The sequence below is a fragment of the Lissotriton helveticus genome, chromosome 6 (assembly GCF_964261635.1).
Source record: "Lissotriton helveticus chromosome 6, aLisHel1.1, whole genome shotgun sequence".
Taxonomy (NCBI): Eukaryota; Metazoa; Chordata; class Amphibia; order Caudata; family Salamandridae; genus Lissotriton; species Lissotriton helveticus.
The window spans coordinates 321,559,094-321,847,451 of NC_136067.1; positions in this window are offsets into that span (position 1 = coordinate 321,559,094).

Here is a 288,358-nt window from a genome sequence, read left to right on the forward strand (position 1 = left end):
AGTTGTTGCAAAGGAAACGTGTCGTCACTGTGAGTTTGATTTAGGAGGGCTGGGAAGGTACACAGAGAGTGTTTGCTGCTAGAAGGGGGGAGTATGGCAAGGAGTGAGGCCATAGAGGATTAATCAGAACATGTAGGATGCCATGGTCAGAGGGAGAGCGGTCAGTGGAAGGAAGCGAGTGGGTGTCAAGACCTTTTCCTTGTTCTTCATGCCTTACCAAGATCCAAAAATATATCCGACAATATATATATTACCTACTGGCGGTAGCCAGTAGGTATATATAGTTAGGATTGTTTTCCATAGGGAAATCGCAACATTCTATTGGGAATAACTTTGGCGCCGGTTGAGGAATCTTCCTGAAATTTTCCTTAACTTTGCCTCGCGGCGCTCCGCTCCTTCCTTGAAAGTTTGGGGGGGATTCATCAAGCGGGGGCCGAGATAAAAGGGGGGTCCCAAAACGTGTTTTCCCCATGTTAATTTCCATAGGGCGGTTGGACTCACTTTTAGCCCGAACGGCTGAATAGTTTTCCACCAAACTTGGCAAAATTGTAGGGACTGGTAGCCCGATGTGCCTTTGCTATGTCTCAAGATATGTGCTCCAGTGGTTTTTACGAAAATTAACTTTGAAAAAAATATATATTGGGCTACATTGGGCTATATATATGTTAGAGCCCAAATGTAGCCCAATGTAGCCCAATGTAGCCCAATGTAGCCCAAAGATGGCCACCAGAGACAAAAAAAAACAAATGTAGCCCAAATATCAGCCAGATGTAGCCCAACTATAGCCCAATGACAGAATGTCCCAGAGTGTTCTAAAGAACAACTAGAGCGCTAACAGTCTTACTTATGACAAAAGTATGGCACACTAGAAGTCATCTTGATTGGAATAAAGTGTTAACACTTAAAACATTTAATTTGCAAAGGAACAAAATGAGGGGGTTCATTTTGCCATAGAAATTATGATTAGTGCTGAAGAAAGAAAAATTAGGGCACATTTTGAGTGACTTCTCAAATCCTCTTATATTTCATTAAAAAAATTCTGATATGCAGTCTCCCAAGATGGCCACCAGAGACAAAAGAGCCCAAATGTAGCCCAAATATCAGCCAGATGTAGCCCAACTATAGCCCAATGACAGAATGTCCCAGAGTGTTCTAAAGAACAACTAGAACGCTAACAGTCTTACTTATGACAAAAGTATGGCACACCTGAAGTCATCTTGATTGGAATAAAGTGGTAACACTTAATACATTTAATTTGAAAAGGAACAAAAGGAGGGGTTTCATTTTGCCATAGAAATTTTATATATATATATATTCACTGAAAAAACCATAGGTTACACACCAGTTATAGTTAGGAATTAGCATTTAAAAAACCTTTGAAATTCACTGAAAAAACCATAGGTTTCAGGCCTTATATAGTTAGGAATCAGCATTTAAAAAACCTTTGAAATTCACTGAAAAAACCATAGGTTTCAGGCCTTATATAGTTAGGAATTAGCATTTAAAAAAACCTTTGAAATTCACTGAAAAACCATAGGTTTCAGGAGTTATATAGTTAGGGCCCGATTCACAGAATGAACTTAAGACAAAATCCTAAACTTACTACTATTTGGTATTCACAGAATGCACTTACTACTTTCGGGATTCACAGAGTGAACTTACTACTTTCGGGATTCACAGAATAAACTTACTACTTTCGGTATTCACAGAATAGATTTAAGACTACTAACTCTAAGTCCGAAATCGGGGAGTAAATTACGGCCCGGAGGCGGAGCTTCCGGCTTGGGGGCGGAGCTTGCGGCCCGGAGGCGGAGCTTCCGGCCCGGAGGCGGAGCTTCCGGCTCGGAGGTGGGGATTTTTGCCATGCTGAAATCTCCAACTCTGGGCCGCAAGCTCCGACTCCGGGCCGGAAGCTCCGCCTCTGGGCCGCAAGCTCCGCCTCCGGGCCGCAAGCTCCGCCCCCAAGCCTGAAACTCCGCCTCCGGGCCGTAATTTACTCCCCGATTTCGGACTTAGAGTTAGTAGTCTTAAATCTATTCTGTGAATACCGAAAGTAGTAAGTTTATTCTGTGAATCCCGAAAGTAGTAAGTTCACTCTGTGAATCCCGAAAGTAGTAAGTGCATTCTGTGAATACCAAATAGTAGTAAGTTTAGGATTTTGTCTTAAGTTCATTCTGTGAATCGGGCCCTTAGTAATTAGTTTTTAAAAAACCTTTGAAATTCACTCAAAAAACTATAAGTTTTAGTGGTGTTATAGTTAGCTGGACATTTTACTCATACAAAACCAATTAAATTGCTCCTATATAGTTAGTTGTACTAACTATATTTCGCGCACCCGCAATCCACTGCTGATGATGTCACATATTAGATCATTCATGACATGGTCAGTGACATCACTGATGACATCTCAAATGACATCACTGATGACATCACTGATGACATCATCCACGTGACAATCACATACACCTTTTCATACACTATTACAATTTTTCATCACTGTTTGTAAAATACAGACTATCATATTTAAATCCATTGTCACAGCAATACAAGTATCTAAAAATCCACTCAGTGATTCATAGATGTATACACACATCTAATCACTTACCTATGGATTCACTCATACATGCTGTCAGTGAACAATAGAACACTATCAAAAATACTTATACATCTATATCGACATTAAACAACAGCACGCATCCTATTCACATATGAAGTCATCCTACTCACTTATGCAAACAATGGATCATACTTACATATTTACTTAGCAAAACACTTATACAAACACCACTTCTTCTATTCATTTAGATAGTAAGTCATACTTAGTGAATTATAAAATCATTATTACAAGTATACAGTTATCCATACAGTCACTCACACAATCATTGTGTCTTATGTATACTTATTTAAATACAACAACTGACACATACACTGCCTTTTATTATTCTAGTTTGTTGGACCTGTACCGTTGAGAAATATATTTGCTCATCACCACACCCATAAAGAGATTCCCTCACCCAAACTGTTAGAACATGTAGTTTTAACTTCATATATCTACTGAATCAACTATTCACACATCTTTGGACAGTCACACACCCCCCACCGAACCACACACACTTTCACACTCCCATACAAATACTCAGTTAACTAATCAATAACTGATATAGACTTTCACATAGCTAGTAACCAACTGTAGAATCAGTTTACACAACAACTGACAAAGTGATACAGATATTCACACAGTTTAGTCACTATCCACTATATTTAGTGAGACATTATAAATTGGTCAAGTAAACAGTCAATTACACTGCTACTAAATCCTCCATCCAAATATTTATTTATATATATCCACTCATTCTTCAATGTAAATTGCTATATATATAATGCATATTTAAATAACGAAGCAAACCACATTCACTGGATGATGTCATCAGTGATGTCATCAGTGATGTCATTTGAGATGTCATCAGTGATGTCACTGACCATGTCATGAATGATCTAATATGTGACATCATCAGCAGTGGATTGCGGGTGCGCGAAATATAGTTAGTACAACTAACTATATAGGAGCAATTTCATTGGTTTTGTATGAGTAAAATGTCCAGCTAACTATAACACCACTAAAACTTATAGGGGCATATTACCAACGTTAAGCGATATTTATCGCTAACGATGCTTAGCAACGAATTTTTTAACGCTAAGCATCGTCAGAAAATATCGCAGATAAACCTTGCTATTATCAAGGTTTATCGCAAATGCGATAAAAAACGGCCGCAATGCATGAATATCGCTGAAAAGTCAGCGATATTCATGCATTACCGAGCTAATGCTCTTAGCCATGTTATCCACCTCCCATTGGATAACATGGCTAAGAACTGCTCAGGGCAGGTGTTAGTTTTTGGAGATATTCGCGCTTAGCGCGAATATCTCCAAAAGTTGGTAATAGGAGATAGCGATGTTAGCGACTGTTTCCAGTCGCTAACATCTTGGCACGCCCACTTTGCATGTCATTAGTGATAAATATCACTGACATGCAAAGTGGGGCCCAAGATGGTCGCTATCTCCTACTAGCTGTCGCTAACTGGTGTTAGAGACAGCTAGGTAATAGGGAGATAATTTTATCTCCGCTTTCTTGGCTTTTAAAGCCAAAAAAGCAGAGATAAACCTCCTTGATAATATGCCCCATAGTTTTTTGAGTGAATTTCAAAGGTTTTTTAAAAACGAATTCCTAACTATATAACTCCTGAAACCTATGGTTTTTTCAGTGAATATAGACTAACCATAAGACTAGGAAATACAACACGCTGGAGACAAATGAAAACATTCAAGAGTTAAAATTAGCCCAGGCCGTGGTGTCAGAAGCAAGGTCTATGGAAACAGAATTGGAGTGCCTACCCTATTCTGGGAAGGTCGATCCATTAAAAGCATGATGAAGCCATTTGTGACAGACATATTACTCCTAATTGGTCCAAATATTGATCTTGATATGATACAGTAATATACAGAAAGATCCTTTCAGAGAGAGAGGTCACAGTTTGAAAATAAAGAGAAAATGTTTTTAACAGTTAGAACATTTAATGATCCCTGCTTATACTGATGGATGTCATCCTCTCGTTCAGAGCAGCTACATGCTATGGCAGCTCACAGTGCAATGGGCACCTGAGCTTTGAACTAACCCTTGAGTTTGTTCTGGGTCAATCCAGTTGAACACTGCAGCTCAGGTACTGTAGAAGAATAGAATATACATATAACATATTTTTACTTGACTTAAAGTGTGGGGTGTTCCGAGCACAGTGGAGAGAAGTTCTAGATTGTATTAAATGTGAGGTGAAGGATGTTGTCTCCCTCCTGGCAAGCACCTGTCACTGGCTTTTCATTTGGCAGCCTTCCTCCTTCTGCTTCTCTGGGACCCAGTGTATTTATCACCCCAACTACAAGAGTGTGGGCACTCCTGAACCTCTCACTGATTATAACTATGGCAAAAGTTTCTATGTGTGCGTGCATTATTCAATGGGCACCACCTGATACTGGCATTGCTGGGTGGGGAAGAGGCGGGGGTACCAGAGCCACCCCTGATGACGGTGAGCCAAGCTGGGTCTGGTTTCTTAGTGGACTAATGCATCCACTGAAGGGGCCTGTGTTCGACCTCTTGGTCACAGGTTCAAATCCTGGCGGTTCCACTCAGCCTTTCATCCTTCTGAGGTTGATACAATGAGTACCGTTGAGTAACAATAAAGCATCTGTTATTCAGCACCAAGATACTCTTGGGTGAACATGCGCTTTACAAATACTTAAGTTATGTTCTTGGTATGGTCCTGGTTCTGCATCTGAATTCAGTAGCTGTGAAGCCTTTGGGAGGCACGTTATTCATTCCACTGACATCTGTAGTTATATATGCAATTAGGCTTTTCACATGTGTGTTTCTTTGACACATACTTTAGGCTCGTGTTACCCTCAACAGGTCACCAGGACATTCTGATTGTAGCAGGTAATAATAATAATAAATACTTTATTCGGTTTTCGTCATTGCAAAACCATAAAAGCCACAGTATAAAATTTACAACATAGCATTTTGAGAAAAAAACAGATATCTGGGAGAAAAATACATTCACTCAGTTTTTAAAGGTTCTTCCGATGCCTAATAATACATTTTAAAAAGTTCAATATATGATAACAGGTGCGCTCCGAGTCTAACATCTGCAAAGTAATCATGGCCGGACGACATTGTCTGAAACCCCAGAGTTTTAGTAATGGGAATAACCAAATCTTTCTATGAGGATGGAAGTATTTACAAAACACTATCGTGTGCATGCAGGTTTGTGGAGACGTCTCATCACATGGGCATAATGTCAATTTTGGTTCCCAAGTGTTCGTTTGTGGGAAAGCCACTAATCTGTGAAAGAGATTAAGTCTGAATCTGGTCAGAAGCATTTTATCATATGTACTGATTTCTAAAACAAGATAAGGCTGGATTTGTGGCGTTAACTGTACCATATTTGCGTGTTGAACAGATTGCTTGTTTGAGAGCAAGGTGATTCTAAGGGTCTCAAGATGACTCATTGCTTTCTGTTTCAGCTCTTTCTTGCTTATCTCAATCAAAGTTGCTGGAGTGAGGTAGTGTCTTTCCAGACCCAGGTCTGCAAAAAATCGTTTAACGTAAGTAAGCCAGGGTATTCTGTGCGCGTGGTCTAGTGCCATTGAGTCCTCTAGAATGGCCTTGGTCAGCATGTTCTTATCAGATAACCATGTGCGCCTCCAGAGTAACAGTGGCTGAATTTTTATTAGGTCCTCTATATAGGGAATTCCCAGTTCCAAATGACACGCATATGTGGATGAGCACTTGGGGGTAGATAGAAGGAATCTCAAGAACGAGTTCTCGGCTGTCTGGAGAGATCTAACGTCCGCGTGTCCCCAGACGCCGGCCCCATATTGAGCGATGGATTGACATTTAGCAGAATAAATTTTTAACATCTCTACTGGAGGTCTACTTCCAAGTCTTTGTGAGAAGTTCGTCAGAGCAATAATGGCTCTCTTAAAAAGATGTCTCCTGGACTCAATAGCTGCTTTCCAGTTTAACCTATCATCAATCGTTATGCCCAGGTAGGGGTACTGTGAAGTCCTCTCAATTTTTTGATTATTTAGGATGATGTTCTTTGTTCGTTTTCTCCCTCCACCTGCCACCATTACAAAAGTTTTCTTAACGTTTATGGGCAGATCTAGTGCGCCCATGAATTCGGCGTATTTATTCAGGGATTTCTGGAGTTCTATTGGTGTACGCGCCAGAATGACTACGTCATCCACGTAGAGCAGTGCAGGAATCAGGCGTTGTTTTAGTCTGGGCAGGTCCTGCCCCCCCCTCAACATCTTCTCTTCCAATCCGTTTGTATACAGGGAGAAGAGGAAGGGGACGCAGCCCTGCCTGACTCCTCGCTCTACTTTGAATGACGCGGTAAGCTCTCCTTTAGTCCCAAAGCGCACACTCGCAGAAGCGTCCGTGTATAATTCCCTTAGGAAATCCAGGAGTGGAAGGTCTACCCCCATATTTCGCAAGAGGGTCCATAGTTTCGCGTGGGAGACACAATCGAAAGCAGAGGACAAGTCTACGTATACCATATACATTGTCCCCTGCTTCGCATGGATGTACTTTGACGTGATCAGAGTTAGATTGAGGGCCTGTTCAACGGTTCCGAACCCTTCTCTGAACCCGAACTGCAGGTCCGATAAGATCTTTCTCTCGTCTGCCCATTGTTGGAGTTGTTCCAGAATTACTCGGCCAACTACTTTTCCCACGGAATCTAGCAGGGAAATCGGACGATAACATTTAACATCTTGGCAATCCCCTTTTTTAAAAATAGGTACCATGATAGAGTTGGACCAGGACTTTATCAGACCCAATTTCGCAGTTGCGGTGCATACTCTGGTCAGCATGGGGGCCCAGAGATCCGGAAGTTGTTTAAAAAGATCAACAGGGACCCCATCTGGTCCTGGCGCTTTGCCCCCTTTGCTTAAGTTCAGAGCCTGCAAGACATCAGGAATATCGAACTGTATGCTGATTGGAAAGTTGACGGGAGGGGAGGAGTAGATTGTTTTTTCCATTGGTGAAGGTAATTTAAAGATGTGAGAGAAATGATTCACCCAAGTTTCCTCCTCAATTGCTACGTCAATCTGGGGTCTGTTGGAGTCAGAGAGAAAGGGGGTCTTTACTATTCGCCAAAAAGTCGCGCTATTCCTTGTCAGTGTGCTTTTATGTAGATCATTCCATAGAGTCTGTTTCAGCTCCTGTTTCCTTAATCTCCTGACTTTTTTATACTGGAGTCTTAGATGTTGGATCAGTTGTTGATCTCTTTCTGGTTGTCTGAGGGCTTCTTTTAGCTTGGTTAATAAGATGGTACAATCATGGTTAAACCAACCTGGGGTTTTGGTGTTATTTAGGTTATTTTTCCTAGTCAGCATGACTTTTATTTTGTCTAGAATGGTCTTGAAATTCTCAAGGATGGTATTGTCATCTGTCTCCAAGTCTAGGCATTTTATTATGTTAGGATATAAAGTTTTAGCAGGTAATGGCAATGAGAAGGAATGGCAATCAGATGGGTGGCCACTGGAGCTCCAGCTGCTATCACTGGTCATGCCCCCTGAGATGGAGATTTCGGCCGGCTTTGGAATACTGGCTCCCTTACCTACCAGGGTCTGTTCTCACTTTCACTTTCTATTGCAGGCTCTTGATGTAGCACAGAGTGACGAGTTCATGAAAGACCACATTGAATTGTGAGGAAGCTCTCAGTCCGTGTGAGAACACAATGGATTTTAGGTGTCTCATGAGACCTGGTAGCCATTTGGTGATAAGCCCTATATCTTCCTTGTACCTTTGTTAGTCAATGTGTTCCTTGCGGGAGACAAACTGACTTTGGACTGGTGGCAGGATTGTTCCTGCAAGCAAACATTACGTTCCTCTACACTGGTATTGGGAACATTTTACATTCGAATGTATGTGCTGTGGGAACTTTGATTTTATGTCAAAGTACGGAGGCCAATATTATGCATAACTCCTTTATTGCTCCCATGCACAGTAGCAACAAACACTTGTAATAGAATAGAACATTAAAACATTTCAGAACCCTTTAGAACATGCATATATCCAAGGAACCTGCAGCCATCTTTTTTCTATCGTTGCGTCTCATGCACAGATAAGTGTCATTAATAAAATCATGATTTTCTTCCCATTAAAACTGTGGAAAATCTGCATTATTCTGTACATTGTTACATTTGTATATTGGAATATAGGGGACGTGCTCCACTGCAACATAAGGATAAAGAGAAGGAGCTAATGCCAGAAGCTGGTAAGAAGGGTACATTCTTGTGATAGGAGAACTCTGAGAGCCTCATTTAGAATTTTCTTCAGAAACGCAGGGATTTTCAATTCCCACCGGACACACCGGACAGTAAATGAGAATATGAATCTTGTGTGGACTATCATATTTCTCATAGGGAATAACTTTTACTGAGGTTCCATTCTGGTACTCACTTTGTTTAATCCTTACAGCAAACCACTATCAATCTGTTCTGATGGAGGATTCTGGATGATACCCAACTATACAGGAAAATTCAAAACTCACCAAGAACACTCACATTGATTGCTCTCCTGAGTTGGCATGTGCAGCGCTCTTTACTCTAAAACAACCTACACTGCTTCTGAAGCTCCCAGATTCCACTTCTGTTATTCAAGTAATAACCCTCTCTAAAGGCGACTATGGAAACACACTACTGATCCATGCTACTAAAACTCACTGGAACCTTAGAAAGATATCCTACATTCTGCATTGGCCAAATAACCGGCACAAACAAATAGTACCACATAACACCTGCTCTGAGAGGCCCCAATGGCTGCCTTTAGAAGCATAGATCAAATTCAAACTCTTCGCTATGTTGTTTAAACTAAAAAAATACAAGCAATGTAGCATAGCACCCAAAGACGCTATGCTGTGTTGTGTGACAGGGAGGAAGCAGGAGACCGCCATATTCTTCAGAAAAATGGTTCTCTCCTCCCCTCGCCCTAGCGCCAATGCTGATTTCAACTGCTGAGTGCCACTCACACACCATAGCGCCATATCACTAGGGTGTGTGCGTGAGTCTAGCATAGGTATAGGAAGGGTAACCTTCCTGTACAAAATACCACGCCTAGACAAGTTTAAAAGCTTTTCCCACTTTGAAAGTGCAGTGCAGCACACATGCAAATTCGGAAAAGAAAAAAGAAATAAAAACATTTCTCCTGTTATGGCTTCCTTTGAAGTGGTGTTAACTTTTGGTTCTAAACCCTGTCCACAATTCTTTGTAGATAGGGTTTTGCATCAAAAGACATGGGTGGTTACCTGGTAACGCCCATGTACCACCCATGTAACGGTCCCTTGGTGCTAAGTAATGCAAACATTGTTTTGCGCTGCTTTTCACTACTTTTAGGGGGCCTCATTTATGAAAAGTGATGCATCGCTGCGTGAAAACAGCGATGCGTCACTTTTCACTGCGCTCTCCCTGCGACATGATTGATGCGTCATATTTATAATATACTGGTGTTAGCGACAGCTTGGTAATAGGGAGATAATTTTAAAGCCAAAAAAGCAGAGACAAACCCCCTTGATAATATGCCCCCATGTTCTATGTAACCCCACCATGCTTTATCATGACACCAGGGGCCTCATTTATGAAAAGTGACGCATCGCTGCGTGAAAACAGCGATGCGTCACTTTTCACTGCGCCCTCCTTGCACCACCAATGATGCCTCATATTTACAGTATGACGCAGCATTGCGCAAGGAGTTACAGATACGTCAGTATTTCTGACGTATCTGTATGGCGCAAAAGTGGCGCATTTCTGGAGTGTGTCACAAAAGTGACGCAACTCCAGCAATGTATCCTTTCACATGGGGCAAGCCCCATGTGCAAAGGGCCTGCATCAGTCTTATGCCTGCTGTGAGGCAGGCATAAGAAATTGACGCATTGGTGTCCTAGACGTGGCGCAGTGAAATCACATTGATTTCACTGCGTCACTTCTATGACCTTTTCTTGCGTCAATACGCCCCCATGCATACATTATACCTGGCGCAGGTATAATGTGGCACAGGGGTTTACAAAGTGACGCATCTACCTAGATGCGTCACTTTGTAAATATGGCGCAATAAGGCACATTTTTTACACCACTGGTGCGTCACAAAATGTGACGCACCAGCGGCGTAAAAGTGATGCATAGCCTCATAAATGAGGCCCCAGGAGCGGCACATGTAGGTAAGAGTGGTGGGGCGGGATGGGGGAATTCGACATACGAGGTTTAATATAAGTTTCCCTCGTCGTCATAGGGTATGCAGGGAATTCTAAGAGGGGCAGATGGAAACAGCGCTATGGATGGATCTGCCACGAGTTGTGTTGCTGCTGTGCCCGGATTGAATAAAAGGTAAACTGTGAAGTACATTTAGAACTGCAATTCTGTGTGTCATGCTGGTATGTATGAGTACACATTACAAACAACATCTTTCATTTTAACCATCACATCTGGATCTTCACTCGAAGCTTGTCTAGCTGAGTTTCTACATCTGGGGATTGACGCCTTTAGCCCAATACATGCTTCGCTGTACAATAGTTCTATATTTACTGCTCCGCTTAGCACTGGTATATAAGAATGCAATTGTGATACCATTATTTAAACAAGCATTGGAGAAGCTAATAGGTCTCACCTATGTGAGATCTTTTTGGGTTGTCAATGTGTTTTTAGACATGTTGAGCAGCAGCACGAGGTGCTGTGCAACATGGCTTGAAGTAAAGAAAAAAGTGCTTTGACGCAGCTAGCGTTGACGATGTCATAGCACTTTGTTTTCAGCTCTGTTGAAGGCAACACGGCTGTGCAATATGTTAAAAAAAGTGGGTTGGAAGCTACACGAGGGAGCTGAAAGAGAAGATGAAGGGAGCAGGGGCAGAGCTTGCCTGGCTGGAAAATGGCTGCTTAGATCTAAAGCTCCACCGCATGAATCCGTCAGAAATCTGCGTACTCCTCACCTCAATCTGTTGCGGCGACAACGGCTATGCCCTCCTGAGCCCTCGACCCATCCTGGGATGTGCTTGCCTGCCATGAATCACCGCTGGGAGATGCTGAATTGCTGACAGACAATCGCGGCGTGGTGTGGCCTATAGCCCGCACGCTTGTGGGAGGGGCCTCCCGGGTTTCCTGCTGCCCGGCCCGAGACCGCGACGCTGAGGCCGGCAGCTGCTCTGGTTTGACCCGCTGCTACTAGTGATCCTTTCCAGGCCCGCTGTTGTGCTGTGCTGCGCTGGATCCCCTGGTGTTACGGGGGCCGCGACACTCCTGAGATTCGGGGGGCGGCCCGGAGTGGCCTGGGGGACAGCCTGATCAGCGCCTGGGGGACGGCACTGTTGCCATCTGCGTGCCCGGCCTGAGGGAGGCCCTGTGAAATTTGCCTCAACCGCGCTCCTCTGAGACTGCAGCGCCTGGAAATCGTTGCTGGCGGTGACATCCACGGAGGTGAGGCAGCCTTGATCTGGGCTGCAAAGAGCTAGCTGGGTGTCTGTTCCCCTGGGTGCTGTGTATCCTCTCCTGCAGACTGGCCTTCTGTCATTTCTGGGCCTGAAGCGAGGGGCTCTCTGAGGCAAAGACTCTGTCTCCTATGTTTGTGACCAGCTTTGCACCTGAAGTTCTCTGGCTTCTGTGGGATACTCCATTTTACCTCATTGAAGTCTCCATGTTTGGCCGTTGGACTAGCAGTGGCTCCTGCTGATTCTGTATGGGAGATTTCCGCTCTGTGGTGCTGCTAAAGATATAGTAGAACTTACCTTCGCCTTTGCTTCGTCCCATGCTCTGCTCTTTCCGTCCATCCTGGCTTGACTGTGGGATAGTTCGTCGCTGGCCGTCCCCTCCTGGTTGCTGTGTCTGCGTCATCTCTACGGGCCTGACTCTGCGGGCTCAGCCGCCATCCGCTCCTGGTCTCCACCTAGCAGCTGACACTGGTGTGAGTTCTCCTAGGTTGCGCATTGTGTGGAAAACTGGCAATGGGGAAGCCTGACAAGTCCCAACCCAAGCTCAATTTTGAGAAGCGCAAGTCTCAGCACTACGAGGAGGTGGCAGACAGTGCACTTTCCGAGTCGGAGGCCCCTGCTGACGACCCAGTAGGCGACATCAAGCAGAACATTGCGTCAATGCAAAAGGGGCTCACTGCCATCGACTCCAAGATAGACACATTGGCCTATAGAATGGACAGGAAGTCTGAGAGGGTCAATAAACATTCAGTGCGCATAGATATGGCTGAGCGCCACATAACTGAGAAAGAAGAGTCCCAGGCTGACACCGGTGGCACGCAGAGGTGGGTCGAGCACATATTGTCTGCCCTACAGGATCGAGCTGAGGATTTAGAGGCCAGGTCACGCTGCAGTAACATCCGCATTACGCACCTGGCGGAGTACACGGCAACTGGCAATATCGAGACATTTGTGTAAAAACTTTTGACCTCCCTGCTGGGTGCAGATACCTTTTCCCACCTATTTGTTGTGGAGAGGGCGCATCGATCGCTTGGCCCTCGCCCGCAGCCTGGTGCCCCGCCTCGGCCTATAATAGCGAAACTCCTCAACTGCCGGAACAGAGATGCTGCGTTGCGCAAGGCACGAGAACTGAGAATTCTGCAATACGAAGGCTCTTCCATCTCTCTGTTCCCGGATTTCACTCTTAAGGTACAGGAGGCCAGGCGACAGTTCCTTCCCCTGAAACAGAAACTGCGTGGCCACCATATTGAGTATGCCATGTTATATCCAGCACACCTCAAAGTTTTGTTTGACTCTAAGCCCAGGATATATTCGGACCCGCAACATGGCACATCCTTATTTGTTATTCACCATTGGTTTCTTGCTTTGTGTCATGCAATTACGTAGTTTTTGTAATTTGCAAGCTGTGTTGTGGCGGTGGATTGGTTCAGTTTGTGTTGCTGGGTGACATCTACCCCACTGCATTAACTGCTGTATCACTTCTTATTTTTAGGTTTGTTTGTGTTATTCAGGATGTGATTGCATCATGGTTGCTGTTTTCTGAGGTATGTGGGTGGGTGAATGCTTGCCTTTGCAAAGTTGGGGTATGCAAGGCGTGTGCGGGGGTGGTATGTTTAGTCCGGTTGACTTTCCTCTTTTTTCCTTTTCTTTTATCTTTTCTTTTAGGGATCACATGTTCATTCTCTGTATGCGTGGTGGAGGGGGTGGGTGGAGGGGCTACAGTTGGAGATTACACTCTGAGCAATTGTTGATAACATGACAGAATCTCAGGCCGGGGCCGGCTTGCCCAAACGTATGACCTTCATGACATGGAACGTCCGTGGTTTAAATGACCATCGTAAGATGCAGAAAATTATTGCCTATCTGAAACGTAAAGAGATTGATGTGGCATTGCTTCAGGAGATGCATATGCCCCCGGGCTCTGCGCTCCTTTCTGGTGGTAGATTGGCAGGGATTTCTCATGCGGCTTGCTTCACTTCCCATTCTAGGGGTGTACAGACATGGCTTAACCCTAAGGCTGGCTTAAAATTAGATTCACTGATGACTGACCCGACAGGTAGATATGTAGTGTCCCAATGCTATAGTCTGGAGTGGGAGTTCCTGGTTATCAACTCTTATGGTCCGAACTATGATGATCCAGGGTTCTATCGCTCCCTGTTTGCATTACTCAAAGATCTCTGTTCACTTCAGATATTCTGGGGGGGGGAGATTTCAATTGCATATTAGACACTACTCTTGATATATCGAAGGACCCAATTCCCTTTGACAGTTCTATTGAGTGCTCAGTCCCCGTGTAAGCTTATTTCCAAGCTATATGCCTCGGCCCTGGTAACGAAGACTCCCTCCCTTAGCAAGGTTAGTCAAGCCGGGCAGCTACATGTTGGCGTTCCCATTACAGATGACATATGGTTCTGCTGTTGTGAGGTTACCCGTAAGATTTCTATTAATGGCCATCATTGATTTGCCCATTTTACATTTTTAAATAGAGTTTATCACTCCCCTTTACGTCTGTTTGGGTATGGATTGAGAGACACTGATAATTGCGAGCGGTGTCAGATGCTGCATGCTGGGTTTTTTCATCAGGCATGGCTGTGCCCACAGGTACAATATTGTTGGGGAACAATATTCCAGAAGCTGAATGACATACTTGGGCTATCCCTGGCTCCAGATCCCCTGCTGGCACTACTGGGTTATTCTAAACTCCTCAAGAAGAATCTATGTAAGCTGGTAGCAATTGGTTTTCTCCTTGCCAAGCATTGGCTGGCGATGCATTGGATGAGAGGCCCTGTCCCCACTGTGGCAGAGTGGGAGCACAATATGGTCTACTGTAATACCCAACTTGATGTTCATAATGAAATGCTCCCTCCTGGTAACCGCCCGAAGAGTTTTTGGGTTATGTTTGCCCAATGTCAAGCCACACAACACAAAGAAAGGATGGGTGGGAAAGAAGAAATAGTACCTCAATCACAGCACAAGCAGCGGACGGGCACGAGTTAAGTTCAATCAATTTGTGCTTGGTCCATGCTCCGGAGAAAGGAACGGAAATGGTGCTGGGCCTGGGCTGGCCAATTTGGAGGCAGCAAATGAGAGTGACACTGAAGCCAACAAATGCTAAGCAATGGGTAGGCTCCAACCCCCAGATGCATCAAGAAGCCATTTTGCTATTTCTTAATAGCGAAAAATAACGATTCGCTATTAAGGAATAGCAAAATGCAATGCATGAAGAAATCACAAAAAAAATAGCGATTTCGTAAAATTCCGTAATTGCAATTAAGGAATACCTCCCAATTTGCGAATCGCAATTAGCGAATCGCAAATTGAGAATGCGATTTCAAGGGTGCAGGGGTGTCCAAAGGACACCCTGTTGCACCCCTGAAATTGATCTGTGTTTCCAGTCGCTAACATCTTGGCACGCCCACTTTGCATGTCATTAGTGATAAATATCTCTGACATGCAAAGCGGGGCCCAAGATGGTAGCTATCTCCTACTAGCTGTCGCTAACTGGTGTTAGCGACAGCTAGGTAATAGGGAGATAATTTTATCTCCGCTTTCTTGGCTTTTAAAGCCAAAAAAGCGTAGTAAATCCCTTGATAATATGCCCCTCAGTTCTTAGAAAATATCTTTGAAAAACAGGTAAAGCTACTGACATCAACCTCTCTAGAGTGGAGATTAGTCCTGGATTAAGCTTAATTGGAATTCAGGCCTTTACACAGTAAAGAATCAGCACTGATTTGTTTTGTTGATGAATTACAATTGATGCTTGGTGAAGGCAGCAGGCCAGCACTAATTTTACTTTACGTTTTGACCGTCTTCGTTATCATTGCTCACGATACCGTACTAGTCTGCTTCCACAAAATTGGCACTTGTGGTAAAGTTTCGGTTTGGTTTGTTTATTATGTACAAGATAGAAGTCAAACAGGGAAAATCTCTTCCTACAATTAAGCATTGAAGCCAGTGGAGTAGGATATGCTGCAGGGCTATTGTCTGCAGCATGCCTGAGCTCCCAGGATGCCTGGTCCAACAGCTGATGACTTTCAAAGTTAGCCTTAGGGGCATATTATCAAGGGGGTTTATCTCCGCTTTTTTGGCTTTAAAAGCCAAGAAAGCGGAGATAAAATTATCTCCCTATTACCTAGCTGTTGCTAACACCAGTTAGCGACAGCTAGTAGGAGATAGCGACCATCTTGGGCCCCACTTTGCATGTCAGTGATATTTATCACTAATGACATGCAAAGTGGGCGTGCCAAGATGTTAGCGACTGGAAACAGTCGCTAACATCGCTATCTCCTATTACCAACTTTTGGAGATATTCGCGCCAATGGGAGGTGGATAACATGGCTAAGAGCATTAGCTCGGTAATGCATGAATATTGCTGACTTTTCAGCGATATTCATGCATTGCGGCCGTTTTTTATCGCATTTGCGATAAACCTTGATAATAGCAAGGTTTATCTGCAATAATTTCTGACGATGCTTAGCGTTAAAAAATTCGTTGCTAAGCATTGTTAGCAATAAATATCGCTTTACGTTGGTAATATGCCCCTAAGTTCTCACCCCTGCCTGGGGTGCTTGCAGTATAACATTCAGGCATTTATTCGGGCAATACTTTATTTCTAAGACCACAGGTTAATAACATCATATCTTCCGTTTTTATCCTACATAAAGATTTTAAAGAGAAATGTGCCTATTTCTTCCGTGTAAATGTTGCAAAACAATGTTGCATGTCTTTTCAAAATGGAATACTAAATTGAAGTTTGTTTGGGCTCTCCAAAAGTTCTGTTATTTAAATGACAGCTGGTTCAAAACCTGGTTGCATGAGTACTGTTGGGCCTACGCAGACGCAGGCACATCTCAACTATCCTGATGATCTTCACTGGCTTAAGAATTCTAGTTAAGAGCCCTTACATCACCCATCTACATTTTAACAGCTTGAACCAGCCTATCTCCAAGTAAAGTTTCAACCATGTACGCCATGTGGACCTCTTCGGTAATTTACAGCACCAAGGCTCATTGCCTCTCATTGTAAGACGTAAAGATCTGGTGGCCCCTATTTCTCTGTGCATACTGAAAGCAATAAAGCACACTTCTTCTTCAATTAAGGCTGCAGGCAAACCAGCTAGACTTCAGGAAATCTCCAAGGAACTTGCTCCTCAGTAAAAAATGGGTTATATTTAGGACCCAGTTTGCGTTGCTCTTGCTCCATGCAACGTGGTGTTAGAGCGACATAAACCTTAATACAGATATTTGAAGCCATACAAAGCCACTTTGCGTGGCTCTGAGTGTCCCCAAAAATCTGTGTTGCGTTACTGTGCCCTGGGAAGGTATTCCATGGGCGTTGCTTGGGTGTTCCCACTCAACTCCCATGGTTTTTTATTCATCCCAGTTTTGCAAGAACTTGTAAACCTGGGAAAGCGCTAAAATCGTACACCTTCCCAGGGGAGGCGTAAAGAGGAGAAATATCTCTATATTTCCTTGTTTCTTCTGCAGCGAACACTGAAAGAGTAATATGCCTCCCAGGATTGTTTTTGTGCAGGAAATTGTCCCTTCCTGCACAAAAAATCATGTATTCAATGCAGACACCCTTGTACCATGATACTGGAGTGCTTGAGTTGGCGCTAGGGAGCCAAAAGAGCATCAGCTCAGGGGGAAGGGCAGAAATGAGCTGTATTGCCTTTAATACAGCGCATTCCTGCACTTTCCCTGTCACACAGTGTAGCACAGCAAGTTGACTTGCTGCGCTACTTGGCTTGACAATAATAAATATGGCCCAATATGTAATTGTTTTCAGATTGGCTTTGTTCTCTCCTGTGCTGTAACGGACAGTGATGGGGCCCCCTGCATAATATGAGGAGGGAGCCCTGCGTCTACCATTGCTCATTGGACATGGGCTGAATGGGAATGCCCTGCACCACAGGCACCTGGTTCTCTCTGTTTACAGATTCTGTTACTAGGACACACGCGTCATATAACTTTTAAAATAATCTAACATAACATTAGTAAAAATAACTACTTCAGCTAAGCAAATGGGGGGGGGCATATAATATAAAGGGCCATTTTGCCGCTTTTTTGGCTTTAAAAACCAAAAAAGCAGCGAAAATGACATCGCCCTATCTACAAGGGGATGCTAACATGCATTAGCCCATGTTAGTACCCGTTTTCGCAATGCCTCACATCTCTAATGAGATGCAAAGTTGGTGTCACTGGGCAGTACTCCTTGTAAATGATCACTGATGTGCACATCGCCATATTTACAAGGAGGCCCACACATTTTTGAAGACGTTAGTTTTTGTCAAAAACCGCAGTTTTCGCCAAAAACCAACATCTGCAAAAATGCTGACTTAGGTATACTTACCATTGGGGGTGGATTATGCTGATACAACTACAGGATCGTATCAGCAAGGTTATCGCAGTTTTCCATGGAACATTGCTGAAAAACCAGCGAAGTTCCATGGAAAACACCGCTATCGCTGGAATAATTATCGCTATTGCGCTATGCGTTGTTAATACAGCGCTAGCATTGCGATAATTACCAGCGATAGCCGGCAATATCATTTTTCACACTGAGTGCGGCTAGCGATAATTATCGCTGCCGCTTGATGATATGCCCCCCGGGAAGTACAGCGAGGGACGCCATATCAAAGGCAGCAGCGAGGTCAAGTGGGGGTTCTCTGGTGTACGGACTTCCTGATTTAATCAGATACAGCAAGCAGATTCAGTGTCATATACAGTCAAAATCCTAACTGAGCTGGGGTCAAGACGATTATTACCTTAGTGCAAACATTAATCTGACAATTAATTTTTGGAGCAATTAGGCGGACAATGAAACCAAAGAAAAAAGGCAGAAGGTGGCTGAGAATATATGGGCTGGCAGACAGTTTCTGTAAAACAGGCCTCATAAGGGCTTGATTTAATTCCAAGAGCACCTTGGAAAATGTGATGGAAAACTCACAAACAGTGCTCATAATGTGGTGGACATCATTATAAGTTCAAGCCAAAGTCTCGAGGTGAGTGTCTGATTTAATAGGGGAGACAAGATAAGCTGGCATCATCTGAGGACATTAGAGTGAAATCAGAGCGGGAATGAGAAATAAAATTACCAGGGTGGGGAGGCTCTCCAGAAGAGGTAGGAAAGCCAAAAGTGGCTCAGATTTATGTAACTGTGGGGCATATTATCAAGGCAGGCGTAATGAAATTATCGCCTGTTTCTGCCGCAAAGCGGCGATAATTTCTTCGCCCTATTAGCAAGCTGTCGCTAACATCAGTTAGCCACAGCTTTTAGGTGCTAGCGAGCGGTTTGGGGCCCGCTTTGCATGTCAGCGATATTTATCGCTAATGACATGCAAAGTGGGCGTACCCAACCAGTTAGCGACTGAAAGCAGTCGCTAACGTCGCAATCGCCTATTAGCAAGGCAGGCGTAGCGATAAAAAAAATTGCACTAAGCACGAATATCGCTAAAAAGTAACGCCTGCTCAGACCAGTTTTTAGCCATTATATCCAATGGGAAGTGAATATTCTGGCTAAGACCCTATTGGCGATGATGCCTGAATATCGCTTGTTTTCCAGCGATATTCACGCATTTCGCCGCTATCGCCGGTTATTTTAACGCATTGGAGATAAACCTTGCTAATAGCACGTTATCTCTGCGATAAAATCCGGCGATGCTTGGCGATAAAAAAATTGTCGCTAAGCTTCTTTTGCGATAAATATCGCTAGTTGTTGATAATATGCCCCTGTATTTTGCCATAATATATGGAAACAATCTGAGGGAACTGCAAAGATTGAGCGAGAGATACAGCATGGAGGGGCAAGAAGGAGATCTGTAACAATTTAAAAATCTCACTCGAAGAACTGCCAACATTATGGGCCCTCGTTTTATTTTTATTTGAGTGTGAGTGTGGGGGCTGGTGCCATGTTACACTGCAGTTTTGGGAAATAAAAAAAAGGCATAGACGTAGGGGGGCACATAAAAAAGTCAGTTACACAGAAACAATGCAAAAATACTCTGCGCATATTTGTGAATGCCTGTGTTTGTGTGCATTACCACAATACAACCAAACCTATTCGCTTTGCCGGTCCTAGGGGCCTATTATCAAGAACTGCGATAAAATTATCGGCGCTTTAGCGGCAGGAAACTGGCGCTAAAACGGCAATAATGGGCTTGATAATATGCCCTTGTGAATTCCCACAGCAGCCCAGGTTAACACCAGAACCTGGGCTGCTATGGGAATTCACAAGGACATATTATCAAGCCCATTATCGCAGTTTTAGCGGCAGTTTCCTGCCGCTAAAGCCACGATAATTTTATCACTGTGCTTGATAATATGCCCCCTAGTTCTGTATTCGCGTGTTGTACTTTTAATCGCTATGCAGTCCAGTAAATCTTAGAACTTGTTATTGTTTTGCCTCTGCAGTCATTATCCTAAGATTGTGTTGGGACCCTACACATCTACACATCTTTAAGCCTTTGCTGCCATCCACTGCCTAATGTGCGTAAGTGCAGACAGAAACATGGTTTAACATTGTAGCACAAGAAGCATAGTGATTTTTATTTTGGTATTATGTTCATGTCAAATAGAAGTCCTACAAATATTTTGTTATATTTCACGCTACACGTTTAGATCATGCAGCCACTTACCAAGGTGTAAATTTTTTTAATCTTCGCGTTGATGCGTATTCTGATCTGAAGGGAGGTTACCTCATTCATTTCCGTTGGAAACTTTCAAAGTACTACGGGCCTCATTTATGAAAAGTGACGCATCGCTACGTGAAAACAGCGATGCGTCAATTTTCATTGCGCCCTCCTTGCGACACGAATGATGCGTCATATTTACAGTATGACACATATTTGCGCAAGGAGTTACAGATACGTCAGTATTTCTGACGTATCTGTATGGCGCAAAAGTGATGCATTGCTGGAGTGTGTCACAAAAGTGACGCAAGTCCTGCAATGCGTCCTTTCACATGGGGCAAGCGCCATGTGAAAGGGCCTGTGTCAGTCTTACGCCTGCTGTCACTTCTACGACCCTTTTTTGCATCAATACGCCCCCCGTGCATACATTATACCTGGCGCAGGTATAATGTGGCACAGGGGTTTACAAAGTGACACATCTACCTAGATGCATCACTTTGTAAATATGGCGCAACAAGGCGCATTTTGTACGCCACTGGTGCGTCACAAAAAGTGACGCACTGGCGGTGTAAAAGTGACGCACAGCCTCATAAATGAGGCCCCACATGTTTATTTTCTTCTGTACAGGATCTCGTCGAGTTGTCAGCTGACTAATTTAGTCGTAATAGCCATTTAAAGGTCAGCATTAAATTAAATGTTACAGTATTCTTTTAGTACCTGTGAGGTTTTACAGCTACTTGTCGATGTGATATTTATTTCTTCATTATCCACAATAAATATTAATGGAGCGAGCTGCAAAAGGATCTCTCCTTCATGTTTCTTCCACTTAAGCGTTGACCTGCCCCTTCTCCATCTCTCGTGATGTAAGCCCCGGTCTGACTTGTGATGCCCACTGCTGCTGACCCTTGAGGCACGGTCAATGGTATATGCTTACTTTAATATATAAAACAAATCACAAACTAACCTGTAGATAGGACTTGTGCATTCACGAGGCAAAGTACTGTGGGGCAGATTTACAAGCCCCTTGCGCCACCTTTGCGTCAAATCTGCCCCTATGTGCCATCGAACATGACGACGGAAAGCAGGTAAGATGAAATGCTTGAAGTTTATTCTAAGTAAAGAAGTCGCTTGAAGGTCATCGCATCCTCTGCCTGCCCGTTGTCATCCGCCTTCTACTACTTCAAACATTCCACCACTCAACACTCCACTTCCACATTCCACGATCACGAGGCAACACACATCGGAGCGAGGTAGGGGTGCTTAACTAACCAGCAACATAACCATAACAACATTAGAAACATATATAAGTATACCATAGAATACAACAACTCCTATACTCTTGAAAAAAACAACTAGAAAAAAAAGTTCTTACATTACAAAATCTTTAAATTTCCTTGGTAATAACACTTTTCCTACCAGACTTGACATAAATGTCACCAGGTAGATCATCACTTTGAAATTTTCGTTGTTCACAAACCGTCTTTACCAGCTAAGGTCCTCGAACTGAATTAGATTATTTGTTCATTTTTTCATTTTCATTAAACTTTATTCGGTTCTCAAAATAAAAACCATAAAAGGTTACATTTTATCGTTATAAAAACAGGGCGGAAGAAATATACACAATCAGAAGAGTACATAGGCCCGTAAATCAATCAGAAGTTTAAAGGAACAGTGTACATCACATTATTATAATAAAATCCATTCTTAAAAATACGTAGCATCCAGACATTTCCTATACCTTAAGGAGCATTTTAAACAACCAACAGTAAGCGGAAAATGTTCAGGCTTTAGAAGTTGCAAATAGAAAAGAGCTGGGCGAACCTGCGAAAAGTTTAGCTTTTTTAAAAGAGATTTTAAAAACAACCTCCGGGGGGGCTTCATATAAATGACTAAAAAAGACAAAGTGTAGCAGGTCCTGTGGAGACACATTGTCGCAGCCACAGGGTGCTAACACCTGGCCTTTGTGGCTCCCCTTAGGTATTGCTTATAAAAGATGGAAGTAATCCAATCTAAACCTGACCAGCAGGAATCTTTCATGTGGGAATTACTTTAGTTCCACCAACCTATATTTCTCAAAAGTACAGCATTTTTACCACCTTTTCCACCAGAAGAGGTTTCTGGAATTTAGATAGTACTCTAGGTACAAAGTTCGTTTTTTGTATTAGTACCCAATCACCTACGTTTTTCTCCTTCACCTTGAAATTGTTATCATAATACATTTTCCTTATTGCGTGTGCTTTGTTAATAGTTTTCCTAATGCCAGAAACACCCTTCACCGTAGCACATTTTGCTGAATCCATCCATGGAGAAAATGTCTTAGAAAATCCAACTCTTTTCCACAACTGTAGTGTAGTTCCTATTATCCCAATAGGCTCTGCGCATTGGAATAATACCTTCAATAGTATAGACCTAGGACAGAGGTTAACTAGGTCTTCTACTGACGATATTAGACTTAAAGTTTTTGGTTTTGCCAGCTAGCTCAGAGTTCACTAGAAACTTTCTCGAATAGGCAAGGAGGAGTTTAACCTCCCTGGATAGACAAGAAGGGATTTAGTTTCTGACAACCACAGAACATGACAACTTTGCTCTCCCCTAATCAAGAGTGTATCTCTAGAGTTGTGTGAAAACAAAAGACAACTTATTTTACTCAGTCAGTTCAGTGCATTCTTAGTTTCACCAGATTGTAGAGAAAAGGAAGAGACGGGCGTGTTCAATAAAAGATGTTATTTATTGATCAGTCTCTTTTCTCGTACAAGAGAAATGAATCGATATTATTGCGATACTTATGGTTAAGTAAAGTGCATACAATAAAAGCAGAGGTATAAAATAATACTGCAGAAGCATTTATATGGTTTCTAAGCCATATGATATTTAAAACTGATAAAATAGATACATACATATATACATTTGACTAATCGTACTCAACTGGTGCTTCTAACCACGCCTACCCCAGTGTACCTGACCTAAGCCTAATACGTGGGCGGGAGTAGATAAGTAGCAGTTTAAGTTAAGTTTGTTTTGCCAAGTGACTGACTCAAGAATTCTCTGCAAGGGGTTATTCAGTTCTGTACCTGAGATCTAGAATGGTTGAGGGCTGGTATCTCTCGTCTCTGGTCTTGATATTCCAGCTGCCTGCGAGGGCTGCTTGGAAGCGCCGGAGCTGGATTTCTCGGCAGGAGAAAAGCAGCGTCTCGTTCTCAGCGCGTCAGGAAGGCGGGGCAGCGCCAGTGGGGTCCGCTCTGTGCTGGCCTCTTCGGCAAGTCTCGCTGCTCCGATCTCGTCACCACCGCGTGTGTTTGCTTAAGGCAATGTCGGTAATATTTATACCTGTAAGGTGCCGAGATAAGGATGGACATGGATACGTCAATAAGGATGTCATATGAACGGGCTCGTTCGCACATTCTTTTGCTGAAGTTCTCGGTGAAATCAAAACAATGGCCGCAGGGATTTTCCCAGGTTGTCATAGGTTTGATTTGTTTTGAGAACTCCGTATGCCTTATCAGGAGCTGGAGGAATAGTGCTTGCCTATTTAGATGGCAAGCGTTATGACCTAATCAGATAACGCGTTCCTGTGCCGTGGTGTGGCTTAATCAGATAACGTTTTTTTGTACCGTGGGATGGCTGCTAGGTAATTATTAACCAGAACAGGGTCAGGAATAGGGGGATCGATACAGAACCTATAGGAATACATCACACCCACTCCACGCAGACTATGTCCATATTTACAAGATCTAGGCATAGTAAATATACTAGTAGAGCACGTGTATACCGTACCACCCCAAAATACATCCATATGCATTTTGAAAACATGAAATATACGAAAAGATATATATGCATTATATGCACTCAAGCAGTATAACAATGCTAAATAAATCACGCATATTCATACATCATTATTAATAAAATATGAAAATTACACATGAAATGGCTCTTAAGACAGAAGAAAAAAAATGCGAGACCATTTCATCACAAAATAAAATATATTTGAACATGCCAGAGGGCAGATAATGTCTCTAAAGTTCCTAAAATAGAATTTTAGTTCTCTAAGAATAGTTTCTACTTTAAGCAGAAGATAAGTGTCCCGAAAAATTGCAACATATTTTGGGGCCGCTGAAAAAAATATGTTCCGCTGTCCGTAAACTGGAGAAAAATTGTTCACAATACTTTATTATCAAAGTTGAAGGCCAAATTCAGGGTGTTGGGAACGCCTTGTGCTAGCTTGCTCAAAAGCCATTATTTCTGCTCTGGTGAGAACATCATATCATTTAGACTCTCGAAAAAGCTGTCAACAGCTTCCTGTGAAAGTTCCAGTAACTCGGAAAAAGATGTTACCATGCATTCATGAGCATGATTGCCTTCATTGATGTTTCGATCAGCATAGCTGACAGAAGGTCGTACCTGATCGATGCTGCTATCATCTTGAACCTCACTACCCCTCAATCGTAGTGGTGAAGTCTCCACGAATGCCGTCATCAGGATTGGTAGCCGCTGGGGACAGCACAATGCATGAGCCGTGACCGGACCCAACAAAGTTTCTGCATCCATTGGCGCATCCGATTGTAGCGTCAGACAGGTGTTCAACACGCATTCTTCTCCGCATAGCAAGCACCTTAATACAGGTAAAACACAGCTTTGCCACATTGGTCTAAATGAAAGAAACCAAGTCATGTTCAGGTCTCTAAGCCGGGACAGTCCAAGGATTTTAGATATCCGGTCCCGGTATCCAATGGCTAGGATTGTTTCTTCCCTTGTCGCAGGTGTTTTGTCTGTGACACGGTTTGCCTTAGCGAAATAACTGGATCAAAAATAGGATTCCTGCCACTAGTCCCAAAAGGAGAGGAAGTCCACCAAAGATGGAATGGACAAAGTCCGGAAAAATACCCAGAATGGCTTTAAATGGTGTTAAAGCCCCCGAAAACACTGTCTTAAATACATTTGAGACTCCACTGGTATCAGAAATATTTAAGATTTCGTTCAGGATTTCTGCGAAATGTATGGGGGAATTAGTTGATAACAATGAATGAATCTCTGCCGTTGTCCTTGCAACTTGGAGATCATACGTTTCTTTTGATGACGTGAGCCTGGTCGGCGTCTGAAGGAGCACTGTTTTCATTCTGCTTAAAGTATCAACTCGAATGGAAGCAATTTTCAAATTCGGCCATAACCTTGCCTCCCTGTCTGGCATTGCGCTGGGGAACAATACTCGTTCACAGCACATGACCTTCGCAGTCGTACTTATGAGATAAGGTATTCCGGGCACCAAGCTACAACATCTGCGGTCTACAATTATAATGTAACTCCCGTTCGATAGTCTCCTAAAGAATGGTTCTATTTGTGTCGCAGGTGTCCCTAGCTGGTGACATGAAAGGTTATTTGAGGACCCTTCACAGGCTCCGTGTAAACTAATACCATTACACAGAAGTGTACCGCTTAGTGACATGGCACAATTATTGCCACTAAGAAACACTTTCCGGCCTTTATTACTGACACAAGCATGTGAATAGGGCAAGTTCCATGTTGACTTAATGTACCCTTTACCCAATTTTTCGTACATGCCAGCCTGTATATATTTTTGGCAGTATTGAAACCTGAAAGTAGATATTGGAATATTAATTATTCCATGTATTATCCATTCACTGACAGGTCGTTCTGACATTGTCAATGGTAATCTCTCGAGTTTCTCAATGCTCAGGATTGTATAATCAGCACCCTTCTGTGCCATACTGATTTGTTTATCAGTAAGGTTAAAGATATTGAATAGTGACGTTGTGTTGATTAAACGCCAAGGCACATAGCCTGAACGCAGATTTTGTAACGTCCAGCCAAGTTGTACAATAGAACGCAATTGGGACTGACCGTGTTGTAACAACAGTAAGTCTTGCGATATTATGTTGATTGCTGAAGACACAATGCTGTGCAAAGAGTATATTCTGGAGGACAGAGTCATTAACCCATTGTCCACTACAGAAAGTGATTTTTCCAAATTAATACGGTCAATTTCCCGTATTCTCTCTGACGTTTCAATTTGAGTTATTTTCCAGGCTTCGTTATAAGCTGCATATACAGAGGCTGCTATGAAGCGTTTTTGACGCTGTTTGCGCGGTCCCATAATGAAATCACGCAAGTCAGCACCATCAGTAAGTAAAGTCAGGTGTTGCTTAATTTCTGCCAGTGTGGATGTTTGTAGCCATTGAAGGCAGAGCTTGCCCACACTGTACGTGGTAATTATCCCTGGGTGTTGTCTTTGGGAATATCTAGGGTCTGGCCTTGTCAATTTGAACCCCTGGATTTTGTTCAGGAATCTGTCTTGACAGTTATTAGTATCTGTGGGCCAGATCAACCACTGTTTCCAATCAGGATGTGTTCTGTTTTGGCTTAATATATGGTTTACGTCTATCTCCTCATCTAGAGATATATTACCGTTCATTGATGGCTTTGGAATAGACGGTTTGTTTAAGTCTTTGATTTTGGCTAGGCCAAGACAGGTAGTTTGTTGAACAGTGTCATTCAAAAATATTATTTGTTCTGGGATCATGCAGGCTCTAAACAATGATTCTATACCTTGTACTTGCCATTCCTTTGTACCCCAAACACTTTTTACTTCAACATTTTTGTCCCAGTAATCAAAACCAAATGTACTCATTTGCTCAAAAAATGAGTCTGAATATATCAATTTAGTGTTTGTAAGCATGGTCTTTGGACCTGTCTTATTTGATAATTTGAAATAAAATGTTTCTGCATTACTTCTGTTGAACCCTGAAAAATATGAATATTTGTCATAAAAAGTTCTTGAGCTACCTTTTGGAGGGGTTGCACAGTGTTCCCATTGATTATAATTTAAAACATTTCTAGGTTGTGCAGATTTATGCAGATAATGATTACTATAGTGATTATAGCAGAACATTTTATCATAATTAGACGAACCCTGCAAATAATCATGTTTTGTAAATTTAGCAGACATCACTAGGTCAGACATCATATTATTAATGCTTTCAACGTCCCAATCATCAGCAACTGAGCTTGGTTTTACAAAGTCACTCAATGAGATCTTGATTTGATGTGGATACTTCAGGATTTCAACCGGACCATAGATTTCATAATCAGTATTGTCCCATGCTACCCCACCGGGTATAGGATTGGCTGTGAAGTTGACTGAAGAAAGTTCTCTTTTCTCGACGTGTGAAGACGTGTGTGGTTTGAGGACCAAGTTGATTTTCTGGCTTGCTGTGTCCATTTTAGCATATTTTCCCTCAATGAATGGACTAACTAGCAGGGTGGTGGCAGCTCTCTGTCTGGTCTGTTGTGCTACTACAGATTGCGAGGGGATCCTCCTCTGTATGTGATCGGCCATTGTAAAAACGCTTGAATGCATTAGCTTTTTAAAAAACGTTCTGTCACCCATGCAAGTGATTTCATAATTGTATTAGCTTTTTTAAAAAACGTTCTGTCACCCATGCAATTGATTTAATAATTGTATTCTTTTAAAACCACTCGCTCAAACTCACCTTGTGTTGTATTATTGTGCCCACCCTTAGCCCCGTTCCATCGCGGCTCTGTGCCGTTTGCGTGGAGGGCAGGGTCAGCTCCATCGCGCCTCAGCGCTGGCTCTCCAATCACAAGGGAGCTAGTGTCTCAGCTGGGGGCGGGGCTCAGGATTTAAGTCGAAGCAACATCGAGCCGCTCGACTAACTAGCAGGGTGGTGGCAGCTCTCTGTCTGGTCTGTTGTGCTACTACAGATTGCGAGGGGATCCTCCTCTGTATGTGATCGGCCATTGTAAAAACGCTTGAATGCATTAGCTTTTTAAAAAACGTTCTGTCACCCATGCAAGTGTTTTCATAATTGTATTAGCTTTTTTTTAAAAACGTTCTGTCACCCATGCAATTGATTTAATAATTGTATTCTTTTAAAACCACTCGCTCAAACTCACCTTGTGTTGTATTATTGTGCCCACCCTTAGCCCCGTTCCATCGCGGCTCTGTGCCGTTTGCGTGGAGGGCAGGGTCAGCTCCATCGCGCCTCAGCGCTGGCTCTCCAATCACAAGGGAGCTAGTGTCTCAGCTGGGGGCGGGGCTCAGGATTTAAAATGGCCGGCCGGAAGCGCAGCGGTAGAGCGCAGCGGGAGCGCCGTCTCCGCGCCGAAGCCGCGCCAAAGGGGTGCCAGTCTGCGCCAGTCCGCGCTGGGTCCGCGCTGTGTGCCCCCCCTCTGCCCACCATACATCTAAGGTATTCAATTATTCCAGGTCTCAACTCCTGACCATAGGAAACAGAACGCAGAACAGGGATTGTTCCCACTTTGATTTTTGTTCATTGTACAACTCTTCACATTCCGTCTGCCCAAATTGCGATTTCACAATTACATCATCCATTTCCCAGCACCCCTCGGTTGCACCCTTAGGAGATGATAGCGCTACCTATATAAACTGCATTCAGATAAATGCACTATCTCTTATAAAACATAGGAACGACGTCGCAGATTTGATTACCAGCCAAAATACTGACATCATGTTTATTACTGAGACCTGGGCAGACTCTGCATCTGGCCCAGACTTTAACATCGCCACTCCAGCTGGCTATCAAGTAATAAGACTAGACAGATCGTCAGGGAAAAGAGGGGGGGGCTAGCTATCATACATCGAACTAAGCTCTCCATAAAAACCGAACCACTAGCTTACAACTGTGCAGAAGCCCTCGCCTTTACTATTTTTCTCTCTCCCATACAAACTTTCAAAGGAGTTCTCCTTTACCGACCACCCACTTCACGCACGCTCTTCCTAAAATCACTTAACCCGCTACTAGAACCAGTAGCTGCCAATCAAGATTACACTATTTTGGGAGATTTTAACTTCCACTTGGAGAATGAGAAAGACAAGGACTCGCACACGCTGATTTCTGACTTTTTGGCCGCTGGCTTAGAACAGCAGGTCAGCTCAGCCACCCACCAAGCAGGGCACACTTTAGATGCCTTATTTACTAACAATACCCACATTACTATTCCCACAGTGCTTCCTCTTACCTGGACAGATCACTTAGCTGTCAAATTCACGATCTTAGTTAAACCTCACAAAAACATCTCCACTAGCACCTGCCCGCCGATCTTATGTCGCGACTGGAAAAATATTGATGTTACTACCCTACATAACATCTTGGAATCCTCGATACCCGAAGATAGGTCCGACCCTCACGAAGCTTCTCTGAACTATCAATGCTGGCTACTTAAGGCACTAGATCGCCTAGCCCCCCAAAAAAAAATGAAGCCTAACCGCATCAAACCTTCGGCGGCTTGGTTCTCGGAGTCATTACGGCTCGAGAGGCAACGCTGCAGAAACTTGGAGCGGCGCTGGCGTAGGAACTATGCAGACCTCGACAAAGAGATATATAAGAACGCGTTGACTAGTTATAGAAAGATGATCACTGCGGAGAAATGCGCCTTCTACAGCACACAAATAGCAAACGCTCTTAATTCAAACAAACAGCTGTATCAGGTGGTAAAAGACCTAGCCAATCCTCCTGCCCCACCCTCTGTCGAACCATCTCAATCATTCTGCAACAAGGTGGCAGATTTCTTTCAAGCCAAGGTCATTGACACTTTCAATAAATTTACCACAACATCGACTACAAATATAGTCCCTCTGGAGACTCCCCTTTGCTCATCAAAACTAATCCTAGAGGCTTTCATACCACCGGTATCCATGATGGAGCTCATAAATACTGTTAAGTCAGGATCCCCTCTGGACCCCTGCCCCCCACGCATCATTAAAACAGTCCCTGACCTAATAGCCCCAGTACTCACCAACATCTGTAAAGCCATATTTCAGACAGGTGTATTTCCCGTAATTTGGAAAAAGTCAACTGTAACACCCCTCTTGAAAAAACCCGCACTAAATCCCTTAGAGCCCAAAAATTACCGTCCAATTGCCTCTCTCCCCTACCCTTCAAAAATTATTGAAAAGGTGATGAACCAACAGCTGTCAACCTTTATTGACCAGAATGACCTGCTGGACAACACGCAGTTCGGGTTCCGGAAGGGCCATGGGACGGAGACGGCCCTGATTAAAGCGGCTGAGGAGGTTAGGATTATCATGGACAGGGGTGGCACTGCTATCTTAATACTACTGGATTTATCCGCCGCCTTCGACACGGTCGATCATTCTATTCTGATCGACCGTGTCGCTGCCCTTGGCATCCAGGGCAGGGCCAGAGCAACGCTTGCATCCTTCCTGTAAGGATTGCAGGCTGGTTCCACAGGAGCGTCAGGAATCCGAAGAGTAGTCCGCAGCCTTCCCCTACGGCCTTCCGACTCTATCAAGCACTAGAGTACGAGAGACACGCCAGGGGAAAACAGGGAAACAAAACAAGGAAAGATGGGGGGAGACAAAGATGGTGGATGGTGACCTCCAGTAGTGGATGCGGGGTGATTCAACGAAGGGAACCAGATAACAGGTAGGCTGTAACGAAAAGAGGGAGTAAACACTCTATCTATAACCCAGTAACTGGAATACTCTAACATATATGTACACAACACCTGTCACATACCCCAGGTTCTTAACGTGTCGCTGATGTAACATAAGAAGGTGCAAATAAGGTACAGCGTCTGGAGCTGGGTTAGAAATGACACAATGGTAAAATGAGCACATGCAGATTAGATACTGTACATAACAATATAATCTAGTTAATTCCCTTCTTACTTCAATTGTTGTGTAACAAGCCTTGAAGAAACGTTCACTACTGTATGGCAAGAAAAGAACCTTCAGCCCACTTCTTCTGCTGATGTTTATAACCATCTATGTAAACCAGAGAGGAATATTCAGAATTTACATAAGATCCAATAGTAACAAAAGAAGTGGTAGCGCATAAGCGCTCTTACCGTGATTCCCTGTAGTGTAGAATATATGCACCCACCCTGATCCACGCAAGTATACCACCAAATGCCAGGGAAGTGAACATCCAGTATAAAAATCAGGAATCTTGAAGATATACTGGTATCAGGGGGAACGTAGGAGAAAGAAAGGAAAGGGGACAGAAAATAAACACTACCTAACTAACTAAGCGGGAAATCCCAGAGGGATAGGGGATATGCCTGCACCGGACAGCGGAGAACAAGCCCGGCCGTCGATGCAGCAAGTATGATCAAGGAGGAAAGAAAAGATGAGTCTCACCGGATGGCGGAGTCAAACCCGGCCGCCAGGCAAGACTCAAGGACCAGCGGGGAAAAAAGGAAGGATTCACGCTAGGGGCCGTGAACCAACTACCTATGTGGGGAGCAAGGCTGAGCCCAGCCGGATGGCGGAGCGAAGCCCGGCCGCCGGGCGGGGCTCAAGATAAGGGGAACTAGGCGTCTACTAAGTACGCCCAAAAGGCAGCGGAAGAGCTACGGCTTGAAAGCGTAGGAAAGGAGCCCGCTATAGAGCGCGGGGGCCGAATACGCTAAGCACTAGAAACAACAGGCAGAATCAAAACAGGAACTGCGGAGTCCGGAAACAGGATACGGAAACAACAGGAGCTTGACGCAAGAACGTGAAGCGTCGCTCCTTGTTTCCCAGTCCATTAAATAACATGGGTCTTAAAGGGACAGCGTAGGGGAGTCCCGAAGCATGACACTTCCTGGCCAACAGGATACAGTCCATGAAGATGGGAAACTTCAGTTCCGCCGACTTCTCTCTTCCTTGCGGTGTCCCCCAAGGCTCCTCGCTAAGTCCGACACTTTTCAACATCTATGTGTCGGACTTGGCGAGGGTAATAAAGTCATTCGGCATAGGGCTTACATCGTACGCCGATGACACACAGCTGATCCTGGAGATACATAAAAACGGAGAAGCTGTGGCAGCCAATTTTCAGGCAGGCATGAAGGCTATCAGTACATGGATGAACCGGAATTGCTTAAAGCTAAATTCCGACAAGACGGAGGTATTGGTTTTTGGCGAACTAACTCCGTCTTGGTCTCCGGTCTGGTGGCCTTCGGAACTGGGTATGCCTCCACTGCCAGTTGCCAAGGTGAAAAACTTGGGCGTGCTTTTCGACAGTAAGCTTACGTTCCTTGGTCACGCTAACGCCGTGGTCTCGGCCTCCTTTTTCACCTTGAGAATGGTGAAGAAACTGCTCCCGTTTCTTCCTCCCACTGCTGGTAAAACTTTAATGTCCTCCTTGGTATTATCCAAGGTGGACTACTGCAATGGCTTCTGCTTAATGCACAGGAACAAGTGGTGAATAAGCTACAGCTTGTTCAAAATGCTGCTGCAAGGGTCCTCTTGGGGATACCAAAATACGCCTCTATCTCTCCTATAATTAGAGAGCTTCACTGGCTACCCATAAGAAGCAGGATAAAGTTCAAGGCCATGTGTATTACTTACAAAGCCTTGAATAATAATGGTCCCGACTTCTTTAAAAGTGCCTTTAAAATTTACAAACCCAGTCGAACCCTGCGTTCATCCATGGCCCAACAGCTCCAAATTCCCCCAACAAAAAAGGCAACTTGGGGAGACAGACGGTTTGTAGTGGCTGCATCCAAACTGTGGAATCAGATTCCTTCCCAGATCAAGGAACATACCTCGCTGTTTTCCTTTCGAAAACATCTTAAGACATGGCTTTTTAACCAGTAACATCTTCTCACAACCCCTGCAATCTGTACACATCAGCGCCGAGACACCGGAAGGTATTTGCGCGCTCTAGAAATTTTAAAAATAAATAAATAAATAAAATGAAGTGTCCCAAACATAGTACCATGACGAGCCAAAGTATGAGGATAAGTGCACCTAAGGCCACCCAGAATTCAATCCATGGAGAAATCAGATAGGTTTCTTTCAGATGTTGAAAAAGTTCCTTAGCTTTGTCTTTAAAGGTTTTTGTTGATGTTTGTTCCTTTGATTCACTCAGGTTTTCAGATGAATCATTGAAGTTGATGAAGTAACCCGATGCCGTTCTGTCTATCGTTCCTATTGTTTCAGGATTGCTGTTTGCTTTATTATTGTGTTTTGTTGCGGCAGCATAGTCATTTGTTACTTCATTGTAGATTGGTGTGTCTCTGCTAAATGTTTTTATTTGGGTTTTTAGAGGTTTAAGTTCCATAGCATTGTTGCATAGTCCTTGTTGTTGTTCTGTTGGCATTTCAAATGTGAGTAGCCTCTTAGATTGAACCTCTGTGTTTGTAGCAAACCTTGGTGTTCTACTACTTATCGGGAGTCCACTCGGCCTACTGTTCGTTATCGGCCACATGATTGTGGTTTTATCAGGTCGATTGATACAACTCTGTTCTCCTTTTTACCAGCAAGGGGCGGTAGTACTACTGATCTTGTCCCGTTGATAGACAAGACAGGAACTGCTTTTCTGTAAGAAGGCCCAAATTCCTTCTTTACCGCGATCTTTTCTCTGACAAGATCCCCGACTTTTGGAATCCAGACAGTTCTTGCTGGGACAGGTGGTTTTTCTTCAGTGGTCGTTGGCTGTTGTTTCAACTTTATGTTGCTCAGGTCTTTCCTTGTTTCGTTTAAGTCCTGCAAAATAGCCAAGCGATCTTTGATATCAAAGCTTTTTTCTTTAACCACTGAAGTCTGACTGTCAAGATCTAAGACCATCATTCTAGTTCCAAACAATAATTCGTACGGACTGAATCCCCTCAGAGAATTTCTTGGCAGGTTATTTAGACTACGTTGGACACTTATTAGATGTTTGACCCACCCAGCTCCCGAACCTAATACCTTTGCTGTTATAGATTGCTTTATGTCACGGTTTTTTCTTTCTACGATTCCGTTTCCCTCGGGATGAAATGGACAAGAGTACCGCAATGCAATGCCCATGCTGGTCATAGCCTCTTTATAAGCTCTAGAGCTAAAAGCAGGACCCTGGTCAGAATGCAGCATGCCAATTGCGTATGTGCCGATAAAGACTCGCAAATCTTTTATAACAGTTCTGGCGTCAGCCGATCGCTGGGGCCACATCCATATGAATCTCGTGCATGAATCCACTGCAACCAAGATATATTTATAGTTACCATCCCTTTGTAAGGGACCACAGTGGTCCAGGTAAACACAGGCTAATGGTTTATCCGAGATTAGAAGGGGCGTCTGCGCTGGTCGTCTCACTGTTGATACTTTCATTTTTTGACATATTTCACATTCTAGAACATAGTTCCGTGTTTGTCTTCTCATTTGTGGCCACCAGTATCTCTGTTTTAATAACGATACTGTGGCTGAGACGCCAGCATGTACAGAAGCAAGTCCTTCGTGTGCCGCTATGATTAGTCCTAACCTATGTTCCATGTTTGGAATTGCCCTATCCCCCACTCCAGGGATTCGAGCAAACGGAACATTGTTTGTATCAGTTATATATGAATACTTCACTGGAAAGCCTTTCGGGAGTGTTTCTATCGAATCTTTTTCTGTAGCGCTGACAGCTTGCAATATGTCGCTGTCTATTTTTGTTTTTGACCGGGTGATGGCAGCTACGGAAGCCGTTTGCACAGCTGCCTTCGCGGCCTCATCAGCCAATGAATTCCCTGCAACGTGAACGCCATCACGTTGATGACTCAGTGTATGTATCACGTGAGTCTTTGGTAGTTCTTTTTGCAAATGAACTACTTGTTCCCAAAGCATTTTATGCTTGATTGTGCCTCCTTTTGCATCCTTAAAACCATTCTGAAGCCAGATCTGCAAGTATTCATTGTAAGACTGAACGCAATAATACGAATCGCACACTATGAGTGTGGGGAATTCTCGATCTGTATTTTCAAGCGCCATCTTGAATGCCAGTAGTTCAGCTCGCTGAGCTGTACAATCTCCTAGAGATTGTGTTTTAGTGACCGCTGGTTTAAATTTCCCTTCGTGCCAGCGACCTTTAACAATCGCGCACGCAGCACTGTAAGCTTGTTTACCCCCCACTGCGGGTTGTGCTGATCCGTCTGTATATATTATACAGCCGTATTGTTCTAGAGGCAGAATTTCGATTGGCGGAGGACATTCAAATTCGTATTGGAGAAATTCTTGCGTTTTTAAGTTGGGATCAAATTCGTATACCACGTCTGTTGCAGCAAGAGAATTAGCCCACTGTATCCACCTTGGATGGAGTGCTTTAGCATTCGGAATGCTTGCCTTTGTTACTGCCTCCAGGGCTGGTATCGGTGTCACGATGATTATTCGTTTACCTTGTGCTAGGGCCCGCTCCTTTGCTACAGCAGTCTGTACTGCGGTCAGAATTTTTCCGTTGGACTAAATTTCATTTCAGCCTTTGTGTACAAGTGTGATTTGTATGCAATTGGTACCTTTTCTCCCTCATTAGAGGTCAGGTATGTGAATCCGCATCTTCCTGGGATGACTCGAATCACAAGATTGCGTGTGTTGTCACGTGTTTCTAATTTTGTTTTAATTAACATGTCTGTTTGTAAAGATCTCAAAATTTCTGTGTGTTTTTGAGTCCAATTGATTCTTTTAAAATCTGGTTTTATTAGATCATAAAGGGGTTTGATCCTTTCTGCGTAATTTGCAATGTGTTCTAGGAGCTTGGAGTACCGCACATTTCTCTAGGAAATTGTCAGCCAGGCTTTTGCCTTCACTTGATAATTCATATCCTAAAAACAGGACTGTTAGATGGGCAATTCTTGATTTTTTAAAGTTGAATTTGTAACCCTCTGCTGCGAACCCAAGTATTATGGTGTTCACTCTCTTCAAGTGAGTATCCAAGTCATCATCTGTTAGGTAAATGTCGTCGACATATGATAATGCCTCGTCATCGTATGTTTGTAGTAATTCTGTTACTCTCTTTGAGAATAATCCTGGGCTGTTCTTGTGCCCCTGGGGTAAACGGCAGAAACTTTTTTGCGAGCCATTTACCGAGAACGCAGTCAAATATCTGCTCTCTGGTGCTATATTTTGACAAAAGAACCCATTAGAGATGTCTAATGTTGTTTTGTATTTTTTGCGCACTATGTTATTCATTAGTGCAGCACTATGCGAGTTTTGCACTGCAAAGGTTTTGCAACATGAGTTAAGGTGTCTGTAATCCAAAACTAGACGATATGAGTTGTCTGGTTTGGAGACAGGAAACAAAGGATTGTTCATTTGTGAGGTGCAAGTTTCAATCACCCCCTGGTATTCAAGTTGATCTAGGATCTCTTTTACCTGTTTTTTAGCTTCTTGCTTAATTGGGTACTGCCTCTGTGCAGTAGGTTGTGATTTTAACTGGATTTTGTGGGGAGGAGAGTCCTCATCCCATCCTACATGATTTTTATATAAAGCAGGAGCTTGAGCTACTGCCCACTTTCTAGCAAGTGTATATTTTTTATGAATTGGAATGTGATTTGAGAAGGCAGGCATAATTATTTCTTCACCATGAGGACACTCCCTGACAAACTCTGGAGGCCAGTCTCGTTCAGCTAGAAGGATGTCATAGCCCTTGGACAGATTATCCCAAAATAGTCCCCTTATTTTTCTAGTCTTATCCCCCTCTATACGCAATGTAATTTCATATATTTTATGAGGTTTGCTAACTCTGGTGTCTGCAGTTTCCACCTGAATGTATTCATTCGTGTCCACTGTCTCCAGATGATTCATAAGGACTTTGCGAGCTATGCTCACTTCTGCTGCGCTGTCTAGCATTGTCTGAGCCCATTCTCCATTTTTCAGCTGTGTTCTCAGTATTCTCGGCATCTTTGATTACTTTAATACTGGCTACCTTCTTTTTTGGAAATTGTAACTTTTTATTTGGATGAGCAGGTTCCTTGTCTTTGGACTTGACGTGCTCTTCCCTGTGTTCTGATCGTCCTCTTCTTTCCGATTTCTGCGAGGAAGTCTGAAAAGATTGAGAGGGACGTGTATCAATATCTTGATATCTATCAGGTTTCTTTATATTATCTCTATTTCTAAGGTTGTATTTTTTCCCAGAGGGCTCACTTTGGGGAGACCTGCGTCCTTGGTTCGGAGATCTTTCTCTCCGCCGAGGAGACCTTCCTCTGGACTGGAATCTTTTTTCTTTAGGATTGGATTGTTTGTTTCCATCCCAGCTCTTTTTTTGAGTGTTTAAATTATTTTTAATAAATATCTTTTCAGGACTTTCAATCAGTTGAGGTTTTACCGGTATTCCACCCAGACTATCTCTTCCTAGTTCTTCATAGGATTTCTCTATGATTCTGGCAATTTCAGTTGGTTGGTCTGCTATATCTGTCTCTTTTAACCTTTGGCGGATCGCCACGTTTGCTGCTTCTCCCTTTATGTTGGCTAATAATATAGCCGAGACCTGCTTGAAGTCCTTCAGTAATTTCATACCGAGAGTTAAAGCGGGTTCTGGACCGTATTCATCTTGAATTTGTTTTAGCACATCTGGTATTACTGACATGGATGGTACACCATGTGTTTTTGTGTATATGGAAGCAAAGACTGTACCCCAAGTGTCACAGTCTTCCACGTGTGGTGCGATTCCCATTGGAAGACAGATAGTCAGAATCCTGTGTTTTTCTACCGGGGTGGTGTCTGGAAACACCGCCTCTATTTGAGTGATTTTTTGTGCTATCCAGAAGGGTATTTGTTCCCGTTTTGCGGGTACTTTACCCAGACAGGACTGTATGTTCTGTGGTGTAATTTTATTTGTGTTACCCTGATGAGGGTTCAGTTGTGGAATTTTAACTGCTGGTTGGACTGTTGAAGTCCGCATTACATATTGGACTAATTGTCTATGTATTTTGATTAGTTGTTTTAGCTGTATTAAAAGCTCTGCTGCAGGCATTTCTTCAATGTCTGGATGTGGTGTATATCCGGCTAGGACCGGCCACGTTGCTCCTGGTCTACCTAGTGGACCGAGCCTGGTGATGTGATTATTATGTTTTAGGGCGCCATGAAACAAGAGCAGGTGCTCTTGGAATTTGAGTGGTATTTCCACCTCCTCGAAAGGAGTGTAGATATCCGGTGGTTCCTCTATTTTATAATAGTGGAACTCTTTTGTTACAGCGTTTGCTGCTGGAAAGTTTATCCATGAATAGAATACCTCTGTCTGCCGATATTCGTGTGCCTCAATTACGAATATGACTGTACCACCTCTTGGTGTCAGTCCATTTTCTATAAGTTTTAGGGTTATAGATTTCCTTATGTTGACCGGGATGAGTATTGCATTTGGGTCATTTTCCAGCAGAGTATTGTCTGCTACTAGGAGTTCAGCTGCTATTCTAGCTGTCTCCCTTTCTTCTTCAGTTTCTGACATACTATAGTCAAGAAGATTTTATTTATTTGCAGATCAGGTTTCTATGGAAACAAAGATTAGATGCACAATATTTTGGAACAGTGTATCCTTCAACGTTGACTAAACCAAGAACCATACATAGGAGTCTCCTCCTGCGAGGTTTGGCGGATATGACCTTTCACCCACTCCAGACGTCTTTGGAGTATTATGGGAAAAAAGGGGTTCTGTGTGAAAAAGCACGACTGACTTACTCTAATGTCTTGCGTTAGTTTTATCGCCTATCCAAACGTTTGGGCACCATGTAGTGTAGTTCCTATTATCCCAATAGGCTCTGCGCATTGGAATAATACCTTCAATAGTATAGACCTAGGACAGAGGTTAACTAGGTCTTCTACTGACGATATTAGACTTAAAGTTTTTGGTTTTGCCAGCTAGCTCAGAGTTCACTAGAAACTTTCTCGAATAGGCAAGGAGGAGTTTAACCTCCCTGGATAGACAAGAAGGGATTTAGTTTCTGACAACCATAGAACATGACAACTTTGCTCTCCCCTAATCAAGAGTGTATCTCTAGAGTCGTGTGAAAACAAAAGACAACTTATTTTACTCAGTCAGTTCAGTGCATTCTTAGTTTCACCAGATTGTAGAGAAAAGGAAGAGAAGGGCGTGTTCAATAAAAGATGTTATTTATTGATCAGTCTCTTTTCTCGTACAAGAGAAATGAATCGATATTATTGCGATACTTATGGTTAAGTAAAGTGCATACAATAAAAGCAGAGGTATAAAATAATACTGCAGAAGCATTGATATGGTTTCTAAGCCATATGATATTTAAAACTGATAAAATAGATACATACATATATACATTTGACTAATCGTACTCAACTGGTGCTTCTAACCACGCCTACCCCAGTGTACCTGACCTAAGCCTAATACGTGGGCGGGAGTAGATAAGTAGCAGTTTAAGTTAAGTTTGTTTTGCCAAGTGACTGACTCAAGAATTCTCTGCAAGGGGTTATTCAGTTCTGTACCTGAGATCTAGAATGGTTGAGGGCTGGTATCTCTCGTCTCTGGTCTTGATATTCCAGCTGCCTGCGAGGGCTGCTTGGAAGCGCCGGAGCTGGATTTCTCGGCAGGAGAAAAGCAGCGCGTCAGGAAGGCGGGGCAGCGCCAGTGGGGTCCGCTCTGTGCTGGCCTCTTCGGCAAGTCTCGCTGCTCCGATCTCGTCACCACCGCGTGTGTTTGCTTAAGGCAATGTCGGTAATATTTATACCTGTAAGGTGCCGAGATTGACGTAAGGATGGACATGGATACGTCAATAAGGATGTCATATGAACGGGCTCGTTCGCACATTCTTTTGCTGAAGTTCTCGGTGAAATGAAAACAATGGCCGCAGGGATTTTCCCAGGTTGTCATAGGTTTGATTTGTTTTGAGAACTCCGTATGCCTTATCAGGGGCTGGAGGAATAGTGCTTGCCTAATTAGATGGCAAGTGTTATGACCTAATCAGATAACGCGTTCCTGTGCCGTGGTGTGGCTTAATCAGATAACGTTTTTTTGTACCGTGGGATGGCTGCTAGTTAATTATTAACCAGAACAGGGTCAGGAATAGGGGGATCGATACAGAACCTATAGGAATACATCACACAACAATTCAAAACATGATGCACCAGTGGCAAAATGAGGCGAGTTGAGATAACTACAGATTTTAAACAGTAAATACTCACTTGCATTCAGACTTGAAGAGATTACAGTTTGAACCCTTTCTTTAATTATTCGATTGGCCCATTCTATTAGCTCATTAGAATGTGGTGAGTACAGAGCAACTCTGTACTGATTAATGCCATTCTCCTTTAGAAAAGTATTCCTTTTTATTGACACCAACTGTGTTCCATTATCTGAGACCAACTCTTTGCAACACCCTCCAACAAGTACACTTTTTTAAAGAAATTCAGTTGTAATCTCACTTAATGCCTTAAAAGATATCCACTTGGAAAAATAATCAATAAGAACAATAAAGTACTTCTGATCAATAGAAAGACAATTAAACTGTAATAAGAAGTCAATTGCTCTTTTGTCCCACAGTTACTCATTTATTTCCAAATTAATAAATGGACTTTAGCTCATATGCCAACTCTTATCATACAGCCATCTTACCTGAAGGGTTCTTCCTGTACCCACACTCATCCCTAAAGTAGACACTGGAAAGAATCAACATGTAAGAGTTCGCTACCCTGAACCCCTGCCTAGGAATATAACAGATCCGGATCGGAGGTCGCTCCTTCAAACGCCTGGCACCACAACTATGGAATGCCTTGCCTTTGTCCTTAAGGAAGAATGTCAATCTCTTAGCCTTCAGGAAAGACCTCAAATCGTGGCTTTTTGTACAGTAAATTTGTCAATCTCTCCTGCTCTGCACCTCCTTGGGTGTTTAGCGCCGGGACACTCTTCAGAGTAGCTGAGCGCTATACAAAACTTATATTAACATGACATAACATAACTGTTGAGACATTTAAACAATCAACAGGGCTCTACTTTAATGCCCGCTCAATTCCCAAACATACACTCAAAATATGGAGTCTGCTGGGTATAGAAAAGCCAGATATTTGTTTCATCACTGAAACCTGGCTCCATGAGTTTGCCCTCCATGACGTGGCAGCTGGGTTCCCTCCGAATACCATCTAACCAGACTAGACAGAAGCTTCAGGAGAGGAGGCGGTACAGCAATAGCTGCCAGGGTTGGACGGGAAAACACAATACAGGAGACCACAACTGTAGAATGGTCTGAATTGTGCATTCCTAGAATTGGAAAACAATCCAAGGGAACTTGGAGAGGGGTTATAGTGTACAGACCTCCCAGCCCGAAAACCAACGTTATAAACCATCTGACCGAGAAAATTGGAGGACAAGGGGGTGGTAAAAAATCTAGGTGACTGGGTCAACAATGATTTGACCTTCGAAGCCCAGGTGAAATCGGTGGTAGGCGCTTGCTTTGAACTTCTACGTGGGTTCAAACCTATTCTTGGATTTTTTGACCCCCCACATTTGACTGGGTATTATTTAGTCCACCATCCTGTCGATGTTAGACTAGTGCAATATGCTCTATTTAAGATCTAACAAGACGGTGATCAGAAGACTCTAGTTGTCTCAAAATGCTGCGGAAAGGTTGCTATTCTCTCTTCCAAGGTTTTGCTCGGTCTCTAGCTTTATCCACAGGCTGCATTGTTTCCCTGTGGACAAGCGTGTCCACTTTAAGGTCCGTTGCATGGCCCATAAAATCCTAGCCTCTCAGGAGCCTCCCATGCTGTCCAATTTGCTCCTTTCATACCTGCCCCGCAGATCCTGCTCTCAGCTAACCTCAATTTGGTCTGAACCCCACAGGTAAGAAGAGTGTTAGCAGGAGGCTGCACTTTTTGCACCAAAATACCTGTTCTCTGGAACGCACATCCTCTATTAGGATCATTCAGAACCATTGGGCATTCAGGAAAGCCCTGAAGACCTGATTGTTTAATCGCTCCTGTGGTCTTCTCTGATTGACTTTTACGGTGGCCTTTCTTGAGACTAGCGCTGAGCCCCGTTGCTAGGGCTGCGATGTGCTTTAAAAAAAACAATAACAGAGTTACATTTTTAACCACATCCAAGGCTGCAACTACACATTCATCCTGTAAAATTGCTTCCTCAATTACACTGTCACCATTCTGTATAGGCAGTCTAAACAGTCAGCCCTAACATTCATACTTCCTGGCACATAGTTGATCTCAAAATCTAATTCCTGTAAGGATGCAATCAACCTGACCAATCTAAAAGACGATTTCCAACACCACTGTCTCTCATGAGGTACACTAATGGTTTCTGATCTGTAAAAATCCAAACTTTCTGACCCCACATGTACGTTTTGAAACCATGCAGTCTGCTCAGAGTAAGAAAGGAGAAAGCTTTAGGAGCTGTAAGGATTTTGAAAATATCTTGAAACCTGTGTGCGCCTTTTGCTACATGCATGTCTGCTTGTCTGTGTGTGTTTGTGGAAGAGACAAATATGGAGGGAAAAAGATAGAGAAGTAGGGCCCGATTCACAGAATGAACTTAAGACTAAATCCTAAACTTACTACTATTTGGTATTCACAGAATGCACTTACTACTTTCGGGATTCACAGAGTGAACTTACTACTTTTGGGATTCACAGAATAAACGTACTACTTTCGGTGGGATCGTGGGATCTAGCGATGGGTGCAAGTGGGGTCCTGTATATGTTGAACAGAGTGGGGCTGAAGAAGGATCCTTTGGGGACTCCGCAGGTGATCCGTGGTGTGGGATCCGAGAGGAAGGGTGGGAATCTGACCCACTGCTTTCTGCCGGAGAGGAATGAGCAGATCCAGTTGAGGGCCTTGTTCTAGATTCCTGCATCGTGGAGTATGCCTGCTAGGGTGCGTGGTAGACTGTATCGAAGGCTGTGGAGAGGTCCAGGAGGACAAGGGCTACAGTTTCTCCTCTGTCGAGGAGGGAGCGGATGTCGTGTGTTGCGGCGAGTAGGGCGGTTTCCGTGCTGTGGTTCTTCCTGAAACCTGATTGGGAGGAGTCAAGGATGTTGCTTTCTTCTATGAAGGAGGCGAGCTGGCTGTTAACAGCTTTTTAAATGTTTTTTGCCGGGTATGGGAGTAAGGAGATCGGTCTGAAATTTTTGAGGTCGGTGGGGTCTGCTGAGGGTTTTTTCAGTAGAGTGTTAATATTGGTGTGTTTCCAGTAGGAAGGAGGTGGTCTCAAAGGAGTGGGCGATGATGTCTTTGGTAGATGAGGTGGGGGCAGGGATCCGTGGGGGCCCCGGAGTGGGTTGACTTCATAGTCTTCAGAGTGTTTTCAATGGTGAGGGTGGTCCAACTGTCGAGTGTTGGCTGCGAGGTGTGGGGTACAGTGGGAGTTGGTTTCGTGTTTGGGCTGTCATTAAAGTTGTCGTAGATGTTCTTGATTTTGTGGTGAAAGAAGGTGCTGAGTCTATTGCAGAGGTCTTGGGATGGTGGGATGTCTGTTGACTCACTGTTGGGTTGTGCGAACTCTTTGATGATGCCAAGGAGTTCCTTGCTGTTTTGTGCATGGGCGGCGATTCTGTCCTGGATCGATTTCTTCCTTGCGTGTCTGAATGAGCTTGTGCTGGGCTGTGGTGACTGCTTTGAAGTTGTCGAGGTCAGCTATGGTTTTAGAGTTGTCCGATAACTTTTTGAGTTGTCTGCATGTTCGTTTAGATTCTCGAAGTTCGGTGAAGAACCAGGTGGCTCTCTTGGCATGTGATTTGGAGGTTTGCTTGAGGGGGCGATGATGTTGGTGCAGTCTGTGATCCAGTGGGCGGCAGTGTTCGTGTTGTCATCCGTGGCGGTGGGAGCAGAGCTGCTGAGGGAGGCGGTGAGATGGTCGTCAGTGGTCTTGTTCTAGTTTCTGCATGGGAACTGGTAAGGGCGTTAGCGGGCGATGTTAGATTTGAAGGTGAAATAGACATGGTGGTGGTCCGTCCAAAGGGGTTCAGAGGTGTGGCTAAAGGTGATGGAGTTTCCTACTGTGAAGATGAGGTCGAGGGTGTGTCCTGCTGAGTGCATGGGTTCAGGTACTATCTGTTTGAGTCCGATGTTGAGGAGGTTGTCTAGGAGGCAGGTGGAGTTGGAGTTGTGGAGGACGTCGAGGGTGAAGTTGAGGTCTCCAAGCAAGGTGTAGTCAAGGGAGGTGATGGCTTGCGGGGTGATGATATCTGTGATGGAGTTGGAAAAAGGTGTTCAGGGAATGGGGTCTGTAGATGAGGGTGCCTTGGAGGGTGGTGGTCGGGTTGGTCTGTACCTTGCAGTGGAGGTGTTCCATCAGGTCTGTGGGCCCGTCGGTGTAGGTGCTCAGTCGGAGGTTGGACTTATGGGTGATGGTGATGCCTCTTCTGGGGTGGTTGGGATGATCCTTCCGGGAGACCTTGTATCCTTCCTGGATGGCGATTGCGATGTCGGATCCTGAGGCGGCGTTCGTCCAGGTTTCTGTAAGGAGCGCGATGTTGGGGAGGTGCTGTTGAGGAGGTCCCAGATTTCGGCGGCATGTCTGTGGATGGAGCGGACATTGAGGAGGATGCATTACAGGGTTTGGGGTAGGGTGGAATTGGGGCGGGTGGGTTGAGGTGGATCTTGGGTCACGGTGAAGGTGAAGGAGCGGCTGCAATGGTGGCAGGAGAAAGGTCCGTGGGTGCCGGCCGGTGTAAAGAGTTTGCAGTTGTAGTTCTGGCCGGAGTTGAGTGCGTGGCGGGCCGAGGAGCTGTAGCGTTGGTGTGTAGGAGGACCAGGGTTCCTGGCGCTGGTCGCGGTTGGGTCACGGATAGGTGCAGACTGGCTTGCCTTTGGTCGCCTTCGGCACAACGTTGGTGCGCCCTTCTGCGCGCAGCTGTCATTAAGTAGGGGTCGGGGAGGGCGGGTCAGCTGGGAGCTGGGAGCAGGAACATGCAGGAGGGGCCACGGGAGGCAGCAGCAGCAGGGGAAAAGGAAGCGCAAGAGAGGAAAAGGAAAATAAGAAAAGTATAAAAATAAAGAAGAAAGGCAACTAATAAGGAAAAGCAAAAAGCAAGAGGAAAAATAGAGGGCTGAAATCCAAGGGGACCAGCACCCGCAGAGACAGCAGCAAGAGGGACAAGCTGAACAACGAGGATCTGAGCAAGGCAGAGGGACCTCGAACAGCTGACAGTGGTGGGCGCCGGGGGTGGAGGCACTCAGGTGAAGCTGCACGCCGGGAGAGCAATATGCTGACCAGGAGGTCAGGGGTCTTGCTCACTTTGGCATGCAACAGCCACCATTAAGCAGGGGTCGGGGAGGGTTGGTCAGCTGGGCTGTGGGAGCAGGAACACGTGGAAGGGGGCTGGGTCGCAGGGGCAGTAGCGGTTGGGGAAAAGGAAGCGCAAAAGAGAAAAAGGCAAATAAAAGGAAAAGTATAAAAGTAAAGAAGAAAGGCTACTAATAAGGAAAAGCAAATGGCAAGCGAAAAATAGAGGGCCGAAATCAGGGGGGAACAGCACAATCAGAGACAGCAGCAAGAGGGACAGGCTGAACTACGAGGATCTGACCGAGGCACAGGGGCCTCGAACAGCAGATAGTGGTGGGCACTCAAGGTGGAGCTGAGCTCCGGGAGAGCAATGTCCTGACCAGGTGGCCCTTGTCCCTTGGAACCATTTGCATCTGTAACCCTTAGTCCACCCTCTATTGAGCCATTGGAATCCCCTCTCCCAGGATTTCGAGGCCTTAGTTCCAGTCTCTCCTCAGATCAGGGAAGAATTGCAATGGTGCATGGTCCCAGGGAACTTACAGAAAGGCTTCCGGTTGAGACTGCCCATCCCTCTGGTTGTAACAAGAAATGCCAGCAAGAAGAGTTGGGGCACAGTTTTTGGGGAAGTCAAAGCTTAGGGACAGTGGTCTCGATAGGAGGTGCAGAATTCATCCAACTGGAGGGAATCAGCTGCAGTGAGCCCCCCCCCCTCTCCGATTCCTTCCATTGTAAAGGGGAAGCTGGTTTGTGTTCAGCCAGAGAACCAGATTGTGAGAGCATATATCAACAGGTAGGGAGGGATGGTTTAATCTCTTTATCTGCTTGCCAGGGAGATATATTCTTAGACGGAACTCAATCTTCTCTCTCTCTGAGCAGTTTATCTTCCGGGGAGGGAGAATGTGCCTGCATATTGGTTAAGCAGGACCGTCCCAACATTAGTCTTCCTATGTCTTTCTTCCCTGGTGTTTCAAGAAATAACTCAGAGGTTCGGCCACCCTTGGTTGGATCTTTTTGCCACATGGGAAAACTTGCTTCAACCACAGTTTTGCTATCTAATTTCAGCAAGAGGGACGTGGGTGGTAGATGCATTTTCAGTGAGGTGGCCCCGAGGCCTTCCCATCTTTCCCATTGATACCCAGTGTACTACAAAAAATTTGGGATGATCAAGCTTGGGTCATCTTAGTAGCCCTGGGCTGGGCGAAATGACTTTGGTTTCCCCTTTTACAGGAGATGGTAGTAGCTCCTCCATGGACCTTGCCCCTTCAGCAATCCCCCTGGAATCAGCTGTCTATTGCATGGATCGCTCAGCACTTTGAATCAGGGGGTTGGCTACTGAAAGGATGAGGTTATTGGTCGAACGCTGTTTCTCAGAGGTGGCAAAATCCATTCAACAGTCCCATCGTCCTTCCACTAGAAAGCCATATAATAGGCATTGAGGGAACTTTGAAAAGTTGTGAGACGGTCAAGGAATTGGATTTCTTAAGGGATGGATTTGTGCTAGGTTTGTCTACACCATTTGGGCTTAGTGGGCGGTTATCCATGGTTTCAGGGGTAAAGGGATGTTGACACTAGCTCTTTAGGAGGGTTTTTCTACAACGCCCTGGTGTGCGGTCCCCGATTCCTCCCTGGAACTTGCCATTGGTCCTTCAAGTGTTAACAGAGTTCCATTTTGAACATTAGGACTCTCTAGTCTTTGACCGAGAAAGTAGTCTTTTAGTGGCAATTTGTTCAGGGAGGAGAACTGATGAAGCTGGTGCTTTGTTTTCCATCTCCTCTTTCATTTCTTTTAGTCTGGACAACATGGCGTTACGTCCAAGTTTGGATTTTTGCCCAAAGTCCCTTCATCTTTTCACTGTTCTCAGGATATTGTGCATCCAGTTGTTTACCCAGTTCCATCTTCGACTGAGGAAAGTCATTTACACATGTTAGATGTACACAGGGCGTTGTCAATGTATTTACAGAGGACGTCATCTTTTCATAAATCAAACTCCCTGTTGGTTACTTTTGGGATTGGAAATAGAGGGCAACGTCCTTCTATATCTACTCTTTCCCGTTGGATCAAATCTACTGTTTTGTTGGCCTACGATCTATCTAAAAGATGCCCCCCTCTGCAGCCACATGGTCCTCCCCTTATGCTTTTCTTTCATATTATCGAGTTCAGTTAGGGGAGGGTTTTTCTACTTCATTTTGGGACAATTTGTTACCTGCTGTATCTTGATGATTCGCTTGTTTACTGGCTGTTGAATTTATCGCAATTACTTTTATATTAAATATATCGGCATGTGTGTAAACGGATTACTGCTTTTTTGTATTTACACAGTTAATCAATCAGTGTTGCTTGGGTGTTTCCCACTTGTAAGGAATGGATCGGGGAAGACGGACGTCCCGGGAGTCGCACAATTATTTGCTATGTAGAACTCAAAAAATCTTCATGAATCCAATAACCTGCAACATTGCCACAGCACCAGTAGGTGGCGATACAACTTTACTCTTCCTGTGCTAGGGATTCCCTTCCCCCATGAAACCCTGGCATAGAGTCAGTGGATAGATAACAGCGTCCTTGAACGAATGCAAATGGGTACATATTGCTTTCAAATGTGCAGTAAACAATTGCCAGGCTATAATTAGTTTACACATAAAAATGCACGGATACTCTGAACGGTAAAAGGAGTTATACCACAATATTGTACCAAGGTCTCAACATACATTTACTTTGATTTAGCAAAACATAATAAAGATACTAATGTGCACAACCCTCATTGCTATTCTGATACGTGTATTTTGCAGGGGTTTCTCCATGCACATAGAGGTCAGCCGGTCGACTTTCCATTCTCCCCATGGGCCAATTATACATTTGATCCATCTGTGTATTCTCACCAGTATCAACAATATTTTTGTTAAATACTCGAGTAATGCATATAGTAGCTATAAAAAAAATCCACTTCGATGGCATGGAACACTGATTCGTTCACAAGAGTTTGTCAAGATCAGTTCCATTTGCAAAGCTTTGCACCAAATTGCACTTAGTCGTTTCAGAAAAACACCACACAACAGAGACTGTATATTGCATGCTAAAGATTTGTTTTGGATAAAATCTGGACAGTTGGTCCATCTGACCTGCGTTTTAATCCCACGCTCACTGCAAGTAGAAGATTTTATTAATTTGTTCTATACTTCCTGAGATCGGGATCACTGTAAATGTGTAGGATTGGCAACTTCCGATTATCCCCAATCACGTCCCATTTTTAGGGCAAACCTACTAGACACAGCATGCGCTGTCTGATGTGAGGCATACTGTGGGCTTACCAAGAACATATGAGGGTGTGAAGCCCACCCATTGCTAACCTTTGGTTGGCTTTCCTGTCACTCTAATTTGTCTGTTTCCTATTCGTATCCCAACTTGTCAATCTTGTGTTTGTTGTCCTTCCTATAGAGCAAAGCCTCTCTACCATCTATTTTCAAGCACTACTTTTTAGGTCTCGGCCTGGCGAAAGCAGCACATGCGCTGCTCTGCCATGCAGAGGCTTTTTGGAATCAATACAATTCCGGTGTGCACCCGGTGAGACAAACGAGACAGAAGATGTGCACGGATTGGATGCTTTACTGGCGGCGTGATACACTGGGGACTTTTTTTCCGCTACCAGTAAAGGCAGTCCCCGTGTGCACATCGCCTATTTTCTGTCCCTCGCAGCTTCTGCCCCTTGCACCTGAAATATTTTGTGAAATGTCACCCTTTTAAACTGTCTCTATCCCAACTATTTAAAGAATCGCAAATTAACTCACTGGCCGACACAAGGAGGCCTGTGAGCCGCATGTTCTTGAGCCTGATGCCAGTGCGTTTTTGAAGACTCAACACTTTCTTTAATTGTCTGTTGGCAAGCACCGCACCCCATTAGCTCCCAGTCACCACAGTCCTTCCAAATAGAGCTTGACAGAGCTGTCACACGTGGGCTGCGCTACTGATGTAACATGCAGAATTTTTTTTCTCATCACTCTGACAGCGCCCATTAGAAAACCACTGTCACCCTGGGGAAATGACGTCACAGTTAAACAAGGATTTCACTAAAGGATGCACTCCGGTGCATGAAGCTTGCCTAAAATGGCCTACCCACCTACCTTAGAGAGAAGCTCCCAGGTAGGATTGACCAGACCGCATCAGTTGGACCGTGAAACCTATTGAATGCAGTATGGGACACACGGATGGACATACACATTTGTTTGAAGAAACCAGATAAATGCATTCAGGGAATCCATGACTCGTCCAGTTTGTCCTTCGACAAAGTAAACACCCTAATCCGATTAGTGTCATTGAGGTGGACTCGGGACTGTGGTATCCAGACTGTACTGAGCTCTTCAATAAAAGCCCAGGACTGAAACAAGGTGTCCCTAAAGACATCCCAGATAATACCCTGACAATGCAGGCCACGCTGGATATTCTTGACAAAATATTTATTAAATTGTCATCATATTCTTTTTGTGCATCCAAAAGTCAATATAACATACTCACTACCCTACTGCCCTATCCACATTCTCATCAACTTTCTCTGTTATTCTATAGCCTCTTGTCCACCTCCTTCTGGTATCAGTTCCTTTCTCCTCCTCTTCCTTGGTGCTTCATTCTTTTTTTTTCTTAACCTAGACCTTGATCTTTCTTCTCTGCAACATATTGTCTTTTCTTTGCTTCATTTTCTGTGTCTCTTCATAGCATAGTTTGCTTTCTACATCGCTTCCTGTTTCATCCTTCGCAAGTCTGTTCCTCTTTTACCTGACCATCTTCCTGCATCACTTCATGTTTCTCTTCCTCCTTGCATCACTTCCTGTCTCCACCTTCCCCTTGCTTCACATTTTCTCTTCTACTTAGAGCATCACTCCCTATGTCTTCTATTTATTGCATTACTTTATGTTTCTCTTTTTCTTCTTTGCTTCACTTGTGTCTCTCATCTGTACATTACACCTCTCCTTGTTTCGACATTACTACCTACATTTTCTCCTTCTTGTCTTCTTACCTTGTCCCATTTTTTAGGTCTCGGTTGGCGATAGCAGCGTGCATGCGTTGCTCTCGGCATCCGGGAGCTTCTTGGAATCAGTACGGTTGAGGAACGGGACTTGAAGTCCCGCCCCTCTTCCTATTGGCTCGCGTCATAGCTTAGGCTAAACACAGGCTTCTCATGGTAAAGGAGGCTTTTTAGTCCCTCCTTGTTGCCACCTTGTCTTCTTTTGTACCCCACCACCGGGATTGGATCGTTTACTGGTGACAGTACACAGACTGTTTTTATTGCTTTTAAAAAGTGCGCTCTTGCCGTCCGTCCGTGTCAGAACTACACCCCTATCACATGCAGCTGGCAGAGATCAAGCTGCGTACCCATGACAGCGGCACCCGCAGCTACCTACATCACTGACACAAATAAATCCAAATTGTGTTTTTTTTTTTCTTTTTTTTCAAGGCGTGTGGGTATGTTTGCTAAAGTAAGGCTACGCTTGCTGTATTAATGATGTCCATCGAGTCTCTTTACTATCCTGCAAGCATGTCAACTACGTCAATGCAAAGAACTCCAAACAGGGCAGAACACGTCTGTGATGATTGAGCATTTTTGAGAGATGCCACTCTTATGCTGTCACAATCTCATATGTAAAGTGACACTGCTTAAGTAGCTTATGGCACGACTCTGAGATTTTTGAAATAACTGTTGAAGATTATAGGGTTCGACCCTGCCTGCTCCTCGCTCCTAGACTGAAATCTCTTGATGAATAGCTGTAGGGTATCGGGGCTCTGTGCTGTACGGCTGACGGTCATAGAGAATGCTTCCTTTTAGTGCAAATTATAGTGGACCGTTTTTTTTACTGTGTTTACTCGGTTTGTCCTTAAGATTGTCTCGTAATGTGATCATAAATTACAAAGCAAAACACCCCCTTCCCCCACCAGCCCGCATTGTGCGAAGCAGGAATTTGTGGATTTAGAGATGTTTCTGTCTAATCTTCATATTCATCACTGAAAACGTCATCACTGGAAACAGTAAGTACTATGTTTGTTTCTGTGTTTGTGTGTGAGAGAGAGAGTGGCATGTCACTTTAAAATGCAAAAATATTGACGTGAGTGAAGAGACTTTTACCGTAAACTCAGCTATTCCTGGGTATTTGCAGATAAAAGTAATTATGCCTTTTTTAGTGTATACATAGCACCTAACATTATTCAACCCGTTTCTAAGCACCTTCAAAATTGACAGATAAGGAAACTGAGGCATAATTTTGGTTCGCGACAGAAAAGTCAACATTGGAATTTTAATTTTCAGGTTACAGGGTCAGCTTTTTAGCCAAAAACACATCTTTAATGTTATAATCTATATTTATTGTACCTGCAAATTACCCAAAATAGGCAGTAACATGGCTTAGTGCGGTGAGAATTCACTGCTTCATATTTCTATGTGAGTCGTAAATCATGAGTTATGATTAGGCATGGCTAGCTCAGATATTCATCCTTTTGAGGTCAAAAAGCGGAAAAATCCTAAATTGGTTACCAGTAAGGGCCCTTCTCACTGTGTTAGTCGCCTGATATATTGTTGTAAGTTGTACTACATGTAAGAGGGAGGTGTTCAAGGATATTTTTAATTTATCTTTACCGCTAAAGAAAACAAGCATTGAAAATGCAAAAGGTCTCGCCTTTGATTAAGTTAAAGCCATTTGCTTTGCTAATGGTATTTTATAGATATACAATACCATTCTATACCGAAATCAGATCCTCTGATCCTTTTTTTAATCCCCAGGACACAGTGTCTCCTAATTCTTGTGCAGTCCTTCTTTTCTGTCTGTGGCTTGTGTTTATTTGCCTCAGAAAGTCTTCACATTGTCTTCAAGTGAGCTTTGGCTAATGTGCTTTATGGGAGAGCTAGAGACTGTACATTCGGGTAGCATTAGATGTTGTGCGCGAGGTGAGCACTGAGTGTTTAGAGTCAGGGGAGCACTATTATGTACATGCCAAAGGCAAATGAGCGTGTGCATTATGAGAGACAGATGATGATGCACAGCAAATTACACAGAGGGTTGTACAAAGGGTCACACATCGTTCTATAGTAACTGGGCACAGGGATAGTTCTGAGAGGTTGAAGTTGTGCCATCCCGGCGTGAGGATCTTATCACGTTCTGCTTTTAATTGCATTCCTGGACTTGTGATATTCCTTCATTATAAATGAAGGACTATTAGTACAAGATGTTAAGCCTGTATTTATGACGAATCCCCCCCCGCCTTCATCTTTAAAAATGCAATAGGTCTCGCCTTTCATTAAGTTAAAGCCATTTGCCTTGCTATACAATACCATTAGCAAAGCAAATGGCTTTAACTTAATCACAGGCGAGACCTACTGCATTTCCAATGCTTGTTTCTTTTGGGTTAAGCACTCCATGGAAGTAGATGTGATTTCCTGCTTTCTCTCTGGTTTCAGTGTTGCTATCCATCGCCCATTTGCTTCACTCCGCTCCATGTTGTGCTCACTCCTGTGTGCTTCTTTACCTGTTGATTTCTCATACATGTGCTTCTTTCCCAACTCTTCCACGTTGCTGTCTCGCCCTTTGCTTCACCTCCCTATCTCCATCCTTTGTGTCCCTGTGCCATCCCTGTTGCATGCCTTTTCCTTCTCTTCCCCACCCTCTGTGTTGCTAACACAAACCAGCACTCCCCTTCTCTCTCACCCCTTACTACTCCTTCACACTCACATCCTCTGTGTTGCTTCTGCCTCCCATTGCTTCCGCCACCTGCGCCATCCGTGTTGTTTCCCTCCACCCCAACCTTCCTTGATGTTGCCCAACCCAAGCTTCATAAAAAAAGCTGTTGAGATTATGCATGATGCAGGCACCTACCTAATGATGCCAGTGTTGCATGATAGTTGTGTATTTTGAAACTTTGTTTATTTTAGACTTGCTGCACAAGATCAGGAAGGTGTACAGCAAGACTGAAAACCATTGGCAAAGCTTGTCCCAAAAGTGAGACCTATTGGATTTGCCAGTGTTTGTTCAACACGTTCCCAGTTGTAGCTGTAGGAAAGTGTAGAGTGCAAATGAAGACAGCTTTTCATTTTCTGGCGAGTGGGCCTATAGCTGTCTACTTCATTTTGCTCCATCTCTTTCCTCTAATGCCCCTCTGGATGGGCTTGACCTGTTCCACTGGAGTCCATCATTTGCCTCCTTCTCTGGATTTCCGAATGCATGGCGGCTTGCTGAGAAGCACAGACCAGTAAAAGCTGCCATAGGCTCCAATTAACCACCCACTGAAGTATAGAGTAAACACCCACAGGAATACTTTGGCTTCTACCTTTCACTTTCCAGCCCCATTCCGCTTCTTTCACACTGCCTGGGAGAGCATCATGGCGTCAGATGGGCCCCCGGCGGTCAGACCCTCCCTTCAAGACAGCTTAATGAGGGAGAGATTGGGCAACCTTCTGCAGGCTTGTGCTTGACATCAGCTTGATTTCTACCTCCTGTGAAAGTATGATTCAAGGATAGCACTAGCAAACACCCCCCCCCCCCCACACACACACTTTCCATCTTTCAATGGTTTCTTCGCCTCCACGTTGCCCCAGGTAGCCTGTGCCTACAATCCCCCACACATCCTAAACTGTTTGCCTGTAGGCCAGTGAATCTATTATCGAGCTGAAGATGGGGGTATGCCGGAGGCAACCCCCAGGGAAGTTAAAATAAACGTTGCAATGCAATGTTTGCGTGCATGCCTGCATGTGCTTTTGTGTGCACGGGAGTGTTTACATACTTGTGAATGTGACTTTTGAGACAGCTGGTCCTAGCGTATTGGTGTTAATTGTTGGCATCTATTGGACCTGCCTGGCACAATGAGGCCTATTCCTGCCAAACGCCAGGGTCTGGCATATTGGTGGTATTTTCTAGCTTATTGTGGGCCTCTAGGGCACGCTGGTGAGCTCCCCTGGCATATAACACTGGGACTTCTTAAATTGTTTGGGGTAATTCTTGGCATATTGGGTGCATCGATGGCACTAGCAAAAAGAGTGCTTGGCATATAGCTAGTATTTGTGGCTGAATTGAGGTCGTGAATTGAATGGTCACCCACCCTTTACATAAAGTTCTGTCTAGCATAATTGTGATAATTCCCAGCCTATGTCGTGCATTCAAAGGCATGATAATACCAACTCTTCATATGCTAGGCAGAATCTATGTGTGGCAGAAGTACCTCTGAGTACTTGATGAAAATGGTAAGTTGATTTTGGGCACCAAACATATATCTACTCAATAGTAAAATTTGGCATTTCAGGACAAACTTGTTTTATTTGTCATGAAAATTATAAGCTTTTGTTTGTGGAACTGAGTTTATTCCTTCCAAACAAAAGTGTGTGTTTGATATATAAATATATGTGTTTTTTTTTATAAAGTGGCAAGTTGATGTATGAGGATAAAATGATTGTTTTTCCGAATATTTAAAACTGGAACTCTATTCTGTAAGGTTAGTGTAGCCCATGTTTCACTCAGACCTATTAGTACTATAAAAGCCGAGCAAAAGCACTGCTGCATATATAAGCCTGTAATATCGGTTTCACTCGTCTGTACTGCCTGAGATTAACGAATGTATGTATTCCTTCCAAAGAGATCTTCAGTCATAACATATGATAGAAAATCTACTGGGAAGAGGCAGGATTGAAAATTGAAAGGAGCTAATAATTACATGCTAGGTTGTGTGAAACCCCATTTTCCAAACTTCCAATATGACTTTGCTTTTTTGACATTTTTAAAGGGAATGTGATAAAGAAACACTATATTGCCATTATTTCAACCAAAATTATCATAGGACCAGCAAACATTCCATACTCATTGGTAGGGAAAGGCTTGCTTCACACCCCATGAAGCATAAGAATATATCATGAGGGCCATTAGAAAATTTACGGAAAATATTCTGTAAAATAGAAGTGGATCCTGAATATCGTGGTACCTTAAAATCCCTCACAGAATATCAAGGACAAAAGTATTGCAAGGGAAATATGGATAGATTTTCTAAACCTAACTCCACATATATGTACTGTTAGATTTGGAGGTCTCTAGTTGGCAATGGTATACACCTTTGTCCAAACATGGATCCTTGCTTCTAAGTCAGGATAAGAGGATTACACTCCTAGATAACCCCTGCTCACCGCTTTGGTAGCTTGGCACGAGCAGACAGGCTTATCTCAGAGACAGTGTTTTAAGCATTTGTGAATATACACAGTAATACAGTGAAAACACTACAGATGGACACTACACAGGTTTAAAAAAAATAAGAATTCTTTATATAGACTTAAGACAAGACCACAAACGACAAAAATCCACAATACTATACTTAAAGTTGACTTAAAGATGATAAAAGTTGCTTAGTTCAAGTTCATGATAAATGCGACGCAGTTCTCAACAAAGTACCTGAATGTGTAACGCAAAGTGAACAAAAGGCTCGCAAAAGGGAAGATGCGTTGGTTCCGTGATCCGGGGGAAATGATGCATCGTGCTTCAATGCTTGCGCAGAGTAGGGGATGCATCATGATCTTTACCGGTGCGGGGTTGATGCATAGATTCTCGGCTTGCGGTCTGGTTGCAATGAGCAAAATGGCGCCTCGATGCGATGCGTTGATCCTCGTGCGATGTGAAAAGATGGCGCCCTTGATGCGGCAATACGATGACGATGTGTAGACGCCCTGGCAGCCTCGCGACGACTCTGTACTTTGGAGCCGCGACAGGCCCTGCGACACACTCCTCCGGTGATGCGATGGCTACTCTTTCGATGGCGTCATGCTACTCCGGTGATGCGACAGCAAGCAGCTTTGACGAAGACACACTTCCTGGGAGATGCGGCGAAGGCACACTTCTCCGGCAATGCGATGATTTCAGCTGCGGTGGCGTCACGCTTCTACTTGATGCGTCGTGCTTCCAGCTCCCAGCGAAACTCAGGTTTTGGCAAACAGAATTCCCAGCAAGGAAACTCTGGGGGGACCTGGAGGTGAAGTATTTTGTCCCTGAGACTTCAGCAGGAGGCAAGCACAAGTTCAAGCCCTTGGAGAATATTCTGTAGATAATGAAAGTCCTTAAAAAGTTCCTTCTCCTTTCCTTGGCAATTAAACAACCACTGCAGGCCAACCCAGCAAACAGCACACTGGCAGAGGGGCAGTCAAACTCCTGCAGCTTCCTTGGTTCTTCTCCTTTGCAAAAGGTTTCTTGTTCCCAGAAGTGATCTAAAGTTCTTGGGGCCCAGTCCCAATATTTATACCCCAAAATCCTTTGTTCTCTGAAGGCAGAGAGGTCTCTGCCTAGTCCAAACCAGTTCCTGAGCACTTTGTTAACATGGCTCCTTCCTTCCTTTCACAGTGCAGGGCAGAGACATCAGCCGCCCCACAGGAGGTGGCGCCAGCACAGGGGAGGGAAGGCACAGCTCTGGAGCACTTTGTTGACAAGATTCCTTCTCTCCTTTCACAGTGCATGGCAGAGACATCAGACACACCACAGGAGGTGGAGCCAGCATTGCAGAGGGATGGCCCATCCCTATTCAGGTCCCAGGTGCAACTCCTCTCTCCCATATAGATGCAGATTTCTCTAGTCACCACGGGGCTGCCTCAGCCTGTCTCCTGGAATCCCCCAGCCCTGTCACTCAAAACTCCAGATAAGGAATACACAACCTAGCAGAGGCAGGCCTGGAAAAGTTAGGCAAGAAAATACCTACTAAAAGTGGTATTTTCAAACACAGCATGTTAAAACCAACTTTACTAAAATATGTATTTTATCATTCTGAGTTCAGGGAAACTAAATTCGCATTTCTACCATGTTCCCTGAGTCAGTTAGGATTATAAGAATGTAATAATCTAACTGCCCATTCTGGCCTATGGAAAACAGATAGCCTTGTAATAGTGAAAAACGAAAATGGCTGTAATTCACTATTAGGACATGCTACACAATCCAGGGCATGTCCTACCTCATACTTACAATGCACCCTGCCCTTGGGTCTACCATATGGGTGTCTGATATGAAGCAAAGGGAAGGTTAAGGGACTGCCAAGTGGGTGCACTTGCCAAAGTGACATGGCAGTCACAGACTGCACACAGGCCTTGCAATGGCAGGCCTGAGACACACTTTTACAATGTGGATGGCACAACCAGTGCTGCAAGCCCACCAGCAGCATTTGATTTACAAGCCCTGGGCACACATGGTGCACTGTACTAGGGTCAGACAAGTAAATCAAATAACCCAATCATGGAATCACTAATTAGGACATCAATTTAACATAGGGAGCCATTGCACTGTGGCGCTGAATAGCAGTGGCACTGTGCCCAAAGCATATAACCAGCAAAAATATATCAAAACAGAGGAGGCAATCAGTAAAAATGGAAGGGAGACTCACGTCAATGATGCCAGGTCTAACATGTACCTATCACTTATATATAAAAGAACCTAGTTTCCATAGGAAGAGCGTTTTTATTGTTTTGCCAATAACTTTAGTGTCCTTTGACGAATCCTCACGAAATTTTCAAACCTATTACAATGCTCATTTCAGCTGTTGTCTTGCAAAAGTTTTGTGGTGATTTGTCTAGCGGCGCGAAGAAAAAGAGGGGTCCCAAAACACGTTTTCCCCCATTATAATTCCCATATACATTTAGACACCACTACAGCTTGAACTGCTGAACAGAATTACACCACATTTGGGAGAAAGGGAGCTGGTTGTCCAGAAAGTGACCTTTTGGTAAATTTGTGTGAATCTGTTCAACAGTTTTGGAAATATTAAGGAAAATCAAAATATGTATATATAGGGATGCAGATCCTTTGAGGATATGACAGTCCCCGCACTCAAATCTGATTGGTTGCCAGCACTTCAACTAGGAAGTATTGGCAGCTCTCCTGGGACTCAGCTGCAGTGAGTCCCAAAACAAATTTTAAAGGAAAGAGAATAGGATAGGGTAGGAATATTCTGACTCTCTGGGATACTTTGGGGGGTTTCTGCAGGGACAAAAATAATATTTCTTTTGGCGGGAGTCGTGCTGGGTCCTCTGCTCCTCCTAAAAAATAAAAAACAATGAAACACAGGCTCCCGCGCTTCTGCAATATTTAGCTCCCGGGTGGGTCAGGACCCGGGGGAATGAGGAGTTACAAAAAGGAGGGGGGTGCATGGGGCCTCCATCTCAGGCTTATTAAAGAGTCAGGGACCTTCAACTCCCTGGGGCATGGCTTTCAATTTATGCTGGGGGTGCCTATGTGGCAACCCCAGCATGCTGGGGACGGCCTCCTCCCTAGGGCAAATCTCAAATAAATGTGGGGGGGGCACGCGCCCAGCCCCTGCAGCCTCAGGGACGTCACTTCCCCAGGGCATTTAAAAATATGTATGTGAGTGGGCCCAGCGGTCTGCAACCTCCCCAGGGTAAAAAATATAAAATTATTGAGGTGCTGGATGACCTCCCAGCCCCAGGGACCACCCTCCCCCTGGGCCAAATACCACAAAGGAGGGGGGGCACATGACCCACTGAAATGAAGTTGGAGGAAGAAGTAGGTTGGAAGCCAGGATACTTTATTAAGTTGGATCAAAAACACTTCAGCCTCAGAGGCGCAGCCACCATCAGGTCAGGTCAGGCTCTCAATAACTGAACAGCTTCAAGCATCAACATTCCATCACTAGGGACAATCAAGATGCAGTCCCAACATTCTAGTTAGCCTAACACTGATTTACAATGCACACCAGTGTTAGCTGTGAAGCATATAGGATACTACACCCACCTTGTGGAGCCGTGGAGGGCCTTGGGGACCGCCATCCCCCAGGTCCGGCTCCTGCTACCTCCCGAGGTGCCCACCCTCGGTTGGTAGCCATTTCTTTTGCTTGGTGAGAGTTGACAGCTCCCACCAAGGAAAAAAAAACATAACTCTCCTTTCTGCAAGTCGGAGCGTCAAACAGCTCCTACTTGCAGAAAGTAAGCCTGGGCGGAGTTCGTGCAGTATCACTCCACGGAACTCCACGAAGTGCCATAAAAATATTGCCATGCTTCACGGAGTTCGGCCAGCAACAAAGTTTGTTAAGTTGCGCTGCTTGCGTTGAATTTTTGCGCCTGGAGGTGCTTGTCCTGCGCTTTAAAATCATCACAAATGGCACTACGCATTGTGCCAGAGGGTGCTGCTGCTTTCTGCTGCACGAGTAGACATTCTACTCGAATGGCAGCTTCCTCAACGCGAATGGCAGATTTCTCAACACGAGCAGTCGTGACCTGCCACAACCGCCCGCAATGATAATTCTCATTGAGAGGAGGTTTAGCGCGGGATTTTTTACTTGTGCGGGCATGCCAACTTCCCGATGGCGATCCGCCCGAGAGAAAAAGTTAAATTATTTACCCATCTTTAGCAGAAAGCAGAATGTTATCTGTTTTCCTGCATGCAAATATGCATGCAAGGAAACAGATGAAAACATTTCTCTGACAGACAGGGAGATGCCTTTCAGCAGCCCCCTGTCTGTCGCAGGAACCGGGGAGCCAGCTGGGACAATTGGGCCATGAGGCTCCTCTCGCAGTCCCATTGCACACTGAGTGCCCTGGGGGCAGTCAAGTGACATGACCCGGCTCCAGGGGATGGGGTTCCCGAGGCCAAATTCGGCCCATGGAGAGGGCAACGCATCCCCCTCCCCATAGTAAAACAAAGAAGCATTTACTTCTATAAAGTACAAATCATACAAGTATGTTTTCTCTGCATTTCCTCTGTGAAAAGTTATCTGTAAACCGTGATGGAGGTGTTTCCATCCTTTGTTTCTCGAGCACAATATTTCACATAGTGTCTCTGAATAAGGGGTTCTATCTTGTCATCTGAAAAATTTAAATTATGAAAACTTGCCTAGAAGCCCCGCCCATTTGGTCCCACCCGATATACATTAGCAGTATGCAACACCCTTTTTCCAGGATGAAGGACAGCTTACTAAAAGGCCCCCAAGAGCATTTCCCATAGATTTTTGAGATGGGATCTTTGTGCCTAGCAATATGATTGCATCTCCACCAAACAAAGAAGCACTTACAAATCATCCAAGTGTGTTTTCTCCGCAGTTCCACCTTGTAAAGTTATCTGTTGAAGTTGGGTGCCGAGAGTGTTTTTGGGCAGGAGTTCACAGGATGTCTTGCAGAGGGTGATGCTGCCGACAGTCTTTATTATTTTTCTGAGATGCTGCCTCAGATGGTGTATTGGCACTGATAAGCTGCAAGGTGGCTAAAATAATGTTTCCTGAGGTCTGCTTCTTTACAAGGAATTCCACTGTTGTCTCCATAGCCCCTTCTAGCACTTGAATGATGAGTGTAAGATCTTCATAACCATATGATTGAATCAAGCAATCCATGTTGCTTATCGCTGCAGCTTCACCTTCGCCGCCTTGGGGCAGGTTGTTCGGTGGAGATAGTTTGCCCTTGGAGGCATTCTTGTGGCCCTGGGAGTTGTTATTAGGACCAGTTTGTGATCTCAGTTGAACGGTGCAGAGGATTCCTTTCTCTGTATTTCCAGGGTCCCTTTGCAGAAGTCCGGGTTTCAGCACCCAAGGGGGAATGCAGTTCATCTATGTTAGGTTTCTCATTGTTGGAAACTATTCTGAGTAACCTCTAACCTTGTGGAGTCTAAACCATGTTGGGCAATTTGCTGTTGGTTCAAGTGGAGAAGGCAATCCTGGAATGTCACTATTTGTTTTGTTGAATGCAATGGCCTGGTCCTTGAGTTAAAGAAATTTGGTAAATATTTTGGGATGCTGTTTACTGGTAATGGAGGAGAGGAGATAGCCTTCAGATAGCTTCTTATATTGTGATTGGAGTGAGGCTTTTTTACTGATTGGCGCTGGTGCCACTAGTGAAAATGCCTCTAATGCTAGTCCAGAGAATGTTTTTTACTTTTTTCAACCTCCAACAGGAGATTGTCCTCTAGTACTCTCAGACCACATCGCTTTTCTTGATGGCATTGAGTTGAGAATAAGATCTAAGAATTGCCTTTTATAGGGAGTTGACTGCTTCCGTTCGATGATCTAAGGCCTATGCGCTGAGGAATCGATACTCCCTTTTCACTTCATGCTTGTAAAAGTCCACAGCCAGAAGATTGGTTGGAGGAGGGGTGAAACATTGCAACTTGCAAGACAAGTCAGGTCTTGTGAGAGCAGAGCAGTGTTTGATGTCAGTGGGCTTTCAGTGACCACGCTGGACGCTGGTTGCAGGGTGGACATGTAGGCTTCTTGCCTTCCGCAGGCAGCGGTAGCGGAGTAAGGAGTGTATCTCTAGTAAAGCTGTAGCAAGGGCAGGGGAGCTCTCCACAGCACAAGCCTCACCAAACCCTATTTCGTGTGCTTCTGTGTCTAAAGGGACTTGGCCCTAAGTCATGGAGACTAGTTCCTATTGGTGCACTCTGGCCCACAGTTATGCCACCTCCTGCTTGCCGCTGGTCAAAAATAGTTCAGGGTCGTCAAGGGTGGTGCGCCATACACCCTCTCTGACTGAGTGATGACTGAGTGGCTGAAGACAACTTGGTATGTGGACCTTCAGTTTAAAGTAGTCGCATTAAGTGGTTTGTGTGCTAACATGATGCTTGATCCATGCCTTGGACCAGAACCCTGAGTACTAGCTGAAACATCAGGTGCATGTGTCACGCCAACTGAATCAGATGCTGAGGTACCGAGGGGCAGGAATGTGACGATGTGGAATCAGGGCTACAGCGGTAAAGGGAAGTAAAAGGCCTCTAACCAGTTTTCTCTAGCGCAAACCACCTCCCCCATTGGTCCTGGTGTCCTCCTGTCAACTGTTGACTGTCCGCTACCAGAAGGCTGTAGCCGGCAATGAGGGCATATCAGAGCCTCTTCAATGCAAATTCAATGCCGCTGCTGATGCCGCTGCTGATACTGGTGCTGGCATTTAGGTAGTGCGGCGCTCTGGCTCCTGATGCAGCACTGGGGCAAGAGCAGTCGGGTGATGACCTTGGCAGGGACAACGTTGGCACTGACCCCCACCCAGCTACCTCTGGTCACGCTGCAGGTAGGCATTGCAGGTATGCAGTTGCGGGTTTCGGAGGCCAGAGGGCAGGGTTCAGAGCTCGGAGTATGACTTTTGACACCTGACCAGCTGCCGAGCAGTGCTGCTTCTGATTCTAGATCACAGCTCTAAGGCAGGATTCACATGATGTATGAAATTGTTGAAATTGATTTAAACCAGGCTTCTCCAATGAGTAGCTTGTGAGGTAATGGTAGCTCTCCATCACCCTTTAAGTAGCTCTCCTGTGTGCAGCATAGCTTCCTAAATTAGAAGTTTTTGCTTAGTTGAATGAATGTATGTATGGCAAAATTGAAAAGCATGATTTTGACCAGGAAATTTGTGTATTTTCAGAACTCATGAGCTGATGTTTGGAGAAAAATGGTTGAATTTTTAAAAAATAGTTAAAGTTGATATTTGAGTGATATATCATGCAGCCAAGGAGATACTTAATAACAATATTACTTTGATGCTATGGGCACTGCAGCGGTGGCTGTAATTTATAACCCACATAGAGGCATTCCACATGAACAAAGCCTTTTATAAATTACTGTTGGTAACCGTACACGATGAACTGAGCTGATCACTACTAATAATCTTGCATATGGTGGCCACTAATGTATTCTTGTCTGACGTGATCTCTATTACAGCATTAGTAGCGCTGGGTAATTTTCATTGAACATAAGTAGCTCCCATTACAGAAAAGGTTAGAGACCCCTGATTTAAACCCATGGTTGCCCTACATCTGCTTATGCAGACAATACTCTCCTTATTTTCCATGTTGACAATCAGGCTCCTGGATTAATTAGAAGACTTTACAATTGGATATTCGGGGTTCAATCTTGGATGGCAAACAGTTTTCTCAAATTAAATCTACATAATACAGAACTGCAGCTATGGGGAAGAAATAGGAAGAAATAAGATAAACCACTGTGGCCCGATAGCATGTACACTCCTCGCCCTTTTCCAGCCATCAAAGTAAAATCACGAGGAGTACTATTGGACAAAAACCTACCAATGTGCTCATAAATAAAGGTTCAATTAGAAGTGAAACAACTGTGGCTGACCAAAAGGTTCGCACTTAAGCTTCAATGTAGGAAAGTCAATAGAAGACTGTGCACGTCACATCCAGAGCTAGCCACATAGAAACTCCACTGTCAGGGCAGATACCAAAACGTATATCAAATGGATGGTGCACCAAAATAAGACGTCCGCAGCAGGTATAGTAGTTAGAACAAGTTCCTTTATTATTGTAAATCTTTAAAAGGCCTCAGCCAACGCGTTTCGTTCCCATACGAACTTCGTCATGGCTATATTATTTTTTATTTTGTAGCAGTCTCCCATGAAGTAACCAAGGAAACGCAGATCACAAAAAGACCATCCCCGTTGTGGGCAAATACACCTCTAAATCTTCTAACTATTGAAAGTGACGTGGTCAGTCAGGTAGCAGAAAATCCCAAATGCATCAAATATGCATAAAAGTGGTAACAGTCCAAGTGAGCGAAGAGAAATAATATTCCAAAGCAGTTAGTCATAAGATCAAGACTGCAGGTAGGTTGGTCATTGGGCCATATAATGGAGGCACAACTGTATGGTAACGTGGATACTCAGCATGGACTGCGACCATATCAAACATGAAAGATTTAGAACAATAGAAGCGGGGGTAGGCACTGCAAATGAGCAAAGATCGAAGTGGGATGAAGCATGTATAACTCTTAATCACCACATCAGTAAAGTACTCCCCGTCTTGTGGGTATTTACTAGATTCTGTGTGGCCGCGTCCGGACAAGCAGATATTCAAAGAAACGTGGATGCTCTTTTTGTGATTTGCGTTTCCTTGGTTACTTCATGGGAGACTGCTAAAAAATAAAAAATAATATAGCCCTGACGAAGTTCCTACGGGAACGAAACGCGTTGGCTGAGGCCTTTTAAAGATTTACAATAATAAAGGAACTTGTTCTAACTACTATACCTGCTGTGGACTTCTTATTTTCATAAATAAAGGTTGTTTGCAGCTCTAGCTTTTACATTCTAAATGTTGAGATGAATACTAAGGAACCGATTCACAAAAGTAATCTGAGACAGAATCCTAACTTTACGACTTTCAGTATTAATAAAAGGCAATTAGGAGTACTAAAGTTAGGATTCCTGACTTCACTACTCCTAAACTGAGACAAAATCCTAACTTTACAACTTTCGGTATTCATAAAAAGGCATTTAGGAGTAGTAAAGTTAGGAATCCTAACTTAACTACTCCTAAATGCCTTTTGTGAATACCGAAAGTCGTAAATGTAGGATTTTGTCTCAGCTTACTTTTGTGAATCTGGCCCTAACTTTTTACCTCCTAAACTGCACTCTGTTACTCTTTGACTATGCATTTCTTCTACGTCAGACTACAAGAATGTCCTTTATCTTGGACTTCCATCTGCAACCCTTCTTAATCTTCAAAGAGTACAAAACAAGAAGGTCAGACCTGTTTGTAGCCTGAAAAAAATGAATTACATTTCAGAACTCCTTAGAGGGCTGGTGACAGATCAGGGAATTCAAATTCAATCTGCACTGTCCTGCCTTTATCAGCTAATACAGTGCTACCTTCTGCCCACTCTTTACGATCTGAGATGCACCTTCTCATATAAGTTCCTCCTTGCAAAAGGTCTTAGCTGATGGGTTGCTCCTACAGTCGTTTGTGCGCTAAGCTTTGTAATCAATTAACAGTCATACAAGAGATGATTGCAAACAAGCCTATCTTTGCAGATCTGTCTCTTGCCTTCCTCTCTACTCGTCACAGCCTTAAAATCTCTAAAGTATAGTCAGCATATAAAGACAGACCTGGAATATAAAGAAACCAATGGGAGCTGCCGAGCGAATCACACTGTGAATCATAAACTGCACATCTATCGCTCACGTCTCTCTTCGATCACATTGCTAAGCATGGCGTCCCAAGGTAAGGTAAGAGATCCTCTTTGGTCACTCGCACATGGCATGAAAACGCCTTCCATGTAGGGTTAATACAAACTCAACGCACTTCCAAGCACACAGGTTGTAGCATACTGCTTGTGTGGGAAAATGCTTCAGAACCCAACACTGCGATTGTGTGCCCTATATACATGCTACAACACTAAACAAAAATACAGTAAAATGCAAACAGGTAAATCAGAAGTCTGAGACTGACACGGTATGGAAGGAAACACATACCTTTAAAAACTGTACAGTTGAGTTCATCATTAAGTTGGATTTAAGAAGGGAATTAGGAAATAATGGAGGAGAGGTACCCGGCTCAGAGGATATGTTTCATCCACAATCTTACCTGAGTATGTAGCGCGCGCGAGGAGGAAAAGCCTCACAGTTGATTACGGGTCGGAGGTGGACGGGAGGCTGAAGCTCAGGAGCGGCCCGAGCTTCCCCACCTATGGCAAATGTGGGCCAGGGGGAGCTTGGTGGCAGGAGCAAGGGGAAGAGCTTGGTTGCTGAAAGGCCAAAGAGGAGCTGCACAGGTGGACCTGAGTTCAACTAATGAATTCACGATCCGTTTCCTTGACATTGCCGGCATTGGGTAAAAACTCTTCAGAGAAATGTCTGGGAGCTAAACAAGGCTGGCCCCCAACACCTGCTTAGCACTTGCTGGTTACTGGTTGCTGCCTGCCGCTTGCTCTGACAACACTTCACTGGATTGAGCGTGGGGGCAGAGAGGTGTGTACAACCCTAGGTATTGTTACTGTAGAAGGTCGAAACTGGCAGTCATGAAAGCAGCCTGACTAGGTGCAGGTGACGCTTCTGACCCTGGTGAGTTCCCCACCCTGCAACTAGCCTATAGGTGGCGTTTTGTAGTATAATAATTCCTGTTCATGCCCAAGTCCAAGCAGCTCTACACCCCTAAGTCTAGAAGCAACGAAGCAAGGAGGGCTGGTAGGACGAGGCGAGTATTACCAATTGCCCTCAAGCACAAGCAGACCAAGACTGCATGGCCAGTAAACTCAGATTCGACAGGGGAGCCCCTTTCTCTCGACCTTGAGCTCCTCCCTCTGGTTCTGGCTCCAAATTCTGCATTTGACCCAGGCACGCTGGCACAGTCAGCCTCGAGAAAAGGGCTGGTCAAACAGGCTCACGCATGACTACCCTCCTTGGCTTCTTTGTTAAGAAACCTTTGAACGCTAAATTCACTCATTGCAAGAGGGGAAGTCCCCTGCTTATGAACGTGTGGTGCCACTGAGGTAGGGTGAACATTGGTCATTGCTCCCGCATTTTGTTCACACAGTTCCGCTGCCTTCGAGTGAGAGTGGCAGCGTCGGCAACATTGACTTATGCTTGAAGGACTGCCCTAGAGGTCACTCACCTGACTCACCTTACTCACTTGACTCAATCACCACCCAACATCCGTCGTCTGCCCCACCAACAGTTCATCCCATCGACGGCCCTGCTACAAGTATGCTATCACAGGTTTCTCCAGAGGTTAACAGTCCTTGCCCTGTTTTAGTCACTCTAGGCCATTTGACCTTTAGGTCAGTTCCAGTCCCCTTCAACGTGGCATGTGAGTTCAACACAATCACCTCACGTGCTAGGCCAACTTTGGTAGTCCCTCAAGCGGGCGCCCCTGTACACACTGGCTAGAACCTAATTTGGAACAAAGCGCAAAATGCCCTTTCAGTCCTCAAGCAGCCCAGTGGGACTGAGCAACAGTGGGAAGCATAGCCCTGCTATCTTCAACAAAATCTTCCCAACCTGACACCACAGGTTACGCCTTAGCTGTCTGCACGGAACTATTCAAGCAACCTTTCTAAAGGAGAACTGTAATCATGGCCCAACCAGTAATACCAGCCCAGGTCCACTCTCGGCTATGTTGTGTTCCATCTGGCCAAATAGTTTGCAGATCCTTCAGTCCATGGTAACTGCCCTCAACTACCATTGGGATTAAGACTACAGACGTGTCCTCAAGGTTGCTCCGCTTGGCATCTCGGTGGATATGTATATGTAATGCTGTAGTTGTAATAAGTCTAGGGTGGGTGGGGTGATGGGTACTTCTAGCTAATAGACCCTGGGAGAGGGAGGGAATGGTATTTTGTTTAGTATGATTATTCTGTACACGGAAACACCAATGCCAAACCTTGAACAATATATTATCTGCATTGCAATGTTGATAGTTTGGTCATAATACACACTCTGGTCACATTCTATGACCCTGATATGCCATGGCTATATTATCACATGTTTGAAAGTAATAAGGTATATATTTTTTTAAAACTACCACTCTGATAAGTTGGATCTTCAAGTAGACCTTTTGAGCTCCCTTGCTGTTTTCACTGCTGGGATTGACAACAAGCTCGACAACTTAAACAAACTTATAATCAGAGCTCAATCTACTTCCAGCTTGGCACAGGCAGTTTGCTGCTGCTCCCCAATTATCGACAAATTGTCATCGCTCACAACCTTCCTTAACACCGTCTTATCCGAGATAAAAGGCATCAGTGATAGTTTCGGTCAAAGTCCGATCCCAGTTGCTGTAATGTGTCCGCAAGCTTCCAAAGTTCAACCAGTGGAAGGTTCTTATTCGACAAATGGTGTCAGCACTGAGTGTCCTGTACCCTGCTAAGCAGAGCAGACCAGCCAAGTCTTACCAAGTCCGTTGTCCACAGGCTCCCACTCAGGAAGTCCCCTTCAGGATAACCCAGCCATTGCAGAGTAGGTGATTGTAATGGCTCCTCAAGTCAATCCTAAAATAGCTGGTTCTGCTACAAACCTAGCTATATCTCCCCAAAGTAAAAGAGAGAGAAAGCACCGCTGGAAGCCACGGAACAAAACCAGCAGAAACTCCTTAGTACATCACTAATTGATGTAAACACTGCTCTCAAAAGGGAGCCTAGCTCCCCCAAAGAAAGGAAGCGGCACTCATCAGCCCATGAAGGCCTTATCACTGGTTCACAACGATGTCACTAAGATTGTCAACTCAAATATTCATCTAGATCCCGGCAGCACGGAAATAAGACAACCGGAAAGGACCTTGAGCCAAACCGATCCGACTGCTGAACAAGTCAATGCAAGGGTAGACGGTGGGACCAGCTTCCCTCTGAGACTGGGGTGGCGCAGAACTCGGGCTGCTCATGCAGCCCCTTAGGGCCTTACATCCATGTTAACATAGGAAGCATTCAAGCTACAACTCCGTAAGCAACCTCCGTCAGTTTATGAAACCTGCAAGAAAACAGGCGGGCCTGCCCTCTCAGACTCTAGGTCCAAAAAAGACCTAAAAGTGGATAATCTGTTGAGCGGCCCACTGGTTACAGAGGCCCAGAGTGGCTACAATGTTTTAAAATCCACCCAGTCCACCCCTAGACCTATTGTAGTCCAAGGAACTGCCAGGAGAACTGCTCCTTAACAACCCAACGTCAAATTGCTACTTATTTTGGAATGCCACACACAAGGTTCCCACAACATCCTGAATAGGGGAAACATTTTACGTCTAATCAAGGCCATCCTGGTGCCCAGCTACCTGAAATCAAAGGATATTGTTACAATTGAGTTCCTAGCACAAATCTCCGAGCCCACACTGATGATGATTGCCTCAGAGGTCCACACGCAAAATATCTTGTTCAAAGCGCAGGCTTTCAACTCCTGGAACATCAGGCTCCCTGTGGGTTTCACAAAACAGCAGATTGGGCCAGTCGTGCCTAAACAAGAGACATTTCCATCTTAAAAAATGCATTAGGCCACGCGTCTTTATTTTCCAGTGACCAAGAGATGGTGCCATGCGATCCTTCAAGGGCTGAGTGGAGCTGGCTGCCCTCAGCTCTAGCCTGTAGGTGCCCCAACTGAATTAAGGAAAGAGCACCATCATGCCCGATAAGCCTTTGCTCCTTTCCCCATGTTCTTAGAACATTTGTGTCCTTGCCCAGAAACAGCAGGTTATACATTTTGTTGACTTCTGGGGTGAATCTGAAATCATCGCCCTACAAGAAACCTGGTCCATGATTGATCACGTCAATACTGGTTTAGTTGAGTTCAGCATATCAGCCTTCAAAGGGCACAAAAATGAAAGACCTAAAAGAGGCCTCTCGCTGTATATCTCCAAGAAGTTTCAGGGGATGACTGAACCCATAATCTTGCAAGATAGAACTGGCTACAAGCAGTCAAACTGCTTGCTTGGAGACCTCATTGTTTGCTCCTGCTAACCAACGCTTAGATCAAACCTTGTTCGAGGGAAAAAAGGTCCAAATTCAACCATCATTTATTGGCCATATGTGGTCTGGGCAGGGACCATCCCTCATTAGACTGTATTATAATGGGGACTTTAGAGTGAACCTTTTTTGAGGTAATTACAAGGGATCCCCTGAAAGTGTGTGGAACATCACAGAACAAATTAGATCCAAGGGAAGCCAACATAGCCCGATGGGGAACTTGTGGTCATGCAGCCTAACAACTTGTGGTTCAAAGTTCTAAATGGAATTTTTCCGCAGGATGTCCCACCCAACTGGACAAGATCAGGTGAAAAAACACAGTCTTACCTCGATTACACCATACGCAACATTGAAATGTTCATTTTAGTTTGAAGCTACTGCATAGCAACCCGCTCCGAGAGTGACCATCGCCCCCACGTTATAAGAATAAATACCATCTTGGAACAACACGCTCTGGCCTGTGTTACTAGCAAAGGAGTTTTCACTGACAAACTCAGGCGACTCAAATGGAGCAATAGTTCTCAAAGCAAAATCGTGACTGAATGCATAAGACCTATTAGAGGGGCCGTCAGCGGAAGTACTTCACCAATCGCTGAGTGGTCTAATTTGTTTAGTCTGCTGCTCGTGAAATTTCCACTCACAAGGGTAGCTACTGCACAACCTCTGAGCTATACCAAACTGTTCCTCTCTATCCCGAAGATTGTAAGCTCAAAGAAAGCTCAGAACACCGCTCTGAGAGCGGTTCGTAAAACTCCTGGCAATAAAGACTTAGGGGCCGATTAGGATCGCTGTGAATCCGCATCCTCTGGGCCGGCGGAAGCCACCGCCGGCCCGGAGGATGCGGATTCACCTCTGCGGAGGCTCCAAAGACCCACCGACCGATTAGGATGGCTGGTGGGTCAGGAAGACCGTCCGCCACTTTTCCGCCGTGGTCGCATTCCGACCGCGGCGGAAAAGCTATGATATGGTGGCGGTGTCTATCAGACACCGCCAGCCATATTAGGATGGGGCAGAAGACATGCTTTTCCGCCGCAACTTTTCCGCCGTGGAAAAGCATGTGGTCTTTTGTTTTTGGGGGCTCGTTGCGAGCCCCCAGGGTGTTGGGGGGTGGGGGGTGCACATGGGGGGTACCTATGGTACCCCCCTGCATATGCATGCACAAAGCGGCAGGCACCGCTCCGGAACTTTTGTATCCAGTAAAATTGAAACCTTGCAGGATGTCAAGAAGGGGTGTGTGCTGGCCCCTCTGCTCTGTGGAGCGCTCTAGATAACGTTAATAGTCATCCCCCAAGATAGGAGGCAAACATATCAGCAATCTGCTTCATGTAGACCATCTAAGACACTTTAGTTACCTGAGAGTTGGGTTGCAGAGCTCGCTAAGCGTGCTACACTCTTACTCTAATGCTAACTGCCTAGAAATCAACCTAAGGAAAACTAAAATGTAACACTGGGCAGAAATGAACAAGGCGGGTAGCTGGTACCTCAACGATGTTATGTTATGTTATGTTATGTGACTTTTATATAGCGCACGGCTACTCGAGATGAGTGTCCCGGCGCTTTCCACCTGCAACTCAGAGTAAAAATAACACAACACAGCGAAAATGAGAAAAGAAACAAAAAAAGAAAACAGTAAGAACAGTAAACTATAAAGGCAGACTAAAGATTAAAAAGCCAGGTCTTCAGGCTCTTCCTGAACTGGAACAAATTGGCAGTGCTGCGAAGCGAAAGAGGAAGCGAATTCCACAACTGGGGAGCTCTGCAGCTGAAAGAACGCCCTCCCACGCGGGCCTTCCTCACCCGCGGGACCACCGCTTTATAGAGGGATTCCGAACACAAAGAGCGGACTGGTCGATAGAAAGCCATTCTCCGCCGCAAATATCCAAGATCTTGAGGGAACAGACATACAAATACCTTGGTATCACCATCAATGCAAGATGCTCCTATGTCAGGCACATGGAGGCTGTAAAAACCAAGGCCCTGGCCCTCCTGCCATCTTTCTCAAAACTGTCAAGCTCACTGTGTAAGGTGAGTCTTGTCCCGCTTCTGAAGGTAATGAAGGCAACAATTATTCCATCTGTGGCTTAAGACAGCAACATCCTGCTGTGGAGGGATGGCAAGCTTCTAAACAAGCTAGGCACTAAGAATTTATAAGACTGCTCTTCGATTGCCGAGATCCTCATCAACGACCCAGATCCGGTTGGAATTTGTCCTCCTCAACCAGCGGGTGGCAAGGGCAGTTGTGTCCCTAACTCTTTGCCATAAACGTCTGCTCGCTAGGAGAGGAAGTTCGGAGGCCCTAAAGTGGGACGAAATTCAATCTGGCGGTGCCAGATGTACCTCGAGGACTGCTGTACCCTCTTGAATGCTGCAGAGATTTGGCACACGAGTCAAAAAAGGCCTTTAAGCTTTGCATTAAAAAGCGAGGCTGGCATGGATGTCCTATCAACCAAGGCAATTCCAACCTTACCTGCAAATACTCAAAATAAAAACAATCTTAGTTTATGGCCCTTAGGATCGGGAAGTGGCCATTCCTGAAACACCTAGCCAGGTGGCGTTGCTCCTCGGAGTCAACAACGTGCGGGGGCTGTGAAATGTATAACGAATCTCTTCAACACATCCCATGCAGCTGCCCAGCCCGGCTTGAGGAAGGAAAAACAAGTAAGAATGGGACACGTTCGTGCCGGCAGACAATTATTAATGCCCTCATTCCTGATAATACCACTATGAACATCTTGTGGTGAATTGTGTGGCTCTAGCAGCTAAGAAGTTATGCCTGGGGCACTAGCACGTGGTTCGGCCCAGCTGCTAACCCGAACATTTCACAGGACTGTCCGCCAGCGCCATATCCCATAAAGGCAAATATCATCGTCCAGTGTATGCCCCTGGTTTCAGTAATGTGTCCACAGTCAAGCTTTTCTATGAAATTTCCACTCTTATTTTATCAATTGCACTTTGCACCTTGTTATTATTCGTTACTGGAGAAGTTGCTTGTGCTAGCTCCACCGTTAACGCAAATGATAAACTAAGCACTTTCCCAAGCGTGAGAATTAGGTTCCCTGGGCTACATTTCACTTATAAAAGTCTGTTGCCACCTTACACATTGTACTTTGCATCTTGTGATCCCAGCCACTGGTTCAAGCACTTTACAGAATTACCCGCTAGCGCCACAGCCCAACAAGGCAAATTGTTTTTTATTCAAGCCCAACTTCCTGGTTTTAGTGCCGCTTTCTTGCTGTTAGTTTAAAGTTGAGCTTGTTTATGAAACCCCTGCTGCTGTTCCATAGATTGCATATTGCACTCTGTTAACGCAGACGACTGCATTACACCATCTTCAATGGCAAAATGTAAACTAAGCACTTGTTTTAGGTGTGAAAGTTAGGCTGATTTCAGTGCTGTTGTTTTGTTTTTCATGTTTACATTTGAGTTTGTTCATGAAACCTTGCCTCTATCTTATATATTGCACCTTGCACCTTGCACTTTGCTTTAATTAGGCACCAGAGCAGTTGTCTGCCCCAATATAATCGTCAAAGTCAACATTTTAACGAGGCGCTTGCCCTAGGCGTGAAAAGTTGGCCTTTGCACCTATCTCCTGTTGATAAAAGTGTGTTGTTTCGCTTTCTATTGCACCTTGCACTTTGCTCTCATTAGGCACTGGAGCAGTTGACTACACCAGCAGTTTCGACAATTACAATAAGCTTGAAAGACCTTTTGACTTGTATTTTAAGATAATGTACGGCACTACTGTTTGCAGTGGCACATTGTTACATGTAAAAATGCTTTGAAATCCTTATGAATTGGAATTTTAACAGTGTACATGTAATAGAAATGGGATTTCCGGTTGGCTAGGGCATGCGCCTAAGCCAGGCACATCCCACCACCACTCTAGTCAGGGCAAGGGAGTTATACCCTGAAGATAACCCCTGCTCACCCCATTGGTAGCGTGGCACGAGCAGTCAGGCTTATCCCAGAGCTAATGTGTAAAGTGTTTGCACAACTAACACACACACAGCAGCAACACACTAGCGATCCTATAAAAGAGCCTCCACACAAGGTTATATAAAAAATAGCCTCTGTATTATTATAACCACATTAGAATCATAATCATAAAATATACACTTTGCCAACTGGCACCAGGTACATATTCAGAGGGTATTATATACATGAAAGGGCCAATCGGGCCACTGTCAGAACCATCACAAAACACAAGTAGTAAAAATAGCACAACCAGTAACTACTGGTAAAATGCTGTACTCTGGGAACACATTATGCATAAACATCATAGCATGACATTAGGCATCAACACATTGTGCATAAATCACATTTAGAAGGGCAACTTAGTGACACTTCCGAGGTGCATACATCACCTTCAGGCATAAATGTACCTCGTACTAGGCCTCCATGTCCCCGGGAGCCCACTAGCCCGCCCAAATGGCAGTCCTGGCACCTTTGTGCTCTCTCCCCGGCCTGCAGGGTGGTCTGGACAAGGTTTCCTTCTCCACCTTGGCTCGGGGGCCTCCTTCGAGGTTCACCCGAGCTTCCCAAATCACCATGGGGCCTCCATCCCCAGATTGCCAAAAGAAATGCCCATACGGTGCAGCTGCGCACACTCCTGCAGTGCAGCTGTGCACCCTCGTACGGTGCAGCTGAAGACATTGGCTCTGACAACACTGTCCCTCTGGAGCCACACTCTTGGGTCTCCTACAACGAAATTGCCCCCGCGTTACAGCTGCCCGCTCTCTTGCGGTACAGCTGTGATGACCAACAAGCACTGGCACGAACAGTGCCAAGGGAGACCCGGTTTACCGGGCTCCATCGTGTGCCCTCGATCAGCACCACAATGCCCAATTACGGCCCCACTCACCGGGGCTGACACGCAGGACCCAAGCACCAACAGTGTGCCTCAGCAGGTCCTGCTCATGCAGAGAAGTTTTAAGGTATGGGCAAAGTGGGCCCTGGCCCAGGGCCCCAGCCTTCCTGGGTACCCCCAGAGAGAGTCTTGACCTAATGAACTTGAATAATTCTTAAACAGATTGTTGTAAATAGCATTTTCCTTTAATTTATTTTTAATGAGGGGAATGTGTGAGAGTCTATTGCAGATATTTTTCAGACAAATGTTGTGTTTATGTTTCATGCAACATCCATAAAAAAGTTTATTTTAGATCAAAACAGGACCTCAAATGGAAGGAGGGGATGAACAGAGATTATTTGCAGTAATATTAGCGAGCTGGCGCTGTGCCACAATATTGAAAACCACATTACTATCCCTTAATATTAGATGTAAATACATTTTGGTTTTGGATCAGTGACTTGGCCAAAGAGGGTATGAAAGAGGTGTAAGTGGATCATAAATTCGAATCTGTTCCTGACAGGGGCCCCTGAAAAACATTGGCCCAGGGCCCCCAAAGTCCTTAAGACATCCCTGCGCTCACAGGACCTTTCTTCACCTTTCTGGCGGCCGCACCTCCTTCCGCGCCTTGCTGGCCGTCCCGGTCTTCCTGCAGTCACTGGGGAACTCAGGACTCTTCTAGATCCTCCAGACTTCTGCCGGGAGTCCGCGAGGCTCCGGTTTGACAGACACCGGCCTCTCTTCCCATTGGCCGCACAAGGGGCGCTCGGCTTCCTGGGCCTTAAGCTCCACCCAGCGTCAGGCAGCCTTGCCTGACTTACTGATTTCCGGAGGCAGCTGTTCTGTCCGATCTCGGTGGCTCTCCTCTGCTACCCAGAAGTGCAGGGTGGGCTCCCGACTCACTTCTCCACTGGGAACATCGCCCGTCATGCGCTGCCACGACACAAGCCCACCTCAGGGGCTCAAGGGCAGAGGAAGGCGGGGTAGGCTCCAGCTTCTCTCATGGAGCACCAAAGGCACGCGGGGTAGGCTTCTGCTTTACTTCCCGGCAAGGTGGGAGTCCCCCACTGGAGAACCGCAGCCTTAAGGCCCGGTGGCGCAGGGTACGCCTAAGATCCCCGGGATTCACCTGCCTTGTCAAATACAGAGACACGGACTCTTCGTCCGGCGTAGAAGATGATATTTATTAGCTGCAGCTAGTACAGTGGTCTTATAAGTCGTCAGTATAACGAGGTTCAAAAGAGACTGCCACTTAACTCCGTGGCGTATATATGGTACAATACAATGCGAAATGTAATCATACGAGAGCAGGAGACATAAACAAATGTTATAAACAATGCCTTAAGCCCAAAGTAACTCAAGTTTCCTGGTTGTGTTTGTTACTCGACCCCTTAAGTAAATTATCGAGTGAATCCACACAATTCGGTTTACAAGCAGAGGAAACACAGTTGTATGTGTTAGAAGAATAGTCGTGAAACAGGAGAATACATGAGACATGTAGCGAAGGACAGCAGATAAGATAACCTGGAGGAAAGAATGGTATGAGCCAAAAAATAGTCCGGACGGGGATTTAATCAGCTCAGACAGGAATTAGTGTACCTGGCCAGACCCTGACACTCATAAGTAAACATAACCAAAGAAGCCACCTGACATGTGAAGGCAGAAACGGCAAAAACATCGCATTTGCCGCGCTGCCTGAGTGAGGGCAACATAAAATGGTGGCGATTACAAAATGGAGGCTGAGAACGAACAAATTTGTAATTTACAGAACCTCAGCCCCTCCTTTTGCCATTACTCAGGCAAAAACAAACCAACTCATGCTAATCTGAGTCGGAATCAGCATCGATGTTCATAAAGTCTTCAAGCTGTTGCTGCATCATCATCCTAATATTCTCTGTCCTCTGTGTTGCAGGATGTGGAACGTATAAAGTAGCCAGTAGGCCACACACTGCGGGACCACATTGAACGCACAGACAACAAGAAAATATGATGGCCAAAATTGCTCCCAGGAATGTCAAAATCTTCCATCCCCATGTTGACAATATTCTCCAAAACCATCCCATAAAAGACCAATCTCCTTCGTCCTGATGAATCGACTCGGAGATGGTATGCAATTTGGAAATGGCTTGATATACTGCCGGAGCATCGTCTGGAAGATACATGCAGCAGCTAGATCCGATCAATTTACAGACACCTCCTCGGTCTGCTAGGATCGCATCTAACGCAATTCGATTTTGCAACGTCATGAGACGATCAGCCTGAAGCTCTGCTGTAATGTTACCTATTGCGCCTGCAGTAACATTAATGGTGGTCTCGACCACACAAACCAATTGTCTGATGTGTCTGCTGTTAACCATCGGGCCCCAAAAGGGGAGAAATCCCTTAAGGAAATCCCCTCCTTCTTGGGCTGCCGTGTCCTTGGCATCAAATATACCACGGCTGTATCTAATTCTATGGTGGTCTGACGGACCAGAATATGTAGGGGGAAGAAGGAAGGCTACATAACAAGTTCCAGAAAAGTTGGAAGGGAGCCAGGTGTAAGCTCTATCCTTACAAACAAAATATGTTCCTTGAGACGGAACCAATGGGGTAAAATCAGGGGACGAGAAAATGTAGGTGTGTAAACAACTCTGCTTATTGTCAGTTTTCTTACTGTTGACTTGGAGACAAAGATTACCTTGATGGGGTGCAGTCCATACAGGAGAAAACTCACCCTTTTTAGTTTTGTCACCAGGACCAGAAACATAGTGGGTAACATTCCATCCTTCATAAGCTCTCTTCTCATCTAACTGAATTTTGCCCTTTTCTACAATCTTAGCCATCACCACTATACCTTTGATCAAAGAGCTGTGGCTAAAATCCAATCCAGTCCCAGAAGTCTTTACAGGATTTCTAAGTCTGTTGTGGTATGCAGCCGAAAACATAGTCAGGTAAGCCCAAGCTGAACCTTCATATGAGAAAGGGAGAACCAAATAAGGCATTCCTTTTGTGTATTGTGTGGCATAAGACCGCATACCCAACAGTCAGTCATATTAATGGCCAACTGGTGTTGGTGCAATAACTGGATAAACGTATTATTCATATATTCAGCTCTACTTATCTGTTCATGAGGGGGTAATGCATGCATTTTATGTGAAAAGACAGAAAGACGAGAGGGCAAAGAAGTAGTAGAATTAGCAGCATTTCTCGGGTGTAGAATATGGACAATCCAACCTATGCAGGCTAATAAAATACACAAAAACATAAAAATACACAAAGTTACGCCAAATCGACTACGCAATGATTTGCAATATTTCAATCTCATTTCTTGTTTTCTATTTTCCCTACCTACAGTTGTTGTACCATCCATCTTTATCTAAAAAAAATTGTCGCTCACGGCAATCTTCTTCAATCACTCAGCTATGTACTTCTGTATATCCTGAGGCGCTAGCCACTTACTAAAAGAACGAAAACCAGGTTACAGTCTGAGTCTCCTACCGTGACCCTGCGACGGAGACAGATGGCACATCTAATACTAAATATCACAAAAAAGGACAAAGAGATCAGTACATGTATATAGAAAAAAAATGTCTTTGAGTAATAAAGAAACAGGTGTTCAAAATATTCAGTTCTTCTGGTCAGCTCTCGACCTTAGGTTGTAGCGAGTTTTGCTCGGCACTGTCTGGTCCTTAAATAAAGTTTTTGGATCCGTAGTGTCTATTCGAAGGTGCGCAGGCACAGCGGCTTGAAGAATGTCGTCATCTGCTTTCTCGGACTGAGTTCCATAGATCTGAGCATCACTGAAGGGCACAAAACAAGGGACGGCTGCAGTGTCCGATTCTCTTATACCACTGCGAATCCACTGGTCAAAGGGTAATGGCAACGGCACTTTTTTTACAGTGCACGCCATGTACTCAGTTCCGCTTGCCGACCACTTTCACAGCCGTGCGGGTGACGAGCAAAACTTGCGTAGGTGTAGACCAACGAGGCTCCAGATTCTTAGTCCATTGGAAATTCTTAATGCAGACCCAGTCACCGGGCAGAATGGTGTGACCTGGGTCCGTGGAGGCCTCTGGCAAAGTACTTTGTACCTGTTGACGAATAACACTTAATTTAGTAGTCAAATCATGCAAATAATCAATTAACAAAGGATATGGTATATCAGAATATCTCTTGGGGCGAGGGACACCCCAAACATTAGCTGGACGTCCAAATACCACTTCATAAGGGCTAAGTCCCATACGAGAGTGTACAGTAGTTCTGGTTGACAAAAGGGCTAGGGGCAAAGCATCTGGCCAGGCAAGACCCGTACTGGCTTGAATCTTTGCTAGTTTAAGTGTACCATTATAACACTCAACTAAACCTGCTGACTGTGGATTGTTTGCCGCATGGAATTTTTGTCTGATTCCAAGACCAGCACATACTTGCTGCATAATTTGACCCACGAATTCACTTACATTGTCACTCCAGACAATTCGCGGCAAACCAAATCTGGGGAATAATTCTTTAAGTAACACTTTAGCAGTTGACAAAGCCGTGTTATCTTTTAAGGGGTAGGCCTCTATCCATCGGGAAAAGGCACAAACCACCACCAGAACATATTTAAGATTGTTGCATCGATCCATATGAATGTAATCGATCTGCAACACTTCAAAAGGATATGACGGGGGAGAAAAATGACCTGCCGGAGTTGGGGTACCCTTTCTTGGGTTATGCATTAGACAAACAATACAATGCTTAACCACGTTCTCTGCACATTTTGGAATTCCTTCATTCTGCCACACAGGAGCCAAGAGCTTACAAATGCCTTTCGCACTAATGTGGGCTGGACCATGAGCCATAGTTACAACCGGCAATACATAAGCGTCCGGTAATAACCATCGCTGATGTTCCGACAGTTCTGTCCAACAACCCGCCGAGTCCAACATTCCCGTACTTTCTTTCAGCGTTCTTAATTCTTTCTCAGTTGCTACTCCCTGAATCGTTTTCACACTCTCAATCGTGTCTTCACACATTCCAACTTCCCTAACCCAGTTTGCAGGACCTGCCACATACATTCGACTAGCTATATCGCTAGCTGTAGTTCTTGCTACTTCATCTGCAAACGCATTTCCACGACCCACATCATCTGTAATTGTCTTATGTGCGCTGCACTTTATGATTGCTATCTGTGCAGGTAAGGTAAGTGACTCAAGAAGTTCAGTCACTAATTGACCATGCTGGATCTTTGTCCCATGAGAGGTAAAGAATCCTCTCTCCCTCCATAACCTGCCAAAAGCATACTGGCTGTCTATGTACACATTCACTCTCTTTCCCTTTGCCAACACACATGCTCTAGTCAAGGCTATCAATTCAGCTGCTTTGGCTGAATTATGTCCACTGCGTGCCGTCTCAACAATAGTGCATAAGGTAGTAACAGCATAAGCAGAAGTAGTCTCCCCATTTGGAAGCTTGAAACAAGAACCGTCCACCCATAGGGTCCCATCCGGGTCCTTGAGCGGAGTGTCCTTCAAATCAATCCTGCCCTTCGTTTCTTCTTCCGTTCGAAGAAAACAATCATGTTTTTCCTGAACATCTTTCTCATCTGGCAGTGACAACAGTGTAGCTGGATTTAACGTGTTACATCTTTTGATGTACACATGACTTGCTAGAAGTGTCAGCTCGTATCCAGACAAACGAGCGTAAGATGCTGTGTTCTGGTTCTGTTCAACAAGGTATCCACTGCATGTGGAATCATAACAATGAGTGTGTTATCCAACACTAATCCGGCAGATTGTCTGATAGAAATCGCTGCAGCTGCTGTAGCTCTAGGACAACTGGGCAAAGCTTTAGCTACTGGGTCTAATGTAGCGGAGAAATAGGCACATGGCCTCTGCTTATCTCCAAATAACTGTGTCAAAAATGACAATGCGCAACCCTCTCTCTCGTGAACGTACAGTGTAAAGGACTTGCTATAATCTGGGGTACCCAACACTGGAGCAGAACATAGAGCAGCACGTAGGTCAACAAAGCTTTTCTGACATTCATTCGTCCAAGGGAGCGGATGTGGCGTATCTTTCAACGTTAATGCCAACAATGGTTTAGCCAAAAGTGAAAAATTAGGAATCCATTGTCTACAGTAGGAAGTGATACCCAAAAAGGCACGCACTTCTCTCTGTGTGGTGGGTACAGACATCTGTGAAATAGCGTGAATACGTTCTGGGGTCAATCGCCTTCCCTCCTTCGACAAGAGATGACCTAAATAGGCAACCTCTTGGCGGGCATATTGCAACTTAGAGGGAGACACCTTATGTTGTAGAGCAGACAAATGATGCAACAACGCAACAGTCACTTCCTTACACACCTCTTCCGTATCAGCAGCCACCAACTAATCATCCACATACTAAATAAGTGTAGCGCCAGGAGGCAAGGAAAAAGCATCAAGTTGTGACTTAAGAGCCTTGCTATAGATAGAGGGACTTTCACAATAGCCTTGGGGAGCTCTCTTAAATTTAAAACTTCGGCCTCCGAGAGAGAAACCAAAGCTATCCCTACTTTCTTCAGCAATAGGAATACTAAAGAAAGCATTCTTGAGATCAATAACCGAAAACCAGGCTGCCGAAGCAGGAATCATTGTCAACAAAGCTGTAATGTCCGGAACAACAGGAAACTGTGGCATAACAATTTTATTGACCTCTCTAAGGTCAATAACAAATCGATAGACAGGAGGCTTTGAAGGATCAGTTCTTTTAAGGATCGGAAGAACTGGACTATTTCAAATATTTCCTCTCGTCTCTTCGACCACACCTTGTTGAATGAAATCATCGACAATAGCCAAAAGTGCTCTCTCTCCATCACTGGAGATACGGTATTGGGGAATGCGTGGCATCCTCACATTCTCTTTAATTGTAACAACATACGGTGGGATCGTAAGACAACCCACGTCATTTAGGCCTGTAGCACAAAGACTTTCAGGAAGAGAAAGCAACTCAGGTGGAAACTCGTCCCGGGACAGATACACGGAAGATGTAATTTTCTTTCCCAATGTAAGATGCACACCCGAAGGGGAACAGTACAATGTTGCATGTAATCTTTTTAACAAATCCAAACCCAGCAAATTCTCACCGCAACCAGTTGTCAGAATAAGTGGAGCATTCAAATCATAGGGACCAATCGAAACAGGCAAGGGACAAGAAACCGTATTATGAACTGGGGCGCCAGAGAATCCTACAGAAGTATTTATTAAGCCAGACAAAGGTGCCCCAGGGAGTTTAGTATGCATAATAGAACTTCTCATCGCACCAGTATCCAAAAGAAACGGTTCTGAAACACCCATAGTATTGATCGTGACATATGGCCCATTTTGATCTACTGGAATCGACACAACTCCCTCACTTCGTCCATGGCTGTCCTATTCTATCTGAAAATCGTCAGCCCTGTCTTCACAATATTCGTCATTATAATACTGCGTAGACTGAACTCTCTGTTGATCAAAATAATTCGTAGTAGATGGAACAGTAGAACGCTGTTCCTGAGAGGACACACCTCGTCCTCTACCTCTAGATCCTGACTGAGAATTTCCACGTCCTCGGGAAGCAGACATCCCATTATTACGCTGTAATAAAACTGGACAATTATTCTTGAAATGTCCCTCTTCTCTACAATACGCACATTGATTAGGACCCAACGGAAGACGTGGCGTGAAGTACTCAGGCTTCTGAAACACTTTCTGAAACTGCGGGGGTTGAGAAACTGAGGTTGTGCAGAACGCGGAGGATAAGCTTGCTGTAAAAGAACCTTTGTTTTCAAATCTTTATTTTTCTTCTCTTGTTCTCTTTCTCCTCCCTATCTCTATTCTCATAATACTGTGCAGTAGTCAGTATTTTAGCAGGGGAAGAGACAGCCCATGCACTTTCAGAGCTCTTTAGTTTATTGGACAATTCAGGAAGCAAGTTGTATACAAACTTATCCACAAACAACCGCTGGCCACCCTCTGTACTCAAATCCTGACCACTATGATCAATAAACATTTCTTCAAAACGGGTGAAGAAATCCGAAACGCTTTCATCTTTCTTTTGCTTGCATGCGGCCAGCTTATCCCAATTAACTCGCACCGCGGGCAGCATAGTTTTCATCAATTCAATTATTCTGCCTGGTAGGGCGGTAATTAGATCATCGGGTTTCGCACCACCCACTTGACCTGCATCAGCGGCTCTAATAGCAGCCCAATCACCACCTAATTCAGCATTATGATTTTCCTTACGAATCCGTGCCCACAATGCTTGTGGAACAACATTCCCAAACAATATATCAATATCGGTCAAATTTATAATACAAGCGTCAACTGTTTGAGACAATTCCTTATAATATCCAGCCGGATTTTTACGCGGATCCGGAAGAGTTTGTTTAAGTGCCAATACTTCAGACCTTTTCCAGGGTTCGTGGACCCATATACGTTGGAAATGAGCAGGGATAGCAGGCGGACCAACTATTGCGTCCCTCCATACGGGAGGAACTTCACGCATCGGATAATTCTTAATGCCTTTGGTTTTGGCAGGACCAGTCTCGGAAAGAGATAAAGACAAAAACATTGTTCGAAACGCAATGAGTTTATTCACCGCGTCTTCGACTCGTGGCCCTACAATAAAACTTTTATCAAAGTCGGCCTGTAACTTCAATAGCTCCGAAGGGACTATATCTAACTCCATATCTTCCCAACCTTTAATAAGAGTCTGACACATGACATTAAAAACATATCTCTGTGTGGGCTCTACCCATTGGTGAAAAGAACTCATAATGTCTTCTGTACTATAGTCTAGTCCTCTCTCAATCCATTTATGAGCGAGAGAACCCAAAAGTACTTTCTTGTCCGTAAGAGGAAGTTGACAACGAGATTGTCGTCTAGAGAAAGCCGGAGACAAATTTAAAGACCCAAGAAGAGGAGAAAAGTAATTGGAGACAGCATCAGCTAATCTCCTGTGCGATGTAGGGGAATCCCTCGAGAGAATGGGAGGCAATACAGATGCAGAAGGTAACGGAGACTGAAATGTAGCTGGCTGAGGGACAGGAGTGAGGATTTGTAGAGGTGGGGGCTGAATTGTAGGCTGGAAAGACGGAGCAGAAACAGGCAGGAAAGCATTAATGGGCTGAACCGGTTGCTGAATAATCGGCAATTGAGCAACCACTGGTTGTGCAATAGGAGGGGGCAAGAAAGGTGCAGTAGGATTTTGGGCATAGGGCGGAGGTGAATTCAATAAACAAGACATCAGAGAATCTTCTTCTAATTCCTTACTTTTATCTGAGGAGGAAGTAGGCAACACCGGATAGCATTTATCTATCGCCATGCGATGTTGTCTTTCTGATATTTCATTCGCACCATCCGTTTCATTATTTTTAAACTGCTGAGCAGCCTCTATAATTGACATATTCTGGGCCTTCTTATCCTTTTTCGCTTGCTTAATTTCCTTTTGTTTGACTTCCTTACGCCAAAGGCGAAAAGAGTCAAACATTGCCGGCCGGGCTTTTCGTCTAAACAGAATCGTTTCCAAATTATCTAGTATGGCGGAGTCAAAACTACCATTTTGGGGCCATCTCAAAACTCCACTATTTTTCGTGTATCGGACCCATGTCTCGTTAAAGGTAATGGGACCAATACCATGTTTAGAATAGAGCTCATAAGTGGGAGTTCCAACTGGAGGAATCGGACATGAATCTTCCAACTGGGCATCGTTACTTCTCTAGGCTATTCACAAACAACAAGGGGTATAAATCAATGAAACAGTACAAACGTACTTACCCCTTGGCTTCAGTTATTGCATTGACTGAATCAAAACCCAAAAACAAAATAAAACAAAGGATTGTGGGAGCGACCCACCAAATACTTAACTAAGGATCGTCCTACACCAGCGAAGGTCCGTCTATCGTCTCGCTTTACCAAACATCATCAGAAGGGTCCAAGGCAGGGCGACAGTCAGAGCAGCAGTCTTCAGTAGCCGTCGGAAAGGAATAGCGCTGTCAAAGACCTTCGGTCCACTTACGACATACAGGGGTCGATCACGTGGTGCGCGTCCTCCAGAATTTTCTTGCGGGGCGCCTCACGACCCTCGGGCTTAACCGCTACCTCTGAAGTCGCCCCACATTGGGCGCCAGTTGGAGAACCGCAGCCTTAAGGCCCGGTGGCGCAGGGTACGCCTAAGATCCCCGGGATTCACCTGCCTCAAATACAGAGACACGGACTCTTCGTCTGGCGTAGAAGATGATATTTATTAGCTGCAGCTAGTACAGTGGTCTTAGAAGTCGTCAGTATAACGAGGTTCAAAAGAGACTGCCACTTAACTCCGTGGCGCACAGGTTTATATATGGTACAATACAATGCAAAATATAATCATACGAGAGCAGGAGACATAAACAAATGTTATAAACAATGCCTTAAGCCCAAAGTAACTCAAGTTTCCTGGTTGTGTTTGTTACTCGACCCCTTGAGTAAATTATCGAGTGAATCCACACAATTCGGTTTACAAGCAGAGAAAACACAGCTGTATGTGTTAGAAGAATAGTCGTGAAACAGGAAAATACATGAGACATGTAGCGAAGGACAGCAGATAAGATAACCTGGAGGAAAGAATGGTGTGAGCCAACAAATAGTCCGGACGGGGATTTAATCAGCTCAGACAGGAATTAGTGTACTTGGCCAGACCCTGACACTCATAAGTAAACATAAGCAAAGAAGCCACCTGACATGTGAAGGCAGAAACGGCAAAAACATCACGTTCGCCGCGCTGCCTGAGTGAGGGCAACATAAAATGGCGGCGATTACAAAATGGAGGCTGAGCATGAACGAATTCGTAATTTACAGAACCTCACCACCCTGGGGACTCCAGCAATAAAGATATAGGCCTCACGAGGCGCTGGGATCCCCAAATTCCAGGGCAAAAGGCTGGGCCCAGGCAGGCCAGCTCACAGGGCCCTCCAGCAGGGAGGCAGTCCCTCGTGGCGGTTCCTCCTGGGGCCCAGCAGCAGCAAGTAGCACAAGGAAGCACACTTTCATGGGGTCATAGCCCTAGTATACAGGGTACATTTCTCTTTGTCTGCCCTGGCACATGGCTTGGGGGAACCAGTATCAACTGGTTCTGGGGGGGTGTTGAAGCACTCTGTTTACCAGGCTTCCACCCTCCTTTGTCAGATTGGGCTCAGTCATCAGGCAAATCACAGGGGGGGAGCCAGCATTCACCTAGGCAGGCACATAACTATTCAGGGTCAGGGGACTACTCCTCCCACTACTCCAAAAGCAGATCTTCCATTCAGCCTAGCGCTGACTCACCCTACCCTCCCTGGAGCCACACACCTTACCAGCCCCTGTCACTCCAGAGCCAAACATCAGGCAGGCAGACACATAGCATACAGAAATGACAACTTATAAAAGTGGCATTTCTAAAATAGTGATAATAAATCTGCACACACCATTGTGCAGCATTTATTATTACTATTCCAAACATACCAAACTTGACCACGCTGCTCCCCTCATATCAGGAATTGCCACTGAAACACTTATCAGGGAATCCCCAATGCATTCCTATAGGAGGGCAGTCTCACAGCAGTGAGAAACCAAAATGGCTGTTTGTCACTACCAGGACATGTCACGCACTTAAGGTACATGTCCTACCCTTTACCTACAATGCACCGTGCCCACAGGGCTAGCTAGGGCCTACCTTAGGGATGACTGACATGCAGTAAAAGGCGGGTCACAGACGTGGCGCACAATTTAGGTGCCACATCACAGCGGCAGTAACACTGCGCGCACAGGCCCTGCAATGGCAGAGGTTTGAGCCAGGTTTGAAAGGCTACTTTGGTGGGTGGCGCAATCAGCGCAGCAAGCCCACCAGTAGCACCTAATTTACTGGCCCTGGGTATCTGAGATACCACTTTACAAGGATCTGACAGGTAACCAATCTTACCACGTTTACCACAGAAAGCACACACACTTTACACTAGACAGCAGTGCTAAAGTGCCCAGAGTCCTAAAACCACCAGCACCATGTCAGAAAAAAGGCTAGGAGGAAGGCAAAAAGTTCAGGGATGACCCTGCAAAAAGGGCCAATTCCAACAACATGTTATTGCTAATTTAATGGCTTTAAGTAACCATGCAATAAACATATTATTATTATCTGAGTTGTTTAAACCTGAATTGGAAAAGTTATTGGGGAATCTGGTTGAAATACAAGATGTATCTTGATAGCCTAGAGGCTTGCTCAGAGAAGTGCTAAAAGTAAAATATTGTACAATGATGGTGGTACCAAAGTGTGGCGAGAGGAGGTGCTGCATACAGTGATTGGGAAGACGAGGATGATGGTTGATGAAAGTTATCGCCTACTGCATGGTGACATTAACCCAATAACTATAAAAAAGGCAATAAAAAGTTGCTGAAAGCACCTAGGGCTCTGCTTTTCTAGGGAAGAGAATTACTGCATCATTATGTTTCGCTGATCGAAATGGAGGAGGAATGAACATGGTAACAGGACGTGTTTTCAGCATTCTGAGCCGCAAATCTTGCAATACTGCAGTTTCTGGCCACACACATTTTGCGACGTTTTACTGGTTAAAATGTGTGTAAGGAAATAGCACTGAAAGCAAACACAGTCATGGGCTCCAGTGGAACTTATGAAGGCTGGAAACTAGAAAGAGCAAGAAGAAGAAGAAACAAGATGACAGCTCTCTGTTAACTACACCCTAAAGACCCAGGAAATCATTCACCATCCATACTCAACAAGCCTCTCAGTCTTTCAATTCCAGCTAAAACTGAAGCCCTGACCTCATCATTGTGTATAACATACTCAAAATGAACAAGAAGTGGCAAAGCCAGAAGAACTTGGCTTAATGTGCTTACATATGCAAACATGTAGGCGGGAGCAACATGTAGCAGAGGCAGAGGTGAATGAAGGCAGGATGGGACTGAGTGTTGAGAAGCTGGCACATATCGGAATGAGCAAGAAATGAGAGGGTGCAACAAGGAGTGGAATCAATGGGGGAAAGAGGAAGAAGCGGGCAAGTGCTACTGAAAGTTCTCTAGGTTTGCAGAAAGAGCTTTTCTATAATAACTCTGACCAAAAATAAAAAGAGCCACTGCATCCACACCTGCCAAAAGGGACAATGAATTAATGCCTGCTATGACTAATGCTTCTAGGTCCTTCTGCCTGCTTTAAACAGTCAAACACAAAGGAGCTGAGCAGTGCTATCCGGGGCTGGACAGGCCTTTTACTCCTCCGGCATTTCCACGGTAGAATGGAGTGCTTGGAGGTTGGCTTTTCAGGCATTGTGCCCCTCCTGGTGCCCTGTCGTTTCCCCAGCTCTCCTGGTTAATTTCAACATGGACCAATAATCTTCAAGAGAGGATGTGGGAGAGGAAAGGTAGAGAGAAAGCAATCAGTCAGAAACAAGAGAGAGAAAGGATAGAGAGAGAATGGATGGATGGAAAGAGAAAAAAGTATGCAATGAGCCGAAGGGGAGGAGTAAGGAGAAAAAATATCTTCCTTTCTCCTCATTACTTCCTCTTTCTATATGTGCTGCTCTCTGCAGCACACATAGAAAGAGGAAAATACCCTAGGGGATTGTTTTTGTGCAGAAGGTACCCCTTCCTGCACAAAAACAATCCTCCTTACAAAACAGGCACCCTTGCAACATGGTGCAAGTGTGTCTGCATTGGCGCTAGGCAGCACATCGTGCTCAGGCTCTGGAAAAAAGGCAGGAATGTGCTTTATTGTGATAAATACAGTGCATTCCTGACCTTTCCCTGTAATGCAGCGAAGCACAGCAAGGTGACTTGCTGCACTCTGTGTTAGTATTTGATAAATATGGGCCTACATGTTTTTTACTGTTGAACTACTGCACTGTGGCCAGAATACAACAAACGTCCAATGAGTTTCTTTACATAAGGAAGAACTCTAATGGTAAAGGGATCTTCTCCTGAAGAGACTGGTGACTCGCGCTGCTTCGGAAGCAATAGCTCTGCCATAGGAGAGCTGGTGGGTGCTGATGTCCATGTAACATTGTGTGTTGGCATGTGGGCTGAGTGAATAGGAGCATCTCTGTGAGACCAGTGCTTTGATGGCTGAAACTAATACTAACAATTATAGGGAAAAACACAGAGACCCACAGAACAATAGGGCGTCCATCCTAGTTTGGGATTAAGCATATGTGTACGCACATCTTTCGTGTAAACCAAAAAAAGATAAATCTAACAAAGTGTTATCATGAAAGCAAAGTAAAACAAATGAACAGACACAAGATATTAATAAGTAGCTAATATTAATAGTAATGGCAACTAGATGGCACTATTTGGAATCACGCACGTCAGACAAAACTAAAAAAGCCATACATCATCAAATAAAATGCTGCGTTTCAAGCAAAGTAAAAAAATTAAAAGAGCATAACTGCATTCAAACTAAAGGAGACTGCTTGACACAACATCACCAAATCCAAACAGAAACACATGTTGGCCAACAAAACCATCCACACATTACCCTTCATGGATAGCCCTTCCAAGCAACAACAAACCATGAAAAAAGCCTGACACACAGTGGCTGAAATAAGCTGACTGAAAGTCCTCTTTCGCTTTCCCTTATTGTACATCTTCAAAGAATTGATGACACAAGATTTTCCAAACACATAAAGCTATGCGGAAGATCTAAAAAGACAAGTACAGTTGAAGGAGACAATCCCTTGTGTTCAGACATCCAGGCTGCAGACGCTGCAAACTTGTACTTTGGCCATGACCAACTTTCTCTGCAATGAGGGTGTGGCCTTCCTCTGTGCCCTGAGGACAGTTTGATTTGCCCATATCCTCCTGCTCATGCCATTCATAAATGTCCAAGGAAGGTTACGGCCTTCGGCCATGTACTGCGCTCCTTTCCCCACACGCCAAACCTTCAGCCTTTTTCTCTATTTATACTACCAGCAAACAGAATGTGCAATAAATCAGTAGTGACTTCAGGGTCATTGTCAGCGCACAGTGTCACTGCACTCTTCCTTCTCATCCCTTTCTCTTTAGAATCTCTGAAACAGTTTGACAACATCAGACAGTACCTCAGAAATGATTGATAAATAAAATAACCTCCTGGTGGCAATGGCGGTGTGATATATAACCTCAGCATTGATGTGAACATAGATGTCTTTTCTGTTGTAATCAATTTCTATAAATCTAGTCCATATACACCCTATTTACACTGGTGGTGAATGAAAGGCTGCAGCGCCCCCTTCTGAATCTAGATGTCCATATAAAGGATGAGTACAGAAACAAAGCTGAATTTCCACTGTCAGGAAAACCGGTGTGGAAAAAAGCAACACTTTGTGTTTTCAGTCATGTTATAGGTGAAGTCAATGAGGACATAATATGTGATGTAATAATAATAATAAAAATACAAGGAGCTGTTGTGTCCTTATGCCTGACCGTGGTATCCAGACAGGGCAGGCAGGACAGGAAAAGGCGGGGTCAGGGAGGAGGAAGAGGCAAGTGTTAGCGAGACATGGTAAAATAAAGACGCATAAAAAGAGCTCCCACGTCCCTCTTCTATCTTGGGGGTCTAATTCATGAAACTGGCAATGAGGGTGGGATAACATTGACCCCCTGCACCAGCCCCCCCCCCACGACTGCCGCAGCGCGAGAAGAGCGCGCGGCTGAAGACGTGCTGAGAAAGGAAAAGCACTCGGGCAGCTGAATGTCAGGCTGACTCGTTGAAGCAGCCTACAACCTGGAATACGCGACTCCAGATGCCTGCCACGACAACTAAAGGGTGTAACTTACCCTGCAAAGGAATCAACAGCCGAATCAGTTAATGGGAGTGAAACATTCACGTCCATCCGGCGGCCACTTTGGAACCCGGCACCGTGCATAGGATAACATTGGACCCTATCACGGCGGCCATCTTGGGGTCAGGCCATCCCCAAAAAACCCTTAAAAACCTGAAGATTTTGCGGACTGGAAGCTCCTGCGGCCTGCCGGAGTCACATTCTCGCTCACTATGTCAGTGGAGGCCAATTCCACACAGCCAGCAGCCACTGGGTCCACCCAAGATGCCCTGCAACTTGGACCGGTGCTTATGGGAGTACCTTTCCTGCTTCCTCCTGAGCCCCTGACGTTGACGTCTGGGAACAGCATGGGCCCAAATGGAAAACTGGGATGAAGATTTTGAAGATTTCATGGCGGGGTCGCAAGTTTGTGATCCCAATCAGAAACTCATAGCCCTGCGGAATCTAGTGGGAAAAGACATTGCGCAAATCATCAAAGAACTCCCGACCGCTAATACTGCATCCTACGAAGATGTGAAGGAAGCCCTAGACAGGAAGTTCCTCCACAAACAGAACCTAGACTATGAACGCTACACATTCAATCTCGCCTCGCAAGAAAAGGAGGAGTCAATGAGTGATTTCATCGCCCGCATCAGGCGTCTCGCCCGGTACTGCGAATTCGACAAATTCAACACCAAAGATGCACTCCGTCTGCGCATCATTGAGGGATGCCAATCAGAATCACTACGTCGTCGACTACTAAAAAAGCACTACACACTCGAGGAGATAGAAGAACTCACCTGCATCAATGATCAAGCGGAAGAACACGCAAAAAAGATGGAGGCTAGCAAAACTGAGAAATTGGATCTTAACAAAGGATATCACCAATTAGAATTACATGAGAAGTCAAGATACATTACTACCTTCACCACTCACCAAGGCCTCTTCAGATACAAACGTCTCAACTTCGGAATCTCCTCGGCTGCCGAGATTTTCCAGGAGGCTATCCGGCGAGTGATTCAAGACATCCCAAAAGCATTTAACTACAGCAACGACATTTTGGTTTTCGGGGAGAACAGGAAAGAACATGACAAAGCACTTGATCGAGTATGTCATGCCCTCCTAAATGCCAACCTCACACTCAACCAAGACAAGTGCGAGTTTCACAAGTCAACACTCAAATTGTACGGCCACATCTTCTCAAAGGACGGTATGAGACCTGACCCGGAGAAAGTCTCTGCCCTTTCGGACACTCCACAACCATGTGATGTCAGTGACCTCTGTTCATTCCTAGGGATGGCCAGCTCCTGCGCCCGCTATATCAAGGACTATGCCAACATCAGCTACCCACTCAGAGAACTAACACGCCAAGGACAGCAATTCCTGTGGTCAGCCACGTGCGAACACGCCATCAACAAGAGCAAAGAGGGGTTGAGCACTGCAATCAATCTATCCTACTTTAACACCAAACGGAAGACTAAAATCACTGTGGACGCCAGCCCAGTGGGGTTAGGTGCACAGTGGCACAATATGATCATGAAGCTGACCAACGCCACATTGTAGCATACGCCAGTCGCAGCCTCACTGACACAGAAAAGGCCTACTCGCAACCGGAGAAAGAAAGCCTTGCAGTTGTGTGGGCGTGTGAACATTTCCATCTCTTCATCTACAGGAAACGCTACACGCTCATCACAGATCATCAGACGCTAACAACCATCTTTGGTAACCCGCGGGTTGAGATGCCCCGACGGATTGAATGGTGGGGAATTCGCCTACAAGACTACACCTACACCATCATTCACAAACCGGGGAAGGCAGAAAACCCGGCGTACTACATGTCGCGACATCCACAAAACCGAACACAAGTGCGATGCTCTGTGGCGGAGGAATACCTCCATTTCGTCCTCGACCACGCCTGTCAACCGGCGGTCCCGCTAGAAGCCATCCGAGAAGCATCCGCCCAGGGCATCACGATTCAAAACATTATGCACCTTATCCGCACCAACTCGTGGAGACACTTAGAAGACGCCCTCACCCCCCCGAAATGAAGCTGTCAACACTCAAGAACTTGCAGCGTTCAAACACGTCCAAGAAGAACTATCTATCAGCACATATGGACTACTACTGAGAGACAGAAGAATCGTGATTGTTAGAACTGGGGGTCTCTATTTGGCAGAGGTAGGTACCACTGTCCAAATAGGGACCCTTGCTTATAGTCAGGGTAAGGAGGAAACACTATTTAGATTACCTCTGCTCACCCCCTTGGTAGCTTGGCACAAGCAGTCAGGCTTATCTAAAAGCAATGTGTAAAGTATTGTACTAACACTCAAACTAACACAGTGAAAACTCCACAAACCGACTCCATAACAGTTCAGAAAAATAAAGGTATTAAATCTAAACTACACAAGACCAAAATGACAAAAATCCAACATACACAGTTCAAGAATATGGTTGCAAAAGAGTTCTTAAGGTTATGATAAAATAATCCACAGTTGCGTGAAAAGTTTACAGTTGCGTCATGTTTAGCCAACAGTACCTTTTAAATGCGACAAAGTTCCAAAGCAGAAGCTGGTGTGGTGGAAAACAAGCGATGCGTTGCTCCTGGGACCCTGGGGAGGCGATGTGAAAATCCCTCTGCAGCAGCGGGCATGTTGCGACAAATCCGGTCTGTATGGGGAGGAAGGTGGACTTGTGTGGATTCCGGTGCGTAGGTTCCGTAGGAAGTTTTCTCTTACAAAGGCATGATGCGATGATCTTTGGAGTTACGACGATCTCCGGGGCGACGATGCGCGGACCAGCGGTGATATCTCTCTCGCAGCTCCTCGATGCGATGGCTTCTGCGACGATTCTCGCAGCGACGTGATGCGATGATTTCACTAAGCGAAGACAGGCTCTGCGACGATGTTCGCAGCGGCGGAAATCTTCCCACTAACGAAGGGTGCGACATCTTCAGGCAGCGGCGACAGGCGCTGCGACTATCTCGGTCTTCATAGCGGCGGGAATTTTCTCGCTCGGCTGGGATTGCGATAGATTTTCTGTAGCAAAGTCTTTAAAAGCTTGATCTCCAGCTCCCCAACACAGGTGCAACTTCCAGAGGCACCACACATGGGCCACACACTCGAGGAAGGACAGAACTCTCTCAGTCGAGATCAGGGAAGCTGGGGGTGAAGTCCTTTTGTTACTGGGACTTCATAACAGGGAGGCAGCTCTCTCTCAGGCCCTTGGAGATTCCTTCAAGCAAGGGGACACAGCACAAAGCAAAGTCCTTTCCCTCTCATTGGCAGCAAAGCAACAGCAGGTCAGTCCAGCAGAGCAACAGCAGGGCAGTCTTCCTTCGTCAGTTTCAGCTTTCTCCTTGGCAGAGGTTCCTTCTTGATCTAATTTTCTGTAGTCAGGGGTCCTGTACTTATACCCCTAAAAGTCTTTGTTCCCTTTGTGCAGGAGGGCTCTGAGCCCGGTCGGAACCAGTTCTGGGTGTTCCTTGAGCACTTTGTTTTCCTGGCTTCTCCTTTCCCTTCAGAGTGAGGGGCAGGGTTGTCAGCCGCCCAGCAGGAGGTGGAGGCAGCATTGTGGAGGGAAAGCACAGCCCTGGAGCACTTTGTTGACATGAGTCCTTCTCTCCTTTCACAGTGCAGGGCAGAGACATCAGACGCACCACAGGGGGTAGAGCCAGCACTGTGGGGGATGGGCACAGTCCTATTCAGGTCCCAGGTGCAACTCCTCCCTCCCATCTAGATGCAAATGTAGTCATTTAGCCCAGGGCTGACCCAGCCAGCCAGCCTCCTGGGGGCTCTCCAGTCCCTGTCACTCTCAAACCAGACAGTCAATTCACAAACAGGCCAAGGCATACAGAAGGGTCAGACAAGACAACAGCTACTTTCTAAAAGTGCTATTCTCAAACACAGGAGTTAAAAACCACCTTTCCTAAAAGATGTGTTATTAAATTCTGAGTTCAGGGATACCAGACTTTTATGTCCTATTTGCTCTTATGGGAAGATATGCTGGTAGCCACTGTAGCCAGCATCCCCCATGATAGCCTATGGAGCAAGATAGCCTTGCAGCAGTAAAAAACGAAAATGGCTGTCATTCACTGCCAGAGCATGTCACCTGCACAAGTATATGCTCTACCTTTCACCTACACTGCACCCTGCCCAGGGGGTACCTTGGGCCCTCCATAGGGGTGACCAATGTGCACAGAAAGGGAAGAGTTAGGCCTGGTCAGTGGGGACACTGACCAGGAGGACATGGCAGTTTACAGACTGCTCACAGGCACTGCGGTGGCAGGCCTGAGACACCATTTTAGGGCTACTTTACACAGAGAGCATATGCACTTTAGCACTGATCAGCAGTGGTAAAGTGCCCAGAGTCCTATTGCCAACAGCCACAGGTCAGGAAAAAGTAAGGGAGGAAGAAGCAAAAAGTTTGGGGATAACCCTGCAAGAAGGGCCAGTTCCAACACAACCCCATTCAGACTAAAGCCAGGGTATACCAAATGATACCTCAATGGGATTCCCTGTTTAAGGTGATAGAACACAGAAACTGGCCCAAACAGCAGGGCACAATTCCTGTTCTACGCCGTCCTGGACCTAGTTGGATCACTCTATCCATACTCTCAAGGTCCACAATGCCAATCCATGTGGAACCCTCCTCCTTACCTGTGGACACCACCTGTGCAGCACCTAAACTTAACTTGCTCACAGGTGTTTCCCAACCATCAGACAGCAAGCCACAGTGGCCACAGACAGTGGTCAGGGATGAGACCCAGGCCTCTCAAGGCTCTCAAACCCCTGTGGCGACAGAGGGCAGGGGGCAGTAGCCCCAGGTGCTGGGCACCCTTTGTCTATTCCCTCTTTTGTCAGGTCAGGTCTGACACTCTGGCCCTGACCCACCCGTCCCGGACCTATATCCAGCGGCTGGACAGGAGGCTGGGGTGAGCTTCCCCATACCCGGTCCTCCTCTTCCTTGGTGCTCTGTACCCTCCCACCGGGAGCAGTACCCCCTTCTAGAATAGTCAGGGCACCTGTGGCAGGTGTACTGCACCATTCACCCACCAGTTCAGGGGTTATAACCTGCAACTGGTATCCCAGGTCAGGGGGGACCCCGGACCTGGCCCTCAAACCTAGGCTCCAAAGCCTCCAGGTCAGACAACACCTGAACCTGGCCTCCCCACCTAGGGACCAACCCCTGCGGTGGAACACTTGCCTGGCTCACCAGGACTTCACTCACGAATGTGCCCACACTGGTAGACAGTACCCACCTGGCCAATACAACGGTGTGGCCCAGTCCACCCCCAGGGTGAGACTCCTGCCCCCCTTCCAGGGGCAACCCTGTCCACCAGGACAACCAAGAACACAACTCTCCTATCAGTTCAGAACCTCCCTCCAGCAACTGGTCTCTCAACCGAGGGTTTAAACCCTAAGGCTGCACCGGGGTCAGAGGCGAGGACTCCCTCCCTCTGCACCCCCTTCCAGAGCGCTGCACCCTCCCTACTGGAGGGGAACCCCTAGAAGCCAAACTGGTCAGGACACTGGTTACATATGTCCTTCCTTCCAGGTCAGGCAGATCCTGAACCTGGTCTCCCAACCCAGGAACCAAAACCTGTGGTTGTGCACTTCCTTGGCACGCCAGGATTTCTGGGGACTCACACAGTACCCCCTTGAGGGTGACACACAACTCATGTGTCATGTGACAGTCTGCCTGGCGCAGATCTCCCTACCCCTGTCCACCTGACAGTGTGTGAAGATCCCCCAGGACAGAAGTGGTGTCACCATGGTCACTCCTGGGAGACTCAGCCCTTCTGCTGGCCCTGACCCACTGGTTCTCCCACTGGGGACTCCTTCTCCCTCTCACCCCACAGTCTGGACTTCTGTACCCTCCCAACTGGGGTGGCATTGCCAGACACCAGAACTGATGGATGCGTGGTTACAGGCACTCCCCGTTCACCAGACACTAGGAGATCCTCCTCAAATGGCCGACAAGTACAGTCTAGGTCCCCAACCTGGTGTTCCCTTAAGGAACCCTCCAGGCCCTGAGACTGGGTTTCGGGCACCGTGAGACACACCATCCCACACTCACTCCTTCTCCACTGAGACCGCACATGAGCCCCTACACCCCTCCCAGTACACTGGGACCTAACTGGGCTACACTGAACCTCTTCCACCTCACAGGTCTGGAAGATATCTGTGCTATTCCTTTTGGGATCACTCCCCAATGCCTCTTCAGACTCTCTGGAATCCACCAGGAGGTCTATCTCCAATGCAACCTCCTTGGGATCAGAGAACTCACACTCCACCGGGTGTTGGCATAGCTCTGGAAAACAGGGACTTAAAATATGCTCTCCAACAAATGAATCACACAGTACCCCACAGTTGTTAACCAAGCTACCCTTTGCCTCACCCTCCAGTGCCTCACACAAGTACCCCACACCACTCTCCTGAGACTGGCAAGACAGTATCTGACTGTCTCTGTCACACAACCCACACTCTTCTGGCTGGTCTACACACACACACACCAAGGTTTCTACCATGGGGGAATCCATCTCCCTGTACCTCTTATTTAGAGTCCGTAGAGTGTCCCTCCCACCACTGGGAATATGATCCCCTGTGCCAGTCCCCCAATCTAATTCAGGGACACTGCACTCCACTGGAACTACATCATGAACCTGAACCCCCTGGTGTATGTTGACCCCCTCCCTCAAGTCATGCGCCATATCTCAGGGTGTTTGTACCTTTTTCTCAGCACTGGAAACTATAATCTTGCTGCCACCATATGATCTATGGTTGTTTATCGGGAAAATGTTATGGATTTTAAAACAATGTCGCCTTATTTAATTGCCTACATTTTATTGTATTTATTGTAGAATATACATTTTATCAGCATAAACTGGAATAGATCATATAATTGCCATTTTATCTAAATGTCCCTATCGTGTTCAACTGTAACCAATATATTTACATCAATTCTATTTTAAATGATTACGCGAGTGACGCGAGGTGGACTCGGCCTATCTGCTTCCTTGTCTGCCAATCTGCCGTTAATCATTCACATGAATAACACCAGCCATGCTCCCCCTTTGGCAAATCTTTATCATGCAACCTGAGCTGCCTGAGCCAGGGTGCCATAACCGTGAGAGACATATCATTCAAATGTGTTTCTTTAAAAGAAATGTTTTCATCTGTGCTTATTTGACAGATGCACTGACACCTGTCAGTAGTGCAACTTCAAGAAAATGCCGACAATGTATTAGAACAATAACATTTTGCCAGTTATACTTGTCATGATAAACCATCCTGACTAGATACTGTGTTAAAACACACTCGTAGCATACTTAATAAAAATTCCGTCATCTTTGCATACCCTCCAAGACATACTTGCAGTGCACATGCTCAAAAACAGGGCAGCTACTCATCTACGTAAAACCTGCTGGGTGAGACCGTACGCTGAAAAATCACCTGCTATGAAACATGACTGCATAATCACACACTCAAAAATATGCCGGAAGTGCATTTGCTCGTAAAGATGGCAGCAGTGCCCCAATCACCCAAGTTGTGAGGCCCTAGTATGTCACAGTAAAGTGGGTGTATGGCTCAATGCATGGTGCACATTTGTAATAAATTAGTGCATGAATGGCTGTAACAGAAATCTGTATAAGAGCACACCTTGTACGTGGCAGTGCGCAATTTTGTTTGTGGAAGTTGTGTACTATGGTTGTGTTTTTAAAATCTCTGCAGCTTTCTGCCAGGTTAAAATGAAACATGTGCAGGTGAGTACATGCCGCAGTCGCTATCAACCAATCAATCAATCAATCAATCAGGTATTTGTGAAGCGCACTACTCACCCGTGAGGGTCTCAAGGCACTGGGGGGAAGGTGAGGGTACGTGCAGTTCTGTTACCTCCGAAGAGCCAGGTCTTGAGGCTCTTCCTGAATACTTTCACAGTGGGGATTCGTCTGATGCTGAGGGGGAGTTCCTTCCAGATCTTGGCCTTGATGTAGGAGAAGGCTCTTCCTCCCGCTGTGGCTCTGCGGATGTGTGGGATTTCAGCGAGGGCAAGGTCAGCGGAGCAGAGGTTTCTCTTAGGTGCGTAGAAGCAGATTCTTTCATTGAGGTATTGGGGTCCAGTGTTGTGGAGGGATTTGTAGGCGTGGGTGAGCAGCTTGAAGGTCACTCTCTTTTTGAACGGTGAGTCAGTGGAGATCTCTCAGGTGCTGGGTGATGTGCTCTTTTCGTGGGATGCCAAGGACGAGTCTGGCTGCAGTGCTCTGGATGGTCTGGAGTTTGAGGAGTAGAGATTTGTTGATCCCGGCATAGAGGAAATTCCCGTAGTCCAGTCTGCTGGATATGAGTGCGTGGGTAACGGCCTTTCTGGATTTGGGGGGATCCATTTGAAGGTCCTGCTGAGGATGCGGAGGGTATTGAAACTCGTGGAAGAAAGGGCATTTATATGTCGGTTCAAAGTGAGGGAGGAGTCGAGTACAATGCTGAAGTTGAGGGCATGGTCCATGGGTGTAGAAGGGTTGCCGAGGGCAGTGGGCCACCAGGTATTGTCCCATGGGGAAGGGGTGGATCCGAGAATGAGGACTTCCATTTTCTCAGAGTTGAGCTTCAGGCAGCTGCTGCTCATCCAGGATGGAACGTCTTTCATTCCTTCCTGGAAACTGTGGCTGGTGAGGTAGAGGATGAGCTGGCTGTTATTGGCGTAGGATACTATGCTGAATCCATGCTTTCTAACAATGCTAGTGATGGGGGCCATGTAGATGGTGAAGAGCATGCAGCTGAGCGAGGATCCTTGGGGTACTCCACAGCTGATCTCTGGGGGCTCAGAGAGGAAGGGCGGGAGTCTGATTCTTTGGGTTCGGTTGGTGAGGAAAAAGCGGATCCAGTCTACTGCAGTTCCCTGTATGCCGGCATCGTGGAGTCTGGCGGTTAGTGTGCAGTGGAAGATGGTGTCAAAGGCTGCTGAGAGGTCTAGTAGGATGAGGGCCACTATGTGGCCCTGGTCGAGGAGAGTGCGGATGTCATCTGTGGCAGCTAGGAGGGTGGTCTCGGTGCTGTGGTCGCTGTGGAATTGAGATTGGGAGGTGTCGTGGATCGAGTTGTGTTCTGTGTAGTTCGTGAGCTGGATGTTGACGATCTTCTCATTGACTTTGGCTGCGAAGGGGAGGAGGGAGATTGGTCTGTAGTTATTGAGGTTCGTCGGGTCTGCGGAGGGCTTCTTGAGGAGGAGCTTGACTTCTGCGCGTTTCCAGTCATCAGGGAATCTGCCGGATTAGAAGGTGAAGTTGATAGTATGTTGTAGTTTGGGTGCTATGGTGGCGGGGGCTCTGTGGATGCTGTATGGTGGGCAGGGGTAGGTGGGGGCTCCTGAGTGTATGCTCCTCATGGTCTTAGCGTTGTCTTCTGTGGTGACAGGGGTCCAAACTGTGATGGTAGGCTGGGTGGCATTGCCGGTGGTAGGTGTGTAGTGTCCTTAGGCAGGTCTTACTGTTACATGTTTGAGCAGGTTAGGTTTCACAGTATTTTGTGTGTATCTGAGCACAGACAATTTGTGGGTGGCTATATATGATGCAGAGTATGCCAGAAGACTGCAACTGTATACTTGAGAACAGGAAGTTTGTATTGCTATTTGCCCGACTGAGTAGTTTGTATGCTGTAAATATATACAGTCTCAAGTATTATACATCTCTTCCATGCCTGTGCAGTGGTGTGGCAAGTATGCAACAAGCCATAATGCAAGCAAAGACCATTACTGAATAGAGAGCATCATTATTGATGTGTGGGGACCCACCAAATCCCAGCCTCCAATGAAACTGCGCCTGCTGTACTAATAGCAACCTCAGTGTTCCTGCACACCTGCATCATGTTTAAGGGTGACTCTATGCAAATACCGAGTATTTTGTCAAACCCTGTCAGCGCTATCTCTTCATGTGAAGGTGCCCTAGCTATGTCGCCAGTGCCGCCTGCCATGGCATCAATTGGGCTAACCGATATACCAGGATTGGAAAACAATAGTCCTGCTTTATCTATTCTCTCTACTCAATCCTTAAGTCAGACAGGGAAAAATGCAGGCCTTGACTCAAGATGCCTAGAACCAGAGCTGAACTCTCTCTCAGAGGCGCAGGATGGAGGGGGCATAATACCCGGTACCCCGGATGGAGATAACTTTTTCTCCATGGCAGAGGATTCAGATTCTGCTGTGGGAAGTGATCTGGATATAGAGTCATCTGAGGGGGAAGGGTCAGCAGATGCCAGCAGTGATAGGGACAGTGCACCCAACACCGCGGAAACACTCCGATAGGCTGGCACCCATGCTAGGTGGGGGGGGCACCTAAAAACCACCCGGTCCCAATCTGATTCTGAGCAACATCTACAGTGGGACTATTCTAATATTAATCTCGGCCATGATGGGGAAGAAGAAGGGCGTGGGTTTCAAGAGAAGCCCCAGGCATCTGGGACTAAAGATGGGCAGGGTCCTTCAATGGCTCTTATATATGCAACTCTTAAAGCGATGCAACTGGAGGCCCATCAAGAGCATAAAAGGGCCAAATGGCAACAAAATAAATTCAGGGGGCAATCAGAAAAGACTACAAGAGCCTGTACTGAAGTCATGGCTCGTACAACGGCGCTGGAGGAGCGGGTGGTGGGCCTTGCAGCTGGCTTTGAGAGCTCCGAGCAGAAGACCTCTGCTAATGATGCTAGAATGAAGGACTTTTTGTAGAAGCTGGAGGAGTCGGAGAATATACAGCGGCGAAACAATCTGCGCCTGTTGGGTATTGAAGAGAATGCCGAGGGAGGAGATATACGCGGCTTTGTAATCAAGCTTTTCAAGTCTTCTTTCCCAGAGTTACCATCCTGGAACTGGGAAGCTGAGATCCAGCTTGTTCATCGGTTCCCCCTAATGGTCAAGAAAAATGCTGGGCAAGACCAGAGGCCAAGAGCCATTCTTATTTTTTGGGGGAATTTTCTTTTGCGACAGGCAGTCTTTGAAAAAGCTAGACCAGACGCCAAGAAATCCGCTGAAGGGCAGACTTTCTTTGTGAGGCCGGACTTCTGCCATAACACGGTGTAGAGACGGTGGCGTCTGAGGCAGATGATTCCATCATTCCAGAAACTCTGCTGTGAAAGGGTGTTTACATCTGAGATCCAAGCAGGGGATTATTTAAAAGAGCTATCGGGTGAATAGGACTGGGTGTTTGAGGAATGACGGCAAGGGGAGCAAGGGGAGCACTGTGGATGATACAGGGATTTGTTACGGTAGGGAAAGAGGGCCATGGGGCCAATGTGTTCTTGTTTCCCCCATCTCTACTTCTACGGAGTATTTTGTATCTGACTTATGGTGACTATTTGATCTTGTTTGAAGCTATTTATTTGTTTCTTGTCTTTTCATCTTCCTTACTTGGACCTTTTGTACTCCACAAGTACTTTTGATGTATTATTTTGGATGGAGACTTCAAGTGTTAATGGACTGGGAATCTGGGGGCTGTATTTTTTCTTCACATAGGCCTAGCCAAGGCATTTGCCTTATCTTTTTTTTCTATTTACTTTTTTTTCGGATCAGGGAGCAACAGGGGCGCACTACGTGGGAGGCATCACAAGGGTCTGGTGACCCTTTTTGCTGATGTGATGGGGGGTGGGCGGATCCTTATTAAGGGGGGGAAGGTAATGGGCAGGTGGAAAGTAGCTATAAGAACTTATGTGCTTTTTATAGATCTTCGCTGTGTTTATTGTTGGTACAGTATATATAAGCAATGGGGGGTGTCCAAAGAGCCACGATTAATATATGTGGTTTGAATGACCCAGTCAAGCGGGGCAGGATTAAAGAGGACTTTCAAATTCTTAAGGCCGATATTATCTGTCTCCAGGAGACCCATATCCAAGCTAGTAAAACCCAAATTTTGAAATTTGATGGGTTTCAGTTAGTGATATGTTCAAAACAGGAGACCTAGACTAGGGGGGTTGCTATATTTGCTCGCAGGGGTTTGGCGAATTTCCCATGCTTGATCTCAGACAAACATGGTAGATGGGCCATAACTCAATGTGTTATAGATAATAATGTTTTCACCCTTTGCTCTGTTTATGGCCTGGTATTGGATGCTACCGAGGTATATGACTGGCTGAACACAGAATTAATGGGCTGGCCGCTCCCACTGATTATTTGTGGCGATTTTAATATAAATCTGGGCTGGGCTGCACAGAATCTATCCGAAGCCGGGTACCAGGGGCGGAAACCGAAGGTCTTTATGTCTTTGTGCCAAATGAGAGAGCTTCATGGGCTAGTAGATGTGTGGGCTGCAATAAGAAGCGGGGAAGATGGGTTTACATATTACTCCACCCCGCATCAATCACACTCCAGGCTAGACTATTTTTTTATTTCTCATAATCTGGTGGCGGGTTGCAACATTCAGAAATATCCTAAGGTTATGTCCGATCATAATCCGTTGATTCTGGAACTCTCACTCAAGTGTTTGAAGAATAAGTCCAGTAGGACTTTTAATCGGACTCTACTGAGCGACAACGAATATGTGGAACATATAGGCATTTGGATCACTAGGTTTTTTGCGGAAAATCGGGGGAGCACTAGTCCTCAATTTGTTTGGGACACGCTAAAAGACGAGGTTAGAGGGGAGACGACACAGTTTGGATAGAAGGCTCAAAAACAAGAGAAGGAGAAGATCAATAATCTATATGCAGAATTGAGCAGAGTCGAATTAAACCTGGGCCAGGTGATTTTGGATAAAGGGGATATTGAGGCGGCACAAACACAATTTGCAACTTTTAGAGCTGCTATAACCGAGATCTCAGCTAGTAAGGCAGCTGCCAGGTGTCTTGCCTGACGCACACAAATGTACGAAAGCAATGAGAGAACAGGACATACCCTTGCTCTACGTATTAGGGAAAAGGATGCTCAAGCCGAAATCATGGGAATCAATGATCCAGATATTGGTTTTGTAAAAGATTCTGATGCTATTCTTTTAGCTTTTAAAAAATTCTACCAGAGATCATACTTAGAGGAAATGATTTATACTGTAAATTTGCAGGATGAGATAGCGGGATTCCTTGATCGAGTTCCAATTGAACCTTTGTCCCCCATTGATCTGGATATGCTGGAAGCACCAATCACCTTAGCTGAGGTTGGTAAGAATCAATTCCATCTGGTAAAGCTGTTGGACTTGATTTTTTGCCAGGAGAATTTAAAAAAAAATTCTCTATGCAGCTCCCCCCAATCTTGTTGGAACTTTTTAGTCTGATTTAGGCTGGGGAATCTCCACCTGATTCATGGAGATTTGCTAAAATTGTTGTATTTTTTAAAGAAAGGCAAGCCAGCTACTGACCTGGGAGCTTACGGGCCAATTACTTTGATTAACAACTATGTTAAAATTTATTCTAAGATTTTTGCGAATAGACTGGCCTCTGTCATTAAAAAAGTAGTATCATATAATCAATATGGTTTTGTTCCAGGTCGAGAAACTATAGACCACATCCGTAGAGTCATAACTTTATTTGATTACACCAAGGTGACAGGAGACCCTATGGCGCTGATTCTACTCGATGCTGAAAAAGCTTCCGATAGGGTCTCCTGGCCCTTTTTATGGGCAGTTATGAAACACTATGGAATTGGGGAAGGTTATATTCGGGCTATAAAAGCCATGTATCTAGATCCTGTAGCCAAGATAGCACTAAAGGGAGTCTACTCGTGATAGATCAGCATAGAGCGGGGTACCAAGCAAGGCTGCCCCTGCTCTCCTTTGCTATTTGCAATCTAAATTGACCTCCTAATTAGATTAATACTAGAGAACCAGGCAATTGAACCCGTATGCGCTTCAGGAGGGGAGGTAAACATTTTAGGATATGCTGACGACCTAGCAATAGTTACACCAGCTCCACAGGAGACTCTAGCTGAGCTTGGGGCCATTACATCTCGATTTGGGGAAATTTCTGGCTACCATATGAACAAAACTAAAACTCAAATAGTGATCAATGAGAAGGTAGATATGGCCGATCCACGGATTGTACCTAGCGCCAGATATCTTGGGGTCGAGATTAGTTCTGCCCCAGCCACAATTGTGGATCTAAATCTTGTGCCACTCTTAGGAAAAATGAAAACTGATACTAAGAGAATGAGTAATCTATACTTGACACTTATGGGGCAAAGTAACGTCATTAAAATTATTTTTTTGCCAAAAATTCTTTATTATTTTAGGGCTATCCCTCTGAAATTTAGTAAAGTTTGGTTCCGGAAATTTGATCAGGTCATTTCTTGGTTTCTATGGGCGGGGCAGCGCCCAAGACGGGCCTTACGATATATGACTTTGCTGAGAGATCGGGGGGGATGGTCCGTTCCTAATTTTCAGATTTATTATTGGGCCACCACTTTGAAGTACTCTGGCGAACTGATAAATAGTGCTAATTCAGTTGACTTTGGATGCTCTATTTTTCAACTTCTTTGTGGGGTAGAGGCCAGGGGTCTGTTATTGCGCCAGATTGATTTTGCTTATTTTAAGAGGGTCAAGTTCAAGGTGCTGGTCAGCATATATAAAGTCTGGACTGCAGTTAGGAAAAAAACTGGAATCCCCCGGGTGCATAGGTATTCCCCTTTTGGCAGCAATGCCACTCTTTGCTCGGATATTTTAAATGATGGCTACTTTCGCAGGTGGAGGGAGAAATGGATTTATTGTATTGGGGATCTTTTGTCCGGGGACTGTATACTTTCTTTTGATGTTCTTAAGGAACGGCTTGGGATCGGGAACATGGATTTCTTTACATTTTTGCAAGTTAGGGACTTTTTAGATAAGAAATGCCACTATCGGGGACAAATCCCCTTGTTAGAAATGCTCAGAAATATGATACCACAAACAGCTGCTATTCATAAAGTCATTACGGAAAGAATGGGGGATGACTTAGCTAAACATTTTGAACGATGGCAAGTACGGGTACAGGCTGGGCAGGGGGACTGTGAGGACTCTCTATATTATAGTCAAACGTCATGTATATCTGCCAATTTGCAAGTACAGTGCTTCAAAACTTGATGTAATTTGTATATCACTCCTGCCCGAATACATAGGTGGGGGTACCACTTGGTATTAGTTGTCCGCGTTGTGGAGAGGTGGCTGCGGATAGCACTCATATGTTCGCGACCTGCTCGAAACTCTCTCAATTACTATCTAAATTCGAAATTAGGCTGAGGGCAATTTTGGGTCTTTCTTTGATACTTACCACGTTGGCTGTCATGCTGGGTATCTCCGATCAAGCGATGGATGAAAATTATACGAAATTTGTATTTATTGCCATGGCTGTCTATTGTTTATGTATAGCAACAGTATGGCTAGATGTAACCCCTCCGACTGAATATGTTTGGCTTAATAAATTAATGTCTATATATAATTGGGAAATGGCGGTGGTGAAGAGGAGAGGAAGGCGGGCTAGAGAAAAAGGGGAGAAGCTCTGGCTGCCTATGTCTAATTGGCTCAATTGTTAGGCAAAGACATATTTATATTTTTTTCTCTTCTAAGTGCCCATCTATAGTATTATGTTATTATCTTATCCTTATTTGGTTTTTCTTTTTCTTTCTTTGTTTTCTCCTTGTTTTTGTTGATTTGGTTGCTGGGGGAAGGATGGATCCGCCGGGGCAGGGGGGGGAGAAAAATTATGAAAAATGCTTGGAGAATTAACCACAGTTCTTGATTTTGTTGTTGATTGTTATTGAATAAGTTTGTTTTCTGTGCTTGGTACCCCAATAAAAAAAAATAAAAAAAGGAAAACAAGTGATGCGTTGCTCCTGAGACCCTGGGGAGGCGATGCGACAACCCTGCTGCAGCAGCGGGCGTGTTGCGACGAATCCGGTCTGTATGGGGAGGAAGGCGGTCTTGTATGGATTCCGGTGCGTAGGTTCCGCAGAAAGTTTTCTCTCGCAAAGGCACGATGCGATGGTCTTTGGAGTTACGACGATCTCCGGGGCGACGGTGTGCGGACCAGCGGTGATCTCTCTCTCGCAGCTCCTCGATGCGATGGCATCTGCGATGATTCTCGCAGCGACGTGATGCAATGATTTCACCCAGCGATGACAGGCTCTGCGACGAAGTTCACAGCGGCGGAAATCTACCCGCTAACGAAGGTTGCGACGTCTTCAGGCAGTGGCGACAGGCGCTGCGACGATCTCGGTCTTCGTAGTGGCGGAATGTTCTCGCTCGGCCGGGATTGCAATAGATTTTCTGTAGCAAAGTCTTTAAAAGCTTGATCTCCAGCTCCCCAACACAGGTACAACTTCCAGAGGCACCACGCATGGGCCACACACTCCAGGAAGGTCAGGACTCTCTCAGTAGAGTTCAGGGAAGCAGGGGGTGAAGTCCTTTTGTTCCTGGGACTTCATAACAAGGAGCCAGCTCTCTCTCAGGCCCTTGGAGATTCCTTCAAGCAAGGAGACACAGCACAAAACAAAGTCCTTCCCCTCTCTTTGGCAGCAAAGCAACAGCAGGTCAGTCCAGCGAAGTAACAGAAGGACAGTCTTCCTTCTTCAGTTTCAGCTTTCTCCTTGGCAGAGGTTCCTTCTTGATTCCAGGATGATCTAATTTTCTGTAGTCAGGGGTCCTGTACTTATACCCCTAAAAGTCTTTGTTCCCTTTGTGCAGGAGGGCTCTGAGCCCGGTCTGAACCAGTTCTGGGTGTTCCTTGAGCACTTTGTTTTCCTGGCTTCTCCTTTCCTTTCGGAGTGAGGAGCAGGGTCGTCAGCCGCCCAGCAGGAGGTGGAGCCAGCATTGCGGAGGGAAAGCACAGCTCTGGAGCACTTTGTTGACATGATTCCTTCTCTCCTTTCACAGTGCAGGGCAGAGACATCAGATGCACCACAGGGAGTGGAGCCAGAACAGTGGGGGCGGGCACAGTCCTATTTAGGTCCCAGGTGCAACTCCACCCTCCCATCTAGATGCAAATCCAGTCATGCAGCCCATGGCTGACCCAGCCAGCCTCCTGGGGGCTCCCCAGTCCCTGTCACTCTCAAATGAGACAGTCAATTCACAAACAGGCCAAGGCACACAGAAGGGTCAGAAAAGAGAACAGCTACTTTCTAAAAGAGCTATTCTCAAACACAGGAGTTAAAAACCACCTTTCCTAAAAGATGTGTTATTAAATTCTGAGTTCAGGGATACCAGACTTTTATGTCCTATCTTGCTCTTATGGGAAGATGTGCTGGTAGCCATTGTAGCCAGCATCCCCCATGAGAGCCTATGGAGCTAGATAGCCTTGCAGCAGTGAAAAACGAAAATGGCTGTAATTCTCTACCAGAGCATGTCACCTGCACAAGTACATGCTCTACCTTTCACCTACACTGCACCCTGCCCAGGGGGGTACCTTGGGCCTTCCATAGGGGTGACCAATGCGCACAGAAAGGGAAGGGTTAGGCCTGGTCAGTGGGGACACTGACCAGGAGGACATGGCAGTTCACAGACTGCTCACAGGCACTGCGGTGGCAGGCCTGAGACACCATTTTAGGGCTACTCATGTGGGTGGCACAATCAGTGCTGCAGGCCCTCTAGTAGCATTTGTATCACTAGCCCTGGCACACTCAGTGCAATTTACTAGGGACTTCTTGGTGAGACAAATATGCCAATCAGGGATAACCAATTACAATAACAATTTACACAGAGAGCATATGCACTTTAGCACTGATCAGCAGTGGTGAAGTGCCCAGAGTCCTATTGCCAACAGCCACAGGTCAGGAAAAATAAGGGACGAAGAAGCCAAGTTTGGGGATAACCCTGCGAGAAGGGCCAGTTCCAACAGTGATCCCTTAACGGTTAAGACAAGGCATCGTCAACCTGGCACACGAAGGACACAGAGGAGTAGTGGCCACGAAGAAGGCATTACGAGAACGCGTCTGGTTCCCGTCCCTCGACCAGATGGTGGAAGCCACACTCCAAGACTGCACATCCTGCCAACTAGTGGGACGAGATGAGCCACCAGTGCCACTGCAGATGTCAGACCTCCCGGACAGTGTAAGGCAACAAGTAGCCATTGAATTCTTCGGCCCGCTGAAAACAGGGAAATACATCGTCTTCATCATGGATGAGTACTCTCGCTTTCCCATTGCTCATCAAATCTCCTCTACTAAAGTGACAGTCATCATACCTGTCATCGACAAAGCATTCGCAGCATGGGGAATACCCACGGTGGTAAAGACAGACAACGGGCCACCGTTCAATGGACAAGAATTTGCAGAGTTTGCAAAACACCTGAACTTCAAACATCGGAAGATCACTCCCTTGTGGCCCCAGGCCAACAGGATGGTAGAACGCTTCATGAGAACAATCAAAAAGACCATACAACAAGCTGAACTGGCTCGCCGCGACATTCAACCGGCACTAAATGAAGTACTGCGAGCCTATCGGACCATGCCACACAGCACCATAAACCAATGCCCTGCCACACTAATGCTTGGGTGAATTCCACGCACCCGGTTCCCAACTACAGATGCCGTCACACAATCTCGAGTCATAACCACAGACCATGACACTCTAGCAGAACGTGATCACGCCAAGAAATCCAGAATGAAGGAATATGCTGATCACCAAAGACATGCAAAGATGTTGGATATCAGTGAAGGAGACTGGGTGCTGGTGAAACAGGACAAGAGAACCAAAGCCGACAGTCGCTACCATGCACATCCCTTGCAGGTCACAAGAAGGAAAGGGACCATGATCACTGCCGAGTCTGAGGGCAAGCAAACAACCAGAAACATATCACACTTCAAAAGGTGCAGCCCCTCTTCCTGCACTCGAGCTTGAGAACCGAACCGTGACACGGACTCATCAAGTCAAGAAAGGAACAGTGACCATGAGTATCTTCACACACTGGAGTCCGACGACACAAGAGACAGGAGCCCACCTGACCAGATACAAGCCAGCCGACCACGAAGAACAATCTGGAGACCTGTTCAGCTCATTGAAGAACTCTGAAGTACTGTGAACACTTAAAATACAAAGGGTGGAGGTGTTGTGTCCTTAAGCCTGACCCTGGTATCCAGACAGGGCAGGCAGGACAGAAAAAGGCGGGGTCAGGGAGGAGGAAGAGTCAAGTGTTAGCGAGACGCTGTAAAATAAAGACGCATAAAAAGAGGTCCCGCGTCCCGCGTCTTCCTTGGGGATCTAATTCATGAAAGGAGCCAGCACACAGAGGGAAGAAGGAGGTGTGAGAAGAAGCAACTAGGAGTGACGTACAGAGGGAAAAGGGAGGTATGAGACGGAGCATAAAGGAGCGGATGTCTGAAGGAAAAAAGGAAGGAATGGCAACCAGCTAAAGGACCAACAGAGAGACGGCCAGGAAAACGTAAAATAGTCCCTAAACCTTTACAATGCTAACACTCCATTGGGGGTGGAAGGATACCACCCAAAGAACAATAGGATAAGATGAGAGAGCTATACTCCTTAGGGCTGAGCCAAGATGTGATTGGCAAAGTCTCAAGAAAACGGATGAAAACTGGTCGCAAAATCCAATAGTTGAAAGTAGCAAACCCAGAGCCCACTCAATGTACATTAAACACAATATCTGTTTAGACAGCCAGCCAGCCTTATCAAACACATACCAGAAATGGCTTTTGTAGGCTCCTCCTAACTGGAAATCTCTATCCTTTCCCTTTACATATGTATCTCCCCTAATCCCTTGCGTCCCTTATTTATTGGTAAAATCATTCCTGATCACTCACTACTGTGCAATACTCCATTATTATTTACAAGTACCTTAACATACATAATTTCAATGTAGCCTCTGACACGCTCTGTGATTTCAGGTTCCCTTTTAGTTAGACAGTTGGGACTAGGCATAGACCAATTTTTAACACTGATTCCAGAATGTCTTTAGAGAATTGACAATAGCATTTGGACCAAGCAACAGGGATTCTTTCCACAAGAAATTATGAATCACTTAAACTCTATATGTACATGGAGTAGAAAAGGGCAGTATCTCTTTGATACATTGATAAAAAGCTCAGACAAGTTCTATTGCTTAGGTAAAGCAAGATGGTGAGACAGGCTGATGAACCAGAGTTAACCTTTGGCCCAGCCACTCTTGGTAGGTTAGAGAGTGTGGGAGATATGGAAAGGTTTTTCCTTATTAGAAAGATGATATTTAGAAGACGTATGTTGGTGTTTACAACCCGCAAAACATCCCGGAATCTGCATTCCCTCGGAATGTGTGCCTCCCTCCTGCTGCATTAATTCTGTGATGAGCCTGTGTGAGGGCGTGAGCTTGTGACCCATGCAGAATCAGAGAGGGTTCAGGTTGGACTTGACTAGGGGGAGAATCGCGAGAAAGCCAGCAAACAGGCAGGGCTGAGAACAGATCTTTAGCAGAGCTCTCTACTCTTCACTGATGAGAAGCAGGTGGGGAGGAGGTGGGGGACTGGCGGAGACAGAGGGGTAGAGTGGAGGTTGCATGGCAAATCTGGGAAGAGGCGCAAGTGGAAATCCTATGGCTTTCTTACCTCATCACGCTCATACAATCCTTCCCTTTCCTTGCCTGCATGTATACCACACTGTGGAAACTGAATGACTGCCTTCCCTGCCCAGCTTCCCTGTCTTTAGGAATAGTGGAATGCAAGGAAATGGATCAGATGGTCACAAACTGGTCATTGTGTAAGGGCCATTTTCGGTGAGTGCACCAGTCTTTGGTTCTCTGCATCACTGAGTACCCCTTCTCTTGGGAGCTGAGGTCAGGAAGAACGTGCGGCAGGGGGTGTAAACCTAGGACTGGTGTTGCCTGCCCTTTTGCTTCTTCTTTGCCTAGGGACTACCAGCTTATCTGCTGCCTGAAGTTCAGTAATTGGCTTACTCACCTGCATATATGCATATCTGCCTGCGATATTTTTTAGTTTACTTGTCTAAACCAAGATGATCAACTTAGCGCTAAAACATTTCAGACACTCACCCCCAGCCACAGATCTGGGTAAAATCCATTGTTCTTTTGCTCACCATGCCACTCCAGTTTAGACCCAGCCATATGCAAATCAGTCTTGAACCTGTGCCTCATGGGGACATTCCAGTCCGAACTGCCAAGCCAGGTCTTCCCTGGGACCGGTTTAGGGGGTAACACCCCTCATCAGCCAGGCTAGCTTGAATCCAGTGGCAAAGTGAGCAAGGGACCCACGTTTGGGCATACCCTTCCTACTTGTCTAAACCATCACGTTATCAGATCAGATCATTTGATCTATCAATACATCTATCTTGAGAAGTCTGGATTGGATTGAACTGGATTGGTCCCCAGTCTTTTTGGTATATCAGGGAGACAAGTGCACTTACCTATAATAAGACTGCGTAGCCCCAGTACATTTAAATACATCACATTCAACGTGGGGTAGTCATGGCTGAAGTATCAGTATTGGAGGTAGAGGTAAGTGGTCTTTCTTGATTCATCGTGTGATACTTCTGGGTGCAAAAGCTGGGTGCAATAGCTTCTTAGCACTGGATGAACTGGGCAGGAGCCTTGAAGCCTTATCCTACGCATCTCTCTATGCTACTTGACAGTGTTCGGACCAGGATCTTGATATTGTGTTTGAGACTTTTTTTTTCTTTTTTTTTCAGCACTCGGTCACCCAAGAGGCAGGCAAAGCTAGCATGGGGAAGCGGAAAATGGGATGCTCTAAATCCCAATCAATTACAGATTCTTGGGGCTCCACTTTGGATACATTCCTGGCTAGAGCAGTAGGAGTAACACCAAAGAAATAGACCTGGTAGAGAGACACTTGTGCATGGATAACAGCGCCCCGCTGTCAATCATTGGTCGGGTGGAACTGCTCTTCTTGTTGTAGCCATCCATGCAGGAATATGCAGTAATTCAAAATACTTTGGGCCTGGCTCCTATCTGAACCTTGTAATTAATCCTTGGGAAAGATCGCTGCTCATAAGATTTTGCTGAGACACCATTCAAAGCCTTTTATGCTTCCCCCTAGGCCAACATAACCCAGCAGTGATAGTCCTTTCCCATGTGATGAATCCTTGCCCCAAACACTCTTGCACTTTGTCTTCTTTTAGACATTTTATAACCATTTTAGCAGATTATACCTGATCCCGGTACTGAAATCCAAGTTTTTTTTTTAAATGCCGCCCTGTTTTATTTAAAGACACCAGGCTCACTGAGTGTATGTAAAGTGGTAGGGAGATTCTTAATCTACAATACATCACAAATCCTTGTCCTTTCAATCTGGGTTCTCATCTTTTCACAAGTATGCGTTTTGCTGATTAATTGCTTTTTATCTTTTTATTGCTTGATGCAGTGTTTGTGCTTGTATGATTATTTTCAATAATCTAATAAAGATGTGTCGGTCTGACTGGTGCACCAACTGAGAGACACTATCCACCAATTTTTTCTTGAGCAACATTTTTCAGCTTGGTGATGTCTTCTGATATTTCACAGGGTGTTGTGCCTTGGTGGAATTGATGCTAGGTTAGGGGAATCTCTTAATGTGTTCTTTAATTGGTTAAAAACTGATGAAGCAACTGGGCTTCAGGAGATGTTATAAATGGACATCCCCATGTCTTCTACCTAGGTGTAATGTTGCATTTTCTAGGTATAATGTTGCAAATTGTTGCTCGTCAAAGGTTCTTGTCACAAAGTAGGTAGGAGACTGCAAAACTCTCAGGCAAGTAGAGCTGCTTATTCTCACATCAGGTTCCAGAGATCGGTGTCGGGAAACTGCCTCAACGGCCAGCAAGAGAATGTTCCGAGCTCAACGTTCTGAGATGAACCAAAGTACATGGAATTAAGGAGAGGCAAAAAATAAGAGGGGACCTACCATGAAAAATATAACAGCTCTCCCATGGCTATACTTCACTTCTAAAGAGCTGATCCTGAGTAAATTGAGGGCAAGCTTCGTCAGACATGCACAGTCTGACCCAACAGCAGGCTACATGAGTGTTTTAATGGTGTTATAGTGAGAAAGAAGTTGGGGGTCAGGTACGTCCGAGAGAAGTGTCAGCCACCAACGCCGCATTTCCACCCTTGCCATGTCTGGGGTCCACGAAGAGAAGAATGGCAATCTGAAGCTGTCTAAGTTTAGCCCATGAATGGAGGAGGCAGACATCTTTAAATGTCCTCATTTTGCAGATATGTTTGGTGGGGGTGGTGTTTATTGTTATACGGCCATAGTAGTTGCCTCTGATATAAGCAGTACTATAGACCACTAATTAAAAAGGCAGCCGCTTTTTTATTCAAACTCTGATATGAATTCTTTTTTTCTGTTTCTTCGGCTGCTGCTCAGTTGTTCGGCATGAAAAGAAAGGTTGCGGTGCCCTGTGTAACCCTACCTTTCGTTCATCCTTCCCGATACTTTGAGAAATGTCAGAAAAAAGGTAATCTATAAAAAAAAAACATCAAGGGATGCGTGCTCTGATCTCTGCCATGACAGAAACGCATGCACTTAAAGGGTTTCTTTGAAGTTGGTTTACAAAACAATTTTCTAAAGGTTAAGCTCTGCTCCATGCACTGTATAGTTCTTCTCCATTTATACATAGCAGGGCATACACGTCCGGTTGCTGTTCTGCATGCAGAAAAAGCTCAAATAAATTGTATGAATTTATAGTTAGTAAAATGGACTATATTAAACAGCAACTACATTGCTGATATACAAATCATATCTGTAGTGTAGGCTGTAAATATATGGCAGCATTTTAAAAACAATAGGATAATAAAAACACTTTTTATCAGTAGGTATGTGATAGAGGAAAACATAAGGCTTGACAGAAAAAACATTTAGATGTGGGTCAAATCATGTTTCGTTGACCGAAACATATGGTGCTTTGTTAAATTAATAAAACATATGTAATTGTGCTCTCAACTCAAAAGGGGATCTAATTCCTTGTAATCCATCTAATCATGGTTTTTAGCTCAATGGAAGTCTTTTTTAAAACCCATGTTTAATAAATATGATATTAAGGATAGGGGACAAGGAAGTAAATTATTGGCTGATGTGAAATCTCTTGATGGTGTGTAATACACACACTCCAAAACATCAGAGAAAAGGGCAGAAAATGGCATAAGGTCACATGCAAGGCTTTGGAACAAACATATAGGAGTAGATTAGACCCATTGTCTGGGGACCTTAATGCGGAGATATCCAAATTTAACAATGATCTTTCTGCCGCCATTGAGCAAATTGCGCCAATGCAGCACCTTACCTCCCTAAGATCTAAACCTTCGGCTACCTGGTTCACAGTGGAACTCCGGGAGAACAGAAGCAGATGCAAAAAACTGGAGCGTGATTGGTGCCGGACGTACGACCCGGTGGCTAAAACCCTCTACAGATCGGCTCTCAAAGAGTTCCATAAACTCAAACGTAGCACTATGAAAGATCACTTTGCAGAAAAAATTAAAATGGCAAAAAATTCAACTAAGACCCTCTTTAACATTGTTAAAGAGTTTGCTAATCCCCATGCCTTGGCCTGCTCCGCCGCTCCAAGTCAATTGCTTAGTGATGGTTTGTCAGATTTTTTCTACGAGAAAATCGCTAACATCACGGCAACAATCCATCAGAACCGTACAGCGGTAACTGCAGATTATGGTACTATTTATGCAGAAGTGTTTACTTCATTTAAACCCTTGACGAAAGAATATGCTCTGTCTCTGCTCGTAAAATGTAAATCAGGCTCCCCGCTCGACCCGGCCCCAGCTCAGACTCTGAGTGATATAGCTCCGCTACTGATTAATCCTTTGTTAGAAATATGGAATCCCTCTCTGCAATCTGGCCTTTTCCCCTCTCTGTGGAAACATGCAATGTTGCTACCGATTTAAAAAAAAGCTGATGCTGATCCACCATGCTTCAGTAACTACCGGCCTATATCACTCCTCCGAAGCCAGCAAAAGTTTTGGAGAAGGCGGTACAGGAGCAACTGTCCAAATACCTAGAATCCAACCAGTTGCTACCTGACACCCAGTCAGGATTCAGGCCAGACTTCAGTACAGAGTCAGCCTTACTGGAAGTGTCTGAGTCAATTCACGAGTGTGTGGATAGGGGAGAGGAGGTCATTCTGGTCCTCCTCGACCTATCCGCAGCATTCAACACTATCTCGCACGATATCCTGCTGGATCGCCTACGTGAGGTGGCCATAGGAGGGATCCCGCTGGCCTGGGTGAAATCCTTCTTGACGGACAGAACTCAACAGGTCTTCCTTAGGCCGTTTGTCTCCACGGAGAAACCATTGACATGGGAGCTTCCGCAGGGCTCTGCACTCGGCCCTCTTCTATTTAATGTGTATCTGATGCCGTTAGCAAAAGTGGTCGAATCCTGGGGCGTCAGAGTGGTCTTCTACGCTGATGATACTCAGCTTGTGTTCTCTTTTAAAGACCACTCTGATAGCTCCATGGCTAATTTCCGCTACTGCCTGGTGAACATCGCCTCCTGGATGTCCTCTAACAATCTAAAACTGAACACTGATAAGACGGAGGTCTTATTCTTTAATCAGAAATCTCCAGTTCCCGCTAATGTTTGGTGGCCGTCTGAACTCAACCCCCCCCCCGGTACCAGTCCAAGCTGCCCGTAATTTGGGTTTCCAATTTGATACAGCTTTATCCTGCAAAAATCAAATCAATAAAGTTTCGGCATCTTGCTTCGGAAAGCTTTGAATGATTAAAAAAATCATCCCTTTCCTCCCACTTGACTCACGGAGGACGGTAGTCCATGCCCTAATTACGTCCCACTTGGACTATGCAAATAGTCTGTTGTAGGAGCCCCGGCGTATCTCATTAACCGTCTTCAGACAGTGCAGAATTCAGCGGCCAGGCTGATTTGTAATATTCCCTACCGCCACTCTATTTCACCTTATTTGGCTAAACTGCACTGGCTGCCAGTGAGGTACCGTATACAGTTCAAGTCCCTGGTCCTTGCCTTTAGAGCTCTTAATGGATGGGGCCCTGCATACCTGAGGCATAGACTTAAAATGACACAATCGACACGTGACCTCAGATCTAATCATCTCCGCCTAATGTATGTCCCACGTTTCCGTCTTGCACGCACTGGAGGCCGGGCCTTTGCTGTGGCCACATCCAAACTCTGGAACCAACTACCGATGGAACTCAGATTTCTTACATCAGAGCCCTTGTTTCGGAGGAAACTCAAGACCTGGCTCTTTTCTCTGATCTAGTCCTCACTGAACTTCTCTGGCTGCCGCACGTCTACAGCGCCGGGACACCCCCGTTGGGGGTAGCCGTGCGCTTTACAAGCTTCTAAATAAATAAATAATACGACAATTTTTATTGTCTGTAGATACCTTCTTACAGTTAAACGGAGGCATTTTATTCAATCGTATGGAGTTTTAGGTTACTTCTTAAGATGCTTTTGATGATGTAGAATTTTATTGATGGGATGGACTGTGTTTTAAATACATTTTACCCTAAGTTTTATCGAGTGTCATGTCAGTTTTTATCTGTTTATTGTATATTTTAAGAATTTTTGTTTAAAAGACCAGGGTCTAAATAAACATATGTTTTGACTGACTAACTGACAGAAGAACAGAAACAATAGCATATGACTGATGATTTCAAAGACACAAACAATATTTCTTCTATAGCATGGCTATTAAAGTATTATAACATAAGAAAGGTGATATGACATCTGTGGTGGTACAAGAATGCCCATGGTTTCATGTATTCAAATTTAATACCAAAAGCAGGTTTATAGCATTGCAAGACCCTTCGAAGGCCAGTTTTACTGATGAAAAGAGGGGGCAGCTAGAGATAAGGACACTGCAGTGCAGAGCTGGATAGAGGAGCTGATGCTGTCATGACAAGAGGGACCAGCAGCTGAAGTTTATATTCTGCATTGCTGCACATGAATGAGGAATTACAGAAAGAGGAAGGTGTTCAGTTCCTTCTACAAGAACAGGAGTGAGAAGGTTTGCTGGATATGGATGGTACCCGAACTCCAATTCCCAAGAGTGCGTCAAGATTAGACCTGGCATCTTGTACACTAACTCCTGCCAGATTTGATTCAAGCCAGATAGGGTTGCATTTACTAGTGTTACATAGCCCACCGGACATCTTGATCTTGGCTGCCAGATATGGAAGCATGCGCACATTGACTATTTTATAGGTTACGTAGAAGACACTGGTATTGACACAGGTTGGTAGAGGGAGCCCGTTCAGCTGGGGGAAAGGGGATTCTATCAAACTTCCTAAAGCCCAAAGTAGTGAGGAAGTAGTGTGAAGGACACTACTTATGGAGGATCAGATGGGAGTCAGGGTTGCGGGTGAACACAGCAATAATGCCTTTGTTCAGGTCAGATAGGACCATTGCTCTACCTTTGTTCTGTAGGTGGAAAAAGCTTCACATTGTGGAGAATGGTAAGTTGATGCTACACGGTTTGTGATCTGAGGCTGTAGTGTTGCTGTATAATCCTGGGGAAACTGACCCGTTGACTGGTTATTTACTCAAACTAAGTGAAGACATTCTGTTTGAAATTTGATAGGCACTATCCCTCTTAAATGTGAGAAAGGAGCTCAAGCTATTACTTCTGAAAGACCTTGTCACTATAAACACTCCTTATATCAGATACAGCTGAACTGCCCTATTCCCACTGCCCACTATACCTTCTCCCGACTTTCACCCTGAAATGTATTTTTTTTTATGTGTAACCTACATATGTAATGTCACTGGTAGGGCTAAAGAGTCAACTGCATTGCACTGATAGCAAATAAGAAGTGCAGAACCTATTTTTGTATAGCTTCACTCAAGGGTGTCCATGGAGATTCCCATGAAGTGACTGACTCTTTGAAAAACAAATATTGTATCTCCTTTTGCAATTCTGTTCACAAAGCTGTAAAGCCGAGGTCTCATGTTTGGGTATAATTGTGAGAGTGTGGTGCTCCTGCAAGCTGTAAGTAGTTACAGTGTTAAAAGAGGGAGGGCGTTCTTTGCCTCGTTATGTCATATGTAGGATCTGCGGAGCCTGGTATGACTGATATAGCAGCAGACTTCTGAATCTTCTTATGTCTAAGGAGGAATCCATAAAGTGAGCTTGATATGTTCACATTATGGCAAAATCAAGTGAATTATTGGTGTAGGGAGTGTCATGATGAGTATCAAAGCCACAGCTCAGGGGAAGCCTCTCCTGTGCAGCCTTCTCAGTATACAGATTTGAATCGGGAAAGACTTGTCTAATGGATGGGCATTAAAAAGGATGGTGGCGGGGAGGAGCTTCGCGCGCTCCGAGATGGCTGCGTGAGCACAGGGTTCCCGGAACCCTCGCCACCTCCCGCATCTATCCTGAATTTTATCCTGATTATGACGACGGGCTATTGAAGACGTAACCCAGCTGATATAATAGCTGCTTTCAGAAATCGAATTGGACACCGGGAACCGCAACTACGATGCTTTGAACTTTTGTGGCCTGCTCCATGGGGCTGCCCGGGGCTTGAGTCATTATGGTGCCCAGGTGGTAGTTGAACAACATCGGCCTGCGAGGCTCTTTCTACAACCTTGGAGTTAACTTTCGGTTTTGTTTTTGGTTCCCTAGCCTCCTCCTATCTCAGGACCGCTTTGGCAACCCGGGGCTCAGCCGGACCATGCAACCCCACAGTGGGCCAACTGCTGAGTGATCGTGGTTGTGGTGATACCCTGTTGAAATTCGCTTTTGGAGATCCCGGTGGGTGAATCGTGTGGAGCCATTTTTACCAGATCTCAAAGGCCCCTCCGGGGCGCAATACCTGCAATGACGGGAAAACCCGATAGCGAGAAACGAAAGACCAAGACCGTTCCCCAGGGAGGCACTATCCAATCGAATGTTATGGATCGCTATACCCATCCTAAGGGGTCCCCTGGTGGTGCGAGTAGGTCTCTGGAAGTAACAGGTGACTCTACAGGATGTCATGGGCGCCATTGCTAGTATGAAGACCTCAATTGGCCAGCACTATGAGGCTCTGGCCCTCAAGCTAGACACAGTGGCAATCGACGTCAATCTGATCAGGGTGGATTTATCAAGGACCAATGAAAAGGTCAAATCCTTAGACTTGAAGACCTCCAGCCTTACGACGGACGTGTCCGATTTACAGACTGAGGTTCGTAACCTACGCTCCTCCAATGATCTCTTTGCTCGTCGGCTGGAGTATTTTGAAAGTTGGGCCACACGCAATAATGTACGTATTATTGGGGTCCCCGAAAAGTCGGAAGAGCCAGCTGCGGATCTCCTTGTCGAGGACCTCATCCTAAATCACCTCGCCCCCAGAGGCCTGAGCAACTTCTTTGCGGTGGAACGAGCACACAGAGTGCCGGGTGGGAAGCCAAAGCTGGGTGCCCCTCTGCGGCCTATTATCGCCAGAATTTTCAACTTCAGAGATAGAGACGCTATCCTGCAGGCTTCTCGGGTGGGCGGCCCCACGAAGTTTGAAAACACTACGGTGAGCTTCTACCCGGACTTCACCCAGTTCGTTCAGAGGCAGAGGACGGGGTTTCAGGAGGTGAAGCGACGACTGCAGGACATAGGTATGAAATACGCAATGCTTTTCCCAACTCGGCTACGTATTGAATACGAGGATCGGACGGTTTTCCTTGATCGCCCTGAGAATGTGAGTGACTGGCTTGATGCATTGCCTACACAGTGTGATCGTACGGAACAATCCATAGGAGCTGAGGGTGGCCTGAAGGAGCAGGAATGAGAAGTGATTTCTGGTTTCCGGACTTTGAGTATAACCAACAGCTGTGGTTTGATGACTTTTACACTTGCGTTAAATATGGTGGGATAACCAGGGTTGGCAGGGGGAGTGGGACTCTTTCCTCCTCCGGGTTTCTTTTTGTAGACTAGTCTAATATTAGGGCGACAGGCACACTGCAAGTTGGGGTGGCTTCTGAGTCTAACGCAGGGGTGCAGGGTGGGGGAGTTGTAACGGGTACTTGTTGGGGGGTGGGGGAGGGGGTTTGGATGTGTTTCATGTTTTTCCAAGGCAACGTATTGTTCTATTTCTGGATCTGGGTTTTGTGTTCGCTATGGGATGGGTTCTGCATTCACTTTTGGGATGGGGTAGAGGGTTGAAGTTGCTGTGTTGGAATGTTAACGAGTTGAGGGATAGGATGAAACGTGGGGTAGTGTTGCAACTACTGAGACGCCTCTCCCCTGATATAGTGTTATTGCAAGAGACACATTTGATTGGAAACACATGCCATGCTATGAATCGGCGTGGATATCGTCTTATTGAACACTCCGGATTCACTACTGGTTCTAGGGGAGTGGGTATTCTAATTAGGAGCTCCCTCCCACTGGAGGTAGATGACATCATACTCGACGACAGGGGGCGCTATGCTGCTCTCACTGGTAGGTGGGAGGGGACTGTCTCATTACTTTCTGTATATGTCTCGCCTGGCCTGCAAACCACGACTTTTGCTGATTTGGGGAGAGTAGTTCTGGGACTCCCTGATGGCATTTTGGTGAGGGGTGGTGATTTCAATTCTGTCGTCTCTGGCAGGGAGGACCGCTACCCCCCCAGGGATCTCACGAGCTCGCAATCCTGGCTTAGTGGCTTTCTTGAGATGCTGGGAATGGTAGATTGTTGGAGGCTGCTGCATCCGGGACAGGCGCAATACACCTTCCACTCTGGTGCTTATGATAGTCTCTCTAGACTTGACTATGTCTTGATGCCTGCAGCACAGGCCTTGTCTGCCAGGGAGGTTAGACACCTGGCTTGGGGTATTTCAGATCACTACCCATTGTGGCTTTTGATAGACATGAGGTTGGGGGCTGAGGGTCGAGTGGCCCCGATTAATCCTTGGTATCTTCGTAACCCCAAAACCCGGGCAGAGTTGGTTAAGTCTCTGGATCAGTACTTTACCGAGAATGTGGGATCTGTGTCCTCTTCTGTATCATTGTGGGAGGCCTTCAAGACGGTTATCCGTGGACAGGCGCTATCATTAATCGCTGATGCCAAAAAAAGCAAAAATGAAGCGGTGGTCTGCCTCGAGACCGAAATAGCCGAGCTGGAAGGGGATTTGGAGTTGGGTATCACTCACGATAAGGTTCATGTCCTCAGTCTCAAACAGCTTGATTATAGGGCGTTGGTAACAGATGCTGCTAAAGTTATGAGTAGAGAGCAGCAGGGACGGCTATATGATGTGGGAGACAAAGCTGGAAAACTGATTGCTTGGTTAGACAGAAAGGAGAGGTCGATTCGTGTGGTTCCTGTGATTGAGGGAACGGATGGAGTGCGAGTCACTGACCCTGTTGAGATAGTTGAGTGTTTTGCTGAACATTTTCGAAAAGTGTATTCCCCAGTTTCCGACAGACCAGAGGAAGATTCACATCAGCTGTTACGAGACATTGCGCTGCCTTGCTTGTCTGATTCAGACAGGGAACTGATGGACGCATCGTTTTACGGTTGACGAGGTGGCTCTCGCTATTCAATCCGTCCGTTCGGGAAAAGATATGGGCCCTAATGGTCTCCCCATTGAGCTTTATAAACTACGTCCTGACAAAATGGCACCGTATCTTCGTGACATGTTTCTGGAATCGCAAGACATTGGCTCCCTCCCCCGTGATCAGCGACTTGCGACCATTGTGGTGATTCATAAGGAAGGGAAGCCGCAGGATCGCTGTGCTTCTTATAGACCAATTTCGCTTCTAAATGCAGAGCCCAAGATCCTCGCAAAGTTGCTTGCTAACCGCTTGATAAAGGTAGTTGGTGACCTGATCCATCCAGATCAATCTGGTTTCATTCCACATCGTAATACAGCTTTGAACTTGCGGCGCTTGCATGGCGTTATCGCGAGAGCGGCGTCGCTGCGTGAGCCGGCCATCTTGGCTTCCTTGGATGCTACGATGGCCTTTGATACAGTGGAATGGCCGTATCTCTGGGCTGCCCTTGCAAAGTTCACTTTTGGTCGTGGTTTTATTGGCTGGGTGAAACTTCTATATACGGAACCATTGGCTCAGATTGTGGTGAATGGTCGAGTCTCCGACTCCTTTGTTCTTGGGAGGGGCACGCAGCAGGGATGCCCGTTGTCCCCGCTTCTTTTTGCCCTCGCCTTGGAACCTCTCGCGGCCTGGCTGCGGTGGGAGCCATCGATGAGGGGTATTCAGTGGACCCCGGACTTTGAGGATCGAATTTCACTCTATGCAGACGACATCTTGCTGTATCCCACATCGCCTCGAAAGTCGCTGATTGTATTGTTTGATGTTTTGAACTCGTTCGGGAGGAACTCCGGCCTTGTGATTAATTGGACCAAATCCTGTGTTTATGTACTCTTTGGTGACGCTCCCTCATTGCCGCGCGGCTGACCCATGCAGGTGACGCAGATGGGATTCAAGTATTTGGGGGTCTTTATTACATTAGACCCCGGGGTCCGTTATGAGCGTAATCTGCTTCCTCCGCTCCAATGGTTAAAATCTGACATTGTGGCCTGGCGCAAACTGCCTCTGTCCCCCCTCGGGCGTGCAGCTCTTTTTAAAATGATGTCTCTGCCGCGGTTTTTATACGCGCTTCAGAACACGTTTGATGTCATCCCGGTGAGCTATTTCCGGGAGGTAGAGAATATGCAGAGGCGGCCGTTATGGGATGGCCGTTCGCGTATCGCCCTCGCCAAACTGACGCTTCCCTGGTATGACGGCGGTATTGCACTTCCGGATATCAGGCGATACTATTGGGCCTCTCAGCTGGGGGCGATCAATCATGCCATGTACGGTCCTGCTTTAAACCCTGCGTTTGCGATGGATAAGTGGCTACCTACCGGGTGGTGATTATAACAGGGCGCTTTATTCCAAATCTGCTGGACAGATACTTTCGGGACCCACTAAGATAGCGGTGCGAGTGTGGCAATGTGCGAATGCGGCAATGGGATGGAGGGATCGACTGACCCGGGCAACTCCGCTCTATGCATCTGAAAGACTGGGCAGCTTGTGGCAGACAAAAGGCTTTGAGAAGTGGGATATGATTGGTATTTGCAGGGTGAGTGATCTCTGGGCCAAGGTTAGGATTAAGACCTTTGAGGAGCTGAAGGTATAATACGAGCTGAGTGACACGGAGGTCTTCCGTTATTTACAGATCCGCCACGCGTTAAGTTCGGTCTTTCCTGAAGGTACTGTTATCCCGGAATCATCTCCACTCGAAGATCGTGTGCGCGATGGATATGTCCCCGACAGCACTATTTCTTTGATTTATAAGAAATTGATTACCGATCGTGTCGACCTATTGGCGGACCTCAGGGAGGTCTGGACCAGTGATGGTCTAGAGTTGGATGACGAGGACTGGCAATCGGCGATATCCTCACCTAAGGAGGTCGCGATTCCGGCCCGTCTCCGGCTCGTACAGCTTAAGATCCTGCATCGGATTCATGTGACCGGCCCTCGCCTGATTCGTATGGGTTATTCTGTGGATGGGTTGTGTAGGCGCGGATGCGGTCTGGCTGGTACTTTCCTCCACATAATTTGGGAGTGTCCAGAAATGGTAGTCTTTTGGAATCTAGTGCATGCTGTGATGGAGGAGGTCACGGGTGTTGCGCTGTTGCCAGAAGCCAGCCGTTGTTTGTTGAATGTTTGGGGACCGACTGACTATGATGTGGCCCAGACTCAGTGGGCGACCCTTGGGAATATGGTTGCTAAGAGAGATATTGCACAATTGTGGGGTTCCCAGAGGCCGCCTACGATCTTGGCATGGAAAGAGAACATGGACTGGTGTATGTTTAGAGAGAGGACGGTGTATGTGGCGCGTGGCAGACCTAAGAAGTGAGGTAAAATTTGGGGCCAATGGAACTCTTACCGGGGTGATGTATGTACACCTCCCCTCGCTGATATTCCGAATGTTCCTTTTTCCCCCTGACCCAACATTCCTAGTGTTGTTTAAGCCCCGATTTGTTATGACTCTGATTTCCCCTCTGCCCCCCCCCAGTCGCATTGATGATCTGTATTAAATTGTGATGCATTTTCCTTCCTCCCTGAGCACATATCCGGCTGTATTGTTTTTATTGCCTTGTTTGTTTATGTTTTATACAAAGTGTAGGTAACAGGTAAATGGGCGCTCAGCTAATAATTTCGGCTATGTAAAATTCTTGATTTAGTTTAATGCTACTAGGCAGAATAGGGAGGTTACCTAACTTCCTTACAAGTCCCCTGATTTCAGGAGATCACTTAGAACAAAAGTTTCCTGCCGAGCAAAATTTATCTATAAAGTAATTCCATATATTGCACTTCCATACAATAGGATTTCAAAAAATCAGATATTGTCCACTAGTCAGTAAGACACTCGGACCCGTCAAATTCAGGCTGATCCATTCATATGATTGTTGCTGATAAAGAACCTACATTGTGTGAAATTATATTGGATGCTCTTTTCACAAGACTGATCTGAATATAAAGACTATTGTGAATTTGACGGGTCCGAGTGTCTTACTGACTAATGGACAATATCTGATTTTTTGAAATCCTATTGTATGGAAGTGCAATATATGGAATTACTTTATAGATAAATTTTGCTCGGCAGGAAACTTTTGTTTATGTTTTATAACTAATAAAAAGAGTTTAAAAAAAAAAAGGATGGTGGCACTTTTGGAAGGGGAGGCAGTGTGGACCATTTTGCCAGGCTTTTGGAAGACAAGAAATATCCCCATCTGAATCACTGAAGCCCAAGAGGGGAATCTCATTTATATGGCGATGGGAACACAGACACAGTAATTTAAACAGGAGTAAACTACAAAGAGAAGACTTAAAAAAACAGAATTGATTTCATAGTAGTATTGAGAGATATTACAATGTTCTCAGTTCTCAGCGCCAGGAAGTCGCTTGGCCGCAGTGCGCTTTAGCAAGTTTCTTTTTCATTTCATTTTTCATTCATTTCATTTCATTTAATTTCAATGCCATTCTTGTCCTCACGTTCAAGCTTTCAGCGCCGAGGCAGATGTTTGGAACCAAAAAATCCCCTAGAAAACAGCAGGCACCCAGCAGTAATCCTCTTGAGGAAGAAATGTATTGCCAATTCAAATAAACAACAAGGACTGTCGCAGCAACAATGGCCCTCCTAGGTTTGCTGAAGCAGACGTTTTACACACTGGTTATACAGGGATCCTTCACCGTATTTTCTCTGGCACATAGTCTCTCTCTCTCTCTCTCTCTCTCTCTCTCTCTCTCTCTCTCTCCCTCTCTCTCTCTCTCTGTCTGTCTCTGTCTCTCTCTCTCTCTTTCTCTTTCTGTTTCCCTGTCTCTCTCCCCTCCCACACCCCCTCTTTCTCTCTCTGCGCTACAGGAGTGGCATGTCCTTTCAGGGCTTTATCCAGGACCATATACTCTTTTGGTTCGCAGCTTCTCATTTGTCCCCACTCAGACCTATACTCCAGATGTCCCCAGACATGGCTTAAGGTTTGAGGAAACAGGTGTACTCCAAAGTGTTATTCCCTCCACCCATGCTGCCAATAAGCAAACGGTCCGGTCCTAGGGATGGCATTATCCTTGCAGAGGTTTATGGAGGTGGGAGCAAGGGGCTGCATACCAGTTTGTGAAAGGCTGTCAGGATCCAATAAGCACTACAGCAGTGTAAGGGGTGAAGATATATAATTTTACAAATCCTCAGCTCAGTGAAACTGGGATAAGGCTAGCATCTTGATCCGCTCTGTTATGCTCAAGCACGTAAATGCCTTTCATAAGAGATGGGACCAGACTACTGTGTACACAAAGGCTCCGTCCATCATCTGCTTGTATTTGCTTTGTTCGCCATAAGCTGGCAGGGTATGCCCGGACGTGGGTTTCTTGCTCACTTTGCCACTGGATTCAATCTAGCCTGGCTGTGAGGGGTGTACCCTGAAATCGGTCCCAGGATGCTTGTTTCCGGTCCAGGGAAGACCTGGCTTGGCAGTTAGGGATGAACTGTCCCCATGAGGCACAGGGTCAAGACTGATTTGCATATGGCTGGGTCTGAACTGAGGTGGCAAAGTGAGCTAAAGAACGATGATGGATTGAACCCATATAAGTGACTGGGGGTGATTGTCTGAAAAGTGTCAGCGCTCCGTCCATCATCTCCTTGTGTTTGCTTGGTGTCACCATTAGGTTGACTTTTGCCACTAGGGAACTGATTCCCCTATAGTTGCATGTTGACATAATTTCTATGACTCAGGAAAAGGTTGGAAATGAGAAGGATGCAGATAAAACCTGGGTTTAAGGTAAAGAGAGAGTGAGACATGGCTGATCATCTCCCCGAGGCCATCATCTCAGGTTGGTGAGGCAGAATATAGGGAGAATTTTGCTTTATAGTGAATAGATAAGGTCAGTACAGCATGCATGCATGTAGGCATAGAGCCATGGACCCCTCCATAGTGATATTAGACTTGCTCAAATGTATGCCCTGATTCTGAACTATATTCATGGGTGTTGATCCCACAAATATGCTTCAGTACAACCCGCACTGTAGAAAAGGAAGAGAAGAGGTGAGAGAACCCATTGGGTGCATTTATGTTAGACCTATATCATTGGTGTGAAATTTCCCCAGACCTTTTGCCTTCACTCACCTGTTGTTTGCTGAACTAGTTTTTGTTGGTAATAGTATGCTGTGTGCTTTACACCTGCTAACCAGTAGTAAAGTGCTTGCGTTCTCCCCATAACATGGTAACATTGGCTTACACCCAATTGATACATTTGATTTACTTATGAATATCTAGTAACTGGTACTGCATGTATCGAAGGCATCCAAATTAAACTCATTAAACACATAGGACCATACCCATGCTGGGTCCGAGGGAGTGGGAGAGGGTTTGCCTTAAAGGCGAAGACCATAGTTCGTGCTTTCCCTTGAAATATAACCATCACAAAAAAATGAGCCCCTATATCATTAGCCCAATATTTGACCTTTTTTCACCTTGCAATATAGGTGTTCCTTCACCGAGAAATGTGTAATAACTCTAGTCTCTCTGCTCATCCAGTACTATGGACCACAGCAGTTGTGTGGAAAAATAAACGGGATCGCCTCACACACTCCCCGGGTGTCAGGCTTCATCATCGGCCATCCTACGTTCGCTAAAGAATCCTCTACTGGCAGCAAGCCCATATTAGGGCTGTAGTTCAAGCATTAGCAGGAAACTAAGGGAAAAAGAAGAAAAGGGAAAAGGGCCCCAATAAAAATACCTATCACCTGCCAGTTTAAAACTTCCTAGAGTTTATTCCTTGGTGGAGGAGGGATGGTCGACCTAAATGGTTAATACTGGTCAATCAGCACCATAACAGGGCAGTTACTGTCCTAGTCTTCTGCTTTTAACCATCCCTCCTCCACCAAGGAATAAAGTCCAGGAAGTTTTGAACTGGCAGACGGTAGGGATTTTATTGGACCCCTTTTCCATTTTCTTCTTTTTCCCTTAGTTTGCTGCTAATGCTTGCACTACAGCCCTAATATGGGCTCATTTGCATTAGATGATTCTTTGGTGAACGAAGGATGGTGATGATGGAGCCTGACCCCGGCGGTTGTCCATAGTACTGGATGAACCGAGGGACGAGAGTAATTACACATTCCTCGGTGAAGGAACACCTACATTGTAAGGTGCAAAAGCCCAAAAATGGGGCTAATTACATAGGGGCTTGTTTGTTTTTTTGTGATGGTTATGTAAATTAAACTCTACTAGTTGGCTGCAGCACTCATTCTGCTATCCTCTATAGTAACACTGTAAACATGCCTTAGGCCTGTCAAAGCAGCCTGTAGTGCAAATCAAGTTTCCATTTTGATCAGGCAAAATAAACATTTTGTCAGGCCTAACCTTTCATTTGTAACACTTATACATCAACACTAAGGTATTCTTTGGAGGCTCATAGTAATAAAAAAAAAGTGGCCCCATGAGAGGGAAGTGTGAACCTCTAATTCCGTGGAGGAAATTCATTTAACCATCAACAGAATAGTTCCATTTCTGAACAAAACAGTTTTATTCAGTGTATTCAATAACAGAAAAAATCATTGCAATTTCACAACCAAGGCAATTTGAAAGTCAAAAAGACGACCCCAAATGGTGCAGCAGTGCAGTGCAAGTGAAATAACTGAGTGTAAAATACGCTGGTCTTTCACAGTCTATGTACATAAATAGTGACTGATTCAGGATGCAAAGGTGGGTGAAACACACTTTGGCACAGAGTGAAATGCTCCAGAATCAAATAAAAACAGTACGCTATTATTGTGTCAATCTTTAGAACCTATGCATACAATTTAGACAGGGTCATCATCAGGATGCAGGTTGGGAAACACCCAATAAGTGAGATGGATGTGGAGAAAGCAGGATATACACTCAAGGGGTACTGTCACATTGGACGATTTGGAGGAGGCTGAAAATTTATCCAAATCTGTGGTGTGTGGTCCCCAGTCAAACCATGTTTGTATCAGCATGTGATCCCAAGCTGGAGCCGTACTGTGTGGAGTATATGGCCCTCTGGGATACAGTTCTATGATAGTTAGTGAAGGGCAACCTGGACATCAGAGTTGCCTCAAAGCGCTGCACTGGGTCAGCCACTCGATAAAGAGACCTCACATACCTAAAAACAACACTGTAGTAAATCAGTATGGTACAACTACATGAGGGCATTGATTAATCAAACCTTCAAGAAGGCAAGGCCAATTATAACACTCAGGGAATGGATCCTCAAACTACTACAATAAATAAATGATCGCTTCTTTGCAAAGTCAATTGTGGAATCTAGGGGCATATTATCAAGGGGCTTTATCTCTGCTTTTTTGGCTTTAAAAGCCAAGAAAGCGGAGATAAAATTATCTCCCTATTACCAAGCTGTCGCTAACACCAGTTAGCGACAGCTAATAGGAGATAGTGACCATCTTGGGCCCCGCTTTGCATGTCAGTGATATTTATCACTAATGACATGCAAAGTGGGCGTGCCAAGATGTTAGCGACTGAAAACAGTCGCTAACATCGCTATCTCCTATTACCAACTTTTGGAGATATTCGCGCTAAGCGCGAATATCTCCAAAAGCTAACACTTGCCCAGGAGCAGTTCTTAGCCATGTTATCCAATGGGAGGTGGATAACATGGCTAAGAGCATTTGCTCGATAATGCATGAATATCGCTGACTTTTCAGTGATATTCATGCATTGCGGCCGTTTTTTATCGCATTTGCGATAAACCTTGCTAATAGCAAGGTTTATCTGCGTTAAAAATCGCCGATTTGCGGCGATAATTTTTGTCTCTAAACAAGTTAGAGACAAAAATTATCTCTATTGGTTGGTAATATGCCCCTAGTCTGCAGAGCATTGGCACACAAGTCTCCCTGCTGTAATGCGAACTGAAGGGTCATAGGGCAGGGTCATAGTATTTAAAGAGTAGGACATGTGTGCTTAAGTTTTACATATTCAAACAGTGAAAAACTCTCAAAGTTTTTTTTCACTTTTGTAAGGATATCCTTCCTACAGGCTAACACGGATAACTTCAGTTTGGGAAAAGATAGATAAATGCCTCTTCCACTCAAATCAATTGTAATTTAAAATCCTCTTGTATGGTAAAGCCATATTTTAAGTAACTATTCTGAAAAAATTTTACTTTTAGAAAGTTGCCATTTTTCTGCCTAAACTAAATATGCCTTACTGCCAGTGCCCAGGGTCACATGAATGTGAACAGCCCTGCTGTGATGTTTTGGGTGTTCCTTTCAGATATGGGGACAAAACACCTTGGGTGTGGGGCTGGGATTTGTTCTCCTGAGGAGGATGTCCTGAGTGATTGTACTTAGGGGTGGGCAGTGAACTCATCTCTACCAGCGGAGTTTGCAGACTTTTCCCACTCCACACTCTACTTGGAGTGTGGAGTTCGGCAAAAACACTCCTGCAATTGCTGGCTGAGCAAAGTGTACTAAGCACGCCACTCACCCTAAATTTTAATGAACATCACAGTCACATTGAGATTATTTCTTTTTTTAATAATTCATCCTTGGCTGGACAGGGTCACCAGCTGCCATCCTTTGGCTAGGGCAGTGTGTCTCATTACTTGCCTAAGGGCCGTGAGTGATGTTGAAACATTAATGAAAGAAGACAGCGGCAGCAGCACTTGGTCAATTATTTACACCAAAGCAAGACACCAAGCCCCTAGCAACCAATGGCAGGATGTCTCCATGGTCTGTTTGATTTTCTGTGTTTAAAAGGCTTGGTGGGCAAAATAATGATTTGATAACATTTATTGTGCAGATGAAAGTGGCAACTTCAGAACTGCTCATCAGAAAATTCTGGAACTGGAGAAAGATTTAGAAAAACTCCTCGATGTCTGAAGAAGGAATATTGCACCGATTGCCTTGAACCCAAGGCCTCCCAGACATGACTCCAAGGGTCAGATGGCTGACCTCCTGTGTGTGCTACAGGGACACAACAAGCTTTCAGAGGCCTCCCCGCAACTGCCTAGCTATCCAGCACCACTAGAACTGCATGGACCCACCTGAGCCCTACTGCTGGGCTGAAGTAGATTGCATCCTGGTCCCCAAGAGGTGCCGTTCCAAGTGGTAGACCGTTGACTGGCATCAGGCTCTACTCTTACTGCCTCAAACCCACAAGCCCTGAGTTCCAGGTAACAAGCCAGAAGTTATTTGGCTCTTTGTGACCACAAACTAACTCCTCACATTGCCTGACAACCATCTGCGACACCCAAAAATGTAAATCTCCAGCGATGGCCTGCTCTTCGCATCCACACTAAGAACCAGCAGCATGGTAGCAGTCCACGTCGACAGCCAACGTAAAGCTCCAGTGACAACAAACTCTTCGTGCCTACAATGGTCTTCTCAACTCCAACAGCAACACTGTAACTCCAGTGTGGACTAGGAGTTAGAGATGGTAAAATCTTCAGTGGACGAACCTGGTCCCACTATCCAACTTGTGACTTTACAACAGTGCAATACGACCAGATAACCACAACTGGCATTTTGTGCTTTTTGGCACTATTTTCACTAGAAACTTTAAACATTATTTACTCCAATTCAGCTGATTGGATTTTTGTTGTTTTGGTGTAATTTGATTGCTTAAAATGAATTCTATATTTCTTGTGTTGTGTTTTCAGTTCATAATTGTTTGAGTGCTGCATATTTATTTTACAAATTGCCTCTAGGGTAAGCTTGACTGCTTTTGTGCCAGGCTACCAGAGGGTTAAGCACATGTTTATTTCGTGACTTTTGAGGTTCACCTTGAAAAGGATTGTGTTTATTACTTGAGCGTGGTTTCCCATCCACCCCTCTCAACTAACAATCCAATTTCTTAAAGTTAAGAAGAGTAGAGGTATCCTAGGCCAATTAGCTCTGAAAAAAGCTATAACGTCATTATGTCAAAATATGATGGAGAATTACATGCTGTGCAGCATGACAATTTGGGTAGCTATATTGATTTTCACGATAGTCAGTGAGATGGATTATGCTGTTCAATTGAACAGGGATACTGGTGTATTGAAAAAGACATGTGGATGGCACAGGCAACTGTAGGAGAGTCTTTATTAGTCAAACTAAACGGATTTCCTAGACTTGATGAACAAGGTTGCTACACAAAGTTAAAAACTGCATCGAACACGGCCAGTTTCAGCATCCTCCACCTCTTTTTGACAGGACTACATTACTAAGAGGTCCCCTAAGAGACTTAAGAGATGTTCCCCACTCCACATTGCAAATGCCTGTTGAATCGTTGCAGCTTGGTAATCTATTGTTTATTATTGAAGGAACAAGACACTGCATCTAACATATAAAACCAAAAAGCATTAGGGAAACACGTACCATGCTTCCACGAGCAACATTACAGAAAGTGCTCTAGGGGTGCAATGGGTGGTTGTACCCATTTTTTGCACCCTGAGGTACTTTGGTGCTACAGAAGGGGGCACAGAGTTTAGCAGGGCCACTTCTGTAGTACTGTGCAGGAGCCTGCCTCATCCTCTGGTATTGCTCTCTCACTTGCTTGTGGGTGTGGCCCCCTGCAAATTAGGAAACACTTTTACATCTGAGGCTGCTCCGTATTAGAGATGCAAACGCAGGGACAAAGGTGTTGTGGAACAACATCCCTCAACAGCTATGAGTAATTCTAAACCAGAGAGCCACAACTGGGTGGTGTCAATAGAAGATTTTTAAAACTGGCAGAGAGTTAAACAAGACCAGAAAAAACTAACTGATCAAATCAGCGTACAAGTAAGGAACTGTCTAGTGCTCTTTTTGGATTCTTGGCTAAAGAATGGGCTGGAATTTCAGCAATTCTGCATTGGTGCTCTGCACCAACATTTGTTCTGGGTGATTGGTGCAAAATGTTATTTTAATTTCTGCACTGATTGGTCAGTGTCATTTCTACACTATTTCTTTTAGTTCAATATTGCTCAGTCACCAGCCACACAGCAATTCATGAAAACCAGTCCTAGGTGAGCTCGCAAACTTGAATATGGCGCATATTTCAGTGCACCTGTTCCGACGTCTAATTTATCAAATTTACTTTATGCCAGTTTTTACATCTTACTTTTTTCAGAAGTTCATTTGGGTTTTGACTTGTTTGAGAGACACCATAACATCACCAGCGTTTCGTAATATTCACTCTTTAGGTCTCGCAAGAGATATCCTTATCTGTATTGAAAAGTACTTAGCAGAAGTACTGTAGAGAGAGTTGGCTTTGGTCATGGGCTTTCATGGTTTTTTCTTGGTTTGCCATTTTGTGTGTATGAGCTGTTCATCGAGGCAGTGTTTCATTTGAGCTGGTGTTTGCCCTTGGGGCCCACTGGCACTCACTTTTTGGGACCAGCACTTATTGTTCCACAGCAGATATCGACTGGGAGCAAAAGAGAGAAAAATACACCAATGGGAAAGGAGGAAGAAGAGAAAGATGGAAAAAAGGATGCAAAGGGAGAAAGCAGGGACCGGTAGGAGTGAGATATAGAGACAGCAGTGCTTGGTAGTGGATGAAAGATGCCTCACGTGAATTTAACACTACACAGCCTTGGTGTTCGGTGTGCCGATTTATTTTATAGCACCACCGAGCATAGCTTTGAGCACCGCACTCACCCTTTTACAAATTAGGCAATAGTTTTTCATTGACCCATTTGTTTTTCCATAGTGTCTTGGTGATTGCATCAAGCAATGCTTTTGATTGACAGCAGAGGCAACATGTAATTCACAGTCAGTATATGTTTTTGATATTTTTAGTGGCATGATGATATTTTAATTTAGTTTAATTTCGTGGCTTTTTTTTTTTTAGGAAAAGCTGTCCTGTTTGTCTTTACAAAAGGTCGAGGTTATTTATTACTCACCATTGCATGTTCATTTGTTTCACTTGTTGTTCCCTTAAGATTTTGTTGGTTTTACACATTTGCTGTTCACTAAGTAAAGACTTGTGCGCATTTAGCATTGTTACAGATGCAAAGAAAATATTGAGCATTGTCAAAAGCATCTACTATAAAATATTAAGGGCCTTATTATGATGTTGGTCGGAAAGCCTCCGACCTTTCCAACCGCCATCTCCGGTCTCACCTTTGACTGCTGTATTACAAAGACAGCGGTCAGAAGAGAAACCGGCCGGTCATTCCGGCCGGCTCCCAGAAGACACAAGGAGACCATTGGCCAGTCAGAACCAGCTCGTAATTCATTAGGCACGGCGTTTCTGTCGTCATGATTATGATGTTGGTTTCCAACAGGCATTCTATATTGGGCTTTCTGACATGGAAAGCCTGTCTGAAAGTGACTTTTGGGGTCGCTAGCAAGGCCCCCTTCTCCCTGCGGCCTCCGGTTGGGGGCCATAGGGGCACGTGCCCCCTGTTAATCCCTGCACCACATGGAAGGCACCGTGAGGGGCTGCCACCCGGTGCAGGGAGTTACAAAAACTCCCACTTCTCTGTGGGTGCTTGTGCTGCGGCTTGTTTGGAGAAATGGGAGTGTGCGACCACACTATGTGCAGTCGCATTGTAATAGCAGTGTCGGGACCACAGACCAGAAGTTGGTCCATCCCAAGAACGCAACGGTGTCGGGCGGACAGGAGTCTGCCCGACATCGTAATGAGGCTCTTCGTTGTTTGCGCCTTTTTAATTTCAACAGTTTCAATGCAAACTTCATCTTCTGACTTCTTTTTATAACACTATTATTTGAGGGCACAGCTTAAATCTACAGTCTGTTCAACAAAGAGGCCCATATCCAGTTTCGGTATTGTTGTAGCCCTAGTGGTATTTACTTTCTAGGACACCTAGGGGCAATACACTCAAAGTCACACATTCATTACCAAACACTTCCCATAACAGAAAGCCGCCTCTAGTGGCTTGGTCATTGCATGTTTAAAAAAAGCAGACACCTATTGGCTGTGCCAATACTTGTTTTATTTTAATACATACTTGTCTACTTTTGTCCTCTCTGCATGTTCACTTTACTGTCCACGTTTCTAAACTCTGCAGTATGTGTATACTGGGCCGCCATACTTCAGCAGCTTTGCATCTCATTGATTTGCTGTCAAGATGCTGACCATTACTTGTATACCTCCACAATATTGAAGGAACTGCATCGATGGGTGACTGTATCATTGCATCAACTGCAGGGCTGACCGATACAGAGGTGGGCACTTCACTGATTTAGGTAAGTACAGTAACATTTAGCTAAGCGAAAGTAAGGGTTTGTTTCCTCTAGGATTAAAAAAAAGTTTTAAAGTTAGATTACGTAAAACTATTTGATTTTGGTTTAGTCAATTTCAAATCAATCAATCAGGAGTTTATATAGCGCTGCTACTCACCCGTGAGGGTCTTAAGGTGTTGATAATAACTATTAAAGTTAGGGTTAGTGAAATGCACGTAATCAACTAACTGTAGTTAGAGTTAATATAAAAGCCAGTGAAAGGATTAATATTTAACTTAATATTAATTTAATTTAAATTACTTAAGAGATAGCGTTAGCATGAGGGATAGGTTAAAGGTAAATATTTAATTAATTCATTTTCATGCTAATTAAGCAAAATATATAGATAAAGGATAAACATTTGGTTTAATATTACATTATAGAAGTTAATTAACGGTGAGGGTTAGGGAAATGTTCAAGAAATATAGTGATATTAACTTAATTTTTCTAAATTAATTTTTAGTTATTGTTAATTTTGGGGCTATGCTAACAATGAATAATGAATGTATTTAATATATTTTGAATTAATGAAAGCTAAGTTTTAGGGTTAGGATCGCAGTTACTATAAGTGGAACTAATTCATTAAAATACATGGAGTTAAAATGAATGAACTGTTAGGGTTAGTATTACACCTAAATTCAAATAAAATTTAGTCTAAATTATTTAAAATCATTACAATATCGATACAAATTGAAATGAAGTAAATCAATCATTAATTAAATTAAATGTTATATAAAAGGATCAGATTAAAATCACAGTAAAAAAAATTCAAGCGATAACTAAATGGCCTATAATATAAATCTATTTAGAGAGACGTGGCGGCCACTGCAGGCTTTGGGCTTCCATACTCAAGATGGCTGTCACTGCAGGCTCTGGGGCTTCCATAATCAAGATGGTGGGAGCAGGTGAGCCCCAACCAGTATGATGCGGCTTTCTGCCTGGCTCCATGGCTGACTCTATCTCCAAACAGCATTTATTCTACATTTCTATGTTCTCTGCCACACTGTAGGCTGCAGATCGTGAGATTTGCTCTCGTCTTCGGTCTTGTACTGGAGTGAAGCTCAGATGCATCCCTTAAAACCTCCCTGGGGGTGAAACTAGAGTGTCAAACAATCCCGTTCAGGCAACATATCTGTGAGTGACGACTATTGTAGACTTTCATTCTCCTGTTCTGCCTTAAGGAATTCATATGCTTATTTGTTTTTATCAGCTTCCATATGCATTCTGGAGAGAGAAAGTCAGAAAGAAATAGCAGGGCACACTGTGTTTTGACCCTCAATCTCCTTTCATTGGCTGCTTCTTTTACCATGGTAAAACATGTGTTTGAAGCCCATGTAAGGCTCAACTTCTTTGCTTTGGTTCCCAACACCCATCTCAATGTTTACTGGAACCAGAGTAGTCTCTCTTACTGTGGGATGAAACAGCTTAAGGAACAAACCAGAGAGCAAGTTTGTTTCCAGCAGGGCTTCCAAAATTGGGCTAATAACTTCCTTGCATGGAGAACGACTACTAATGATTGCATGTGGCTTGAACACAGTCTCAGGTCATTAAACTTCAAAAGAAGACTGTATCCAAAAGCGTCAATAACACACATTAATAACTTGGAAATTCAAACAGAAGGCATTGATGCAAATAACCTGGGGATCAAAAAGGTGAACCGACTCCTCAAGCGCGAAAGCATGGATGATCTTGTCAAATGCAATTAAAACAACCTTTCAGCATTTTGGGGAAAGGTCCAATGCTTCTAAGGGCTAGATGTAGGTAATTCTATTTTACCACTTCTAAAATACAGAATTTTACCGAATCGGTATTTAAGAAGTGGTAAAATAGAGGGGGGGGGTGTAGGTAACACAGACTCGGTAAATACCGAATCGTTAAGATTCGGTATTTACCGATTCTGTAAATACCGATTCGGTAATGCCCATTGATTCCTATGGGCATTGAAGCCCATAGGAATCAATGGGCATTACCGAATCGGTATTTACCGATGCGGTAAATACTGATTCCAGCAAGGGTGCAGGGGGTGTCACTTTGACACCCTCTAGCACCCCAATGACGGGCATGTGTGCCATGTGGCACACAGACATGCCCTAAGGGCATGTCTGTCTGTCACATGGCTAGGTGTGCATGCACACATGTGCATGCACACCTGGATTCGGTATTTTACCACCCAATTGGATTGGGTGGTAAAATACCGAATCTGTAAGGCCTTTGGGACTCAGAAGAGTCCCACCTACATCTGGGAATTACCGAATCGGTAAAAATACCGATTCGGTATTTTACAGATTCGGTAAATTTACCGATTCGGTAAATTTACCGAATCTGTAAAATGATGCCCCTACATCCCAAATACCCATTTACCGGTCGGTAACGGCCGAAATCGGCCGTTACCGGTCGGTAAATGGCCTCCTACATCTGGCTCGAGTGTGGCATTCAAGTAGATATAATGGTTACCAATAGATGACATAGGGCCAGATGTAGGAGAATCGTATTTACCGATTCATAAATACCGAATTTTACCGATTCGGTATTTATGAATCGGTAAATATGAAGGAGGGAGATTTAGGAAGAATCTGCAATTGAATTACCGATTCTATAAAATTCGGTATTTACCGATTCGGTAAATACCGAATCGGTATTTCCTATTGATTCCTATGGGCTGTGAAGCCCATAGGAATCAATGGGAAATACCGATTCGGTAATTACCGAATCGGTAAATACTGATTCCTGCAAGGGTGCAGGGGGTGTCACTTTGACACCCTCTAGCACCCCAAATACAGGCATGTGTGCCATGTGGCACACAGACATGCCTTAAGGGCATGTCTGTCTGTCACATGGCATAGGTGTGCATGCACAAATGTGCATGCACACCTGGATTCGGTATTTTACCACCCAATTAGATTGGGTGGTAAAATACCGATTCTGTAAGGCCTTTGGGACTCAGAAGAGTCCCACCTACATCGGGAAGTTACCGATTCAGTAAAAATACCGAATCGGTATTTTACCGATTCGGTAAATTTACCGATTCTGTAATTTTACCGAATCGGTAAAATAGGGCCCCTACATGCCAATTCTTAAATACCGGTCGGTAACGGCCGAAATCGGCCGTTACCGACCGGTATTTAGGCTCCTACATCTGGCCCATAGACACTTAATCGGCCAAACCAGGAACCTTTTTGCGTCCTCCTTGAGGGGTAGGAAAGTGATACATAGAGGATATAATACAATAAAATACAGGATGCTACCTTTATGCCCATGAATGCTCCTACTTTGGGGGTGGGATACCAAGTTGATCCATGGTTGAGTTGCCTAATACAGATTTGTGGCTGAAAATTCTCCATCCAGGATGTAAAGAGCTCATGGAGTCAAAGTCACTCACTGTTGTGTCACGTGGAGTCCACAAGGCCCACCCTGGGTTGGTCACGTGAATGCCAGGAGACTGCAGTGTTTCATGCGGCCATTCAGGCTTGAGGGAAGATTTGAATTCGATGCTTGGAAACAGAACAACAATGTTGTGGCTACCATTCCTGATTATTCCTATCCGTGTGGTCTTATTTCTGTTTTTAACTTCACTCTAACATTTCAGCATTGGCAGCTTGATGCGATCAAATTATAGCACACCTCTCAGTACAACTACAACTAAAAGGAGCAAGGCTTTCAGAGTCTATGGCCCACATGCATCAAGCATTTTTGTAGTCGCAAACGGTGCGATTCCTTAAAATCGGCCGTTTGCGAATGCAAAAGTGCTGTTTGGGATGCATCATGCCATTTTAGAAGTCGCATCTTTTTTACGATTTCTAAAATTGCGTTAGCATATAAGAAATCGCAATTGTGCGATTTCTTAAATGCTATGCATCATTACAGAAAAATGTGCGATTTTTAAAATTGGAAGTGCAAATTACCACGAAGTTCAACTTCGTGGTAATTTGCGAAATTGTTTAAAAATACACAAAAATGCATTTTTTAAACTGTTAAGCTACAGACACACATGTCCTTAGGACATGTGTGTATGTAACTTATGCTGAAAAGTACATTTCATGGGTGCAGGGGGGGGTCATTTTGACCCCCCTCTCCACCCTTGAAATGCATTGATGAATTGCAATTGCACATTGTGAATTCGCAATTCCCATTCATTCCTATGGGCATTTTGGCCCATAGGAATGAATGGGAATTGTGAATTCGCAATTGAAAATTTGCTTTTTTTTAGCAAATCGGTAAAAATAGCGATTTTTACCGAATTGCAAAAAAAAAGCAAAAATATTCATGCATAGGCTTTTGCGAGTTCTAAATTGCGAATCGTTATTTTTCGCAATTTAGAACTCGCAAAAGCCGATATTGATGCATGTGGGCCTATGAATGCTCATGCAAAGCGAAAGAAACCCTCAGAGAAAATAGCACCAAGTTTGGGATTTAGGGGCCAGATTCATCAAGCTTAAATCCGGTCGCAAAGGACCAGATTCTGAGAATCTGGCCCTTTGCGAGTGGTATTTTTGCATTTGGGATGCATCATCCCAAATGCAAAAATCGCTAATTAAGAATTCGCTAAATTGCGATTCTTTGCATTTATGGAATCTCAAATTAACCCCTTCGACGCTCATGACGAGCTGGGCTCGTCATGAGGTAGCCTCCTCGCACGCTCATGACGAGCCCAGCTCGTCATGTAAAGTGCGATATGAAAAATCTCAGCACAGGAGCGGAAATCATGCCGCACGCATGCGGTTAAGATTCCTGAAATGCAATGCATGAAAGTGAAAATAATAGCGAATTCGCTATTAGGGCATGCAAATTACCATGAAGTACATCTTCGTGGTAATTTGCAAAAACTTTGAAAAATGCACTAAAGTGCATTTTTCAAAGGTTCATGTTGTGCACACACATGCCCTAAGGGCATGTGTGTGTGCAACATATGTGCACACATCAATTTCAGGGGTGCAACAGGGTGTCCTTTGGACACCCCTGCACCCTTGAAATCGCAATCTCAATTTGCGAATCGCTAATTGCGATTAGCAAATTGAGATTGTCTTCCGATTCATTCCTATGGGCCTCTAGACCCATAGGAATGAATGGGGAGATAGTCCTTAATTGCGACTCGCAATTTGCGACTCGCAATTAAGGACGAGTCGCAATTAAGGAATTATTAGAAATCGCTATTTTTGTAGTGATTTCTTGATGCATAGCATTTTGCTATTCCTTAATAGCGAATTGGTATTTTTCGCTATTAAGGAATAGCAAAATGTGTTCTTGATGAATCTGGGGGTAGATCTCCAAACTGCAGGTTTGTACACCTTCTCCACTAAGCAGGAAATGTTTAATTCACTTTGACAAAAATAACATTTTCTATGAAAGGAAATGTTGCAGCTAACATTTCAAGTAGGCAATTAAAAGAAATAAATACCCTAACTATAAATGTATTTATTTTTTGCCATTGTTTAGTACAACCGGCAACACTATAATGTGTCCTATTGAAAATGTCCAATTTCCTTCAATACACAACAAAAAGATGAAGTCACTGTTTCCATTTCCCTTCTGACATGGTGAATATATTCAGAGGTTGACAAGCATTCTTATCATTTTTTACTACTGAAAAACCACTGTACTTTCATTGAACAGCCACATATAGCAGGCACTGTACTCCACTGTGTATGCCAAATAGGACTTTGGAATGACCTCGTCTGAGAATGCCTCTGCAGTGGCTTTCGGATAACAACTAGTTGTTTGTAGTTTGAAACCATGACAGCTATCATCTTGAGAACAACGTCTTCACAGCAAATGCAAGATATCAGCTTTATGAAAACTCACAAGAGAAGTTGTCATTCAGCAATAACCTTGCCTGAAGTGGAGGATTTATGAATCTGTTGAGGCATGAACCTTTTCATAAAATCTTTTTCAAGCTGTCCTTAAACTATTACCTAATCTGATATTTTAGACAAGAGACCAAATTTTACGAGGCATCACAGCCCTTGCTTCTTATGGCACTGAAGGAAATCTAGCCTTCAGAGATTCTCTATATCTCTATACTTTTCCTGTCTCACAAGAGTCCTTTCTGCAGGCACAGCTCGAGCTAACAGGTGGAGAAACCACGCCCCTCATCTTTTGCCCCTCAAGATCAGCCGGACAGGCACGCTTTACTTTTAGGTTAGCCGGCCAGGAGCTAGACAAGAGATAAATGTGTAAGCGCCTGACTGCTTGTGTAGAAATTTGCTGGGCTGAATATGTGACAGCACCCATTATGGGTGTGACCTCTCCAGCTTGGCATAGCACCTTGAGGCTCTACCAGTTGTGACCAAGGGGAGTGTCACTGATTGCCCTGGACGTTGATGTTTCAGTTTTAAGCCCTGAAGTGCCCATGGCCGTGGGTCAGTCACTGACGCCTCGTCACAGAGTGGGGTGGGGTAGGGTTAGCAACTCTCTTTGACCTCATCCCACTCTGTTACAAGCAGGGACTGCTGCCTCCTTTTATTTCATGTTAGTAATGTTTAGAGCATGCATGCATGTATGTATGAATATTTGGGAGTGAGTGTTGTGAATGAATGTTTGTCCAAACAACTGTGTTAATATATGGACGTGAGTAAGTGTATATGTGTTCGTTTGTCCCGTACGCCCCCACCTCCCTGCTAAAATTATCGGCTGTCATTTCTTTTCATTTGTCCTGTCTACAAGGAGGGAGCATTTGCAGGAGGGGTCAATAGTGGTAATTGCCATGGGAGGGGTGTGTGTGTGTGTGTGTGTGTGTGCGCACGTGTGTGTGTTACTTGTTGGCGTTCATGTGTGGGTAGTTATATGTGTGCGTTCAATAGGAAAGCATTTTTTTGTTTTCTAATAACTTTGGCGCTGTTTGAAGAATCAAAATGAAACCTTGCATAAAGTGCTCTCTTTTGCAGAGCTCCCTCATGCAAAGTTTCGGGGTGATCTGTCAAGCGGGGGAAGACAAAAAGGGGGGTCCCAAATTCAACGGCATTCAAAGTGGCTTTGCGAATCTTAGACAATGCAATTTCATGTGCCTACAATGGCAACACCTGAGTACTTTGGCTTTGTTTCATTGGGAGAAGTATTTTTTTTAGATTTACCAAAATAAACATATTTGGGGTATATGAGATGGCACATGTGATGTTACCAGATAGATTAAGCGTAATATTAATTTACATAGTTCAAGGGTGTCTGATACATATTTCCTTCTGCTCCAACAGAAAACATGACACCTGAGCAGCTGAAGGCCCACCTCAGTCATTTGCACAGATACCACCACATCAGGCACATTGCAAAAGGCCTACCGGTGCATGTCTCACAGATACATAGAGGAGAAGTCCAATGGTACATGGAATGTGACAACCCAGGCACCATGAACACGTTAAGGCAGGTACCAGCCAGGATATTGCCCAAGGAACTGGATTGGTTGCTGTTACGGGCCTTTTACATGTTAAGGTAGCTGGACACCCACATCCCATACCCCAAACCACTGGCAAGCCTACTGTATTTCCGCAACTGCCCACGAAGGACTTATAAGACCTCAAGCTTGTGTTACCGGTATGGAGCACAAGGTAGACACTCTGATCCATATAGTCCAGATATTGCTGCAGTCCGTGGACAGAATTGTGAACCAGATTTGGGCCTTAGTCGGACTTGTTGTCCCTCCCTAGTTATTTTACCTGTTGCTATTTCATAGTGTATTTATAGCATAGTTTAGGATAGGTTAGTATGATTTTAGTCATATTAATATTTTAGGTGTGATGTGTTCTTAGTTGGGTATGAGGGTGGGTAGGTTATTTGGTCTGTGAAAATACCCAAAAATATATATTTGTTAAGGATTCTATTTTTCAGACAGTTTGTGCATAGGTGTGGTTTATGTTGTTTATGTTGTTATTGTGTGGAAATGTGTATTAAGGGTGGTGGTGAGTTGATGCTTAACATGAATCACTGACATAATATTAACAGACACAATATCGACCTACATTTTTATCGACTTTACGAATGTCGATACCCTATACTTAATTAGAAAAATACACTATTATCGGGATCAAAATATCGGAAAACATTAATATTGATAACAGTATTATCGAACACATAAATATTATTATTTAAAATATCCAACACTGTTTTAAAATATACCACATGTCAAAAATATCGAAAACAATAATATAGACAGCAATATTATTTGTTTTTTAAAATATCGACAACTTAAAAACAGAAAACACAAACAAAACTTAACACCATAAATATATTTAAATCAATAAAAATACACTGCATACAAAAGAAATAAAATACAATCAATTTAGAAAATAGTAAAACAGATTATAAAACATTAAATCATAAATACACTATTAATAACTATTTAAATTTTATATTTAAATAATATACACACATTATTTTACATCACATATAATATAATACACATTTAAATAATTCAACCTGTTTAAAAAAAAGCAGTAGCTAACTTTTAATTAGCATTTTCCATATATGGAAAACAACTACCAAAACAATTAAAAAATAAAGATCAACCAATTAAATACACACAATATTAAAATAAACCAATCACGTTAACCAACCAATTAATTAAACACTATATAAAGAAAACAAATGATTCTTATTTTACACCCTAACCGAAAAAGAATCAAAAAGACGAAACTCTGCCATATTTCTGCCAGAAGCAGGGACTTCATTAAAGAAAATATATTTCATGCTTCAAAAAGTAAGTAAAATACCATATATAATATAACAGTAATGCTAATCTTCAAAAACTACTATTTATCATGCAAAAACAATTAATATATATCTTTTTTCAATCTATGGGGTCAATTAGGATGGCGGGCCTATCGGTAAACGGGACCGCCTGCCTTAAGGGCGGGGGTCCCGAAGCCAGCATTAGGATGTGCCCGCCACAGTGGGGGGCACATCCTGCATTTCTAGCATTGTGGTGGGCGGTGCTCTCAGCACCGCCCGCCACAATGCTAGAAATGCATTTCTGCATTTGCATTAACAAAGCGGCAGGCACCGCGCGGTGCCTGCCGCTTTGTTAATGCAAATGAAGGGGGGTACCACATGTACCCCCCCATGTGCAATACCCTCCTCCTTCACTCTGGGGGCCCAGAGTGAAGACCGCATGCGGAAAGGCATCACCCTCAGCCCATCATAATATGGCTGGCGGTGTCTGCTTGACACCGCCAACATATTAATCATTTTCTGCCCCGGCCGCACTGCGACCGGGGCGGAAAAGTAGCGGGCGGTGTTTTTCTCCGCCGTGGTCCCCCCCGCCATTCTAATATGGTGGGGGGAATACAGGGAAGGATGGCGGGCGGATGGCCCCCGCCAGGCTGGCGCTGGCTACCGCCAGCCTGGTGGGGGCCATCCGCCCGCCATCCTAATGGACCCCTATGTCTCCTCTAGAGATAATTCTCAAATCATCCGAACAATTACAGAGCAGCTTCTAAAATAATCTAACAAATAAAATAAGTATTCAGGAAAACACCAAACCAAACCCAAATTATGTTTTACTCTACCAACAGAAACATCAGCAACAAAAGAGAATTCAACCAACAAAGAAAGGACATCTCCATTTAAAAACAGCTCAAAATCAACATTGTAAGTATATTAATAACAATATGTATGTATTAGGTAAAAAAACATGTAAAACATTCGTTTATTAATTTTTATATATATTTTTCATAGCAGTTAAAACATCACAATGACAGAAGCCAACCAATTTATCACTTACCAGGAAGGAAAATGTTTGCTATGTTACATGGTGCATGTCTATACTCAGGAAAAGCAAAGTGGACTTAAAGTAAATTGGAAATGTATGAAGTGCTATTCAAATAAGTGTTATGGGAGGGCAACCACTAGAGAAACAACCGTTTTGTATGTAAGGGAACATAATCACCCCCCAAATGTCACTAAAATAGAGGTTAGGAATGCCCTAGACAATATTAGAGAAGCTAGTACCGGCACATAGAAATCTACCACTCAAATCCTTAAAGAAATGCGGCCCAGAGGACCCCAACATGCTACAAGGCAAATGCCCTCTATTTCTTCATTAAAAAGAACTATAGCTTGAACAAAAAAAGCCACAACAACCACCACACCTACCTCAAAAACATTTAAAGATGTAGTAATTTTCCCAGAACTTTCAATAACTCATAACGAAGAACCCTTTGTTCTTTATGACAACAAGTCCAAAGAGAAAAGAATAATTATGGGGATCATTACGACGGCGGGTGGACAAAGTCCGCACGCCACCGTAACGGTATGCAGGACTCCCCGTGTAAATTAGGATGCAACCGCCAACCTGGCGGTCGCATCCTGCATAAAATGCATTGTGGCGGGCAGTGCTGTCAGCAGCACGTGCCGCAATGCAAAATATGCATGTTGTGCATTTGCATGCACAACGTGGCAGGCACCGCTAGGTGTCTGCCACCTTGTGCATGCAAATAGAGGGAGGTACCACACCACCCACCCCTGGGGTCCCGCAATGGACCCCCAAAAGTAAACTCCGCCTGACTTTCCATGGTGGAGTCTCCGCCATGGAAAGCCATGCACCACTGGGAATCCTAATATGGATGGCGCCACAATATTGTAGCCCTTTTCCACCGGTCGCATATTCAACCGCCTGAACACCAGCGGACGGTCTTTCCATCCGCCAGGGTTACCATAATAAGGTGGGGGGAAATGGTAGACGGGTGGTGGAAAATGGCGGGCGGATAGCCACCGCAATACTGGATGTGGCGATCCGCCCGCCATACTAATAACAATTTAATTAAACTACAACAATCAGAAACATGGATGATGGAAAGGACTTTAAAAAAATTTCCCAAACCATTCTATCAATTATACACTGTCCATGCCCTATATCAAAACACCAATATCCCTTTTATCGACGCCTTGCTACCCAATTAACAAAACTCCACATATATGGAAGTACTAACTAAAATTAAATTAGAAACAAATAATTATTTTCCACAGAAAATAATTATGGATTTTAAGCAGGCAATGATAAATGCAATTCTAAATTCCTATCCACACACATCAATTCTGGGTTGCTACTATCATTTCAATCAGTACATATGGAGACACCTTGAGAAATCAACACTAAGGGCCCAATTTCGATCCCGCTCGGAAGCACTCCTGACAGCATCCGTTAGGAGTGAGTCTGAGTCGTATGTGTGATTCCCGTGTGAATCGTACAGCTGTAGGAGCGAGCAAGTACGGTGTGAAATCGCCTTGTGCTCCAAGCGACTCATACCCGTCAGCGAGCCCATCTGGACGACTCCGCCTGGCCGACATGCACCGCGCAATGGGGCAGATTACCGGACGGCCAAGTACAATGTGCGAGTCGAGCAGCCGGATCGAGTCGGAGCCTCCGACTTGAAAAAGCTCTGGGTAGCATACTTCGGGGGTCCGTAGCGGGCCCCTTTCACCCGGGGCCCTATGCCCCAATCACTGGGGGAGTCCCAAGGGTCCCCTCCTACACATGCATGCACAGTACGGGCGGGACCGAGTTGTCCCTGTGACACGGGGCACCCTTGTCCGAGATGTGCTTTTTTTGTCTAGGGCAGCCTATGTACGCAACATACACCAGGCTCCCATAGACTTCAATGGGGCTCCAAGCGACCCGAGTCTGCCAGCGCTGCATCGCATCGTACTCTGTCGCTCTGAGCCCAGGAGCCCAAAACCCTCGGAAAGCTCTACAGGCATGAGCCAGCCGTATGGCTTTCCCAGTGAGATTGGAATCGGGCCCTAAGTGTTGAATATGCACAAACAATTTATTCGCATACCAAATAAAAAACATATTGCACTTGCCTACGTCCCAGTTACTGATGTGAGACAAGTATAATACCAAATTCCCTGGTGGAATCTATACCTGAGCACACTAAACCAAGAGGCAAAACAAACAATGCTTTTGAAGGTTGGCATAATGCCTTCCAAGCAACAACAGGAAGAGGTCCACCTAATCTCCCCTCAAAAAGAACAGGGCTATCAATAGCTAAAAATGGAGCAATCTGTAACACACGTCAGCCTAAACTAGCCAAACAAACTTAACAAATGTTTCAAAACCTACAACATCAGGTCAGACTATACCCAACAACAAAAGGATACTTAACTATTATCAAAAGCCTAGTCTAAATTAGTGATCCAGTTTAAAATATAAAATACTTTTCTGTAAAAATAATAAAAATTCACACAAATAATTTTTATATTTTCACAAAATTAATTAATTTGTCTAATATATTTTTATTAAAATATATATATATATATATATAGACATATTAATTGAATATATCAAGTCAAGTCAAAAAATTACTTTATTTGGTATTTCATTACCATAAAGCATACATGTACAAAAACAATTTAAAATAACAAACACTTAAAAGTTCCTTTAGTTAAAAATGTATTTTCTAATTTTTCATTTACAATTTAACCCAGACATTATCGGTGGTCTGTTTCTGCTTTTTGAAGCTGGGTCTCTACAGAGTTCATAAACTTTACCCCGCGGCATATTAGAATGTTTGAACCTGCTCCCATCCAGCTGGTCACAGCTTGCCTGCAGGTACGGATCTGTAGTATATTAAAAATTGGTTTCAGTAAAATTTTCCTCTTTTCTTTAGAAGCCTTACACGTGCACAGGAGGTGGCACAAGGTCTCACTGTGATAATCACATAATCTGCATCTTTGTTCCTGGTGTGTGACCTTCCATGACGGGATCAAATCTTTTGAGAAATGGTCGCCCATTCTGAAGGCCATAAATTTTATTTTTAGTGCTAACCGGAAATGTGCAGTAAGATAGGGTTGAGGTTTTAATCGTTTGTACAAGTTTAGAATGGTCCATGCGTGTCGACGTTTGGCCAAAGTCTTTTTATCTTCTACCAAAGATAAGGCTTTTGCATTTAACGTGCACATTTTTTTAAAGGTTGTTGTTTCCTGTGGATTGTTCCAAATCTCCACTATTTTAAGGGTATCTAATGATGCTCGCAGGTCGTTGCCCCATGAGTTGGGTTCCTGTTGGTCATATTGTTTTTTAATTTCTTGCCAACATAAGTTGTTTAGGGATCCTATTTCCGATAATCTCATTTTCCAGCACCATTTCGCTAGGGCTGCTTTCCTTTGGTATATTTGATTTTGTAGCCCAAATTCTAGCCTTATTTGGGCAGGGGCTGCTCCTTTGTGTATTTGAAAGACAGCTTTATATATTCTTGTCTGGAGTGTGTTTAGAATGGCTGCTTCTTTCCCATGCCATATTTCCAGTCCATATGAGAGGGATGGTAAGACTTGGGCTGCCATTACTTTTAACAGGTGGTCATATGATGGGCATTGCAATTTCTTTTGCAGAACTTTATAAGCAAAACTCAGTGATTGCGCTTTTGCGGTGATAATTCTTTTATGTTCTGAGAGGGACATATTTTTACTTATTGTAACCCCCAGGTATTTGTACGCAGTTGTTTCCTCAATGAGCTTGCCTTTTGTTTGCCACTTAAAAGATTTTCCGCTAGAGCCCGTCAATCTCACCACCTTTGTTTTTTTGATGTTTAATTCCAGGCCTTCTCTCTCGAAATAGTCTGTTAGCTCCGATATTGCTCTTTGTAGGCCTATTGGTGTTTGGCTTAAAACTACAATGTCGTCTGCATATTGGAGACACTGGATGTTTTCGTTGGCCAATTTAGGCGGATGTCCGTTGACATTCTTGAGTTGATCTTTCAAATCGGCCAGATATATATTGAAAAGGCTTGGTGAGAGCACGCAGCCCTGTTTGAGGCCATTGGTTATTTTTTGTTCCGTGGATATTCTTCTTCCATCACCCAGTTTTATTTTAGCCCATGTTCCTCTGTATAATGCCATAATTGTTTCCGTTAGTGCTGGCGGGAGACCCCAGAGGTTCAGTTTTTCCCATAGGCATTTTCTTGGAACTCGGTCGAAGGCGGATTTCAGGTCTATGTCTATGCTCCTTCGATTAGTAATGACAGGGCTGACAGGTTGCTTAAACAGCCCATTCCTTCCCTAAAACCGGTTTGGAAATTGGGTATTATTTTATGATCCTTTATCCATTGTCGTAGAAGAGACAGTATACAAGATGAAAAGAGCTTTGCCTCCACGTCGATTAGAGCTATTAGTCTATAATTGCCAGGTTCCATTCTGCATCCGCTTTTATGAAGAGGGTGGAAGATATTTCCTTGCCAAGACAGTGGAATCTTTTTTTCCTTATGGATATAATTAAACAATGGTGTCAAGTAATTTGCCCAGAAGTCGATATCATATCTGAATAAGGCATTTGGCATTCCATTTGGGCCAGCCGCTCCCTCCGATTTTAATTTCCTTATTAGGCCGGTTAGTTGTTTGGTGGTTGTCAACGGCGTTTGTTCCTCTTGGGCCGTGCCTTCAGGCCGGTTGTTTTTCCACTGTCCATGAACTTTTTCTTTTTGTTCTTGATCTTTATTTTGGTTGTTAGGTGTTACTGTATTAGTTTGGTAGGTCTGAATGTTATACAAATTGTTGATATATTCGGCCCATGTTTTTTCGCTTATTCCTATGTTAGGCTGATCACCCGCTCCTTTCGATAATTTGTTTATTATTTTCCAAAATTCTCCACTGTTTGGTAGTTTGCTTGTTCTCAACAATTCTTCCCAGACTTCCTCTGTGTAAGATTTTTTTGCTTTTCTGCAATCTTCTTTGTATTTTTTCCTCATTTTTTGTAAGGCGATATTATCTACTTCTTTTCCTATCCTTTTTTCTGCGGCCATTATTCTTAATTTTTTCGCAATTTCTCTTTTCTTATCTCTTAGGTTGAAGTTATACCACGGGTCTTTATTTACTTTGTGTCCATGAGTTACCGGAGTTTTTACAGCAAATTTTCCTAGTACGAATTTATGTAAATTCTCCCAGTTTGTTATGGGTGATTGGATTTTTGTGGCATTCATAAGATTTACGTATTCCAGTACTGAGTCCATTATTTCCTTTTTTATTAGGCCCTTGCTTTTGATTTTCTTCAATTTATATATCTCTGGAATCGCGGTAAGAAATTGTAATTGTGTTTTTTCTTCGATGTTTTTCCTCATTATTATCTCTTGTGGGGAATGATCGCTCTCTGGTCGAATTTGTATTCCATAATAATCTATGCTCTTTTTTAGTTCATTACTTATTAAGGTGAAATCAATTATGGAGTTCCTTTTGCCGCTGGTAAAGGTGGTTTTGGCAGGTATATCTCCCTCTGTATTTCCATTCAGGATTGTTAGACCTAGAGATTCCAGTTAGCCCCAGATATTATCAGTTTTTTCCTTAGTCCTATTAGTATTTATTAGGTTGCTGTTAAAATCGCCGGAGATTAATATCTCGTGTGATTGATGAGTTGTGCGTAAAGATTTTATCAAATTTATTAAAGTTTGGGCTTTATTCTTTTTTGGGGTCTTATCTGGGTGGATATATATGTTCATAATTATTAAATTCCATCCTGGACTTTTTTTACTTACTTTTGACTCTATTTTGATCAGTTGTAACCAGTTTTCCCCTGAGTCGAGCAGTTCGGTTTTCCAGTCTAGGTTGTTCGTAAAGAAGAAGGACAGGCCTCCCCTTGGGTGTCCATACTTTGCCAATTTTTCTGCCAGTATGTGATGTTCCTCGTATCCCATAATTTGTCTCAGGGTCAAATTCCATGTTTCCTGAAGTAATATAATTTCAAATTTACTCAGGTAGTCTATTGTCTCTTGATCTTGGGACATTTCTTTAAAACCGTGTACATTCCATGAGCAAATCCTTAATTTATTTCTGGTTTTGAGGGTAAATTAGTGTTTTGTCTTCGGGTTTTTTGTACTAATTTACCTACATCAGGATCGATGAGAGTTTAATGCCTGGCCACCCAAGACCAGTCTTTGTATTCCTTCTGACGTTGGTATTCCTGCTTTGTATTCGTACTGCTCAGATCTTGTTCGGAGATTGATTTGTTTCTTGCTCCCTTTAGGATTGATTGCATTTTTTCCTTTGTGTTGTTAGGTTGGGGAAATGTATTACTTAATAGTGGGAATGGATATTTTATTGGCGTGAGACGCTCTAAGGTTATTCCCCATTCTGAAAACTGAGTCCTGGCTGAAAAAATAAGATCTGCTATTTCTTTGGATACCCAGGTAGTGTTACTCATTTCCATGTTCGTGTCTTTGTTTCCTTGGATAAATTCTAGGGCTTTTAGGTCGCTTGTTGTTATTCCCCTTAATTTTGGTATCACTTCAAATAGTCGCAGGATGTTTCCCCTGTTCAGTGTGTCTGTATTTCCTTTTGTTTGATATTCTGGTTTGAACAGTAATGTACATTCTGTTTCCATGCTAACTGATTCAAGGTTTCGGGTTTGATAGACTCTCCTTTTTCCCTCACTTGGGTCAAATCGAATGTGAGATATGTTATCGTTCTGGCGGATCGTGGTAGTTGAATCCGGTCGAATGTAATCTGCCATGGATGCATCTTTTATAAGGTGCCTTTCTTCTCGACTTATTTGTATGTTGTTTACATTTTGCCCTATTTTATCATTTGACTCATTTTCGGAAATGTCTCTGCAAATTCTTCCTTTATTTCCTGCCGTCATTATCAGATGAATAATCGGTTCCCTCACTTGATCTGCCTGTATTTTTTGTCCTTGCTCATGTCCCATTTTTTTCTGGTTGAATGGTGGGTTTCCCCCAGTGTTCCAACTTGGTCCTTGTTGGACCAGAGTTTCACCATCCCTTTCTTGCGTATTTTCCTGTGATTTTTGTTGTTCTAGATCCTCTCTATGATTTGGTTTTAATGTTTCGTATTTGTCATTGATTTTGTTTGGAATTGACTTTTCCTCATCTATTGGTTTCCCTACTGAGCTTGATGGTATTTTAATCTGATCTGGGGATCTTGTTTGTTCTTCTGCTTCATCTGTGTTTTTTTCTCTTTTTCTATCCTCTCTGGTAGAGGTGTCAATGATCTGATTTGTTGGGGCAATTTTTGTTTTTTGTTCAAAAATGGCAAAGAGTTGTTTTGCCTGCTTACTTTTAGTAGCTTTTTTTCTCGCCTTTCTTGCCCGTTTCCGTTGTCTTTTGGTTAAGGGTTCTGACGTGCCCGATGAACTCATTGTTTTGTTCTCTTCCAGGCCTCTCTGTAGTAAATCGTTTTTGTCTGTATCATTTAAAGTTTTTTCTTCTATGATGTTAATAGTTCTCTTTTGATTTACCATTTTTTTGTCCTCTATGGTCTCTATGTTGAGGTTATCGCCTTTGTTGGTTTTCCCACATGTTACTACTAGTATCTCTTTCAAAATATCTGGGAGGGTTGCTAATTTGTCTATTATTTCCTTGCAGACGCAATTTTGATCTGTTAGTTTCTTTTTCCATTGTTTTTCTTCCTCCTTTTCTTTTATGAGGTATAACGAAATTTTTTCCAGTTTCAGATTTATTCCCGATATGTGGGTTGCAATTAGGTTCATTAAGTCTACCTGCACGTCCAGTTTATTAGATTGAAAGTTCAGTGCGCTAGTAGCTTGTTGTAGACTTTTTAGGAGCACATCCCCCCAGAGTGTAGATTTTCCTTCAGTTTGTTCTGACCGTGCCCCTGTTGTCCTATTTAAACTCTCTGATGAAGAAATAGTTATAGGGTCTGCGTCTTTTGTCAGATTTTTTACAAAGTCCGAGACCTGACTTTTATTTCCTGGTTGTCTGATTGGGCTTGATGTAAGAATTATTGAGGAGGATATTGGATTCATTTTCTGTCCAATTACTTTCCTTATACCCATGTTTTCGTGATGTTCTGGTTTACTCAAGTTTTCGAGACTCAGGTGAGTTAAATCGACTTCCTTGTTGATATTTTCTTCGAGCATTCTCCGTAATTCTGTTTCTTCGAAGATCGAGAATGATTTTGACCACTCTGTCTTTTGTGCGCATTTCTCCAGATTTATTTGAGATCCCAATTTGCTCTGCATAATGTGTGCTGGATTCTTTTCGTTAATCTCATCTGATGTATTGTTTGGTGTTAACTTTGTTTCATTGCAGGTTGCGTGAACTTGTGCTGATGTTTTTATCAGCCAGTTTTTTATTGTCGATTTCTCTTTGAGATTAGGACTCGTACATGTTTCCGAGTCATTGCTCATCTTGCGTTTTTTGCGTGATGTAGTCAAACTAGTCGTTTTTTTTTTTACTTTTTTGAGGTTTTGCGTCATTGCAATTAATTGGTGTTATTCCCCCTCGCTCTTTTAGAAACTGAAAATTGTACATCACTTTATTGCCTCCAAATTTGAAAGGTTCCCCTATGGGAGTGTGAGCCTGATCTGAATATTCATTCCCGGTTGGCTCTTCTGGTTTGTTTTTATTCCCTTGATCTTTTTTCTCTTTTACCGCCAACCTTCTTTTTGCTTTCTGTATTCGAGGTTGTCGGATTTTTCCTGACCGCATCTTAAAAAAAAACAAAAAAACTTCAATTTCCTGAAAAGAGTCTACTTCCTACTCCTATCCTGCGTAGTCTTTCCAAGAGCTTCCCTGGCCCGTCTACCACTAAAGCAGCAGCTGCCGTCAAGGGAGAGCACTTTAGAAGTATGATCCAGGATTGGTTGGGTGGTTGTGTAGATTGCTTTTTTTGGCGAGGCCGATGGGAGTGTATCTCTGAATTACTGGAAATTGGACTCAGTTTTGAAAGGATAATTCAGCTCACTCAGCACCCCTTTGTGTCGTTAAGTGTCTTTACTGTCCGTGGAAAGTACGTTTCTTTTAGGGACTATCCTCCAGCTCATTTGCTCTTGCACTGCTCTGAAGTGGGTCGATTTGGCTAGTACTTAACAAAAACCAGACGAATGCCGATAATTTCTACTGCCCCCTAAAGTTCCCTGCTGACTCCCTGGACCCTTAGGCCCTGTTCCTTTTACTGCTCTATACCGGTTCGTCGCTCCTTATGGGCTCCTTATGGGCTCATCTGCATCTTATCCCAGCTCTCAGACCTCTCCCTGTTTGAATCTTTACTGTACCGCAATCCCGCGTAGCTCCTCCAACTCCAACTCCGACCCCAACTCCTTCCAACTCCTTCCAACTCCTTCAGCCCCTTCCTGCTTCCAGTTCGTGACCAAAACCTTGTGAGAAGCCTGGGGGGTACTTTTGCCTTATCTTTTACCTGTGCAGGGCCACTTCACTGATATGGCTAATGTGGCTCTGGCCCTCTGTTCATGGTCTATCAAAAGTCCCCTTTTCTAGCTCGTGAGCTCGTGGGCTCTGCGGGTTGGCGCTACCAATTCAAGGGCTCAGAGGATGCAGAGGGCTTCCCGGTGTCCAAACTCCTCTGCCACCCCTCTGCCCAAAACTCCTCTGCCACCCCTCTGTCTTAGACTACTTTAACTGCTTTAAAAGTGTCTAAATTATCATGGAGTTTGTTTAAGTTTGTTAAGTTTTTTTGTTTTTTTTTAAATTGCTACCACTGCTGCAGCTGGCTCTTATTCCCCCTCCACGACAGCTCAACTGCTCAGCAGCAGCTCCACAATGCCAACGCTATCGCAGGCTACTTGCCTCCTGTCTTGCCTCAGTTCTCTCAGGGTCTCCTCAGGGTCTCCTCCGCTGACTGCCGGAGGCCTTGCTGTTTGGCAGCCCCCCTGTCTGATGACTGTCTGATGACTGATGACTCTGCAGGTGCTTCCGCGGAGCACCGGAGCCTGCAAGCGGCAAGCGGCAAAACGGCCTGTAAACGGATCAGGCTTGGCTTGGCTCGCACTCAGCCACGGAATCCATGGTATCCAACGATGATTCTCGGGGGAAAACGCCGCCGCCGCCGCCGTTCCTCCGCTCTCCGCTCTCACTGCTCTCTGCGGACTCTCTGATCCTGCTCTCTAGCGCCACCAACTCACTCCAATTGAATATATGAAAATTTAAACAACAATAACACTAAGGGGGTCATTAGGTACCGCCCGCCATCCTATCGGTTATTGGGACCGCCCACCATAAGGGCGGGGGTCCGGTGCGGGGTATTAGGATGCGCCTGCCACTGTGGAGGGTGCATCCTGCATTTTTAGCATTGTGGCGGGCAGTGCTTTCAGCACCGCCCGCCACAATGCTAAAAATGCACGTATGCATTTGCATAAACAAAGAGGCAGGCACCGCGCGGTGCCTGCTGCTTTGTTTATGCAAATGCAGGGGGGTACCACAGGTACCCCTCGTGTGCACCCCCCACCTCTCCTTCACTCTGGGGGCCCGCAGGGGGCCCTCAAAGTGATGACCGCATGCCTTTCCGTGGCGGCATCGCGGCCATGGAAAGGCATCTAAAAAAGCCCAAGCTAATATGGCTGGTGGTGTCTATTAGACACCGCCACCATATTAGACCTTTTCTGCCCCGGTCGCAAGGCTACCGGGGCGGAAAAGCGGTGGACGGTCTTTCCGTCCACCGCAGTCCCCCTGCCATACTAATATGGTGGGGGGTCATTTAGGTGAGGATGGCGGGCGGATTGCCCCTGCCAGGTTGGTGATGGCTACCGCCAGCCTGGCGGGGACAATCCGCCTGCCATCCTAATGGGCCCCTAACTCTCTTAGCATTTCCATCCCAAAATAAATAATAAAATTAACTTACTGTTTCCGTAGCTGTAGACAGAAACTCCCAAATCTTGTAAAACAATCCAGGTATTTCATAATCCAAATAGGACGAAAAAGTACCCCCAAAAAAATTTAAAAATCCAACTGTTCCAAAAGTAATCCTCCATCCGTCAATCCACAAACGATAAACCATAAAAACGTCTAAAAAGTGTTTTAAAAAAAGAAACGCTCCATGAAAACCTGAAAAATTAAGGAAGTGTATAATAATTATTAGTTACTTAAACTAATATACGCTTCCTTAATAAAAAAAGCAATCTTCTCGTAACCGCCACTTCTATCGACCAAAACCTGTAAAAAAACACAAACATTCCCACCCACACAAATATACACATACTACATAGTATAACACTATTACAAACATTACACACACCATATTCAGACATATTCTAGCATATTTTAAGTTTTCTAAACTAGGCCTCAAAACATAACAATATATAAATCGCTAAAACCTAACTTACACATAAAAAAACGCTACAGCTTCAAAAACCTAACACTACACACAGCAATTACAACTAACTTAAAATGCAATTAAAAATATAGTTAAAATAAAGAAAAGTAATCTAACCTTCCTCGATGTGACGCAGCTCCCAACCAGGAGCTTGTCCCCTTCGAAATAACCCAAAACAAACGCAAGCGGTTACAAAATACAAGCACCAAACAAATATGGCAGCTTTAGACATATAAAATAAATGTATTTTGTTTAAAAATGTTATTACATTATATATAAATTACTAAAATGTTTAATTAAAATACTAAAATGTATAACTTATATGTTTACATTTATTTAACATTTTTCCAGCATTGTTAAATTATAATAATAAATATTAAAAAACATATAGGGCCCTATTAGAATGGCGGGCGGATCGCCCCCGCCGGGCCGGCGGTAGCCACCGCCGGCCCGGCGGGGGCGATCCGCCCGCCATCCGTGCAGATATGACCCCCTGCCATATTACAATGGCTGGGGGCTCCGCGGCGGATGGAAAGACCGTCCGCCACTTTTCTGCCCGGTCGACATGTTGACCGGGTGGAAAAGGGTTCAATATGGTGGTGGTGTCTGAAAGACACCGCAAGCCATATTAGAATGTGGGTTCTGATGCCTTTCCGTGGCCGTATTGCTGCCATGGAAAGGCATGGGGAGTCTGCTTGGGGGGCCCGTTGCAGGTCCCCAGGGACTCCCGGTGGGGGGTGCACATGGGGGGTTAGGTACCTCCCTGCAGTTCCATGCACAACATGCCTTCCTGGCATTGTGGCGGGTGCTGCTGTGTGCACCGCCTGCCACAATGTTAGGAATGCAGGATGCGCCCGCCACTGTGGCGGGCGCATCCTAATGGCAGCCACGGGACCCCCGACCTTATGGCAGGCGGTCCCATTTCACGATACATCCGCCCTTCATCCTAATGGACCCCATAACATTTATTATTATAATTCCATATATTTACAAGTTATATACGTTTATTAAAAACATGTAATAGTTGTATTCAAAGTTTAAAACATTTCAACCTTATAAAAAATTTAAACAAATCAAACCATGAAATAATTAATAATCATAATATTTTATATATTAATATTAATGAAAATGTATTTTTAATTACGAAAAAATATTTACAATGTGCACAATTGAAAAAGTATTAAAAACATTTAAAGCTTATATTATCAAAACGTTAACAGTGTATGTAACTAAATAACAAATGTTCAGAATACAAAACTGAAATTAACAACTGTTATTAATAAATATATTTGTTTCTCAAATGTTTCTAAGCAAACGTAAAACTACATTATTTGATATTACAAAGTTAACATAACTATTAAAACATTAACTGTGTTAAAAAATGTTGTTTACATAATTATGAAATGTAAAAATGTACATATGTACGAAATATTTTCTGTCTGTAAAATAAATATGATTTGCTATCTATATGTCTTCTTTTTTTTATTTTTTTTATTTTATTGTTTTATGCAAGGATATACAGAAATAGTCAATCACATTTTAGCACAAAAATATAAAGATAAATGAAAAGCAAAGAATCAACAAAAAGAAAAAAAAACACAACAGCATATCACTTCTATTATAAGCAGCATCAAACAGTGTCTAAATCCATACAGTTATAAACTCCCAAATTTTTTCGCCCAGAGCTCTTTGTTTGACCCCCTTGAGTTTATACATAGCAGATTCGATATTATACATATATAATAATCTTTCCCTCCAGCTAAAAAAAGAAGGGGGGTCTAAATTAATCCATTCCCTGGTAATACATGCTCGAGCTATCGCCATACAAATAAAAAGAAAGCAGGTTAGCGGTTTAGGTCTTGAGACACCTGCCTCTAAACCAATTAATACCATCTCAGCCGTTACTTTAATATTAGACTTTACCACGACACCCACAAAATTCTCGATTTGTTTAAAGAACTCTGCCAATTTAGGGCAGCCAAAAAACATATGTTCAGCATCTGCAGCGTACAAACCACAGCGATTACACTTTGTCACAGTTGTAGTGCTCCATTTTGTGACTTTACTAGGGGTATAATAAAGATCATGTAAACACATAAAATGTTGAGATTTCATCATCCCATTTAATAAACATTCGGAGGCAAGTTTAACTGAATCTAACACCTTAGTATCAGGTATCCCCAATTTGCCAGCCCACCTCCCCTGACATTCAATTAAGTCATCCCCAAATTCCTGCATCAAGCAAGAATAAAGAGTGCCTATTGGTGTTTTTTTTTTGCAGAAAATCCAAAAGGGGAATTTTATTCATTTTAGTAACTGAGACAAGTGATGAATTTTGAAAAAACTACGGATTTGAAGAAACTTAAAGAAATCGTTTTTACTTAGAGAGTACTTGCTCTGTAATTCTTGAAAAGAAGCCAACTGGCTTCCACAGAACAAATCGCCCAAATAGTGGACACCTTTCGAGTTCCATCTAATCGCCGCTAAATCAAAAAAGATTGCAGATGGTAATAAGCCAGATGCCTCAAAAGGTGTGTATGCGTTCAATTTGGTTAACCCCAAATGTTTCCAAATTCTTTGCCAAACCGCAAAAGCTGCTTTCAGTGTCTTAAATTTCGTCTTCTTATAATAACTGGGCTCTGTCATCTTAAGAAAATGGGATTTTGCTCCTTCTCCTAAAGTCAGCTCATATATAGAGGGAGAGCTACAGGCAGGTATTCGAGCTCGCTCCCCCATTATCAACGGACTAATAAATTGTAAAGTTGCTGCAAAGTAATAAAACAAAAAACACGGGACATTCCATCCTCCACAGTCTTTGCTAAGAATCATTTTTTTGAGGGCCTTTCGATGTCGTCTATACCCCCATAAAAATCTGGATGTTGCACTTTCTAAATTTCTAATACGAATAGGGGAAAATTCCAAAGGTATAGAGCGAAAAAGGTATAAGACCTTAGGTAAAACCAGCATTTTTAGAACATTGGCCCTACCATGCAAAGATAAATGTAAATGATCTAGCCGTTGCAATGTAGAGTTAATCTTAGCAAGCACTGGATTCATATTTAGATCCGGAATGCCAGATACAGGTAGCGAGATTTTGATCCAGAGGTACGTAACCTCAGAAACAGTCGGAAAATTAGTCGGCATGTTATGCCCTGCACATAAGATCTGGGTTTTTGACAAATTTAATCTATACCCGGAAAAGATGCCGAACTCTGACGCCAGATCATTAATGGCTGGAACCGCAATCTAGACATCCGTTGTAACGACAACAATATCATCAGCATAAGCTAATGCTCGATAGTTTACATTGGCCACACAAACTGGTTTAATCCTCTCTTCCAAATTAAAATAATTTAGTAGAGGGTCAATATAAATTGCAAAAAGTAAAGGAGAACAGGGGCACCCCTGTCGGGTACCCCTGGTAATAGAAAAAATAGAGGATACCTGTGAGTTAATTCGAATACGTGCTTTGGGGGTAACATACATAGTCTTAAGTGCAGTTATAAAGCCCTCACCAAATCCCTTTCTACCCAAAATATCCCACAAGTAAGCCCAGGCAACCGTATCTATATGTCTTCATTTATATTATATAACTTTAATAAAAAAATATTTTTTGTTGATTGCAAAATCATTTACAATAAATAAACATCAATTAAAAAATTATCTGTCTATTTTTTGTGTATCATTTTATTAATGTTTTATTTATTATTAAAAATGATGGGGCCCATTAGGATGGCGGGTGGACTTTGCCCGCCCTCCATCCTGTCGGTGAAAGGGACCACTCGCCATAAGGGCGGGGGTACCTTGGGCAGCATTAGGATGCACCCGCCACAGTGGCGGGCGCATCCTGCATTCCTACCATTGTCGCAGGTGGTGCACTCAGCACTGCCCGCCACAATGGCAGGAAGGCATGCTGTGCATGGAACTGCTGGGGGGTACCATAGGCACCCCTCAGATGCACCCCCCCATGCCCCCTGGAGTCCCTGGGGGCCCGCAATGGGCCCCTGCAGGGAGTCTCCACATGGCATTGTTCAAAGCCCATGCTAATATGGATGGCGGTGTCTGATAGACACCGCCACCATATAAATCATTTTCCGCCCCGGTCGCAAGGCGACTGGGGCGGAAAAGCGGCAGACGGCAGATGGCCTGGCGGGGGCAATCCACCTGCCATCCTAATGGGCCCCTATGTTTTTATTAAATATACTGGATTAAATATTATGTTATAATTAACTATATATATATAATGTGCTTTATTTTCATTCATAACTATGTTATAATGAATTCAGGGTGGGTGCTGGACACTAAACTTAATTAATTTACTATTTTGACTCCAGTTACTATTAAGTGAGGGTAGGTGCTGGACAATAAACATATAATATACAATTCCCACTCCAGTTAGCATTAATCCAAGGTAGGTGCTGGACACTAAACTTAATTAATTTACTATTCCAACTCCAGTTAGCAATAATTCTGGGTAGGTGCTGGACACTAAACTTAATTAATTTACTATTCTCATTTCAATTAGCATTAAGTCAGGGTAGGTGCTGGACACTAAACTTAATTATTTTACTATTCCCACTCCGGTTAACATGAATTCTAGGTGGGTGCTGGATACTAAACTTAATTAATTTACTATTCCCACTACAGTTAGCATCAATTCTGAGTAGGTGCTGGACACTAAACTTAATTATTTACTATTCCCACTCGATGTAGCATTTAATCAGGGTAGGTGCTGGACACTAAACTTAATTAATTTACTATTGCCACTCCAGTTAGCATTAATTCAGGGTAGGTGCTCAGCACTAAACTTAATTAATTTACTATTCCCTCTCCTGTTACCATTAAGTCAGGGTGGATGTTGAACAATAAACTTCATTAATTTACTATTCCCACTCTAGTTTCCATTCATTCTTGGTAGGTGCTGGACACTAAACTTAATTAATTTACTATCCTCACTCCAGTTAGCGTTTAATCAGGGTAGGTGCTGGACACGAAACTTAATTAATGTGCTATTCCCTCTCCAGTTTCCATTAATTCCTGGTAGGCGCTGCACAATAAACATAATTAATTTACTATTCCCACTCCAGTTAGCATTAATTCAGGGTAGGTGCTGGACACTAAACTTAATTAATTTACTATTCCCTTTCCAGTTACCATTAAGTCAGGGTGGGTGTTGAACACTAAACTTAATTAATTTACTATTCCCACTCCAGTTTCCATTTATTCTTGGTAGGTGCTGGTCACTAAACTTAATTAGTTTACTATCCCCACTCATTTAGCATTTAATCAGGGTAGGTGCTGGACACTAAACGTAATTCATGTGCTATTCCCACTCCAGTTTGCATTAATTCTTGGTAGGCGCTGGACAATAAGCATAATTAATTTACTATTCCCACTCCAGTTAGCATTTAATCAGGGAAGGGGCTGCACACTAAACTTAATTAATTTACTATGCCCACTCAAGTTAGCAATAATTCAGGGTAGGTGCTGGACACTAAACTTAATTAATTTACTATTCTCACTCCAGTTACCATTAGGTCAGGGTAGGTGCTGGACACTAAACCTAATTAATTTACTCTTTCAACTCCAGTCTCCATTAATTCTTCGTAGGTGCTGGACACTAAACTTAATTAATTAACGATTCCCACTCCAGTTAGCATTTATTCAGGGTAGGCGCTGGACACTAAACTTAATTAATTTGCTATTCCCACTCCAGTTACCATTAAGTAAGGGTAGGTGCTGGACACTAAACTTAATTCATTTACCATTTCCACTCCAATTTCTTTTTATTCTTGGTAGGTGCTGGCCACTAAACTTAATTAATTTACTATTCCCACTCCAGTTAGCATTAAATCAGGGTAGATGCTGGCCACCAAACTTATTTAATTTACTATTCCCACTCCAGTTAGCATTAACTCAGGGTAGGTGCTGGACACTGAACTTAATTAATTTTCTATTCCAACTCCAGTTACCATTAAGTCAGGGTAGGTGCTGGACACTAAACTTAATAATTTACTATTCCCACTCCAGTCTCTATTAAATCTTGGTAGGTGCTAGACACTAAACTTAATTAATTTATTATTCCCACTCCAGTTACCATTAAATCAGGGTAGGTGTTGTACACTAAACTTAATTAATTTAAAATTCCCTCTCCAGTTAGCATTAAATCAAAGTAGGTGCCGGACACTAAACTTAATTAATTTACTATTTCCACTCCAGTTAGCATTTAAACAAGGTAGGTGCTGGACACTAAACTTAATTAATTTACTATACCCACTCTAATTTCTATAAAGTCAAAAGAGTTGCAAAACACTAAACATATCTAGTTAACGTTTCTCAATACAAATAATATAATATCACTAACTATACTCTGCAATTAAATTTAATGATGTAATAATTCCTATATTAACTTAGTACACTATATATTATAATGATAAAAAATATTTTTAAAACGTGTAAAGTTAATGTTTTTATTCTTATAATATTTTTTAAATATTCAGTTTTTTTAAATATTACAAATCACATATAAATAATATTTTATCTATATACTATACATAATACTTAGGGGTCGATTCCGATTCGGGAAAAAAATCGTCCGTATGATTCTTTTCCGGAGCCCTCTCCGTACAAATCGTGAACATGCCGTATGAACCGACGAGTACGAGCCGGACCGGGGGATGAGGACGCAATTCGTACGGTCCATGTCAGGTGAGGGCGATTCGTACGGAAAAGCACACATTCACATACACCCCATACCGTGCGTACACCCCACGATCGCACCCCTGCAATCATGGGGTGTACTCACCGTACCCCGCAATCGCCGGGAGTACGCACCGTACACCCAGCGAACATGGGGTATGGTGCATACACCCGGCGATCATGGGGTGTACGCACCATACCCGGGAGGGAGCATTCCGTACCTGTTTCGAGGCGAACTCTGCTTCTCCGGATGTTTTCGGCTCCTTTAAAAAAAACATTGTACGGTGCGTACCAGACACGATTCGTACTTGCTGGGTCGGAAAAACCATCCACGAACCGTACGGATGTGGCATACAGTGGGTTCCGAGGAAGATTCGTACGGGGATTTGATTCGTACGGACTCTGTACGATTCGTACGGAGTCCTGCTCCTGGTACGAATCGTACTTCGTCGTACGTACGGGGGACGTTGCAGGGCAAATACACAAATTCCAAATCCTAAACCAATAATTTCTAAATTCCCAAAAATATTTCTAAATTATAATTGTAAATTGTGAATTCATTAAATATTTAATTAAATTATTTTAAAACACTACCCACCTTTATCCCCTTGAAACCCAACATCCCGCTCCTATAACAATATTTTCTATATTCGGAAATACATTTTCTGAATAATCATTTTTCATTTTGACTTTATAAAAAATGTAACTCAATTAGTTTAAAACACTCCCCGCCCTTATCCCCTATAAACGCAACATCCCTCTCCTAAAATAATATTTTCTAAATTCGAAAATATATTTTCTAAATTATATTTTTAAATGTTGAATTTATTAATAAATTAATTTAATTATTTTAAAACACTCCCCACCCTTATCACCTATAAACCCAACATCCCGCTCCTAAAAAATGTTATACACATTTTTTTTATAACATTGACTAACTATTATTATACTCAAAACAAAATTAAAATAGATTAAAATATAGTGCAATAACGATATTTTAACATAACAATATTTTTACAGTCGACATTACAAACTTCGATACTTTTAACAACACTTAAAATCGATATTTTTAATATCGATATACATAATATCGATATTTAGTATTATCGATATACTATACTCGATATTTATGTAAATAGATATTAAAACTTTGATATTATGTCTACTTACCGTTTAACATGTCTGTTGTGTTATTTGTGTAGAGTGAAATAAGTTAAGCTAAGATTGTTTTTAGATTGATTGTAGGATAAGATAGTGTGGTTTAAGTATGTTTCAGTGTAGTTTAAGTTAGAAAGTAAGTTAGTGTAGTCTATGTAGTTTTAAGTATGATAAGTTTTATATCTAAATTAAATAGCAATCTTTACTACATACAAGTCTATTTCATGATTTACTGTGTAGGAGCTTTCAGAGCTGCTTAGGTTGCCTTAAGTACATGCAGTTGTATTAGCGGGAAGTGTTAGGAGATATGTGTGACTAGGAGAAACACCTATGGAGAGGAACCTATCAAGTTTGGCATGGAAGCCCTTACGGGATATTCAAACAGATATGAGCACTGTAACAGGCACTGTTGCTGGGAATGGATGCACAGCCCAAAACAGGAATTCACCCACTGGTGCATTGTGTGAATGTTAGCCATGTGACATGCATTGAAGTGATGGTTTATATCACACCATTGTAACTTATCATGGATATTTTGGGTCACACATTTATGCCAGCCACTTACACAATCACCCTTTCACCATTTTATTTGCATACCAGTGTTGTTTGCTGCCTGCTAGCCATGGAGCTGGGCCCAACCATTTACTGAATGCTCATTGTTGCACTTCATTCATGTGACCTTGAAAAACTACTTCCTAGTTCAGGTGTACATAAGATTAACTTATACTATTGCCTTTGGCCTGTGCAGATTTTGTCATGAATCTACGGAACACAATTCCATTTTGATAATAGGTTATTACTTTAGGGGTAGCACATCCACCATGATATACTTAGTCCAACCATAAACAGATGTACAACATGCTAGTTCCGGTGAGTGATATTATTGACTCGTGAACCAAGGAGCTAGTGGTAGTCCTTGGGGCAATAACCCAAACATAGTCTGTGAGCCATTAGTAGTCCAGACAGAGTCCATGGAGGATACATATCGTGGCATGTAAAGTAGAAGAGTGTTCAAGTGAGGAATTGCCATTAGGGAAGACAGGCCACATAGACAGTCGCAACTGGGCGAGATCAACATGCAGGAAAGCAAATGGAGGACAATGGCATGGCCATAAGTACAGGTCAATGGTGAAACTGGCCATATGGCACAGAGAAATGCTACAGGCCAGTTTGTTGATGGAAGGCCAGATCTTCATCCTCTGATGTGTGTGGTGCTTGCCGTCAGGGGGACGTTGTTAGTGCCAGTGGCAACAGAGGCACACTCACATCATGGGCTGAAGTTGTGTCCTCCTGTCCCCAGCAGCATTCCTCTGTGCCAACAACTAAGGCAGCACAGCAGTAAGAAGGGTCTGCTGGTTTGCCAGCACAGCGACGACGTTGCGGTGTAAGGCACCCATGATTGCTATGTAGGAGTCCTGCTTGTACTTCATGGACTCCAGGATGTTGTGGATCTCCCCCAGCTGGTTGGCAACCTGACTGGTGCCACTTCATCAGGGTTGGTGCTCATGCTCATGCCTCTGCCTCATGACACTAGTGATTGCCAGGGACTGTTCAAAGCCATGGAGCTGAGGATAGGTGCCTCTTATTGTTTCTGAGGTGTCCTTACTGGGACAGAAGGCATCTACAGACTTCCTCGAGGGGCCCACCACGGTCTCTATCCCCACCCGCACAGCATCTACCAGCTCCCGCTGGACTCCTACTGCACAATGTTGGAATTCTACTTGGGGGTCCTCGGAGTCCAGGTCCTCGGGTAGGCTGGCTGGTGGTGTCTGTTGGGTGATAAGTGGATCTTCTGGAGACAGTGTAACACTGTTGGCCCATCTTGCGATTGGAGATGGTGTCCAAATGGAGTACAGGAGTTGCTGGAGGGTGTCTTGGTTGAGGGTTGGCTGGTTGTCATCGTCAGCAGGATCCTCATGCAGGAAACACAGCTGGTCAGGACTTGTTGGCACATCCTCTGCAATTAAATAGATATACTTTGTTGTTAATCTATACAGTGACATGAGTAATGTGGTTGACATTCAGACTTTCTACTAATTCACGGTCAGGTCTAAATTGATGCTTAGGACATCTGCTCCTCATAGTTTTAGAGGCCAAGTTGCAGTATATTTGCCTTCCAGGTGGCAGTATCTCTGCATTCTGCACACAACTACTGTGTGACAAGGCTGATTTGTCGTCTCAAGATACATGTTGCAAGTTGCAACACAGTTACACAGCTCGCTGGCCCTGCCATTCTTGCACTTGTAATGCGAGGTTACAGTCCACCTCTGCTTTGATGAATAGCTTTGTTTCTCATGATGGCTATACTGATTGTGTTTTGACGTCTTGACACCACTGATGTGCAAACTGCACCTAGTCCCAGGGTGCCTTCATTTCCTGTGAATAGTACTCAGCCCACAGCTCATGTAAAGGTAAAGTGGGTTTGCTCATGAATTAGTTATGATCCTGCAGTCTGCCTTACACACTGTAAACCTCAGCACTCTGCCTTGTTGTGCTGTCTTGCATGCACATTGCGCATTCATGTGGCCATTGGTTCCGTTTTGCACACATATCCTGCACACCACTACACAGGTTCTAACCTTGTTGCACTGCAGGAATGTGTGAGGGCATGTACTTGCCATGGGTTTCTGTTTGTGTATACTCATTTGATTTCATAACACGCACAGGTGACTCAACATTTGTGGACAGTGGGCACTGTGTAGCAACTCGGCGGGGATGGACCCAGTCAAACTTGGTAGATTGCTAAAACTGACATTCAGGCCATTTCATCATTGACAGAGTAGGTCATCTGCAGTGTAGTGCGCGTAGTCGCGCTACATGAAGCTACGCGAAGACGTTCTTGCACTACGCGAGCTTCGCAAGCGTGCGTAGTTGCTTGTGGGACCTGTTCGCGATGCATTTTTTTTGTTCGGCAGCACGTTGTACGTGTTCGGGGCACTGTCTGCATGCTCGGGGGATCGTAGCTCGTGCACTTACCCATGCGGTCGGCTATGGGCGCGGTCATCTTGTTTTTTCAATTGTCCCGCCGGCTCATGTTGCCTTATTTCCTGTTCCGGGTCTCGTATAACATGTTCGCGTTGTGCATGTCATGTTCGGGAACGCTATCTACTTGTTCGCGACGACAAGTGCGTGTTTGCGAGAAATATCGCGTGAACTGACCCACGTTAGAACAAGATCGATTTACTGCTGCTATAGCCCTCGAAATCAAGAAATATTACAGTTTTTAGGCTGTTTGGAGACTAGCTCCTTTTAAATTGTTGCATTAGGAATTTTGTGTAATGTTTTGTTGACGATCGAAATTGGCCTCAGAGACTGATTTTCCAGCCTGAATATTAGGCAATGCCCCCATGCTCCCTAATTTTCGCATTGCTTGCACGTTAAAAAAGAATTAGAAACACATCTCACCATTTTGGTGAATCCCTCGCCGCCCCACGCCCGTCCGCCATCTTGGGTGTGTGTTACAAAGTGGACACCACGTTGCGGTGGTTAGCGGGCTAGTCTTCTGAGAGTGCCTTCCAGGCAAGGTTACTTTAGGAGCCCATTCGGCCATTGTGCCGATTAGAACAAGATCGATTTACTGCTGCTATAGCCCTCGAAATCAAGAAATATTACCGTTTTTAGGCTGTTTGGAGACTAGCTCCTTTTAAATTGTTGCATTAGGAATTTTGTGTAATGTTTTGTTGACGATCGAATTTGGCCTCAGAGACTGATTTTCCAGCCTGAATATTAGGCAATGCCCACATGCTCCCTAATTTTCGCATTGCTTGCACGTTAAAAAGGAATTAGAAACACATCTCACCATTTTGGTGAATCCCTCGCCGCCCCACGCCCGTCCGCCATCTTGGGTGTGTGTTACAAAGTAGACACCACGTTGCGGTGGTTAGCGGGCTAGTCTTCTGAGAGTGCCTTCCAGCCATTGACAATAAATAACTGCTAGTATGCAGGCGCGCAACGATTGCGCGCAGCATCGCGCCGGAGGAGCGCCAGAGGAAAGCCCGTCTGTGCCAGGACGGGCCCAGGGGCCACACACGCTGGTCATTTCCGGACATACTCGCCTGACGCCTTATGGGCATTAAAATCTGACTCTACCTGCCTAGATGAAGTCACCTTGGCTAATTTGCAGGCTGAGGACCTGGTACAGTCCGCAGGTATATGCCCTAGGCGTGACCCTACATCTACTGGCCGATGGTCACATGGCCTAAGATTGGCGACACTTAATACGCGGTCTCTACAGAAGCACCATCTAGAAGTTTTCTCTCTATTGCTTGACAGAGATATTGATATTCTTGCCCTTTCAGAGACCTGGCTTGGTTCTGCTTCTATGCCTGATATCTTGGCCGCCTTACCTCCAGATTATGATGCAATTTGCTACAATCGTCCAAATGATGGTAAAGGGGGAGGTGTAGCCTTTCTGTTTAAAAAATGTCTGGTAGTAAAAGAGATTTTGGCTCAAAACTGTGCCTGTGCAGAGTTGTTAGGGATCAAAGTTTCGTCTAAATCTTCATGTATTGCTATTTTGGTAGTTTATCGCCCGCCGCAAAGTTCACCGGACTTTAATGAGATCTTTTTTGAAGTTCTGACGGACCTGGCTTCTAGGTACAAGTCCCTTCTGGTGGTAGGTGATTTTAATTATCACTGGGACAAAGTACCCAGAGACCCCACGGAGACTGAGTTCGAAGCCAAGCTCTCGGTGCTCAATCTGCAACAGTTAGTGGTGGGTCCAACTCATGTGAAAGGCCATACACTGGACCTTGTCTGGTCCTCTCTGCCCAATACAGTCATTACGGAAGTCGAGCCTTGTATTTGGTCAGACCATTTTATGATTAAGTACTGGGTCCCAGGAGACCCGGTGCGAGCTGCACCTAATAAAGCTCGGAGAAAAATTCGACCATGGAACAAGGTGGAAGCTGACCTTCTAATTACGACCTTGTGCTCCGCCCCCCCCCCCCCATTATGAGTGGTACAGATCTGGATCTTGATTCTAGACTGTTAAAGACCTGGATGCTCGCTGCCCTGGATAATCTTATTCCAGAGCAGCTGGAGAGTATTAGAACTAGAGGGAAAGGAGCCCCATGGTTCGACGCCTCCTTGAAACAGAGGAAGCAAGCTCTTCGTAAGGCAGAGAGGAGGTGGAGACTCCACTACTGCCAAACAGAGGCTGAAATTTTTAAAACCCTGCTTTCTAAATATAAGGCGGACATCCTGGAAAGGAAGGCCGCATTCTATGAGGGAAGAATCAGGGAGGCGAACAACATACAGCGGGAGACCTTTATGATACTCAGGGAACTCACGCAACGAGAAGGGAAAATTTCTGAGTGTGATCAACCTGACTGCGACTCCTTCCAAACCTTCTTTCTTCAGAAGGTACAGGACATCATTGCAGATATCAAGGCACGGCCAGCTATAAGCATGCCGGCGAGCCACACTTTTCAAGCACCATTTGTGACTTTAAACAACTTCCCCTCCATTGACGACAGGCACCTAGCGGAACTGGTCGGACAAACTAAATCAGGCTCAAAGGTAGATCCTTGTCCCCCAAAAATTTTTAAAATGGCCATGCCAGGTATTCAACCCCAGGTATTGAGCCTACTTAACAACTCATTGGAAACAGGTTATCTGCCAGCTCAGATGAAAGAAGCTAGGGTCTCCCCACTCTTAAAGAAAGCAGGAATGGACACAAACACTCTAAAAAACTATAGGCCCATTTCACAGCTACCTTTCCTAAGTAAGATCCTTGAAAAGCATGTCCTCAGCACTCTAGCCGGTCATCTGGAAGAACACCATCTCCTCCATGTCAGGCAGGCTGGCTTTCGCCCCCAGCACAGTACGGAACTGGTTATGTCCTCGGTCACCGATGAGCTGAGAGTCAGGGCAGATAATAAACAGCCATGCGCCCTGATCCTCTTAGACTTATCGGCGGCTTTTGATACGGTCAGCCACACCATCTTGCTGGACCGTGTCGCGAATTTGGGGATCAAAGGCCAGGTGCTGAAGTGGCTAGAGTCCTTCCTGTCAGGTCGAACTCAGAGAGTGCAACTAGGAGACCAACTGTCTGGGATTAGTGAGGTGACCTGGGGGGTGCCCCAGGGCTCGGCTTTGTCCCCCCTGCATTTCAATATCTATCTACAACCACTAGTGGAGGAGCTTTCGCGGATGAACTGCGAAATATTTAACTACGCAGACGATACCCAGCTAACAGTTCGGCTGGATGACACTAAAGAGGCCCAGGAATCTGTGAGAAATTTGCTCAGCTTCACAGTCAATTGGATGACCAACAATCTATTGAAAGTGAATGCTGATAAAACAGAGGTGCTAGTGATCAGCAAAAAAGAGGATCCCTGGAGTGATTTGTATTGGCCCCCTGAGCTGGGAATCACCCCGTCACCTGGTGCTGTAGTAAAAAGCCTAGGGCTAAAGATTGACGCGGATCTCTCGATGGGCCCGCAAGTCTCTGCTGTGGTTGGATCATGCATTGGTGTGTTGAGGCAGCTTCGAAAGCTAGTCCCAATCTTATCTGCCTCCACCATGCAATCGATCGTATCCGCCACAGTCATCTCGAGACTCGATTATGGCAATGCCCTATATCTTGGCCTACCACAAAAGTTGTTGAGGAAGCTACAGGTTATTCAGAACGATGCAGCCAGGCTGATTCACTCTCTGCCCAGAAACTCGCACGCAACCCCCCTGCTTCAGAAGCTACACTGGCTCCCATTGAAATTCAGAGTCCAGTTTAAGTGTCTCTGCATGGCCCACAAGGCACTCTTTGGGAATGCCCCAGAGTATATCAAACAACGTTTGATGAGGTATGTTCCCGGAAGATCCTTGCGTTCAGGAACAACCTCGAATCTGATTCAACCTAGGTTCAAACTAAAGACTAAAGGAGGCAGGGCCTTGTCTGTGCTTCTTCCACAATTATGGAACGAACTGCCGCCCACCTTGAAGGATGAAGTACAGCTTTTGTCCTTCAGAAAGAAATTAAAAACTCATCTTTTTAAGAAGGCTTTTGGGACGGTTTAGGCGGTAATTGTAGTTGCGAACTTTCTTTTGGCTTCAGTGTGTTATGTTTCTTGTTTAAGCGCTTAGAGACCGGCGGTGATAGGTGCTATAAAAATATTCTATAACATAACATAACATAACATAACGTGGTCGCGATGGGCGCTGCCATCTTGTTTTGCACTCTGTGCTATGGTTCTGGGCCTAGTTTTCTATCCACCTTTAATCTTTGCAATCCTTACTTATTTTTACTGGTTTTCTCACTTTTTTTATTTAACATCTCTGTCTTTCTGTCCCTAAGTTTATATTTTGTGATTTATTTCTACTTTCACTGTGTTTTTGTTTTCCTTCTTTTCTTTTCTGCCTCCACTCCAGAACCATGGCCAAGGGCAGCAGTACCGGCTCCAAGGGCAAGGCGCCTGCGCCCAAGAGCCGGCTGCCGACAACTTCTTGGAGAGGTGGAGGTGGCCGCCCTGGTTTTTTTCATCCAGCGCCACGTCCCCTTGACCTTGGCAGCAGGCGGCAGCCCAGCCTCCGTGTACCTTACCCAGGAGCGTCACCGCCGGTGGGCGAAGGTGCGCCGGGCAGTGTTTCACTGCTCGGGGATCCGGCGCACCCTCAACCAGCTTGCCCACCGGTGGTCCGACATCCTGGACCGCGAGCAGGACCTGTTGGGCCTGCTAGGTGTCGAGGTCGTGGCGCTTGGTGAGTAGCTAGTAATATATAGTAGTATAAGTACTGTGTACAATTCTTGAACGAATAACACGATTACTGGTGCGCTTAGTTTTATTGCAGGTCAATTCCATTTCAAAATCTTCTGTGATTGTATGACACAGGTGCTGCTCAGCACTTCTCTTACTTGTTTGTAACTTTGCGCTAGCTTGTGCTGATTAATGATGTTAGAGTTTACATTAGAGAACTGAAGTTAGTTAATGCTATTGCTAGAGTCTAGTCTTTCCATTGTCCTTCTGTGAAATAGTGGTGGATAGATAATAGGTTTACTTCCACACTGGGAATCTTCATACAGGCCTGCTCGGAGTTGTTGACCAGAGGCTAGCAGGAGCTTTGAGATCTCCACCCCCATCGGTGGAAATTGGTGCCAGCTTTTGATTTTGCAGGTGTTGAACCTGGTCCCCAGTGTTGGGGAGGGGCACATGATTGTTTCTTCTGAAGAAGGAGGAACACCCCCCGGGAAGTGGTGGAGTGGCATCACTATGGAGGTGCCTGGGAACCCCCTACACTCTTTATTCTAAGCCAAAATATTCCTTACAGAGCCCTCTCAGGACAGTGCCTGACCTCAAGATGGCATCTGGTTTTTGTTCGGACTGCGGTATCTCATCTCTCCCGCTTTATTATGACATTCTCTGATTGCATCTGATCATTATCCTGACAGCGGAGTCCGAGCACTATGTCTGATGCCCGGTGGAGCTTCTCGGTTCAGCTATAGAGGAGTCTAGCCCGGGTTCATCCCCTCGGCTGTCACCTACCCCGCCGGACATTGGGCACAGTTTCTCCCCGTCTCCCTGTTTTTCTCACATCCCTCCCCTGACGAATTTCCGTAACTTGGCTATATTTTTTCCCCTATGTTTATTTTGCTCTTGGAACAAATTTAACGTGTAACCTGTAACTCTGATCCTCATGTAAATACTGCCTGTACCTGCCTAAAATGACAGCCACAACAAACCCTGCTACTGACCTTTGCCCTCACCTGTCCTGGCCCTTAGTCCCCATCCTGTTTACCTGTGAATTTTCCCTCTTCAATTGAGATCTAGCTATTTTGTCTGATGCCCGATGGAGCTACCTGGTTTAGCTATAGGGGAGACAGGCCGGGGATTCCCTCCTTGGACGTCACCTACCCAGTAGGTCTTTAGACAGACTTCCTTTTGTATCTCTTGTCGTCTCCTCCCGCATCCTCCCTCTATTTATGTCTCTCCTTTTCTCCTCTCTCAATGTATTGAGACTGAACTATTATGTCTGAGGCCCGATGGAGCTACCTGGCTTAGCTATACCTGTCCTGGCCCTTAGTCCCCACCCTGTTTATCTGTGAATTTTCCCCATCATTTGAGATCTAGCTATTTTGTCTGATGCCCGATGGAGCTACCTGGTTTAGCTATAGGGGAGCTGGGCCGTGGATTCCGTCCCTGGTCGTCACCTACCCAGTCGGTCTTTAGACAGACTTCCTTTCGTCTCTCCTTTTTGTCTCTTCCCTTATCCCCACTTTCTCACCTCCCCTGCCCCCTCCACTACTTTTCTAACTCCTTTCTCTCCTCTCCTAATTGTATTGCCTATTTTTTGATGTATTGTGTAATTGTTGATCTTTTTCTGTTACATTGTTGATTCTCATGTAAAGCGCTCTGATACCTTTGGGTCTAGCCAGCGCTATATAAAACTCTATAAATAAATAAATAAATTAGTTCATATTTTTTTTACGGTCTGCGTGACACCTCCTTTGTCACTGAATACTTCTTACCCCAGTCCTCCATAGAACCTTTTTGTATTTTGTTTAGTGAGTGGTAGGCTTAGCAATAGCATTGTCAGTCAGTAGCAGAACAACATATGACGCAACCAACCAACAATTTGGTGTATGTACAAATTTATGCATGTGTCCTCCATCTCATCTATGCATTTTTGATGGCAAAAATAAAATGGAAATGCAGACTTACTGAACAATTGGCCCGTCTGGAATAGGTGGTGTAGGTCAGGTGGTACTTAGGCTTCGTTAGTATTCTGGAATCAGAATGATTATGGAACATTTGATTAGTGTTCATATAAGTAGACGGTCCGTGAATCCTGCAAGCCAGTAGTCGTTTTGATTAGATAGGTCAATTTTATTGCAATTGTTGTTCCCTAAAATGTTTGAGCGTTTTTTTTAATGATTTATTTGTTTCACAGCACTCAATGTTTCTCTCTTTCTTTATTATTTCTTACATGATCAGCACCCAGGGGCAAGAAGACGGGACAACCACCAAAGAAGCGCTCCTCTACCGAGGATCCTGCTGCTGGCCCCTGTAAGTCCTACAGTGCTTATATTAACAATTATATTTCCCCAACTTTTAACGCACCTTCTTTTTTCTAAACTATTAATTATGCTTCCTAATTCAATTTTTAACAAAAGCTTCTTTGATCTTCATTATCTGTTTTCCAAATTTTGGTTATCCCTGCCTTTCACTTCCTTCAAACTGCCTCTTCTATGACTCTCTGTACTACTACTAGTAGACTGTCTGTAGCTAAGCGTGCCCTGTTGGCCACTCTTTAGTTAAGGTTTTCTTTTGAATAAAGCTGTGATAGAACAATAGCTGTAGCCACTGCGTCCACTCCTGTCCTTTGCGTTGTCCTCTTTAATCTCTGGGCTTTGACAATTCCCACCAACAAAATGCGCAACCAAATGTTTGTCTAGTATTTTTTGTTAGGATAGTAGTACATACTACTACTGTTGTGGGTATTCTGCACAGCCACATACAGAACTATGCACAAGAAAATAGGATGTTGGTGATGGGAGGTTGGACCTTACTCACACCTCAGTCAGAACTCAGAACCCACAATTCCCTGACCGACTAGCTATAGTGTCTCATTAGTCATTAGGTCCCGAGCCCCCACACGAAGATACCCATTGATTTTATTACACAGCCCAGAACATAACACCCTTTCGCTCACTCACTCGTGTAAGTCCACAACACCACACCAAATACCTCAGAGGCTATGTGTAAGTTCAAAAGGTTTATTTATTTCAAATAATAACAAGCTCTGTTAGTTGTTCCATAAATTGATATCCAGCTCCAACATGCAAAATAAAGAAGATTAAAACACTAAACATTTGTACAACTAGTGCATGATAGAGATCTGTGTGAATTCGGGGAGACCCCTCACCGTTGAACGTATACTGGTTACATGCATCTTTCATAAGCTCTGCAAATCTCTAGTTCGTAGAAGGGCGTCTTCTGCCTATTATGAGAAAAATGGGGCACGTTAGACAGTATAGTACAATTATGCAAGCTTTTTGCAGTCGTGCCAAAAAGTGTGACATTATGGCTAAGCAATAAGGACTAACCAAACTCCATAAAAAAAAGTGGCTTGTTTTTCAACCTCTTCACTTGTATGCAACACTCATGTGGCCTCAAAGGCGTCTTACTGAGCAACAAGCTGAAAGGTAACATGCGCAAAACAGTAGACATGAATCTAAAATGGTTACATGGCTCAGGCTAACTTTCCAAAGTGTAGAGTAGGAGTACAGACGAGATGACCCTGGGGACCATATAATAATACTACTAATGTCTGTCTACTGACTCTACTGTAGTACACAACTTGGACTAGTGATGATTTATGTTATACTTTAACTGTTTTTTCAATCTTCCTTCCTGGTGAAAACGAGTAAAATAGGGGGAAGTGTACAGACATCTGAAAAGGTGTAATTTTTTTATAGGTGCACTATCAGTACCAACTACCAGTGCCGGCGGGGCCAGCGGCAATGGCAATGCTGCCATTCAGGAGGGGGCAGGAGATGCGGCACCTGCAGGAGCACCAGGGGGGAAGAAAGCCGCAGCGGTGGGTGGTGGTAAGTTATATTCATTACTAGCTGGAAGGGGAACACTTCACTCACTGTACTGTGAGACCTATTAAGTAAGTATGAACTTGAAGTTTTACTGAACAATATACAACGGTTGAAGAAGACACCCTTTACTTAGCATTACCAATGCATTAGCAATAGCATTAAAAGCGTGAGTTGAGTAACCAATGGCCTCTTCTATCAGACTCCAACTGTGAAAGTTATGGAGAAAACTAAAAGTCAGATCAGATGACCTTGATGGATGAGTTGAACAAAAAGGGAAAGATTTAGGGTGGAAGGAGGAAGGACGGGCAAGATGTAATACGACTAGCAGAGAAGGATACTTTGGAAGCAGCATGCAGGCGGCTGATCAGATGCATGGGTTGTTGAAGGATGGGTGTAAGGTGAAAGAAGATGCCTGCCTGGGTGGGCGACAGAATATGGGTGGATAGTGGATAGCAAGAATCATCAGCGGTGTTTGTGTCAAACCCAAAGCCAAACCAAGGAAGGAAGGAGTGGACGCATGGGTGGTTGCCGGTTACAGCCTACAACAAGGTTATGTATTTTTATCTAAACTAGAGATAAGAAAAAGACTGGTGTTCTTCTGTGTACTGGGTCCATCCATAGTACTAGGGCAAGTATAATGCCGGAAAAAAACTCCAACAAATGTTAGAGGCCGGGGAAGCAGGAGGATAGATACTTACCACAAATGTTATGTACTGCGCTTGCTAGTGCTACTGTGCCACTATGTTTTGAAATAATTTTGTGTTACTGTTTTGCTAAGAGATTTGGTTACAATTCTATTTCTTTCTAATTCTGGCACTGGAATTTGCAAACAAAAAAAAGCGGCAGTCAATTGCCTGAGAGAGACTGTGGGAGTAGTAGAAAAGTACAGTACATAAGAAGACTGCCAAACAAACAATATTGCAACTGCTAAACTAAAAGAAAACATAATGGTGGCGGGGACAGCCTAGTACTAGAAGCTAAGAAGTTAAACTGTAGTTGTTTCGAAGGAGTAACTTAACACAATCGTAATTCGTAAACTTTAATGCTGTAAATCCAATCAATGCCGGCAATTAATTATGATGTATATGGTGGGTCCCTTTGGAAAATTAACTGGCTTGTACATAGACTGAGAATGAGTGGGCAAGCAGAAGAAGATCCTCGCCCTGCCTCGTTGACATTTAATTAGTGTTGCTTTCACCACATCCGTCCCAGCAAGCCTGTGATCAATTGTTGGTGACCTGCCTCGTGTGGTGGCTAACTACAAAATAAAGTATAAGTGTAGCCGGAAAAGAAAGAAAAATGTCTTTCTTTAGTCCCCTCACTCACCGGAGTTTCCTCACGGTGACATGCTTCATCATCGGGGTCCTCCCAGTTCTCTACGAAAAGGGGCGTGCTGCGACTTGCGAATTACGTAGGAGCACTGTAATTGTGAAGGACTATGAGTGGTGCAGAAAAAAGTGGAGTGGGTGAATGTGTGAGTTAAAAATACCGTGCTAGTGGGCCTCAATGTTTTATTTTGCTCCTAGGTTGGTATGTTAATAATGGGGTTATACTGTACACCGACCAATAATGTAGGTAGGTTCAGTATGTGGTCAACATGTTTCACGCTACCCCCAGCGTTTCGTCAGGACCATACATTTGGTGTTTCTAGACCTGAACATCTGGGCGAAAGACGGAGTCTTATCAACAACTACTCACCACAAACCAACCTCGAGAAATTGCCTCTTAACTTACAACAGCTTCCACCCAAGACATTTGAAGCAAAACCTCCCGTTTGGACAATTCCTACAGTTGAGACGGAACTGTTCCAACAAATTGGATTACCATGTGCAAGCGGAAGAATTAAGCAAAAAACTGCAACAACGGAACTACCCAAAGAAGATAATAAAAGAGGCCAGCAAAAGGGCAGGTAATAATAACAGGGATGCCCTTTTTGAACAAAAAGTAGAGAAAACGTCAACAAATGAAAGACCAATCTGCATCACAACTTTTGATAAAGTATCCAATCAAGTCACCAAGATCGTTAAAAAACACTGGACCATACTGAACAGTGGCGATCTCAACATCCCGAAACCAATGTTCAGCCACCGGAGAGGAATGAACTTAAAGGACTACCTGGTCCATACCCGACCAAAACCAACGGAGAACATCAACAGACTCCGTCCTCTACCAAACAGTCACTTCCCATGTAACAATTGTAGTGTTTGCCACCTAACCTCAGTGACTAAGTCTGTCACTTTTAACAATAACACCACATGGCAACTCAAACACTATTCCAACTGCAATACCAGTGGGGTGGTGTATCTGATTACGTGCACTTGTAACTTACATTACGTAGGAATGACCTCAAGGAAAGTCAGCACTCGAATTGTAGAACACAGGAGCAATATCCGCTGTAAAAAATCCACCACACGCATGACCAATCATTTTATTGAAAAAACCACACACCAAACGATCTGAGATGGGTGGTCTTGGAATGCGTGAAAAGCAAAGATAACCTTGAGAAAACCCTTCACGAACATGAACAACGCTGGGTTTTCAAATTGCAAACAGATGTATATGGGCTGAATGATGATATACCTTGGGGTGCCTTTAATCGCTGACACCCTAGTCTGTACATCTTAGAACATCATTAGCCCTGAGTCAAGACGGAGAGAACCTGCCAAGCCCTTTGGAACATTCAGAATCAGTAAAAAACAGAGATATCCCCCGATTTTTTCTGATATAAAATCTTTAGAAAAAATTTAGGATTCTATTCCGGCAATTTGGTGCCTCAAGAGCGTTCCATTTTTAATTTTAATTTCATATTTGTTATTTTATATTATTTCTTCTTTTGTTCCTAAAAATCACTTTAGTTGTATATATAAGGAGTCTGTTTCAAAAAACGAGCTTTACAACATCCCATTTGCCACAAAGTTTGTCAATATCGAGGTCTTCGCTCATTGACAATATTGAACCCACCGACACTGAAAAAAGACTAACTTGCCGTTTAACCCTCCCTAAGATGGCCGCTCCAGAAAAACGTTCTAGTTCTATCCCAGAAATGGGAGTTAACATTAATAAAAACAAAGCCCGCGGAACGCACTCTAAGATGCGGTGCGAGGGGCAGCAGCTAGGTAACACTGTGCGGCGTTGCTGATTTGGAAGTAAGTCACCAATCCCATGCCCTATGACAGAGAATAGAAAAGCGAATCTCTGTTACAACGATGACTAAAAAACCTCTCGGTTTGTTTTCAGAATTTAACTGCGTTTTTACAATCCCGTCATTTTTCATAGCATTGCTTCCACCACGGCGATACCGCCCCCCTCAGAGACCATGACGTGCTATTAGGCACCAACAAATGTAAATATTTCTCAGGTTGTGTGTTAATTGTGTGTTCACCGTTTTGTTTTGTGTTAAGTCACGTCTCTATGACATGTAATATATGGTACACGTTTTGATCATCTCACGTGTTCTTTATCTAGTAGACACCGGACCTGAAAGCGTGCACACGCCAATATGGTGGAAACAACACCATATACAGTGTGCATGTATACGTACGTGTATTTTGAAACGTGCATCATGAAGGACTTCAACTACCCCGATCTCTGTTGAGAAAGGGGAGAGGTGTTTTTAATCGATGTTTCTCCATTTCTTTTGCAGGTTCTCGAGTGAGCAATACATTCGCCCTAAAGGTTGCGCGTATGTATTCTGAACCACGCGTGTATCTTAGTAGATCAGCGCTATTCACTGTAAATACTTTTTTTCACTAAAACTACCTCTTCCTCTTCTAGAAGCACATTTGAATCGCCATTTATCTTCTTTTCTTGAGGCCTCTGAGTATCTAGACACCACCCAACATGGATTTCGAAAACATCATAACACAGAATCCGCTCTCACCTTTGTAGTCGATAACATCCGACGTAAAGTTGATGCTGGACAAACTACCGTTCTAGTGTTATTGGACCTCACGGCCGCATTCGACACCTTGTCTCCTGCCATTTTAACATCTCGGCTTAGGAAGGCAGGTGTCACTGGCTCGGCCCTGAGTCTCCTCAACTCCTTTCTCCTGGATAGGGAACAGAGAGTGATGCTCGGCAACCACCTCTCCCCAGCGAAGGCTTTGCAATGTGGGGTGCCACAGGGGTCGGCATTAAGTCCGACCCTGTTTAACATCTACGTGGCCCCCTTGCTAGGCTTGTAAGATCGCAGGGGATGGAGGTGGTATCATACGCCCATGACACCCAGATTATGGTGTCACTCACTCAGTCCTCTGTCATAACATCTGCCTCTAGCTTCAGGTCCTGTATGCAACATGTTGCAGACTGGATGGTTATCAACTCCCTGAAGCTAAATGGCGACAAGACTGAGGTCTTGGTCTTTGGGAAGGACCAAGATGTCTGGTCGAGTGAGTGGTGGCCTTCCTCTCTCGGCACCTGCCCCACTCCCTCTCAATCTGCCAGAAATCTGGGTGTGGTGTTTGATACTTCACTCTCGATGTCTCTTCAGGTGAATCGGACTGTTGCAACCTGTTGGGGTGTGATCAAGACGCTCAATAGAATTCGCAGCTATCTGTCTCTTCAAGCACGTAAGCAGATTGCAGTCGCCCTTGTTGGTTCCAGGTTAGATTATTGCAACTCTCTCTACTTGGAGTCCAACAAGGGCCTTATACATCGGCTGCAAATCGTGCAGAATGCTGCTGCACGTTTTGTCCTAGATCTCTCTAGGGCCTCTTCTGCTACTACTGCGAGGAGAGACCTCCACTGGCTGCCTATTCAGCACAGAATTTACTTTAAAATTCTGTGTCTGACCTACAGAGCTCTCGAGGATGGACCTAAAGGCGCTATCAGCTCCCTGCTTACCCGTTACCATCCTACAAGGTGTCTTCGCTCTTCGGGACTACTCCAGCTTGTTGTCCCTCGTTTCAAGCTTACCAGATGGGGAGCCAGGGCCTTCTCTGTCGCTGCCCCCCAGCTCTGGAACATCTTGCCTATGGAAATCAAGACCCTACCCTCTTTAATGTTGTTTAAAAAGGCCTTGAAAACGTGGTGTTTTTCAAGAGCCTACACAGGCTGAACTGCAGGGTTTCTGCTATGAGCTGGCTCTGGAATTAGGCGCCTTGACGCCCATTGGGCTAAGTTTGCGCACGATAAGACCCCTTTATTATTATTATTATTATTATCTTCCCTAATTTAGGTTTCAAGGAGTTGCATAATACAGGGCTGGTCCCTGTATGGTCCTGACGAAACGCTGGGGGTAGCGTGAAACATGTTGACCACATACTGAACCTACCTACATTATTGGTCGGTGTACAGTATAACCCCATTTTTAACATACCAACCTAGGAGAAAAATAAAACATTGAGGCCCACTAGCACGGTATTTTTAACTCACACATTCACCCACTCCACATTTTTCTGCACCACACATAGTCCTTCACAATTACAGTGCTCCTACTTAATTCGCAAGTCGCAGCACGCCCCTTTTCGTAGAGAACTGGGAGGACCCCGATGATGAAGCATGTCACCGTGAGGAAACTCCGGTGAGTGAGGGGACTAAAGAAAGACATTTTTCTTTCTTTTCCGGCTACACTTATACTTTATTTTGTAGTTAGCCACCACACGAGGCAGGTCCCTGAACCCAGATCATGCGCTCATTTTTTCCATATGTTTCCATAGGAGGACGACTTGTTTTTTAGTACCTCCTTTCTCCCTCTGGTTATACATCAATTGTTGGTGTACATTTAATGTAGTCACATCACACCTCAATATAAAATCACACAACCCGGGGGAAGAGGGTTAGGGTTTGATGAATGGATGGGAAGGGGGGTTTGGGGAAAGGTTTGACAAAGAAAAACAGTATGCATGGAGACAATAAAAGGAAAACAATATTTGGAGACGACGATGATCCACTATCCAATAAATCTATAAAGGGAGAAAAAGGAAATGCATGCATGATGAAGATAACTTGATGGTTAATGAGTAGTACTTAACTACTACTACACAATTAGACAGTACAGGGAAGTAGTATTATATGGAATTTGCCTTGCCTGTATGCCCTCAGAGAAACCCTAATTACCTGCTGTACCGGGCTGAAAGCTAGCAAAGAAAATTAAAAAATAGATGTAGGGAGCAATTAGCAAACAAAGTCACACAGTCATAAAATGAATGAAGAGAAAAAAGGAAACAAATTGTTTAAAAGACAAATATGATACTAAAGTTACTGCATTATCCAGGTCCAAATGTGTAGTTGTATCTCGTCATTCATCTTGGTCCTCCCTTCCATGGACACTCTGCACATCATTCTTGGGTGCCACTGGCTGGCTGATGAGGATTGGTAAGGTAGGTGTGAGTTGTTGCTCCACGTATAATAGCACTGGGTTAAAGGCAGGCCTGTAAGTGTTGATGGAAAAACAAAAGGGGTATTGAAAAATAAATACATTTAAAAAAAGCATCTAATACGGTGTAAAGCAAAAAGACAAGACTCTTGAGCGAGAAGGCTTTCAGACTGAGGCGGCTTGGATACATTGTGTCTACTCTACTATTTACACAGCATTTATCTACAAGAACAACAGGACAGGAGCCAGCACAGAACAGGCCCATGGCACCGGGCAGTGGCCCAAACTCCATTTACCTTAATTTTTGACAGAGCCAGACAACAGGCATATACAGCAACCTAGGATTTTCCAAATCAAGTGACTAAATCAATGCGCCACCGTCAGTCATCATACCACTATTCGACTCCACCACTGCATGGACATGTAGCCTAGGTCTGCTGTGGTTCTTGTTGAATGGTTGTGTTTACCTTTATGCCAGTTCATGAAACGCTGTTATTCCATCAATCATCTCAGATCCAACTGACTGACTACGTGCAAAGATAGTATGGTCATCATCATCATGGTGTGGTACGTGTACGTGTTGTTGTCCAACAGACCAACACCAATTCAATTTAGTGAGTGACTCCGATTAAGTAAGTCCAGACTGCACCTGCAGTAGTAGGAGTACAATTGGTTATTATTAAACAACTTGGAAACATTGACTATCACTTGAGTCACTTTTACTTTGTTATTATTTTAACTACTAATATAGTTCGACTTCATGCACATTTGCTCAGTCAGCAAGCATCCAATGCAATGCATGGCATCATTCATTAATCATATGCCTGTCTTGCTCTTCTCTTTGGCTGTCAGATCAGAGATGCCGAGCCTTCTGAAAGTGATGAGGAGTTTACTTTAGTTTTGGATGCCTGCTCAAGTTCTGTCAGTGAAGGGTTGTGTATGCCTGCAGACAGAGGTGGTAGCCTTAAGATAGTGATGAGTTTCGGAAACAAAACAGAAGATGGCTATAGCCATGTACGTTTAACTTGTTATGGAGGGACTGTTAGAGGCTATATAATTGTACTATTCTCCATCTCCATCCAATGTCTGGCAAGATGGAAATGTATTTAGGGCAAGTCAGGAAGATGGAGCAGGACTTTGAGGAGTGGAGTGGACAGTTAAATGCACAGACGTGCAACTCCAATAGGTAAATAAAAATAAGAGACGGTGTTAGCCTGGCATATGATGTCCATATGATGTCCACTAGTTCTAGTGGGCACCTTGCACCAGTCTAATCAACCCTTATTGATGGTGGTTGTAAAGTCAACCTTATAGAAAGCTATCCTAGTGGTAGCATGAACCAGCAGTCTTCAGGCTAAGACTTCAGTAGGCGAGTTAAGCAAGTTGTTTTACCATATATAATCCCTTGAATACCAAATGAAAGGACACCACACAAGGTATATAACAAATATATATGTATTTAATCTAAACACAACCCCTCTGCACATGTCACACAGTTAATATACGATAAGTTGCACAGTATACGTTATGCCCTAGGGGTCTCACAAACCATATACTAAGAAAGTGGAATAAGTACCACGTGAGAGTCAGAAAGCAGTCCTGGGGCCTGTGGAATCGCTGGGGCTACACTAAACAACCAAAGGTTAGGAAGTAGGAGGCCCACGGGAGACGCGTGCAGTGTCTAAACACAGACGCAGGTTACCATTGACTTTCTATGGGAAACGAAGAAGTTACAAATATATAATTTAAGGACACTTCCGGATGGACTAGGATGGAACCCTTTTAAACTAGGACACTTCGAGAGTCAAGACCCACTGGAGCCCTGGAGTACTCGTGTTACCTCACCCAGGGAAGCCGGGTGCATCGGTGTCTTTTCGTGGCGGTTTTGGTGTCGTTTTCTATGAAGAGCTGCAAAGAAGTGCTGCAGGCGACCAGAGGAAAAGTGGCCGGGTGGTTCCAAGGGTGGATCGGAGATGTGAAGAACCTGAAAGCAGAGGGGACAGAGTCTGGGTCACTAGCCAGTGACCAGGAAGATACCAGGAAGGAACCAGTCGATGTTGGGTGCTTGAAGGTGAAGAAGGCGAAGAAGGTGAGATTGTCTATTCAGCCACAAGGTCCAGGAGGCATCGACGATAACCAGGTGCTGGATTCAAGCTGCGCCACAATATATCTAGATGACTGCGGTGTTGGTATCCAGATTGGACCCAGCAGGCCTTGGCAACCGCAACCCACACAGGATGTCAAGATTGGCTCTGCTGCAGACCAGCAAGCTCTGTGGCGCTTCTCCTTTTCAGGGAAGCTGGGGCAAGCCTGGATCAATCAGGCAAGCAAGTTAAACTCAAAGAAAGTTCTTCAGGGGGCTCACAAGCCAACAGGCAAGGAACTGGGAAGACACATTGAGCTAAAATGCAAAGGCGAGTCCCACGGGACACTCGCAGAGTGTAGGGGCCTGGGCTGTGGTGCAAATGGTGCTCGGGGCTGGGGCTTCTCGTACCCCAATGCACAACTTACTGAGGCTTCAGGAAAGGAGTGCAGGTAGCAAAATGCAGGATGTCTAAGATGTCTGGTCCCACGTGTCTCGTGTCCGCCACAGGTCTCAGCTTTGCTGTGGATGTGGGTCGGGGTCAGAGAAGTCAGGAAGTCCAGTTCTTTTGTCACAGAGTCTTCGGGTTCCAATGAGAGCCTTGAAACTGTAGACTGGCAAAGTGGCAGTTGGTGCCTGTTTGCACAGGGTGGCCACTCCTTGACCACAAGGGAGATGTCTTCCATCTTCCAGTCAGAATGGAATGTCGAAGGTCCAAAATATGTCCTTCAAAGTTTTGTCCAGGATAATCTAAAGTCCCAGGGACACTGCTCCAATACTTATACTAAGAAAGGGGGCTGGATTGCCTGACTAGGTCCCTCCTATGGGTGGACCTGAGAAGGGGGTGGTTATACCCCTTTCCTTTTGTCCAGTTTTGCGCCAGAGCTGGTGCTGGAGTGCCCCAGCAACTGGTTTGTACAGGGCTATGCGTGGAGCACCTTGTGTGCCCCAGGCAGTGTGTAGGTGCATTCACTGAATGCAGCCCTCCCTGCCCCAATACACAAAGGCCCTGTCTGGGGAGGTGCCAGCACCTACCTGGACAGGAAACCTATTGTCCAGGCCTCCCCTGCCGGAGTTTTTTCGAGCAACAGGAGATCAGACTCGTGTCTGTGGCAGCAGCATCCATTTTGTGATGCTGAGGCTCTGTTTAACTTTAACCAGGTAAAGCAGTAACTTACATGTCTTTTCTCTCTAGAAGGGTGGAATGCTACCCCCGCCGCCAGAATTGGTGGGGGGGCCAGTATTCCAAAGTGTTTGACACCTTACACGACATGTTTTGATAAAGCCAAACCAATGTTAGCTTTAACCACGAGGATTATAATGCAGTTACGAGTATATGGTATGGCTATATCATAGAACAGCTATAAGGAGATGGTTCCGAAAGCTGCAGAAGGGCCCAGCTCATGCTAGGGCACCCTCTCACATAAAATCAAGCACTCTGCCTCCAGGATTGTCGAGGCCTACCATAGGAGTGGCTTGTAGGTGTATATGTGTCTATATGTAAAGTTTTATATAGGTATACTATTTCTAAGTAAGGGGTGATTACACCACCTTACCCAGGCTGTGTGAAGAAACCTGTGGTGTCAGTTTGGAAGGCAAACCAGGGGTGGAACAATACATGCTGCAGCCCCTGGTAGGCCTAGGGTACACCTATGCCTTGGGTATCTATGGTACACTATACAGGGGCTCACAAGGGTGACCCAGTAACCAATCTGGTATGCACCTAAAGTGCATGGTATCAATTTAGAGAGAGAACAGCTGGGCTGTGGGTCTGACTAGCAGGCCCACAGCCACATTAAAGTCGAAAAACCAGAGAATCACAGCAAAAAGTCGGGGTGACCATAGGAAGCAGACCCTACTCTTCTACAGTGATGGATTTGTTGTGGTTTGATTTGAACCAGAAAGACAGATATATACACAAATAACGGAAGGGAGAAAGTAACAATGTGAAAGCCTAGTTTTCAGGGAAGAGGAGCTTGGTGGTTCGGACACAAGTAGGTCATGTAACCCACTACTTATGTGTTCGGAGTCGCTCTTCTCTTCCTGCTGTGATTCACATATTTTGTAGTCCGGTGGTATGAAGTGCTGATTCATTTTGATCATGGTTAACCTCTCTACGCTTTTGGGCGAGAGACAGGTCCTTTTCACAGTTACAATGGCACCAGCAGCACTGAAAACATGCTCAGAAGAGACACTTGCCACAGGGCAAGTCAGATACTTTATCGCCAGCTTGCTGAATACTGGCCATTGGCTTCTTTTCCCATTCGAATACGCCAATGGGCTTTGCTCCATGAAGACCTCTGTTGTGTTATCCAGATAGGCCTGCACCATCCGCTCAATGTTCAGGGGTGCTCCGATTTGCTTGGCCTCTTTTGACTTTGCACCAGCAACGGACTTACCCATCCCTTTCTGTAGAAACCAAACAGCTATTTCTTTTTTTGCTGTGTCTGATGAATCAGATCCTGTTGGTGCTGTTGTTGATGTTATTGGTAGTGTTGATGACAGCTGGGAAGCAAACGCACTGCTCTCATGCTCTGAAGAAGAACTTGACTCTAGATGCCCTGTAGAACTTACACTGTCCTGGACTGGTACTGGCAGGCCTCTAATTGAGAGCCGTTCGTTTTCTAAATCAGTGGCTTCCTCAGCTATTAAAGTTTTGTACTTGGCAACATCCCCTTCTGAAAAAGGAATTACTGCATTACTGTTCAGAAATAATTTGTACCGTGGATCCAAAATTGTGGCAGTGATGTAATGTCGATGTGACACAATCTTATTTTGAATCCTTGTATTGTCAGATAAGCGGAAAGCTAAGGCGTTCACCAAATAACATGTGTCTACTTTGTCTTTCACACCTTTGTATGTTTCAGACACCTCCTTCAGCTGTTGCTCTAGCATGCACAACAATGGGATAGCTTGGCCCATAGTACAGTCCTCCCTGCTGACTGCACGTGTGAAGACCTCAAAAGGAAGTAGCCTCTCTGTCAAGCATTTAATGAGGTCCCATTGCCACATCTCAACGGTCATGGCTTTCACAGTAGGATCCCCTAATCTTCTTGTCATGACATAAGCATTAAGTGGTATGTACTGCTCAAACAGACGATCAAGCATGTAATAAGTTGAGTTCCAATGTGTTGGCACCTTCTGGATGAGTGCTTTGACTGGCATTTTATGCTCATTATGCTCATTATGCTCATGTTGAATGACCCTTAGCTGCTTCCGGGCTTTAAAAGAATGGTTGAAATGTGTGCATATTCTTCTGCAGGTGGTCAGTAAGTTGCTGACTTTGCTTTCATTTTTCAGAAAGTCTTGAACAACAATGTTAATGCAGTGTGCCAAACACGGGTCCCTGAAATTGCCACCATCTTTCATGGCCTTAACTACATTACTGCCATTGTCTGTGGCAAAAAAACCAATGTTAAGCCCTCCTGGTCGCAGCCATTCAAAGACCTTGCTGTTAAACTCAGCCGAAATGTTTGCAGCAGTATGAGATTTCTCCATAGCAAACATGGCTACAGTTACATGTCTGTGAGTGTCTTTAAAAATCTCAGCAGTGTCAACGCCTGCAGATAGCTTTTCTCTAACACCTGAAAAAGAGATCCAGTGTGCAGTGATGCACATGTAATCAGTGGCTTGGCAACTGGTTCACATGTCTGTTGTCAGGGGGATACTATGAACAGCACTATGATGTAAGGCTTTTCCAAGCAATTCCAGCACGTCGTGATGTAGTGCTGGAACAGCAACTCTGGCAAAATAGTAGCGGCTGGGAACCTTCCATTTTGGGCAGATGGTTGTCACAAATTCCAGAAAACCCACCCCTTCAACAAAAAGAAAAAGGGAGAAGGTCCATAGCTAACATTTTAGCCAGCTTCACATTGTACAAATGTGCTATTGGGTGGTTTCATTTGTACTTTCCCTCCTGCCTAGTAAACATGCTAAGAATGGAACACTGCGTGGTATTTCTTTCTGTTTGGCTCGACGCAGCACTTTGCATCGCAGTACTCCTTGGTGTCGCCGGCAGACTCTTACTCTTGTGCCACTGAGATGTTGCTGATGCGGAGGATGTGGGCTGTACCACTGCAGTGCTGGCGACAGGGCTACTTTGTGTACCACTACCAGATAGAATGTCTCCCTCTTCTTCTTTTTCCTGTTTGACCGTGAGTGGACCTTGTACTTGTTTATCCCCACCAACATCAAAGGCTCCAGTTTTTATGCTACGAAGGTGGTCCTCCCACTTGATTGCGTGGTATTTTTTCAAATGGGTCATTTGGCCTCCGGTACCATAGTTTGTACCAAGCTTACCACGACTAACAGAGAAATGACAAATGAAGCATATGGCAATGTTCTCCTCCTTTAGGCTAACCGTAAAGAAGTCCCGCACTGGGAAGCTTAACTTTTTTCGCCAGCTAGATGTGCCACTTCCAATGCCGGATGAACTGGAGGGTGTGTGTTGAATTTGACTATGTGGCTGCACAGTAGTACCACTACCTACTTCTGCTGAGGTGGTGCTTGTGCTGGATGTAGGATGCTTCCGGCATTTTGCTAATGTAAATATGGAAGCTGGAGGTCGTGTTGGTGTTGCCTGTGTTGGAGGTATGCGTGCTACATCCCAACTAGTCGCAGCCATTCTGGATAGGGTAAAAATGTTGGTCTGCATGTCCTCGGGCCCGGGAGTGATGCTCGTGATGACTGGGTCAGACTCATCATCATCATTATCCTGCTGTTCTACACCGACCTCCATAAGTGTACAGCTTTCTGGACCCTTTCTTTTCCCTAGCCTGGTCTTGGGATGTGTCTCCCTCTCATGCTCAGGTTGTTGTGGCTTCCAAGTGAGATCTAGATCATCAGAAGGGATGCTTGGCGAAGAACTCAATGGACTAACCCCAAACTCTCCTGCATGAGTGGCTTCCTCTTCTTCTTGCTCTGCATGAGGTACAATTTTCTGAACTGCCCCTACTTCGGGAGGAACAACAACTACTATTGCAGGCGGTGGTTGCGGTTGTTGTTGTTCACCACTTATCTGCTGTGTTCCCTCATGCGTTGATGTGTACTACTTTGAGATAGGTCAGGCTCAGCATCACTGCTTTCCACCATTAGGTTGGCTACCTCTTCCACGCTCATCTGCTTGGGCCTGGGTTGGTGGGTTGGGCCCACTGATGCAGAGGTGCTGCCCCCAGCTTGCCCCCCAGACACTGCTGCTGCAGGCATACTTTTTGGTTTCCCAGAAAAGGTTTTGGGGTCAACACCAGACTTAAGTGTCACTTCCTTCTTCTGTTCTTCCTTCTTCTTCTCAGCAACTTTCTTGGTCTTTGAGGACCTGGTACCTGCTTTCTTTGGGTCCATCTTCTTCAGATGTCAGCAGCACGCAGTTGCACAAGTTGCAGAGATGTCTGGTCAGGTCACACCACACGTCACGTACAACAGAAGGACGTTTGTCTGGCAGTACAACGGGCGATGAATTATGACAGACACCTCCTCAGCAGTCTTTTGTGCACCTACAAGCAAAGAAGGCAGAAGAACATCAGTCAAATGTGGAATTTGTTATGCTTTAATTTTAATTACTAGTAGTGTTAGTACACTCAGTAAGAGTAAGAATAGCAAGGAACTAAAATACAAATGTAGTGGAAGTGGAGCTTGTTTGTACTTAATTTTTGCATCATGTCGGATGGATGCAGCATCAGTGACCTGCAGCAGAATGGGGATACAACAAAGGCATTTATTAACACACATCCAAAAAGTTAACAACACCCCAAAAATCACATTTGGGAATTCAATCCAATGCCATCCACGCCCTAAATGATGTTTAAATTCAACAAGCAACATAGAAACAGCTACATCAAGCACCCCCAATGACTACCTCTGGGACTCTAGGCCTACTGGCAGAAAAGGCCACAAAGATGGAGGCCTATGGCAAAAGCACAGTGGAAGGTCACACAAAATGGCCGCCACCACATGGCCTGGCCATCCACAACAACATGAAAAGAAAGAGAAGATAGACAATGCATGCCTATGGCAAAAGCACAATGCTTGGCTTCACAAAATGGTCGCCACCCACATGGTCAGCCCACCCTCAAACAACAAAGTACATACAAAGGACAGGAACAGGAAGTTGAGGTTTCTGGGGAACCGCCTTCCTCTTTTTAAAAAAAAAATGAAAACAGAAAAATGCCTCCATGCTCCAAAAACGACAACCAAATGACAACCTGAGGAGTTTTTTTTAGCAAAATGAACAAAATCATCATTTTCTAGAAGGTTTTATGCAACTCGAGACATATTGCTCGCAAGATTTCAAATTCGGCGTGTTCGGCAGCGTGAACTGTGCAAAAAGTCATTATCGTGTGCGCGAGAACGCAGATTGAGCGCGTGAAGAAGACAAAAACTGTAAGGTCGCGTTGTCGCATTGTGCAAAGTTACCAAAACTAGCTGAAGACCTAGGGTTACCTACTGGCAGAAAAAGCCATATTATTTAACACACACCCAAAACCTGAAATTCCACCCCAAAAACGACATTTTGCAAATCAATCCAAAGCCATACATGCCAGACATGATGTTAAAAATTAAACAAACACCACAAAAACAGTTGTTTAACTTTCATGCACCCATGATGACTTAAGCAGTACCTCTGGGCCTACTGGCAGAGTAGGCCACAAGCTTGGAGGCCTTTGGCAAAAGCACAGTGGCTGGTCCCAAAAAATGGCCACCACCACATGGCCAGGCCACTCACAGAAAGTACATACAATGAACTCAAGAAGGCCTACACTAACTATATGAACTCCTAGGGTTACCTATTGGCTGAAAAGCCAATATTTAATAAACACACACCCAAAAACTGAAATTCCACTCCAAAAAACACAGTTTGCAATTGAATCCAATGCCATCCATGATGTTTAAAAACTTGAAATTCAACAGACACCACAGAAACATGGTTGGACCCATGAGTACCTCTGGGACAACTGGATGAAATTTCAAAGAAATCCAACTTGGCCCCTCATGAAAGTACAGGCCTCCCACAACAATAATTTTTATCAAGGATTGAAAAGCCCAGAAAACTGTAGGTAAAAAAAAAAGCCCAAATCAAACAAACATGTACACCAATTCTCCAACTTACTTGTAAAATAAAATTTAAAATCCAAAAGTTCTCAATAAATCCAATCCAATGATATGATGCAGCAGACATACACAAAACGTGATCATTCCAGCTCCAAATCCAAATGAAAGTGAACAGCACATGGACAAAGCACTGGGATCAGCCTGCTGGACAGGAACAGGAAGTTGGAGACTCAGGGGCACTTTCTTCCTCTTGAAAAAAAGAGTAGAAAAAAAAGAGGACTCCTTGCACAAAAGACTACAGCCAAATCACAATCTGAGTGGTTTTTCTGAGAAAAATGATCATTTTCGAGAAGGTTTTTGATGCTTGAGAGATATTCTGTAGCAAACAAACTATTCATTGACTGCCAGTTTCTACCCGATTGCGGCTGGCGGCGGTTGCAGTTTCTCGTATCCCGGTTATCACGACATGCAATGATATTACTCAGAACATGACTCTGAAGATAATAGCATCTACGTACCAGATCGGTCTCCAATAAACATGTAGAAGACCTTTGAAACTACTGCATCAAAGTTCCCCATACATAAGAAGATAAATAATGAGATAATCGTCAAGACACCGCCAGCTAGTAGGATATAGACGCAGACTTGCCTACACTTTGAACGCCGCAAAAAAGATACACTGGTTGTATGATTCCAAGAACAAGTGAATCTGTGATGATTATTGCAGACACCTTCTGTGCCCCACGTATGTTACACCTCATCGTGAATATTTAAAGAATAACTTTTCACTACCAAAATGTTGTTAAAAGTGTTTTATTGCAAATGACGGTCTACCTGATGAAGGCAGTGGCCGAAACGCGCGTAGTGTTCCAACCCACCGCATTGCCAACCTCACTAGTCCCTTATACCAACTAGACATTTGATGTGTTTTTCTTGTCTGTTTTTTTTATGAATGTTATCGAATATATTTATTGAAAATGATATGAATAATCTGAATTAACTATATATCAAATGAGTAAAAATATGATAAAAATAAAATGAAAATGAAAAAAATTCTATACAAAAAATGTTGACATTATTTTGTAATTTATCATCGCTTTTTTGCCATATGATTAAGTTGCAATTTATTAAGATTGATTGTTGCCCCATAGGAAATGGCAGTCGATGAATAGTTTGTTTGTACAGCTCTCTTTTTCCAAATTGTTACTAGTCCCTACATGTAGTGAACGCATTATAAGTAGGGGTCCCCTGTTTTCTCAAAAAATGAGAGATATTCTGTGCCAGATTGTAGTTTCTGCGTGTTTCTGGAACGCGATCCTACCAACACTGCGCCGAAAGGAAGATCACGCGTCCAAATGACGTGTTTGCGCGTCCGAATGATGTGAACGCGTTTGCACAGTCTCTCTGGATTGTGCGGCCGGATTCCAAACCTCGTGTCGCACGTGACCGGGAGAGAAAATCGAGTCAGTGAACGCAGAACCACGGTAAGTCATTACCGTGCAAGCGAGAATGCATATTGAGCATGTGAGGAAGAAAACAACTACGCTACGCTGTAGATTGCGAAGTATTCGACAACTTCGCGTTCACCGCAAAACATGAAGTTGCCCAAACTCCGCGAGCGGAACGTAGTTCACCGCCCAGGGTTAATATTTTCACTCTGGACCCCTCACTTGCTCGTGTATATGCCTTCTCTGGCAATCCTGATTTTGACCCAAGACCTCAACTTACCGCCTCACACGGATGGTACCCAGAAGATACATTGACTCTCATGTGCCTACAACACTAACAATATGCGTAACCATATCCAATGGACTAACATAGTTGGCTGTTTTTGATGGCTATCGAATGAGCTGTAGCCCACATGGTAGTAGTGCAGGAATTGGTGACATTTAACTACCCCGCTTATAGTCGTGCCAGTGCTCTTGCAGTCAGTGACTGTTCTCTTGGTTTGTCCCACGCAGTTGTTCTTGGACACTATGGACTGCCAGATGGCCTCTTTCTTCTCTAATGGCAATTTTGAGGTGATGAAGAGCTGATGTTAGTGCTCTGTCACCTCAGTGACCAAGATGTAATTCTCCTCCTCACTGAAGTTTCACTTCCTCTACCCCTCGGAGTCTGTCTGACATCCTGGCCAGTGCTGGGGTTGTTGGGGTTATTGTCATGGCTGCTGCTCTCATCTCCGATCTCCATGACTGCCTTCTCTGAAGTGTGGAATTTTTTTTAAAAAATGTCATTTTTTATGTTTTTTTTACTCCTGACACACTGAAAAGGGACACTAGGGTGGTTAGTGTCACTTTGGGTGCCATTAACCAGCCTTACATCAGATTTGCTTCTGATACATCACTTTCCACTACGACATCACGCCATCAGCAGCATCATTTTTTTTAAGCTGCTGATCCTTACACCATAGTTCGCCTTACCGTAAATAGGGCATATCAATGGCATTGAAAAATGATGTCACGAATCGTAAATCATTTCCACCAATTCTTGTAAATGAGGCCCCAGGTCTTCAATTTCAAATGCCCCTTCTATCAACATGCTGATAAATGCAGAACTCCTGGAGTGTAAGAACAATCAATCAGATGTGCGCTCATCTCTAATCAGGTGGGATAAATGAGTACAGACTTATTACCAAAATAACCACAGCATGAATATATTGATACTGTGGCAGATGTAACGACTGTGCTACCGACAAAAGTCAATTAAAAAAATGACAGAAAACTCCTCTACACCTCCTCTCCAACCACACTTTACTGCAGTGATTATCGCTGTCCCTCACTGCGGAGAATGCTGAGACGAATATAGAATTGGCTGCTATAGTAAAGTCCTCTACCACTATGTCTCAATAGGCCACTTCACAAGAATGCACATTGAGCACAAATGTGCACATTTAGGCATCTCAAAATCATATCTCTGAAGCAAATATAATGTAGAATGTGGTACAACAGCTCTACCTGATGTGTCCAAAGACTTGCTGCCTACCGGTGGCAATACAATCACAAGGAAATCTTCACCGTTTGGCAGAACTAAGACAGTGACCATACTCTCCATGAAAGATTGGTCTCTAAAACCAGGAAAATATAAAACAAATTCAGGATTCATTAATTACTTTTAAAGTACATCATTATCATTGGACACAAAGCCATATGTTTTTCTTCATGGTCTACACAGTTGAGAAGGAATATCTGTCAAGCCATTTAGCCCAGAAAATGTTCCCTATCCCATTGCCAACGTGAGGTGTTCTTTGGCTCTCTTGGAAAAAGTACATTTTTAGTTCTCGCCTAGGCAGCGCATGCGCTGTCTCTTCCAGACGTGCTGTATCTACTGCATGGGCTTTCAGCACGCTCTTCGGTTTGATTCATTCCTTCATGTGCCTTTCAAAATTTCTTTGTTTTTGTTGGTGAATAATGTACATTTGTCCCTCCTTTTGCTGTTTTCGTGATGGCTGGAGACTGGCCATGTTACATGGATCATTTCATTATCGGAAATACGTTAGTTTCGGTGCCCTACTTTTTTTTGTGCCTGATTCTTTTTGCTTCCTGTATGTACTCAGCCTAGGGCTGCAAATCATGTCTTTATTTTCTGCTTTTTCCACTGTCTTTAATTTCACCGGGGGCTATGTTGTTTTTCATCATATAACTTTTTAGGTTTCATTAGCTCAGATGTCCAAACCTTAAAAAATATACGTAATGGAAGTGTAGTTTAAGAAGGCAGCCAACAGTAGGATCAACCTACTTACATTGGGGGTTTGAAAGCGTGATTATTTTGATACAATTAAGAGTTAACCATGCTGCTGTTGCTCTGTTTTACGAAAATGGAAGCAGCTTTAAGTTGCACGCTTTTAATGTTTGATGCTTTCTTTCAGGTTTCAATTGTTAGTGAAATAAAACCAATATCAAGGGATGTATCCTCGTGCTTTCCAAATGCTGCATGTGATGTGAGCTTTCTTAACAATAAATCCTGCAGATAGACAATGCAACACCATCTCAGCACTGCTGCAGCACCACCTCAGCATCACCTCCGCATCAGTGACACACCACTTCAGCACCAGACTGTGTCACTCAGCACCACCACCAGAGCACCACCAGAACACCACCTGAACATCAGCTCATCCCCGGCACAGCACCGCTTCAGCACCAGTGCAGCACCAGCACATTACCACCTCTGCGCCAGCACAGTACCACCTCTGACCCAGTACAGCACCATCTCACTACCAGCGCAGCACTACCTCAGCATAAGTGCAGAATAACCACCTCGGCATCAGTGCAGCACCAGCACAGCATCACTCAGAACCACCATAGCATCTCTTATCACCACCTCACAGCTTCTCCTCAGCATCACTCAACACTACCACAGCACCACCTCAGCATTAGCAGAGCACCATCTCTGCATCAGTGCGTCACAACCAGAGCAGCATCAACTCAGCACCAGTGCAGCCCAACCACAGGACCAGCGCAGCAGCACCTCAGCAGGAACACAACACCAACGGAGCAACACTTCAGCATTAGCGCAGCACCACCTCAGCACCAGTGCAGTATCACTTCAGCACCCATGCAGCACCAACTCAGCATCACCTGAGCACCAGCACAGTATCACCTGAACACCATCAAAGCATTACTCAGCACCACCTCAGCACAACTTCAGTATCACTCACCACCTCCACACAAGCAAACTACCACTTCAGCACCACCAAAGTATCACTCAGCACCACCTCTGCACCAGTGCAGCACCACTTCAGAACCAGCACAGCACCACCTCAGCATCAGTGCAGCACATCCTCAGCATCAGCACAGCACCGCCTCAGCATCAGCACAGCACCACCTGAGAACAATCAAGAACCTCAGCAGCAACTCATCATCAACACAGCACCACTTCATCATCAGTTCAGCACCATCTCAGCATCACCTCATCATAGCACCAACTCAGCATTACTCAGCACCACCTGAGCACCAGTGCAGGACCACGACCATGGTATAACTCAGAATTACTACAGCATGACTCAGCACCACCTCAGCATTACTCAGCACCACCTCAGCATCAGCACAGCACCTCCTGAGCACCACCCCGGCACAAGCTCAACATCACCACAACACCATCTATGTATCAGCACAGCATCACCGCCACATCAGTGCATGACCACCAGTGCAGTCCCAACACAGCACCAGTGCAGGCCAACCTTAGCAGCAACTCAGCACCAACGCAGAACTACTTCAGCATCAGTGCAGCACCTTCCTCAGCATCAGTGCAGCATCACCTCAGTACTGCACCAACTCACTATCACTCAGCACCACCTCAGTACCAGCTCAGCACCAACTGAGCACCAGCGCAGCACCACCACCATAGCATGATGCATCACTACCGCAAATCACTCCGCAACAGCACAGCATCACTCAGTGTCACCACAGCATCGCTCATCACCACCTCAGCACCAGTGTAGTATCTCTTCAGCATCACTCAACACAACCACGATTCAAAAAGGGGGGTGGGGATGGACAGAGTATCTGAATTAAGCAGAACACTCCTACCCAGTCAAAAGATCAGGGCTTGATCCATCACCGTTTTTTAGCTCACTGCACCATCCCAGTTCAGAACCTGGCTACATGCAAATTAGTCTGACCCTGGCCCAGTGCATCATGGGAACAGGGCAGACCAAACTACCAATCTAATACTCTGTCCATCACCACCCCCTTTTCTGAATCGTTTTGGCCACTATAGGAGTGGAAGGGTATGCTCAGACATGAGTCCCTTGCTCACTGCACCATCAGGATTCAAGCAAGCCAGTCCGAAGACGGCTGCAATGCCAGAAACCGGTCCCCGGAAGCTTGTTTCCTTTCCAATAAAGAATTGGCTTGGTAGTTTGGTCTGCCCTGTTCCCATGATGCACTGGGCCAGGGACAGACTAATTTGCATGTAGTCAGGTTCTGAACTGGGATGGTGCAGTGAGCTAAAAAACGGTGATGGATCAAGCCCTGATCTTTTGACTGGGTAGGAGTGTTCTGCTTAATTCAGATACTCTGTCCATCACTACCCCCTTTTCTGAATCGTTTTGGCCACTATAGGAGTGGAAGGGTATGCTCAGACATGAGTCCCTTGCTCACTGCACCATCAGGATTCAAGCAAGCTGGGCCGAAGACGGCTGCAATGCCAGAAACCGGTCCCCGGAAGCTTTTTTCCTTTCCAGTAAAGAATTGGCTTGGTAGTTTGGTCTGCCCTGTTCCCATGATGCACTGGGCCAGGGACAGACTAATTTGCATGTAGTCAGGTTCTGAACTGGGATGGTGCAGTGAGCTAAAAAACGGTGATGGATCAAGCCCTGATCTTTTGACTGGTTAGGAGTGTTCTGCTTAATTCCGATACTCTGTCCATCACCACCCCCTTTTCTGAATCGTTTTGGCCACTATAGGAGTGGAAGGGTATGCTCAGACATGAGTCCCTTGCTCACTGCACCATCAGGATTCAAGCAAGCCAGGCCGAAGACGGCTGCAATGCCAGAAACCGGTCCCCGGAAGCTTGTTTCCTTTCCAGTAAAGAATTGGCTTGGTAGTTTGGTCTGCCCTGTTCCCATGATGCACTGGGCCAGGGACAGACTAATTTGCATGTAGTCAGGTTCTGAACTGGGATGGTGCAGTGAGCTAAAAAACGGTGATGGATCAAGCCCTGATCTTTTGACTGGGTAGGAGTGTTCTGCTTAATTCAGATACTCTGTCCATCACCACCCCCTTTTCTGAATCGTTTTGGCCACCATAGGAGTGGAAGGGTATGCTCAGACATGAGTCCCTTGCTCACTGCACCATCAGGATTCAAGCAAGCCGGGCCGAAGACGGCTGCAATGCCAGAAACCGGTCCCCGGAAGCTTGTTTCCTTTCCAGTAAAGAATTGGCTTGGTAGTTTGGTCTGCCCTGTTCCCATGATGCACTGGGCCAGGGACAGACTAATTTGCATGTAGTCAGGTTCTGAACTGGGATGGTGCAGTGAGCTAAAAAACGGTGATGGATCAGCCCTGATCTTTTGACTGGGTAGGAGTGTTCTGCTTAATTCAGATACTCTGTCCATCACCACCCCCTTTTCTGAATCAACACAACCACAGCACCACCTGAGCATCAACACAGCACCACCTCTACATCAGTGCACCACCATGAGCGCAGCCCCAACTTAGCACCAACTCAGCATCAGTGCAGCCCCACTCCAGCAACAGTGCAGCACCACCTCAACACCTCCCCAGCAGCAGCTCAGAATCAATGCAGTATCACTTCAGCGTTAGCGCAGCACCACCTAAGCTCTAGTGCAGCATCACCTGAGCACCAGAGCAGCCCCAACTCAGTATCACTCAGCAACCCTGAGCACTAGCACCGCACCATCTGAGCACCACCATAGCATCACTCAGAACCACTTTAGTATCACTCAGCATAACCTGAGTACCACCTCCGCACAAGCATGCCATCACTTCAGTATCACTCAACACCACCTCAGAACTATTGCAGCACCACCTCAAAATAAGTGTAGCACCACCTTAGCATCAGCGCGCCACTACCTGAGCACCACCATAGCATCACCCTGGTATCCGCACAGCACCATCTCAGCATTAGCACAGCACCATCTCCTCAGCAGCTTAACACCAACAGTGCAGTATCACCTCAACACCAGCACAGCATCACCTCAACATAGACTGTCTCAGCATCAACACAACACTACCACCTCTGCATGACTCAGCACAAGCACAGCATCACTCAGTGCCACCACAGCATTGCTCAGCACCACCTCAGCACCAGTGCAGTATCTCCTCAGCATCACTCAACACCAAAACAGCACATCCTGAGCATCAGCACAGCACCACCTCTACATTAGGGCACCAGTGCAGCATCACTGCAGCCCCCCACAGCAACAGCACAGCACCACCTCAACCCCACCTCAGCTTCAGTTCAGCATCACCTCAACACCAGCGCAGTACCAACTCAGCATCACTCAGCACCACCTGAGCACCAGCGCACTACTTGAGCACCACCAAAGCATCACTCAGCATCACTCAGCACCACTTTAGTATCACTCAGCACCACCTGAGATCCACCTCTGCACAAGCACTCCACCACCTCAGTATCACTCAGCACCACCACACCATCAGTACAGCACCACCTCAACATCAGTGCACCACCACCCAAGCATCAGCACAGCACCACCACAGCACCACCTCAGCATCAGCACAGCAGCATCTCAGCATCAGCGCAGCACTACCACAGCACCACCTCAGCATCAGCACAGCACCATCTCAGCATCAGCACAGCACCACCTCTATATCAGTGCAGCACCACCAGCACAGACCCACCATAGCACCAGTGTAGCATCATCTCAGCAAAGCACCTGAGCACCAACATAGCACCACCACCTCAGCCTGACTTTGCACAACCTCAGCATGATTCAGCACCACCTCGGCATCACTAAGCCCCACCTCAGCTTTACTCAGCACCACTTCAGTATAATTCAGCATTAACTGGGCACCACCACAGCATCACACCAACATAAGCACAGCACCATCTCAGCATCAGCATAGGACCACCTCCTCATCAGTGCACCACCACCAGAGCAGCACCAACTCAGCATCAGTTCAGCACCCCCTCTGCATCAGTTCACCACCACCAGCGCAGCCCCACCTCAGCAGCAAATCAGCAACAATGCAGTACCACTTTAGAATCAGTGCAGCAACACTTCAGCATAAGGGCAGCATTACCTCAGCACAGCACCAACTCAGCATCATTCAGTACCACTTGAGCACCAGTGCAACATCACCACCTCAGCATGACTCAGCACCACCTCAGCATGACTCAGCACCACCTGAGCACTGAGTATCATTCAGCATCACCTGAGCATCACCTCCGCACCAGCACACCATCACCTCAGCACCACCTCATCATCACTCAGCACTACCTCAGTCTGCCCTCAGAATATGGTATCTGTTGATTCTCCCCTAGTGTCTATCCGCTGCTCGTGTTGTAATTCAGGTACTATTTCCCAACCTCCACCCTCCCATTGTTTATGTCCCCCATAACAAAAAAAGCATTAACAAACAAACATTAGAACAGGCAGGAAGTTGCCAGCATTTTGCAAGGACAAAAAAAAAATAGATTACATTTTTTATCCGATTACCATTTGTACGCTTACTTGCACCCCTAATGTCACTGCACCCCAATACCTCTCGGTCATATAATCACTAGATCCTATCCCTCATCCTTCGTCAAGCCATCTTTTTGGGGTGAGTGCACTGCAGTTTGGATCTGGTTATCTCAGACTCATTCCTTCTCTCTGTTCTGGTACGAGATTTCCTATCACTCTAAATCAATGCATATCCCATATTTAAAGCTGTATGTTTCCTGCGAACATGGCCTCGGTACTATTCTCACGGCTGCATGGCTAGTACAAGAAAGTCAATAACATGTATGCCGAGTGCTGGAAAGAATAGCAGCAAATCACTGTGCAATCATACATTGGATACATTGAAATAATTATATGAAATGTAATGCATGTTGTTTGTTTTCCGCTCAAACAAACCAGTCATTGCATAGAGTTTTTTGTACACCAAACATGCATTTGCAGCATAAAAAGAACTCGCTGTTTACTCGATAATAGGTACTGTGTGTAACTTTTATGAAAATACTTTGCACGCAGTTGTTTCCTGCATGAGAGGTGAACTGGACACTAACAGGATATGGAAAGTCAGCATGACAGATGTAATTGTTTTGTTATGTAGGAGGAAGTTCACAAGACCTCAAGTTATTCTAGTTCAGTGGCGTGCTGTGTTCGAATATTTGGTGGCGTAAATGCTTCGTAGCAAAATGTCCCTCTGAATACAGCCATGCAGACCATACCCCGCTTTAAATACTGCATCCTGTTATTTGTGCATTCATTATTACAGTCTTTGACTGCACCCAGGGCCTTTAGCACGAGCAAGCTGGACCCAGCCAAGGGCGCCAATATTCTGAGGGGCGCACGGAGCTGTGTGCATTAAACTGCTGCCAAGAGCAGCACCCATGTCATCTTGCTCCAGCTTTGTCCCTGTCCCCGTGAGCTCCTTTCTGTCTGTTTTGCCAGTTTACTGTGGTTGTAATCCTTCATTATAATACCTTGGCCAATGTTTTGAACACCCCATTAGCCCCCATCATTACCTTCTCTTCACCCTCTCACCCCTGCTGACACACACCAACAAAATCATCATCAGCTTGAGGTGAGGCAGCTAAGCTATCGGTGATTTAGTGGGGGCGTAGCTTGTACAGTTAGACTGGGGGGGGGTGAACTTCTGATTTTCCCAACAATCTAGCTGGCATATAATGTTAGAATGCATTATAGGACTAGCAGGGTGAATGGAAGGGGCTTAAGGGACAGTGGAAAGGGAGAGGAATGTGGATTGGTAGGGGTACTAAGTGAGAGAAAGAACATTATTTTGTGAAATAACCAACATTTTTGAAGTCTTTCCAAACAGATAGTGTGTGTATTCGTGTTTGTGTGTAAAGATTCCTGGTGAAATCACTCAGACACCGCACCATACCCAACTGAAAGCACCTGCACCCAAATATTTATCACACAATACATTTATTAGGGGGTATATTACCCCAAACACCCTCCTGAAGATACGCCCCTGTGATTTAGGTGAGCTGGGAAAGGTCCGGAGATGTTTGTGTTCAGGGGCCATTCACTGCTCATCCCCTGCTGCCTCATTTAATTTGCTAGCATCAGCAAGGGAGCCAAACTTCTCTCCGCCCAGGGCGCTACCCTAACAAAGGCCGTCTCTGATTGCACCTGGGTCTGCACTTCGAACTTACTCACCTGCATGAAAGAAGAAGCCTTGCTACTGGGATATCTAATCCTGTAGCCAGATTTTACTGCAGTGATGATGGAAAAGCATGAAAGGGCACTCTGCTGCTGTGGCTTCTGCCTTAACGAGATATTTCTTTGGCTTATTGGCTCTTCTGTTCTGTTCATTTGTGATGTGGAGGAAGCTGAGTGCTATTGATCCATCTGAGCAAGAAGAGGAAAAACAAATCAAAAACACTGAGTTGAGCCATGCCCATCTTGCTCTAAGATCAGGGTGTGACCTCAATCCAGTCCCACTCCCCTTTGGCCATGCACTAGTTTTTGTCGTAACTAATCAGACTTTAGGCACAGGGCGTGGAATCAGTGCATAATTTGAGCCAACGGTTGCTGGTGGGAGTCACACCTATTTTTGGGACCTGCACTTATGTTTCCACAACATATATTTACCAAGCCCAACAGAGGGAAAACACACAGATCAGAAGGACAGAGGAAGAGAGAGACAGCAAGAGGGTTACAAAGGGAGAAAGCAGGAACCTGCAAGAGTGGGATAAAGGACCAGGGAGTGCCTGGTGGTGAATTAAGGAGGCTTGATGTGGATTGTAGACTACCAGCCTTTGTATTTAGGTGCATCTATGTTTAATTGCACAGGTCACGGGCTTCTGAGAAGAGATTCAGGCACTTACTCTTTCTTTTACTAATCCAGCGCAGGGCCACACCGGCATAGCAGGCACCAGGCGTCTCCCCAATGGGCCGGAGGGGTGGGGCCGGTTTGGTGGCCGTGGGGGCTAGTTTTGTCACTGAGGGCCGGTTTTGCAGCAGTGCTGAAATATCGCCCACCTGTAACAGAAGCGGGAAGCGGTGCCTTTTATTAGCAACACCCCCGCCCCACCCCACCCCTCCCAGGGCCGGTCGAGCAGAAATCTGCCAGGGGTGATTGCTGTTCCTTGTCTGGCCCTGATTAAGCACCACATGGAAATATTCTGTATTTACACCATCAGCAAACAGATGATCTAATTAGCCAATGGTAAAGGTGAATGCATTTGTAAAGCACAACAAATACCAAGTGTGGGTGTCCTGATGCTGAGAGCATTAGAGAGGTCGAGAAGGAGGGCGGACGGTATAACCATTGTTTTCAAGGTCCATAAGAGAGCAGTAGTTGGATTGGTAGCGCTTCCAGAATGTGGCAGCGAGGTGTCAGCCTTGCCTCTCAAACAAGAACGAAACATACCACAAACAATGCCAAGAAGGATGCAGTAGACCTTAGATTAGGCAGGGGAAATACTGTGCAATTTTAGAGTGAATGGTAGCTTCAGTTTTTTTTAGGTCTGCTGAAAACCAAGACCTTTTGGTTTTACTAAAATTAAATAAATAATATACTTTCTTTTAGGGAACAGTCCAGTTTATCCATTGGTTGAATTCAGTGTGAGTGACAACATGCTGCTCTTCATCCACACCCCAAGGAGGTTCCTTCATTGACAGGAAATACTATGGCAATGCTTGTCTTTTAGACCAAAAATACTTCTGTTTTTAGCCAGTTTTTCTTTTTTTGTGAGAGTCCTACAGCTTCTGAAACAATAAGCTGTCACAAAAAACATGATGAAACAAAACAAACACTGACAAAATCAAAAGGCTGCAGCCAACACCAGACCTATGGAATTTGCTAATGCTTGTTTTTCCATAGTTGTGCATACCTTCTTTTCCCACTTCCTTTTTCTTGAGACCCTCTGCAAAACCTTGCAAGTATCCCACAGCGAATCAGAAACCACTTACAAATACAATATAATAAACTGTTGACGTGAATAGCAACGTGGTGCCTAATGTCATTTGTGATGTTTTTCTAATATAATATACTTGTGCACATCTAGTCACCAGCAATGTATACTTACTATGAGCACCAATTGCAGCTGAAAGGCTGCATCTGCATATGGAAGTCCCAATGATGGATCCATACAGAAACAAGTTTGCATTTCCACTGTTGGCGAACAGATGTCAAAAACAGAAACCGGTGGTTGTTTCTGTGATGTCACTGGTGAAGTCAAATCTGATGTGATATACAATGACATGAATTATGTGGTTTGTAATGTGATATGTGATAAATGGTGCACAGTCACAAGCAGTGAATCGCGTAAGGGTGTGTTATAGGGGAGTATCTCACCGTGACTGTCAAATGTCAACGTCTTATAGGTCTTGCCCATAATCATCACTTCACTTTAAAATGAAGAGCTTTTAATTGGTTTTATGTTTTTTTAAACATATAACTTGTTCAGCTATTGATTGATTTGCTGAGCCACAACATCCCTTAACCCGAGTTTATGCAGGACACATATTTAGGTTCGAAGGATATACTTGAAAAACTGTGCAGAATTTGTGGACATGCATTCTCTGTCTGCCTGTTGGTCAAGGCCCCTGTAAGTGCCAAGCTGATTCTCAAGAGGAAGCCTTGTTATATTGCCGGATTAACAAATAAATCAGCAACTTTAAAGAAATGGTTGCTCCAGGTGTCAATGAACTATCAGAATCTGATTTAAAAATAGCCCGAGTACTTTAAAACCAGTACATCATGAGGATTCCTCACACTAGGGTAAATTGATATGTGTTATTCACTATCATTTAATCATTGTTTTAATCACCTGCTCACTCAGACTAAGGCAAGGGGTAAACAGTCTAAATATTGAGTTTTTAATTTCGACCTACAATAATATCGAGTTGGAAATATCGTAGGGACACAATATCCAAATGAAGAATATCGACGACCAGAATATCGACCTGAAGGTAAGAAATATTGTTTTTGTTAACATCGAAGTTAGTAATATCAATAGCAAAAATATCGATGTTACTAATATCGATATTTATATTAGTGTTAAGTATTTTATTATGTATTTTATATATTTGTGTTTATATTTTTTGTTCATTATTGTACTAGTTTTAGAATATATGTATAACATTTTTAGAAGTTAGTCATTTTCTTTTTAAGTAAATTATGCGTTTTAGTACCATAGCGGGTTGTAGGTTTATTGGGGAATAGGGTGGAAGTAATTTAATTATGTTAAATTAATTAAAAAAAATTAGGAATTTGTAAATATTTTTAAGTAAATTTTGCGTTTTAGTTCTGTAGCGGGTTGTGGGTTTATAGGGGAATAGGGTGGGAAGTCATTTAATTGTAATTAAGTCATTCTTTATTTTTATTTATTGGTATTGATAATTAATTTTATGCTAAATAATGATTAATTGATGATTCATTGTTATTAATTGATAATTGATTTTTATTAATTGGTAACTCGTTTTTTTTAATTGATTAGGTGGTAATTATATTAAGTGTATTAATTTATTATTGAAGTGTGTTGTGAGTTTATAGGGCAATAGTGTGGGAAGTAATTACATTGTAATTAAGTAATTCATTATTTTATTGTTGAGTATTGATAATTAATTTATTGTTAATTAATTATTATTTTGTAATAACTATTTAATAAGTAATAGTTGTATGCTTTGTAAATTAATGTATTGTTCATTAATTAATACTTGATAATTAATTGTGATTAATTATTATTTATTGGCATTTATCAATCATTTATTGTTAATTAATTATTAATTACTAAATATTTTTTAATATTGATTGTTTTTTAGTATTGAAATAGTTGGAATAGTAATTTCAACCCCTACGCTATCCAACACTTTCCCTACTGTTGCACTCTCTGGAGTTGGAATTGTAATTTTTTCCCCTACGCTATCCAACACTTTCCCTATTTTTGCACTCTCTGGAGTGGGAATAGTAATTTTTAACCCTACACTATCCAATATTTACTGTTTTTGTTAATGTAGTGTATAATTAATGTAAACATTTTTTTTAAATGTGTTATTTATATTTTTGTATATTTTTATTTATATTATTGTTGTATGTGTATGTATCTATTTATCATTTATTAAATGTTTTTAACAATTTATAAGTTATTACAATGATTAATTGTAAATATTATTAAGTAAGTATATATATTATATTTTACATTTATTTGTTTAATTCTTTTTTTACATTATGGGGCCGATTCCGATTCGGGAAAAAAAGCATCCGTCCGAATCGTATCCGGTGCCCTATCCGTACGAATCGTACACGTCCGTCTGAATCGCGTAGTACGATCCGTATCTCGTCAATCCATCTGAATCGTCGCGAACCGTACAAATTGCAAGGCTGAAACCGTACGACACGGACCCTCACAGTGAACCGTGCGATTCGTAAACATGCCGTACGACCCGACGAGTATGATCCGGACCGGGGTATGAGGACGCGATTCGTATGGTCCACGTCAGGTAAGGGCGATTCGTACGGACAACCACACAAACACATACACACCGTACAGTGCGTACACCCCATGATCGCAGGGGTACGGTGCATACCCCTGCGATCATGAGGTGTACGCACTGTACCCCATGATCGCAGGGTGTACTCACCGTACACCCTGCGATCATGGGGTACGGTGCATACACCCCATAATCGTGGGGCATGGTGCGTACACCCCACGATCGCAGGGGTACGCACCGTACCCCTGCAATCATGGGGTGTACGCACCATACCCGGGGGGGGGGTGCATTCCGTACCTGTTTCAAGGCGTACTCTTCTTCTCTGGACGTTTTGGGCTCCCGTAAAAAAAGCGTTGTACGGTGCGTACCCGACACGAATCATACTTGCTGGGTCGGGAAAACCTGCTTCGAACCGTACAGATGTCGTGTACAGTGGGTTCTGAGGGAGAATCGTGCGGAGAACAGAGTTATACGGTCTTTGTACGATTCGTACGGAGTCCTGCTCCCGGTACGAATCGTACTTCATCGTACGTATGGGGGAGGTTGCAGGGTACGATTCGTACGGGAAAAACGCTCCGTACAGCTATTCAGAGCGCATTTTCCCGAATCGGAATCGAACCCAATATGTATTATTATAATTTTAAACAAATGTTTGACTATGTTTATTTTAAATATATGTATTATTTACTTTATTTTACATTATTTTTTAACATTAAAAAAACCTACATTTTTAACAATGATATTCTTGACAACGATATTTTATTTCGATATTTTTGTACTCACCATAATGTAAATAGGACTTCGATATTCTTGACATTTATATTTCGGTTCCAATATTTTTGATGTCTATATTTTTTATGTCGATATTCTGTCAGTGATTCGAGGCAAGGAGTCTAAAAATGTAGCCTCATCACAGGCTGTGATTAAGGGCGGGCGGCATACTCTGCTCCGTCAGCGGAGTTTGCAGAGTTTTACCAACTCCGAGCTCCACTAGGAACGCGAAGTTGATGTAAAACTCCGACTTTGTGGTGGTGCGGAGTATGCCTCTCAGCCCCTGCACCAAAAAAAAAGATAAAAGCAACTTATCTGCTCTCTGGTGGTATCTGTGGGCCCCCCTCCACCTCGCCATGTTGTGTTTCCTGCTTGCCGCCACTTCTTTGTTGCCGCTGCTGCAAACCCCTACATTTTACATCATTTTACGTCTTGCGTGGACTGCACATGCCAAGTCCACCCAAGGCATAAAACGTAGGGGGTTGCGACCAGCAATGATGAGGACGGTGGCGGCATGGAGGAAAGACACCACAGCGAGGTGGAGGATGGCCCTCAGACACCACCAGAGAGCAGGTATGTGGGTTTTTATCTTTTATTTTATTGTCGGAGGGACTGGGGCGTAGCAGAGTTCCACTGAGTTTTTTCAAACTCTGGAACACCGCCTAGAGCCACTCCGCATACTCCGCCCAGGGTTAGCTGTGATCATCCAGAAACTATTACACTTAATGTGAACTGACATGGACACAGAACTGGAATTATATCAGTGCTCTCTGAGGATTTATCCTTGAATAATGCAGTGCCTTGGGATAGTGTTTTTCTGAGCTACTCTAGTCTGTAGATGTTGTGCTTTACTCTCTTTTCAAATACATCAGACATGTTGTCCAATTGATACTCACAATACCACTTGCTGTGTCTTTTCTCATGTTCACACATCTTGATCAACTTAACTCTAACTTTCACTGACTCATAGTGATTATCTAATCGAGTACACACTCTAGGACTAGACATTGAAGAGTTGGACGTATCTGTGAGATGCTCCACACATACCTAAGACTCAACAGATTTTTGTCTACATTCTGAATTACTGATTAGTTGATCTTACATTTTACCCTTGATTTTATCACAACACATAAAGGATTTTCAGCCCTCGTCTTATTGTCGAATACTAATCCTTTACACTTTTGAAATTGATTTATCCATCATACAGTCAGCCTCGATATAATTAACAGTTTTTTGGATAATGACCTGCGAATGTATAGCAATTGAGCAATTGGGGTTGAAAAATCTACCAGTTTCCGGTGGGTGCGGAGCAGTACAACCACTTAGGGTTGATGACGTGAAATATGGAAAATTTCAGACCCTTTTTAGGTCTCGCAATAGGCAGCTTTAGCTTTCAGGGGACCTCATGCCATCAATACATCAAAAAAGTCAGATACGAAAAAGTTTAGCAAGAGTAGACTTTGGGTCAGCCTTCTTCTGACAAGATTTTTTTCATTTTTTTCCATTGATTGTTTGGGCATCTATCAATGCTATCGTATTTTTTGAATGATTATATTGCCTCCTTTGTCTTCTCATTTGATGTTAGTAATGGGTCATTGTTTTAGACTGCAGATGCAACATGGCATGTACCTTGCAGTTAATAACAAGTGTGTGTTCTTTGATGCATTCACTTTGGTGGCAGAACTACATTTTAATTGCAGATTTATGACTTTTATGTCTACAACATGAGTGCTGTTTGGATTCATAAGTCTGTCATAAGGACATTATGCTATTCACAATATTCACTTACACGTTCGTTTGTTCTAATTTGGTGACATAATAACATGTTTGATTCACAACTTTTTTGTTGGTTGTATGACGTTACAACGCATTCCGTTGCAATGCATGCCTTTACTACGCATGCGTTACAATCCAAATGCCTTTACTACGCATAACCTTTACCACCAAAATGCCTTTACCACGCATATCTTTACAACAATTTTTGTATTAAATCCATGCATGTTAATGGCATTTTTGTGGTAAAGGTTATCTCCGATCCCTGCCCCAATTCTTTAAACTTCTCCCGATTCCCACCCACAAACCATTTTATTAAATACCCCTCCCCTTAACCCTAATAACGTACCCCTTCTCTACACAACCCCCTCATCACCTAAATTATTCTTTTTTAATACTAAAATCCCCCTTACCTCTCCTCGACCTTTCCTCTCCATGCTCTTCCGATGTGACGGTGTATGTCGTAAAGAGGAAGCAGAAGTGTCATTCCATTTCCCCTAACAATGCCGATTGCCTCCATATTGCGACGGAAACAGGTGAGTTTTTTTGGGGGGAGACTCACCAAGCCCCCTTTTTTTCGCACAATGTTTTTTTTTGGGGGGAGACCCCCCAAGACCCCTTTTTTAATAATAGCCTTTACCACACATGCCTTTACTACGTATTTCGTAGTAAAGGTATGCATTGTAAAGGCTAATGCATGCATGGTTAAATTATGCATGGAAATGGCCACTTTGTAGTGGCTGTTTCTCTTTTTTGTTCACAAAGTAAAGATGTGTGCTCATTGGTTTTCTAAAAGGATGCAACAAATATTCTGGACCTTTGTCAAAAGTCTGTACTTTGTAATATTTTGCTGTGAATGCCTTTTAAATTCACAATTTGCAACACAAACTTCAACTTCTGACTTCTGAAGCAGTCTGTTCAGTAAAGGGTCAATTTTCTATATTATTATTAATGGAAAGCACATTTCCCTTTTTGCCATATTTAATTTCCCTAGTATATAGTTTAAAAATGCACCCAGAGTTAGCAAGTCAAATGTTATCTGTGAATTCCAGCACCTAACATGCCATCTACAGAGTTGGCTAGTAGGACATAGCTTCAGGCTGACCATTTGTAGCCTAACTGCATCAGCCTAAAAACCTGTTATCAAACCTAAATATCCCTTTCAATCACTTGGGAAACACTGCTTTTAAATATATTAAAAAGTTATCCCTAAGTACACCTTGTTGTTCACAAGATAGGGCCTGATAGTTCAAAGCAGAACACGTGCGAAATTAAGGTGGGAATGTTCCTCCAGTGACTAGTGCCCAAAATTTATTTTCACTGGCAGGTCTGTAGCTGGATCCTAGGAGAGGGAAAGGGAAGAAGTATTCCCCATTCTTAAATTTTAGGAGTAAGGTGCACTCTTCCAGTAGGACAATCAATAAATGCTGAAAAAGTGGGTTGGGTTACCATTGGAACTTCTACGCCATTGTTTAGGGAGGAACCAAGAGTCACTCCCTCATACTGGTTAGTGTGCACCATAAATGTGGCACGTGAGGAAAACTCTACAGAACACTCTCTGGACCTGCCGAAGATCTGAAGAGGACTGGACCCAACAGGCTGTAACCTGAGAGGTGTTCTGAAGAACTAGAACCTCTCCCTCCTGTACCTAAGGCAAAGAGTTGACTCCAAGGGTCAGTGGTCTGACCTATTGTGTGACTATGGGGACACAAAATGCTGTAAAAACACTTTTACTTGTTGCGCAGTTCCAACTACACCAGCACTGGACTCTGGTCAAGACCCTTTCTGGATAAAGCTCTAAAGTCCTTAGACCTCCCCTAACATCTGGGAGCCTTAGGTGAAGAGTTGAGGAAAAAGAGACTTAACCTAGCAAAGTTTTGGGACTTTGAATAATTCTGACACAGCTGGCAAAGGACCGGGGCCAACCACCAGAGCCGAGCTGGCAAAGGTGTGGCTTTGCTGGGCTGAAGAAACATGCTTTTCTCACTTGGAAATTCTCTGCAGCAGCAAATCTGTTTCAGCTGGCCCTAGGTGAGAAGGTATCCGACCCTGTGGCATCATTGTCAGATACCACCTGCTGCCTTACCTTGCTGGAAGAAAAGGACTTCCATCCCAAAGACTCAGTCACAACAAGAAAATCTTGATCGGCTGAAGGCACAAAACGAATCTGAGTGACCGGTGGATTCAAATGTCTTCCGCTGAGAGCTCTTGCTACCTAATCCAATGGCTTCAGCAGGACCTTGGCCAATGCTCTCTGACTTTGTATTGACTTTGTCCAATACAGCCTGCTGCCTTGACCAGCTGGAGGACTTCTTTCAATTTGCAGGATAAGCCGGATTTCCCACCCCAAATAATAATCCACTTTCTTACAGTTGGTTTCTCAGAATGTATGTCCATGGGTGCATTAATATGTGCACCTACTGCACACCTTATTGAACCATTCTTCAATCAAATTGGACCTACATATGCCTGTAATGGCATTCCATGTTACATTTTAGAGATTCTACTATAAAGATTTTAGTGATGTTTTTAAAGATGAGGTTGTCCCGGAGATATTAGGGTATTCCGGGATCAATACACGGTCAGTCTACATTCACAGAGTACTAAGAGAGGCCTTTAAGGTCTTCATCAGGGAAATCCGCATAGCCAGGAAATGGAGACTTCTGAAATCTCTCATTGGCAGACTAGACACAATACTCAGGAATATTCAGGACCTTGAGCGACACTATGTGCTAACCGGGGTTATAAAGTACTAACTGAATTATGTGCTGCAATAGGTGAGTTTAGGGAGACTGCTGAAGGTGAAGCTAAACTCTTAAAGATATGTGATGTGGGTAGGGCATATGGTGATGGTGAGCGCACTGGCAGGACACTGGATAGATGACTGCATCATTCCCAGGCTGCTGGTAATGTCACAGTCATTGAGAGAGCTGAGAATACAAATGTGCAAGACACCATTGGTATTCTGTTCTGTTCTGTTTAGGGGAAACTATGGGAAATTGCACTCTTGCAAGATGCAGGCCTCACCCTACCCTGTCAGGTTAACTCCAGTCTTGCTGGGAAGACGAGGAAGTACTTTTGGAACCTATTGCAATAGAAGAGATTAAAATGCTTATGAAAGGCATGGCTGGAGCGCAGGCTCCTGGTCTGGATAGACTCATGGGTGTGTATAAGTTATGAAGAATACCTGGATATTCTGGCCATACATACACTAACAATTCACAGATATAGTAATAATGTTTGAAGAGACGCATGCCCGCAGGAAACGTCCTCTTCCCTTTAGAGGCAATGATTACCTTTTTTTAATTTTGGAAAACCGTAATCTTCATATGTGTCTTACAGGTCCTTATTGTTAATCACACTGGCTACAATTATTGCCAAACATTTCCTTTCATATACATTAGGTATGATCCTGCCTGACGAAACAGAATTTATCCTGTATATTAAAGAATGCTTAACTTGCATCTCTACATCTGATTCACCCAGAGGTGAGAGCGGTTGAAGACTGTCTTACACAGAGAAAGTGTTAGACTTGCTGAAATGTGGATATATGCATGCAGTATTGAGAAGGATTGGAGGGGTACATGTTCTTGTGGCTCTCCAGTCAACACAAATCTCACTGCTAGAGTTAGAGAAAGTGGAGCCTCATCTGAACCATTTGAAGTAATGCACAGTAGTTCTCAGGGACTATTGCAATTATAGTGCACATTAGCGGTGAATTCTTTGGCGTGCCTCTAACATGAGTACCATTCGATCAGGGGCATATGATTTGAAGATCTCTTTCTATGCCGATGATATTTTGCTATCCATAAGCGATTCAGAGATCAGACTGCCTCCCATTTTATGTGAAATTCTAAGCTTTGGTGGCTTATCCTGACTCAAGATTAATTAGGGTAAATATCCCATTTTCGCATTGACACATAGAATAACTCACTGAGATATGGAGCTATCTCTGCACGTGTCAAGACATTTGTTCAGTACCTGGAAATCAAGGTGCACTGTGATGTGGCAGTGGTGCTCAGGAATACCTATGGTGCAATGTTTGACACGTAAATTAGTTAAATGATGGATAGGACTGCCCGGTTGGATAAGGCTACCTGCTTCCTTGACCATACACATTACCCCTATAAAAAAGGAGATGCTTAATGGGTTCTTTTATCTCTTCATTAGCATCTCTGTGAGTTTAATGAATTGCCATAGTAGGTACATAATCTAGGGTTACATGGAGCATACTGATAGGACTAGGGGATCTAGGCGCTAGAATTTGAATTGCATTGTTATGTCTCACAGGCATAATTTGTGCATGTTTGGTTCCATGAGCCCCAAGGTCCACTGTACCTCCTAGCCAAGAGGAAAACGGCATAGCCATGTCTTTTAAACACTACTCTAGCACCAAGGGACAGCACTCATGATATAGTTGGTGAGATATTCCATTGGAGAGTGGCATCAACTGTCAAGAAGATGCAGTATGCTGCAGGTTTGTTCTCATACCAGATAAATGTTTGCCCCCCAACCCACAGATTTTGGAATCAAAGGAAAAACAGCACTTAAACAAGCTAGTGGTCTCTTCTTTAGGTGATCTCTTTTTTTATGTTTTAAGAGTCTGGAGCTATTTTGGAGGACTGAAATTGTTGAGAAGCCCCTAGATTCAGTCCTATACAATAGACTTTAAGGTTCCTTACAGATACTAACCGTGTCATTTCTGCAAGACACTCCACCCGCCCACCTCTCACACAGGTGATTGGGAAACTGAGCCCACAACACACCTGCAAGATGTTGCTGATATGTTACTAACTCCCTGACTTCCTCTGTCTGCTCAATGAATTCCCAAAACCTTCTCCTGGAAAAAAACACAAGGAAAAGCCATTTGAGGTAACGCCTCCCACAAGCACCCTCAGTGAATTTTTTCAAGACCACCTGACCAGAAAATCAGTCTCTTACCTCAGATTTAAGGGGTCATATAGCAGACTCTGATACTTGCATGAATGTCAGAGAACAGAACTGACGGAAAGAAATCTCTAGACCCAATAAGGTAATACAAGGGAGGAGTCAGAGCACTTGACTGACATGGTTGTGTATCTCGCTAGTGGCACTTCTGTCCTTCTGATGAAGAAAGGCTGGAGAGGTGAGCGCATGCATGCAGATATAGGAGTTGTAGATAAAGCAAGATTCCTTTCGGGCAGCAAATGAAAGGGAGCGCTGTCACACTCAGCTCACCGCCATCTTCACCTCTCATTGCTAAGACCCAAAGGACCTGCATGGATGAAATTAAAATACATCATAGTGTGGTGCTTACTATATCTATTTCCCAACCAGACTAAACTTTTGGGCACCTGCCTTCTGCTGCTATCAGAATCCAACCACAACCCACTGACGAAACAAAGGAGATGCAGTGGCAGCCACATTGGAAATTGTTTTCCTAATTTTACTTCATGAACATGCTCTCATGACCAGAAAAAAACAAACAAGACTCCTGTATGACTTTTCTCAAAAATATTACTGGTGCTTATAACCACTAGATAAAAGCAGGGCCCTCAGAAGTTGGAATCATTTACATCACCTTATCCAGCAGTTGAATTGGATATGCTTAAATGGCATTATTTCTATTAAAATTTTTAACCTGTCTCCCAACACAATTAACTCTGATATGCAATAAAGGAGTCTAACATCTCCGTCACTGGATACTAAAATGTAGATATAATTCTGTTCACTAGTCAACATCTCTTTATGTTAGATAACCAATACAACTCTTTCAAAATGTTACCCCACTGAGGAGACTGCTAACCTAATTATCGAATCCACACCACACAATCCTTATTCCTTCCTCATTTAAATGAGGTTGAAGAAAAAGCACCACTGTAAGGTAGGACCAAATGTCTTTAAAATGTCTTACCTTCACCCCCAAATCACCTTAAGCATGCCACGAAGAATGTTAAGCACTAGATTTTGAGAAAATTCCTGGGAATGTTAATTGTAGAGCAGTACCACTACACAAGAAAACGGTGCCTGAAAACTTCTCTCAGACCTCTTTTCTAAGGAAAAAATGAATCTCTGCCTCTAAATGTTGAATAAGTTAGTAATATACCTTACAGAAAGGAACTGTCCACTACTTACTCATCTCATATCCAAGGGAAAGCATCTGTCTCCATTTTCATCAATGGTAAGGTCCTCACCGAAATAGATCCATATAATCTGTATCTGCACAAGATATAAACAAGCTAATTCTATCATACAACTCTTCTGTACCTTTTCATTTATCAAAAATGTAAGTTTTTATGCGCAACAGAGGTCTTCCGTTACACCACAAAGGAGCCAACATGTCATGATGATCTGTGGCCTGCACTTACCTCTGTATGGTAGGCAGGCAGGGAAATGGTCTACTTTGAAATTCAATGGTGCTCAAATTTATTCTGCAGAATATTTCTGTAGTACATAGGGAGTATAAATGTCGCTTGGTATGATGTGTCACGGCTGTGATGCCTGGCCTACGCAAAAATTGCAAGTGGAAACCAGACAAAAGACATATCCAGAGTCCTCCTTATTCTCTCAAGACTTCCAATGCTGACCACCATCTTAGATCCTATGAATTCTAAGATTCATTCACCAGGAAAAACACAGTTCAAAGTTACATGTGATGGGGAAAGCTAGATTCCTCAGCAATGAATGGGGGTGTCTTGTGAGGGAAGAAAATGAGTCAGCTCCAAGGGTTAGTAAATACTGTGCAGACCTAGTACTTCCTATGAAAATGATTTGGCCCAATGGGGAGAATAAAATTATTTTAGGGCTCCTGGATTCAAGTTTGCAGGATCTTTGCAGACTCATGTAATCAAGAAGAAAGTACCAGAAGATTTTAAGGCAGTAGAAATTGCTCTGCACTCCTGAAATCCAGTTATTACATCCGATCCTTGTAACTAGCGGATCGATATATAGTGCAAACAATAAGGGGGAGCACGGACATCCCTGACGCGTCCCCCTGCTGATCAAAACAGGATCCGAAATCGCTCCCATTATTGATATTCTTGCCACCTCGTTCTTATACATTATGTCAAGAGCCGTAATAAAGCCTTCCTTCAGCCCTCTGCTCTTTAAAATTGCCCACAAAAAAGACCAGGAGACCCTATCAAAGGCTTTCTTCGCATCAAGCAACATAAGCCCGATAGCGTCCCCAGTAATACCATACATGCCACATCAAAAAGAGCAATAACCCTCTGAATATGGTCTATTGTACTGCGTCCAGTTACAAACCTATGCTGGGTTGGGAAAACCAATTTCTTAATAATAGTCGCCAATCGTTTAACCAGAATCTTGGCATATACTTTGACATCGCAATTTATTAAAGTGATAGGACGGTAAAACCCCATCTCTCTAATCTGTTTACCTTTCTTAGGAAATATAACAATATTGGCTGATCCCCAGGACCCAGGAGCTCCTTGCCCAGCCTGAGCTTCCAAAAACACATCCTCCATTAGCTCCTGTATGGAGGGGGTCAAGATTTTATAGAATTCTCCGGGAATGGCATCAGTTCCTACCGCCTTTCCGCTTGAATTTCATCTGCTATTATAGGTGCTTCTAGCGTCTCCCTCTCCTCTATTGACAATTTCTCACATAAAATCCCAGCTAGGTAGTTCTGAATTGCTTCCTCCTCATTGCTGATGTTGTCATTATAAAGTTACTGATAAAACTTTGAAAGGCGGTGCGTATTTTTGGGGGTTCAGTAACTAACACTAACCCAGATTCATCTATTTGAAGTATCCCCCTTGCGTTATCCGATGTCTAGTCCGGGCCGCCAACAGACAACCCACTCTCTCATTACATTCATACATTTTGGACCGCCAAGCACAGTATTTTCCCGGTGCCTTATTTGCTGAGAGATTCATTAATTGTAAATTTAACTAAAACCACCTTAGTTTGTGCCTGCTCTACTTCTCCCTTATTTGTGAGTGCCTGTACCAATTGGGTTTCTGCTTCACTCAATTTCCGATATTGTTCCTGGAGATAACTTTTCTCTTTTGCCTGCGAAGCCCAACCATACCTCCGTGTTTCCCCTCTTATCCCAGTTTTATATGCATCCCATATGGTCCCTAACCGCGCGCTTCCCCTGTTCTCTTCTATAAATCTCAGAATCCATTTCCTCATGTGTTGAATATAATCTTCCTCATACAGAAAGCGCTCTGTTGAAGGTCCAGGAGATATGGAGGGATTTAATGTATGTAGTGAGATTCCTTATACTAGCGGATTGCGATCAGACATCACCCAGGGGAATTGTACTATTCTGGAACTCGTCAACACCTCCTGAGACACAAAAAATAATCTAACTAGCATGAGTCTGGTGGGGGGGGGGGGCAGAAAAAAATAGTATATTCCACATCTTGCTTTAGGCTTACGACAATGATATGACCGCTCACCTAACTTCATATTCTCATTATTTAGATTTACATTAAAATCCCCACATTCAGTCAAGGGCAGTGGACAGCCAACCAACTCCACATTCAACCAGTCAAATAAGGTGGGATCATCAAACACTGAGCAGTACACAGAACATAATGTAAAAGAATAATTATCGGTACAGCTTTGAGTAACAACCCATCTACCAAGTTGGTCCGATTTAGAACGTGGAAACCTAAAACCTTTTTCACGAGCCAAACCCTTACCCCTCTTGTGTGTGTTCCCTGGGTTGTGGCAGGGATCAATTGATATCTTACTAATTCTGCTATCCTTTGTCTGCCGGCTTCGATATGAGTCTCTTAGAGACAAACTATGTCTGCCTTTAAATATTGCATATCCTCATTAATCCTGCATTTTTTCAAGGGATTATTCAGGTCACATATGTTAACTGAGGCAATCCAGCAAATTAGATCTGTTCTTATTCCTGCTTCCTACTGGTACAAGCTCATCAAATTTAACCGGCTGGATCAGCACCCCCCCTTGACCCACCCCTATCCGCTCCACCCCAGTCCCCCCTCAACCCAGACCTCTTTTCCTCTGTCCCTTGGCAAAAAATGTCCATGGACCCTTGTGATACCTCCTGCATAAAGCTGCTCCCCGCCACCACTCATCCCGCTCCAACCAAGAAAAACAGCCCAGAAAACCCCCCAAGTGACTACAGAAAAATAGAGAATTTTTTTTTTGCCAGATTCATCACAGTTAACCTTCGTTCACCCCCAAGTTACCCCTCAGGTCCCTTCAGGTTCCTAGTCTCAGAGATTTCCCGTAAAAAGTCTTGAGCCTGTATCTCCAAAGAAAATACGCTAGTGATTCCCTTGTATATGATTTTAAGTCAGGCCGGGCTGAGTAAATAGGCCTTGCACCTTATATTTTGAAATGGCGAAATTAGCCGGGGGAGCCTCCTGCTTCTTTTCACCGTAATGTGGCAGAAATCTGGCCTGACAAAGAAGGTGTGGCCTTCAGCCGAGCGTCGTGATTCTGGTCGGCCTTGTCAAAAACTGCTTGTCGAAGGAGGAAATTCACCCCAAAAATTAGTTTGGCTCTGGGCTTTTCATTCACATCATTCTGACCCTGATTTTTCCTAAGCCTAAGTGGAAAACGGTGTACGCGCTGCACCTCAGTATCCCAATCCCACTGTGCAAGTTTGGAGAAACCACCCTTCAGCAAGCCCATCACAAATCCTCAAATATCTCCTCCCTCTGCATTTTGCGGGATACCAAGAAGTCTTAAATTGTTGGACCATTGGCAGTTTTCAAAAACTTCTCATTTCCACATAACGTCCATCATCCGTGATTCATTTGACGTGGCTTGCCGAGCTGAGTTCTCTGTTCCAGCCTCTAGTGCTACCACCCACTCTTCGAGAGCTGCAGTTCTCACGTTGTACCCACCATCTTCAGTTAGAAACTGAGGGCCCGATTCACAGAACTAACTTAAGACAAAATCCTAAACTTACTACCATTTTGGTATTCACAAAAGGCACTTACTCATTTTGGTATTCATAGAAGTTAGGAGTCCTAACTTTAGGACCCCTAAATGCCTTCTGTGAATACCGAAAGTCTTAAAATTAGGATGTTTCTCAATTTAGTAGTAGTAAAATTAGGACTCCTAACTTTTGGAATCTTAAATACCTTCTGTGAATACCGAAAGTCTTAAAATTAGGGGTTTTCTCAGTTTAGTAGTAGTAAAGTTAGGACTCCTTACTTAAGAACTCCTAAAGGCCTGCTGTGAATACAGAACGTATTAAAATTAGGATTTTTCTCAATTTAGTAGTAGTAAATTAGGACTCCTAACTTTCCGACTCCTAAATGCCTTCTGTGAATACCGAAAGTCTTAAAATTAGGATTTTTCTCAACTTTCCTACTACTAAACTGAGAAAAATCCTAAAGACTTTCGGTATTCACAAAAGGCATTTAGGAGTCCTAAAGTTAGGAGTCCTAACTTTACTACTACTAAACTGAGAAAAATCCTAACTTTAGGACTTTCGGTATTCACAGAAGGCATTTAGGAGTCCTAAAGTTAGGACTCCTAACTTCTGTGAATACCGAAATGAGTAAGTGTCTTCTGTGAATACCAAAATGAGTAAGTGCCTTCTGTGAATACGAAAATGGTAGTAATTTTAGGATTTTGACTTAAGTTACTTCTGTGAATCGGGCCCTGAGTAGTTGAATAGTCCCATTTTAGTTGGCTAGAGCGGCAATGATCTGATACTGATTGCTCAACCTTTCGCATTTTTCTACCTTTACAGACGCTTTTGAGTGCTAGGATTTGAAAGAGAGCTATCAGATTCCGTACACGAGTTATCTAGTTCTGATATTTCCCCTTCACTGGGGTTGGAAAGCTCAGAATCTTTGTTAAGGGAAAATAATTTCTCTCTACATTCTGGGGTTCCCCCAACCTTGCCCAGAATACCAATGGACTTGGGATCTTTTATTAAGCTGCCATCCACAGCCTTCTCCACGCTACAGTGAAATTCCAACATTATGGCTTCAGGTCCCTCTGTACAGGATCACAGACCCCCATAGCAGCCAGACTAGTACTCACATTGTCCTCTGGAGGTTCGATGTTCTCCTCTGCCAACACTCTCAATATCCCTGCATCCGTTGTTGAAGTTTCCCCTTTCTCCACTTTAATCCCTTTCTCCTTGGGTTTCCCTTGACCGGCAAACATCCCAGGAATCAATCTTTGTTGTCTGGCAGGGCTCGCCTCTTCCCTGAGACACTCATTCTTGTTTTTGGCTTTCCCTGCCTCCTCTTCCTTACTTCCTGCTATGGGAGTAGCTTCTCCAGCTTTCCTCCCTATCTGAGTTTTCCGCGGAGCCAGCGGGCCCCTGATACTCCCCGCAGCGCCATCTCCTATCATGACACTCTCCGTAAGGTCCAGCGGAAGTTCCAGCTACTTTGAAGGCATCCTGCGAAAAAAAGACTAAAATTGGCGTCCCCCGCAGCGCAAACCAGCAGGTGAGTAAATCAGGAAGCAATTCCTGGCAGCCTCCTTCCTTGTAGCCGCCTTCTGCCGTCCACAATCAGAGGGGTGATCATCTAGAGATTTTGACAAGGGTTTTAGATGTTAAGCCATGGAACGAAAAGATGAGTGGCTTCCAGCAGCGTTCACACAGCTGCCATCTTGCCTCCACCGCCCTCTTGTCTCCCATCCAAGCTTTGCCACCTGGCCCCATCACATCTGCGCTCCTGCAGACATCCCGGAGTAGTTCAACGGACTTCTCCGATCCTCATATTCCTGAAAAGACTAACCATTTAGAGACTGTAGCAAATCCTCTCTGTGGCTGCATTGTTCAGGAGCCAGCCTGTTGATCATCCTTACATTGTGATGGCATAACCTGCAATGAAAGGAAGGAAAAAGCAAAAGAGAAGAAAACAAGTTTAGTGTACTATTCTATGTTTCTTTTCAAAAACTCATCCATTACAATGTCACAAAATAAAAACTTCTAGACTTGTGAATAATCTCGACATAAGAACCGCACGCTATCTGCTGGAAGTTCAAGAGATAATTTGAGAACTTTTAAAAAAGAGAAAAGGAGAAATCAAAAAAGGAATGACAGTCACATAACAAAAGCATATGACGAACTTGCTGATGGGGGAAACCTGTGAACTGTTAAATGAAGCTCACCAAAGGAGTGGTTAATTCTATCCCACAGTAACTAAAATAATACTCATTTGCAAGTACTTATATTGCTCAAATGTTATTTCAACTAACTATGTCAATGTGTATCAATGCTAATATAGTGTGTGTGTTCCTTCTCCATAGTTGCTCTCCTCAACACCCCTAGAAGACGCACCCTGAAAAAGGAAGACACATACAGCCAGATTCATCAATGCAACATTCTGCGAATTCCAAATTGCGATAAATACTGAATCGCAATTTAGAATTCGCAGAATGGCATTCATGAAGAAATGCGATTAAAAAAAGCAAATCGCAATCGGCCGCAATTGCCGATTGCGATTTTGCCCCAATCGTAAATAATCGCAGAATCGGCCGATTTCCATGTTGAAATTGCGATCTCGCAATTACCGAAATTGCAATTTGCAAAAACGGGAAGTCGCATTTTGAGCCCAATGATGACATCACAACCAGGAAGTAGGCTGTTCCCTCCCACATTCAGATCACCGAGCCTTAAAGTGGAAGCAGTACTGGGAAGAGCTCAACTACAGTCAACTTGCAGCACCACAGCAGGACATTAACAACCTCCAAAATGTCCCAGGAAGCAGCAGGGAGCAGTGCCCCAGGGAGGAAGAGGAAGATAAAGTTCTCGGAGCAAGAACTTGAGTTCCTCATTGAGGGAGTCTGTAAGGACCACGCCCGCCTTTTTGGCAAGGACTCCCGGAGGGTGCCGGAGGCTGACAAGCGCCGCATCTGGCTGCGCATCCGCGCCAAGGTCAATTCTGTCGGGGTGACCCAGCGGTCAATAGACGAGTTAAAAAAGAGGTGGTACGACCTCAGAGGGCGTGCCAAAGAGCGAATCGTGGAGAGGCTGGGGGAGCGACTTGCCACCGGTGGAGGAGACCCCACTGCCACACCCAACACTCCACTGGAGGACCTTGTGGAGGACACCCTGACTCCTGAAACCTGAGTGGGGGTTACCCAGCTCGACTCGTCCCGACTCACCCAACAATCCCAAGGTAAGTGCCATGCGACTGCGACCCCGTCCCCTAACAATGCCCATGACTCCTGAGCTAGCAATTTGACAACCACAGTAATGCAGGCCATGCACACCTGAAATGCCCTATTGCATTATGGTAGTTGTAGTGTAAACAACATTTCCAGATAGCCCAACACAGCCAGACCTGTCAATTCAAAATAATTCCAGAAGCCAGTCAGGGAAAGCAAGCCTGCATGCATGTAGCAACATCTCATGTAAAAGATACATATCATTAATCATGCACCCATTTACATAACAGGTGCAGCAGAACAACCCAGCACCGACAGTGAGGCCCTACATATAGAGGAGTACCCGGAGGACACCGAGGGTGAGGGCCAACCTGAACCACTACCAGGACCATCTCAGCCACCTGCAGCAGTATAACCACCACCACCCCATGCGGAGAGGGCCACCCCTGCAGCCTTGCAATGCAGGTGCAAATGGTCCAGTGTTGCCAGGACGTTGCCAGGGCACTGGAACAGGTGACAGCAGCAGTGCATAGTCTGCAGACAACTGCCCATGGTGAACCAGGGGGTGGTGATGATGCCAGCGAGGGCTGTCAAGCAACAGCAGCATGTCCTTGCCGCCGGTGACTGAACGCCGCCGCAGCAGCAGGCCCATTGCAGCATCACGGGCCAACACTGTCATTGAGGACACGGAGAGGCGAATGGGAGCGTCAGGACGGAGGCACCAGTGACACTTTTCACTCTGCCTGCAGGGCCATGCTGAATCTAGAAGCAAGCCCTCTACCCCTGCATTGGGACGTATGACGCAATACTGTTCTCATGTGAAATCATGGACAACAAAGGCCACATTATTGTGAATAAACAATAAGAATTTATGGTCTCACGTAAATCCGACTAATTTCATTATTACATTTGTCATGCATGAGTGCAGTGTTGTGTGAGGGGAATGGGTGCACTAGAAACAGTTAATAGTGATGTGGTTGCGGCGCCTGTGTCCTTCTGCAGTATTCTCCCCGCGTGCATGACGCACATGTGCAGGTGGGCGGTTGTCCCCTTCCGACTCACTGCCAGAGATCTCGACAGGTATCCTGCGCTTGGTAGCAATGTTGTGGGGTATTGCACACACGGCCACGATGCGGCAGCAGACCTCAGGCTCGTATTTGAGGGCCACACCAGTCTTGTGAAGTATGCGGAATTGGCTCTTCAAAAGGCCAAATGTCCTCTCAATGCAATTTCTTGTGCGTATGTGTGCAGCATTGTAACGCCGTTGCTGTGGTGTTGCAGGGTTGAGGTATGGGGTGAGGAGGTACTCACGGAGACCGTAGGCGCTGTCACCTGAATGAAAGAGTCACAGGGTGAGTGCATGTTCTGCGCGCCTACATGATCACAGTGTACTATTTGGGGGCATGTGTACTTACCTAGTAGGTGTCCTTCGCCAAAGTCTCCCCTGGCCAGTCGTGTGTGAATGCCGCTGTGCCGGAATATGAAGGAGTCATGTGTGCTCCCCGGGTATTGTGCCACTATGTCCGTGATTAAAGTCTTAGAGTTGCACACCATCTGGATATTGAGGGAGTGGTAGGACTTGCGGTTGCGGTACATGTATTCCGTTTGTGCTGGGGGGCAGATGTGGATGTGGGTACAGTCAATGCATCCTATTACATGTGGGAATTGCGCAATGTTGTAGAAATGAAGCTTAGTCTCATTCAAGTCCTGTTGGGTGGTCGGGAATGAGATGTAGTGGTGTAGCCGGGTCAGCATTGCCTCCAGGAAACTCCTTAGGCAGCGGGACATGGTGCTCTGGGATATCCCCCCTGCAACAGCGACTATCCCCTGGAAGCTTCCGGAGGCCAGTAGGTGCAGGCTGCACAAGACCTGGACATGGGTGGGCACGGCATTGGTCCTCCTTGTTGGGTGCTGCATCAGGGGATCTAGGTCCCGGATCAGCTTGATGATCATTGCCCCATTCAGGCGGTACTTAGAGTAAATTTGCTCCGCAGTTTGGCCCAGAAGGGTGATCCGCTGGCGGAATATTCGCTTCCGGATCCTGCGTCTGTTCCGTGCTGCAGCCTGGAGCCTTCGCCGCCTGACCACCATGTAGAGTCCTGGCATTGTGAGAGTCCTCATGCTCCTACTGTGTTTCCTTATGTGTGTTTGATCAGGACTGCACCTGTGGCTAGTTTGAATTTTTTTTTCCTTCATGGTTACCACCTGCTTTTGGTTCTCCTTAAATTGCGTGTCGCAAATAGCGATTTTCAGCTTTTTCGCAATTTGTGAGTTTTCATGAATAGCGTTAGCGATTATTTAGCGAGATCGCAAAATAAATTGCACAATCAATGGATTATCGCTATTTCCGATTCGCTATAGGGGTTCCTCCTAGATTCTGTGATTTATTTTGCAATTTCGCTATTTATTTTTTGCGATTTCGCTATTTCCGTGTTTTTCACATCATGAATTGCTTTTCTGTTAATTGCGATCGCAATAGCTTATTCGCAGCTATTGCGATCGCAATTTTGCTTGATGAATCTGGCTGTTAGGGCGCTCCCGAGCAGGATAGCGAGTTAGACACCAGTCAGAGAGCACAAGTCTTTGTCTCTTTTATTATTTTGTCCTGACCCCTTTCCCTTCAAGCACAACGCCTTATTTGAGATTATCATTCCTTGGTCGGTGTTGTGCTGGGAGTGAGTAGGGTTCAATATCATCTCTGTGGACAATTTCTCAAAGTGAGTGGCCTGACAATTTCGGACCGCAAAATCTCGCTGGTTACTCTCCTAGCGACTGAAAATCGAACTAGGGGGCACCAATTCCTGCAACGTACTGTTGGTGATCTAAGCGCAAGTAAACACTCCGCCACACAGAATTTTGCTGGAACTCCTTGTTACAGGCGTAATGCGGAGTGGCCATTATTCCATCAAGTCTGCCGGCAGAGCGGAATTTATCTCCCCACTCCTTGGAAAACAGGGAACTCTATGCAAGGTAAGGTTATAAACTGTCAAAGACAGAAACGGACAAGCTATCTCAAGCGTGAAAATATGAATTTGGACAATATCTGGGGCTTATTTACAAGCCGCTTGCGCCTCCGGTACGTCACTTTTAATATGGGAAAAAGTGACGGACTGGCGGTGCAAGGGGCTTGTAAATAAGCACCAGTGTTTGAAACATTTCTAGAAACCGGGGTGCATATGTACAATGAACTTGGCGGAGCGCAGGTTAGCTCCAAAATTGCTAACACCGCGCTTCGTCAGTTAAAAATCCCAAGAATGCACCATATTTACAATGATACAGCGAACCCCTGCGTTTTCCCTAGCGCTGGCGCTAAACTAAGCTGCCTAGCACCAACTCAGGCACCCTTGCACCATAGTGCAAGGGTTCATGCGTTGAGGTGATTGATTGTTTATGTGCAGGAAGGTGTCCCTTCCTGCACATAAACAATTCAGAATGGCAATTTGTAACTCCTATGTGTGCTGCATTGTGCAACACACACATAAGTCACAAATCGTCATTTTTTTAAATGATTGTTTATTTGCAGGAACGCACACCTTCCTGCACATAAACAATAATTCATGGTGATTTGCTGTTTCTTTGTGTGCTGCACAATGTAGCGCTCATATAAACAGTAAAAACAAGTAGAAATTAAACATTTCTCCTCGTTTTGCCATGTTAAGACTGGGTTTTTTTGGTCTTAATTTTTGCGCTGTCCCATTTTTACGTCACACTTGTAAATAATGGACAGCGTCAGAATCAATGGGTGTTGCGGTGGAACGCCCACTACAACAGCCATTGCCTGACCCCTTCACGCTAAGTGTAGCGTAAAATGGAGCCTTATTTACAAGGCTACGTTAAGCCAGGTTAAGAGGCTTAACACCGCCTTATAAATAAGGCGATAGGCTTAACACTACCAGAACATCTTATAAAAGTGACGTTCGGGTGGTGTTAAGTCCTTGTACAAGTTCACATATTTCCCACACTTTGTTGGGCTGAACTAATGCAGTACTATTATCTATGTGTTAAATTAAGATGAGCATCTTAAATGAGAAACTAAAAACAAGCAAAAGGAAAGAACGGTATATGAAAGACTGAAAAACTTCAGCGTGTTAAATGTAGACGTTGCAATATTCCTGAAATTCCTCACTGTTATTAAACGTGGGGTACTCATTCTTTTTTCCAAAAACCTGCAAGATGCTAGTCCTAATTACATAAAGTTCTTTGAAGTGATTTGTTTCAGTACCCGCTCAAGAATGTTTGAAAACCGCAATAAATGATACACTGCACCATCACATGTTGAATTCACATCTCCATGGAAATCAACAGATGGTTTTCGCCAACTTGTCTCTTCTTTCTTTTATTTCCCTCTCAGCCTCTGAACGTTGCCAAGCTTGATTCCATCACAGACGCGAGCTGTCTGTCAGTGGCGTGATTTCACTACTGATTTATTCCATTCAAACAGCATATTTATTCTGCAGAGTCCAGATGCATGATTAAACTGAACTTCACTCCTGACCCTGCGATTAGAACAGAGGCTTTGTGAGGAAACACAAGGAAGCTTGCATGCCTCTCCTCTTTCACAGCGTCTTGTAAATCTGAGGGAGGGAGCTTCTCATCTGACACCACAGGCTAGCCTGCTGAGCAGATGCGCCCGACAATCACTTGTTGGCAATGGTAGATCGTTTTCCCAACGTTTTGGAAAACTATTTCACTGGGAGAATTTAATAGATCGAGTTTGCACAATTGCTGGTAATCACTAAATAAGGCATGGTGCAAACTGGCAGTGCTCCATTTCCCATGGGAAATTAATTGTTATACTGGGGTAAACATGTTTATTCCAGTCTATACTAGCCACAAAAACAAGCACTGCCCACGCAAACATGCTTGTTTATTCTTGTGTTTTTTTATAAGCTGAAGTACATTTCCATTGTTGAGTTGTGTGGATGGGTGAGAGGGATATAGTGAAACACAGGGCAGTCTAGAGGGCATACACAAGGTTATTCAATAGAGTACCCGCCTGGAAGGAGTAGCTAGTATCTGCACAGTCATTGAGCAGTGCAATGCATAAGATTCTTCGAGACTTCCTGTGTCCTACCCTTACTGGCTGGATCCTTTGAATCTGGAGGCTGTGGCTACTTTAAATGGTATTGAGTCATTACCCAGTGTCGAAACTTCTCTGTTGAACACCTTTGTACATGTACCTGTTTGGACCCTGCTTGCACCCTGTTGTTGTGGTGCTTCTAGAACGTGGAGCTGAGTTCTGCCCATTTCTTCCTGTGTCTTGTAGCTGAATAAGCCTGAAGGGCCCTGCTGAACCTTTAAAGGCCTGCCTTTACCCTCCTTAAATTATGCCTTTTCATGGTTAAGAATACAGATTTCCTCGCATGCACGAGGAGAAGTATGTTGATAGCGCAGGTCACAGTAGAGCTGAATGTATTAGAAATGTATCAATGCTCAAATATTCACTGCGAATTATGCTGCACAGCTGCAATTGTATGTACATCGAAAATGCTAATAAAAAAGAGTTAAACCTAAAGGCCTGCCTTTAAAGGTTCTCACAAGGAGGGACAGGGGGCATGATAGGTGCAGCATACGGGCCCCAGCAGGAAGTTGAAGACAAAAGGTATGTTGTTCCTAGGGGAACTAAGGGAGGAGGGGGGAGAAAGGGAAAAGGCACTTCAGGAAAGGTAGGTGCTGAAGGTAGCGTGAATACAGGGATAGCTCCAATTAGGAGCAAGGGCCTTCGCACACCCCTGCGGGTGTCATGCTTCATCATAGGGCAGCTCCTCGTTGGCCCGGTGCTGCAATGCCCAACGGGCCCTGTGGGGGGAGCTCTTTGCCAGAGGTCTTCTCGGTTTTGCCGCCGTGAAGCTACATGATATCATGTGTGGGCGAATCCATTCATTCTCACATGCATTTACTCATTTGTTACTCTGCCATCCATCCATGTAGCACTCACTCACATATTCACCCACCCACTTTAATAATCCATCCATTCGGTTCAATTATACATTATTCTATTCTTCCGTCCATGCAATTAATTCTTCAAAACACTTTTTTAAATTCATCTATCCATTCACCCATCGAGTCATTCCTCAATGCACAATGTATTCAGTCACACAGCCATTCTTTCAAGGAAGCACATGTAACAACATTTATGCACCAATTTGTAAAGTATCTATTCACCTTTGTTCTCACAATTATCTTTCCATGCACTCAGCTATTTATCCTTCCATCCACAGACATCCATCTCCCATCCATGCCCATCTACCTTTGCATAGGCTTCCCTCATCTCATACCAATGCAACCATCATGCACTTTCACTCTTGCACCAATCCATTCCTCACCCATGCACCCACTGTGACTCAAGTCTTCATGGATCCACCCACAGCCAAGCAATTATCCACCCATCCATCCACATTTGAAGGACTGCATTATTGAGTGTGTTTTACCATTAAGATTGTCTCACCTTTATGGATTGAAATATGTCTTTTGTACTGGGTACTATACAACTGTATTTGTAAATACATTCCCCTATTTAACCTTTTCCATGTGTCGGACGGACACCGGCTGTCCGATGTCACAGCGGGTGTGTGCGGAGGATGGCCATCGGCCAACCAAACTACGCACGCATCATTTTTTTCCGTACAGCGGCTCAGCGAAGTGGTTAGAGGAACTGTGCTGAAATATAATGTTATTTTTCTTTCTCTACCACTCAAGAATGTGTCCATTTGTAACGCAACTGGTGCTCATGTAAAGCACTCAGATACCTTCAGGTCGAGTTCAAGCTATGTACAACTCCCAAAAAAAACAAAAAACTGTCAGACTCATTGAAGCTCGACCGTACGTATGCCTGATTCTGTGCATGAAATGTATGACTGTGGTCTATTTGCATGAACCACAGTTGAGTTCACACTGATTAATCAACCATGAACCTTGTCTTTTTGGGTCCTCACGAAAGGCACATGACCAGGAGTGTAGCTGACAGATGTAACATGCAGTTGTAGTTGTAGTGATGCTACAGAACTTAATTATGTCTGAGCATCAAACTGTACTCTTCGTACATTTTTTATCTTACTAGAGGATCCCAGAATAAAACTACTGAAAATGAGTTATCCTAATAGGACATTTTTATCTTTTCTTACACAAGGTCCCATAGATCAAAAGATCATGAGCTCCATTTCATGAGGTTGAGCCCATCCAGGGATAGCATTTCTCCTGAATGAGGACTCTATGGTGAAGCATGCCACCAAGTCTCTGTAGGTGAGAGCCCTTTTTACTACACCAATGGTAACCTGTGAGTAGAGTATGCGAGGGACACCCAACATATGAGATTTCCAGATCCTAATGTGTAGTGACAGGGGGCTTTTATTGATTGTTTTCTATGTACCTTGGGACGAGGATCTGGCCTTTGTAAACCCTTCTATCTCCCCTTTTGTCCTTCATATATATCAGGGAGATGGCCTATTGCCTGTCTGGGACAATATTTTTAAGTCTCATTCAGTTTTCACCTGTGAGCTTGTACCTGCCCTTTCAAGTCCTGTAGGACATTCCTACTTCGAATTCTCAAATATAAGGGGGATGATTATGTTTCCTAACATTTTCCACAATGTCATTTTTAGTGGTAGCCCTGCCATAGTAGGTGTTTAAATAATATTTGCTACATTTCCATTGTGTATTTTCACTTGTGGTGTTCTCCTTACTATAAGTATATCCACTAATAATTAATAACAGCTTCCATTTGTGGAAATTGACATTTGTTACTGTTTCATTTATATGAGTTACAGAACGAAAAGTTTATATATAAACAGTTGCAAAATATAATAGGTGTTTTAACGCATATCTATACTTTTTTACATTACAGCTTCACATTTTTACTTACATTTCAGATGTTTTCTGTACTTCAGTGTTCTGTATATTTCTGTTTAGCAGGGCTGTTTGCGTCTGATTTTGACGAAAGTTGGCATTTGTCGAAGTCTGTCAAGAAGAACAGGCATATTAGTTGTGTTGGTTGATTATGTACTATTATTTTTATGTTCTGAGTTTGTTAGTTTAGTTTTAAATTATATCTGAACATTATTTTAAAATGTGATGTTAATTTTGATCTTTTGTTGTGATACTCCCTTTTAAGTTTGTCTTTGTTTGACTTGTGATTTTGGAAAAGTCCATGGCTTGCTTTTCTTTTTCCCTTTCTTGCTTTTGTCTCCTTGCAGTGGAGGTACGTGTGTTTTGGAAATATAAATGTATAATATAGTTTTAGTTATTTTTTTATTTTTTTATTAGATTAGTTTGTATTTATTATAAGATAATATTGTTTTTATAACCTACCTTATCAGTTGAATTTAGTGATACTTTGAAGTGTAGTTATATTGTTATGTTGAATTTCCAATTCAGGAGAGTGATGCTGTCCAATTTATGTGTCCTTTTTATACTGCTTTTTAATTGGAAAACCATTTCTCTCCACTAGCTCTTCGCAAGCTGTATTTCATAAGTTATTTGGGAGTAGTTTAAATTTGTTTTAAGTCTCATTCAATTTTCACCTGTACGACCACTTCCTACTTTATTAGACACAGGATTCAAAATGTCAACTTCCTTGCTATTTATCAGAGAGTTAACAATGTAATACCTTTCCCATTGCATTTGTCATTGGGTTCATTATGTGAAGTTCCTTTCTATGGTGTTTGTTAAGATGTTTGCAGTGTGAAACCCTTTCATTTTTGCGTTTTTGATATTGGTTTATTCGATATAGTGCCATAGAAATAGATGCTTTGGCACAGCACGCATGTTGGTCTTCCTCTCTAGTGGATTTGACTGGGCAGAAGTTGTGTGCTTCCGCTGAAACAAAGTACTTGTGTTTTGCAGAATATGATCAATACTGTAAGCCTGAATTGTTATTGGTAACAAGCTAATGATTAAGGTTTGTATACTGAATGGTTCATTGAGAACAATAATGTCAGTTGCACTAGGTCTGATCTGTTTATTCGGAAAAATGATGACAAAGGCAGTAAACCTAGATTATTTGTGATGAAAATATTTTAAAGCCAGTAGGCCTTGATGGGTGGATTGTAATCACACTGTATTAAGGACTTTAGACAAGAATTTTATAGTGCAAAAAACAGGTCAAATCCTGTTGGAAGAGGCATTGCATGGCGCACCTCCCTGACCAATATAGTAACAAGGGCTTCCAAGGTGTGACTTTGATAGATATTAGAAGAAGGGGTTTTACGTTGTACTGATTGCCAAAACCAAGTGGTTTCATATTATTAACTCTTTGACAAATACCATAGGATGAGGCTTTACAATGTAAACTCCTTGCCAAAAACAATAGGCAGAAGATATAAATAGTGAAACCTCTGACAACTGGTAGCCTTAACCATTTTGATTTTAAAAAGCTTCATGCTTTTCAAACGTCAATAAAGGTTCTTTGCTGGTTTTTATGATTGGAGTTTTGTTGTCTGTACCGTCACAGGAGGGGAGCTAAACTAAAAGCGACTAAAATGGAACCGTAGTTTGCGTGTATTGAATAACTTTTCTGTTTTTTAAGTATATGCATTGGCTGAAAATTGATTTATTCTGTGTTAATTTGTGCATTACTGTGTTTTGAGTTTCCAAACTACAGTACGTCCTACAGTCAGCCTTGAACTGTTCACCTTAGTTACTCTTAGAGACAAGTGTTAAAAACTGCACTTGGTACTCAGTGTGACGGTCTGGAGTATAGAGGCCTCAAGATACCAGAGGGCAAATACCCCATTACATACCTGGACCTTTTTAAAGACTGTCTGTCCTGGGACCTACTGAAGTGGATTTCTCAAGTGCAATAGAAAGGTTTTCACACTGCAAACCTCTTTAGAAACCCCATAGATATAATGAACCCAATGACAAATGCAATGGGAAAGGTTTTACATTGTTAACTCTCTGATAAAAGAAATAGCAAGAAAGTTGACATTTTGAATCCCGTGTCTAATACAGTAGGAAGGGGTCTTACATAGGGAATCTTATGACAAACACCAAAGAAAGGGTTTTCGGCTTGAACTATGTGCTAAATACAATAGGAAGACGTTTTCCCATTGTGAACTCGCTAACAAATGCAATTGAAAGAGGTTAAGTACAGAAGTCCCTTTATCTGTCTGGCCAGGGTAAATACTTGGCCCAAAGATTGACTTTCTGTGCACATCAGCTTATGCCTTATGTTGATGGCCATGTTTATTATCATGTTACGGCCAATTGGCTTGATTTGTAAATGTTAGTACCGCAAAGACAGGAGATCTCCCGTTAATCGTAGTTAGTAGTTTGAAACTGTAGCATTTTGCAGCAATTCAGTACCTTAGGATTAAGAAATTTTAAAGGTATTAGTGATGTTTTGAGGAATACTATAGAAGGGAGAGGGGAACCGCTTAAACGATTATCTAATATTATTTTAGGTTACTGGGTCAATTAAAGCCCAGGATAACTGTGGGCCTTGAACCACATATAGCAGGAATGCAAAAGAATGCATTTCAATACTGGAAGTTGGGAAGGGAGTATGGAGGACTAGTCAGGACTAGCCTTAGCCCTCACAAATCTAGAGTGGAGGGGGATGCAATAATGGAGAGGTAGCTCAAATGGGCATAAAACATCAGAGGTGTAAGGAGAAAAAGAGATAAAAAAATATTTATCAAACAGATCTCACAGACATAGCTGAGGTATTTTAAATGGAGACAAAGATATCGGTGGAGTCAAAACATGTTGTATTTATGTGCTTCAGCAGCACACTGAATGACTGTCATTACTTGGGTCAGCTTCCTTCAAAATAGCCAAACACTTCTAGAAAGCGGGTAATAGGCAAGTTGCAGAAGATACGACATATCTATAGACTAGCAGATATTAGGAGATATTAGGAGAAAAAGGTAAACTAAATGACAGTTTACTCATCAAAGTGCCAGGTAGTTGTCCAGTCAGCAATCAGGCCTGTTATTGTTTCTGATAATTGTCTTGTCATCATTGAGATTAGAAGTGAAACCCAACCTTCGTCACCAAACTCAATTTTTGAAAGGTAAGGGCCATCTTCTTAAAGGAGAGGGAGATTTAAGGTCCCTATCAATGTATACTTTGTCTCAGCCATAAATATTTTATCGGCCTCTCTAGACAGAGAGTACATGGGCATGTTTATTTATTTTCATGTTAAGGCCATCTAACCTATTTTATTGATTATTAAATAAGGTTTCAAATGCAGTAGCCCTATCATTTTACATTTTGAAAGGCTTCGCAAAGCCTATAGGGATAACCTTTTAGATTGTGAAAAGGCTAATGTTTTCCAGCACACCCATCTAAGAGTATCGCTGATTTTAGTATTAAAGCCTGCTGGTGTGCCAATTGCCACATTGTACCTCACAGATAATGAGAGCATGCTGCATTTACAAGGTTACTTGACCCCTGTGATATTTCTTTATGGCACTTGATTTGTCTACTGTTTAACCTGCAAGGCCTTAATAATCCTAACTGAAATCTTGGAAATATATATTATTTTGAGTACAGCATTTAGTTGTGTGTGCATTAAAGAATGTCTGTGCTTTAAAGAAAAGCATTGGCATTGGTTGTGTATTGATTTATTGGATTGTATCTGTGTGCATTGCTTAATTCTACGTTTCTAGCCAACAACACCTCTCTAAGTTAGCTATGGACAGCTCTGCCTCAATACCCTGAAAGTGAGATTTTAACAAATGCACTAGGAAGAGGCTTTCATTATGAACTCTCTGAGAAATGCAAGTGGAAATGGGTTTACATTGATAACTCTGAAATAGTTACAAGAGGAAGAACTTCCCTTGACGAATATCATAGTGAGAGGCTATACATTGTTTAACTCTAAGAAACTGTCTGACATACATCTGCAATTCAGGTGATGTTAGAGAGGTCTCAGTTTCATTGAGTGCATGTGTAATGTTTTTGCTTAGAGTTTTTAGCTGGTTGTGAATTAAAGTTCTTTTTTTTACGTATAACATTGCACACTGGTGATTTAAGAAATATATAGTACTTTGTGGAATGCTTCAATTTATTAAACCCCTTTGGGTGCTTTAATTGGTTCTTGTGGCTTTAATTTTTTTTAAAATATACTAATGATCTTCAATTTGTGAAACATTAAAGTGGTAGTAAGTCTTACAGTCCCCTTAAACTTCAGGAATATCTTTCTTCAGTAATATGTTTGATGACCAATAATCTTTTGAATTTGAATGCTGATTCTTAAAAAATCGTTTATTAGTAGTGACAAGTAGTGACTTACCACTATTAACAAGACCACAAACACAATAAAAGGTTCAGACAAGATCTCAATAAATTATTCCCTTGCTGAACCTTTGGTAGCTGGCAACGAGGAGGCGTACGTAACTTAGGAGACAGGTTTGTAAAGCATTTCCACAATCAATACATTAAATAAGTATGACACAGCACACAATAAAAATCAAACTCCAATTTATAAAACTAGATTATATTTTTGTGAACAAATAGACACCAAAATGACAATTATCCACTGTAGGGAACCGGAGATATGAATCTTTAAAGAACTAACACTTTCTAGTGCTTAAAAAACAATGGATTTAGGCCCAGATCTCTGTACTGGGGTTAATGTATGACATTGTTCTGCATTCTGTCCTTCAATTGTTCTTTTTGCATATGTTACCTCGAGTGGGACAAGTATGCCCAGACGTGGGTCACGTGCTCTCTATGCCACTGGAGTCAAGCTATCCTGGCTGATGATGGGTGAAACCCCGAAACCAGCCCTAGGATGCTTGTTTCCAGTCCAGGGAGGACCAGGCCTAGCAGTTCGGGCCGGACTGGTTCTATTGGGTACAGGGACAAGACTGATTTGCCTATGGGTGGGTTCAAACTGGAGTGGCATGGGGATCAAAAAAACGATGGATTTAGCCCCAGATCTCTGTACTGGGGTTAATGTATGACATTGTTCTGCATTCTGTCCATCAGTTTTTTTTTTTGCAAAAACATATAGCGTCACTTTGGGGCATCTGGTTGCGGTTGACTAAGACAAAGTCAAAGTATGAGGCTGACCGTGATATTGGATACACTAAGCGGGAGGCTTTGGTCAAAATGTTACCTTCAGACTTAGAAATGTTTCTGAAAGATTTTCTCTCAACGTCTTGTGGTCTTCTCCAGCAGTCTGATTTTGATACAATGTCATCAGGTTGCTTCTCCATGAGGCCTCATCTAATCTTGGTAGCCTGGAGCTCTACAGCTGTCAGAGGGACGAACCTGCAATCCAGGCAGCGTCGCGGTTGAAGGTAGCCGGCTTGACTCTCAATGTTGAGTCAGTCACCTTATGGAGCTTTTTCCAAACATTGTTCCAAACATTTGGAACTTCTTCCCGACATTCCTCTTGAGGGTACATACTGTCCAAAACACAAATCCAAGGGTATGGAATCTCCTAGATGGTCCTTGGGATGTCTAGACTACAATTCCAACAATGCACCCGGCCAAATCCTTAAAGGTCCACCGGATGCTCTCAATGGTGGGGCCTCTTTGTGGAGATAATGCAGTTGGCCTCTGTTAACCTGTAGCTTGTAGGGAGTCTACTCCTTAATCCTTCTTGAAGCAAGGCAAAGTCCTTAGGTCTGTAGTACTAGATTGTGCTGCAAGTGCTGTCCTTCAGAGTATAGTCCTTTGGGTTCAGATCCAGATTCCAGCAGGGCAGTTCTTCTTCTCCTAGTAGTTTCAAACAGCAGTTCTCATTAGCTATGCAGCTCTCCCATATTTATTCACTGTTTCTGGGCGTCAAGCAGGGGGGCAGACCTGACCAATGGGATGCCGGGTGCCACCCAGGTGTATGACCACTTCCTCCAAAGTGTGGCATATTCTTGTACCAGAAAGCACTATTCCCTCAAAATCCACCATGGGGAAAGTCTATCCTTTGGGGTTAGATCTGGCTAAGCAATCCAACTGGTATGGCTAAATTTCACTAACACACCCCTTCAAGACCCCTGACTAATCTAATTACTGAGGCTCCAGTACGGCTGGGGGTGCAGGATGTGGGGATCAGCCTGTGCTGGTCTCAAACTGTCATTCTCCCTTTGAAGACCAGTTTGGTGCCCTTGCCCTATTCCTGCCTTCCGGCTTCTGCAGCTAAACTACTCCACTCACAGAAAATCCATTGTCTGCTTTGACAGGACCCTTCACACTTCATCAAGCATCTCTGGCTCAGCCTGTGAAAGGCTGGAGAATCAGGAGAGGGCAGTTGGAAGGCTGGACTTTAGCTCACAGAAGAGAAAGTTTAATAACCTATTTTCTTTAATAGTTATTATAAATCTACAAGTTACAAGTTGTTGGATTTATCTGAACTATTAATTAGGTACATTGAAGTATATTTTTAGGTGGCTCCTGTCAATATTTATACTTTAAAAAAATGGTAGCTTGACAATTCCTGTTAATAGCAATATAAACAGTTCCATGCACAAGGTGCTATCATAAATCATGGCATATAAAAGTAGAGGAAGATCACCATATTACAATGTCTGCTCACCACAAGGGAAATTGTCACTTCGACACATTGTCCTGACGCTTTTCTAACCCATTTCAAGCCACAGCAGATTTCTCACTCAGATACTGTGGAACAGGCCACAAGTATATTGGAAATCTCTATTATAGCTGCCCTAGATGGGGGACAGTGGCAGTGTTCCAGATCTGCTTGCGGTGCAGTTCGTGAACAGTAACCCCTTTTTAAACTTTATTTTAACTCTGGGCCCTGCTCTGGTTCTTTCTAAAAATTACATTTTGATGAAAACACCTTGTGTGAGGAATTGTGTGAAGCACCACGCATACCTGTACTCGATCTTTTGGTCTCCCTGCCTCGGTCCGACGCAGTGTTTACCGTTGCGCGGAGGGCGGGAGAGACAGAGACAGGTACTTCCGGTTGGGAGGGCAGCGGTCTAGTTGTGGGGAGGGCTCTCTTTTAAAATCAACATGACCCCGCTACGCGCGCATCGGGCGCGCCGCCGGCGCGTAAAAAGGCAAACCCGTCTGCGCCCGTCCGCGGCCGATCGGGGCTAGGGGCCAGAATCCCTGCCAGATTTGGTCTGCGACTGCTACAGCCCGAGGAGGCTTCGCGCTCTTTGCCCAACCCTGGATAGAAAATGTAAGCATAGCATTAATGTTGAGGGGGAGAGCTGGCAATGCAGCAACTGCTCTTTCAGGACAGAAGAACAAGCAGAGACTAGAGAAGGTGGCCATGATCTCAGGCTATCGCTAATCAATTATAGATCCGTAAGGAAGCACAGATTTGAAAAAAGTGGCTTACTTTTGGAGGGTCAAATAGATGTTCTGTTTCTCACAGAGACATGGCTGGATGCTGACTCTGCGCCTGAAATTCTGGAGGCACTCCCTAATGGCTATGGGATTGTGAGAATTGACAGACTGTCAGAAAGGGGAGGGGGCATCGCAATTATTTTCAAACACGACATTCTATGCTCTCTGGTACCTGCTGATATAGTAGACGGGGAGGCAGGCCTGTTCACTATCAGTCTGGCCACTAATTACGTTGTGAAGGGGCTACTGATATATAGACCCCCGGGGCCCCATCTGCAATTTATGCCCAGCCTGATCGATTACCTTATTCAACCAGCCATACGGTACGAAAAGCTACTGGTGCTGGGTGATATGAACTTGCATTTTGATGATGCACTCAGCCCTGGGGCACAAGAGTTGCACCAGGAACTAGAAGTGTTACAAATATTTTTAAAATCTGAACTTCCCACCCAAAACTGGGGCACTTGCTTGATCCTATTTTTGCCAAAAGTGATGCGCTGGAAATGGAGTCTCCGCTTCTGGTGCTTTGGTAAGATCATTTTCTGATCCCGCTTAGGATCAAGCTGCCCATCTTAAAAACTCAGGAGGGTACTAATCCCGGTATGAAAAGAAGGAAGTGGGCTGGCTTTTTGCAGGGGGCTTTTGATCTGGCCTTCTTGAGGGAGGGTCCCCCCTCCAGGCAGGATGTAAATGGGGTGTGTAAAGCTCTCAAGAGACGTATTACTGCTGCTCTTGACTGCACCACACCTTGGTCTACTAAAATGTCCATGAACAGACGTAAATCTGCCCCTTGGTTTAGCGAGATGTTACGTTGCGCTAAAACCACCTGCAAACAATTAGAAAGGCGATGGAGGAAAGCCTTCTCAGCCCACCTGAAAGTAGATTATACACTTAGCCTTAAGAACTACCATTCACTCATTAGGAAGACGAAGGCAGCCTATTTTAATGATATGATTCAAACAGCAGAGAACTCTACAAAAGAGCTGTTTAAGATCTTCAAAGAGACTTCTTCCTTGGCTTCAGCTGCAGCGCACCTTTGCTGGCTCTGAGGAGTCATGCAATCGAGTTGCGGAATATTTTGCAGATAAGGTGGAGAGGATTTACTCTTCTTTTCCCAACTCTGCACGTGATGGTAAAAGAGTGGAAAAGGAAGCTGTGTATGTGTCTGAAATGCAGGGTCTTTTTGAATTTGCTGTACCCCCTCAGGACATCCTTAAAAAAATTGCCATTGGTATTAAGTCGGGTTTGCCTAGGGACTCGGCTACCCCGAGGGTGCTGAGGGGTAGTATTGACGCACTAGAGCCTTTTCTGAAACATCTTTTAGAATTGTCTTTCATCCCAGGGGTGGTCCCAGAAATGTGGAAGGAGGCTGTGGTACTTCCCCTACAGAAGAAGCCTCATATTATCGCTGACCAGCTTGACAATCTGCGTCCCATCTCTCTGCTTCCGTATTTTGCAAAGGTTGCGAAAAAGATTGTGAACATTCAGCTTACTGCTCACATTTGTACCAATAACCTTCTTCACTCCTCCCAGTCCGGCTTTCGGGCTATGCATTCCATGGAATCTGCCCTGCTGTACTCGACCGAGACCACCCGGAAGTATGTGGACGAAGGACAGACCGCGGCCTTGATTCTTTTAGACTTAAGTGCCGCGTTCGACACTGTTACCCACCATACCATGCTTTACGATCTGGAGAGAAGAGGTGTAGCTGGCAGAGCATTCAAGTGGATGGAATCCTTCTTATCCGAGCGCAGCTTTCAAGTTATGCAGGGAAACTACTACTCTAGAAACATCAAGCTGACCAAGGGGGTGCCTCAGGGCTCTATGTTGAGCCCGAAACTGTTCAATCTTTCTGTCGTCCACCTAGCTAAAATCTCAGATAAAAATGGAATTGATGCCATGTCCTATGCTGATGACACCCAGCTGCTGGTCTCTCTGACCCAAGCCTGGGCAGGCGCTGCTTCCAACTTTGTAGCCTGCCTCCAAGAACTGGCGGACTGGATGGCAAACAATTGCCTAAGGCTGAATGGCAGCAAGACCGAGGTGTTGGTGATTGGGAAGGCTCCTTCTGTATGCTCTTCGGCATGGTGGCCCCAGTCATTGGGCTCGACTCCCATACCTTCTGAGCAGGCTAAGAACCTTGGGGTTTGGGTGGATAATAAGCTGTCTTTCAATTACCACACCAGGCGGGTGGCAGGGGCCTGTTTTGGCATCTTGAAGAGACTGCAGAAAACCCTTGACGCCCTCCCACTGTATCTAGGAAGATCCTGGTCCATGCCATGGTAACATCTTGCCTGGACTATGGCAACCTTCTGTATCTGGGCACAACTGCTAGATGCTTGCAGCGCCTACAGTGCATCCAGAATGCAGCAGCAAGATTAGTCCTCATGCTTCTTAAGAGGGCCTCAGGTACTGGTGCGCTGACTTCTCTGCACTGGCTCCCCATTAGGGAGAGGGTAAATTCAAGGCTTTCTGCATGAGTCATCGGATCTTACAAAGAAAGGGGCCTACATACCTGCACAATTTTCTAACACCCTATCTACCGACCAGACTTTTAAGGTCCGGCGGGAAAGGTACGGTGCATGTCCCAAAAATTAAGAGAGCCAGGATGGGTGGGCGCTCGTTTCGATACATGGCTGCCCAGCTGTGGAACTCGCTCCCTCAGGCACTCCGGTTGGAGCGCTCCGAAACGATCTTTCGGAAAGGTTTGAAGACCCACCTTTTCCCTACTTCTTAATCTGTTCTATTTGGTAGGTGCTGCTGTTCGCTTACTGCCACTGTAGCGCGTGGACACACTGGTCTCAGTGTAACCAGGCGCTTTACAAATGTAACTATTATTATTTTTTCTAGATAAAGCTGTCCCGTTGACCAAATTAAAAGTAAAAAGTACAGCTTCTCCCTGGTTTACGGCGGCACTGAAAATCAACAAACAATTAAGTAGGACTGCTGAACGCCAATGGAGGATGACTAAAACTGACGAAGATCGGAGGACTTAAAGGCAGTGGCATCTTAACTACATAAACAATATCAAATTAGCTAAACAATCCTACCTAACTCAATGAATAAATAATGCTGCACACTGGAGTAAGGAACTTTATAAAATACTGAAAGAATTCACCTCTCCATCGGTGGAACAGTTTTCTTTCTCTCCTTCTCAAGAGTGGGTAGATTCTATTTCTTCCTTTTTTGATAACAAAAGTAAAACCATCCATTCTTCCTTTCCTCATCATGACACAGATCTCCATCATTCAATTAATGACATGTTTATAACGTCTTCACCACTGGAAATAACCGATGTCCCGGTGTTAATGGAATTTGAACCTATAATCATTACCGAAGTATTGGAAGGCCTGACTCAGATTAAATCAGGCTCCCAGCCGACTCTTTTCCACCCTGAGCTTGAACTAAGATCATGCCCCTATTCGCCAATGTCCTAACTCAAATTGTTAACATGTCGCTAAAGCAAGCTAAAGTTCCCATGAGATGGAAACAGGCTCAAATCAAGCCCATTCTTAAGAAACCTCTGGATGACCCCAATCTACCAGCCAACTACCGCCCCATCTCCCTGTTACCCTACTTTGGGAAGGTACTAGAACATCTAGTCAATAAGCGGCTCAACGTCCATCTATAGAAACAAGGTCTCCTTGACCCCTCACTGTCTGGCTTTTGGGCCGCCCACAGTACGGAGACAGCTGTTGTTGAGATTGTTGACAACATTAGGCTTACACTGGAAAAAAGGTAATCAGCAATTCAGGTTCTCTTAGACCTATCTGCCACCTTCAATACCATCTCCCACATTATTATGAAACATCGACTATGGGAGGTGGGTATCAGAGGAAAAGCTTTAAACTGGTTTGAGAGTTATCTGGCAGACAGATCCACCACCGTTGCTGTAGACTCAATAACCTCACGTAGCCATCCAGTAACGGTTGGGGACCCGCAGGGCTCTATACTTAGCCCCAGGTGCTCAACCTTTACCTAACACCCCTAGCTGGGATCATTAGATCTTACGGTTTCGAGACCGTGTCTTACGCCGAAGACACCCAACTACTCGTCACTTGTGACTCTGACTACGTCGGCACTCGAGCTCGTTTCAAGAGCTGTACTGTCCAAATAAACGACTGGATGAGTACAAACAAGCTATAATTAAACAGCAGCAAGTCTGAAATCATCTTGTTTGGAAGAGCTGAGGAATTCTGGTCGCATGACTGGTGGCCCTCGAATTAGGTACGTGTCCCCCTCCTAAGTCATCAGTACGTAACCTGGGAATCACTTTTGACAGTTCCTTGTCTATGAAATCTCACGTTTATGCGTAATCTTCGCAAAAATTTCAAGTGGCTACCCATTGAAGCAAGGAAACCGTTGGTGCAGGGTCTTGTCATCAGCCGTCTTGACTACGGAAATGCCCTGTTCATGGCTCTTAATGAAGACTTGCTTTCCAGGCTCCAAATTCTTCAGAATACTGCCTTGAGGGGGCATGATGGCAGATTGACACCGCTGTGCGGAGGAGCGCTGATCGAGGTCTGGGCTTTTCACTGAGCGTGGACCGCATCTATCAGTTGTATGCGGGCGAAAAACGGATGATTTGGCTATCTTAGATGTCCTGAAGGAGCAACTGATAAAATTAAAGTGGGAAACCGAACTTACTGGCTGTACTGGTTGTGCTGGTTGAGCGGGGCTGAGCTGGACTGACGCGGCTGGGCTTGGCTGCGTGTGGTCCGGTAACGCAGGTCAGCTGAGGCTGAGGGTGGTGTACGGAGACGGCGCGCTGATCGACGCGGTGTTTGGAGCCAGAGCCAGGGCAGAGCAGAGCAAAGTGGATGCTGCGATTCCGGCTGATCGAGAGCCAGGTGAGGGGATTGCTCCGCTCCGTACAACGGCAGCGTCTTCTACCAGTAGCTGTGAGGGGCCGGGCTGTAATTATCTGGCTCAGCTTTAAAGCTAACCGGCATTCTACTTCAGTAGTTTCTTTAAAATCGGCAGCGGAGTGCAGGGAAATGGCGCCGAAACCTCAAGGGCGGAATACGCGGATGACGACAACGGCAGCAGCAACGACGAAGCAGACAGCACCGACCAGCCTCACTGTCTCTGCTCCTGTCGGGAATATACTGGAAAATTCTGGTAGGCAAGAGAGAGTGGACAAATGCTCAGTGACTGATAAACTGACCCCTCGCATCCCTACCGATTCTAATACTGCTAAAACTGCTAAAAATGACTCTGCCTCAGACACTTTGTTACCAGTGACACAAAGTAACCTTATGTCTCCACAGCTAAATGGCTCTCCTGGGGCTGGTTGCAATATTGTAAATAATCAAGAGAGTCAGCATGTTGATGTTAATAATGGTACTAATATTGCTACTCCTGCATTGATTATAACAGAAATTACTACCCCCGCTGTAACTCTGCAACCCATACCAACTGTGACTGAGAGTAATATGAATACGAATATCACTCAGGCTACACAGTCTACTACTACTCTAGTACCAAGAGATGAGGAGGTACTAAGTCACGATTCAGTGGGGCGTAAGGAGAGTATAGGGGTGGAGCACATGGAATATTTGGAGCATACGGATGGAGTAGAAACTGATGAGGAATATTATGACGTTTCTGACATGGGTAATAATAAATCCTCACCCTTTATTAAAGATAAAGCAAATAGCATTAAAAAAGGGAGAGGTAAAACTAAGAACAAAACTAAAAAGCTATTAAACAAATCTAAAACTACCACTATGAAATCGATTGCGGAAGATAGTCCGATTAGACAATGGGTACAATCTAAGGGTGGAGTGAAATCAATGGCATTGCGGCTATCTGGAAATAGCTCAGTTGAGTCAAGCACTATTTTAGCAGATGTCAATGACCTTACCACCGTGACGGATTTGATTGCTAATAAGAATTCTGTAAAAGAGACAATCGATGGTGGCGTTCCATCTCAGACATCTCAAACCATATCTACTCCACCCTCTTGTATTCCTATTTCAGCTTCTGAAGGGATTGTCTAACTGAATTCATCACAGGAAATATCACCCCCTCCTAAATTGGACTCTCAACTAAACTTAAAGTATACATCATCTTCCATCCCTAATACAACGACTGCAGTGAATCTTACAGCACTAACCACAATAGCTGCTTCAACAGCAGTAATGTCTGAGACAGCATCGAGCACAGGATTACTAAATGAATCAGTAACTATTGAAGCAATCAAATCACAGAGCTTCAATGATCAATGCTCGGCCAGCACTTTTCATAATAGTGCTTCTTCAACAGATTGGACACTGCAAGGGGAGGTATCCTCTTCATTTCAGATGATTTTACAGTTACTAAATGAGCAAAAACAGGAGACTCAACTCCACTACCAACAGATGAGGGAAGATAGTAATAAGACCCAGTCTTCTTTGCAGGAAATGTCATGCAAACTTGGCGCTATCTCCCAAGAGATGGAAGAGCTTCAGCAAAGAGTTGTTTTAACGGAGGAAAAATCAGACCGCTCTGAAATAACTGTAAATAAACATGAGTCCCAACTGTGCCAAATGCAAGTAAAGCTTGAAGATTTGGAAAATAGGCAACGACGACAGAACTTACGCTTATTTGGAATTGCAGAAGGGGCTGAGGGAGCTGATGCTAGGGCATTCATTGTTCATCTGCTTCAGAAAGCATTTCCGGAACTATCTGACTGGGACTGGGACTCACAGATACAACGTGCCCACCGACTTCCTCTCTTCCAAAGAAATAAGAGTAGCAAATTTCCTCGCCCAATTTTAATATACATTGGTAATTTCTTGCTTCGTCAGGCTATCTCATTAAAAGCAAGACCAAATACTCCTGTTACTATTGATTCAACTACTTTTTTTGTAAGATCTGATTTAAGTAAACTATCGATGGAACGACGATGGAAACTGAAGCAATATATTGATCCAATAAAGCAGTTAGGTGGTCAAGCCTATCTGCAAGAACCAGCTAAGCTGAAATTGCTTAAAAATGGCCGAACATATTATTTTCTGGAAGAAAACGAAGTGGAAAGAGCATTGGCCGATTAGAAATTGGAAAAGAAAGCTATTACTGAATAAGGGGTTTTTTTTGTGCTCTTTTTTTCCATAATCCTCTTTGTTTTTGTTGATTATGCTACTGATAGAGATCGCAGGTCACCCGGCCAACAATTTTCACCATACACATACCAGGCCCATATTTTTCCAATTTATCATATACATTAATCGGGTGACCTAACAATTCTTCTACCAGCAACCCTGGTTCCTTCCTATTTATTTCTATTGTACCCGACTTACCAATCCACCGTTACGGGTACCTAAGATCCACAATGGATCAGGGAGCTAGCTGTAAAAGAAAAGCAGGCAAAATACAAATACCGACTTTATTTCTCTTACTTCATAAAATAACCACAGACTACTGGGAAGTTTTAAAATGTTATCTTAGAAATCAGTTTCTGAGTGTATACATTTTACAATGAAAAGGCAATCTATAATCAGAATGATGAAGAGCACGTAACCATATGAAAGAAAAACTAAGGCAACCATCTATGAGTCTATAGGAAATTATAACAATGCGAGCTACTAAATAGATTTTAGAAAAAGGATCACGAACTAGACCTTTTACTGTTTAGAAATTACTGCAAGGTAAAGATTGGAAATCCTATACATCTATAGGAGGGGGGAAAAGTGGAACACGCTATAGTTCTAGCATCATTACGTTAAATCAGATTTCAGGAGAAAATTATATACCATAGTTATGATTCATAAAACAGAATGGAGAGAATGTGTTCTAAAAGGTAGGGAAACATAGGGACATGCTAAGGAAAATATACTGTGTGACTTTTATAGTAGGTTGCGGAAAACATGGGAAATTTAACGTATGCAAAGAAATGTCTTAATTAAAGCAAAGACAGAAATACAGAAGGTGCAGTATAGAGTTTTTGCACTATATTTACCTAGAAAGGTGTGCAGACCAACCCTGGCCACGGATCAGTCAAGGACAGGAAATACCCCAAGGAAGGACAGTCATCTATGGGACAGCAGGTGCAGATTGGACACCCCAGGACAGGACAGGAAAACCAGATTAGGATCAGGACAGGACCACCAAGGCACGACCAGCACCCGCAGTTCGGAAGCAACGCCTGGGCTCCACCCTCTCTGCAGCTATCAGTCAGAACCCCGATTGGGTTAGCGAACTCCCCAGCAAAGTGCTCCGCCAGCACTTAAGGTTTAGTAAAACCTTTAGAGTCTATGGTCAAATTCGGACAGAGTGCTCCGCAGCGCTCTGTATTCAGTCACCTATTGACTGCGTTGGGTCAGTGACAGGTCAGCTATTCAGACAAGTCGGACAATTTCTCTAGCTAAACCTTGGCTAGTTATACTGTTTTCGGGTCAGTGTACCACCCCCCAAATGTTGCAAGTGTCAGAATCCCCAATTTCGATTGGTCCCAAGGTAGGATAGGCTAACACACCAATCAGAACAAACTTCTACAAGCCTAAATTTCCATCCTCTGAGACCGCCTAGCAGGTTTGGGGTTCTCACGATAGAAATAACAGAATACAATAAGGAATTTACAATTGTATCGAGTTAGGAACAAGTCAGCTCCATCTTGCTGGGTTAGAGGTTGTGTTCACATGAGCCTCTGGACTAGGCTGCCAGCTGGCTGAGTTCCACTGCTCAAGGTTGACTTCTCCCTGGCTGCGCGACATGCGCAGTAGGGACCTTCAAGATGGTTCACGTCTCATTCAAAACCCCCAATATCGCGGTACATGAAAAGTAAGCGAAAACAAATTAAAACATAGAAATAAATGAATTCACCATATACCATGAAAAGCTACTTTATACTTCTCACATCAGAAAAATATACTATTGCATTATAGTTAGTGCAACAGACGATGACATGAGAGCATCTGCACAAGCTTCACCACGTTATAACACTGACAGCCATTTTTAGTTGTAAGCACGCATGCGCACATTTTCCCACCAGAACTGCAACTACGTCACGTCACGTGAGTGTGACTAACGCATGCGCAGAAGCAAACCCTCAAGCGGCGGCCATATTAAGGACACGAGTTATTCGTATTAGTAAACACATAGGCAAGCATCACTTAGATACATACATATCCAAAATAAAGGAAATTAGTAAAACATACGGGTTGTATTACAGGATTATAAGTTATTCGAGGTTCTTGATTTGAGCAAGTCGTGTAATATGCGAAAACTTGCTTCATCAATCCCCTCTTTGATGATATTTACTATCATCACAAACTAATGGAACCAGATGCCAACTTCTCACACTTTGTGCATTTCGATTTTTTCCAACATCCTATTCAATTTCTCTTTCACATCTTTGTTAGGGTGAGAATTTTTCACCCTTTTGTAAATCTGATTATTCAAGTCTTCCAATTCAAGTTCATCCACACTCCGTTTCACACCTCTCTTATTCACAGCGTATTTCTTTGTGTGTTTACGGCATTTGCAACAGACAAATATGAGAAAGATGATGAAACCTATCACTCCAATTGGCATCAGTACCTTGAACAATAAACCTTTACCTAAATTAGCAAACCAATGACCTACAGCGGAGAGACCATCAGTAAGTCTCTTCCAGGCACTATCAACCTCCAGTGGTTTGAGTTCCTTTTCCAAATTAGTAATGTTCTTTACGTACTTTTTGATTTGTACACTTTTGTCCGGTATGTAAGTGCAACAATGTTGCGCTTTCAACATCCGGCAGACTCCGCCCTCTTTTGCTAATAAGGTGTCAAGCGCAAGTCTGTTCTGCAAAACCATTGATCTGATCGCAACCATTTCGGTATTGACCAGCAGGAATCCATGAGCTGTGTCAGTAGACAACACATCCACTATAGTGGATAATTTGCAAATTCTGTGTGTGTTCAGAACTACTCCCACTCCAGGTATCAGTGCACTAAAAATACTACCCATTATTTCACCTACGCTTTCTCTTTTACTACGCATTAAGCCATTGGTGTTTTCATTGCTTCCAGCAATTTCCTTCACATGGTATATTTTTGGGAAGACAATGCCAAAGTAGCAGCTTCCATACCAGTGATCCGGCAATTTGAAATAAGCCTTGTTTCCACATATATAATAAATTACGGGAAACACAGGTTCTGACCCATTTTTGAAACCCCAACCTCCAATTACCTTGTAATTATGCTCACATTGACTGGAACCAATGAAAATGTTATTATAATAACTAGTCTTCTCGCGGTGAAGACAGAGTTTCCCTTTTCTTTCGAAATCCAGCAACAAAGCAGGACCACTACCACCATTTGAGGTGCTTTCCATGTTTTCAGCCCATTTAGGAGTTCTTTGTCTCTTATCATTTGCCTTTCTTTGGAAACTCTCCCTTCTTTTCTCTGCCATGTTTAAAAACATTTTTTCTTGTTCATGTAATGAACAGGTCAAGTTATCTCTGTGTGCTTCATTCAAGTCTATGGTACCTATAGTCAGAAAGTATTCTCCCATATAACGTGTAACGTCACTTTTAGTATGTACAGGATTCAGATTTCCACGTATAGGAAGTTCACAAAATATCACGTCTGAGTTAGAATAGTAGTACTGTAACGGTCCTCTTTTGTAAAATAACTAGCTAAAATACTACAGGAAATTCCATAGGTCAAAGGTAGGTGATGATAAGTCACGCCTTCAGCTACAGAAGTAGGTAGCTTCATGCAGACATAGCAGTCTTCTATTTCCATAGTTTCTACATAGTGCACTAAAAGATTAGCAAAAACATTTAACTGTGTCTGGTTTTTAACTCCATGATAGTGTAGTCCTTCCTCATCTGATGCTTCTAAGTCTCGTTTTGTTTGTCTGAGTGCTTTTTCACGTTTTTCTACACTTCGTGTTGTCAGTTCTTCAGTGTCAGTGGTCAAAGTCTGAGTAGGGTCAATATTAGTATTTTTGCTCACCATATAAGGAATGAAAACTGTTAGTCCTATCCAAAGTATTAACACTATAGCTATGCTACATATACATACTCTGCAGCATGTTTTGCAACAACTGCGTCTAGGCCTTCCATTCACAGTTGAATCAGACATTTTCGTTCAGAAAAAGATTTCTCAACCCCTCTTTGTAACTTTGCACAGGTAGCTTACCCTGCACAACTTCAGGTTGGTTTGTCTTCCTCGGCAGAATAATCAGCTGTCTGTTCTTCGTCACTTTCGTCAGTTATATCAAGATCTTCAAATTCCTCCAACACTAAATATGTCCATTCAGGATCTTGGTATTTTTCGTTCAGTCTTTTTATTCGGTCACTCCTCCTTTGTGAACTTTCTCCAACTTGTTCTGTAATACGAGGACTTTTCCTTCTTTCTGCAAGTTTCTCCTCTACTGTTTTTATTCTCAGTCTCAGTCTCTTAATATATCTTGGTTCGATATGTTTCTTTTTCTTGAGGCTTTTAGTTGGCACTGTGATTTGGCTGTCTTCTAATGCTCTTTTATTTTCGTTTGTTTGTGGCACTTCTGATTCTTCCCTTCCTGTCTGACTAGTTCCAGGTCTTTCTTCTATTTCTTCTGCCTGGTTACTAAACTGGCCTTGTTCAGGTGTATTCTGATTTTGATCTTCGAGCGTCTCTGTTTCTGTTTCCTGAACACGTTTTTCTAGTTCTAACTGATCCTGTTCAAGCACTTCGATCCCTTGATTTTCTTCTGCATGAACCTTTTCACTAATTCTTGTCTGTCCCTTTTTGATTTCAGGAGTTTGTGGAGGTGTGTTGATCACTTGCTCTGTCCCTGTCTGACCTTCTTCTTCCTCAGACTTGACGTGAATCTCAATAATCCGAGGATCTTCGCCTGTGCCTATCTCTTCCTCTCTATCCCACTCCCTATCTGCATAAGTTTGACTTCTTGTTCGGATTGGGTCATTAGTCAGGTCGATTATGGGTATCCAATCATCTTGACTGGTGCTCGGTTGCTCGTCATCAGCTACTTCAGGACCAACTTCTGCAGACCCCTCAGCTGGACAACCTTCAGCGTCAGTTTTCTCGTCTGGAATCACCTTCTGTGTATGGCTGGCATGGATCCACTTTGGAACGCCGGCACACTTCACCGTTGTCGTGGTCACCAGTATTATTTGGCATTGTTTTCCCCACCTCGGTGCAAGGCAACTCGAACGAGTATGTTTCTTGAGTCTAACCCAGTCGCCAGGAACCAATTTGTGGACTGGAGTTGTTGGATTGGCGACGGCGTCTTCCCCAATCTGGCGAGAGATAGAACGCACTTGGTCACCCAGTTGCTTGCAGTACTCAAGTACCAAATCATCAGTAATGTTTAGCAGTTTATGTCCTGGTACCCATGCTTGTCTCATCACTCTTCCCATCAGGATCTCATGAGGGCTCAGGCTTGTTTTCCAGTCTGGAATACTTCTGAGTCCCATCAGAACAAGAGGTAAAGCATTTATCCAGTTCATGCCTGTAGAGTCACACATTTTTCCTAACCTTGATTTTATAGTGCCATTTATTTGCTCCACCATTCCAGAAGCCTCTGGACGATATGCACAGTGCAATTTTTGTGTGATCTTAAATGCCTTACAGAGCTGATCGATTACCTCATTCTGAAAATGTTTTCCTCTATCTGATTCAATTGTGACTGGAACCCCGAACCTAGGTATTAATTCTCGCAGTAACAATTTAGCTACAGTTATGGCGTCACTCTTTTTAGCAGGGTAGGCTTCCACCCACTTTGAGAACAGACAGACAATGACAAGGACATATCTCATTCCCTCACAGCGAGGCATTGTGATTAAATCAATCTGTATTCTTACAAAAGGACCTCCTGATTTTCCAATTTTTCCCAATTCGACTACAGTCCTTTTCCCAGCGTTAAACTCCTGACATGTTAAGCACCTCTGGCAGAGCGACTCTGCTACCTTCCTGAACTTCGGATTGTACCATGTTTGTTGGAAAACCAGAACCATGGCGTCCCTACCAGTGTGTGAATCTCCATGTATCAGTCTGGCCATAGAAGCAAGCACATAGGCATACCATTAGGGCCCACAATGACACCATCCTCACTTCTCGGTCGACAACCAAGTTTCTTCCATTTTTCTTTCTCCTTTGCTGGCACCGCATGCTGCCAATCTCTCAACTCTTCCCAGGTAGGCACCTCTTCAAACACCATAAGTTGGCAGCTGTTTCCAGGTCCCCCCAGTTTAATATTTACAGACATGCGATTTCTGGCACAATGTTGAGCCACTTCATCAGCAAATCGGTTTCCCAATGTTATAGGGTCAATGCCAGATTTATGAGCCGCACATTTGACCACTGCCAATTCTTTTGGTAATTGTATTGCTTCCAGTAAATCTTGTACAACTTTCCCATTCCTGATGGGAGTACCTGAAGAAATCAGAAACTCCCTCTGTAGCCACAATTGGCCAAAGTCATGCACAACTCCAAAACAGTACTGACTGTCAGTATATACTGTTATTCTTTTGTTTTTCCCAATTTTACAGGCTCTTATCAATGCAATCAATTTGGCTACTTGTGCAGACTTTACTCCATATAAACAGGAAGCTTCTTTAATGGCGTCTATAGAGACTACAGCATAAGCAGCACTTAGGCCTACAAGTTCGTGTCTCATACATGAGCCATCCACGAACAGCTCCTCATCTTCTACAGGCAAAGGTATTTCTTTAATGTCTGGGCATGGTTTAGTAATGAATTCTGTCAGATCTATGCAGTCATGTTCGTCCTCTCCCTCGGCTTCCATAATCATTGAGTCAGGGAGCAGGGTAGCTGGGTTCAGGATATTACACCGAGTAATTACCACATTCGCAGCACCCACGAGAATCCTCTCGTATTTAGTCAGCCGACTAGGGGTGAGATACTGGGTCTTAGTTCTGGTCAATAAAATCACAACTGCATGGGGAAAATACACAGTTACAGGATGTCCCATTACAATAGATTCACTCGTGCAAGTTGGAGCTACTGCTTTCAGACATCCGGGTAATCCAGCAGCCACTGGATCCAAAGTGGCAGAAAAATATGCCACTGGACGTCTAGTCAACCCATGCTCCTGAGTTAGGACTGACAGTGCACAATTATCTCTTGTATCACAAAATAGTGCAAATTCTTTAGAATAGTCAGGCATCCCTAGAGCAGGTGCTGTACACAGACATTCTCGTAATTTAGTGAATGCTGTCATGCCCTCATCATCCCATTCCACTGGGTCCTTTGCTCCTTTCTTTCTCATTTTTATCAAAGGTTTTGCCAGGACTGCAAATCCCACAATCCATTGCCTGCAGTAACCTACCACTCCAAGGAACATTCTGATTTCTTTCTGAGTACGTGGTAACTGCATGTTCCGAATTATTCTGACTCTCTCAGAAGTGACTTTTCTGATGCCCTTTTCTATCTGGTGCCCCAGATATTTCACTGATTTTGCACAGAACTGCAATTTGTCTGGGGACACTTTATGTCCTTTTTCACCTAGGTGATTCAGTAAAGCAATGGTGTCAACAACACAATCTCTATGACTTTTAGATGCCACTGAAAGGTCGTCTATATATTGCACTAAGACAGAATTTCCAGGTAACACTAAAGATTCAAGGCACTTTTTCAAAATCTGATTAAAGATAGAGGGACTTTCGGTGTACCCTTGAGGGACCCGATTCCAAATGTACACGTGACTGTCGAAAGCAAATGAGAAAAGAAATTTGCTATCTGGATGCAATGGGATCGAAAAGAATGCATGACATAGGTCTATCACGGTAAACCACTCAGCATCCCAGGGAATCTGATATAGGATCACTGCTGGGTTTGGAACAATAGGACAACAAGGAACCACTATTTTGTTTACCTTTCTCAGGTCCTGCACTACCCTGTACTTGCCACTAGGTTTCTTAATTCCAATTATGGGTGAGTTACACGGACTACTCATCACTTCTTGTATGATGTTTGCTTCTAGCAGTCTTTTTATTTCAATAGCAACTCCTGCTCTCACTTCTGCACTCATTTTGTATGGTTTGGTATTAGGATAAACTGCATTTTCTTTCATGGCTATTTGTATTGGGTCTACATTTGCCATTAATCCTACATCCTTTCCTGTAAAGTCCCATACTTCTGGTTTCACTGTCTTTTGGAGTTCTTCAGTTAAGTCCTGTATATTCATTTGTTTAATTTCTGAGTCTGGTCTAATTAACATTAATTTGTATATGCCATCCTCATCTGGGGTTTGAATTTCGACGCCTTTTGGTGTGCAAAAGATGGTGCAGTTCATTTTACACAACAAATCACGTCCCAGTAAGTTTACTGGACTGGTATCACAAACTACAAATCTATGCATTTCTTTGAAATTCCCTATTGTGATCTCCATGGGCTCAGTAACTGGGGTACTAATCAATTGATTAGATACACCCACTACTTGGATTGCTTCTCCCGAGAGGGGTAGGTTTGGAACGTCCGCTGTTCTCACAGTAGAACGGGTAGCACCAGTGTCCAATAGAAAGGTGACATCATTTCCATCAACCTTTCCTTCAATGTATGGCCCGACTGGTCTACCGGCAAGGAGGCGCCAAGAACACACTCCTCGTCCTCCCCTCTCAGGCCCCGTCAGTATTGGTCGTCACAGAAAAAGGTATCATTCAACAAAAACTGCAAAGTTGCTGCATTTCTATTCTCATTGCCTCCCCAGATCTCTATGTCATCACCCTGTGGTGATTCTCCTTTATAATTTGGTTTTGGCGCTCGGGGCAATTGACTTGCCTTTACCTGATGCTGAGTCTTTCTTGGTTTTTCATTCTGCGTCTGTGGAGTTAAATCAGGGGTTTGGGTATTATCATGCTGTAAATATGGACACTCGTCTCTCCAGTGCCCGATTTCTCCGCACTGGTGGCAGGGAAATTTCTTTTTAGCTTCTTCTCTGCTAATTTTTACCTTGGGCTTCCCTCCTCCCCCAGAGCCTTGATTTTGGGTATTCTTATTCATCTTATTCAACTGCTTTTCCTGTTGTTCTGCTAGCTTCACTTGTGCCCACATGACCTTTTCCTTGAGTGCCTTTTTCTTATCTGCCATCTCGTCCTCACAGTACTTTGCATACCGTAAGACCTCATCCATTTTCTTAGATTGCCAACAAATCTTATTGTCTTTGATCCACTGGCAGATTTCGGGTCTTAAACCGTTTACAAACCTGTAAATGAAGTGGGTCATATCCTTCATCTCGATGTTATCTATTCCACTGTAAGTTTTGAACACCTGTAACAGTCTCTCATAAAAGGAGTGCACAGACTCATCCCTTTCCTGCATGGTTCTATCTATTTTGGTCCAATCAGTTTCCTTTGCAGGCACCTTCTTTTTCAGATGTAACATGACCTGGTCATATTTTCTCATTACCTCATCAGAGGGAGCACCTGTTACAGGGTCCCTGTCATACTCTTTGTTGGGCCAATCAATGGCAACCTTGCATTCAGTCCATAAATCCACAGGAACCACAATGTCGAAAAACCCATCCAGGTCTTTCCACAAGCACTTTTGCACCTTTACAAACCTTTCCACCTGCCTGTACCAGTCCACAGGCTTTTCTCGTAATTTTGGAAAGTCATTGGTAAAGGACACAATATCCTGTCTAGACCATGGAACGTGCACGTATTTTCCACCCGGCACTTCACGCATAGGCTATAACTGCTCAGGTTTGTCAGCTTCCTTTAGAACGAACTCGGAAGTCATCTGTTTAGATCTGGCCTCATCTTTCTTCTTTGCCCACCTGGCTTTCCACTTTTCTACGTCTCCCCATTTTTGCAACACTGTCAATAATTCTTTAACCAGCGCCTTTTTCCCTGACACATTCATATTTTCCAGATCTTTGTCTGAAAAATCAGCTCTATAGGGTTTCTGCAGTGGCTTTGATTTTGAAATATCGATTCCCATACTAGCTGCAGTGTCTGTTAATTTTTCATGGAGCACTCTGGTGTTTCGGGTAAAACTCTTGCCGATAAACAGCAACTCTTCTTCAGAATAGGTATTTAATCTGTCTAAACCTACATTTCCTGCCATTAGCTCTTCCATTTCTATTCTAAGCTTGAAAATATCTAAAGATTTTGACTGAGGAGTTTGTTTTTCTAACTCTCGACTCCACCTTTCAATTTCTTCAGGAGTCACCAATGTGACACTCTTGGTACCCGAAGTCGATTCCATTTGAATCTCCCTCGTGTTGAAAGGATTGTGTCTTTTCTGTAACCTTTTTCCTGCACCCCTAATGGGCAGGTCCATTAGTGAGACCTCGGACTCACATTCACTGGTCTGGTCATCCACAATTAAGGGCTCCGGTCTTGGCTGTGCTACAACTGGAGTATTAACTGGAGTCTTCGGACTTCCCTGTCTATCCCCATACAGCGGAACCACTGGTCCAATAGGTACCGGGATTGTCAAGGCTTCAGGACTTGTATTTAACTGGGAGATTTTCTGAATTATCTCGGCTCTCTGTTTAGCTAGAGCCTCTCGTTCCCTGTCCTCCAGTATCCTGTCTAAAGAATTATCATGTAATACCTGCGGGGTCAAAGTTGGGGCATAACTCGGGGCAGTGGCATGTGTCTCACTTGGTCCTTCATCGTAATTAGGTTTTGGGAACAGACTTCCTGTGCCTAGGGATCTCGGTTCCTCCTCAGACGGGGGTCTTGAGAACGGAATTCCTGATGTTGAAGGCCTCGCCTCACCCTCGTAGGGAGGTCTAGAGCAGAAGTCTCTTTCTCTCAAATATCTTGACTCCCCACTAAATGGTGCTCTTTGACAGATATCTCTAGCACCTAGAGGTCCCAAACCCTCATTATACAGAGGTATTTGACAACTCTCTCCTACACTCACTGATCTGGCCTCTTCCCGGGGAGGAGGTCTCCGTGAATTATCCCCTTCACTAGAGGGTCGGTGTCCTTCATTATAAGGAGGCGGACTTCTCATAAACATGTCATCCAATAATTCATCATCCGACTCCCCAATGGGCACCCAATGTTTGCATTTTTCTGTTCTCTTCTCTCCTGCAGGTGGACCACCCATTGGCATCATTGGAAACAGCCCTTCTACAATCATATTCTGTCTCCACTGTTTCATCTTTTTATCACGGGTCTCTTGTTTTAGTTTTGGATAAAATTTTGTTAACCCTTAATCCATTCGGGGCTTGTCTCTCTCAAAAGCTTCGATCTCCCATTCCTCTAAAGCTTCGTACTGCGTTAATCTAGGTCTGGGATGTAAGTCATTCATTCGGGTTCTCAAATTAAATAGAATTCTACCATTGAATGTACCCTCTAATGGAAAAGCCAAAATTCTGTCATCCTTGGTGTATTCCGCCCAGTTTTCCAACCACACACACGAGTGGTACCCTTTATCAAACATCATGAAAGATGCGGGAGTATTAGGTGGCGGAATGACAACAGCTTCTCTGGTTTTAATCGGCCTGTCCTTTTTTAAATAATTCTTCACCTTATTTACAAGGGATATTTTTCTCTTATTTCCGTACATAATGTCGGTTTTATGTCCTTTCCACTGATCGTTCTCAAACCCTAAATGTCGTGGATCAGGTCTAGTATACGGTCTATACGAGTGCCACATATGATTTCTGCTAGTGACTCTGTTTACAAATTACTTCCAATCCAAGTGCGTTTTTTATTTTCGTGCAACCAATGAAGTGCACGGTTTCAAATAATCTCGACCAATGGGTGCGCGGCCTTTCGCGAGACAGGTTCTCACGCTTCGGCACTCACCCCTCCTTTACAATTCCAGCTCCGCTACACACCCGCTGCATCTACCAATCCCAGCGCGGCACAGAGTGACGTCAGAGCAGCTCCGCAACTGACTCCCTCCCTCGCAAGGTAACGGAAACTTAATTTCTCTCTAAAAGTGCAAGTGCTTTGTTATTTTACAAACGAATACACATTCGCCACTGTACCCAAGTGTCTAGACAGCAAAGCTTTGTTTCACTGCAAGTAAACTACTTCCATTTACTTTTCATACACTACGGATAGATCTCTTCTGCCTACCCTTCACGCAAGCATTAGGGAACCTGCTACTTCTTTTGACTTATCCACTTCTTTCCGGGATATATACTAAGTCTAAAGTTTCACCAGCGAACCCCTCTGCTATCACCCAAGCTCCGACGAACCTGCTACTCCTTCCGATGTGACCCTTACTAGGTTTTTATCACGATAGAAGTTTTGCCAGTGATCTCGTCGCTATCATTTATTCAAACATACATTCAGAAAAACCCTAGTTAGTGCTTCCAGTTCTGCCTAACCTGCACTAACCTTCCTTAGGCCAGTGACCTCAACGCGAAGTGGATTCTCTTCACCACTCGCTATTCAATTCCCCGGGGATTCCCAACAAACATATAAACACTTTACTAACGAGTGGGTTAATACATATATCAGTACAATAATAGGAAAAACAATTTAAAACATTTCATATTTTTTCAAAGCAAACATTTCACGTGATTGATCAGGCCACAGAAATTGTTTACCCTTGTAGCAGCAATAAAATGTTATCATAAAATTTTAGCAGCATCCAACCTATCTAGCTTAACTAGTCCTACCTAACTTTAACTAGTCCCTAACCATAACTCTGCTACCAGAAAATTACTGATAGAGATCGCAGGTCACCCGGCCAACAATTTTCACCATACACATACCAGGCCCATATTTTTCCAATTTATCATATACATTAATCGGGTGACCTAACAATTCTTCTACCAGCAACCCTGGTTCCTTCCTATTTATTTCTATTGTACCCGACTTACCAATCCACTGTTACGGGTACCTAAGATCCACAATGGATCAGGGAGCTAGCTGTAAAAGAAAAGCAGGCAAAATACAAATACAGACTTTATTTCTCTTACTTCATAAAATAACCACAGACTACTGGGAAGTTTTAAAATTTTATCTTAGAAATCAGTTTCTGAGTGTATACATTTTACAACGAAAAGGCAATCTATAATCAGAATGATGAAGAGCACGTAACCATATGAAAGAAAAACTAAGGCAACCATCTATGAGTCTATAGGAAATTATAACAATGCGAGCTACTAAATAGATTTTAGAAAAAGGATCACGAACTAGACCTTTTACTGTTTAGAAATTACTGCAAGGTAAAGATTGGAAATCCTATACATCTATAGGAGGGGGGAAAAGTGGAACACGCTATAGTTCTAGCATCATTACGTTTAATCAGATTTCAGGAGAAAATTATATACCATAGTTATGATTCATAAAACAGAATGGAGAGAATGTGTTCTAAAAGGTAGGGAAACATAGGGACATGCTAAGGAAAATATACTGTGTGACTTTTATAGTAGGTTGCGGAAAACATGGAAAATTTAACGTATGCAAAGAAATGTCTTTATTAAAGCAAAGACAGAAATATAGAAGGTGCAGTATGGAGTTTTCGCACTATATTTACCTAGAAAGGTGTGCAGACCAACCCTGGCCACGGATCAGTCAAGGACAGGAAATACCCCAAGGAAGAACAGTCATCTATGGGACAGCAGGTGCAGATTGGACACCCCAGGACAGGACAGGAAAACCAGATTAGGATCAGGACAGGACCACCAAGGCACGACTAGCACCCGCAGTTTGGAAGCAACGCCTGCGCTCCACCCTCTCTGCAGCTATCAGTCAGAACCCCGATTGGGTTAGCGAACACCCCAGCAAAGTGCTCCGCCAGCACTTAAGGTTTAGTAAAACCTTTAGAGTCTATGGTCAAATCCGGACAGAGTGCTCCGCAGCGCTCTGTATTCAGTCACCTATTGAGTGCGTTGGGTCAGGGACAGGTCAGCTATTCAGACAAGTCGGACAATTTCTCTAGCTAAACCTAGGCTAGTTATACTGTTTTCGGGTCAGTGTACCACCCCCCAAATGTTGCAAGTGTGAGAATCCCCAATTTCGATTGGTCCCCAGGTAGGATAGGCTAACACACCAATCAGAACAAACTTCTACAAGCCTGAATTTCCATCCTCTGAGACCGCCTAGCAGGTTTGGGGTTCTCACGATAGAAATAACAGAATACAATAAGGAATTTACAATTGTATCGAGTTAGGAACAAGTCAGCTCCATCTTGCTGGGTTAGAGGTTGTGTTCACATGAGCCTCTGGACGAGGCTGCCAGCTGGCTGAGTTCCACTGCTCAAGGTTGACTTCTCCCTGGCTGCGCGACATGCGCAGTAGAGACCTTCAAGATGGTTCACGTCTCATTCAAAACCCCCAATATCGCGGTACATGAAAAGTAAGCGAAAACAAATTAAAACATGGAAATAATGAATTCACCATATACCATGAAAAGCTACTTTATACTTCTCACATCAGAAAAATATACTATTGCATTATAGTTAGTGCAACAGACGATGACATGAGAGCATCTGCACAAGCTTCACCACGTTATAACACTGACAGCCATTTTTAGTTGTAAGCACGCATGCGCACATTTTCCCACCAGAACTGCAACTACGTCACGTCACGTGAGTGTGACTAACGCATGCGCAGAAGCAAACCCTCAAGCGGCGGCCATATTAAGGACACGAGTTATTCGTATTAGTAAACACATAGGCAAGCATCACTAAGATACATACATATCCAAAATAAAGGAAATTAGTAAAACATACGGGTTGTATTACAGGATTATAAGTTATTCGAGGTTCTTGATTTGAGCAAGTCGCGTAATATGCGAAAACTTGCTTCATCACTATAACAAAGATGTAGGATGCTGTATGAGATCAATAGATAGAGTAGGAGTGTTTATATAAGGTCTCAATTGATATAAAAGGCAAGACAGAAATGTAAAGAAAGAGAAAAACCACATAAAAATTAGACATGGTCTTCAACAAATTTGAACGCCCAAAACCTAGAGGCGATTAACTCCGCGCTAAAGCTGCCAAATAGAACGGCAGCTGTTCAAATGGGGGGACCTGTAAGTAGGGGTGGGGGGGGGGGGTGGGACAGGCTGCTGCCTGGCAAGGGTAGGGTGGGGGGCGGCCTTTCTTGTGGAAAAAATTGCATAATGGGGCTAAATAACTATATTATTTGGAATTACAACAAGATGGATATGATTTTTATCGAATGCTTTAAGAATAGGGATCTATATTTTTTGCAAAGCATTTAATAAAATGTTTAGTATGGAATGTGGCAGGCCTAAATAGTAGGAGTAAAAGAAACCTTGTGTATGAGGAGCTTAGGATGTACAATCCGCAGATCGTGGTTATCACTGAAACACACATAGCCTATAAAGATAAAAAATTACTAAAACAACTTGGATATGATTTCATGGTTTGTACGGAATTCAATGCTTCTATCCGGGGGGTGGCAATATTAAAACATAGACACTTTAAGGCAGAAATAAACAGGACATTAACTGATAAGGCTGGTAGGTGGGCAATAGTACAGATAACACGGGAAGGTCACAAATGTACTATTTGCGGGGTGTATGCATCAAATCAGGATGAACCAAATTTCATTGATCAAGTGAATATGGAATTACTCTCATGGGATGGGGAATATATTGTGCTTGGGGATTTTAATTGTATTATGATTATAATTTAGATACAACTAGAAAAGCCTCATCTCAGAGAATGAGGAAGACTAGGGCAGCAATCCTAGATCTAGCTACAATTCATTTACTTAAGGATGTTTGGTGATGCTTACACCCCCGGGTACATGGTTATACGTACTATTCTGCCGCACATAAATTATGCTCACGGATAGATATGATCTGGGTTACAGACTCTATTTTGGAAACTAGTACTGTTACAATATGTCCAAGAGTAACCTCGGATCATAATCCAATTATTTTGACATTCAAGATATCTACAGAGCGACCCTCACCTCGCCTTTTTTTCTTTTCCTAGATATTTATTTACAAATATTAATTTTGTTAAGCAACTGAAAGAACAAATAAAGGAGTTTATAGACATAAATATCTGCTCAGCTTCACCTTTAATAGTTTGGGATGCATGTAAGGCCAGCATACGTGGATTTACACAGCAATATATATGGCGGCAAAATAAAGAATGTCAATCCCAAAATGAGCAAATGATTACTGAAATACTTAATCTTGAACATCAATTATCTGAAACTTTATCAACCGGGGTAGAAAATTTAGAAGCGTTAAATTTTAAACTGATCAAACTAAAGGTAGCGATGAAAAACATCTTTAGGGAGAAAAGTATTAGTAAATTAAAAGAATATCAACTTAACCAATACGAAAATGGTGAAAAAATTGGAAAAGTTTTAGCTTATAAAGTGGCTGAAGATCGCGCCCAAAATGTTATTAAGGAAATTAAAGGGGATAATAATCAGATCTTTCAGGATCCTAAACTAATATTACAGCAATTCGCATCTTACTATGAAGAGCTCTATACGCCAGAAGCTGTAGTTAAGGAAGATAATATCAGAAACTACATAACAGTAAATAAAGTTAAAACTTTGGAGGTTGAACAATCTGATCAGCTGGGGGTTGATATTACAGCAATAGAGATTAGAACAGCAATTAACTCGCTAGCTAATGGCAAAGCTGTAGGAGAGGATTGTATCCCCTTAGAGCTATATAAAAATTGTATGGAAGAGCTAATCCCACTGTTTATTAGAGTTATTCAAGCAATTGGTAATGGAGAGCAGGCCCCAAAATCGTGGAACCTCACTCAAATTATTTTTTTTCTAAAGAAGGGTAAACCATCGCAGGAGAGAGGTTCCTATCGGCCAATTTCGCTTATCAATAGCGATGCAAAAATTTTTGCGAAAATATTGGCAACCCGGCTTGCACCATTAATGTCTTATATGGTTTCACCCCAACAACATGGGTTTATATCCAAACGAGACACCACGGCACATATCAATATGGCCATTTCCGCATTTGACATGGCAAGAATTGAACTCACCCCGCTCGGTATGATTCTATTAGATGCAGAGAAAGCATTTGACCGACTGGGGTGGGATTTTATCTGGGCAGTGTTGCAAGCGTTTGGCATAAAGGGTCAATTCTTGAAATGGATTCAATCACTATATGATATGCCGCTGGGAAAGGTTTGTTATATGGGAAAATGCTCTTCTACTTTCATGATTAGGCGAGGGACGCGGCAGGGGTGTCCTTTATCACCTTTATTATTTGCCTTAGGGATGGAACCCTTCCTAATAGCACTTCAGAGCCAAGCCCTTATTAAACCTTTTGTAAACGGCTCAAACTTTCTTGACATAACCGTATATGCGGATGATATTGCCGTTTTTTCTACAAATGTGCCTGAAACTATGACGGGCATCTTAGTAGAAGCGGGGAAATATGGTTCAGTGTCCGGCTACCGCTTGAATACTAGTAAAACCCAAATTATCCTGAATCATCAATTACCATCGTCGGTGACAGGGATATGCGATGTAGCAACTTACTTGGGGGTAAAAATTTCGTCAAATATAGATGAAATTGTGGCATTAAATTATGAACCGCTATTAAAGGAAACTGCTATTTTATTTAAGAAATGGCACAAGCTTCCACTTAGTATTATTGGCCGAATAAATTTGGTTAAAATGAAAATATTGCCTAAATATCTTTATCTTTTTCGCTCTATCCCCTTAAGGGTAAATAATTCTTATTTTTGTAGGTTAGAAGGCATTATTAGTAGCTTCATCTGGGGCTATAAGAAAGCACGACGAGCTATATCTCTTCTTAAAGTCCCTTATGATAAAGGTGGATTGGGCCTTCCAGATATTAGATATTATTACTGGTCCTCCTTTCTGACCCGCTTTCGTAGCTTGTTGATCCCTGATAAATGTTTATATTTTCATAAATTTCTGCTAGGATCAGACGCAACTATGTTTTTTTACAGACTAAATGACCCCAAATATTTTAAACAAGTTAAGTTTAAGACGGTGCGGGATACCGTTTACATTTGGCGCTCCATTCTTACTAAGAGTAAGATATCTTTATTCCATGATAAAACTCCTCTATGGTCTAACCCAGGTTTTCCAGAAATATTTCAAGACACAGTAGGTGGTGTATTTTCAAAATCTGGCATTAATCTACTCGGAGATCCATATGATCATAAGGGATTTTTTTCATTTGAAAGATTGAAAGCTTGCTATAAACTGCAAGAAGGGGCAAGATTTAAATACTATCATATTAGTGATTATTTCCTGAGGAAGATAGAACTTACTTCTCTGACAGAATCTGAAGTCTGGAATTGTATTTACAGGGAAGAAGATAAAGCACTGATTAGTATAGGGTACAAAATATTTTCTGGATATAATACTAATGATATACATAAATTGGCTGAAAAATGGACTAACAAGCTGACAATAGAAATAACATCAGATTTTATCACTTCCTCTTTAAATAGCCTCAATCTTGCTGTTCAATCCTCAAATCTTAAGCTACAGTTATTTAAAACTATATGTGACTTATATCATACACCGGATCGGATTCTTAAATGGGCATTGAATAATAACTTCAGCGATCGTACAAAATGTCCAAAATGCGATTTGAGGGGAGCTGATATTATCCATATGTTTTTCTCTTGTCCAAATCTTGTTGAATTCTGGAATGGAGTAACTAAAGTTATCTCTACTAAACTCGGTACTCCTATTATACTCTCATTAAAAGATGTATTTATAGGAGCGTCAGGGGAAAATAATGTGTTATGTGATCTACTGAATATCTTAATTACTTGTGCTAGACTGACTATTGCTAGAGTCTGGGTTCAACAAAACTCACCAAAGGTCATGGAGTGGTGGAGTCTTGTTAAAGAGATACATAATATGGAACACTCTCTTGCAAATACAAGGGGTCTACAGACTAAACGGAAAGTGGACAAAATGTGGGTATTAATTATGTCATAAAATTGCTTTTTTATTTTTTATTCCTTTGTTTTATTTTGTCGATGAAGATTATTTCTAGTATTTTCTGTCTATATCTTGTTGTATAATTTGTTTGATGTACCCCATGATGCAAAAAATAATAAAAAGATTAAAAAAAAAAGAATACTGCAGCTAGACTTGTCCTTAATCTTCCCCGGAGATCTCCTTCCACCCCTAATCTTTGGACCCTTCATTGGCTCCTGGTCCGGCAAAGATGCCATTTCAAAATCCTAAGTCTTGCACATAAAACAATGTATGATGCTGGCCCATACTACCTAAAAAACAAACTTCAATCGTATATACCGGGAAGATCATTAAGGTCAGGCACTAAATCATACCTAACTCAGCCTCGTATTCAAAACTTGCGCAACGGGGGCCGCTCCTTTTCATACCTTGCCCCTATGCTATGCAATATCATAGCTGATCACAAATGTTTCCGCAAAAAACTTAAAACCTGGCTTTTTCCCCAGTAAGCTAATTAGTCCCGGATTGCTGTCTGTTCTATCATCCTTTCTTTGCTAGCGCCTTGAGACCTCACGGTGAGATGTGCGCTAGACAAGAATGTTTGACATTTGACATTTGACCCACAACCTGCAAACACCCACTCTCCTATGTACCTAGTGTCTCATCAATAAAAGTAACAACTGGGTATTCTATTCATCCCACTCCAGTCGGGACTATGCCAGCTGCAGTTTGAGCGAGAGCACTGGGGTCCATACTCTGTAGATACGTCTTAAGCTGGCTCCAGATATCTTTTGGACGGGACTTGGGTGGAAGTAATGTGGCATACAATTCACAATTGGTGTTGCAAAATGTGAGGCTAGCGAGCAATGCACTCTTGGTAGGAGCTAATTTGCTGTCCCATTGAAGTGCTATTTCGCGTTTTGCCAGTAGCAGCATGAGAGCAATGAATTCCGGTTTTCTTGGGCATATTATGGACGTACCCTAGGAATGCAACCTCCGGGGAGGGGGCTATTTCTAGCTGTATCATGTGCGACAGTTTCTCAAAGATGGACACCCAAAAATCCACTATGGTGGGGCAGGTCCATGTCAAATGAGGGAAATCGACGTAAGGGCTGCAGCAATTCCTACAACTGTGCGGTCTGGAAGGATCAATCGCGTTAAGTTTAGCCGGGGTCATGTATGCCCTCAATAAGTATTTAAAATGTATTAATTTACGTCTACTATTGAGGGAGATTCCCCCAGTTTGTGCACAGCAGTAGGCCCATTGGTCATCCAGTATCGAATGTCCTAAGTCTGCCTCCCAAGCAGCCCGGATCTTCGCATCATGGCACGGGATCAAAGTCACACAGGCCTTGTGTAAGTTAGATATCAGTCAAATCTCATCCGGGTTAGTGATGACGAGAGATAAAGATTCGAAGGACTGCGGTTCAAGCGGGTATTCTGACATTTTAGCAAGCAGAGCCCTGCGTACCCTGGTAAAAAATAAACTGTTCCATAAAGGGCAGTTTAGTCACCCGATCTCTGCTCGCATTATCAAACACATGCCCATCCGGAAACAGATCGCCAAACTTTACCATGGAGTGGGACTTAAGTACCCGTAGAACCAATTTCTCTTCCGTGATGGGTAGACATGGATTGAGGTATAGGGATGTCAGAGGAATACAGGGCGCCATGACCCATGCAAGTTTACGCCATGCCCATCTCATGGTAGGTACCAGCTGGATATCCCTAGGTTCACAAGGAAAACCCTGTGGCAGTAGGGCAGAGAGCGAAATCAGAAGTACCAAATTAGATTCAGATTTCCCAGATGTAATACACACATCTGGATGGTATCAAGAGTGGGCAAAACTGGCTTGTGCAACAAGATAATATAATCTAAAGTCCAGGGCTCCCAATCCCCACCTCTCATATGGCAAAGTCATAGTGTCTCAGCGTATCCTGGGTCGTTTGAACCCCAGGCGAGCCGGATCAAATGAGTTTGCAGGATCTTGAAAAAGCTGTCTCAGAGCGGGATGGGGATATTGTGGAACATGTATAGAAATGTTGGGAGAACTCTAATCTTGATAAGTGCAATTCTGCCGGACATAGAGAGTGGAAGCTTCAACCAGCGTTCTATTTGCGTTTCAAGGTTATTTATAGCTGAACCGTAATTCAGTTGCAGTATTTGATCCACTTCTCTGTGTATTTATATACCCAGGTACCTAACTGAGTTGTGACACTATGTCAACGGGAATTCGCAGTCCCACTCGACAGTGCCCGTTGTCAAGGGGAACATTACAGACTTATTCCAGTTGACACACACCCCTGAAAACCCACCAAAATGAAGGACCTCCCTGATCAACGGATCAAGATTAGTCCGAGGGCAGCGGACATATAAAACAATATCATCGGCATAGAGTGACAAAAGGAGGGGGCCTGTATTAAACTGGATCCCTCTGTGGAGATGCTTCTCTTGAAAGTGGCGAACTAGGGGGTCTAATGCCAGTATAAAAAGTAGCGGAGAGAGCGGGCAGCCTTCCGTGGTGCCACGTTTAAGGGTGAAGGGGGAGGATAAGGTACCTTTCATGCGGAGCCTGACAGTGGTGGAGACATACAGCAAGGCCATGAGGTCTATGAGACCCTTGAGGATGCCTGGTTTCCTCATTACGACACACATAAAAGGCCATTCTAGCAAAGCAAATGCCTTTTCAGAGTCCAACAGGAAAGCTGCGGCTGGGAGCTCAGGTGTAATCCTATGTATCACCGCAAACAATGTACGTAAATTCAGTGCAGTGGACCTATAGGGAACAAAACTGGATTGTACTGGCGATATGATGCGATCCAAGAGTAATGCGAGCCTCAAGGCGATCATTTTGGCAAGGATCTTATAGTCCAAGTTGAGCAGTGATAGCAGCCTGTAGTAACTGCAACGCAATGGATCTTTTCCCGGCTTGGGAAATAACACAATTACGGCTTTGCGCAAAGTTAGCGGCAGTAATTTGTTTTCCAGGGCTTCATTGTATACCTCAAGGATATAAGACGCCAGTATATCTTTATAATGCTTGTAAAAGTTGCCAGCGAAGCCATCCAGTCTGGGCGCTGTGGTTCAGTTTAATTACAACAAGGGGTGGTGATGGACAGAGTCTCTGAATTAAGCAGAGTATTCTCACCCAGTCAAGAGATCAGGGCTAGATCCAACACCGTTTTTTAGCTCATTGCACCATCCCAGTTTCAGAACCTGGCTGTATGCAAATTAGTCTGTCCCTGGCCCAGTGCATCATGGGAACAGGGCAGACCAGACTACAAAAGCCAATTCTTACACTGGGAAGGAAACAAGCTTCCGGGGACCGGTTTCTAGCATTACAGCCGTCTTCGGCCCGGCTTGCTTGAATCCTGATGGTGCAATGAGCAAGGGACTCACATCTGAGTATACCCTTCCACGCTTAGGGTGGACAAAATTATTCACAACAAGGGGTGGTGATGGACAGAGTCTCTGAATTAAGCAGAGTACTCTCACCCAGTCAAGAGATCAGGGCTAGATCCAACACCGTTTTTTAGCTCATTGCACCATCCCAGTTTCAGAACCTGGCTGTATGCAAATTAGTCTGTCCCTGGCCCAGTGCATCATGGGAACAGGGCAGACCAGACTACAAAAGCCAATTCTTACACTGGGAAGGAAACAAGCTTCCGGGGACCGGTTTCTAGCATTACAGCCGTCTTCGGCCCGGCTTGCTTGAATCCTGATGGTGCAATGAGCAAGGGACTCACATCTGAGTATACCCTTCCACGCTTAGGGTGGACAAAATTATTTACAACAAGGGGTGGTGATGGACAGAGTCTCTGAATTAAGCAGAGTACTCTCACCCAGTCAAGAGATCAGGGCTAGATCCAACACCGTTTTTTAGCTCATTGGACCATCCCAGTTTCAGAACCTGGCTGTATGCAAATTAGTCTGTCCCTGGCCCAGTGCATCATGGGAACAGGGCAGACCAGACTACAAAAGCCAATTCTTACACTGGGAAGGAAACAAGCTTCCGGGGACCGGTTTCTAGCATTACAGCCGTCTTCGGCCCGGCTTGCTTGAATCCTGATGGTGCAATGAGCAAGGGACTCACATCTGAGTATACCCTTCCACGCTTAGGGTGGACAAAATTATTTACAACAAGGGGTGGTGATGGACAGAGTCTCTGAATTAAGCAGAGTACTCTCACCCAGTCAAGAGATCAGGGCTAGATCCAACACCGTTTTTTAGCTCATTGCACCATCCCAGTTTCAGAACCTGGCTGTATGCAAATTAGTCTGTCCCTGGCCCAGTGCATCATGGGAACAGGGCAGACCAGACTACAAAAGCCAATTCTTACACTGGGAAGGAAACAAGCTTCCGGGGACCGGTTTCTAGCATTACAGCCGTCTTCGGCCCGGCTTGCTTGAATCCTGATGGTGCAATGAGCAAGGGACTCACATCTGAGTATACCCTTCCACGCTTAGGGTGGACAAAATTATTTACAACAAGGGGTGGTGATGGACAGAGTCTCTGAATTAAGCAGAGTACTCTCACCCAGTCAAGAGATCAGGGCTAGATCCAACACCGTTTTTTAGCTCATTGCACCATCCCAGTTTCAGAACCTGGCTGTATGCAAATTAGTCTGTCCCTGGCCCAGTGCATCATGGGAACAGGGCAGACCAGACTACAAAAGCCAATTCTTACACTGGGAAGGAAACAAGCTTCCGGGGACCGGTTTCTAGCATTACAGCCGTCTTCGGCCCGGCTTGCTTGAATCCTGATGGTGCAATGAGCAAGGGACTCACATCTGAGTATACCCTTCCACGCTTAGGGTGGACAAAATTATTCACAACAAGGGGTGGTGATGGACAGAGTCTCTGAATTAAGCAGAGTACTCTCACCCAGTCAAGAGATCAGGGCTAGATCCAACACCGTTTTTTAGCTCATTGCACCATCCCAGTTTCAGAACCTGGCTGTATGCAAATTAGTCTGTCCCTGGCCCAGTGCATCATGGGAACAGGGCAGACCAGACTACAAAAGCCAATTCTTACACTGGGAAGGAAACAAGCTTCCGGGGACCGGTTTCTAGCATTACAGCCGTCTTCGGCCCGGCTTGCTTGAATCCTGATGGTGCAATGAGCAAGGGACTCACATCTGAGTATACCCTTCCACGCTTAGGGTGGACAAAATTATTTACAACAAGGGGTGGTGATGGACAGAGTCTCTGAATTAAGCAGAGTACTCTCACCCAGTCAAGAGATCAGGGCTAGATCCAACACCGTTTTTTAGCTCATTGGACCATCCCAGTTTCAGAACCTGGCTGTATGCAAATTAGTCTGTCCCTGGCCCAGTGCATCATGGGAACAGGGCAGACCAGACTACAAAAGCCAATTCTTACACTGGGAAGGAAACAAGCTTCCGGGGACCGGTTTCTAGCATTACAGCCGTCTTCGGCCCGGCTTGCTTGAATCCTGATGGTGCAATGAGCAAGGGACTCACATCTGAGTATACCCTTCCACGCTTAGGGTGGACAAAATTATTTACAACAAGGGGTGGTGATGGACAGAGTCTCTGAATTAAGCAGAGTACTCTCACCCAGTCAAGAGATCAGGGCTAGATCCAACACCGTTTTTTAGCTCATTGCACCATCCCAGTTTCAGAACCTGGCTGTATGCAAATTAGTCTGTCCCTGGCCCAGTGCATCATGGGAACAGGGCAGACCAGACTACAAAAGCCAATTCTTACACTGGGAAGGAAACAAGCTTCCGGGGACCGGTTTCTAGCATTACAGCCGTCTTCGGCCCGGCTTGCTTGAATCCTGATGGTGCAATGAGCAAGGGACTCACATCTGAGTATACCCTTCCACGCTTAGGGTGGACAAAATTATTTACAACAAGGAGTGGTGATGGACAGAGTCTCTGAATTAAGCAGAGTACTCTCACCCAGTCAAGAGATCAGGGCTAGATCCAACACCGTTTTTTAGCTCATTGCACCATCCCAGTTTCAGAACCTGGCTGTATGCAAATTAGTCTGTCCCTGGCCCAGTGCATCATGGGAACAGGGCAGACCAGACGACAAAAGCCAATTCTTACACTGGGAAGGAAACAAGCTTCCGGGGACCGGTTTCTAGCATTACAGCCGTCTTCGGCCCGGCTTGCTTGAATCCTGATGGTGCAATGAGCAAGGGACTCACATCTGAGTATACCCTTCCACGCTTAGGGTGGACAAAATTATTTACAACAAGGGGTGGTGATGGACAGAGTCTCTGAATTAAGCAGAGTACTCTCACCCAGTCAAGAGAGCAGGGCTAGATCCAACACCGTTTTTTAGCTCATTGCACCATCCCAGTTTCAGAACCTGGCTGTATGCAAATTAGTCTGTCCCTGGCCCAGTGCATCATGGGAACAGGGCAGACCAGACTACAAAAGCCAATTCTTACACTGGGAAGGAAACAAGCTTCCGGGGACCGGTTTCTAGCATTACAGCCGTCTTCGGCCCGGCTTGCTTGAATCCTGATGGTGCAATGAACAAGGGACTCACATCTGAGTATACCCTTCCACGCTTAGGGTGGACAAAATTATTTACAACAAGGGGTGGTGATGGACAGAGTCTCTGAATTAAGCAGAGTACTCTCACCCAGTCAAGAGATCAGGGCTAGATCCAACACCGTTTTTTAGCTCATTGCACCATCCCAGTTTCAGAACCTGGCTGTATGCAAATTAGTCTGTCCCTGGCCCAGTGCATCATGGGAACAGGGCAGACCAGACTACAAAAGCCAATTCTTACACTGGGAAGGAAACAAGCTTCCGGGGACCGGTTTCTAGCATTACAGCCGTCTTCGGCTCGGCTTGCTTGAATCCTGATGGTGCAATGAGCAAGGGACTCACATCTGAGTATACCCTTCCACGCTTAGGGTGGACAAAATTATTTACAACAAGGGGTGGTGATGGACAGAGTCTCTGAATTAAGCAGAGTACTCTCACCCAGTCAAGAGATCAGGGCTAGATCCAACACCGTTTTTTAGCTCATTGCACCATCCCAGTTTCAGAACCTGGCTGTATGCAAATTATTCTGTCCCTGGCACAGTGCATCATGGGAACAGGGCAGACCAGACTACAAAAGCCAATTCTTACACTGGGAAGGAAACAAGCTTCCGGGGACCGGTTTCTAGCATTACAGCGGTTTTCGGCCCGGCTTGCTTGAATCCTGATGGTGCAATGAGCAAGGGACTCACATCTGAGTATACCCTTCCACGCTTAGGGTGGACAAAAAAACGGTGTTGGATCTAGCCCTGATCTCTTGACTGGGTGAGAGTATTCTGCTTAATTCAGAGACTCTGTCCCTCACCACCCCTTGTTGTAAATAATTTTGTCCACCCTAAGCGTGGAAGGGTATACTCAGACATGAGTCCCTTGCTCATTGCACCATCAGGATTCAAGCAAGCCGGGCCGAAGACGACTGTAATGTCAGAAACCGGTCCCCGGAAGCTTGTTTCCTTCCCAGTGTAAGAATTGGCTTTTGTAGTTTGGTTTGCCCTGTTCCCATCATGCACTGGGACAGGAACAGACTAATTTGCATACAGCCAGGTTCTGAAACTGGGATGGTGCAATGAGCTAAAAATTGGTGTTGGATCTAGCCCTGATCTCTTGACTGGGTGAGAGTATTCTGCTTAATTCAGAGACTCTGTCCCTCACCACCCCTTGTTGTAAATATTTTTGTCCACCCTAAGCGTGGAAGGGTATACTCAGACATGAGTCCCTTGCTCATTGCACCATCAGGATTCAAGCAAGCCGGGCCGAAGACGGCTGTAATGCCAGAAACCGGTCCCCAGAAGCTTGTTTCCTTCCCAGTGTAAGAATTGGCTTTTGTAGTTTGGTTTGCCCTGTTCCCATCATGCACTGGGACAGGAACAGACTAATTTGCATACAGCCAGGTTCTGAAACTGGGATGGTGCAATGAGCTAAAAAACGGTGTTGGATCTAGCCCTGATCTCTTGACTGGGTGAGAGTATTCTGCTTAATTCAGAGACTCTGTCCCTCACCACCCCTTGTTGTAAATAATTTTGTCCACCCTAAGCGTGGAAGGGTATACTCAGACATGAGTCCCTTGCTCATTGCACCATCAGGATTCAAGCAAGCCGGGCCGAAGACGGCTGTAATGCCAGAAAGCGGTCCCCGGAAGCTTGTTTCCTTCCCAGTGTAAGAATTGGCTTTTGTAGTTTGGTTTGCCCTGTTCCCATCATGCACTGGGACAGGAACAGACTAATTTGCATACAGCCAGGTTCTGAAACTGGGATGGTGCAATGAGCTAAAAAACGGTGTTGGATCTAGCCCTGATCTCTTGACTGGGTGAGAGTATTCTGCTTAATTCAGAGACTCTGTCCCTCACCACCCCTTGTTGTAAATAATTTTGTCCACCCTAAGCGTGGAAGGGTATACTCAGACATGAGTCCCTTGCTCATTGCACCATCAGGATTCAAGCAAGCCGGGCCGAAGACGGCTGTAATGCCAGAAACCGGTCCCCGGAAGCTTGTTTCCTTCCCAGTGTAAGAATTGGCTTTTGTAGTTTGGTTTGCCATGTTCCCATCATGCACTGGGACAGGAACAGACTAATTTGCATACAGCCAGGTTCTGAAACTGGGATGGTGCAATGAGCTAAAAAACGGTGTTGGATCTAGCCCTGATCTCTTGACTGGGTGAGAGTATTCTGTTTAATTCAGAGACTCTGTCCCTCACCACCCCTTGTTGTAAATAATTTTGTCCACCCTAAGCGTGGAAGGGTATACTCAGACATGAGTCCCTTGCTCATTGCACCATCAGGATTCAAGCAAGCCGGGCCGAAGACGGCTGTAATGCCAGAAACCGGTCCCCGGAAGCTTGTTTCCTTCCCAGTGTAAGAATTGGCTTTTGTAGTTTGGTTTGCCCTGTTCCCATCATGCACTGGGACAGGAACAGACTAATTTGCATACAGCCAGGTTCTGAAACTGGGATGGTGCAATGAGCTAAAAAACGGTGTTGGATCTAGCCCTGATCTCTTGACTGGGTGAGAGTATTCTGCTTAATTCAGAGACTCTGTCCCTCACCACCCCTTGTTGTAAATAGTGGTTCAGTTTAAGGCATTTATGGCGCTAACAATTTCCTCTTTAGAAAATGGCTCAGATAGGAAGTTTTGCATATAATCCTCGAGCCATACCATAACAATCTCATCTAAACAGGCCCTGCATTCATCCATGCCCCACTGTGCACGCGTAGTGTATAAAGTTGTGTAATAATGAAAAAAATTGTTTCTGAATTCCGCTGTGTTTGTGTGTAGACTGAATAGACGCAATGTAAATCTTTCCCACACATGGCCGCAGCAACTGAGCCATCGTGCGATCCGGCATGACCCCCTCTCCATATCCCCTGGCAGTGGCATATTTCCCCGGGAAGTTTGTTTCACTCTCTGCCGTCTCCCGAAATTCAGCCAGCAGCAACAGACGATTGGCCAGCTTAGTCGGGTCTGAGTGTACAAGCAGGTCAGCGTCCAATATTTTCAACCGGTCCTCTATCTGCTGTTACTTTGTACAATTGGAAGGGTAAACGTTTATGTATAAGTATGGCAGTTCGCCTAGAATATGTGCTATAGTTAAAAAAAAAACTGTGCGCACCCCAACTACAGGCAAATGAGGTAGGAGATGAGGGGGACAAATGTTCTTCCTGCATCCGCTTTTGTGGCGCTGCAAATACTTCAATACACGTTTACCTTTCCGAGTGTTGTTCAGGCCCGCACATTCCATGTAACAAAATTGACATCTGAGATAGTGGAGAGCCTACCCGCTATCATCACAAGTGGGGATGACTATGAAGGCCACAGATGTTTCAACTTGCGCTTGTGGAACCTCATAACGAAACAATCTAGACAGGAACAAGTAATACTAGAGCTCTAAAGAATACCCCACCCCCACCCAACCACCCATCCCCTCAATCGAGAATAAGGGGAACACCAACAATCCCACAATGGTATCAAGCAAACTTCAATTTTACTGAATAGAAACATCACAAGAAATGTGCAACCGCACAATCATAAACCATTGTGAGCATGTAAAACCTGGAGGAAAAAACCTGGAAGAAAGAACATAAAGCAGAATACACTGTGATACTTATCAATGTCTTGCCATAAGAAAGTCTCTCAGCTCGCAGAAAACAATTCCAAGCTGGAACCGGAGTTCGGTATCTGTGGTGATCGGTCTGGCGTGGGCGATTTTCTAAGCGAGCCAGCATTGGAGCGGAGTCGAAGAAATTCCTGGGCCTCAGCTGGAGTGTCGAAGATCTTGGATCTGCCATCGACGTCGGCCTTCAGATGCGCTGGATAAAGCGTTTTATTCCTTAGGCCGGCCTTTGGCAATGTAGCCTTAACCGTTCCAAATTTTTGACGGGCCTCTTGAACCACCACTGTGAAGTCCAGATACAAAGAAATGGAAGAGCCCTGCCAGTCCAGTGACCCACACGCCCGAGCCAACTGCAATGCCGTATCTCTGTCTCTAAAGTTCAAGAGTCGTGCGAGGATGGGCTGAGGTGGATAACCAAGATTGGGGCGCGGACCGAGAGTTCTATTCGCCCTTTCGACAACAGAGGTAGTGGTGAAGGATTCCCACCTGAACAAGTCTACTAGAAGGTCCTCGACAAACCCATCCAGCCAACCTATTTTCGTGGACTCTGGCACGCCCATGATGCAGATACTGTTGCTGCTACTTCGGGCTTCAAGGTCCTCGTTCTTGAGGGCCTCGTCCTTCAGTAGTCCTTCCATCCGCTCAAGTCGTTTCATTGCTTGGGCCACACCATCCTCCAGGTTAGTGACGCTGCCCTCCACCTTGCCCAGTCGTTTATTACGTTGGTCCAGTCGGGCCCCCATCGTGTCAAGGCGCTTGTCGAGGGTGTCAAAACAAGAAGCCAATGCTCGGAAGCCCACCTTAAGTTCTGTCATGATCTCCTCTTTTCCCTGTGCCACCACAGGAGGCGGGGGGCAAATGGTTGCCACCCTCAGCCATCATAGTGCGCGTCGAGTCTGCACCCCGCCCGTCTTCTCAAAGGTGAGTTTTTTTATATTTAGGGTCCCCTTTGCCCATGGCCTAGGAGTCGGGCCGCAGGAGGCACAACGAGCAGGCGCAAATCAACCGGGACACCTGTGTCCGCCCTATCAGGTAGTCAATTGGTCGAGCAAGGCAAGAGAACGGCTCCCAAATGCATCTCCAGCATGCCCCAAACGTGGCGGTTAACAAGGTCCCCCAACCGGCGTACTTTAAGGCATCCAGGAAGCTACCGCTATTGAAACCCAAGTCACTGCTGCCTAGGTCTCATGGGAGAAGGGGGGCCAATGTGAGACCCTGCTGCCCCAATGATGCAGACATACCCATCGCTGTCTCAGGGCCATCCAGTGCCTCCAGACCGCTGAGAGCTGCAGCGCGCCACCTGGGGAGGCTAAGGTGTGCCCAATTGTGACGAAGGGGCCCAGGAACACAAGTCAGTGAGCGTGCCCTGCAACAGGGGCGCAGGACTTCAGCATGGTGCCAGCATGGGGGCCAGTGCGCCTCAGATCTGAAATATATGCGCTGGCTTACCCACTGCCATTCAGGGAGCCTGCGTCGATCACATGCCTCAAGAGAGGGTCCAAATCAGTATGTGAGGCATCGTGGCCCCGGCAGGGGACCCACAATCCTCTGATTCCATCCGTTGAGGTGAGTGCTTGTGCAAGGAAGGAGGCAGCAACAGCGCACCAAGTCACGCAGGCTGTAATCAAGGCCGCGGCTCGGTCATGAGATGCAGGCCCCAGCACACACTTTGTGGATGGAGCAGCCCCGGGTCATTAGGTAGCAAAACAGGGACACAGCTGCATTCCTGCCAGCATGTATGGCACATTCACTGCCATGCCACACCGCATAGCTGTTTGCAGGCTCCGGGATGGTCGTTGTCTCCGGGGAGTTCGGTGGAGCTCCGAGACTATGTGGCCATCTTGGTCCGCGTTCCGGCCACTCCCTGTCAATATTTATACTTAAATAGAATATCTCAGTGTTAGACTATAAAGATATTCACTACAATGTGGAACATGGAATTGGCAGTTTTTTCCTCACTAGGGTTTATAAAACATATTTTATAATCTCCTTGCTTATAGTTACAAGGTACCCTACCCCTGAAGCAACTAGGGGATACCCTATGGGTGACTTATATGTAAAAATAAGTAGTGTGAGTCAAATTTGCATATACATTTAATGTAAAGGCAGCCTGAAAGGCCGCGCTGCCTATACATTTCAGCAAACAACACAGTAGTGCACACTTGAGTGCATTAATTTTTCTGGGCCTCTAAACCTACATGCCTTATTATACATTAAGGACTTACAGCTAGGCTGTCAGTACCGATTATAATTGTACCTAATTTGCATATCCTTATAATTAGATCACTGGCCCTGGCCTGGTAAGCTGAGCCTAGTTTGCAGTCAGAGACAGTTACCACTAGTACCAAGCAAACAAATGGGGGTGGTCAGGGCAAAAAGGATGACTTTCTCACAAAGGTAACATAAAGATGTTAGTTTTGTTCACGGGCAAAATGACCGCTAACCTGGCACTCCTCAAGGTTTTCCATTGGGGATCATCTGATGGTTTAAATCCCTCCTTCAGGCCTCCACTTCACCCCATTGACCTTTCACCTGGACTCCATTGCCCCTGTTCACTCTTCTTTCATTGGCTGAAGCAAAGTAGAGCAAAGTCCAGGTCTACTGAGTTGCCTGCACTCTGGGCCAAGCTTTAAGCTTTGTACTCGGTCGCCTTGACTGCTTCTCACTGGCCCCTACTACAGATCGGGCCTTGGGAAAGGTCAAACCACTTTCCAGGGGGCCCCAGAATACAACACTCTTCCCTGCCTGCATGGGCAGGCCCCTGCTAGACTGCATCTTATGCGATCAACCTACTGCACCACTGAATCAGATTGCAGAATCATCTATGCTTTGTTTTAGGGATGTGAGCATGATAGAAGGAGCACCCCAGTGCAAGGTGCCTCATTCCCTGGATGAGCAACTTCTGTGGGCTCATTTGACAACTTTGGGCACACTATCCCTCGATGACTGGTGTATCATAAGGCCATCTTGAGGCTTCATGAAAGTGGAAGCTATAGAAACAAATAGAGGCCATCCATAATAGGGGCTTTTTCTGGATAAGGCAACCCTCAGAATTAGAAAGAGGACTTGATTACCCACCCACATTCCCAGATGCCTTGTGCCTGAATTCAAAATAGGCATACTTTGTAAATCTTGAATGGTCATGGTTACCGGAAGAGGACTACTTTTCTGATATTTCACTGTACATGAACATGATCACCAATCTTTCCCCTACCCTGAAAAGCACTCAAACATATACCTCTCTCCTCCACCTCAACCATAGTACAGCCCTCCAGCATACTCAACCAGAACAGACCACCTTGACTCCCTTTCCAAAAAGTGACATCTTACTTTTTCAATGCCTGTTACTCCCTTGTCTAATCCTTTCCCCATCACCCCTGCCTATTCAATCAACCAATCTTACCCTCACAAAGACTCTAATGTCCTGTCTGGCATGTTCTCAACAGAACCTGCTCTCTGCCACAATGATGTTTCCATCATATCATCTTTGCCCAGACACATTAAAACTAATCAAGCCCTTTCAACTCTAGCAAAAGAATCCCATCGCCGTGTCTTTAAGGTAGTCTAACCTTGAGCCCTGGGACTTACACTCCTCCATCAAATTAACTCCTCTTCCATGTCCACTCCACTCAGACAGTCTAGCAATTGGAAATAAGTTGTCCTCCTGCTTATGAAGTGGACTCTCCCTCTATCACCATTTCCCATCCAAAAGTCAGTTTGCATTGGCCCTTTCATCCTAAATCCTCCTGTCACAGAAATACTCTTCCGACCACCCTCCGCCCATGAACAGAACTCCATTATTGACAAAATGGACTCCTATCATCTGACATAAAACTCTTATTCACTTTTATCCTGCTTTTGACCAATGCAAAGATGTCCCATCAATGTAACTCAGCTCCCACCAGGTACCTCATCTACACTCCCACGCATTCTGGTTCAAGTGCAAGCTCTACAATTGATTAGAACAAGATAAGCTTTCCAAGCTCCAGCCTACAAGTCAAGGAGTACCCCAAGGCTTTATCCTCTCCCATGCACTGTTCAGTCTTTACATGGAATCCCTCTGCATCTTCCTGTAAAATTAAAAAAAAATATTTTCATATCTATGCGGACGATACTTAGCTGTATTAGATAATCTCCTCTACAGAGCATACAGAAAACATGTCAAAAACTCTCACTGATCTTGATTCCGGGATGTCATTCCACCACCTAAAACTGAACACTCAGAAAACACACTGCACACACTCTGTCACAGTGCAACTCACGACTGAAACCTTGTTTAGACTCTTCAATCCTATGTAAATTCTCTGAACTCTAAACTTGTTAAAATCCTCAATCTGCATGCCCACATTATACCGGTTGTGGAAGACACTCCAAATCAGGCTCCTCAAGGGAACCAAGCTGCTAATTCCTGAAGATGATTTTGAAATTGTATTTCAATCTATGGTCCTTTCTAATAAAGACTATGAAAACTTGCTACTAGCTAGATGAATATTTACAACAAGGGGTGGTGATGGACAGAGTCTCTGAATTAAGCAGAGTACTCTCACCCAGTCAAGAGATCAGGGCTAGATCCAACACCGTTTTTTAGCTCATTGCACCATCCCAGTTTCAGAACCTGGCTGTATGCAAATTAGTCTGTCCCTGGCCCAGTACATCATGGGAACAGGGCAGACCAGACTACAAAAGCCAATTCTTACACTGGGAAGGAAAAAAGCTTCCGGGGACCGGTTTCTGGCATTTCAGCCGTCTTCGGCCCGGCTTGCTAGATGAAGGCAACCTTCAATTCTGCAGCCTGCTTACTCACTGTCACAAGAAGATCTGAGCACATCAATTCTATCCTGACCACACTCAACTGAATTACCATAGAGGCCAGAAGCATCTACAAATTGGCTTTCACATTCTCAGAACCTTTCATGTGGGCATGACCAAGTACCTGTCTCAATTTTATCAGGTGCCAAGTTAAGTAAATAACACAATCATTCACATAATATCAAGACATTTGTGACATCAAGGCACCTTGGAAAGTTTCCATAATATATGTCCTCATCTGTTCAAGACTAAATTATGTCTATGACTAAAGCCTTTACTTGGGACACTCAAAATATCTCTTCCTTAGCCGGAAAGGAGCAAAAACAGAGCCTTGCCTGATCTGTAACCTATTCTAGTGCAACAGCTCTCTAGCCCTGGTCTCCCTTCAACAGTTAATAATCACTAGGAACATTGAATAAAAAAACAATTCTTCATCATTCACTGAACATTACTTGTTTGACAACAGCTTCTTCAAAAATATTTTTCTCGTGTCTCTTCATCTGGACTTCACCTGGCAGCCTGCTGAACATGGACCCAAACCCCTCCCAGCAACCCATGCAAAGAACCTCAGATTAGTAATTGACAGCAAATTAACCACAACTGGCCAAGTAAACGCAGTCTCTGTATCCTGCTTTCACACGTTGAGGATACTCAAGAAGATCTTCAATGGCTCCCCACTCACAGAGCATCACACAAGCCCTCACCACCAGCAAGCTGGACTACGACAACACCTTTATCTGAAAATTGGAGTACGGATTGAGGGGGATGAAACTCTGCTCAAGCAGCAACCACCATTCTTATCAGGGTGAAACACAATCAGACCCCAAATTAATTTGAGCTCATCTCTCTGGTAGCTTGGCACAAAGCAGTCAGGCCTGTCTTAGAGGCAATGTGTAAAGTACATATGCCTCAATAATTCTAGGACAGAATCAAAGGGGTCAAGAGTTATGCCTCTGTGGTACATCACTAAATATCCCAACTCCATATATTCACCACTGTGAATATGAACCCAACTAATGGGAACTCAGAGGACCAAAATGTTGGTGAACTTATACACCCTACCAAACTTCCACTGTGGTAGTGTATTAGGCCTCTTCCATATAATGTACATAAGTAATGATGTGAGAATTCACATGCATGCTGACCATGACCACATTCCGCGTATGACCCAGATCAAACTGTGACAATTAAAAAACAATGTGACAACACTCATAAACACTCCATTGTGCTATTCAATGCCATCACCCATGAAAATACACTGCTGCAGTGTAAAACAATCTTACAATTTCAAGGTTATTGTGGTACAGCCAACACAGCACTGTCGCATTAGTATCACTGTTTATCCATAACTGTGAATTAGAACAAATGGGATTAGTCTCAATGTGTACTAATCTCACCAAAACCTCTGAGTCAACTACGGAGCACCCATCATACAATTACTTACGGGCAGAAGAACTCAGTGCTCCTTTTGCAACCATTCCACTCACGTAGTCAATGGAGAGTGAGAATATGGCTGAAGCTTCCCTACTATCACTGCTCATAGAGCGCTGAATTTACAGCCGCCATTTTAGGAGTCCAAATAATCAACCACCCACTGATAAGTCAGTCAGGGTGTAACTGTGTCTTAAATACTCAGCCCTGTATTAATATTAGAGAATTAATTAGGATGAGTATTCCATAGCTATGTTGTTGTCCACTATAAATCTAGTGTAATCCAACGCACTGGTACGCCAATCAATACACAAAAATCTAGTGATCCTCAATGAGGGAGTAAATGCACTGCATTAAAAATATTGTCACCAATGAATTAAGCTCTGACACAGCATCTTGTCAGACCAAATCAGCAACATTGCTACATAAGAGGCCACTATGAATTACGCAACAACCGAGCCAGCCAATGTGCGTGATGAATCCAGTGTAACTGAAACAAAGAACCATGTGAGCATTGTGTCGTCTGCACTACTTATTCATATTTGTGCAAGCCTTCTCTAGGATTGTTCCCAAATTATGGATTGCCATTCCACCTGCGAATAGGATGAACCCTCTCATGAAACCCTCAAAAGAGAGCTAAAACTCCTTCCTTTTCAACACCTTCTCCCATTAACTAGTAATGTGAGGTCGTGCACCTGATTTTTCTGCAGGATTTACTAGCCGGTTTGGCAAATTGACATTTTGAGCTTGCTCAAGCCTTTATTTTCTTATGTTCATTACACCTTTATTTTGACCTTGGACTCAGTGTTATTAATATTGTTCAATTTATCATGTATGTAAAGTGCTGTGATAGTCTTCTGGATCTAGTACGTTTTATATCAGACTGCAAATATATAAATGCCTAGACCTGGAACCTCTGTTTGGTAATCACTGGCTTTTGGCCCAATCTGTATCGCAATATGTCTGTTTGTTAACTGAAAAGACTAATACTCTCCAATGGCTGTTTTCCAATATGATAGAAGGCCTGATTTAGATATTGGCGGAAGGGTTACTGTGTCACAATGGTGATGGCTATCCTGTCTGCCGAAATATAAATCCCAGAGGATATTATGGGATTTATATTTCGGCGGACGGGATACCCGTCACCGTTGTAACGGAGTAACCCGTCACCAAGATCTAAATCAGTCCCTAAGAATCTTCAATACTGACCTGTCAGAACTAATAAAAAATAAAACCAACAAAAAAGGAAATCTTTACAATTGTTTTATGGAAATGAATTGAGAAACTATTCCATTCTAGTGTACGTATGTGATCTCATCCATTGTTATATGCTTTTGCTAAAACCTCAAATTAACGTCCCCCACAGGTTACCATTACCTAATAGCAAGCAGTCTCTCTTTCATCTTCTTTCTCCTATTCCCAGTAGACTAGAGGTAAAAGAGTGCCCGTGTGAGTGCAAGCCGAGCAGCATGCCTGGTGCAGGGTGCAAAAGATTAAAGCCAGACCTTTTGGAATTACCAATGGTTGGTAATTTAGCATACAATTTTTAAATTCACAGTTCCCCTGCAGTAAATATATGAACTGTACAGTTTGGAGTATTCTGTTTGCATGAATCTGTGCAGTACGAATCAATACTGGCACGAATATTAATGAATTAGACCCATTATAGTTGTCATCAGTAAAGCTCAGCTTATATCTACAATTAAAATGAATATAATATGTATTAGAATCTGAATTTCGAAGCAACGTCAAGGTCTGATGTTGTTTCTCTACCAAATTCCTTTTCCTTTTCTCATTTTAACATTTTCAAGTTATTCTTGGGTTTCCAGTTGCACAGTTGAAGATACATACCGTAATGAATTGAGTACATACATTTACATTGAGGCAGTCCATATATTGTAAGTCATATATAACGCCCCTCTTACTCGTTCATGCTGATGTTCTGTTCCCTGCGTAGGAGGAGCCGTTTCTTTTGCTTTCATCTCTTTTTTCTTAAATGACAGTAGTTGCTATAGTTACAATTACTTTTTTAAGCTCAATGGACTGTATTTTTTTATCTCACTTCTGGTTATTGTGAAAATTAAACTTGTTAGTACAATTCCAGTACATTGCTCGGTGCTGATGAAGAAAGAGGGGAAACAAAACAAATTAATTGTCTTTTCTGCATAAAAACAGATGCATCCATATTTAAAGAGAGAAAATGCAACTTCACACACATAAAAAAAGGCATGTAAAGGCATCAAGCTTATCGAAGTACAAAGTACATTTATTTTAAGATTGCGTGGTTCTATACTGCACAAAAAATATGTCAAGTGCGCTTTGACATTAACAGTGACACTTTTGTTAAGCATTCTTTTTAACTTAAATATCAGTCTTGCTGTATTCATTTTCTTTTGTCTTGCTGAATTTATTTTCTGTTGCTTATTGATTTTTGCTCTGGATCTTATGTTATTATTTTGTCTTGTAAATTATATAATTTGTGTATTTTATATTGTTTGCTGTTTGTAGAAAAGGGCCCTCTGGTTGGTGCTAGTGCATTAATAATAATAATAATGAACAATACAATCATTTATATTTTATGTACCCAAACTCTTTCCCGTCATCAGCGGCCCACTTTTTTTTAATCTTTCCTTTACTAGCTATAACTATTAATTTGTATCCTCTACCTTCACGTTATTGAGAGGACATCAGTCGTCGCAGGGGTGAGCCACCGTTGCACATGGGCGATGTTGGTCCGGCCCTGTAATTGTTTAGTCGCTACTATGATGGTTAAAAAAAACCTCCTCAATTTTAATTGCAGTTAGCAAACGAGAGCGCGGTTTAAGATCTACTGGAGGTCAAAGTCTCCCATAAATATGCTGCTTCTATTGTTATGCCTTAACTAATCCACTTTCTTGTACTTTTACTTTTTCTTGCTGGTGCAATGTAGTTTGGTATTTGTAGTCACGCCATTAATCTTTATCCAAGTCTTGCTACCAAAATGGGCCGACTGGTTTTGCCAATGCTGTTGAAATTCTATCACTTTTACCTCTGATCATAGAGTGACAGAATCTATGTTCAGATGCAGCATACACTACAAAATAAACTACCTCCTGGTGTTCCAAAGACAGTGTATCTAGGATCAAATAGCAACACCAAGAGAGTAATCTGATTCTGCTATCCCCAACTTACGGGCCGATTCCGATGCGGTTTGGAAGGCCTCCTAACGGCAATTGCTCTGTCCGAATCGGTTCGGGAACGTGTCTTTCCGACCGAATTGGAAAGGTTTCCGACCGACTGATTACGATGCGAGTTAGGAGTTAGGAATAGTCTAATCCAAACCCGATGGCATTCGGGATGTGAGCCGTACAGAGCAGACTCGTACATCTCTACGGGCTGAGCTTCGAACGACCGATTACAATGCTGGATTCGGACAGCCTTTCCGAATTGTGCCCTCTGACTCCAAACCACATTCGGAATCAGACTTTGGGGGCCCGTGGTGGGCCCCCCCCTGGCCCAAAGCCTTTCCAATCGGGCCAGCGGGGGTACCAGTGGGCCCCCCTTTCCAATTATGCAGAGTGTGGCAGGCACCAGGGGGTGCCCGCCACAGAGTGCCCGATTTTCGCCAGCCACCCCTTTTTTCAATGGGAGCCTATGCTTTCGGTCGGAACGTAGGCTCCCATTGAAGTCAGTGGGACTCTCCCAATCAGAGTCGGTCGGAAAACATTTCCAAACCGATTCGATCGGAATGATTTCCAAACTGCATCAGAATCGGCCCCTTGGTCTCTGTACCATGACTACTACCGAAATAAATCAGATAGTGATAGATGAAGGCACAGGATGAGTTACAGAAATAAATACTCGCTGAAAAGCAATGTCCTGTTAATGCAAAAACTAACATCTCTACTTCCTGCATCACTGTCAACAAATATTTCATCCTCTCCCTCCCTGAATGTGATGTCACAGACCATCTCATGAGTGATGTAATATGTGAGGTCATAAGCTGTGCATTGCGGGGGAATAAGCTATAGTTAACTCAGGCAACTATAACTGCTGAATTTCACTGGTTTTGTACCAGTGACATCTGGGCCTTAGCTAAAACGTCCCTGTAACCTTTGTTTTTTTCAGTGAATTATATATATATATATGTATGTGTATATATATATATATATATATATATATATATATATATATATATTCACTGAAAAAACCATAGGTTATAGACCATATATAGTTAGGAATTAGCATTTACAAAACCTTGAAAATTCACAGAAAAAACCATAGGTTATAGACCATATATAGTTAGGAATTAGCATTTAAAAAACCTTATTTTACTCACACAAAACCATTGAAATTCCATATATAGTTAGTTGCATAACTATATATCGCGCACCCGCAATCCACTGCTGATGATGTCACATATTACATCATTCATGACATGGTCAGTGACATCACTGATGACATCATCCAGTGACTGTGTGTTTCTGTAAAGTTAAAATATGTCTTACATATTGAAGAATGAGTGGAAGTATAAGTGTCTGGACGAAGGATTTAGTAGGTGCATGACTGAATGTATGAGTGAGTGATTAAATGTGTCTCACTGAGTGCATGGGTTAGTGACTAAACTGTCTTAATTTGTGCATCATTATGTCTGTTGTTCTGTAAACTGCTGCATGTGTTGATCAGTAGCTATATGAGTAACTATATGGGTTATTGATTGATTGCCCAAGTATTTGCATGGGAGACTGAGTGTGTGTGTGGCTGGCTGGGAGGTGTGTGACTGTGCAGATCAATGTGTACTTGTATCAATGATTGTATAAGAGACTAAGTATGTGTTAGTATATGGTTGAAAACGTAAGGTGCTCTATGTTTAACTGTATAGATTAGAAAATGGAAGTGTGATTGATTCTTTACAGGACTGACTAGGTGTGTGAGTAACTCCATGGATGAGTGGCAGTGTGTGAGTGTCTGTATAGGTGTATGAGTGCATATGATAGTGTTGTAAAGATGATTGATTGTATGTATGAATGATTGTATGGGTGAATGAGTGAATGTGTGTGTAGACGTAGGAATCAGTGAGTGCGTATGTAGTAACTAGTATTGGTGTGTCAATGGTTTCAAAAATTATACTCTGTATTTAACACTGAGTGTAACAGAGGTTATATTAAAATGTGAGGAGATGCATTGTATTGTCACATGAATGATATCATCAGTGATGTGGTCATTGATGTCAAATGAGATGTCATCCGTGATGTCATTTGAGATGTCATCAGTGATGTCATCAGTGATGTCACTGACCATGTCATGAATGATGTAATATGTGACATCATCAGCAGTGGATTGCGGGTGCGCGATATATAGTTAGTGCAACTAACTATATATGGAATTTCAATGGTTTTGTGTGAGTAAAATAAGGTTTTTTAAATGCTAATTCCTAACTATATATGGTCTATAACCTATGGTTTTTTCAGTGAATTTTCAAGGTTTTGTAAATGCTAATTCCTAACTATATATGGTCTATAACCTATGGTTTTTTCAGTGAATTTCAATGGTTTTTTAATAGCAAATATCATAAGCTGTCGAATGTCAAGTACGTGGTAAGTGAAAACATTTTCGTGTTTATGCACACTGATCTGCTTTGAATGGTGCCCCCCCCCCTCATTTCTATTAGGAGTACTCTCTCTTTGCACATAGTGAAGGGTAGTTAACGCAGGCCTTTGCCCCCGTTGTAATACGTCGTGCCTGCTTCTCTCTCCATTTGATTGATTGTTATCCAAGTATTTACTGTTTTAGAATTGGTTCTCTTTGGTTCATTCTCTATTTACAAACAAACACAGAGTCGCAATACTCTGTTTAGTCTTCGCAGATAACGAAAAATCGTGTAAAAAAAAAGAAAAGGAATCGAGCAAAATCAGTAGGCCACTAATGGGATCTCTTTTTGACCTCGCTAAAATAGAAACATTAGGAACAACCCCTCATGACAAATACAAAACTAGTGAGATGAACTGAACTCCACACAATGATGGCTGCAAAACAGCTCGGCTCCGCCACTCACCCCGCCCAAAATAACGATAAAGAACGGCTGCCATGATTGGTTGCGGAATGACCACGACGGAGCTACGAAATGGTGCTGCTCTCATGCTAACCCCAGCTTCAGTCTCAAACATCCAGAAACACTGTAGACTACCAATTCGATCAGTTCCGGTAGCGCCCCAATGTAACCCGGTAGAGAAGAACTAGCCCTCCCCTCTTTGACTGATGGTTCTTGTTGCCTGTCCCTTCTGTTGCCATTTAACAGAACTATTTAGCCTGCTGAAAGGGGTTGTGTTCCGACCGCTGGTTGGTGGAGACATTTTGACTATATTCTGTACCTGCGTTGTCGCATAATGCGTCATATGACGCGTCGCGTTAGCCCATCCGGAAGTCATCCGGGGCGCGCAGCGCGTAACGTAAGCATAACAAGTCATGTGACTTGTTAATAAAACTTTTCATTGGTTCATTTTACTTTTCTTATTGTAATGATGAAAGGCTTGGTCATATGACCTAAAAATTACGCTTTTCATTACTTCCGAACATTATTTTTTCTTAAATATATGTTATAATGTTCCAGGCTAATGTACTTTCCCGGAAATTTTACAACTGTCCTGCAAGTAAAATATATTCTTTTTTCGAGAAAAAGAGCGTTTCTTCGTCCCATGACGGAGCCGTTGAGCAAAAGAGGGTCGACCTGCTGTCTTAGTCGCCGATACGCCTGAATATTAGATTCTTATCGATCACTTTATGTTGCAGGAATAGAAAACACAACAGCCCTTGACCATTTATCTTTACTGCGTTCCTTCGTATTATACCTTTTACCCTTCATGTAATTGGTCTGCTTTATTTCACTTGCCTTTTAATGATTCTAAAACAGTCACTATTATTAAAAACTTTACCAATGTATATACTACTACCATGTTTTCTTTTAAAAACCTTTATTGTGAAAATGTCATTATACAAATACGAGCCTATAACCACGTGGGCCTGCCACAGAGCAAACTGTAATCGTATATGATGAATAGACATTTAGACTGTAGAGGAACGTAACGGGCGGGCCATTAGGTTGCAAGAACTAAGGTGTCTAACAGTTACGGAATCGGTGGACGTACATTTTATAATTAAAATACGACAGGGCCAGTTACAATAAAATTATCTAGATATACATTTGCGGGCAAGTACCATGGGTGACGTTAATTCGAACTTTCAACAGTACAGTAATCAATAACACATCAGAACTTAATATCAATAGGGATGTCGAAATAGTCAATCAATTCTCGTCCCCGCCCGCCATGTACTTCAAAACTGCATACGTATCTCGTGATTTCAAGGTTCTGCAACCAGTACACAACAAGGAGTTACGAGTCCCATTTATTCCGGCGCCATTTTGGGCGAGGACGGGCAGGTCCAGGATATAGTCAAAATGTCTCTACCAACCATCGACTATGATGATGTTCATATGCTGTATTTATTAGAGTAACACTCATCTGTCCACATGAAATTAATTTGCCACAATCTAAACATGTCATTTTAATCTTTCCAAAGTTCTTCTAAATATTTGGGACCGTTTCCCTTGCCTCTGAAGCTCTCAGTGCCACTTCTTTGATGAATGTACTAGCAGGTCAGGGGTTCTCCTCCAAATCTCTCTTTTATGCAGCACTATAATTAATTGGTGCCACCTCTCCATATGACGATGCATGGTATAGTTACCACAACTATATTTTTTTTCGGTTCCTCTGGACAGTTCATCGTGGCAGATGAAGCGTGTAACGTACCGGGCATTTACCTTTTTTTGCATGTACAGGAAAGGAAAAAAAAATCGAGCGTCCGAGTTCTAAGGTGTCCCAGGGCCATTTTAGTGGACCAGGCCCAAATCCAAAAAACAGGCCGCCATTTTGAGAGTCCTGTTGCAGCCGCCTGTCGCTGTAGCATCAAGAGCGGCCGAAACTCAGCTGAATGGCAACTGAAACGGTAAAGGGGCGCCCCACTACAGCAGACGAGCCTCCACCTAGGAAGGCCCATTCACGCCGGCTCCCCCCCCTTCGGGCACCCCACGCCGTTATTCGGAGCAGTATTGTAGGATGGCCACACCAGTGCGGCAACTTGCTAGACATCACCTCGGTGGTAACCGAATCTCAACGCCTTGTGGTGTCTTCTATTCAAAAAACATTGTTATGCTGCCTTCGACCTATTCGCCGCAAGTGCGCACACAACTCAACTGCATAGCTTGCTAGACACCACCTCGGTGCCATCCGGATCTTGGAATGTCAGCACCTTTTGGTGTCTTCTCTTCAGAAAATATTGTTGCGCTGCCTTTGGCCCCATTCGCACATCAGTCCGCTACTGACGCCATCTCACAGGCTAATGGGGCGCCCCACGCCGACTTTCAGCATTGTAGAATGACCACACCAGTACAGCAACTTGCTAGACATCACCTCGGTGCCATCCGGATCTCGGCGCCCCACTGCAGATGAAGTGCCTCTCAACTATGAAACCACCACGGTGACATCCGGATCTTGGCGCGTTGTGCTGCCTTCGGCCTATTCGCACATCGGTCCGCTACTGACGCCATCTCACAGGCTAATGGGGCGACCCACGCCGAGTTTCAGCATTGTAGGATGACCACACCAGTACAGCAACTTGCTAGACATCACCTCGGTGCCATCCGAATCTTGGCATCTCAACGCCTAGTGGTATCTTCCATACAAAAAATATTGTTACGCTGCCTTTGGCCCCATTCGCACATCAGTCCGCAACTTAGACATCACCTCGGTGCCATCCGGATCTTGGCATCTCAGCGCCTTGTGGTGTCAGTCAGAAAATATTGTTGCGCTGCCTTTGGCCCCATTCGCACATCGGTCCGCTACTAACGCCATCTCACAGACCAACGGGGCGCCCCACGCCGACTTTCAACATTGTAGGATGGCCACAGAAGTGCGACAACTTACTAGACACCACCTCGGTGCCATCCGGATCTTGGCGCGTTGTGCTGCCTTCGGCCTATTCGCACATCGGTCCGCTACTGACGCCATCTCACAGGCCAACGGGGCGCCCCACGCCGACTTTCAGCATTGTTGGATGGCCACACCAGTGCGGCAACTTACTAGACACCACCTCGGTGCCATCCGGATCTTGGCGCGTTGTGCTGCCTTCGGCCTATTCGCACATCGGTCCGCTACTGACGCAAACTCACAGGCCAACGGGGCGCCCCACGCCGACTTTCAGCATTGTAGGATGGCCACACCAGTGCTGCAACTTGCTGGACACCACCTCGGTGCCATCCGGATCTTGGCGCGTTGTATTGCCTTCGGCCTATTCGCACATCGGTCCGCTACTGACGCCGCCTCACGTGCCAACGTAGTTTCAACGCATTTTATACCCTATGCCGCATAACAGGTCATGTGACTTGTTTATAAAACTTTTCATTGGTTCATTTTACTTTTGGTTTCCTAATGATGGAAGGCTTGATCATATGACCTAAAAACAACACTTTTCATTGGATGAAAACTTTTTTTTTTTCCCAAACGATGAAAGCC